Consider the following 255,882-nt stretch of genomic DNA (forward strand, 5'->3'; position numbering starts at 1 on the left):
AGTTAGACTGAACCTTGAGATACTTTGATTCTATCTGCCAGCTCCCCCGAAGACTCTTGCTGTTTGGAGACTGCACATAACAATGTGCTTTTTAAGATGGGATTTCAACACGAAGAAGAGGTCGCGAGGGGTTGCCCTTGCAGCGATGTGGTGGTTGCAATGGAAAGGTCTAGCTATGGGCTCCATTTTGATTGAGGGTGAAGACGGGCACAAATTAAAATTATTTAGCATGGAATCTTGCTGACTGGCACTTCATTTTTAAACTCGATGCAGAAGCTGGCAGTTGCAAGAGATGCTTCTGGCCTCATGGACCTTAATGAAGTTTTCTTTCCCCTTTTCTCCCATGTGAGATAAAAACAACCAGGTCTAACTAACCTAAATTATCACTACCTCAGGATTTATTTTTAGCTCTGCCGAATCCCTTTCAATTCCCCCTTGTAAAGCGTTGCCAACATTCAAGTGTATATAAAAGAGTCGGCTTCAAAGATGCCATCTGTAGGAAATGTCATCATTAGCATTTACAGGGCCTCGCGATTTAAGCCGTGACGGTTCCATTTCAGCATTGTTAAAAATGAATCATTAAAAAAAGAAAACACGACAGGGCAATCCCCCCCCCTTAACAGACCTTTTTAAAAAGTTGGTGTTATCCTTCTTTACAGTAACAAAGAGAGAGAGAGAGAGACAAAAGATTTTAATAGCTTTGGGAGCCTAGGAGAATTTCTTAAAAATAAAAAAAAGGAAATTGTTTAAAATGTCAGCTCACCTGTATTCATTTCCTCACATACCCTTTTATAACGAAAGCAGTTCTGGTTCCAACTCTGGAAGATGGGGGGGGGGAGGCGGTCCCTGGAAGCAGTTGTCATGGTTATAGAATCCCATAAGAAATCAGATGTTCCTGCATCTGCCTGGAGAAACAATTATGGCATAAGATGGAAGGGAAACTTCAGCCACTTCAACCCCAAATCTATTTTCAGACACGAGGATGCTTAGGACAATAGGAAGCGCCATCCCAGGAACACAAAAATATCTTCACACTTTTGCGTAGGCTTTGTTCTGGGGCTCAGGCTACATGTTTTGAGGAGTTTTGGGTGTGTCCCCCCCCAAAAAAATAATAATAATCACAAGCAGCCTGGTGATGCTTCTAGTCAAGAGTAGAGGGAAAGTAGCCAAGGAGAGCCTGTTTAATCCTTTCCCCTCCAGTTATTTTTCTGCTTTAAAATTGCCCTGTCCAAGCCATGGTTTGTTTACTTATTTATTGAATTTATATCATGCCATTCCTCCCCAAGCTGGTGCAGGTGGCCCACAAAGGCACCATTTAAAACAAACAAACAAACAAAAGATGCAAGCGTTCAAAAGCAGATCAAAACAAGGCAATACGATATGTTGTTGTTGTTGTTGTTGTTTAGCTGTTTAGTTGTGTCCGACTCTTTGTGACCACATGGACCAGAGCACGCCAGGCACTCCTGTCTTCCACTGCCTCCCGCAGTTTGGTCAGACTCATGCTTGTAGCTTCGAGAACACTGTCCAACCATCTCGTTCTCTATCGTCCCATTCTCCTTGTGCCCTCCATCTTTCCCAACATCAGGGTCTTTTCCAGGGAGTCTTCTCTTCTCATGAGGTGGCCAAAGTCTTGGAGCCTCAGCTTCAGGATCTGTCCTTCCAGTGAGCACTCAGGGATGATTTCCTTCAGAATGGAGAGGTTTGATCTTCTTGCAGTCCATGGGACTCTCAAGAGTTTCCTCCAGCACCAGAATTCAAAAGCATCAATTCTTCGGCGATCAGCCTTCTTTATGGTCCAGCTCTCACTTCCATACATCACTACTGGGAAAGCCATAGCTTTAACTATATGGACCTTTGTTGGCAAGGTGATGTCTCTGCTTTTTAAGATGCTGTCTAGGTTTGTCATTGCTTTTCTCCCAAGAAGCAGGCGTCTTTTAATTTCGTGGCTGCTGTCACAATACGATAATCTTTATTGTCATTGTCCCATACAGAACAACGAAATTGAAAAAAATCTACATAAGACATTCAAAAACCAACAAGCCTGCTATCCCAGTTATCCCAATCTGGTTAGCCCCCTAAAAACTCTGATACCCCATTTTTAAATACAATACAATACACTCCCATAGAGACTCCTTACACTGTGTTTAAAACCAAAATCACATTTGGATAGAAACTGTTTCTCAAGTGGCTAGTCCAAGTACCTTCTTCCAGAAGTCAGAAGCTGAAAGAGATCATTTCCGGGGTGCGCACTATCCTGCGCTATCTCTGCTGCTTTCTTATGGCACCTGGAAGTGACAAAAAGCATCTAAAATCAGTTAAAACACAATAAGAACCCCCAAAGCAGTTGAAGACATGAGTCCAGCCAATCGCTTTAGGCTTGCCTGGAACTAGCATCCCTTCAGCCGCCAAATGCCTGGGTAAACAGAAGCATTTCCAGCTGCCTACTGAAAATTCGTAATAATGGAGACAGGCACCCCTCACTAGGGAGCAGCAGCAAACCTACATTTTGGGGGCCCTGAAACAGTCATGGGGGACAATTCTCAGCCAGCAATGAGGTCTATGTAAACAGTTGTTACAATAGGTTGGGTGCCCCCACTCTATGCAAGATTCCAAGGGGTCCCAGGCTAGGGTCTAGTCCAGCATCGTGTCCTCACTGTGGTGGACCAGTTGCCTGTGGAAACCAGCAAGCAGAACCTGAGCACAAGAAGAAGAAGAAGAAGAAGAGTTTGGATTTGATATCCCGCCTTTCACTCCCCTTCAGGAGTCTCAAAGCGGCTAACATTCTCCTTTCCCTTCCTCCCCCACAACAAACACTCTGTGAGGTGAGTGGGGCTGAGAGACTTCACAGAAGTGTGACTGGCCCAAGGTCACCCAGCAGCTGCATGTGGAGCCCTTTCACCCACAAGCGGTTTATTTTATTTTTTTAATAACTTTTTTATTCAAAATTAAAACAAAACATATTATCCAGAAACATATCATCCTTATTCCCCCTCCCCATTTTTCCTCCCTCCCCCTCCCTCCCCCCACAGAACCCACCCTCCCCCACCCACCGACTTCCCTCAGTTCCAGTCTTTGATTTCTCTAAAAATGCTGTTTTCTGCATGTTACACAGTTGTATGGATCCTCAAACTATTTAGCTGATTATTATCAATAAAAAGTTTGTGAATGTTTATTCAAAGCCAGCCAAGGAGTCCAGTTCCCTTTGTTGTGTCTTCAAATACTTTGTAAAGGGTTCCCATTCATCTTTAAAGTCACAGTTATCCTTGTCCCGTAGCTTGTATGTCAGTTTTGCCAGTTCTGCATAGTCCATCAATTTTTCTTGCCATGATTCTTTAGTTGGGGTTTCTTCAGTCTTCCATCCTTGTGCCATTAAAACTCTTGCGGCCGTTGTCGCATACATGAAGATGTTTTTCAGCTTTTTTGGCACATCTTTCCCTACAATCCCTAATAGGAATGCTTCAGGGTTTTTTTAACAAATGTTAAATGGAACATTTTCTTCAATTCGTTGTATATCATTTCCCAAAATTTTTTAATTACCTTACAATCCCACCACTTATGATAAAATGTCCCCTCCTTTTCCTTACACTTCCAACATATATTTGAACTAGTTTTGTACATTTTCCCTAAATGCAGCGGTTTATAGCAACTGGAAGGAGGCCGAAGCAGTTGGAGGCAGAGCAGAGACCTCATGACCAGCAGCTATGGATGGCCCTCTGCTTGGCGAATTTGTTGAATTCTCTGTCAAAGCCATTCAAGTTTGTGGCCATCACTGCCTCCTGTGGGAGCAAGTTCAGCAGTTTAACTATGTGCTGCATGAAGAAATCCTTTGCATGGACAGGCGGAGTCCCCCAAACCCTGGGCGGCCCCCGTGTGGAATAACGACTCAAGACAACGTGCTATGGGATTAAAATTGGCCACAACTTTATTATGTTTCAGATGTGGGTAGACCTTGGCTCAGGCACTGGGCGTTTATGTTGGGAAACTGTGTACGTGCAGCTACTCACACAGAGTCAATTAAGGTTTGGCAGACAGCCAGAAGGCAATCTGAAGGAGTAAGTCTGCCTGGTGATAACAGAGACATGGAGACCACTCCCTGATTGGTCAAGCTCTCTCAAGGGAGAGATAATTAATGGCCTATAAACTGGAATGTGTTAGTTCAGAGGTTCAGAGTTCTGTGTGTCAGTGTAGGAGTTGTGAGTCGTATCAGAGAGAGCTAGCATAAGATCCGTGTTCTGTTCCTGTAAATAGTCCACTGCATATAATAAACACCTAACTACAAGTTCCTGGTTCCTGCTTCGTCTATCCTGTCTGCAGCCAAGTCGCCAATTGCTTCCGTGAATTCTGCGTTTACTCTGCTAGGTCAAAGGCCTGGAAACGATGCCTTATGAGGAACGGCTAAGGGAGCTGGGCATGTTTAGCCTGGAGAAGAGGAGGTTAAGGGGTGATATGATAGCCATGTTCAAATATATAAAAGGATGTCACATAGAGGAGGGAGAAAGGTTGTTTTCTGCTGCTCCAGAGAAGCGGACACGGAGCAATGGATCCAAACTACAAGAAAGAAGATTCCACCTAAACATTAGAAAGAACTTCCTGACAGTAAGAGCTGTTCGACAGTGGAATTTGCTGCCAAGGAGTGTGGTGGAGTCTCCTTCTTTGGAGGTCTTTAAGCAGAGGCTTGACAACCATATGTCAGGAGTGCTCTGATGGTGTTTCCTGCTTGGCAGGGGGTTGGACTCGATGGCCCTTGTGGTCTCTTCCAACTCTATGATTCTAGGTCTGACTAAGGTCCTGCAACTAGTCAGAAAGTTGCGAAACACCAAATAGGTTTTGCCAATAGTTTATCCCTCCCAGTCCCCCGCTGGGGATCTGGGGAACATCAGGGTTATCCAGTGTGGGGGGGATGGGCTGGCTCTGGAGAACATATGTTCAAGCAGAGAGAGCCCACCCCCATTACGCCGCTGTCGCAGGGGAGAGCAATGATGACCTCTAGGCATAGGGCCAGAACCTCCCCTCAATCAACCTCTTTAACGGGGAACCCTGGTATCGCCGTCACAAAGAGGGGGGCATGGGTCACCGCTGCACCCCCCCCCCATTCAGGGAAGATAGCCTAAAGGTTCCCACCCAAGGCCTGATACCGCCGAAGTTGTGACATTTTGCTACGGGAAAGGCAAACATGCCAATGCAGGAGAATTCCTTTCCGGCCCTTCAACAGCAACCTTAACGTAGCAGCGCCTGCGTACCTGTGGAGAAAAGGTTAACCTGCAAAAGAAGTCTTAACTGAGGGTGAGTGGGGGGGGGAGAAGCTCTGGAGCCAACTGATGATTCCCAGATAAGATCCTCCCCCTATTGTGTGGGCAGGTAGTCTCTCCTCCTACCTGGCCTGATCAGCTTGGCAACGCCTCCCCAGGCGGGATTAGGCAACTGGCTGAGGTGGGCGGAGACCTCCAGGTATCCCACCTGGGGGGAGGCGAAGCCAAGCCTGTGCTAATGGTGCCGCATAGGGTCCAGGGGGCTGAGCACGACCACGCAAAGAGCGCCCCCCATTTAATGTGGGGAGCGGTCATTCTTTTATCTGCCCCAAACCATCCAACATTCATCATTGTTAGATGTCCGTGAGTTCTAGTCTTGTGAGAGGGGGGATAAAAACTTTCCACTTTCTCCATGCCCAGCATAATTTTACAAACTTCTATCATGTCACCTCTCACTTGCATTTTCTCTAAGCTAAAAAGGCATTCACCCAGGACGTTTCTTCACTTTCCTACCACTGAGCTTTATCTCTGCAACTGGGTTTCTTTATTTAAAGGCCAGCATTCCTTAGATCCAAGCAACACTTTACATGCATGCCTTTCTGGAAGAAACCGGGACCTACCCTATATTCCGTTTGTCATCTTTGACAAATTGCCCCTTTCCCCCTCTGCATCACACGTGACGCGCCTGAAATTCTGTCTCTTTGGCGTTCGCCTCCCCAGCAGCGCAAAAAGCTGTTCTTTCGTGCTCAACAAAGAGACACTGATGTGCCTGCAATCTACAGCCCATTTACTCCAGAGGAGGTCAATTGACTTTAAATGGTTCTCTTCTGGAACCAATGGGCTGTGCAGTGCAGCTATGTAATTGATGGATTTGATCAGTCAGAGGGGAAGGCACATCCAAAAGTTTACTTACTGTTTCCCCAAACTGAAACTGCAATCAAACCTGATGGCCTGTCCCCTTTGTTTACCATTATATAACCAGCAAAATGCCTGCCAGTGTGATGGGTGATATGTGTGGAAAGGAGAGGTTATAGTAGGCATAGGCAAACTCGGCCCTGCTGACGTTTTGGGACTACAACTCCCATCATCCCTAGCTAACAGGACCAGTGGTCAGGGATGATGGGAGTTGTAGTCCCAAAACATCTGGAGGGCTGAGTTTGCCTATGCCTGGGTCATAGCTGTCAACTTACAGATTTGAAAATAAGGGACCAGCAGCCAAAATAAGGGATTTTGCTTAGCTTATGAGTTCCATCAGCCCTTCCCCGCCCGAGAGGGAGGGAGAGAGACTCTTGCCCATGCCGCCCACAAGCCCAGCATGAGGCGGTTGCAGCGCTTATACGGCCGCTGAAGCGCCACCCTTCTGCGTCCCTCCCCATCCCCTCCTCTTTCTCCTCCCTCAGGCCGCCTCCTCAGCCGCCACTGCCGCCTCCGGCTTCCCCCAGCAGCGCGGCGGAAGTATCACAAGAGAGGGGCTGCCTGCCCGCCTGCCGCCACCCATCTCCTCACGATGCCCCCCTGAGGGGGAAAAGGGAGAGACGCAGACGTGGCAGCTCATGCACGCTTTCTCTCTCGCTCTCTTGAGGCGGAGGACCCCGAGCCACTGCTTCGCTCCCGAGCCGGGCGAGCTTGAAACCCTGGAAATTTAAGGGACATCATCAATCCGGGACAGCAGCGGGACATGGCACTGGGATAAGGGAGTTTCCCGCAAATAAGGAACGGTTGACAGCTATGGCCTGGGTTATAAGATGGAGATGTAGGGATGCTACAATGGGTCTACCCAGTAAAACTTAGCTGAATGTTACCTGCAGTGCTCAGTATGTTGCTTCTTATGCATAGAAGATCATATCACTATACTACAAGATGTGACAGGAAAGTTCAGTGAATGATCACAGAAATCGGAGAGCAAGAAATATTTGGACATACATACCTTACAGGCCTTCAAAGTAGGACTCCTCTGATACAATGCACTGTTGACAACGTTCGTAGAACTGTTGGAAACTTCTGGAGAAGTCCTTTTTTCGTAGTGCTTTCAGTTCCCTCGTCCCAGCAGCTTGGACATGTGAAATGTTGGGAAATCTGTGCCCTTTCAGTGCAGATTTCAGTTATGGAAAAAAGAAAGAAAACTGTTATCTCCTTAAACACCCTATGCCAGAAAAATTGTACATATTTACACCCCCACCACAAATAAACATAATTTCCGGTTTCCTGGCATCCCCTCCAATATAACACCGAATATTCCCTGTTTATTTGATTTAATCTGACTGGTGTTAAATACCATCTCCAAACTAATTAATAATAATTTTCTTTGATTGTTATAGACAGCATTTTCGACGTATGACTCTTCCATCTTTCCCTCCAGCTTTGCATGTTAGTGTTAAAACAATGCAGCTAGAAATAATAGCATACTAAAAACAAATCGGTCTCACAGCAATAGTTTCAAGGCTGGCGGGAACAGAAACTTTCAGCTGTCAAATGCATGGGTAAACAGGATTGTTTTTCCAATTGCTTCTTCCTTTCTTAATAAAGAGGGGACAGAATAATTATAGAAGAATATCTGAACCCGCTTGGGAGATGTGCGGGGATTTTTTTTTATGGCCTTCCAAGTTTGCAAGAATTTTCTTCCCCCAAAACCACGTGTGGCGTTTGATTGGGGCAGGAGGGAGAGGGAGGGTGAATCCCTATCAACCAACTGTGCTTTTCAGCACAGTTAAGCTGTACATTTATCAGGGAGAATCAGCTTTGGTAGATTTGGTTTCATCTTTCCCTTGCACTTACTGATATGAAAATGGATATCATTATCTCAGCAAATAAACCTGTCTTTAGCTGTGCTTGGCCATGATGGCGGTCCTGTCTTACCTCTGCAGTAGATCAGATTGGCAAAACCAGGAGAAGATCCAGTGGCGTAGCGTGGGGGGTGCAGGGGGGGCCGGCCGCACCGGGCGGAACATCTGGGGGTTAGGGTTAGGGGGCGCAAATCCACGGGTTAGGGGGCACAAATCCACGGGTTAGGGGGCACAAATCCATGGGTTAGGGGGCGCAAATTACTTGCCTTGCCCTGGGTGCTGACAACCCACGCTACGCCACTGAGAAGATCAACAGACAAATAGAAGCAGATTCACCACCTCTGTTCTACTGCTCCTTTGTTACACTATGGGTGGATTCGTCCTTGCATAAAACATGCCAAAGTCCATGGGATCTGTTAGCTCCAGGAATATTACTGCTTACTTGGCAGCCATATTTTCTATTGTGGCTAATAGCCACTGATAGCCTGTGTGCTGGCCCCGGGGGTAACCCGTGAAACACGATCCAGGACCGGTCCAGAATCCGAAGGTTCTGCTGGGAGTCAGTCCGACAGGGCCAAGGCAGGACACAAGACAGGAAACCAGGCAATGACAGGTACAGGATCTCAGGCAGGGTCTAGCATACAGCAATGTTGCTCCCACAACCTGGGACAGGGTCCAACAGCCTTTTATCTTTGTCGGGGTAGTGGCCGGTCCTGATCCCCCAGCGACTCACCTCCCTGTTTTGCCCGAAGGCGAGCACTCTTCCTGTGAGTACTCAGGTCTCTCCTTCTCTCAGACCCTAGTCTCTGCAGCTCGGGAGACATCGGTGGGTTACTAGACCCAGGGGCTGCCTCAGCCTCCCCTGACAAAACTGGTAGTGGAACAGTTGTAAGTGATGGCCCAGCTGACGGCAACGAGGTAATCCCCGCATCTGGAGCCAGGGCAGGCTCAGGCTCCTGACTCAGCCCAGCTGGTGTTTGTTTCAGGGGAACCTGTGCAGACTGGGACTCTTCAGGATCAGGCCCCAGACTTGGTTCAGATGATGCCTGAGGCAAAGGATCCGGTGCAGACTGAGTCTCCTCTGGCTCCGAGTCTGATCCCGAGTCCCAGGTCATCACAGCCTGACTCCACATGCAGTGGCACAGGGGAGATGGCCCTGGGCACAAAATTATTGGAGGGTGCGAAATTTCAACATCCAGTGCTGCCTCAATGCAGCCGTGTGCTTCCATTGCTGGGCTCTGTGGAAAATGGAAACCAGGAAGTGGCCTCTCCAGACAATGGAGCAACTCTTCTTTTTCTCATCTCTGTGACTGCAATCTCCTGGGTGATGTGGACACTGCTAGGCAGTTGAATGCGCATGTGTACTCCACCTGTTTCCCTCCCTCCCACCTCCCCCTCTACCCAGCCCCCATTTAAACAGCGCCAGTATTTAAACAGTATAACAACAAACAACAACAACAGTTTATTTATACCCCATCCATCTGCTGGGTTTCCCCAGCCACTGGGCAGCTCCCAACAGAATGTTAAAAACACAATCAAACATTAAAAACTTCCCTAAACAGGGCTGCCTTCAGATGTTTTCTAAAAGTCAGATAGTTGTTTATTTCCTTGATATCTCATGGGAGGGCATTCCACAGGGTGGGCACCACTACCGAGAAGGCCCTCTGCCTGGTTCCCTGTCCACAAGCCTTCGGAGCCTGTGGGAACTCCCGCCGCACTCCAAAGGCTTGCGGATAGCTGTCTGAAGCCTGGAGAGCAAGAGGGGTCTGTGCGCACCAACCCCTCTCGCTCTCCAGGCTTCAGCGAAAGCCTGCATTCGCTCCATAGGATGCACACACATCCCCCCTTCATTTTTGGAGGGGAAAAAGTGCGTCCTATAGAGCAAAAAATACGGTATATGGTCTCGGTGGCTGCTCCCAGTCACCAGTTTAGCTGCCGCATTCTGGATTAGTTGTAGTTTCCAGGTCACCTTCAAAGGTTGCTCCACGTAGAGCGCATTGCAGTAGTCCAAGCAGGAGATAACCAGAGCATGCACCACTCTGACGAGACAGTCTGCGGGCAGGTAGGGCCCCAGCCTGTGTACCAGATGGAGCTGGTCAACAGCTGTTCTCACAGTGCAACCAGATGCCTGTGAGAAGCTTGAAAGCAGGATCTCTGCACAACAACACTCTGCCCCCCTGCAATTCCCAAGCATCTGGTATTCAGACATAGTACCCCTGACCATAGAAGCAGATCATAGCCAACATGGCAGAAAGCCATTGAAAGCCCTCTCCTCCAGGATTTTGCCCCGATTCTCTTTTGAAGTTACCCAAGTTGATGGTCACCAGATGCCTCCTGTGGGAGCAAGTCCCCCAGTTTAACTATGTGGCGCATGAAGTCGTCCTTTCTTTTCGTCTCTCCCGAGTCTTCCAACATTCAACTGCATTGGATGCCCACAAGTTAAAGCGATATGAAGATCTGGCGAAAAACGCGCCTCTCCGCACTTTCTCTTGACAAAAGCTTTCTGTTTGTTTGGGCCCAAATCCCTGCCACCACCTGTGGCAACGAGAACACCTGGATACAGACCTTAACTATTTTTCCTTGAGGAAAATGTGAATCTTTTTCAAAAAAATAAATAAAAATAGATTCGCACACGTGCGCCTTCTGAGGCATGCCAATTATCCTTGCAGCTGTGTCAAAAGTGTACCCGAGCCAAACACGAAACGGAGGGCAGCTTCCCGCAGAGTTTGTCATGAAAGGCCTTAATTTCCATCTCAGAAAAATTGGGAAGGTGAGCGGCAGTCGGGTCTTCTCCCGTTGCTAGCCTTTTGTCGGAGAGACAGCGGGCTTTCACCATTTAGGAAAGGAGCCGGGGGCTCATCCACAGGTCTTTTCACCTGCAATCACCGCTCTTTTGTAATTTGGCTTTTGAATTGCTGCGGGAGGTTTTTGCAGTCGAACTAGCAATGTGGGATGATGTAAACTGGCTGGTCAGACAGTAACTGGCTGTTGGGGAGTGGCTGGACAATGGGGGGGGAGGGGGCTCCAGCCAGAGAACCGCCTAGGGAAGTCTAAGAAAAGGAAGGCTCTGACCCAGGGGAGTGTTGGTGGGACAGTGGAGACAGGTTGACACCCAGCTCTACCTCTCTTTTAAATCAGAACCAGTGAAGGCGGTGAATGTCCTGTGTGAGTGTCTGGAGGCAGCTGGCGGATGGATGGCGGCTAACAGATTGAGGCTGAATCCTGACAAGACAGAAGTACTGTTTTGGGGGGACAGGGGGTGGGTGGGGGTGGGGGACACCCTGGTCCTGAATGGGGCAACTGTACCCCTGAAGGACCAGGTGCACAGCCTGGGAGTCATTTTGGACTCACAGCTGTCCATGGAGGCACAGGTCAATTTCTCTGTCCAGGGCAGCTGTCTACCAGCTCCACCTGGTACGCAGGCTGAGACCCTCCCTGCCCGCGGACTGTCCCACCAGAGTAGTACATGCTCTGGTTATCTCCTGCCTAGACTACTGCAATGCACTCTATGTGGGGCTACATTTGAAGGTGACCCCGAAACTACAACTATTCCAGAATGTGGCAGCTAAACTGGTGACTGGGAGCAGCCGCCAAAACCACATAAAACCGGTCTTGAAAGACCTACATTGGCTCCCAGTACGTTTCCAAGCACAATTCAAAGTGTTGGTGCTGACCTTTAAAGCCCTAAACGGCCTCGGTCCAGTATACCTGAAGGAGTGTCTCCACCCCCATCGTTCTAGCCGGACACTGAGGTCCAGCGCCAAGGGCCTTCTGGCGGTTCCCTCACTGCGAGAAGTGAGGTTACAGGGAACCAGACAGAGGGCCTTCTCGGTAGTGGCGCCCACCCTGTGGAACGCCCTCCCTTCAGATGTGAAGGAAATAAGCAGCTATCTCATCTTTAAAAGACATCTGATGGCAGCCCTGTTTAGGGAAGTTTTTAATATTTAATGCTGTATTGTTTTTAACACTCGATTGGGAGCCGCTCAGAGTGGCTGGGGAAACTCAGCCAGACGGGTGTGGTATAAATAATAAATATCATTATTATTATTATTATATTGAAGGGTGGGGGCAGAACAATTGGATGCTGAGCAAGCAATAGGCATGAGTGAGAGAGAGGAAGAAGAGGCAGAAAGCACTGCAGACGTAGAATGGGCAGCAGAGGAGGTGGGGGCTGAGCCTGCAACAGATTCACATTTTCTCCCCGCCCCCCCCCCGCCAACCCCAGTAGGGACACATAGGAAGCTGCCTTACTATTGCCCTCCTACCTCAGTATTGTCTACACAGACTGGCAGCAGCTCAGCCAGGAGTATTTCCCCTGAGTTTCAAGAGATTTAACCATGGACCTGTTGCATGCAAAACATGGAATGAGAGAATGGTAGGGTTGGAATGTGCACCCAAGGGCCATATTGTCTGACCCTCTGCAGTGCAGGAACCTCAGCTAAAGAATCTCTGACAGGTGGCCATATTAGGCTCGAACCCGGAAACCCGGTTCTTTGCACAGTTTTACACTATAGCTCAATGGTTGTTCATGTTTTCAACCACCGAGCTATAGTGGAGGGAAACCTGTATGGAGAACTGGTTTCTGGGTCTGAGCCTAATGATGGAGGTGTTAGGGAGGCAAAATAAAAGAGTTAGGAAGGGAAATGTGTTTACAACATCCTCCATTTCCTCCCTGATGGATTACAGGCTTCCTTTGCCACGCTGGCCATGCAAATCAATGCCAAGCTCTTCTGCAGCCATTTTCCTGGAATGGGAGGACTGTACATCTTGCAAAGCCACTTGTGCATTTTAGCGTTAAGTAAGCTATTTCGTAGCGATCAATAAATCCCCTTGCTTTGCATGCTCCACGGCCCTGCTTGGGATGACGGATCTGCAGATAAATCTTTATTGTCTTACTGGTGCCTGGCCAAAAACTCCCAGAGCATGGCTATTTTATTTTTAACCTGCAGCAGCACTCCCCGTCGCCAGCCGCTGCTTCGCCCCATTCAATAAATTGAATTTACTGCACGACGGCATTATGCAGCCTGCATCTCCAAGTGCCGCCATTGATTTAAATGGTGATGGCCCTGAATGCAAATGGTTCGAGAAATCATGATTCTTACGCTCGTGTCAAATATTCTTGAGTGCTGATTTTGAGATAAGATATAGCCATTTTCTTCTGAAAATTGAAGCCATTTTTATATTAGGAATTTTCGCTTCCCACTCTGCTGGTCAGTACTACTGCTTTATGTGCTGGCAGTGGCTGTTTCTCCCCAGTAGATTCAATTTGTTTCTTCTTCCTGGCTCAGCCCCATGAGTGGCGCCATCCAATCAGGGAGCACGGAATGAAGAGGATGGTCCTGCATAGCCAATCTGATTGGGCTCTGTGGTGATGATGTCACTTGGAGCTTGTTAAGGCGAGGGCAAGTGAGGGCAAGGGAAATGAATAGATGAACATTTCCCCAAGTGATCTCAAGACATTGCACTGTAGTGGTTAGAGTGTTGGACTAGGACCTGGGAGTCCTGGGTTCAAATTTCCACACAGCCCCACACCGAGTGAACTTGGGCCTGTCACTACCTCTCAGCCTAAACTACCTCACAGGGTTGTTGTGGGGATTGAGCGAGGAGAGAGGAAACCCATTTCCACACAAGTTTGCATTTTTAAAAAGTAAGTCCTCGTGAAAATTCATTAGCATTTGAGTGCAAATTTCTTCTTATATCCACTTTTTTGTAAGGCACATTTCCCCTAATATCTATATTTTCCCTAATCTAGCACAATTTTGCATGTTCTTTTCACAGATACATGCCCAGCCAGATGGGCGGGGTATAAATATTATTATTATTATTATTATTATTATTATTATTATTATTATTATTATTATCATCATCATCATCACCATCACCATCACCATCACTTAATTTCTTTTGCTCGCAAGCCTGAAAAGCAGAGAGCCTTATCGTTGCAGATGCAGTTCTAGGTGTCGAGGGAGTTTAGGGCTTGCAAAATGAGAGAGAGAGAAAGCCGAAGCAGCAAGAGAAAGCAGCAAAAGAAGGGAAGCAGTAGGAGAAGCCAGCCTCGTCCTAATGGAAGGGAATGATGAAGTCGAGGGGGAAGGATGACAGGAACAAAGCCCTAAGGGCTGCCAAAGGAAATGAAGAGGAAATTCATGCACGTTAGACAGGCTGGAAGTAGAGCTATCGCTGTGGTAAACTACATTTATTTAAGGCACAATTGATGGAAGAAGCCAGTTGGAAAGTCTCTGGCTAAGGGAGTGTAAAATGAGTTTCTCGGAGGATAGGTGCCTCTGTGTCCCTCCCAATTACCGGGCTGGAGAGAATGAGAAAGTAGACTTATTTTCAAGCACAGGATGGGATGGAGAGAGGGGAACTGATTCTGAAGCTTCCTCCTGATGAGGATACAGTGGTACCTCGGGTTAAGTACTTAATTCGTTCCAGAGGTCCGTTCTTAACCTGAAGCACCACTTTAGCTAATGGGGCCTCCTGCTGCCGCTGCGCCGCCAGAGCACAATTTCTGTTGTCATCCTGAAGCAAAGTTCTTAACCTGAGGTACTATTTCTGGGTTAGCAGAGTCTGTAACCTGAAGTGTATGTAACCCGAGGTACCACTTTATATAGTTTGGCCACCGTTATCCCACAGGTGAAACACATCTCTGCGTGTATAAAAAGGTAAAGGACCCCTGACAGTTAAGTCCAGTCACGAACGACTCTGGGGTTGCGGCGCTCATCTCGCTTTATTGGCCGAGGGAGCCGGCGTACAGCTTCCAGTTCATGTGGCCAACATGACTAAGCCGCTTCTGGTGAAACCAGAGCAGAGCATGGAAACGCCGTTTACCTTCCCACCGGAGCGGTACCTATTTATCTACTTGCACTTTGATGTGCTTTCGAACTGCTAGGTTGGCAGGAGCAGGGACCGAGCAACGGGAGCTCACCCCATCATGGGGATTCGAACCGTCGACCTTCCGATTGGCAAGGTTTAGACTACAGTGCCACCTGCGTCCCTTCTGTGTTGATAGATGGTCAATAAAATGTATTCTGGCTAGGATCCAGAGTAGCCCTTCCATGAGTAGCTATGAAACCACCAAAATTCTCAGCTAAAGCATCCATGACAGATGACCATCCAACCTCTGCTTGAAAACCTCCAAGGAAGGAGAGCCCACTGTTAGAATTCCTGCTCTGTGATCGCAGTCATGGGATTGTTGTCTTTCACATGAAGGTGTATGTTTTGACTCCTCAGAGTGGGAAGTGACGGAGACAGGATGTTTGTGTTACTGTGTTCTGTGAAGTGGGACTATTGTCCTTTGTTGTTGTTTTTTCTTTGCTGTCTGATGCTAGAGAGAGAGAGGGAGCCATGTTGCTGTGCTCCGTGTGTGTTTATATGTTAATAAAGTAGATTAGCCAAAATGCTGAGTTGCTGAGGTCTGGTACACAAGCTGCGAAGACTCTGCAGATCCCTAAGTGTGCCGGTGTTGGTTGGCATCAGTCGCTGTGATGTTCGGGCTGAAGAAAGCTTTTGAAGCTCCCGAACAATTGACCAGGAGGGAGAGAACATGTCAGACGCGCATGTGTCTCTATCAGGGTCCTACTCGAGTGTAGGACAAACTCCTGACACCCACAACCTCCTGAGGGAGACCATTCCGCTGTCAAACAGCAGAACTATCAGCTCCAGCTAGCCTGGACAGTGGAGCTGGTCTCTAGCAACATCTGGAGGACCACAGTGTCTCCATCCTTCACTGGGCAGCACAGATGTTAAGAGATCATGTCCAACTTCTCCACTGGACTTTGCCCCTCTGGTTGAAAGGATTCCCCTGAATTCTTCCGGCGCTTATTTCATTTACATCTATTCTAGCCATGTGCATGTCTCACCCAGCAGCTGCAGAGCTCCTGGTGGGAATGAATTCAGATTTGCTCTACAACAGTGAATCACAAACACCCCCCCCCCCCCAAGCAGCCCAGGACCGCTTGAAAATTGCTGAGGGTCTTAGGGGAACTTCTTAATTAGGGTTGCCAAATATCCGGAATTTCCCAGGCATAGCTGGAATACAGCAGTCGGAAGCAGTTTCCGGGTGGAAATCACTTAGATGTCTGGGAAAATTCGGACGTATGGCAACCGATGTGGGAAGTCTAGATTTTGGTGAAGTTCCTTAAGAAAAGCTCACACACATACACAAAACCCCCCCAAACCCCTAACTTAATTATTTTTCTGCCTGTTTTAGAAATTTTAATGCTTTTTGCTAGATGCTGCATGGTTTTAAACACCAATCTTTAGGGCCAACATAGCTACAAATAGCTATAAACCCTTTGCAAACTGTCAAAGAAATCAGAGCATAATCTCACCCCAATGAAGCGCTATTAAGACCCATAGACTTTGAGTGGGGTGATAAACAGTAACAAACGCTTGAAAGCACCACTTGCTTTCACTAGATTTCCACAGAGCTTTGAACAAAGCAAAATTTGTCCTTCTGCACAAATTTCAAGGGAAGCCAATGTAATTTCAATAAGAGACTAACAATATTTGTCTGGGAGAAAGGGCTTTATATATCTCATGTACACATCCATTAGCAACTTTCTTTGATGTCTGACTTCAAGAGGTGAGTTTACTCAATGCTTGCTAATTTATTTATTTGCTGCCCTTTTAGAAGTTGCCCGTTTTCGGCAGCCAGCCATTGATATGGATCATCTCCTTGAAATGTACTTCGCCTTGATGTCAGAGAGGCATCAAATTACTCCGTTCACTATATGACAAGCAAACGTCACTTCCTTGCGTATTGAGAGAATTCCCTGTGGAACACTTGCCATTTCTATTCGCTGCCTATTCTTGATCGTATATCGATGTAGCCTTAGCGAAATGCCATGCATTTAAGGAAATGGTGTTATGACGAGGACTTAAGTTCTTATGAAAATGTCCAATTAAAATGTTCCCCAATCCCTTTCCCTGATGGGATGTGAGCAAATGTAAGAAGTGTAAAGTGATATGCATGTTAAGGAGGGGGGGGGGGAGAGATATTAATTTCACGAACACACTTATGGGGTCTGAACTGGTCGGCCGTGACAGAGCAGGAATGAGACTTTGAGGTCACTTAATGAAAATGTTAGGGACGCGGGTGGCACTGTGGGTTAAACCACAGAGCCAAGGACTCGCCAATCAGAAGGTCGGTGGTTCAAATCCCCGCGAGAGGGTGAGCTCCCGTTGCTTGGTCCCTGCTCCTGCCAACCTAGCAGTTCGAAAGCACGTCAAAGTGCAAGTAGATAAATAGGTATCACTCCAGCGGGAAGATAAATGGCATTTCTGTGCGCTGCTCTGGTTCACCAGAAGCGGCTTAGTCATGCTGGCTGTACGCCGGCTCCCTCGGCCAATAAAGCGAGATGAGCGCCGCAACCCCAGAGTCGGTCACGACTGGACCTAATGGTCAGGGGTCCCTTTACCTTTACCTAATGAAAATGTTGGCCCAGTGTGTAGTAGCTGTGAAAAAGACAAATGGCATGGTAGGCATCATTAGGAAAGGAACTGAAGTTAAAACTGTTGATACACAAATGTCGCGAGACAAATCTATGATGTGAGCGCATCTGGAATACTATGTACAGTTCTGTTTGCCTCACTTCAGATAGGAGCTGTCAGGCGGCAGAAGATCCAACCCCCAGGGCAGGACGGCAGGAACTGATATGACAAGGAAAAGTTCTTACCAACTGCTTTTTATTCAATATTCACAGAGAGAGGCTTGGAAATGCTGCCTCTTGGAATAATGGCGTTGCCCCGAGTGAGTCTTCACCCCCTTCCTCTCTCATGTGTCACAGCTTTGACCAAAAGAACAGACTTTGTGACTTCTTCGTATGCTTTGAACTACTGATGCTTTGTGAGTATGTTTTAGTTAGCTGTATTGTACAATGTTTTTATTTTTCTGTTTGTAACTTTTTAAGAAATGTGCAAGCTTTTACTTTGTAAGTAGCTTTTTCAATAAATTTGGAAAAGGACTTTTGCCTTTTGTATTTTGTGCCTTTTGCCAGAGAAGCTAAACTGGTGCCTGACCCTTGGTGCATCTACCTGTTGGATTTCTCCTCTTTGGACCCCACTCAAGGGCTGACCCCGGAAAGGAGGTGGTGGCAGCTTTCTACAGTTTGGCTTATGACTTGCAACACCTTGTGTCCTTTGGAGGACTGGTTGGGGGGGGTGGATAGTGACCCCGAGAACACAACAAAGGCTATCAATGGCTACGAGCCAGGATGGCTATCTTCTGCCTCCACAGTCAAAGGTAGGAATGCTTTTGAATTCCAGCTTTCTGGTTTCCTGTGGGCATCTGGTTGGGCACTGTAAGAAAAGGATACTGGACTAGATGGGCTATTGGCCTGATCCAACCAGCTCTTCTTATGAGCACTACAGGCTCACTGACTTGACCTTGACCCCGGAAACACCTCTCCTACATTTCAGAAGGTTCTCCTTTTGGAAGCTTTTAACCAGGATACCACCTGAACTGTAATCAACACTGTGGAGGCAAATAATTTGCAAGGTCAGATTCATTTGGCGACATGTTCCCTCACTGCAAAGAGGTGTGAAGTTTCATCTAGCACGGATGTCCAGAAAGGCCGCTTGCTCCATTTACACACCAAGCAGCACCGGAAACCAGAAAGAGTTTTCTGCCAAAGGCATCTGAGGACAAAGTTCAGAAATCATATTTAAGGTTAATACTGTATACTCAGAGCAAACTCAACTCTTCAAGTTAGACAAAATGACACCCACCATACTCAAGAGGGAGATAGCAGAGGGCTTGCAAAATACACCAAGGTTTGCCGAAGTACAGTAAGTATTTAGGATAAAGGTAAAGGTAAAGGGACCCCTGACCATTAGGTCCAGTCGTGGCTGACTCTGGGGTTGCGGTGTTCATCTTGCTTTATTGGCTGAGGGAGCCGACGTACAGCTTCCGGGTCATGTGGCCAGCATGACTAAGCCTCTTCTGGCGAACCAGAGCAGTGCACAGAAATGCCGTTTGCCTTCCTGCCGGAGCAGTACCTGTTTATCTAGTTGCACTTTGACATGCTTTCGAACTGCTAGGTTGGCAGGAGCAGGGACCGAGCAACGGGAGCTCACCCCGTCGTGGGGATTTGAACCACCGACCTTCTGATTGGGAAGTCCTAGGCTCTGTGGTTTAACCCACAGTGCCACTCGCGTCCCAGTATTTAGGATAAAAACACCCTAATGCAGACACTACCACTTCCCCCACCGCCAAATAATGGAATGATGACTGAGCCTATTCTGTGCCCATAGAATTCTGGCTGGCCTTTGGAGGTGGTCGGGGAGACAAGAAAGCAAATGTGAAGGAGGAATGGAATGGAGTGTTCTGAAACTGGGTATGGTTGGTTGGAATTCTGAAAAGGAGTATTCCGTGCTGCAACATTTCGTGACAGGTCCTACTAATAGTTTTTCAGTTCTCATTCTGTGCAGATCCAAAATCAATGAACAGGTATCCATGTCTGTCTGTCTGTCTGTCTGTCTTATTTTGCACCTTTCTGGGGCAGGAACTCAATTCAAAATCTGAACGAAGGTTGAAAAATGCTCAAAACAAGATATGCCACGAATAATTGGTCTCCGGAGGTCCTCCCTGTTCTCCAAACAGAGTTTCTCTGGAAGCTAGAAATGCATTTTGCTACATGAATGAATCACCACATGAACATTTAGGCACCATTAATGGCATCTAGCATTCAGAGCTTCACGGTTCTTTGGAACATATGGGCTTAGATATAATGTTACATACAAATAGGTACAAATGAGAGATGTACCGTATTTTTCGCCCCATAAGACGCACTTTTTCCCCTCCAAAAATGAAGGGGAAATGTGCCTGCGTCTTATGGGGCGAATGCAGGCTTTCGCTGAAGCCTGGAGAGCGAGGGGGGTCGGTGCGTACCGACCCCTCTCGCTCTCCAGGCTTCAGGAAGCTCTGCGCAACCCTCGGGAGACCGGCTCGAGGGTTGCGCAGAGCTGCCTGCAATCCCGGGACCAGCGCAGCTCTGCACGGCCACCGGGAGCCGGGGGAGAAGCTCCGACCCCGCTCCCGGGGGCCGCGCAGAGCTGCCTGCGGTCCTGGGACCAGCGCAGCTCTGCCCGGCCACCAGGAGCCGGGGGAGAAGCTCCGCCCCACTCCCGGTGGCCCTGCAGAGCTGCCTGCGGTCCTGGGACCAGCGCAGCTCTGCCCGGCCACCGGGAGCCGGGGGAGAAGCTCCGCCCCGCTCCCGGTGGCCCTGCAGAGCTGCCTGCGGTCCTGGGACCAGCGCAGCTCTGCGCCGCCATCCCGAGCGGGGCGCTAAGTCCCGCCCCGCTCGGGATGGCGGCACAGAGCTGCCTGCCGTCCCGGGACTGCAGGCAGGTCTACGCCGCCATCCCGAGCGGGGCGCTAAGTCCCGCCCCGCTCGGGATGGCGGCACAGAGCTGCCTGCCGTCGCGGGACTGCAGGCAGGTCTACGCCGCCATCCTGAGCGGGGCGCTAAGTCCCGGCCCACTCGGGTGGCGGCACAGAGCTGCCTGCCGTCGCGGGACTGCAGGCAGGTCTACGCCGCCATCCTGAGCGGGGCGCTAAGTCCCGCCCCGCTCGGGATGGCGGCACAGAGCTGCCTGCCGTCCCGGGACTGCAGGCAGGTCTATGCCCCATCCCGAGCGGGGCGCTAAGTCCCGCCCCGCTCGGGATGGCGGCACAGAGCTGCCTGCCCTCCCGGGACTGGTGCACTTCTCCCCATCGCCAGTCCCACAAGCTCGGGGACAGCGGGGAGGCAGAGCGTGCCTTCCCACTGTTCCCTGACCTGGTTCTTCCAGCCCCGCACCTGGGGGGGGGGGAATAAATTTTTTTTCTTTATTTCCCCCCCAAAAAACTAGGTGCGTCTTATGGGCCGGAGCGTCTTATGGGGCGCAAAATACGGTAACACCCCAATGAGAGACGCAACGCCAAATTATAGAACATCTCTGTTCTTAACTTTTTAAATTTTACATTCACCAGGAAACATTGGACACACATTTTACAATACCTGGATTAAAATTTGGTATAGCTGTCAGGGGCCAGATACAACATTTCCCCCCAGCCCTGTTTATCCATCAGTTGGTTCAATCCTGACCTATATAAAGTCATCTCCAACCCGGTGGCTCCAGATGTTTGGAACCACACTTCCCGTCATCCAACTTCTCATCCTTTTCATAATATGATGCTGGCTTTGACAATGATGCAAAAATTAGAAGTGATTTTAGAGAAGGTATGTAGCATATTTTGGCAGAAGCCTATATGTGTTGTGTCACCTATAGGACAGTATCTCATGCGTTGTAGGTTCTTTGGGCAATATTTACTGAGACCATCCATGGGCACCATTGGAGGTATTGGTGGGCATGCAGGCACCCACAGGTGCCACACTGCTGCACCCACCCCCTATAGAAACTTACCTTTTCCAAAAGATAGGCCATTTTGGTCCCATTTTGATCATAAGAGGAAAGAAAGGTGTTTTTATAGCCCTGGAACAATGCACAATGCTTTGTACGGTCAGAAAATGTGATCTGCACGCAACAAATACAGGGTGGAGTGGAAAATGATACCTTTCTACATCCCTAATACCAGCAGGAGTTTCTTGGAGGAAAAGGTGTGTTATAATGATATTAGGTAGGTAGGTAGGTAGATACTTGAGCTAAGCCATAGATGTGACTCTAAGTAGGCTGTATCCAACCTAGAGCGTGTGGAAGGCAGTTTGCACCACAAATATTTCCCTTCCTTCAATGCTGTTGGTTTTTGGTTTTTTTAATGATACAGCATAAATAGATTTGATGGGCAATACCCACACATCCACGCCATGATTTTGAGAACCATTAAAACCCCCTAAAAGATGTACTGGGCATCCTGGGGTGTGTGTTTCTCTCTCACACACGTATGCATAGATATACAGTGGGGCCTCGCAAGACGAAAAGAATCCGTTCCGCGAGTCTCTTCGTCTTGCGGTTTTTTCGTCTTGTGAAGCAAGCCCATTAGCAGCTTAGCGTATTAGCGCTATTAGCGGCTTAGCGGATCAGCTGATAAGCGGCTTAGTGGCTTAGCAGCTTAGCGGATCAGCTGTTAAGCGGCTTAGCGGCTTAGGATCAGCTGATAAGCGGCTTAGCGGCTTGGGGAAAAGGGGGGGAGGGAAAAAAACCTGCAAGAACTCACAAGACATTTTCGTCTTGCGAAGCAAGCCCATAGGAAATTCGTTTGCGAAGCACCTCCAAAACGGAAAACCCTTTCGTCTAGCAGGTTTTCCATCTTGCGAGGCATTCGTCTTGCGGGGCACCACTGTAATATCTGCATGAATGGCCTGTTGTTGCTTTTCCTGTTGTCTACCCAAGATCAGAAATAGAACGCAGAATGCAGAGAACATTGTCAGCATTGATTTTTTCACTACTTCCATACTTATGCATCAAGTTTGCAGATGAATAAATGATAGTAAATGAATACCACCCATGGTTTTCGGGTAAATAGTTCTGCCAGTGCAAGGAGTTTTAGCTGAGATGGCTTTGAAGTGAAGCAAGACCTGCACCAGCAGTTGGTAGTTCCAGAAGGCTGGGGAATAAAACTTGCCATCATTGGTCACCCCAACACTTTGGCCTTTTGATGCTGTCAGCCTCCTTTGGAAGAGAAAGATGGGGGAGCCAGCGATATACCATCAACACCCCCCCCCAAACTGTGTTTAAGCCAGTCTCCTGGGAGTGGAGCAAAACCAACAGCAGAATCTTTACTTTTTTTTTTTGCTCTGTATTTATGTACATAAGCCTAACTGGTTCTTGGGTGTTACTCAATGGCTGGGGCAACCCAGTCGAATGGGTGGGATACAAATAATAAATTTGCTTGCTTGCTTGCTTGCTTGTGTTGTTGTTGTTCTGCGCTTTCTAAATGGTTGGTTTTTGTTCTTTTGAACCTACTGACATGTTATGCAATTTGTATACAGTGGTACCTTGGGTTAAGTTCTTAATTCGTTCCGGAGGTCTGTTCTTAACCTGAAACTGTTCTTAACCTGAAGCACCACTTTAGCTAATGAGGCCTCCTACTGCTGCCACGCCGCCGGAGCCCGATTTCTGTTCTCATCCTGAAGCAAAGTTCTTAACCTGAAGCACTATTTCTGGGTTAGCAGAGTCTGTAACCTGAAGCGTATGTAACCCGAGGTACCACTGTATTTGTATTTCCAACGTCCTCTACTTTGACGTCCTCCATTCTGATGTTTTAAATGGTTGCTGTAAGCCATTTTGGGCACAGCTCGTCGTGGGAAAGCGGCATATAAGTAAAATCAATGCCCTCTGCTTTCCCTGTCACCCCCCATACTTCTGAGTTCCCTCCCAACCTTCTAGAGGAGATTTATGGTGGGTGCAGGGGGGAGATAATGTGTATGAAGACAACAAACTCTCCCTCTCAGCCTCGCTGAGGAAAGCCAAGCGATATGTTTGGCAGCAGCTTGGCTGCAGGAGTTGCTGGAAGGAGGCGTACAAGACACCATCCAACTGTCTTAGGGACTCTACTGCAGATTTGTGTACAGTTCGCTCCTTAGTACTTTTCTTCTCTTCTCCTGAAGACGTCCCACAAGGGTAGATTTCCCCTCAGGGTTTACTCCCAATAAACTACCTCATGAATGAGTATAACCCGCAAGGCAGTCGAGGTTTAGGACCAGAGTTTTCCTTCTCCTTGGTGGGCTGATGAGCCCCATCTGCCCCTCTACACCACGGGCAGAAACCGCCTTCTTGACCATTGGACCCACAATTGGTCTCATCTGCCATAAATATTTTGAATACTTTAAGAGAGGGGTGGCTAATATATGTAGGAATCCTTGATGGTTGTTTCTGGAGCACTTGCACCTCCTGAATGTAGCTCAGAGTTGGAGATCACCCTTTCCCATCCCAGTAGCCTCCAGATGCCTTGCAACTCCCATCAGCCCCTGCCAGCAAGAGCCAATGATCAGGGAGCTGGAGTACAAAAACAACTGGAAGACACCAGGTTGAGGAAGGGTGATACTAGCCATTTTCCTAGTACAGTGGTACCCCGCAAGACGAACGCCTCGGAAGACGAAAAACTCGCTAGACGAAGGAGTTTTTCGTTTTCTTAGCCGTTTCGCAAGATACATTTCCCTATGGGCTTGCTTCGCAAAACGAAGCTTGCCCCGCAAGCTCCGGGGATAGCGGGGAAGCGCAGCGCGTCTTCCCCGCTGTCCCCGGACCTCTTTTGAAGCAAGGGGCGGCGGGGAGAAGATCGCTTCTCCCCGTTGCCAGCCCCGCAATCTCCGGGGACAGAGGGGAAGGCGCGCGCGCCTTCCCCTCTCTCCCCGGACCCCTTTTGAACCAAGGGGTGGCAACGGGGAGAAGCGATCTTCTCCCCTCCACCCCTTGCTTCAAAAGAGGGGACAGAGGGGAAGGCGCACGCACCTTCCCCTCTCTCCCCGGACCCCTTTTGAACCAAGGGGCAGCAACGGGGAGAAGCGATTCTCCCCGCTGCCCCTTCCCTTGCTTTAAAACAGGTCCAGGGACAGAGGGGAAGGCGTGCGCGGAGATTGCGGGGCAGGCAACGGGGAGAAGCAATCTTCTCCCCGCCGCCCCTTGCTTTAAACAGGTCCGGGGACAGAGGGGAAGGCGCGCGGCGCTTCCCCTCTGTCCCCAGACGGTCTCCATAGGAATGCATTGGTTGATTTTCAATGCATTCCTATGGGAAACCGTGCTTCGCAAGACGAAAAACTCGCAAGAAGAAAAAACTTGCGGAACGAATTAATTTCGTCTTGCGAGGCACCACTGTACCCTACAGTGTAAAGAGCAACAACCACTGACATATCTGCTTAGCTCTGTCCCCCAGCCCTTTTCAGGTTCTTGGTCCAAGAGTGTGACAAAGAGACAGAATCCAGGGATTGTTTGTGGCCTCCTTTTGACATCCTATACCATTCCATAAATTAGTATGTTATTGGATGGTAGAGCCTGAAATGTTTCCCCACCATGGGCGTAGCCAGGATTTTTGGGGGGGGGGGTCAGGACCCCCACCTGTCACCATCTTCCATCTGGCTCTGTCTAGCAGATTCAGAATGAAATGCCTCAACAACAGTCGTTTTAAATTACTTTTGACCCCAAGTGCTCAGAAAAATCTGTCGAAATCTTTCTACAATTTCTACTTTTAGAATTTAGTATTTTTTATTGATTGGATTGATTGGGGAGGCAGCTGCCCCCTGCCCCTCTGGCTACACCCATGTTCCCCACACTTGAAATAGTATGTTCAATTTATTTACTGGCAAACTGGTCCATGATTCTTTAAATAGCACACTGTCGCCTTCGTTGCTTGTTTTTTTTAAAACAAAATTCATCCTTTTATTTTATAATAGAGATTATAAATAAATTGAAAGTGTGCATGCAGTCAACTGCATATTATACAAGCAATATCTATGTTAATAACTGTTTTCTTTGGCAGGCCAGAATCCAGCTGGACATGCAATATTTACATATCAAAATCCATTTTTGTGTGTGTGTTCAAGTCATATTGAATGCAAGTGAAAATATATGTTTTTATATATATTTTATATATATATAATTTAGTGTGTGTGTATATATATATATATATATATATATATATATATATATATATATATGTGCACACACACACACACACACACACACATATGCACACACACATGAACATATACACCTGTTCTGGTACGTTATATATACATGTGTGTATGTCTCTCTCTGTGTGTGCCTGCTCATTTCACAGCATACCCGTATAGTTGTATCCAATGTTGGTCATATCCAGAGAGGACCCATTGAAATGCATGGGCGTGACCAACTTAAGCCCATTCAGTCTAATGGACCTACTCCAACTTAGTCGGAGACAACGCAGAGTACAGAAAGAGAAATAGGCATATCTATTAAAAGTGGATCTCATCTTTTTCTGATTCAGGTGAGTCGGGCCTCGAAACGCTAAAAATATCCTGACAAGGTATTTGGGATGGCAGCTTAGGGGGCAAATGGGATTTAGGAGAAGGTGTCGGTGGGGTGCTCTTTTCAGACAGTATCTTTAAGATCTCGGCCACCTGCTTCTCCAGGACAGCCATCCTGCTGCTTAGCAGCTGAATATCTTCCTTGAGTTCGTGTTTGACCTCCTGGAGGGTAGTCTGTAAGGCCTGTTCGGGGATGGGGTAAAAGGGGTGTTTTGCATCCGCTTGGCTGGGGCTGTGCTCCAGGGGGCTCCGGTTCTCGCCAGCTTTGTCCAAACGAAGGTCACTTTTTGTGATCCCACTGTCACAAGAGTCCGTTTTCCGCAGTGGGTTTTTAGTTACGCCATTATCCGAGTCACCGCTCTTGGGGTCATCAGACAACAACCCCATGGACTCTGCTTTGGTGACATTGTTCCAGTCTTCCTTCTTCTCCTCCTGCCCTGCCATGGTGTTCTTTAGCCTAAGCCACCCCTTCCCATTCCCGTTTTTCATCCTCACGGGACTGGTCACCTTGAGGGATTTCTGCTCACTGTTGCCATTGGGCTTCAGCTCCATGGCATCCCTGTTGTTCTGTTTGATGACCTCATTGGTCTTCACGTAAGACAGAGACGTCTGGATGGGTGTGATCTGAGACACGGTGACCACGCTTGTGCCAGTGATGGAGGACCCATTCTGCATGGTCCGGGTCTCCACTTGGAGGCTATTCCTCTCTGGGTCAATGATGGTTGTGCCTTGGTTCCGCATCTCCTTCTGCTGCTTGAATTTCTGGAAGAGCTTTCTCACCGGGTGGTCCACGGGGATGCTCAAGGTCACTTCGTTCTTCTGACGCAGGCGCTCCTCCTCTTCTTTTTTGACATCACTGATTTTCCGGAAAATAATCTGCAAGGGACAAAAATCCAACATGTAGTAAGAAACAAACCAACAAAACAGCTTTCCTTGGTGAGCAAATATTATCTGAGTGGGACCAAATATCATGGGCTTAGTGCAACTTTCTCAACCTGATGTTCTTCCAGATGTTGTTGGATTCCAATTCCCATTAGCCCCAGCCAGCAAGGCCCAATGGACAGGGATGATGGGAGTTATAGTCCAAAAAGGCACTAGGTTGGCAAAAGTTGGTTTAGTGGGGGAAATTCCTCCTTGTTTCTTTTTGGTATTTTCTCTGCAAGTGAATACAATATCCAAATTGGGTGGCAACAGATATCCAAATTCATTTTATCCATTGTTTGCTCCTGTCTCCAACCATCCATATGTTGTGCTACAATATTTCCTTACAAGGATGAAGCAAGGCAGGATATCTGTGGCTCTCTAGATCCCTATTTACCTTTCTTTATTTGAAGGAATTATGTTCTGCTTAACTGTAATGGTCTTTAAATGGTTTGTAAGATGAAATAAATATAAATATAAATTAATGAAAACCATTAAATCGAATTCAAATTAAAATGCTTGCTTGAATAGTAATAGCTATAAAGTCTTCATTAGGTTCCAGGTCTCCAGTAGTGAGTGACCCTGTCTGACCCCAACTGGAAGGGAGTACCATAAAATTGTGCCCACAATATTGAATAAACAGCTAAGAGGGGGTATGAACTGTGTATCTGAGCCATTTGAGAACAAAGAGAGTGATTCCCCTCAAGGGCCTTCATGATCAGGCAAGGATATAAGTGATCAGGTGGTCCTTGAGGTATCCTGGATCCAAATTATAAATGACCTTGTAAATTAATACAATAACATTGAACCTGACCCAGGTAAGGTAAAAGGTAAAGGACCCCTGGACGGTTAAGTCCAGTCAAAGGCGACTATGGGATTGTGACGCCCATCTTGCTTTCAGGCCGAGGGAGCCGGCGTTTGTCCGCAGACAGCTTCTGAGTCATGACTAAACCACTTATGGCACAACGGAACACCATGACGGAAGCCAGAGCACACAGAAACGCTGTTTACCTGCCCGCCACAGTGGTACCTATTTATATACTCGCACTGGTGTGTTTTTGAACTGCTAGGTTGTCAGGAGCTGGGGCAGGCCAACGGGAGCTCACTCCATTGTGGAGATTCGAACCGCTGACCTTCTGATCGGCAAGCCCTAGGCTCTGTGGTTTAACCCACAGCACCACCTGCATCCCACCTGACCCAGGAGCCTATGGGCAGCCAGTGCAGGGTTTAAAACACTGGAGTTCTGTGCTGGTGATAATCTGTTCCTTTAAACAGTATAGCTGCAGCATTTTGCAACAGCTGGAGCTCCCAAGTCCAGGCCAAAGGGGTGCCCCACACAGAGCATATTGTAACAACCAAGTCTTGAGGTTTCCATTTCCCATGGGGCCCAGGTGGTATGGCCAATGCTTAGGGATAATAGGAGTCCAGCAACACAGTGAGGGCTACAGGTTCCCTGCAGTTGAGATAAAAAAATTCCTTCCAGTAGCACCTTAAAGACCAACTAAGTTAGTTCTTGGTATGAGCTTTCGTGTGCATGCACACGAAAGCTCATACCGAGAACTAACTTAGTTGGTCTTTAAGGTGCTACTGGAAGGATTTTTTTTATTTTGACTATGGCAGACCAACACGGCTACCTATCTGTACCTGCAGTTGAGATAAGGGATATTTCACTTGGTTCTGGGAGCCCCCACAAACCCACTGCGAAGGCATTGTGATCCATTTCCCAGCAGAATGAAATGAAGTGATGGAGGCTGAGAGGAGATGAACGTACAGCAGCAGCCCTGTTCTTGTTGGAGAGTATCAAGTTAAGAAGGAAGTGCATTGACATCTGTTGATGTGTATTATGATAATCCTTGAGCATGACACACAATCAACCTGTTTGTAGCGCTTCCAACAGTGGCAAGCTGATGCGGCTGCAGATTATGCAAGGAAGAAACAGAATCCCCACACCTGGTTCAATGTGCATTTATGTGGAAGCAATTCCTAGGTATAGGTGAATCTGTTGATTTTGGTTTCTCGTTTCCCAACCTTAAGTCCAGTTCTCCACATCAGTTTGCATTTTCTTTTTTAAATCTTCAGGAAAACTCATCAGCATTTTAGTGCAAATTTCTTCCCATGCACATGTTTCTGAACGCAATTTTCTCCTAAAATATGCATTTTTGCAAAGTTCCCCACAATACACACACTCACACCCAATAAAATAATATAATGCATGATTGCTGCATGCTATTTTCACTAACATATGTATTCTACCTTAGTGTATGCATCTTGAACACATGACTTGGCTGGAAAACTGCGTGACAAAATTTGGAAGAGATGCAAATTTCAAAGGATGGCTATGTTTTAGTTCAGATGGTGTTCTACAACCCCATTCTAACTATTCAGGGGTTCAGGGCAAACGAGTCATCACCCAGTTCCTCGCCTCTTTTGGAGCCAGCAACCAGAAGCTTCTGCCCATTCCACAAAACCGTAGTTCGTCGCAGGCAAGGCTGATTTCGATGGCGTTGGAAGGCGACTGGGCGGGGGTGCTGGGGGAATTTGACACACTGAAAGTTAATCTAGGAAATCAACTCCGTGATCAAAGCTCCCCTTGGCTTCATTAAGATGCACCATGCACAAGCCGCCTTCCAACTACAGTAAGGACATGGGTGATGGCCTGGAGTTAACGCCGCTACTTAGCATAATTTAGAACCACAACATGTTTATTAGTAATGAGTTGAAACAGCAAAAAGTGTGCAGGGTGTGGGTGGGTGTGCGTCTATGGCAGGGGGGAACACGCTGGTGCTTTTATCTCCCTGCTATGACCCAAATAGAGCGCGCACGGATCTTCAATTAAGAGCTGTTCTTGCTTTCATTTGGCTGTCATAGTCTACAACGAAAGCTGCAGGGGATGGCAAATAATATTTTTAATTATACGTGTCACGCCACTCCTGCTGCCAGCTGGGGTTTGGGGCCCTTTGCAAAAAAAATAATATTATTAATATACTCAGCAATTCCTACACAACCAGAAAAAAGAATAAAATCATGTTTAAAATATTAAAGCGTGTTTTTAAGGCAAAAGGGGTATGTAAAGGAACATATGCTAAAAAGAGGCAACAGTTCTTGGAGAACAATAATGGCAAGGAATGTTTGGTGCTGAGTGTGCAGCAGCTGTGAAAAAGGAGAATTCCATGCTAGGAATCTTTAGGAAAGGAACTGAATGCAGACTGCCAATATTCTCCGCAAAAGATTCCATCAACGGTGTCACCGAAAAATTTGTACACATCGCTTGTGAAGACAGGCAAAGTAATGCCAGTGTACTGGAAGAAGCAAAGATTCTTCAACATCAACTTTGTTGGACTGGTCATGTTGTGTGGATGCCTGATGATCATCTTCCAAAACAACTACTCTATTCTGAATTTAAAAATGGAAAGCATAATGCTGGTGGTCAACAAAAGAGGTTTAAAGACCCTCTCAAGGGAAATCTTAAAAAATGTAGAATAAAAACACAGACAACTGGGAAACGCTGGCCTGTGAGCGCTCCAATTGGACACCTTTGCCAAAGGTGTCATGGGCTTTGAAGACACTCAAACTCAGGATGAAAGGGAGAAACATGCTAAGAGGACGGCACACTGGGCAAACCTTCACCGTGATCAAATCCTGCCCGGAAACTTATGTCCCCACTGTGGAAGGACGTGTGGATCCAGAATTGGCCTCCACACTCACTTACAGACTGGTTGTTAAGACCATGTTCATGGAAGACAATCTTTGGCTATGAGGGATCGCCAAAGAGGGAGGAGGAGGAGGAGGAGGAGGAGGAAGAAATGCATAAAATTCTGCATGGAATGGGGACAGTGAGTAGAGAAACTATTTTTTCTCCCTCTCTCACAACAACACAGAACTCAGGGACATCTAGTGAAACTGAGCGTCGGAAGATTCAGGACAGGCAACAGATAGGACTTCTTCACACAGTGGAACTCATTCCCATGAGACACAGTGATGGCCACCAACTTGGATGGTTTAAAAAGAGGGCTAGATGGATCCATGCAGGACAATGGTGATGTTCTACTTTTACTGCTGGAGGCTTATGAAAACCAGTTGCTGGAAACCGCAGGAGGGGAGACTTGCTCCTTGTTCTTGGGTCCTGCTTGTGGGTGTCATCCATTGTAAGAAGGGAAAGATGCAGTAGATGGGCCATTGGCCTGATCCAGCAGCTTCTTCTTTTGTTCACCCCTCCTACTTTCTGCAAAATGGTGATGAACATCACATTGAATAGGCTGGTTTCTATGGGCTTATGAATAAGGGACTGAGCTCTGAAACAGGAAATACTTCCTTTCAACCTCACCTCTGCCAGGAACATGTGCAGAGGAGGACAACCAAGATGATGAAGGATCTGGTTGGCCACTGTGAGAACAGGATGCTGTAATAGATGGGCCATTGGCCTGATCCAGCAGGCTCTTCTTATGTTCTTATGAGATCAGAAGATGCATATGCTCCACTATATTTCCTTGACTTCTCTGTAGGCTACACATGTGCTTAACTACTGAGCTATTGTCCCTTATGAGACCTTATATAGGTAAAGGTAAAGGGACCCCTGACCATTAGGTCCAGTCGCGGATGACTCTGGGGTTGTGGCGCTCATCTCACTTTATTGGCCGAGGGAGCTGGCGTACAGCTTCCGGGTCATGTGGCCAGCATGACTAAGCCGCTTCTGGTGAACCAGAACGGCGCACGGAAACGCCATTTACCTTCCCGCCGGAGCGGTACCTATTTATCTACTTGCACTTTGACATGCTTTCAAACTGCTAGGTTGGCAGGAGCAGGGACCGAGCAACGGGAGCTCACCCCGTCACGGGGATTCGAACCGCCGACCTTCTGATCGGCAAGTCCTAGGATGCCACCCGCATCCCTGAGACCTTATATACTCGCCCCTTATATACCCAATTGATCACTAAGCTCTGAAGATGAGGACCTCTTGCAGACACCATCTCATCAGGAGGTCCATTCCATACGATGCAGAAATTGGGTCTTTAGAATCTTTCCTTTGGAACTCCCTTTACGGATGGGACAGGCGTCCTCTCTATTTTATTTTTTTTATTTATTTTTTTGGCGCTTATTGAACAAGAGGAAATTTTTGTGCCTGTATTAGACTTGGCATTGTTTTTATGGATGTCTTTATCATTGCCGTTTTCATGATTTTATTGTTAATTGCTTTGGGATGCTTTGTGGGAAGCGCTTCATTAATGAAATGAAATAAATAAACGTTGCACCTGCGATCTATCTGTTCGGCAGACGTTTGGTTGTACACTGCAAAATTCCAGTGACAAGTCTAATTCCAATGCGCAGATTGTTGCTGCAGCAGACTTAAATTAGATCTTGGCGTAGGGCGTGCAGATTCCAACAGTATCTACCATATGCACACATACATAAATATCTCAGTTAAAGATAGCATACGCAGAAGATAGGATTTATGTGCAAACAGGAAGTGTGTGTAAGTTCCATGGTGAGGCTCTTGAAAGCCATCACAGGAGTGCCGCCCCGTGGAAACATTTCAGGGGAACACACTATTCGGAGGAAGGATCAGAGAACAAGAAGGCAGATTCCTATTGGATCTTATTCCCAGACTTATCTCTGGAAAACAATTCCCGTTAAAATAATTTCCCATGTTAATATTCCCCATGAACTGGCACTGGTTTTAAGTCGTTTCCAGTATTATAAGTCCTTGATATGCCTGTTTTTCCTGAATAGGAAGTCCATCACTTGTAACTCACTCTACGTGGGGCTGCCCTTGAGACTGACCCAGAAACTCCAGCGGGTGCAGAATGCCGCAGCGAGATTCCTTACGGGGTCCTCGCCACGGGATCACATTCACCCAGTGCTATACCAGCTGCACTGGCTCCCGGTGGAGTACAGGGTCAGGTTTAAGGTGCTGGTTTTAATCTTTAAACCCCTATACGGCCTAGGACCCTCGTACCTATGGGACCGCCTCTCCTGGTATGTCCCATGGAGAACCTTATGGTCTTCAAACACAAACATCTTGGAGGTCCCGGGCCACAGAGAGGTTAGGCTGGCCTCAACCAGAGCCAGGGCTTTTTTGGCTGTGGCCCCGATCTGGTGGAACACTCTGTCCTTTAACTTTACCTTTTACCTTTTTTTACCATGGATCTAATTTGAGGGGCAGGAGGGTGGAAAACAGATTCTTTAGTTCTTCCTTTTGCTTGCAGGAAAAAAAATGCAAAATGTTCTTCTAATATGAGTAGTTTTTCAGACCCTACTTATGCAATCTGTTGAATATAAGAGCCCAGAAACCTCTTTTCACATGGTCTGACCAAATGGCAAGCAGGACATGAGGAGTTTCCCCACTTTTGATTCCCAGCCATGGGATACAGATGTTTTTTTTATTTTTTATTAAATGGAAAAAAGTGTTTATGGTCGAACTGAACCACAAACTTGACATGAGCCAACAGTGTGACGCGGCAGCTAAAAAAGCCAATGCAATTCTGGGCTGCATCAATAGGAGTATAGCATCTAGATCAAGGGAAATAATAATGCCACTGTATTCTGCTCTGGTCAGACCTCACCTGGAGTACTGTGTCCAGTTCTGGGCACCACAGTTCAAGAAGGACACTGACAAACTGGAACATGTCCAGAGGAGGGCAACCAAAATGGTCAAAGGCCTGGAAACAATGCCTTATGAGGAACGGCTAAGGGAGCTGGGCATGTTTAGCCTGGAGAAGAGGAGGTTAAGGGGTGATATGATAGCCATGTTCAAATATATAAAAGGATGTCACATAGAGGAGGGAGAAAGGTTGTTTTCTGCTGCGGACACGGAGCAATGGATCCAAACTACAAGAAAGAAGATTCCACCTAAACATTAGGAAGAACTTCCTGACAGTAAGAGCTGTTCGACAGTGGAATTTGCTGCCAAGGAGTGTGGTGGAGTCTCCTACTTTGGAGGTCTTTAAGCAGAGGCTTGATATGTCAGGAGTGCTCTGATGGTGTTTCCTGCTTGGCAGGGGGTTGGACTCGATGGCCCTTGTGGTCTCTTCCAACTCTATGATTCTATGATTCTATGATTCTTTGATGCAACCTATATTAAGGTAAAGGTAAAGGGACCCCTGACCATTAGGTCCAGTCGTAGCTGACTCTGGGCTTGCGGCGCTCATCTCACTTTACTGGCCAAGGGAGCCGGCGTACAGCTTCCGGATCATGTGGCCAGCATGACTAAGCCGCTTCTGACGAACCAGAGCAGTGCACAGAAATGCCGTTTACCTTCCCGCCGGAGTGGTACCTATTTATCTACTTGCACTTTGATGTGCTTTTGAACTGCTAAGTTGGCAGGAGCAGGGACCGAGCAACGGGAGCTCACCCCGTTGCGGGGATTCAAACCACCGACCTTCTGCTCGGCAAGTCCTAGGCTCTGTGGTTTAACCCACAGCGCCACCCCGTGAGCTGCTCTGGTTCACCAGAAGCGGCTTAGTGATGCTGGCCACATGACCTGGAAGCTGTACACCGGCTCCCTCGGCCAATAAAGCAACCTATATTACTGGTGTAAAATGAATGTTAAAAGAGAGGAACGGAAAGGAAACAAGCTTCTCTCCACAAGTTGATATTTCCTATGCAGACTTTGCAAACGTTTGAAATTGCGATGGAATTTCGCTTTGTCTAAGATGGACATCCAACCAAATGAAAGGGCAACAGTCCCCAAGCCCACAAGAGAATCTGCTCCATGGGAAATTAGACGAAGTTTCTCTTACAAGAAAAAGAAAAGAATCCTAATAATAGAACAAGCTCCCGTTGTTGTTCCTTTGGCTTCCTTGAGATTACAGGCTCCCACACAGAGAGAAACATTTCAAAACGAGGAGCCCAGAGTTAAAAGTTAAGCCCCAAAGGACGAGGGCGTAGGAGAACTAAATTAATTGCTGCATAGACACCTTCTCAAGGGAAATGGAGAAAAACTACGCTGCAAGATCAACAGTCATTAATGTGATGGGAATTTGCTGTCAGGATTTGTTTCCCGTGGGCGGGGGTCTAAGAAGGCGGGTCCTTTGTCGCAGGTTTGTGTGTTAAGAAGAAGGGTTGCCGCTGAGGTCCTGTCCTCCCAAGTGGCTTAAGTTTAAGGGTTATTTGGGGGGTGGTTAGAAAGCGGCTTGGGGTGAGGAAGGGAGAGGGAGGTTGCCGGTGTGGCAAGCGAAGGTTAAGTAAAAGTTAACCGGTTGTCAGCCCTGGAAAACTGAGGAGGTTTCTTTATCTACAACGCAGGGGTGGTGAAGATAGCAGTAATGTGAGATGCTCTGCAGCCGTTATCCTAACCCCAATCTTTCTCGCACGGTCCCTCTAAGGTAATGAAAGGTAATTCAGTCCTGGACATTAACCCAACCCCGACACTAGTCTCATTTCACACAGAGCCTGCACCAGCCGAGCAAGCAACTTGCGCACAGAAGTCAGTTTTGTCAAGTGAAGCAGTTCTGGCATCAAGGCGGAATACAGTGGTACCTCGGGTTAAGAACTTAATTTGTTCTGGAGGTCCGTTCTTAACCTGAAACTGTTCTAAACCTGAGGTACCACTTTAGCTAATGGGGCCTCAACGCTGCCGCCATGCCACACCACACAATTTCTGTTCTCATCCTGAAGCAAAGTTCTTAACCCTGAAGGCAGCCCTGTTTAGGGAAGCTTTTAATGTTTGATGCATTAATTTATTTTAATGTTGTGTTGGAAGCCGCCCAGAGTGGCTGGGGAAACCCAGCCAGATGGGCAGGGTATAAATAATTAATAATAATAATTATTATTATTATTATTATTATTATTATTATTATTATTATTATTATTATTATTATCCCAAGGTACTATTTCTGGGTTAGCTGAGTCTGTAACCTGAAGCATCTGTAACCTGAAGCGTCTGTAACCCGAGGTACCACTGTACTCCCAGATAGCCAGCTGGGGTCCTACATCCAGAGCACTTCTTCATCTACCATCTCGCCTCATTCTTAAGATCTCATGAAGGACCACATTCCCTTGCGGGGAACTTTCCGGGGGCCACATTCCATTGGTGGGTGGGACCAGGTGCAAGAGGGGATGGGCTACATTTCAGGCAAGGATTCTCACCTCCCTAAAGTGGCCTAGCTAGCACTCAGCTGTCTCAAGAGACAATGGAGCGCACCTCCAAGGGTGAATTCAAACCACTGTAGAATCACAGCACCTGCCGTGGCTGCAGAGACCGGTAACTCATAACAGATGCTTCCTGCATTGGTTTTTGGCTGCGTCAGCAGCAACCTCCCCAGGGCAATGTGTATGTATTTGGATTTGATATCCCACTTTATCACTACCCGAAGGAGTCTCAAAGCGGCTAACATTCTCCTTTCCCTTCCTCCCCCTCAACAAACACTCTGTGAGGTGAGTGGGGCTGAGAGACTTCAGAGAAGTGTGACTGGCCCAAGGTCACCCAGCAGCTGCATGTGGAGGAGCGGGGAAGCGAACCCGGTTCACCAGATTACGAGACTACCACTCTTAACCACTACACCACACTGGCTCTTGGAGGTATGGAGGTCTTGCCTCCTCAAAGAGCATCTGGCATTCTTTTGGAGGAAATGGAGTATGCCTCTGGGGGTGAAGTCAAACCACTGTGTTAGCTGCACTGAAGCGACCTCTCCCAGATGCAAGCCTGGGCAGTGTGTGTGGAGGTCTTGGGCTGCCCAGACGACAAGACCCCCCCCCCTTGGCCTCACTGATGTGGTCCAAACGAGATGTTGGGTACCTTAGAAGTGCTGCCTGCAGGTTATTTGAACAACAACACCTCTTTTATTTTCCTGTATTGAATTTCACCTCCCCCCCCCCCCCGCTTTAGTTCAAATAATTAAATCTGATTTGGGGGAGACGTGTCTGCTGAAAAACTGCAAGTTGAGAACCCCCCAAGCTCCAATTAGGTTTGAAAACATCAAATGCATTAAATGAAACAGCATATTGAGATGAGTCTCTCTCTCTCTCTCTCCCCCACCCTTCCCCTTTTCCGTTTTGCAAATGGGACACAGACTTGGTTGAACAAAAGTAAGTAATCCTCATTACATAACACAGACTATAAATATTCCACACCCATCAAAAGTGAGCAAGCAGAATTGTTCAAAGGGGCCGGGGCATTTCGGTTGCCCAAATGTAGCAACTATAGTGCATCATATGTTACATAAAATTATTTACAAAATGCAGGCAGAAAACTGCCAGGAACTGGATTAAGTAATGATAAGGGGATTTCAAAGCTTCCAGTCAAAGTTGTCCGGAGGGGCAGAAAGGCAGAAGGGAAGCTGTGGGTTACTCAAGGCTATTTTGCCTAATGTGCAGGGCAATCCTGTCTACGAGGAAGCAAGCCCCATTAAATCCAGTGGGTGCTTGCTCCCAGGTAAATTGGCACAGCACAGCAGCCTCAGACTGCAAGGTTGTACTTAAAAATATACTGTATTTTTTTCCGTGTATAACACCCCCCATGTATAAGATGGACTCCAAATTAAGAAAATGGGGGGGGGGGAGATTGCCTAGAGTTGTTAAGCTTTTTTTTGGGGGGGATGATTGCCCAGAGTTGTTGAGCTGCAAATCGCACACGGCGCCACAGCCACCAATTGTCTGCCCGCTCACCACCAGCAGCCGCCAATCACCCGCCCTAATGCTGCAGCGGCAGCCAATCAACAGCAGGGCTTCCCACAGCCAATGAAAATAAAATAATAATAATAATAATAATAATAATAATAATAATAATAATAATAATAATAATAATAATAATTTATTATTTATACCCCACCCATCTGGCTGGGCTTCCCCAGCCACTCTGGGCGGCTTCCAACAAAATATTAAAATACAGTAATGCATCAAACATTAAAAGCTTCCCTAAACAGGGCTGCCTTCAGATCTCTTCTAAAAGTCTGGTAGTAATTTTTCTCTTTGACATCTGGTGGGAGGGCGTTCCACAGGGCGGGTGCCACTACCGAGAAGGCCCTCTGCCTGGTTCCCTGTAACTTGGCTTCTCGCAGCGAGGAAACCATCAGAAGGCCCTTGGTGCTGGACTTCAGTATCCGAGTAGAACGATGGGGGTGGAGACACTCCTTCAGATATACTGGACCGAGGCCAATCATCCACCCAATTGCCGCAGCAACAGCCAATCAACAGCAGCCCTTGCCCGTAGCCACCAATCACCAGCACAATCACTGCTGACAATCTCCTGTTCGCGGATGCAACCAGTTGCCGCCGCCCCCCGCACTATCTGTCTCCCTCGAGAAGCAGTTGACTCTCCTTCATTGGAGGATTTTAAGCATTACTGCATTGCGAGGATTTGGACTAGATTTACCTCCAACTCCCTTCTATGATTCTACGTCATATGTGAATTAAAGTGAAGAACTCCATGCTTCTTCCATGCAACCGAGAGAGTTGATACCATTGACCACAACATCCTTCTGGACTGTCTAGAGGGGCTGGGAGCTGGGGGCACTGTCATAAAGCGGTTCCACTCCTTCCTCCTGGGCCGTGTTCAGAAAGTGGTGGTAGGGGATTAGTGTTCAGACCCCAGGGCTCTCACTTGTAGGGTGCCTAAGGGTTCTGTCCTCTCCCCCATGCTTTTTAACATCTACATGCAGCCACTGGGAGAGATCATCAGGGGGTTTGGGCTGGGTGTTCATCAGTATGCAGATGATACCCAGCTCTACCTCTCTTTCAAATTGGAACCAGTGAAGGCGGTGAAGGTCCTGTGTGAGTGTCTGGAGGTGGTTGGAGGATGGATGGCGGCTAACAGATTGAAGTTGAATCCTGACAAGACAGAAGTACTGTTTTGGGGGGACAGAAGGCGGGTGGGTGTGGAGGACTCCCTGGTCCTGAATGGGGTAACTGTGCCCCTGAAGGACCAGGTGCGCAGCCTGGGAGTCATTTTGGACTCACAGCTGTCCATGGAGGCACAGGTCAATTCTGTGTCCAGGACAGCTGTTTACCAGCTCCATCTGGTACGCAGGCTGAGACCCTACCTGCCCGCGGAATGCCTCGCCAGAGTGGTGCATGATCTGATTATCTCTTGCTTGGACTACTGCAAATGCGCTCTATGTGGGGCTACCTTTGAAGGTGACTCAGAAACTACAACTAATCCAGAATGCGGCAGCTAGACTGGTGACTGGGAGCGGCCGCTGAGACCACATAACACCGGTCCTGAAAGATCCCAGTACGTCTCCGAGCACAATTTAAAGTGTTGGTGCTGACCTTTAAAGCCCTAAACAGCCTCGGTCCAGTATACCTGAAGGAGCGTCTCCACCCCCATCGTTCTGCCCGGACACTGAGGTCCAGCGCCTAGGGCCTTCTGGCGGTGCCCTCGCTGTGAGAAGCCAAGTTACAGGGAACAAGCCAGAGGGCCTTCTCGGTAGTGGCGCCCGCCCTGTGGAACGCCCTCCCACCAGATGTCAAAGAGAAGAACAACTACCAGACTTTTAGATGACATCTGAAGGCAGCCCTCTTTAGGGAAGCTTTTAATGTTTAACAGACCACTGTATTTTAATACTGTGTGGGAAGCCGCCCAGAGTGGCTGGGGAAACCCAGCCAGATGGGCGGGGTATAAATAATAAATTCTATTCTATTCTATGTGCCCAATGAGCTCTGAACTGAGACATGGCACATTTAAGCTTCATGCTCAGGAACACACACACCTGTGCTCAAAGCTCTTTTCTCCCTTATTGGAGAAACAGCAACAGATCAGGTCAGGTCTTCCCCTCCACACAGGTCAAGTGGCTTTCCTGAATTTCTAAGTTTCTACATACACAGATAGGTAGCCGTGTTGGTCTGCCATAGTCAAAATAAAAAAAATTCCTTCCAGTAGCACCTTAAAGACCAACTAAGTTAGTTCTTGGTATGAGCTTTCGTGTGCATGCACATGAAAGCTCATACCAAGAACTAACTTAGTTGGTCTTTAAGGTGCTACTGGAAGGAATTTTTTAAATTTAAATTTCTACATGGTATTGATGTTACTGTGCGCTGCCTTCACACGGAATAGGATTGGCTTCTAGAAGCTCACATTCCACAGTAGAATTAGTGGAGGAAACAAGTCTAATGATGGCATGACGGCTTGCGCTGTAAGATTCTTAGTTGTTCTTGTTTTTAATTCTTGTTTATTTATCATTTTTGCGCAAGATTCAGTTTCGGTGGTATTACAGACCTGTGAAAATTAGGGAAATGTTGAGAAACGTCACTGGGCAAAGCTGGAAATGCTGAGCGAAGGATTTAAATTTTATACACAGCCAATGGCACTGCAAGATCACAAGGGACTAAAAATAAGAAGTGTCTGTTGAGGAACGGCTGAAGGAGGTTGGCAAAGCTCCGCTGAGGTGTCAACTGCCTGCTGTTGCACAGGCAAAGGAGAACAGCTGAGTCATTCGTCAGATATACAGAGAACCGTAGAATTGTAGAGTTGGAAGGGATCCCAAGGGTCATCTAGTCCAACCCTCTGCAATGCAGGAATCTCAGCTAAAGCATCCATGACAAATGGCCATCCAACCTCTGCTTGAAAACCTCCAAGGAAGGAGAGTCCACCACCTCTCATGGGAGTCTGTTCCACTGCCAAACAGCTCTTTTTGCTAAACAGCTCTGTCATAAAGTTTTTCCGAATATTCAGTCGGAATCTCCTTTCTTGTAACCTGAAGTCGTTGGTTCGAGTCCTACCCTCCAGAGCAGGAGAAAACAAGCTTCTTCCCTCTTCCACATGACAGCCCTTGAGATATTTGAAGAGGGCTATCATATCTCCTCTCAGTCTCTTCTTTTCCAGGCTAAACATGCCCAGCTCCTTCAACCATTCCTCATATGGCTTGGTTTCCAGACCCTTGATCATCTTGGTCACCCTCCTCTGCAACATCTTCCAACTTTTCAATATCCTTCTTAAACTGTGGTGCCCAGAACTGGACGCAGTATTGCAGGTATGGTCTGATTAAGGCAGAATAGAGTGGTACTATGACTTTCCTTACCTCTGCTTAAAAACCTCCAGTTCATGGTTTTAAAAAGCATGGCTCCCAGTACATTTCCAAGCACAATTCAAAGTGCTGACCTTTAAAGCCCTAAACAGCCTTGGCCCAGTATACCTGAAGGAGTATCTCCACCCCCATCGTTCTGCCCAGACACTGAGGTCCAGCGCCTAGGACCTTCTGGCAGTTCCCTCATTGCGAGAAGTGAGGTTACAGGGAACCAGACAGAGGGCCTTCTCAGTAGTGGTGCCCACCCTGTGGAACACCCTCCCTTCAGATGTGAAGGAAATAAGCATCTACCTTATTTTTAAAAGGCAGCCCTGTTTAGGGAAGCTTTTAATATTTAATGCTGTATTGTTTTTAACACTCGAATGGGAGCAGCCCAGAGTGGCTGAGGAAACTCAGCCAGATGGGCAGGGTATAATTTATTTATTTATTTATTTATTTATTTCACCTTCATTATCTCAGTGATCTTTACAACACCTCTGCAATGCAAGTCAGTATGGTTATCCCCGTTTTGCAGCCGAGAGTTGGGTGACAGAGGCTGACAGGTAATGGTTTTGCTTCAAGCTGCATAGTTTATTCATGGCAGAGGCAACATTTGAATTCCCCAATCTTCTTGCTTCCCTGTTCAGTCTTTCAGCTCCTGCCCCCATCCTAGCTCTGCCCCTGTGGGCCAGCAAAGTGGCTGGGTTGTGTCTGCAGCGAACGAAATTACTCAAGGCTGCGAGTGCTCACAAAATCCAGCTTCTGGCTCTTTTAATTCCCCTTATTTCTCACGAAAACCTTCCTCTCGTTTTATTAATTGGAAGTCTTGGGACAGCTAATGGATGACCCAAAGCGAAGCTTCTTAGCTGATATTAAACTGGCTGTTTTTCTCAGGTTGCTTCGCTTTGATTTGCAAGCCGGCCTTTAAAACAAACTATCCCTCTGGCGCTTAAATTGCCCTCCCAATAAATTCAGCATAATCCTCCGTGTACGAAAGGCTACATTTTGCCATTAAAACAATGCCCTTAAATTGCAAGAGGAGATGTTGGGGAGAGGGGGAGAGAGAGCGCACCCTGCTTTGGGTTATGTAATGAGCTGGCTGCACCATTATACCTGATCCCTTGCATAAACACCTGCCCTCCTTCAAACTGGTGCTTTTGCAGAAAGAGATTTTTCTGCCAGATAGTCCTCCACAGAAATATACCTAAGATAATTGCCTTTTCCACATTGTCATTGATCCTTGCTTCTCAAATACTGGCGTATGCAAATAAAAAGGTGGGGGTTAAAAAAAAAAGGCTTACATCTGGGCACAGTTCAAAATTTGCCAAACAGTTGCAAATTTGACATTTGCTCCTAAGCTATGAGGCATGCAGATCTGTCAAATGGTAATTCCTTTCCATTTTTCCAGTTCAGTCCTCTACATTAATTTGTAATTAATTATCCCCCCCCAAAAAAAAAATGTCATCTGAATTTCCATTGTGAACTTTTGCCTAATATACACATTTTTTTCAAAGCATCTTCCCTTAATATAATGCTTGGCCATGCTATTATGACTATTATATAGAATCATAGCACTGTAGAGTTGGAAGGGACCCAAGGGTCATCTAGTGCTTTTGGGGGGGGGGGATTTTACCCCAGGAAATAAACTGCCACAGGGGCTGGATTAGACCAACTGCCGGGCTGGATTAGGCCCCCGGTATGGACTTTGGACATCAATGTCCAACTGTGATCGACAGGTGTACTGCCAGGTGCTCCAGGTTGATCGTGGGATTTAAAGAAGGGATCGCCCGGTTGCTCCTGAGTGCTTGCAATGCGAATTTATGGAATCCTTCCCAAAGAAAGCTAGGCAACTGTGGTTCTCCCCCCCCCCAAAAAAAAAAGCTCAATAACTCTTGTCAAGCCTTCATAAAAATAGCTCAACAACTCTGCTCCCTCTCCCCTAAAAAAAAAAAAGCTCAACTATGGGCAATGACAATGGGTAGATCACTGCCAGTTTTATTATACTGGGGGTAGATTGCAGTCTCTAGAGACTTGGACGTGCCTGATGTAGATTAATGGGGACGGAGGGGGTGAACCTTTACTGGGAGCAACGCCATTTTTAGAGAGATATGCATTCCTTTGTCTCTTGCTGTGATTATTAAAGAACTTATCTAGTAATCTGGTAAAAATGCTCTTTTCATTTGATCCGCTTATTTACTGCCACCAGGGGAGGGATCCGCTTCCCCAAAGCCTGACAGACCACCAAGTTTGGATCCACCCTGGCCCCTCTTGCAAGCTGGTGCCTTTGGTAAATAATAAGTGAGCTCCAGCGCAGGCCTAGCAACAGATTTATTAAAATGTCTTACTTTGCACATAGAGTTCTTCACCACAAGTATTGGCATAGCCTTTCCAGACGCCTTTCTTGGAATGCAGTCAGCTCCTGAACTCCAATTGTGACTCAGTTATACCAAGAACTCTTTCATTTACTTCCCCTACCTAATTTTTTCAGCAAACTTAATGCATGCAATGTTTCCCTTAGGATCCAATTATATTGTGGCCATAAAAAAGCACATTGTTTTGGAAGGTCATTGTTTCTTGTGTTCTTCCTGGGCTGGCATTTGTACAACCAACATTACCTCTGATCAATGCTCCCATATTGAAGGACCTGTTGTTTGAGAATGGCTCCCAAGAATCTAGCATCCAGTGTTCAAATGATCACTGCTAATTAATTAATCGATCAATTGATTAATTAAATTTGTACACCACCTTTCACCTGCAAATCCCAGAGCGGTTCACACCATAAAAATGCAAGATGAAAAACACAAAATACACAAACACAAAATACTGAAAAACACTTCCTCACCCCCATTCTAGGCTGTTTCGTGCACCTGGGAGAAGCAGAAGTGGCAATTGGCTGTCAATCAAACCAAATTCTCCTTGGAGTACTAAAGTTCTGCCCTAGTACTCATGCAGAGCTACACAGATACACTCTGATATACTGCAACAAACACTATAAATCAGTTTTGCGCTCTTAAGAGGAAGAAAAGCCCAAGGCAACCAAGGAGTGGCTCAAGAAGACGCACATTAAAGTCCTGGAGTGGCTCAGCCAGTCTCCAGACCTTAATCCCATCGAAAATCTGTGGAGGGAGCTGAAGGTTTGAGTAGCTACACATCAGCCTCGAATCCTTACTGAGAGGATCTGCAAAGAGGAGTGGGACAAAATACCTCCTGAGATGTCTGCAAACCTGGTGGCCACCTACAAGAAACGTCTGACCTTGCCGACAAGGGTTTTGCCACCAAGTACTAAGGCATCTTTTGCAAAGGGATCAAATACTTATTTCACTCATTATAATGCACATCAATCTCTGACTTCTGTCTTCTGGGTTTCTGGGGTTTTTCCTGTTGATATTCTGTCTCTCACAGCTACAATAAACCTACCATTAAAATTATGGACTGGTCATTTCTTCGTCAGAGGGCTAATGGGCAAATTTAGAAGGGCATCAAATACTTTCCCCCCACCAGACACTGGAGAGACCTGTCAGGAGTAAGCATGGACCAGTGGTACCAAATAGTATGGGAAACAGCCCTACTAGTTTAACCAATAAACTGAAACTGACACGGGGACAAACAGAAGAAGATGACTTTACCCTGGTATGGCTCCCCTTTATCACACACACAGCCCAACAAGACAATGACAATAATCCACCAACAGCATACAAATCAATATGGCTAACCTGATCCAAAACACCCACCCACCCCACTCACACATGAAAACAAAGATCACCACAGCCAACCACAAACAAACAACCACACCCTAGGCCAACCCCAACCTCTCTCACCACCAAAGGAACACAAGTGAACAACACAAGCAACGCTGACACCAAACCCTACATACATTAAGCATAACAGGAACATTGCCACCCGACCCCACCCCCACCCATCTTCCCTCCCTCCACCCCCTTTTTTTCCTCCCCCTAATGTCTCAACAAATGAAACGGATTTGTAAAAATGTTACATGGAAAAAATATGAGAGACATTACACTTACTTCTGTAAAACAAGAAAATCTTTAATAATAATAAAAAACTTTCCCCCCTCACTGTGTGTGTGTTTGTGTGTGTGTGTGTGTAAGTGTGTGTGTGTGTGTGTGTGCATGTGCACGCACGCATGCACACACACACACACACACACACACACACACTTCTGGTGAGAGCTTTCTTTAAAAACCCACTTGCAATAACTGACCCTTTTCTGAACAGCACTAGAAGGGAGTTCTCCGAGAACTCGAGTTTGAACCTGCCTTGGGAGCGGTAGCTCAGTGGTAGAGAATTTGCTTTGCATGCAGAAGGTCCTGTGTTTAGTCCCCGGTATCTCTGAACAGAACTGGGAATCTCCCCTTTCTGAAACCCTAGAGAATTGATGCCATTCAGTGTCGACAATACGGAGGTGAATGGACCAATGGCCTCACTCAGTAGAAAGCAGCACTCTGTGTTCCAGACCTGCTGATGTAGCTTCAGCCAGGTTGTGGCAATGCATGCCCTCCGATCATGCCTTGATGTCCAGCATCTTCCATAGACGCCGGAGAATTCAGCTTTCCAAAGACAAGGCTGCAGGCTGTTGTTGTTTAGTTGTTTAGTCGTGTCCGACTCTTCGTGACCCTATGCACCAGAGCATGCCAGGCACTCTTGTCTTCCACTGCCTCCCGCAGTTTGGTCAGACTCATGCTGGTAGCTTCGAGAACACTGTCCAACCATCTCGTCCTCTGTCGTCCCCTTCTCCTTGTGCCCTCCATCTTTCCCAACATCAGGGTCTTTTCCAGGGAGTCTTCTCTTCTCATGAGGTGGCCAAAGTATTGGAGCCTCTGCTTCAGGATCTGTCCTTCCAGTGAGCACTCAGGACTGATTTCCTTCAGAATGGATATGTTTGATCTTCTTGCAGTCCATGGGACTCTCAAGAGTCTCCTCCAGCACCATAATTCAAAAGCATCAATTCTTTGGCGATCAGCCTTCTTTATGGTCCAGCTCTCACTTCCATACATCACTACTGGGAAAACAATAGCTTTTACTATACGGACCTTTGTTTGCAAGGTGATGTCTCTACTTTTTAAGACTGCAGGCTAGTGGGCCGTTTATCTTTGATTTATCACTTTGCCCTAATGGCATCGGCACGAGGAGTCTATAAACATAAAATCGAATCAAACGGAAACCTTTTAGCAAACCAAGAACTCTATTTCGATGATTTTTGTGGGCTAAGCTTTACACATAAGTTGGCACCAGTCGTTTAAATTCTTCCTCTAGGATGCTGTGAGACACTAGAGATGACTGACTATGTCGATTTCAGTTTCTCTCTGTTGCCCATCTCCAAAGTCTTCAGTTTTTTCACATTTCACATCTGCTTGTGGTTTATTTTTTTAAGCCCCTTGAAAATTTGTCAGCGTTTTGGTACACATTTCTCCTAACATGCACATTTGTGTGTGCAGTTTCCCCCTAACATACAGTGGTACCTCGGGTTAAGAACTTAATTCATTCTGGAGGTCTTAACCAGTTTCATTCTTAACCTGAAACTGTTCTAAACCTGAGGTACCACTTTCACTAATGGGGCCTCTTGCTGCTGCCATGCTACCACCACGCGATTTCTGTTCTCATCCTGAAGCAAAGTTCTTAACCCGAGGTACTATTTCTGGGTTAGTGGAGTCTGTAACCTGAAGCGTATGTAACCTGGAGCGTATGTAACCCGAGGTACCACTGTACATGTTTTTGCAAAAAAAAGCTCCCTGGTATCTTATCTTCACTAATCGACGCATAGATATGCACACTTTATCCTAGTACAGTGGTACCTCGGGTTAAGTACTTAAACTGTTCTTAACCTGAAGACCACTTTAGCTAATAGGGCCTCCTGCTGCTGCTGCTGCGCCGCCAGAGCACGATTTCTGTTCTCATCCTGAAGCAAAGTTCTTAACCCGAGGTACTATTTCTGGGTTAGCGGAGTCTGTAACTTAAAACGTATGTAACCTGAAGTGTATGTAACCGGAGGTACCACTGTATATGCCTTGTGGTACACATTACTTTGTTAGAAAACTGTACTGCAAAATTTGCAGAATTGTGGCTTTTCAAGACTGGCTGCGTTTCAGTGTCTATATTGTTTCAAAACATGCAAAAGTAAAACTACATTGAATTTTTCGCTATCTACCAGTGCTCTTTTTTTTGGGGGGAGGCACCTTGCCCAGGGCCCCCTCATAGCTGCAATCAGACCTGAGTGCATCACATTTGATAGTTATGCTAATTGCAAGCCCCTCAATTACTTTGCTATTGTTACAAAATGATGGAATTATAAGTTGCCTTGGAAATATAAATGCTTGTCAGAGAGTTCAAGAGACCCGAGAGCTTGTGAGTCGGAGTTAGCTGGAATAATAACAAAAGAATACAAGAAGAGCCTACTGGAACAGACCAAGGGCCCATCTCGTCCAAAATCCTGTTCTCGCAGTGGCCAACGCAGGGCCGGATTTAGGTTTGATGAGGCCCTTAGTTACTGAAGGTAATGGGGCCCTTTATATGTCCAGCTGTCCTTTGTCAACAACAAATTGCCGCTGTTTTTTGTGTCGAATATATGCTATATGGTCATTTATGGACCTAAAAGGTATCTAAAGCCCATAACAAAATACGTTATTTTATCAAAGTAATTGTTGAACTGAAACACAATGAAGAAGTATATTCATAGTGAAATTAAATTGCTGTTTTAGGGGTTGTTTTTAAAAGCCTGGAATGGATTAATCCATTTTGCATTACTTTCTATGGGAAAGTGCGCCTTGGTTTTGGAACGCTTTGGTTTTGGAACGGTTTTGGAACAGACTTGCAGAATGGATTAAGTTTGATAACCAAGGTACCACTGTATATAGAAATGAGCAAAGCAGCATCATATTTTGCCAGATCATTAATCCACCCAGCTTAGTACTATCCATGGTAACTGGCCGTGGCTTTCCAAGGTTTCAAGCAAGAGCTTTTCCCAGCCACACCTTGAGATGCTGAGGGATTGAACTCAGGTTCTTCTGCATGCAAAGCAGACACTCTGTCACCAAGTTTGTGGGATATCTAAAAGAAGGCAGCCAAAACCAACTACTTCTGAATGCTAGAATGGTACACACAGAGAGGAAACTGGATCTCACAGGGTCTGTAAGACATCCTCCCGGTGAGAGCCACTCCCACTGTGTCCAGCCAGGTAAAGAGGCACAACCTATATAAACTGATTCACATCCCCAGCCTGCTCTCTCTCTCTGATCCCTGCTATCTGATCTGTTCTCTTTGATGCTCCATCAGTGACTAGGGATGTAGGACATGTGTTGAGTCTGAGTCACAGCTCAGACCCCAATCCTAATCTAAACTATATTTCTGTAACTACATTTTAAGCCTGCCTCAAGACTGCTACTGTGACACTGAGCGAGTGAATCTGCCTTTACTTATAACAAGACTGTTTCACGTTTTTATTTTTCTAAGGGATAGAAAGAACAGGAAACCCAGTCTGCAGCAAAGCATCCTGGATTACTTAAATTAAAAGGCTAAAGCTAGCATATCAACAGCTCCCTTATTTTTGCTGACAAAGTGATGCACTCTGCTGAACTCGCAAACGTGAGTTGGGAAAGATAATATCTAAGAAATAACTGTATTTTGCCATGTATAAGACTATATTTCCCCTAAAAAAAATTAAGTTTAAAATTGGGAATCGTCTTATACACAGAATGTTGTGATTATTTCTTAACTTTGGGCTGAAAAAATAGGGATCGTCTTATACACAGAAAAATACAGTATATCCTATCCTAGTTTTATGCACATCCCCACAGAGTTACAGCTCTAGCATACGACAAGGAAGAGAGAACCATGACACGAAGCAACCGCAGAGAGCTTTCTGCACACAACCCTGTTAGAAAGAACACTTACCAGAACTTTGTAACGAAGAACTTGTGCCCAAATTTGCTTTTTTCCTTTTCCCTCCCAACCCCTTTTCCTTTCTTGTCATGTCTTTTGGAATGCAAACCCCACAGCAGGGACTGTCTCATTATTGGTTGTTGTGAGCTGCCTTTGGGGACGGCAGCTAAAACAGCAGGGGAAGAAAACTGCAAGTAAATAAATAATTTGCCAGTTAAGCCCTTCAAGCCTGCAGCTTTAAATACTACGTCTCGCAGATGCAACTCACTCTGTTGCTCTTACAAAGGATCTCTTTTATTGGCAGCACTGTGCCCTGGGCGGCTCTATGTAAATAATTAACAATCACAATCATGATGCTTTTCTTTTTTTTCAGTAGTTAACGAAGACCCACACATGCTTTGCAAAGGTTAATCACCAGGAGCAAACTGGATGGCAGAGAAGGGACTTGGCAATAACTGAGACTCAAATAAAGACATCCCCCCAAGCACTGTGCGCTGAAAACAATGACATTTTAGAACATTAAAAAAAATCCTTCAAGGGCTGCTGAGAGGTGAGCAAAAATGAAACAACATTGATTCTTGTCAAATATCGCTTCTCCATAATCAAGGAGAACTGCGTCTGCAGTAGCTCAGTTGCCTGCAAAATACATTCTCTGGAACATGGTCAAAATAAAAAAATTCCTTCCAGTAGCACCTTAAAGACCAACTAAGTTAGTTCTTGGTATGAGCTTTCGTGTGCATGCACACTTCTTCAGATACACTGAAACAGAAGTTGCCGGATCCTTCTATATAGTGAGAAGGTGGGGAGGGGTATTACTCAGAAGGGTGGTGGGAATGGGAGATTGGCAGATAGCTGAGATGAGCCTGTTGACGACTCTTAACGACTGTAATAGGTCTTACAGGAAAAGGCAAGGGGTGAGAAGGTGAGAAATGGCTTAGTCATGTATAATGAGATAAGAATCCAATGTCTTTGTTCAGACCAGGTCTCTCCATGGTTTTAAGTTTGGTAATGAGTTGCAATTCAGCAGCTTCTCTTTCGCTTCATCTGTCTCTGGAACATGGGCAGTCCCACTCCAACACTCATGCTCCCCTCCAACACTCAGGGGCCCTGGCCATTGTCCATGCAAGCTGGGGTTGGTGGGAATTGTAGTACAACAGGGATGTCCAACTGGTCGACCATGATCAACAGATCTATCCCCAGACAATCAGTGTTGACCGTGGTCGATCACGGGACCCTCTATATTGGCGGAAGTGAAAAGCAATGCAAGGAAATTCCCCGTCCCCTTCCTCTGCCCCTGTGTTAGTCTGTAGCATCAAATGGTATAGAAAACGAAAGTAGTCGTCAGCACTGCATCGCAATAATAATAATAATAATAATAATAATAATAATAATAATAATAATAATAATAATAATAATAATTTATTATTTATACCCCGCCAAACTGACTGAGTTTCCCCAGCCACTCTGAGCGGCTCCCAATCAAGTGTTAAAAACAGTACAGCATTCAATATTAAAAACTTCCCTAAACAGGGCTGCCTTCAGATGTCTTTTAAAGATAGGATAGCTGCTTATTTCCTTCACATCTGAAGGGAGGATGTTCCACAGGGCGGGCGCCACTACCGAGAAGGCCCTCTGTCTGGTTCTCTGTAACCTCGCAATGAGGGAACTGCCAGAAGGCCCTCGGCGCTGGATCTCGGTGTCTGGGCTGAACGGTGGGGGTGGAGACGCTCCTTCAGGTATACAGGACCGAGGCCGTATCATTGTTTTAGGTGAGCGATTTCCCTCTCCTAAAAGAAGTCAACTTCAGCCCCCCCCCAAAAGATAAACAACTTCCCCTCCCCCCCGAAGGTCAATAACTTAAAGGTAAAGGTAAAGGGACCCCTGACCATTAAGTCCCGTCGCGGACGACTCTGGGGTTGCGGCGCTCATCTCGCTTTACTGTTAAATTTTTTATTTTTATTTTATTTTATTTTGACAAAGTAATAGTAATAAATGAATAAGAATAAAAATGTGCACCCCACCACCAATATCATTCCATTGTAACTATCCAACCTCCAGAAATTTCAACACCTCTTGCGATGGTTTGACCCCTTTCTGTTTTAACTGTTCAAATTCTACAAACACCCTCCATATCTCCTCAAAATCATTTCTCCTGCATATTTCCTGTCTTACCTTAATGGCACATGTTTATTTATAATTAATAGCAATATCCCACACCTCTTTATACCATTTTATATTCTGCTTGCCCCTTCCACTTCCTAAATATAATAACTTGTGCAGCTGGCAATAAATGTGTGAGCAAGTCCTTCATAGCCTGTGAACCTTCCAGCCCATCGTAAATTGATAATAATGCTACCTCTGGTAGGGAAGTTTTAAATGGCTGATGTTTTATTGTGTTTTTAATATTCTGTTGAGAGCTGCCCAGAGTGGCTGGCGCAACCCAGTCAGATGGGTGGCTGATAATAATAATAATAATAATAATAATAATAATAATAATAATAATAATAATAATTTATTTATTTATACCCTGCCCATCTGGCTGGGTTTCCCCAGCCACTCTGGGTGGCTCCCAACAGAATTAAAAGCACAATAGAACATCAAACTTTAAAAACACTCAATAATAATAACAACAACGATGATGATAATGATGATGATGATGATGATAAAAAAATAAAAATAGCACTGCACATGTTTCCAGTCCTTATCTCTAACAGCTGTAAGAGCAAACAACTGTTTGAGAACAAAAATATTGACAGTAGCAAATTGGGTCCCTGGAAAGGCCTCAAAGTCAGGCAGGTCTAGAACATGTCACTGAAGCTTTTCCCCCCAAGATGGGCACAGTCAAACCAGAGCTGAGAAACCAGCCAGCGTTTCTATTGTTGCTGTTCGGCAGAGTCTCTTTGCCATCGTTTGAACTAAAAAATAAAAAATGCAGTGTGTAATTTATTTTGTCATTATGTGCTCTTGCCTTGTGGAGCAAGCTGCAAAAGAACCACAAGAGAAATCATACTGGAGCTAATTTGATGTTGCAGAGACACGACTACTAGAATGCAGGTGGTGAGGTGTGCTAGTTCCAAAAACAAGCTAATGGTGCTGCGTAGCGACATACGCAGCCAAAATGAGCTTGTGGAAGAACGGAGGAACCTTAGCCCTCAGAAAAAAATTGTAAAAGCCATATGATGTCTCTCGCCTCCCCTGATTTTCCATCTCTCTAAGGGCCCAGGTCTAAGCTCAGGAAGCAGATGGTTATATGAAGGCAGACCATAGGTATACACTAATCTCCATATTGTCTGAGCAGGTCCCATGCTAGGGATCGCTAGGAAAGGGATCGTTAGGGATGGAACTGAAAATCATGGAATCTTAGAGTTGGGAGGGACCCAAGGGTCATCTAGTCCAACCCCCTGCAATGCAGGAATAAAAAATAAAACTGCTGATATCCTAATGCTGTTATGCAAATCTAAGGTGCAACCACATTTAGAATACAGTCATACCTCTTGTTACGTTCGGTTCAGGTTATGTTCCGCGGTAAAACGGAAGTACCAGAAAGGGTTACTTCTGGGTTTCACCACGCAAAATGACATCACGCACATGCACAGAAGCGGCGAATCGTAACCCGCGTGTGTGCAGACGTGGGTTGCGTTCCTTTCAGGTTGCGAACGGGGCTGTGGAATGGATCCCGTTCGCAACCAGAGGTACCACTGTACTGTGTGCGGTTCTGGCAGCCTCACCTCAAAAAGGATACTGCAGAGTTGGGAAAGGGCAGGCAAAGTCATCAAGAGACTGCCCCATTAAGAAAGGTTGCAGCATTTGGGACTTTTTAGCTAAAGAGTAGGCTCCCTCGGCCTATAGAGCGAGATGAGCACGCAACCCCAGAGTCGTCCGCTACTGGACCTAATGGTCAGGGGTACCTTTACCCAGTAGTGATGCATGGAAGTGAGAGCTGGACCATAAAGAAGGCTGATCGCCAAAGAATTGATGCTTTTGAATTCTGGTGCTGGAGGAGACTCTTGAGAGTCCCATGGACTGCAAGAAGATCAAACGCATCCATTCTTAAGGAAATCAGCCCTGAGTGCTCGCTGGAAGGACAGATCCTGAAGCTGAGGCTCCAATACTTTGGCCACCTCATGAGAAGAGAAGACTCCCTGGAAAAGACCCTGATGCTGGGAAAGATGGAGGGCACAAGGAGAAGGGGACGACAGAGGATGAGATGGCTGGACAGTGTTCTCGAAGCTACCAACATGAGTCTGACCAAACTGCGGGAGGCAGTGGAAGACAGAAGTGCCTGGCGTGCTCTGGTCCATGGGGTCACGAAGAGTCCCCATGGAAGAACTTCCTGACAGTAAGAGCTGTTCGACAGTGGAATTTGCTGCCAAGGAGTGTGGTGGAGTCTCCTTCTTTGGAGGTCTTTAAGCAGAGGCTTGACAACCATATGTCAGGAGTGCTCTGATGGTGTTTCCTGCTTGGCAGGGGGTTGGACTCGATGGCCCTTGTGGTCTCTTCCAACTCTATGATTCTATGATTCTATGAGTCAGACATGACTAAACGACTAAACAACAACAACAACAACCTTTATCTAGGCATGATCAAGGTCCATAGACTCATGCATGGCATGGAGAGAGTAAGTAGAGAAAAGTTTCTCTCTCTCTCTCTCTCTCTCTCTCTCTCTCTCTCTCTCTCTCTCTCTCTCATAACATTGGAACTCATGGCAATCCAATGAAGCTGATTGCAAAGCTATTAGCGCTTGCTTGTTGGCCTAATTGAGGCCCTTGGTTCTTCTGGAGCCCTGCTTGTAAACTTCTTGGTTTGTTAGTTTCCAGTCTGACCACTACATTGAAGATCAAAATATTGGAATTAAATGTGGCACACACGTTCAGGCTGCAAGGCTGTATTTCAAGGAGGCGGGGTGAGGTAAAATGCAGATATGCAAACTTTTGTTTGAGACATTAGAATGAAGGTGGCCTATTCAACTTCCATCGCTCCTCGCCTTGGCCGTGGCGGTTGGGACTGATGGGAGCTGTAGTCCAATGACATCTGGAGAAGTCGTCACCTGACTTTTTCTGACCCAGGATCCACTCTTCTCACCCAAGCACGCGTTTGGGGACCCCTTTCTGAATCTTTTCCTGTGGCGGTAGTCCTCCTGATGCAACCCACTTTGGATCAGGCCATTTGTTTAATTTAACATTTATATCCCACCTTTTCCTCCCAAGAGCTCATGATTCTCCACGCCCCCATTTCAGCCTCACGACAACCCTGTCAGGTAGGGTTGGCTGAGTGGGGATTCGAACCTTGGTCTCTCAAGTCACAGTCCAACACTCTAACCGTTACAACACTACTGGTGGTATAGTCCCACGAGCCCACGAGCCCACGACATCCAGTAATCTAGAGGAAGTGACCCTATACTTAATGGATGGTATGGTTCTTCCGTTGGGAATCTGTATACGTGCAGCTACACACACAGAGTCAATAAGGGTTTGGCCGACAGCCAAGGCAATGTGAAGGAGTAAGTTTGCCCGGTGATACAGAGGCATGGAGACAGCTCCCTGATTGGTCAAGCTCTTTCATGGGAATAATGATTAATGGCCCACTAACTGGAATGTGTCAGTGTACGAGTTTGAGTTCAGGAGTTGTGAGTCGTGTATGAGAGAGCAAGTTAAAGATCCGTGTTCTGTTCTGTTCCTGTAAATAGTCCACTGTATATAATAAACCCCTAACTACAAGTTCCTGGTTCCTGCTTCGTCTATCATGTCTGCAGCCAAGTTGCCAATTGCTTCCGTGAATTCTGCGTTTTCTCTGCTAGGTCTGGTTAAGGTCCTGCAACTAGTCAGAAAGTTGCGAAACAGCAACAGGTTTTGCCAATATCTTCCACCTTTTTGGAATTACACCTAGTGCTCTGCAGACGTTAAGGGGTTAAGGGGTGATATGATAGCCATGTTCAAATATATAAAAGGATGTCACATAGAGGAGGGAGAAAGGTTGTTTTCTGCTGCTCCAGAGAAGCGGACACGGAGCAATGGATCCAAACTACAAGAAAGAAGATTCCACCTAAACATTAGGAAGAACTTCCTGACAGTAAGAGCTGTTCGACAGTGGAATTTGCTGCCAAGGAGTGTGGTGGAGTCTCCTACTTTGGAGGTCTTTAAGCAGAGGCTTGACAACCATATGTCAGGAGTGCTCTGATGGTGTTTCCTGCTTGGCAGGGGGTTGGACTCGATGGCCCTTGTGGTCTCTTCCAACTCTATGATTCTATGATTCTATGATTCTATGACGTTAATTCACACGTACCACCGATACCATCTGTGTATTAATATGGGGATTGCATTACAGCGTACTAACTATAATATTTTTGTTTGGTTTTGTTTTGCCTGCTACAAACTTCTTTATCTCACGATAAAAAAGTAGAGCTACAGAGAAGAGAAAAATTCATTCCAGCCATAAAAGCGCCAGAGTTAATGCTCCATAAATCTATTCATCACAATTATGAGATTTCTTCATGCAGATAACATTTATATGACCTTCATTAATATGGTTTTAGGAACACCCACATTAAAAAAAGAACTTTCGCTCCCCCCCTCCAGCTGCATAAAAATGAAGGCATCTCAGAACCCAGTCCCAAAGGCATATTGTTAATAGCTAATTCATGTGTAGATATTGTATTATTTCCACGGAGGCTAATTGACAGGGAGAACTGCGGCTTGACTACAAAATAAACAGGAAGGCACCCTTTTTTGACACACTCTCTGTTCTTAAGGCAGCACTGAGCCTATTCAAGGGTACAGTGGTACCCCGCAAGACGAATGCCTCGCAAGACGGAAAACCCGCTAGACGAAAGGGTTTTCCGTTTCGGAGGTGCTTCGCAAAACGAATTTCCTATGGGCTTGCTTCGCAAGATGAAAATGTCTTGCGAGTTCCTGCGGGGTTTTTTCCTCCCCCCCTTTTCCCCAAGCCGCTAAGCCGCTTATCAGCTGATCCGCTAAGCCGCTAAGCCGCTTAACAGCTGATCCGCTAAGCCGCTTATCAGCTGATCCGCTAAGCCGCTTAACAGCTGATCTGCTAAGCTGCTTATCAGCTGATCCGCTAAAGTGCTAAGCTGCTTATCAGCTGATCCGCTAAGCCCGCTAAGCCGCTAATAGCGCTAATCCGCTAAGCCGCTAATGGGCTTGCTTTGCAAGACGAAAAAACCGCAAGACGGAGAGACTCGCGGAACGGATTCTTTTCGTCTTGCGAGGCACCACTGTATAAAGAAACACATTTTCTTATACAGTGTGAGTCTTTTAAAAGAGGCCCCATGGAACATGTATACTCTGTATCCACAGGGCCTATTTTAAAGGCCTCACCCTGTCTAATAATAATAATAATAATAAATTTTATTTATACCCCGCCCTCCCCGGCCAGAGCCAGGCTCAGGGCAGCTAACACCAGTCAAATTACAGTAAATGGGGGGGGACACCCAAAAAAACCCAATTTAAGCTTAAAATGCAATTTAAAACGCAGCCTCATTTTAAAAGTAGCCCATATATCAAAACCATAAGGGGAGGGAAACATAAGGGTCAGACTGAGTCCAAACCAAAGGCTAGGCGGAACAGCTCTGTCTTGCAGGCCCTGCGGAAAGATGTCAAGTCCCGCAAGGCCCTAGTCGCTTGTGACAGAGTGTTCCACCAAGTCGGGGCCAGTACTGAAAAGGCCCTGGCCCTAGTTGAGACCAATCTATCCACCTTGTGACTTGGGACCTCCAAAATGTTCTCATTTGTGGACCTTAATGTCCTTCGCGGGGCATACCAGGAGAGGCGGTCTCGTAGGTATAAAGATTTGGGTTGCATGATCCCCAGATAAGCTAGAGGCAAACAGCCAAAAAACCGAAGGGCTGTTTCAAACTCATTTGTGACCTTTGATCTTCCTCCCCCCATAGCATCCGGCCATGTGCATCTTTCTTATAGGAAGCCATTAGTTCTCTGCAGAGCTACCACCATGCAATGCGCTACAAGGACTGTGGTTGAGAGCACATGCCTGGGAAATAATGTGTTCTCAGGTTCTGGACTGGCCCCACCCACTCGTATTATTCTCAGGATCTCCCTGGGAAAGAAGCACCTATGCAAGGCTTCCTGGTTGTGTTGGGACTCTGCCTGGAATCTTAACTGTCTTTAAAGTCCCCCCCCCCCTTATTACCTTGTAGTTGACTGTAACACAGAATGCATTGATTACATGATTAAATAAAAAAGCAAATAAAATCTTTAAAAACAAACAAGCAAAAAACAAAGCAAAACAAAAACCCAACTGTCTTCCAAGTTAATTTGCTCCTTGACTATTGTCAAGGAGGCAGTCCTTATTTATTTTGGATAACTCATTCTGCAGTTGTTAATCATCATGAGCTCTCAAAACAATAGAAGCTACTAAAGATCTAGATATTCTATCCTGGGCAGGATAGCATCTAGGGTGTTTAGACATTGCCACACACTTGCAGCTCTATCTTCGTCATCCTAAGGACTAGAAACTTGCTTTAAAAGTAGTAGTCGTAGAAACTATGATACTTAGGATGCTGTGTCTAATACAAAATCATCCTCTGTGACATGATTATGGGATTGCAGGCTGTCTAATCTTAGTGCCTTCACCAAATTACAACTCAGAGGACCATTCTGCACCATGCTCTCAGGACACATTTTATTTAAAATTCTTGAAATATCAGAAACCTGCTCCAGAGTAACCCAGAAAAACACATTCATTGGGACTGCCTCTGTTTTATGGAATAGCTTCACCCATGATTTGTGCTTTCCAGAAACAATTGAAGACATTCCCCCCCCCCAACACATTTTCTCCTGCTAGGTGAAAATATATGTACCTTAAGCAGTGGTGTAGCGTGGGGGGGCGTGGGGGGCCGGCCGCACCGGGCGCAACATTGGGGGGGGGTGTGTGCTCGCACTCGCAGCTCTAGTGGAAGAGACTCGAGTGCTAAAATCCACGGGTCAGGGACTTCCGGGGTGGCGCCTCCGATGATGGCGGACTCCCTCTGAACAGGAGGGACAAGCTCCGCATGAAATGGAGAGTAAGATAACATAATGATAAAATATTATGAACTATGGAAAGGATTTGCTGGGACATTTATTAATCAAGAAACAAGAGATGGGAGGGGGAGGAGGTCAGGGAAAGAAGGTAATGAAATTTGGAGAATTTGGGAAAAATGGTTTTACTGTTTCTTTCTTTTTGTGTTTTTATCTTTCTTTTTTTCTTTTTTGCAATTTTGCCTTTTTTGGTGTATTTTTTTTAAAAAAAAAATTCTTGTGTTTCAATAAATATCATTTAAAAAAAAATTAAATCCACGGGTTAGGGGGCGCAAATTACTTGCCTTGCTCCAGGTGCTGACAACCCCACGCTACGCCACTGGCCTTAAGTGTTCATTTTGCATTGCTGTTAAACCCATCTTGAGTGTGTGTTGCATTCGTGTTTTCAATAGTATTCTTAGCTGTCTTACCATAGGTTTGCAAATTTCCTTGAGACACATGTGATCCGTAAATGAATGCCTAACCATCAAAATCAAAACGACGATATCTTACCCGTTTCCTCAGATTGCAGGTGAGCGTGAGATTCCTGGAGAAGGAGTTTGCAAAAGCTGTATAAAAGTCCAGGACTTTCAGCAAGGCTTCCCGCTTGATAATGTGCAAATCGCAGTAGGTCAGAGCCCGCACATTGGCGCATGCGTGGGCCAGAGTGGTCTCCTTCCAGAAGATGTCCCCAAACACATCACCTTTACCTGGGAAAGCAGCAGGGAAAGTTCGGTTAAAACATGCCTGGTGTCAGAGCCCCACAGAGCTGTTGGAATCGGGTTTGGACTGGCAGGATCGGTCAGAAGAAGAGGAAGAAATAAAGGGTTGAAGGTGAGAACCTGGGTTCAGGAGGGGGGGTCTCCCCTTTGCACCCTGATTTTAGCCACTTTGGAAGGGGGAGCAGAGGCACTTTTACAACACCTCTGCAGAGTGGAGCGGGACAGTTGTGACTTCAACATTATTATTATTATTATTATTATTATTATTATTATTATTATTATTACCCACTAAGGTAGTCTCTATGGGAATATACTGTATTTAATTATGGGGTATCAGAGTTTTTAGGGGGCTAACCAGGCTGGGATAGCTGGGATAGCAGGCTTGTTGGTTTTTGAATGTCTGATGTAGATTTTTTCAATTTTGTTCTGTATGAGGCAATGACAATAAAGATTATCGTATCGTATCTGGCTGGGCTTCCCCAGCCACTCTGGGTGGCTCCCAACAGGAGGTTAAAAATACATTAAAACATCAGTCATTTTAAAAACTTCCCTATACAGGGCTGCCTTCAGATGTCTTCTAAACATCAGATAGCTGTTTATTTCTTTGACATCTGATGGGAGGGCGTTCCACAGGGCAGGAGCCACTACTGAGAAGGCCCTCTGCCTGGTTCCCTGTAACTTCGCTTCTTGCAGTGAGGGAACTGCCAGAAGGCTCTCGGCGGGGACCTCAGTGTCCAGGTTGAACAATGGGGGTGGAGACGCTCCTTCAGGTATACTGGGCCGAGGCCCAGGGTTAAGAAAACATTTGCATTAATCCAGAGATGCTGGCAAATATTGGACCTGACACATCCACATCTATTCTAAAGATACATAGAATGCACACAGCCCTGAAAATAAATATTTATGGGAGCTTCTTGCAGAAACCAGAATAGGTTTCACCTCATTTAATTCACCAACTGCTACATTAAAAATAGCCACTGTTCCAAAGTTGTGCGGAGTGGCAAACTGCAGAGAAGGCATCTGTTATATCCCCACCCTCCTTTTAATTAGGCGCCTGCCAAAAGGGAAATGATGGGATGTACACAAGGGAAACCAAGGCAAGAAAAAGCACCGCCGTGCCACAGCTTTTGGTTTCGGTGTTAAAACCTACAACATCCTGAAGAAAGGGACCCTACGACAGGGTTCTCCTCCCCTGGGTCACGCAAGGGAAGAATCTGGATTCAAAGAACATTCTGTCTCGTGGGGTTTTTAGCGCTACAGGGAAACATATCTGGAAGCCTAGGGCAAAATCTAGGCTATGCAAGGACACTCCTCACTCAACTGCAAGCCACACCCATTCCCGGCTCCTTTTTCCTTGCACAAGAAAATAAGAACTTCAGAAGAGATGCTGGACCAGGTCAATTGTCCAACTAGTCCAGCATCTTGTTCTTACAGTAGTCAACTAAATGCCTGTGGAAAACCCTCTCCAGCAGGACCTGAGTTCGAGAACTCTCTTCCCTCCTGTGGTTACCAGCAATTGGTATTCAGAAGAATTACTGCCTCCTGACTGAAATAAATAAATTAAGGTCTTATATATATAATAAATGTTCATAAATGTACCAAGCAAACATGTACATAAATATACAAACCACATGTCTGAAGCAGCACAGGAAAGCAGTCCTGGAGCCGTTTCGGCTCCCAAACTGACCAAATGTTTTCTCTGCAAGGTCAAAGGGAAATGGAAAAGCCTCCCCATTGTCTTTTCATTCACAAGATCTAAGGGTATATCTGTGTATGAATAGGGTGAGTACAGCTGGCTTAAACTGGTTCTCTTATCTCTTTCTATCAAGGTCATGCTGACTACAGTCATACCTTGGGTTACAGATGCTTCAGGTTCCGCATTTTTGGGTTGCGCACCACGCCAAGCCCAGAAGTACCGGAATGGGTTACTTCTGGGTTTCGGCGCTCGCACATGCACAGAAACACTAAATTGCACTTTGGGCACGCGCGATTGGGGAGTCCCAAGGGCCATACAGAAAGCTATGGGGGGCACACTTGTCCCTACCAAGGCCTGAGCACCCCCCCATCTCCAATCGGTGGCTTTTCCAAGGAGTGACCTTGAGCAACTCACTGTCTCACAGCCTAACCTACCCTGCAAGGTTGTTGTGATGATACAATGAAAACGGGGAGAGAAACATACCATTTTGTGCTCTTTGGAGAAAAAGCAGGATACCACTGCAGTAAGTAAATAACATTTCCCCTGCCTATGTCAACACAGTGTGTGTATTCACAGCTTGCTGCAGCTGTTTTTGCTGTTGATTATGTCAATTTGGCTGCTATTACAGACTCATTTTTTTAAAAAAAAAACCCAAACCCCCAGACTTCAGTAGCTCGAGATAAATCCCTTTTTCTTCTTATATAACTATTAAAAGCCCTTTTAAACATACTGTGCAAGCAGGACATTTAATTCAACCTGGTATCAGACGGTCTCCCGATAACCTCCAGGTGCTTGGAATGTCGCCCAATTAATGGATTAAATGAATTTAGAAACACCCATACCCCATTCTTCAGCCAGAAAGGCTCCCAGAGTGGCTGGCCTACAATCAGTTAAAACAAGATAGTCCCACGAACTTAAAACCAAAAAGACACATGCAAGGGGGGAAAGGAGGAAGGAATGAAGAGGGGGGAGAAAGCAAAGCCAGGCACCAATTCTTAAACTGTAGTTCTTAAAATCCACAGCTGGCGTGGAAAGAGTTCGCAGGAAGGAGGTTCCTGATAGAGCTGGTCTTTTGGCAACGCTGAGGGAATGAGCCCTGTTTCACATCATATGAGACATATGAAGGCAGCCCTGTTTAGGGAGGTTTTTTAATGTTTGATGTTCTGTTCTGTTTTTAATCTGTCGGGAGCTGCCCAGCCCATAGCTGCCAACCTTCCCTTTTTTTGTGGGAAATTCCCTTACTCCAGAGTCGTTTCCCACTGCTTCCCGCTGCTATCCCGAATTGTTAAATATCTTGTATAGTGTCCCTGGGACAGGTGAGGCTGCTGAGCCCTTATTTTCGAGGCTTCTGATCCCTTATTTTCAGATCTGAAAGTTGACAGCTATGACCCAGCCAGATGGGCGGGATGTAAATAATAAATTATTATCATATTATTATTATCATTTAGTCCAACCCCCAGCAGTGTAGGGTGCTTCCAAGCCCTGTTTGAAGATGCCTGAGATTTTTCCTGGAGCATCCAGGCTTCAGCATTGAACTAGCTAACATGATAGCGGTGGTAGAATACTTTGCTGTTCATTCCCAGCAAAAGGATACCAGGGTTCATGAATCTAAATCAATCTGCATTTGTTTGGGTTCTTTAAATTTGTTTGTGGGCTTTGCAGCTACTGCTGATATAATACATTTTATAGGAACATTCTAGATGGATCTTTTTGAAAGGATTTAATAGCTTTTTGGGGGGAGGGGAGGGGAGGGGAGGAACACAGGGAATTGGGAATAAAATAATCCCACTAATGATTTTTTAGATAACAACATGGCAGAAAGTCAATGTCTGTCTTGCTGAGTGCGCTGCTAATGGATGGCTTACATGGTGTACTGCTTTAACATTTATTTATTTATGGTAGTTAAAATTATTCTCCTGTTGGTTAAGTGCTCTTCTTGCTCATAACCGCGGCGTAACGAAACCTGCTAAAATGTCCTTCTTTGCACGGTGTGCTGTTTCAAGATGTACTTGCTCAGTAGTTGAATGTTTTTCTTTAGAAATCCGGAAAAACAAAGCTTACTAAAAGGTGAAGCCACTTATTCGCAAGTAACTCCTGTTTTCTACATCTGTCTAGAAACTCTCTCTCTGTGTGTGTAGTTAAATAACAGAAAATTGATTATAAGAAACCAAGCTTGTAAACAGCCACTTGCCTACTCACCCATGGTGGGGAAAAATTGGTTCCAGGTGATCAACAGAGAAGTTTCTTTAACTCAGATGTAATGACTATGGGTTGCTCGTGCGTAAGTTGCCGCCTCTCCTGGCTATATTGCCTGGTTAAACCTTTCTGTCTGGACAGCCCTTCACTTCGTGGCTGCCTCAGTCGCTAGCAGAATCCGTCAGTGGGCATTTCTTAAACCTTTTCCAACATAAAAGTTGTTTGACACCAAGTCTCCTCCTACTCTCCCTGCGCAGAAGTCTTCTGCGCAGGGAGGGCGTGGGTAGCGGAGGACCCGTGCTCTCCCCGCTGGTGTTCAGTGAAGAGTCCTGGAGCCCTCACCTGCCCCCCTTTAGCCCTGGTGTTGCGCTGATTTGCTTCCCCATCTGTTGAGCTGCCTCTCTCCCTGCTGGGCCCTTCTCCAGCATCATTTGAGAGCCTTCCCTCCGCCTCTAGCTCCGATGTCAGTTCCCTGACATCAGATAAGCATCTTCACCAATAACTTACACTGGTATGATTCTGCTAAGCAACTTTTGTAAGCCTTCATTCATGTCCTGCATTCCTTTGATTGTTGAGCCTACGGTGCTCTATAGAAGGCACTTCCCAGACCCAAACTTACTTAGTTTAGGCAAGGTGCCTTCAAAACATACTTTGGGACGACACCTGTTAGCCATCTAGCCCAGGTATGGGGAACCTGTAACCGTCCAGATGTTAATCTCACCATCCCTGACCGGTAACCATGCTGGTACAGAGTAATGGGAGTTAGGAATCCAAATGCACATGGAGGGCCACAGGTTCCTCATCCCTAAAACAGGACTCCCTATATTTAAGGAAATAACAGGATCCAAATTAAAAAGGGGACATGACCAAAGACCAAAGAAGGAGATAAAGGTAAAAGTAAAGGGACCCCTGACCATTAGGTCCAGTTGTGGCCGACTCTGGGGTTGTGGCGCTCGTCTCGTTTTATTGGCCGAGGGAGCCGGCGTACAGCTTCCGGGTCCTGTGGCCATCATGACTAAGCTGCTTCCCGCTGGAGTGGTACCTATTTATCTACTTGCACTTTGACGTACTTTCGAACTGCTAGGTTGGCAGGAGCAGGGACCGAGCAACGGGAGCTCACCCCGTCGTGGGGATTTGAACCACCGACCTTCTGATCGGCAAGTCCTAAACTCTGTGGTTTAACCCACAGCGCCACCCGTGTCCCTTTAAAGAAGGAGATGGGTCTGCATAAAAACACAGTTATAGAATGTACATAGATCTCCCGCCACCTTTTCTTGCAAAAAAATGGGGTGGGCATTAGCTTCATGGTTAGCTTCACCAGATATCCTCCAAGCGTCTAGACAGGTTTATTTATGCAGAAGTCACAGAGCTATTTGATTTCAATAACGTTCTGGCATCTTTTAAGCAAAGCAGGATCAAAACATCTGCCTGGCTGTTAGAACCTTGTACATATGTCAGAAGAACATCCTTGCCAAAGCAGTAGGGTCCCGAGGGATGGGATGGTAGCATTGTATGATCTTGTGTTCAAGGAACATCTGAGTAAGCAGTTCAAAGCCCTCTTCTGAACTTGCCATCTTTCAACTACTTTTGGAGAAAGATAGACTTGTTCGACTGCACTATCATATTCTAGGCATACTGTGACCTAAAAAAACCCCCCAACCCTCTGAAAACATCACTTTGCACAAAGGTAACCCAGACCTGAATTTTGTAAGTTAACAATAAAAGAAATGTCTTACGCTCTGCTGGTATTGTCTGTTCTGGACGGTAGTGGCTCTCTAAGGTCCCAGGGGAGGCACTTTTCCCAGCTCTGCCAGCTAAGATTGTTTTGCATCAATGCGCGAGGGATTGAATCTGGGATTTTCTGCCACCAAAGCATGTGCTATGTCCCCCCCTCCAAGCCACATCGGTTCACTGAACTAGTTACAAAATTGCCAAACTACACCTGAAAGTAGTTCCCATAATTCCTGGGTGAACTAAAGGTGAATTAAGTTCATTTGGAGCAGAACTTTGAGTTATTTCTAGTTCATCTTCATTCCCTGTTTCCAAAGCAGGAGGACGCTTAGCTTTCATTTTCATTTTTTATATTTAGAAAAAGTCAATGGCACATCTATAAAGAAAGTTAGCAAACAAAATGTGGAGGCTATATTCTACGATTTATTAGGCAGATATAGAAGTGCTGCTGTTACTAAAATTGCTTAGTAATTTAATCACTGTTGCTAGGCAATCCAGAAAGGAGTGTGAGTTATATCTTGTATCTTCCCTGGAAGAAATTCTCTTCCAACTGGAACAGCTTTTGAAGTACAGTGGTTACATACCCTTCAGGTTACATACACTTCAGGTTACAGACTCCGCTAACCCAGAAATAGTACCTTGGGTTAATGACTTTGCTTCAGGATGAGAACAGAAATCGTGCTCCAGTGGCATGGCGGCAGCGGGAGGCCCCATTAGCTAAAGTGGTGCTTCAGGTTAAGAACAGTTTCAGGTTAAGAATGGACCTCCAGAATGAATTAAGTACGTAACCAGAGGTACCACTGTAAAAATATAGGAAGAACGTGGTTCCCTTATTTACTTTTGGATTATACCCTTTAGCAATAAATTTGTAAAATTCCAAATGCTGGGTGCAGGGGATGACGCATGACCTTTTAATGAACTAAAAAGTTCATCTAAATGAATTTTAACTAATCTGGTTCATTTTGGGAAAGGACAAAGTGGAAGTGGAACTAGTTCCTTTTTGGACAGGATGAACAAGACTTAGAATAGGTACCTTTTTCAAATGAACTTTCCAAAGCATTGTACCCTACTCATTTGGTGTCAGGCATGACAAACAATGCAAATAGTTGTGGGTAGAGGATAGGGATTGGTCTACTGTCTGCTGTTATTGCAAGGTGGCAAACTCCAGACGGGTAGTCATGTTGAGCCTGCTGTAGCAAATGCAAATGCAACAAGGAGATTTTGTGGCACTTGTTATCTCCCATCCCTCAGCATTCAGAATTTTAGGAAAGATGGTTTAAGATTCACTGCATGTACTGCTATAAAAGAAAATGTTATGAAGATGATGTATCGATGGTATATAACCCCCGTAAAGTTAGCAAAAATGTATAAGATAAGTAACAAATGTTGGAAATGTAAAGAAAAGGAAGGCACTTTCTTTCATATGTGGTGGGAGTGTAAGAAGGTAAAATGCTTCTGGGAAATTATTTATAATGAATTGAAGAAAATGTTGAAATATACATTTACTAAGAAACCAGAAGCGTTTTTACTAGGTATTACAGGGAATGAGATAAACAAGAAAGAGAAGAAGTTATTTTTATATGCAGTGACTGCAGCAAGAATATTGATGGCCCAGAAATGGACACAAGAGGAGCTGCCTACGATAGAAGATTGGAGAGCCAAAATGATGGACTATGCGGAATTGGACACAATGACAGGAAGGATTCGGAATCGATGAGATCAAAGATTTACAGAAGATTGGGAGAAGTTTATTCAATATTTGCAAAAACTAAGTGATAACCAGATTATGTTTGTAAGTTTTAAGGAAGCTCTGTGATGTGAAAATCTAATAATAAGTATAAACAATGAAATTGAAGCTACCAGAATAAATAACAATAAGTAGGATTGTGTTAAAAGTTATAAAATGAAGAAAGTTCAGACAAAATGAGGGAAGTCAAAAAATGGAATTAAGAGGTAATTAAGAAGTTTGAATGTACAACTTTGTTTTCTTTTTTTGTTTTTGTAAACCAAAAAAAAATATAATTTAAAAAAAAGCATTCAGAATTTTACAAGCTGCTTTGCTATAGGACAAGGTCCAAAAATAAATCAGCTGAGGAGACCCACAGAAATTGTCTGTGCTGTGACGTTTCTGTCCAGTTGCCGCTCCCTTTCCTTTTGAATGTCATTTGAGATTAAAATTGTATCCAGCTCCCATCAGCCCAGCCAGCCTGGCCAGTGGTTATGGATGATGTGAGTTGTAGTCCAACAGCATCTGGAGGACCATGGGTTCCTTATCCCTGATCCAAATATCTCTGAAGGACAGCAGTAGAGTACGTTTCTTCCAGGAAGCCAACCTTAACATTTTTCCAAACCCTAGACCAGCCTTTCCCAACCTGCAGCTCTCCAGACATTTCGGACTACAACTCCCATCATCCCTGGCCATTGGCCATGCTAGCTGAAGCTGAAGGGAGTTGCAGTTGAAGACATCTGGAGGGGCACCCAGGTGAAAATGGATGCTCCAAACATGACCAAATCCATCACAAGCTAAACGGGGCCAAGTTTTGCCACTTTATAAGAAAGAAAGATGGAACGAAGCTGTTTTGTGCAGCAAAACGGACATAAATCTGACATCAAGAATCACAAAACAGAGAAACCAGTAGGAGAACACTTCAATCTCCCAGGACATTCTATACAAGATCTCAAAGTAGCTGTTTTACTACAAAGGAATTTCAGAAATAGACTGGAAAGAGAAGCTGCTGAATTGCAACTCATTACCAAACTTAAAACCATGGAGAGACCTGGTCTGAACAGAGACATTGGATTCTTATCTCATTATACATGACTAAGCCATTTCTCACCTTCTCACCCCTTGCCTTTTCCTGTAAGACCTATTACAGTCGTTAAGAGTCATCAACAGGCTCATCTCAGCTATCTGCCAATCTCCCATTCCCACCACCCTTCTGAGTAATACCCCTTCTGAAGAAGTGTGCATGCACATGAAAGCTCATACCAAGAACTAACTTAGTTGGTCTTTAAGGTGCTACTGGAAGGAATTTTTTTATTGTGCAGCAAAGTGAGTTCTAAACTCCCGTAGCAGGAAAAGGAACACAGCAAGGACAGCAGCATATATTACTTGATGTTATTGCAGGCTGTCCCTCCCCCCCCCAAAAAATGCTTGCTGAGCTGGTGATTAACTGCCTTGTCGTATATTACAAAGTTGGTCAGGTCCAGCAGACACAAGGTTGCATTTGGTCCTGCTTTCAAGCACAGCAATATGTTTTCCTCATTCAAAGTTCTCTGGGGATTTTTGAGTTGTTTGTGTTTGTGTTTTCAAGCTGAAGATTAATGAAGGAAAAGGATGGGACAGATTTATGAATGAACACAACTGAGATAGCCATGGGCTAGGAACAGGTTGATCTGTCCATACCTGGTTTCAGGTAGGGCTGTAAAAGGCTCCTGTCTCAAAGTGTGAAGAGCTGCTTGGCATTATTGTAGACCAGTGGGCATCTAAAATAGTGCCCTCCAAATGTTGATGAACTCTAGCTCCCATCATCCCTGATCTTTGGCCATGTTGGCTTGGGCTGATAGGAATTGGAGGGTACCATGTTGGCTACCCCAGCACAAGCAAGACTGCTAGGTGGACCAATTGTTCGGCTTCCAATCATTTGGCACCTTCATCTGAACAATAGTTGCGATTCCTGCATTGCATGGGCTTGGACTAGTTGGCCCTTCCAACTATACAGTTCTATGTTTTAATGTATTTTTAATCTTTTGTTGGAAGCTGCCCAGAGTGGCTGGGGAAACCCAGCCAGATGGATGAGGTATGTATAAAAATAAATAAATAATGATTTATGGCAACATACTCCCTTTGAGTACTCCGTTTTCATGACTGACACAAACACCACAACCCAACCTGACGCCATCCAGATGTTGGATTCCTGCTCCCATCATCTCTGACCACTGGCTGACTGAATTGTAGTTCTAAGCATCTGAAGGAACCCAGGCTGAGAAAGGCTAGTGCAGACAATATGAATTAGATCAGGGTGAAGATCTTGAGGAATCATGAAATCACAGAGTTGGAAGGGTTCCCCAGGCTCATTTAGTCCAACCCCCTGCAATGCAGGAATCTCAGCTAAAGCATCCATGACAGATGGCCATCCAACCTCTGCTTAATAACCTCCAAGGAACCTCCCAGGGGAGACCGACCACTGTCAAACAGCTCTTACTGTCAGAAAGCTCTTCCCGATGTTTAGTCGGAATCTCCTTTCTTGTAACTTGAAGCTACCGGTTTGGGTCCTACCCTCCAGAGCAGGAAAAAACAAGCTTGCTGAAATTTCCATGTGACAACCTTTTAGATATTTGAAGATGGCTATCCTGTCTCTTCTCAGTTTCCTCTTTCCCAGGCTAAACATACCCAGCTCCTTCAACCATTCCTCATAAGGATCTCCAGACATTAATGGATGTGAAGTCTCATCAGCCCTAGCTGCCATGGTCAACGGTCAGGGATGATGGAACTCGTGGGCCAACAACAACTGGGTAGGAACAGGTTCCCTATTCCTGCTTTACAGGAAAAGTCACAGAATCTTTACTGGAAGACATAGGTTCCACTTAAACTGCCTCACAGCTGAATCTGGTGCCATAGATATTAGACCAGCAGTCATTTAACGAGGAAGATACAGCATTCTTGGGGAAATAAAATGTGACGAAGGAATCTTAATGGCACATCAGTTACCTGTCATTAAAGAAGACTTAGCTCTGTGGGACTCATTGTGAATTATTTACTTCTTATGCTCATTTCTGCAGGGCTTGTTGCCAAACCAGTTGCCACTTTAGGTACAGAAAACTCGCTCAATGTTACCCCATAAAACAAATGAAACAAAAACATAGTTAAGCTTCGCACTCAAATCCAGTTTTTCAAGAAGAGAGATGAGAGGAGCAGCAGCACATCTCCAAGTTGTTATCCCGTAGCCAATTTGGCATCTGGGCCCCTCCCCCAGCTTCGCAATTAATGGCCCCAGTTCTCTCTCCCACCTTTCCTTGTCTTTATACTTTCCTGGGCAACCAGCTGTGAGCTACTGACAGCATCCTGACAGCTGCCTGCCCTCTTCCCCAATCTACAATTCTAGGATTCATTTGGGGGACACCATGACTGCTTAAAGTGCTTTAAATGGATCTAGGAGTCTTGGTTGACCACAAACTTGACATGAGCCAACAGTGTGACGTGGCAGCTAAAAAAGCCAATGCAATTCTGGGCTGCATCAATAGGAGTATAGCATCTAGATCAAGGGAAGTAATAGTGCCACTGTATTCTGCTCTGGTCAGACCACACCTGGAGTACTGTGTCCAGTTCTGGGCACCACAGTTCAAGAAGGACACTGACAAACTGGAACGTGTCCAGAGGAGGGCAACCACAATGGTCAAAGGCCTGGAAACGATGCCTTATGAGGAACGGCTAAGGGAGCTGGGCATGTTTAGGCTGGAGAAGAGGAGGTTAAGGGGTGATATGATAGCCATGTTCAAATATATAAAAGGATGTCACATAGAGGAGGGAGAAAGGTTGTTTTCTGCTGCTCCAGAGAAGCGGACACAGAGCAATGGATCCAAAGTACAAGAAAGAAGATTCCACCTAAACATTAGGAAGAACTTCCTGACAGTAAGAGCTGTTCGACAGTGGGATTTGCTGCCAAGGAGTGTGGTGGAGTCTCCTACTTTGGAGGTCTTTAAGCAGAGGCTTGACAACCATATGTCAGGAGTGCTCTGATGGTGTTTCCTGCTTGGCAGGGGGTTGGACTCGATGGCCCTTGTGGTCTCTTCCAACTCCATGATTCTATGATTCTATGATTCTATGAAATGTCTAGTGCAGATGGGGCCTCAGTGTCATTGGGGCCAATTCTGGCTACGTAGCATTGTGATGCCATCACATTCACTTCAGCATCCCTGCTTGCTTGGGATCATATTTTTTAGGAAAGAAAAAGAAGCCCTAAACCAGCAGGGGCAAGAAGACACAGCCAATAAGGGGAAAAAAATGTCACTGAATGAGACTGGGGGGGGGGGGAGGATCAACATTATTAAGGGCTTTTTCCCAAGAAAAAACCATGCATATACAGTGGTACCTCGGGTTAAGAATTTAATTTGTTCCCTATTGAAGTAGAATTACATGAAGATGATGTACAGATGGTATACAACACCAGTGCAGTTAGGGAAAATGTACAAAACCAGTTCAAATATATGTTGGAAGTGTAAGGAAAAGAAGGGGAAATTTTATCACATGTGGTGGGATTGTAAGGTAATTAAAATTTTTGGGAAATGATATACAATGAATTGAAGAAAATGTTCCATTTAACATTAGTTTAAAAACCTGAAGCATTCCTATTAGGGATTGTAGGGAAAGATCTGCCAAAAAAGCTGAAAAACATCTTCATGTATGCGACAATAACCGCAAGAGTTTTAATAGCACAAGGATGGAAGACTGAAGAAACCCCAACAAAAGAATCATGACAAGAAAAATTGATGGACTATGCAGAACTGGCAAAACTGACATACAAGCTACGGGACAAGGATAACTGTGACTTTAAAGATGAATGGGAACCCTTTACAAAGTATTTGAAGACGCAACAAAGCGAACTGGACTCCTGGGCTGGCTTTGAATAAACATTCACAAACTTTTTATTGATAATAATCAGCTAAATAGTTTGAGGATCCATACAACTGTGTAACATGCAGAAACAGCATTTTTAGAGAAATCAAAGACTGGAACTGAGGGAAGTCGGGGTGTGGGGGAGGGTGGGTTCTGTGGGGGGAGGGAGGAAAATGGGGGGGGAATAAGGATGATATGTTTCTGGATAATATGTTTTAATTTTCAATTAAAAAAAGTTATTTAAAAAGAGCAAGAACTTAGTTCGTTCTGTAGGTCTGTTCTTAACCTGAATCTGTTCTTAACCTGAAGAGCCACTTTAGCTAATGGGGCCTCCTGCTGCTGCTGCGCCGCCAGAGCACGATTTCTGTTCTCATCCTGAAGCAAAGTTCTTAACCTGAGGTAATATTTCTGGGTTAGTGGAGTCTGTAACCTGAGGTACCACTGTAATGTAGCGAGGGTAGAGAGTGACTAATTTCAGTGCTGGAAAGCCTTAAAATTCCACTTTCGAACTAATGCATGCTCTTCCTGCCTTCTGCTTGAACTGCTCAATGTGGGGCAGATTCATGGAAGGCAGAGAGGACGGTTTTCTCTGCCATCGCATGCATGGTAGCTATCAGGAGGGAAGGCTTTTGCATATTCATCTGGCATAGTTTCTCTTCCACACTTGCAAAAGAGAAGAAAAAGAAAAAAAGAAAATGCCACCTTTTTCTGTGTTGTTTGGAGGAAAACGGGCACGATTAATCACAGCTTGCTTCTGCTAAATGGTCTGCCAAAGTACATGAGGAAAAGGCCTTAGTCAGACTCTCCCCGTTCAATTCCCTCTGAGCGAGATTTATATCTCCTCTCGGCTTCTACGTTGCACCATAAACGTAACTAATGCCCAGAACGGCTTGCCCGTGACGACGGGGGAAAAAGAATGAAAGGCACTTACAGTAATTAAAGCTGCGTTCCTTGAACTCAGGGCAGACCCAAATCCTCCAAGTAAGTCAAGGCATGGAACGCATACTGAGTTTGCAAAATGCAAGAGAGCAGCAGCAGCAGCAAAAAGAGAGAGCTACTGCTATTCTAGGCTGCGTCAACAGTAGTATAGTATCCAGATCAAGGGAAGTACAGTGGTAATTCGGGTTACATACGCTTCACGTTACAGACTCTGGAAATAGTACCTCGGGTTAAGAACTTTGCTTCAGGATGAGAACAGAAATCGTGCGGTGGCAGCGGGAGGCCCCATTAGCTAAAGTGGTGCTTCAGGTTAAGAACGGTTTCAGGTTGAGAATGGACCTCTGGAACGAATTAAGTACTTAACCCGAGGTACCACTGTACTTAATTTGTTCCGGAGGTCTGTACTTAACCTGAAACTGTTCTTAACCTGAAGCACCACTTTAGCTAATGGGGCCTACTGCTGCCGCCGTGCCGCTGGAGCACGATTTCGGTTCTCACCCTGAAGCAAAGTTCCTAACCTGAAGCACTATTTCTGGGTTAGCAGGGTCTGTAACCTGAAGCGTATGTAACCCGCCTTGGTCAAACCACACCTGGGACAATGTGTCCAGTTCTGGGTACCTACCCTGGATTCTCCACCCCCCCCCATCAATTCACAGAGAAACTGGCAACAAAGGAACAGCATCTTGGCACAGCACAGGATCAAATCCTGCAGCTTACCAGCTGGTAAGCAAAAAATTCGGTCATGTGTGGTGCTGCTTTGGGGGCAGGAAGAAGGAGAGATCAGGTGGGAAAGGCATCACCACCACCTTCTCCCACAAAGATGTAGCTGCCTGGTAACTCCCTTCCTTTTTGCAATTTCTCCTTCCCATCCATGCCTGCTTCTCATACCTTCCAACATTTCTCCAATGAAAAAAGGGACGTCCTATTCCATCATCATCGTCACCATCATTTTATTGTTTGTAGCCCACCCTCTGATTGGGTTGCCCCAGCCACTCTGGGCAGTTTTTCACATATATAAAACACAGTAAACCATTAAACATTTAAAAAAAGCTTCCCTATCTTCAGATGTCTTCTAAAGGTTGTGCAATGGTACCTTGGTTCTTGAGCTTAATCTGTTCCGGGAGTCCATTCGACTCTTGGAACTGTTCAAAAACCAAGGCGCAGCTTCCGATTGGCTGCACTCAATTGGAAGCTGCGGAAGCTGCCATCGGACGTTCGGCTTCCGAATAACGTTCACAAACGGGAACACTTACTTCCGGGTTTGCAGCATTCAGGAGCCGATTTGTTCAACAACTAAGCCATTCGGGAACCAAGGTACCACTGTATAGTTATTTATCTCCTTGGCTTGGAGGTTGCATAACTCCATACCCAACATTTCTGCACCGAAAATAGGGATGTCCTAAGGAAAAATGAGACATCACCTTGCCAACAAAGACCCGTATAGTTAAAGCTATGGTTTTTCCAGTAGTGATGTATGGAAGTGAGAACTGGACCATAAAGAAGGCTGATCGCTGAAAAATGGATGCATTTGAATTCTGGTGCTGGAGGAGACTCTTGAGAGTCCCATGGACTGCAAGAAGATCAAACCTATCCATTCTGAAGGAAATCAGCCCTGAGTGCTCACTGGAAGGACAGACCCTGAAGCTGAGGCTCCAATACTTTGGCTACCTCATGAGAAGAGAAGACTCCCTGGAAAAGAACCTGATGTTGGGAAAGATGGAGGGCACAAGGAGAAGGGGACGACAGAGGACGAGATGGTTGGACAGTGTTCTCGAAGCTACCAACATGAGTTTGACCAAACTGCAAGAGGCAGTGGAATACAGGAGTGCCTGGTGTGCTCTGGTCCATGGGGTCACAAAGAGTCAGACACGACTAAACAACTAAACAACAACAACAAGGAAAAATGAGACATTCCGGGATCAAATAAGAAACCAGGGCGGCTTCTGTAAAACTGGGACTGCCCCTGGAAATAGGGACACTTGAAGGGTCTAGCTTCTTCCTATGTCCTGCCCTCTAGCAGCCCCAGATCACTCTGGGCTACCCAACCCATGGAAATCCAGGACTATCTCAACCTGGCCCAGATGCCCCCAATTCAGCCCAATTTGTTTGGGGCTTCAGGACTCAGCTGAATCCGATTCACAGGCTAAGTTTCTAGTTAACTGAGTCAATTACATTTGGAGCGGGAAACCATTCCCCCAAAGAGCACATTATTTTAATGAATGTGAGATTTTTATTCACAGTATTTCCCATCTCTTATAATAACACCGTCACCAAGGGCAAATACGCATGCCTGTTTTGCCGCATCTTCCCTGCTAATACTTCATGAATTGCTTGTTAGTAAGTGACATTTTATGTGCCAGATACCACCTGGGTGCCAATTTAAAAGCAAGCTCCCCAGTGCTGGATTGGAAAGGTTTAGAAGTTTGCATCCTGTTCTGTGCTTCTTGTGCTACATCAATCTGCAGGTCTCTGTTCTGTATTTTGACATAAAATGGATTATTCGCCCAACAGTAAAAAAAATCCCCCACAAACCTTGTTGTATATAGCAGGGAAATAAACTGGCCAGGGAGCCCAGCTCCATTTTGCAAGCAGTGGATCAGAACTAGTTAATTGGCAAAACAAAAGAAAATACTTTTCCTGATTCCAGATGAAAGGAACTGCAAACGCTGTTATCAGGGCAAATGCAAATCTCCTTATGCTGTAATTCTTGTTTAGACATCATCCCACTTTTGTTTACAACATCACTGAACCTAGTGAGATGAGATTGTTTCCGTGCCTGAGATTTGCTCTGCAAAAGCAGACATTGCAGAAAAAGCTAGCAATAAAGTAATGACCTTGACAACACAGGGGCATTCCCAGTTCCAGGGTGAAAATTACCCCCATTTTTCAGGGAGAGTAAAGAGTAGGAATAGGGTGGGTGGGAATTAATGTGCTTTGATTTTTATACTAATGTATCTAATGCACACTTTCCAAACTAATATACGAAATGAAACACCCAGAAATTCACACTTTTCTGAATTTTGTGATGCAGTTGTCCAAAAATTGCATACAGAAGTGTTTATACTGGGGGAAAGCATCCACAAAATGCTTATAGCAGTGAACACAAATGCATTGCATTAGGGGAAATTGCTGGCAAACGTGTATAGTATGCAAAATTGTGTACAAATTGCATGCATTTGGAGGCATGAAAACTCAATTTTTTGTGCAGACTTACAAAAAAAGAAAAGAAAATCAAACTGATGCTGAAATAGGGAGAAGTGAAATCATGATGGGGAAAATCAAAAACTCCCAGAGCAACTTACAACATTTCCAAATATAAAACCCTTCCACTCTTGTATGGGGCGTTGCTTGGGAATTCTCAGCCCTCCCCAAAAAAGAACCAGCACAGTTTTGGAATCAGTTGAGTTTTAAAAGGTTCAGTTCACCATCTTGATTCAACATGGCATCCAATCGCAGCCAAACATTGACCAAAAATCTTCTCGTCTCAGGAGTCATGCAAATTTGGTTATGATAGTTTAAGAGTTGTCCAGACAAGCGACTTTCCAACACACACACACACACACACAGACACACACACACACACACACCCCTTTTAAAACCATATGTTAAATCTCTAAATAGTGTAGGAAAATGCAAACAGTAAAACAGTATTATGGGGGGGAAAGGAGATAAAAACAGGAAGTGGTTTGTAACAGGGGTCCTAACAGATTAAGAATCTGGAAGGGAAATTTTATATATATACACAAGATGTTTATATCAAAGAACAGATCTGTGTGTATATCTTAAAGGGTTTAACACTGGTGGGCAAAGCTCCAGAACAATATTATCTGAGCCTGATGAGCTGAGGGATGCACTCTGTGAACATGGTTCCCTAGGGAGGACAACACTTCATTACCACCACATTAGAGATCTGTTACGATAGCCAAGTATACTACATATTTAACTTTACTGCTAAATTAAAGCAAGAGGAGGGAAGAAGCCAACACCTATTTTGTTAATTTTTCTTTGTTGATTCTAATACCGTTTTGCGGCTTGAAAATTATGTCAAATTACTAGAAAATTATGTCAAATTACTAGAAATCAGCAACTAATTTCCAGACACCCGGCTGACCCTGTTCCTGTTGTTTTTCCTAGCTCTGAATAGGCACACTGTTGTTTTAAATCTGCTATCGTAAGTGCACAAAGGAACTCCTTGCTTAGATATCTTTAGAAAAGGATTGGACAGACTTGGGGAGCAAAGGGATGATAAACAGTTCTTAGAAATGCTGGCTAAATGGAGCCTCCACATTCAAGCGCAGTATACCTCTAATAATCGGATGCCACACAAAATACAAGACTATCAGAACAGCAGCTGGGGCAGAGCAACGGGAGCTCACCCCGTTGCGGGGATTCACAGAAGGTGGCGCTGAGGTCTAAATCACTGAGCCTCTTGGGCTTGCCGATCGGAAGGTTGGCAGTTCGAATCCGCGTGACGGGGTGAGCTCCCGTTGCTCTGTCCCAGCTCCTGCCAACATAGCAGTTCAAAAGCACACCAGTGCAAGTAGATAAATAGGTACCGCTGCGGCAGGAAGGTAAATGGCATTTCCATGCACTCTGGTTTCTGTCACGGTGTCCTGTTGTGCCAGAAGCGGTTTAGTCATACTGACCACATGACCCAGAAAGCTGTCTGTGGACAAATGCCAGCTCCCTCGGCCTGAAAGCGAGATGAGCACCGCAACCCCATAGTCACCTTTGACTGGACTTAACTGCCCAGGTCTCCTTTACTTTTACCTTTAACTGACAGTATGCAACTTCTAACCCCACTTCTTTTTGCTTAATAAAACTTTTCCTGTTTGTTTGATTGACTCCGGCTTGAGACTCTAATCTCTAAATTTCCCCTCATACAAGTCCCCCACACTATAGCCTGTGGTAAATTGTAGAAATTTGCGTAATTAGCATAAGGTTACCAGGTTTTATTCCAGTGAATACATGGACGCTTTTCAACTTCCATGGATTTTGTACGGGGACTGATTTATAAATCTGGGGACTGTCCCCGGGAAACGGGGACACCTGGTAACCAAGAATTAGCATACAGTGAGGTGTGTGAGCTATATGTAATTGGGGACAGTTAGTGAGGTGAGTCCACCACACTATTAATTGGTGGTAAAAGGTGGAACCTTGCCAACAAAGGTCTGCATAGTTAAAGCTGTGGTTTTCCTAGTAGTGATGTATGGAAGTGAGAGCTGGACCATAAAGAAGGCTGATCGCCGGAGAATTGATGCTTTTGAATTCTGGTGCCGGAGGAGACTCTTGAGAGTCCCATGAACTGCAAAAAATTAAGCCTATCCATTCTTAAGGAAATCAGCCCTGAGTGCTCACTGGAAGGACAGATCGTGAAGCTGAGGTTCCAATACTTTGGCCACCTCATGAGAAGAGAAGACTCCCTGGAAAAGAGCCTGATGTTGGGAAAGATGGAGGGCACAAGGAGAAGGGGACAACAGAGGATGAGATGGTTGGACAGTGTTCTTGAAGCTACCAACATGAGTTTGACCAAACTGTGGGAGCCAGTGGAAGACAGGAGTGCCTGGCGTGCTCTGGTCCATGGGGCCATGAAGAGTCGGACATGACTAAACAACAACAAAAAGGTGGATCCACTACACCTGCCAAGTGCCCTGGGGAAAAACCAGGACATCCCATTTTTTTCACATGACATTGTGGAAGCCATTTTGGGTGCCAAGCTCTCATACTATGCTCTCGCCCTGTGGGGTGGGGGAGAAAGAGAGTCACAGGTCACAATACCCACCCGGGAGTGCATCCCGGAAGATGCACATCTTGGTTTGAGTTTCCAAAAGTTGGACGGTATGGCCAGGGCCGCATTTAGGTGTGATGAGGCCCTAAGCTACTGAATGTAATGGGGCCTTTTATATGTCCAGCTGTCCTTTGTCAACAACAAATTGTCGCTGTTTCTTTCTGTTGAATGTATGCTATGTGGTAATTTATGGAACTAATAGGTATCTAAAGCCTTTTGCACATAACAAAATATGTATTTTATCAAAGTAATTGATATAGAAATGAGCAAACCAGTGATATTTTAGGGAGCAGGCTAGCAGGCTAGGCCCATTACTTACATCATAGGAGCCTACACAACACAAACACTGTTGCTGTATGTAGGTTTTATTTTATTTGTTTTTTATCTTATATTTTGGAAATGTACATCCAGTTGTTTTTTCCTTTAATTTTTTGGGGGGCGCCCAAGAACGTGAGTCCCTAAGCTATAGCTTTTTCGCCATAGCTGTCAATGTTCCCCTTTTTTAAAGGGAAATTCCCTTATTCCGAATAGGATTCCTCGCAAGAAAAGGGTAAAGTTGACAGCTATGTGTTTAGCCTATATGTAAATCCAGCACTGGGTGTGGCAGCCATCAATAGCCTTACCCTTCAAGAATTTGTCCAATCATCTTTTGAAGCCATCCAAGATGGCGGCCACCGTTGGCTTCCACGGGAGTGAGTTCCACACTGTGGCGAAGTGCTTCCGCTGAATAGGGATGATGAAATGGAAACCGCCTTACCTAAAATAGCCACCACCTCATCGTCCTGTATGACTTCCAGGGATCCCGAGACGACGAAGCAGAGGGCATCCACGCTTTCCCCCGCATGGTAGATGAGGTCTCCGGGGGCACAGTGGATTGTCTGGAATTCCACCGCCAGGGCCCGTAAGCAGCCATCGCTAGCTAGCCGAAAGGCCGGGTGCTCGTTGAAAACTTTCCGGTTGAGATGTACACAGATATCTGCTCTCATGTCTTTGGGACAAATCGAAAGGACCTGGGAAAAGAGTGGAAACATGGCAGTGACAGGCAAAAGGAAAAACCAATATTCTGTGCTTGGGGTAGAGATTCCCTGTCTGTGATTAATAATAATAATAATAATAATAATAATAATAATAATAATAATAATAATAATAATAATAATATCTCGCCCACCATCTGGCTGGGTTTCCCAGTGACTCTGGGTGGCTCCCAACAGAATTAAAAGCACAACAAACCATCAAACATTAACAACTTCCCTAAACAGGACTGCGTACAGATGTCTTCTAAAAGTCAAATAGCTGTTTATTTCCTTGACATCTGACGGGAGGGTGTTCCACAGGGAGGGTGCCACTACCGAGAAGGCCCTCTGCCTGGTTCCCTGTAACCTCACTTCTCACAGGGAGGGAACCGCCAAAAGGCCCTCAGCACTGGACCTCAGTGTCCGGGTTGAACAATGGGGGTGGAGACACTCCTTCAGGTATATATAGTGCCTTATACCATTCAAAGAGTTTCGCCAACATTATTTTAGCAACAACACACCTGTACTGTAGGCCCGTATTACTGTATTCATATTGCGTATATGGAGACTGAGGCTGGCAGATGTAGATTGCCTCAGGCCAACTCGTGAATAAAGATTATTATTTCTAATGATTATTATATTTATATTATTGCATTATTATAATACAGTGGTACCTCGGGTTACATATGCTTCAGGTTACATACGCTTCAGGTTACAGACTCCACTAACCCAGAAATAGTACCTCGGGTTAAGAACTATGCTTCAGGAAGAGAACAGAAATTGTGCTCCGGCGGCATGACAGCAGGAGAAAGTCCCATTAGCTAAAGTGATGCTTCAGGTTAAGAACAGTTTCAGGTTAAGTACGGACCTCCAGAACGAATTAAGTACTTAACCTGAGGTACCACTGTACAATATGATTATTATATATTATATATTATATATTATATATTATATATTATATATTATATATTATATATTATATATTATATATTATATATTATATATTATATATTATATATTATATATTATATATTATATATTATATATTATATTAATAATATAATATACATATTATATTATATATATTATATAATATAATAATCAGTATTATACTGTTTATTACATTTATATCCTACTTTTCCTCCCAGGGGCTCAATGTGACATATATACTTCACCCCCTCCCTGTTTTATCCTCAAAACAACCCTGTGAGGAAGGCTAGGCTGAGAGGTAGTGACTTGTCCAAGGGCACCCAATGAATTTCATGGCTGAGTTGGGGTTCAAACCCTGGTCTTCAAGGTCATAGTCCAGCTCTCTAACCGCTACACCACCCTGCCTTTGTGGCAATGAAATTCACGCCGTGGAATTCACGGCAAAAGAAATACTTGAAGGCGAGACTTTGTTCCAGACCTACCTACTTAGCTTCACATGTCTTCACACTGCACCCTTATCACCAATCTCTTCCCCACATTTGGCTTCCTGAAGACAAGACTACAGGCTCGTTTATCTTTGATTTATTGCTTTACCCTAATGCCATTCGTACGGGGAATCTATAAACATGAAATCTAATCAAACAGAAACCTTTTAGCAAATCAAGAACTCTCTTTCGCTGTTCTCGGTAGGTTAAGCTCTGCACATGTTGATATTGGTTATTTAAATTAGTCATCTGGGATGGGGTGAGACACGGCTAGGGATGGGTGAATATACCCTCTAAGGGTGCACAGTGTCAGGAGTTCAGCATACACTCGAGTAGGACCCTGGCAGAGACACATGCCCGACTGGCATGTTCCCTCCCTCCTGGTCGATCGTTCAGGAGCTTCAAAAGCTTTCTTCTGCCCGAACATCACAGCGACCGATGCCAACTGACACCGGCACTCTTAGGGATCCTCAGAGTTTGTGCAGTTGCATAACACACCTCAGCAACTCAGCATTTTGGCTAATCTACTTTATTTACATATAAACACACACGGTGCACTGCAACATGGCTCCCTCTCTCTCTAGTATCAGACAGCAAAGAGAAAAAGGAACAAAGGACAATAGTCCCACTTCACAGAACACAGTAACACAAACATCCTGTCTCCGTCACTTTCCACTCAGTGGAGTCAAAACATATACCGTCATGTGAAAGACAAAAATCCCATGACTGCAATCATGGAGCAGGAATTCTAACACAGAGATGCCTCTGCACCCCATGTTGGCGACCCCTGATTTAAAATCTCATGCAGAATGCCCAAACCTCATCTTCCAAACGTCATCCATATTTCACAATTTAAACAAGGATAAGAGCTGTTTGGCAGTGGAACGGACTCCCTTGGAGGATCATGTACTCTCCTTCACTGGAGGTTTTTAAGCAGAGGTTAGACAGCCATCTGTCAGGGATTCTTTAGTTGCGGTTCTTATTGTATGATTTTATGACCTTGCCTTTTCCTAATTATTTAGCTTCTTTCTGGGATTCTTCCAGCCCAGTATAAAGTAAGCCTCACCTAGTCCAGTGGGGCTTAGAGAACGATCCCAAACATGGCTCACTGCGGGTGAGAACCATGCCATCCTACCTTGGGGCTTTATTGAGCTGTGGGGCCACCACTTAAACTTCGCCCCTTCCACACATGGTGGAATCTCTGGCACAGAGATTGAGCCCAGAGCCACTATGTGACAGCAGTGGGGTCAGCTTAGCCCCATGCCCTCCTCGCCCCTGGAAAGCCACAGAAAACCAGCACTAGCCTGTTTTCTCCTGCTCTGGAGAGTTGGACTCGAACCAATGGCTTTAAGTTACAAGAAAGGAGATTCCAACTAAACATGGGAAGAACTTTCTGACAGTAAGAGCTGTTTGACAGTGGAACGGTCTCCCTTGGGAGGTTGTGGACTCTCCTTCCTTGGAGGTTTATAAACAGAGGTTGGGTGGCCATCTATCATGGATGCTTTAGCTGAGATTCCTGCATTGTGGGGGGTTGGGCTATTGGACCCTTGAGGTTACTTCCAACTCTACGATTCTATGATTCTACAGTAGACGCTCGGGTTGCGAACGTGATCCATGTGGGAAGCACGTTCTCAACCCGCAGCGTTCACAACCTGCAGCACTGCATGTGCACACACGAGGGTTGCAATTTGGTGCTTCTGCGCAAGTGTCAAACCCTGGAAGTAACCAGTTCTGGTACTTCCAGGTTCAGTGCGGTGCGCAACCCAAAATCGCGCAACCCGAAGTGTCTGTAACCCGAGGTATGACTGTATTTCCACCTGCCCATTTGGCAGGAGGAAACAGGAGGTCAATGACGGTGGAATGAGATTGGCATCTCTCCACAGGCAGTGGTCTGTGGGATTGTCAACACAGGCTGGCAAGGCTGGCAGAGGGACAACTCCACCCAGCCCGACCCCAGCCCAGCACAAAGGGCGATGCATTGCTCTCTTACTCCCTGAGAAGTGCATTTAGGATTATATTGTAAAATATCACTGAAGAAAGGCCTTTAACAGCTCTTGTTATCCTTTTCATGCTGCCATAAAGAGCTCTGGTGTGTTGAGAGAGAGAGAGAGAGAGAGAGCGCGCGCATGAATGTGCAGGGAAGAATCCTGATGCGCTCAGATATCTTAGTAGTGTCATCACTGCAAACGGCGTCCCTTTTTGTAGATACAATAGTGGCACTTTCATCATGTTCTCCAGCAGTTGGGAAGGCGAGACCTCCACTGCGCTGAAGAAAAAAGCCAGCTAAATCTATCAGAAAGAATCCAGTAATTAACCGAAGTGATGAGCCAAAAAGGTTCTATTTGCGCAGCCAGCCTTAAGCCATCTCCAGCTGAAGACGCAGAGAAAGAGAGGTGGCCCTTCTAAAGAACAAGGGAACAAAGGCCTAGCCCCAGGATATGTGCTTGATTTTTTTAAAAATGCCGTTTTTGGAAATGGATTTGGCTTTTCAAAAGGGAGCAGGAGAGATAAGTGGAAAACAGTGTAAGCTTCAATTAAAAAGGCAAGGACTCTGAACCCCGGATCCTCCTTTCACATAACCAGTGGCGTGGAGTGGAGTAGAGTGAACATTACAGTTGAGCTGGGATGATCTGGGTTATTCAGTATACTCCAGGGGAATCACACATACTTTGAATTCTCTGCATATGGTGGGATGCTAGCCTAGCCTTCTGCCTAGTTTTCAGCATGGGGGAAATCTGTCTCATTGGGGAGCAGTTCAGAGCTATGTGCATCCCCCCCCCAGCAAACTAAGAGGGTGCAGGCCCAACGCAAGGGACAACTTCGCCAAGTTCTTTCCACTGTCCAATCCAGGAAGGAGAATCTGTAACCTTCTGGGTGTTGTTGGACTCCGGCTCCCATCAGTACCAGGAAATCATGGCCAGTAGTCATCCATGATGGGTGCTATGGTCTTGTAGTGCAGTGGAACCTTGGTTCTCAAATGGCTTGGTTGAGGAACAAATTGGAACCCGAGCACCGCAAACCCGGAAGTAAACGTCTTGGTTTGCAAACGTTTTTTGGAAGCCGAATGTCCAATGCGGTTGTCGGCTATTGTTTCCGGGGCGCCTGCGCCAATCGGAAGCTGTGTCTTGGTTTTCGGACGTTTCGGAAGTTGGACGGACTTCCAGAACGGATTACGTTTGAGAACCAAGATACCACTGTATTTGAAGGACCACAGGTTTCTCATCTATGCTGTGAATTTTAGGTACGCCTACCAATGCTCTGTCATCATTATACAATGATTCTTCTGAAGTGGGGTGGGGTGGAGGAGGGTGAAAGGAAGGCACAGTTGGATCAAGTTTGCATATGTTATTTATAAGTAGATGCAGATGGGTGCAAATTTAGACAACAAGTCAAATTGGATGTGCTGCACCGTTGTCTTGCCTTGGTAATAGACTGAATGAGTGTCAATACAGGTAAGACCAAGGCACTGTTAGTGGATGGTTCCCCAGACTGGATGGATGGGAAGTTGCCTGCTCTTGATGGAGTTACACTCCCTCTGAAGGAGCGGGTATCCAGCTTCTGGGTTCATTGCTGTTGCTTGAGGCTCAGGTGGCCTCAGTGGCACAGAGGGCCTTCCATCAGCTTTGGCTGGTGGACCAGCTACCCCACTATCTGGACAGGGATAGCCTAGCTTCTGTTGACTTTGCTCTTGTAACCTCTGGTAACCTTAGAATATTGCCATGTGTTTATGGGGCTAGGGACGTGGGTGGCGCTGTGGGTTAAACCACTGAGCCTAGGGCTTGCCAATCAGAAGCTCGGCGGTTCGAATCCCCGTGACGGCGGGGTGAGCTCCCATTGCTCAGTCCCTGCTCCTGCCAACCTAGCAGTTCAAAAGCACATCAAAGTGCAAGTAGATAAATAGGTACCACTCCGGCGGGAAGGTAAACGGCATTTCCGTGTGCTGCTCTGGTTCGCCAGAAGCGGCTTAGTCATGCTGGCCACATGACCCGGAAGCTGTACGCCGGCTTCCTCGGCCAATAAAGCAACATGAGCACCGCAACCCCAGAGTCGGCCACGACTGGACCTAATGGTCAGGGTTCCCTTTACCTTTACTATATGGGGCTGCATCTGAAGACAGTTTAGAAACTCCAGCTTGTGCAGAATCTGACGGCCAGGCTGCTCACAGGGGTTAGATGGTTTGAGCATATAACAGCAATCCTGGCCTAAGTGCACTGGCTGGTCCCAACTCAAAGTGGTGGTTTTGATCTATAAAGCCTTAAAGGGCTCAGGACCACAAGATCTCAAGCACCGCTTCCCCCCATATGAACCTACCTCAGGCATAGGCAAACTCCAGCCCTCCAGATGTTTGGGACTACAATTCCCATCATCCCTAGCTAACAGGACCAGTGGTCAGGGATGATGGGAATTGTAGTCCCAAACATCTGGAGGGCCGGAGCTTGCCTACGCCTGACCTACCTGGACCCTGAAAAAATCATCTGAGGCCCTTCTTTGTGCGCCTCCTCCCTGAGAGGTCCAGACAGCAGGAACATGAAAATGGGCTTTTTTGTAGTGGCTCGTTGCTTGTGGAATGCTCTCCCCAGGGAACCTTGCCTGGTGCCTTCATTGCATATCTCTTCTCTCAGGCCTTTGGCTAATTAAACAATCTATGGCCTTTTAAACTGGGGGCAGGGTATTGTTTTGCTTTGTTACTATGATATATATGTTTTTCTTTCTATATTGTAACCCCCCTATGATCTTTGGCTAAAGGGCAGTATGGAAATTGTAATAATAATAATAATAATAATAATAATAATAATAATAATAATAATAGCATCACATCCTAGTGGGATAGGCTGTAACCAGGTGACCTGCTTGGTCTATGGTCCAGCTGTTCCTTGTGTAGATTCACAGCCTCAATCGCCACTCACTAAATTCCTTATCTTTAAACCAGACATGGACTGGGTATGCCTTCAAACAGACAGCACTTTCAAATAGAGAGGTGTCCTCCTTAAAGTAGGACACAGAACCACTGTGCTCTTGCTTCAAAGAAAACCCAGAAAATCCTATTTCGATTCCTTTTAGCCTTTCTGTCCTATACATTATCAGCTAATAACGTGGATAATGTGAACTGCGAATGATATTGTTTTCGAAAGGATGCCTCTCAGCATCCCTGGGGTTGACCCAGTGAAAGATGCTGTCTTTAACCACTCTATTGCTCTCTGCAGTTGTTTCGCCACTGTATGAGTCTAGAAGAACCACATAAATGTCTGGGTATTGGATAGATGCTCTCCCCAACCCGGGGTGTTATTAGCTTTCTACTAAATTACAGAATTAAGCATGCGGCATGACGCCTCTTTTCACCCAGTGGGATCCTATTTCATCGCAACAACCAACAACGAGTCGGCTACTGCCTTTGCTCCTTCGCTGCTCGATTCCAGAAGACTAGGAGTGCATGGTTTTCAAAGACCAGTTATTGAGGCTATCAAAAAGGCTGTCATGTAACAAATCTGAAGCACAATGATCATAGTCAGTGACTGTACCTTGTTCACGCAGAAAATGTGCAAAATATAAGCCGCACTGAAGGTGGTGGAAACCTCATCCCCAGAGCTTTCACACAAAAACAGTAAGAGCCCTGACACATCAGATCAACAGCCTTTCTAGTTCAGAAACCCACCTACCCCCAGCAGACAATCAGGTGCTTAATGTGAAACCAGAAGCAGAGCAGAATCACAATAGTTTTTTCCTGCTCATGACTGCCAGGGATTGGTGCCTCTGAGCCTGCAAAGGATGGTGAAGAAATCCGATTCAGGCGAACCTACCAAAATCATACTTTCCAAAAGAAGACGAGGATCAAAACACAGCCATGCTTTGCAATTCACACTTCTTTGAATTTTGCAATACAGTTCTCAGACCAAAAAAAAAAAGTGTAGGTATGGGGAAAGGGTGAGGATATTGCTGGAAATAATAGGCAACAATGCATTATGCTAAGGGGAACTGATTGCAGAAATGTGCACATTAGTAAAAAGTGTTAATTAGGAGACATTTGCAATGAACTGAGGATGAATTTTCATGGGAGTTTTGAAATAATAACAATAATAATTGCAAATTACTTCAGAAACACAGAGAAGTGAATTGTTGTTGTTTAGTCATTTAGTTGTGTCCAACTCTTCATGACCCCATGAACCAGAGCACGCCAGGAACTCCTGTCTTCCACTGCCTCCCGCAGTTTGGTCAAACTCATGCTGGTAGCTTCGAGGACACTATCCAACCATCTCGTCCTCTGTCATCCCCTTCTCCTTGTGCCCTCCATCTTTCCCAACATCAGGGTCTTTTCCAGGGAGTCTTCTCTTCTCATGAGGTGGCCAAAGTATTGGAGCCTCAGCTTCAGGATCTGTCCTTCCAGTGAGCACTCAGGGCTGATTTCCTTCAGAATGGAGAGGTTTGATCTTCTTGCAGTCCATGGGACTCTCAAGAGTCTCCTCCAGCACCATAATTCAAAAGCATCAATTCTTTGGCGATCAGCCCTCTTTATGGTCCAGCTCTCAAAGTGAATTATATATTGATAAAATGAGAAATGGGGGGGGGGGACTGAGGATGACAGATCCACCCACCCCTAGATCTTGGTGGAAGTACACAACCATCATAACTAGTAGCAATTGATTGTTGTATTCTGTTTGTCTACCTTGTCCCTCTTTTATAGCCACCTCTCTCTATATATAAGAGAGAGATCCATTTGACTCAGAAGTCCCCTGCGTGTATGGGGGGGGGGGAGAATCCTACTTTATTATGGAGTGGCCTCATTTTCCTTCTAAACAGGCCGAGTTTGTTATTAGTACATACGACGATTTTAAGGCTTTGGTAAATGCACTTTGACTAAATGGATCAATACGTGTGTGGTACTTGGAGGAAAACCTGGAAACAATCCATGGCGGGGTGGGAAAAAGAGATACCATTTTGTCTCTGTTGAGAAAGCAAGCTTCAAATCCCCAAGGAGATGCATCTCATATTGTTTGCCTTTTCCTCTGGCATTTTCTTAACACAGGCAGTTTCAGATAAGCTTCCAGAGCAGCTGAAAAGAGCTCAGCAGGGAAGAGGGAAGATAAAAAGAAAGGTGTGGGAGGTTTGCTGGGAGGACCAGCACAAAGCCGTTTGTAGATTAGGGCTGTGTACTAGAGTGACAAACCTCTGCTAAAAGGCTTTGCCCTGTCCCAATTTCCTTTTGTCTCCATGGTCTGCCTTCTGGGTGGCTTAGCAAATGCTACAAAATCGGTTTGTTGTTGTTGTTTAGTTGTTTAGTCATGTCCGACTCTTCATGACCCCATGGACCAGAGCACGCCAGGCACTCCTGTCTTCCACTGCCTCCCGCAGTTTGGTCAAACTCATGCTGGTAGCTTCGAGAACACTGTCCAACCATCTTGTCCTCTGTCGTCCCCTTCTCTTCTCATGAGGTGGCCAAAGTGTTGGAGCTTCAGCTTCAGGATCTGTTCTTCCAGTGAGCACTCAGGGCTGATTTCCTTCAGAATGGAGAGGTTTGGTCTTCTTGCAGTCCATGGGACTCTCAAAAGTCTCCTCCAGCACCATAATTCAAAAGCATCCATTCTTCGGTGATCAGCCTTCTTTATGGTCCAGCTCTCACTTCCATACGTCACTACCAGGAAAACCATGGCTTTAACTATATGGACCTTTGTTGGCAAGGTGATGTCTCAAAATCGGTTAAATGCAGTTAATGAGAGAGACACCGGGGCAGCGTAATTGTCCTAGGGATTCTTTCGAGTCCCATAAAATCGGCCACACTAAAAGCAGGGTTGCAAAACAGACACTCGCCTTGTGCCCTGTCCTGAGTCACCACAGGCGACCGGGCCAGGATCCGCTGGCTAAAAGTGCACTGTCTCTTTTGAACAGGAATTTGTCCTTCCTAAGTTTCTAAATGCAGGACAAGACGAGAGAAAACGTGCTGAAATTAGGCCCATAACCTTCATGTGTTCTGCTTACGCACATTTTCACAAGACTCAAGTGATAAGGACGTAAGATCCAGCACCGAGGGCCTTCTGGAGGTTCCCTCACTGTGAGAAGCCAAGTTACAGGGAACCAGGCAGAGGGCCTTCTTGGTGGTGGCACCCGCCCTGTGGAACGCCCTCCCACCAGATGTCAAGGAAATATAGCCATGCCTCGGAGAATCCGTTCCAGAAGTCTGTTCGACTTCTAAAATGTTCAGAAACCAAAGCGCAGCTTCCAATTGGCTGCAGGAAGCTCCATCAGATGTTCAGCTTCCAAAAAAAACCCCAACATTTGAAAACCAGAACAGTCACTTCTGATTTTCGATAGTCCAGGAGCCAGAATGTTCAACTCCCAAGGCATTCGGAAGCCGCGGTATGACTGTAATCAACGATTTGACTTTTAGAAGACATCTGAAGGCAACTCTGTTTAGGGAAATTTTTAATGTTTGATGTTTTATCATGTTTTTAATATTCTTTTGGGAGCTGCCCAGAGTGGCTGGAGCAACCCAGTCAGATGGGTGGGGTATAAAAATAATAATAATATTATTATTACAGTGGTACCTTGGTTTGCGAACAGCCTAGTTTATGACCATTTTGGATTCCGACCAATTCAAACCCGGAAGTATGCGTCCCGGTTTGCGAACTTTTTTTGGATTATGACCTGGCTTTTTTTGGATTATGAACAATTTTTTTGGTTTACGAACAATTTTTTAATTATTATAACCCGTTTTGGGGGGAGGCCCCATTTGTGAAAGTGCGCCTTGGGTTACAACCTGTTTTGGTTTAAGAACGGACCTCCAGAACAGATTATGGTCGTAAACCAAGGTACCACTGTTTTTTTTACTACTACTACTACTACTACTAGGATTAGAAAGGAATAGCCAAAGTGCTTCAAAAGCCATTGGAGACGAGCCCATGTCCATGTGGCATGCCATATGCCAGGCGAAGGGAAACCTTTGGCCTTCCAGATGTGGCAGAAATACAGCACACATCATCCCTGGCCATGGGCCATGCTTGCTGGGCTGATGGGAATTGTAGTTCAGTCACATCTGGAGAGTCAAAGGTTCCCCACACCTGTGCGCATCTATAGGATAAAGTCCCTATTTGTCCAGTTGTATGCACCCAGGGTGCCGCAAATTGTGGATCTCTTCAAAATCGGTCACCACCACCATTGCTTGGGACCAGCGCCGGCTCGTCCTCCGCTGACGACGGCACTGATGGGGGAAATAAGGACTTTCCGAGATCAAATCAGAAGCCCAGATGCGCTTTCGCAATTCCAGGATTGTCCCTGGAAAATCAGGACGCTTTTGTAAACAAAAATTTGCCCTTTTCCATTATGGGGTATCCAAGAGCCCATATAGAGTCCTTACATAGGTTCCCTATTGGTAGGAGAGAATAACAGGCCAACCAGAGAATATTGAGAAGCAAAGCAGCTAGTAAGCTTGATCTTTATTGATCTGTTGCAACAGGGTGCTCCCCTCACCCGCAGGAGAAGAGGAGGAACCCAGAAAAATGACATGCAAGGCCTTATAAAGACTTTTGAAATTGCCACCCTGTAGATCAAGACCACCCCCAGAAACATCATACATACATCACAGAAGGGGCGTAACCTAAGACCACCCCTCAGATACATCATACCTACATCACAGAAAAGGTGGTCTTAAAACAGAAATTTGAATGTTGTTTTTCTTCTGTCGTTGTTTATCTCCTGTCTGGCAGGTTACTTGATTGGATTGCCTGGGGAGCCTGGCCAGTCTTTTGTAATGATAAATACTTAGTTCCTGAGTCAGGTCACAGGCTCACACCCTATTCAAACACAGACATACCCTTAAGACAGGATTTGTGAAGGAAAAGACAATGGGGAGGCTTTCCCATTTTCCTTTGACCTTGCAGAGAAAACATTTGGTCAGTTTGGGACAGTTTGGGAATCAAAAATGGTTCCAGGTCTGTCTTCCTGTGCTGATCTATGTATGTACTTGGTTGGTACACTTATGAACATTTAACATATATCTAAGACCTCAAAATTCCTATCACAACGCTTAGAGGGCATGCAATCCCCAAATTAGCATCTCCTCTGCTCTTTGTGGGAACACAGCCAGCATTTCTGTCTCCTTACCCAACGCCGATGTGCTTTAAACAAACTGCAGATGTTGCAGACTGGGTACCCACCTCAAAGGCTCAGAACTGTTGGGTGTGAATATCATCAATATAATCATTCTGAGATTAAAGGAGCAGCCGTAAATGCTCTTAAAATACACCAGGGTGTTTGATGCCATTTAATCCTGAGTTGATCCAAGAACAGGCTGAGACCTCTTTGCTCCCACGCAAAACCTGAAATGGTGCCCCGATATACAAAGCCTGGTTTAATGAACCGCTTGACTAGATCTGATTGGAATAATCTCATGTAGAGCTTGTCAAGACTGCTGTATTTCTGGAGAGAGGTATTTTCGCCTTCTTTAATTGCACAAATCAATGAAAACTTTTCTTGGGGGCAGGGGAGAAACTAATGGAAACCGCAACCCAAATTATATCTATTACAGTGGTGCCCCGCAAGACGAATGCCTCGCAAGACGGAAAACTCGCTAGACGAAAGAGTTTTCCGTTTTGGAGGTGCTTCACAAAACGAATTTCCTATGGGCTTGCTTCGCAAGACGACAATGTCTTGTGAGTTCCTGCTGGTTTTTTCCCTCCCCCCCTTTTTCTAAGCTGCTTATCAGCTGATCCGATCAGCAGATAAGCCGCTAAAAGCCGCTAATAGCGCTAATCCGCTAATCTGTCAATGGACTTGCCTTGCAAGACGAAAAAACCGCTAGATGAAGAGAATCACAGAACGTATTCTTTTCGTCTTGCGAGGCACCACTGTATTATATTTATATCCCGTCTTTCCACCAGGGAGGACAAGGTGTCATACAAGGTACTTCCCCCTCCCCCATTTCATCCTCACAACAATCTAGTGAGGTAGGTTAGACAGAGAACTAATGACTGCCCAGGGGTGCCCAGGGGGGAAAGGTAAGCCCCACCCACATATAAATGATCACAAGACACAACACAGACACCATTTGAATGGCAATGCCCACCAGCTTTAGGGAGAGGTCTCAAATATCTTATTAGCATTTATTAATTAAATTTATTAGTCACTTTTTTGCTGCAGGCAATTCAAAGCATCTTACGAACATTGCATATGCACATTTAATGTACATATGCATTTAATGCTATGTGTGTGTGAAAATAGGTGTAGTACGCAAGAATTGTTTACATTTTTAGTGGAACCCAGGGATGTGGGTAGACTCATCTCTCATGTAAATTAAGGAGCAAGATGAGCATTGGAGGTGAAAGACCTTGGAGATGCGCTTGATATCGAGCATTTCAGAAAAGTCCATTCTTCATCTTTATGTATCTTAGCATCACGAAATCCCAAAAGCATGGGTAGGCAAACTAAGGCCCGGGGGCCGGATCCAGCCCAATTGCCTTCTAAATCCGGCCCGCAGATCGTCCGGGAATCAGCGTGTTTTTACATGAGTAGAATGTGTCCTTTTATTTAAAATGCATCTCTGGGTTATTTGTGGGGCATAGGAATTTGTTCATTTCCCCCCCAAATATAGTCTGTCCCCCCCCCCACAAGGTCTGAGGGACAGCGGACCAGCCCCCCTGCTGAAAAAGTTTGCTGACCCCTCCCCTGCCCGACAGCAATCAAGAAGCCCAAAGCGGGGCGTGGGAGAATCTTTATCTGGACTTAACATTTTGTTGCTAGCAGTGAGCTCCCTTAATTGAAAATGTTGGCTGAGCAACCACTGTTTGCAGTTCTCTGTGTAACGACCTATTTTCCCGTGTAACCCATTAATTTTTCAACTGCTGTCAAGTGTGTTTCAATTAAAAACCTAGGAATTTAAATCCAAGATGAGTATTCCCCTCTCCTCTCCCCCACCCCACCCCGCCCCCGTTCCCAAGAACTGCTGTAAATATTATTATGGCCGCTTAAGAGATCTTGTCTGAAGAGTGCTTTTCTGGCACTCGTCTGGGCCACTTCAGGCAATACGTTCTTAAGACGTGTCAAATGCACACTTAAGGAAGAGAATGCAGCCAGCATCTGTTAGCAAAGAATTGAGTCCTCCTATGTATGCAGATGACACAACATTGATGGCAGAAAGTGAGGAGGAATTAAAGAACCTTTTAACAAGGGTGAAAAGGGAGAGCGCAAAATATGGTCTGAAGCTCAACATCCAAAAAACAAAGATCATGGCCACTGGGCCCATCACCTCCTGGCAAATAGAAGGGGAAGAAATGGAGGCAGTGAGAGATTTTACTTTCTTGGGCTCCATGATCACTGCAGATGGTGACAGCAGCCACGAAATTCAAAGACGCCTGCTTCTTGGGAGAAAAGCAATGACAAACCTAGATCTTAAAAAGCAAAGACATCACCTTGCCAACATAGGTCCGTATAGTTAAAGCGATGGTTTTCCCAGTAGTGATGTATGGAAGTCAGAGCTGGACCATAAAGAAGGCTGATCGCTGAAGAATTGATGCTTTTGAATTCTGGTGCTGGAGGAGACTCTTGAGAGTCCCATGGACTGCAAGAAGATCAAACCGATCCATTCTGAAGGAAATCAGCCCTGAGTGCCCACTGGAAGGACAGTTCCTGAAGCTGAGGCTCCAATACTTTGGCCACCTCATGAGAAGAGAAGACTCCCTGGAAAAGACCCTGATGTTGGGAAAGATGGAGGGCACAAGGAGAAGGGGACGACAGAGGACGAGATGGTTGGACAGTGTTCTCGAAGCTACAAACATGACCAAACTGCGGGAGGCAGTGGAAGACAGGAGTGCCTGGTGTGCTCTGGTGCACAGGGTCACAAAGAGTCGGACACGACTAAACGACTAAACAACAATAACAACAACATGTATGCTTGTTGAGGAGCCTGAATAAGCTGCAGATCCCTGTTGAGAATGCACAGATATACGAGGGGCTGCTGCTCACCAGCCCCACCTACCCCCTCTCCCTTGCCAGACCCCAAACCCCCTTGACAAATGCCTACCCTTTGCATCTCACCCAGACCCCGCAATTTGCAGCCACGCAAAGAAAACCCAGGTAAACTGCTACGCAGAGAACCTGACGCCTATGTGCTGCCTACACTGCTGTAGGCAGTTTACATCTGAATACCAGTCTCTGGGAATCCGGCCGCTACTGTATTATGACCAACGACTAAGAGCCAAACCTGCAACACTAAAGCAGGATGCTGCATAGACACAGCACACCTGGTATCCTCAACTGGTGTTACAGGGCTTTTGCCCTGCTATTTGAACACGTTTTAAACAGATCAGAGCATCCCATTTGGCTCAGGTGTTGAGTCAAATGCAGGTCTACCTAGTCTAAACCGAAAACTCACACACCGAATCTCATGCCTCTGGACAAATGTACAGCCAGGTGCTATTTTAAGAAGACACACTTTCTCTGTGACGTATTGGACAGCCGTTATTTTTAAACCGTCACGTTCCCATACGATTATCATTTTCTGTCGCCATAGGAACCTTGCTGCAAAGGTTTAAATATAGCATCTCCCCCCCCCTTCCACCCCGCCCCCAGGGATATACAATTCTTCGCTACTCCTTTTCTTATTTGGTTTGTAAAGGAGGGAATTAAACTTCTCATAACGGAAGACATTACTGCCTGCAATGTACCAGGTGAGGCTGGGGTAAAGAATGCTATCTAATATAATAAATCCCACTGCACAGATCGAGATGAGTTTCTTGTTTGAGACATCCACTGACTGCAAATGCGGAGGAGCTTATGGCAGGGCTAACCAACACAATGTTCTTCAGATGCCGGGGACTACAACTCCCATCAGCCCCAGCCAGTGGTCAGGAAGTGATGGGAGTTGTAGTCCATTTGGAGGGCATTTCATTGGCTACCAATGGCCCGTGGTCCCAAGACTCGCAGAAGAAAAATCCTGCTACATATTGCACTGCAGTTATCGAACTTATCCAACGGTTGAGAAAAGCTAAATACGCTGATGTATTTGTTTAAGCATCATGGAGCTGGGAAGTAAAAGGCGATAGTTAGAAAGGCCACAGAGAATATATATGAAATCCAATATTTCAAAGAAGGAAGAAACAACTAGAAGCAGGGCTTAATATCCACCAGGAGCAAAGCAGTGGCACTAAAGGAAAAAATATGCAAAGTAATTTGATAAAGGAAAAAGGATTCAGGATATTAAAGAGAGATTGTTCTTTTAAAGCATCAGTATAATGAGTTCTGAACCAAACACCCCCCAACTTCTGCTATGCAGTAACAATTTTTGCAGAAGCAACTGTACCTGAGAAGTTTAACAAACTAGGGAATGCAATATCTTTTCTCTCTCTTTTGCTTTAGTGCCCCGTTTATTTTCATTAAGTGAATTTTGTATCCATGTGTAAAAAAACAAAAACAATCAGTCTGACTTTCACATTTATTCATTAGCCCAATGGTGGGGGACCTCCAACCACTAGGATATTAGGCTAAGTGGAGTCCTAATAGGACCCATGACACCACTTTCCCCCAAACCACACCCTCCTGCCCAATACCTGATGTCGTATGTGACACTTCCTGTATCGCATGGGAACTCCCTAGTGCAGCCAATGGGCTTGCTCTCAGCACCAATCAGCTGATGAATACTGAGGGAGAGTCCCTTTGACGTGTGTTTGCTCTGCCCATCAGATGATTGGTGCTGCGACCTGTACCAGTTAATTATGCACTTAAGCAGTTTGCATATCTTTGCTTATCTTCCATAATTCTGCTTTTGCCAGTCAAGGAGGGAGTAGTGAAATATGAAGCCCTTTTGCACGACCAGCTGCTGGAATTTTTTAGAGAAAATCCTACTGCAATTTTACTAAATATTACCAATACACTTTGAAGCTTACCTTCTCAGTCTTAAAGACTAGAAAGTTGATTTTTTAAAAAAGGAAGGAAAGAAGGAAGGAACAAACGAACTCAGGCTATTGCCAACTGATTTTAATGCCAATTACTGCAATTGTGTCATGCTATCATGGGTGTAGGGGCGCGGGTGGCGCTGTGGGTTAAACCACAGAGCCTAGGACTTGCCGATCAGAAGGTCGGCAGTTCGAATCCCCACGACAGGGTGAGCTCCTGTCGCTCGGTCCCAGCTCCTGCCAACCTAGCAGTTCAAAAGCACGTCAAAGTGCAAGTAGATAAATAGGTACCGCTCCGGCGGGAAGGTAAACGGCATTTCTGTGAGGTGCTCTGGTTCGCCAGAAGCGGCTCAGTCATGCTGTCCGCGTGACCCAGAAGCTGTCTGCGGGCAAACGCCAGCTCCCTCGGCCTATAGAGCGAGATGAGCGCCGCAACCCCAGAGTCGGTCACGACTGGACCTAATGGTCAGGGGTCCCTTTACCTTTACCTTTATCATGGGTGTACAGAACACAGACCATTCTACCCTTAAAAAAAACCAAGTATGCATCATAGTAACATTATTTAATGAATAAGAATGGGATTCTGAATTGTTACACCTCTCCTTCTGCTCTGAAAATGGACATTGGCTTAACTTGACCAGCCACTGGGGTTTCACACTCACACTCACAAACACACATGTATCGTACCTTCTCTGTGTCGATTCCTTTGGACATTGACCAGGTGGAGACGATATAATCCATGACTCGTTCGCTAAGGCCTTTGGGGACTTGGTACAACTTTAAGAAATCTCTCACATTGTTCAGCATCTCATGGTAGCGGTTGGTGTTGGCGTACATCTGTTGGAAAATTGTGGTGACGTTCCCGAAAATAGTTGCATAAAGGAGAGCTGGAAAAGAGCAAGAAGCAGAATTAGAAGCGCTAAGTGGTTGGCGTCCACGTAACATGCCCAAGCCATGCTCCTTGTTTCACCGGGTGCACTGAGCAGCAAAGCTCCATCTATGCCAGTCACGCCTGCCATCTTGGCCTCCCAGAGCGCTGTGCCTCTGGAACCATGCGGGACTTTTGGGAACATGGGTTGGCAGGTATGACTGTGTGGGACTTTGCTTTACACTATGCCCCACACTTGATCATGGCCACTGGTCCCATCACCTCCCGGCAAATAGAAGGGGAAGAAATGGAGGCAGTGAGAGATTTTACTTTCTTGGGCTCCATGATCACTGCAGATGGTGACAGAAGTCACGAAATTAAAAGATGCCTGCTCCTTGGGAGAAAAGCAATGACAAACCTTGACAGCATCTTAAAAAGCAGAGACATCACCTTGCCAACAAAGGTCCGTATAGTAAAAGCCATGGTTCTCCCAGTAGTAGGAAGTGAGAGCCGGACCATAAGAAGAATGGATGCTTTTGAATTCTGGTGCTGGAGGAGACTCTTGAGAGTTCCATGGACTGCAAGAAGATCAAACCTATCCATTCTGAAGGAAATCAGCCCTGAGTGCTCACTGGAAGGACAGATCCTGAAGCTGAGGCTCCAAGACTTTGGCCACCTCATGAGAAGAGAAGACTTCCTGGAAAAGACCCTGATGTTGGGAAAGATGGAGGGCACAAGGAGAAGGGGACAACAGATGGCGAGATGGTTGGACAGTGTTCTCAAAGCTACCAACATGAGTTTGACCAAACTGTGGGAGGCAGTGGAAGACAGGAGTGCCTGGCGTGCTCTGGTCCATGGGGTCACAAAGAGTCAGACACGACTAAACAACAACAACAACATAAAACTGGACTCAATGAAAAATGAAATACAAATAAAATAAATGTTGTGTTGCATCTTCGCCTTTGCACCCTTGGGAGCGAGTCCTGATTATTTCATTGGGATGCCTGCAGGCCTTTGGGCCAGGATTGTAGTAGATTTTCTGCTGTGACTTGAAAATTACAGCGCATTCAGGTCTGCAGAAATCTGATCAACGCCGGGAGATGGAAAAATAGGGCAGCTTTTATAACAGGCAGGCAGCATTTTAAATAAACAGAGTTTAACACACGTCGCTATGTACCAGCCAGAGTGCCCACTTTCAAGCAAAGCTAATTCAAAAATAGCACAGAGTTTATATATGCATGCACCCTCATAACCACCCTCCACACCCTTTCAGGGAAAATAATGTTCCACCATCATGTTGTTCAGCTCTAAACATTTTCCATTAATTTCAGTGACATTTGCTTGACTCTTCCAACAATTCCAGTGGAATTACAGCTGCAGGTTTTAGAAATGACTGAAAATCTTTGCATGGTGGTTCCCAGTACGTCTCAGCAGTCGGGTGTATCTGTAATGGCTCGGATGATTAAATCTTTCAAATGGCACCAGTTTTTCCACTACACGTTGATACATGTTGTCTTTCGCTTCTGGGGGGGATAGGTCACCTGGTTGCTGTTTTTTATGTTTTTTATGTTTTTATTAAAATATTTTCATGAGTAACAAAAGTACATTCAGTGTCTCTGTTTTCAAATCATAGAGTCCTTCATGCAGGTCAGTTATATTCAGTTTGAGACATTTTGATGTGGGTAGCATGGGGTTGGTGGGGGAAGATAATTGGGGAGACAAAGGGAGGAAACAGGCATGGGGGAGGGACAATAAACTTCCATTCTTTTTTGTAATATATGAGCCGAGCATTTGTGTTAGCGTCACATGGGTTGGTATCTTGATTTTGCTGATGGAGGGCAAGAGATAACCACCACCATCATTTTAATTGTATGCCGCCTTTCCATAGTTAAAACAATGCTCAAGGCAGCTTACAGCATGACAAGATTTACATAATTACCAACATAGGTAAAGGTAAAGGGACCCTTGACCGTTAGGTCCAGTCGTGGCCGACTCTGGGGTTGCGGCGCTCATCTCGCTTTATTGGCCGAGGGAGCCGGCGTACAGCTTCCAGGTCATGTGGCCAGCAAAATTCAGCTCTTGATCTTGCTCTTGGAGCAGGATGGTCTGCAAGGATGCTTCCAGCGCCACTAAGCTGTGTTTGTGTGCGTCCCCCTGGCTACACATGCTGCCGTCAGCGCTTTTGCTCTGTTGGGCAGGGACCCAACAATAAAACCCTATGAAGGCCGTTTTGTCAATTACCAAACAAAGCAGGCAGAACATCCCTGGCTCTTTAAAAAGAAAATAACTGATTCGTTGCTGTTTCAGCATTTCCCAGCAGTTCTAAATTGGCCTTTCAGGAAGGAAAAGAAGAACAATGTGTGCAGGAAACTATGTTTCCTCTGTAGTTTAGGGGTGGGGGAGCGAGAACTGTGGTCCTCTTGAAGCAGGGATGGGGACCCTACACCCTCCAGATATTGGACTACAACTCCCATCACCCCTGGCCTTTGACCATCCTGCCTATTATCCTTCTAAGACTGTGGTTTCTTAAAGTGGGTGAGAACAACCCTGGAGTGTGTGTGATGATATTACCTGGGGGGCTCTAAGAGGCAAGTGGGCAGCAGGGGGGCACTGGAGGTGTAAGTGACTATCAGACTTTAATTAAACTAAATATTTTAATTGAACTAAATAGTTTAATTTGGAATTTTGAATAGATCTGCAATTAATTGTTACTGTTTTGAATGTTGTTATCTTCCATCCCAGTAGTGATGTATGGAAGTGAGAGCTGGACCATAAAGAAGGCTGATCGCCGAAGAATTGATGCTTTTGAATTATGGTGCTGGAGGAGACTCTTGAGAGTCCCATGGACTGCAAGAAGATCAAACCGATCCATTCTGAAGGAAATCAGCCCTGAGTGCTCACTGGAAGGGCAGATCGTGAAGCTGAGGCTCCAATACTCTGGCCACCTCATGAGAAGAGAAGACTCCCTGGAAAAGACCCTGATGTTGGGAAAGATGGAGGGCACAAGGAGAAGGGGACAACAGAGGACGAGATGGTTGGACAGTGTTCTCGAAGCTATGAGTCTGACCAAACTGTGGGAGACAGTGGAAGACAGGAGTGCCTGGCGTGCTCTGGTCCATGGGGTCACGGACATGACTAAATGACTAAACAACAACAACAACAATCTTCCATTGTCTCTTGAGATGGACAAATGCCAACAATGACAACAGTATCTTGTGGGTCGTACAAATAGCGTTCTTGATAATTGTTTTTATAGGGCGGGGCAGGGGGAACTGGGGGTGAGTTTATGGAACCAAGGGGGAGGTGACCCCAAAACGTTAGGGGAACTGCTGGTCTAAGGGGTAATTTTCCTCTCCCTCAGAGTTACACTGCAATTTCCCAAGACCCACCTTTTCCATGGCATTAGGGGAGTGCCAACCTGGGAGCAGGACACACAGCTATAATCTCCCCAGAGGCTTCCTTCACCAAGTTCTTTGCCTTCCTCAGTTTCTCCTGGTCAGCCACCTTAGCCTCAAGGGAACAAGCCTATCACCTAAGAGCCAGGAGCTCACCAAACTGAAGATACACCACGACTTCTGTCCAGCAGGAAGAGAGAAGAGAGCCATACATGTGGCAATGTGCAATGCAACGGGAGGACTCCCCTCCCCTTGTTGCATGAGCTTTTGGAAACTCATCAATGATTCCTTCTCCTTACAGAACTCTGGACAAACTTCCCCAAACACAGAATGCTTACAAGATAAAGACAGCTTGCGGAGAGTGGGCTGTTGTTGTTGTTGTTGTTGTTGTTGTTGTTGTTGTTATTGTTGTTGTTGTTGTTGTTGTTATTAATTAATACCCTGCCCATCTGGCTGGGTTTCCCCAGCCAATCTGGGCAGCTTCGAACAGAACACTAAAATACAATAACCTATTACTGTGTTTTTTTGCTCTATAAGACTCACTTTTTCCCTCCTAAAAAGTAAGGGGAAATGTGTGTGCGTCTTATGGAGCGAATGCAGGCTGCACAGCTATCCCTGAAGCCAGAACAGCAAGAGGGATTGCTGCTTTCACTGCGCAGAGATCCCTCTTGCTGTTCTGGCTTCTGAGATTCAGAATATTTTTTTTCTTGTTTTCCTCCTCCAAAAACTAGGTGCGTCTTGTGGTCTGGTGCGACTTATAGAGTGAAAAATACGGTAAACATTAAAAGCTTCCCTAAACAGGGCTGCCTTCAGATGTCTTCTAAAAGTCTGGTAATTTTTCTCTTTGACATCTGGTGGGAGGGCGTTTCACAGGGCGGGTGCCACTACTGAGAAGACCCTCTGCCTGGTTCCTTGTAACTTGGCTCACTAACAAATAAATAAATACTAGGGAGATCTGTCACAGGAGCAACTGTCTGCTCATTCAATACGGCTTCTTCTCTCCCAACCTTCCTGTAGACCCCTGAGCCCTCCCAATTGTCAGGGGCAGCCCATCCCATTCCATTGTCTGAGGCCAATCCAAATAACTTTTTTGTACCAGCCACTGGCCATGACAAATCTGATTCAAAAATAAATACAAGCAAAAGGGGATGTAGCACCACAAGTCTCTATCTTAGAGTGCTAAGAGGAAGGCACACTTTGGCAAACTCCTGCCCAGAAACCAATGTCCCCATTGTGGAAGGACGTGGGGATCCAGAATTGGATCCAGAATCCAGCCACTTACGGACTCACTGCTAAGACCTTGCTCATGGAAGACAATCTTACTTGGTTACAAGTGATCGAAGAAGAAGAAGAAGAAGAAGAAGAAGAAGAAGAAGAAGAAGAAGAAGAAGAAGAAGAAGAAGAAGAAGGTCTCTGTTTAGATCTCTGTGTCTCCCTTTCTGACCTTTTTGGCTGGCAAAGCAAAAACGGTGACTTTATGATAAGGTTCCCAGACATCCACATTTCCCAGGGACAGTCCCCGGATTTACAAATCAGTCCCTTCACAAAATCCATTCAAGTTGAAAAGGTCCATAGGACCTTCTCTGCTGGGGAGAGACATCTTTCCTGTATGGATAGTAAGGTGAGAAATCACCTCCTGGGTCCAATGTATAGTGAACAATATAGTAAATAGTGCAAGATGCCTTTCACCTGCGGTTGCCCATATATACAGAGGCTGTCTTCATATGGTACCCTGTTATATCATCCGTCTAGGATGGCGGAGGGCATAACTTGAAAATGCAGCTCAGTAAAACTGAATCTAAGTGATGCTGGCTGGAGATTCGATAGGTAACTGACTCTAAAATGGACCGTTTTTAGAAGGGGGAACCAAGGAACTGAGGCTAAATGCCGCCCCACTGCTGAAGCATCTTCTGATGAGATCTCATGGAACTCTTGTGAGATCTCACAGGATCTCACTGGCGGACGCTGCTTCTCCTCGCTTCTCTGGCAGTCCCGCCCCGTGGGATTTCACCACCCGAGGCAGCTGCCTCATTCTGCCTCATGGGTGAAGCGGCCCTGCCATCTGTGCTTCAAAGGGTAGAGCAGCCTTCTGGAGAAGATTTGGGGTTTCCCCAGGGGGCTGCATGGGGGGAGAGGAAGGGGAGGTTCTGTAGCGCAAGCAGAAATCTGCTCTGTTGGGGGGGGCACAACTGGATCTCACCCATAATGCAATGAGACTCATTAGGACCCGAAACAAACAAACACACACACACACACACACACACACGTGTGTTTGTGGAAGTTGTGAGAAATCACTTTGTTTTCTCCAACATGCCTCCTTACCGCAAATTAATCAGGAAATTGCCATTAGGTGGTTATTGTCGTTTTCTCCTAAGATACTTGCTGCTGTATTGCATTAGCCAACTATTCTGAATAAAATAATGAGCTGAGTCTTTCTGAGGTTGAAAGTATGCATGGAATACTTAGCAGAGTTAAGCTAAATAGCCTTCAGTAGCAAGGATATCATCATAACACTCAAAGAACTCCCCGACTTTATGCTCTGGAAACTCCACAATTTATGCTCCAAATTGCCTCTATTAAAAATAAGCAAAATAGCACCAGGTTAATAATATCCTCTAATGGGCAAAGTGTTTCGACAGAGGTGTTTTTTAATGGAGATTTATACAGAAGAACTAAATGCTCTCCACGGTGCTCCCTAGCAGCACTAAAAACTGGGATTGGCCCAAGACACACACACCTAACCAAACATAAAAGAGGAAAAGCATAGAGCACTGACTTCCTATAGTTTTGCAAGCAGAATTGAAGATCTTAATACTGGCACGTAGTGTCCTAAATGGGAAGCATATTGCAACATTTACAATGCATTAGCATGCAGTGCTTCCTGGATTCTTATTAAGTGAGGTGAGAGCAATTTAAGGGGAAATAGCAGATGGAACTGAAGCTCAGAATCTCTCCAGAAGGGCTGGCAGGGGGGCTGTGGCTCAGTGGAAGAGCATCTCATACCCTCCAATGTTCCTCAGATGAAAATAGGGACATTTCTCATTCCTCCCTGCCCAGGTGACCCTCCTCGGTCCTCCATTTTTGTGCCCCCAAGCATTTACCATCAAGGATCTGGAAACCAAGCCATATGAGGAACGGTTGAAGGAGCTGGGTACCATATCAACACCAAGTGTTGGTGCTGACCTTAAAAGCCCTAAACGACCTCAGTCCTGTATAACAGAAGGAGCGTCTACACCAGGGGTCAGCAAACTTTTTCAGCATGGGGCCAGTCCACTGTCCCTCAGACCTTGTGGGGAGCCAGACTATATTTTGGGGGGAAATGAACGAATTCCTACGCCCCACAAATAACCCAGAGATGCATTTTGAATAAAAGGATACGTTCTACTCATGTAAAAACATGCTGATTCCCAGACCATCCGCGGGCCGGATTGAGAAGGCAATTGGACCGAATCTGGCCCCCAGGCCTTAGTTTGCCTACACATGGTCTACACTCCCATCGTTCAGCCTGGACACTGAGGTCCAATGTCAAGGGTCTTCTGGCAGTTCCCTCACTGAGAGAAGTGAGGTTACAGGGAACTAGGCAGAGGGCCTTCTCAGTAGTGGTCCCCTCCCTGGGGAATGCCCTCCCAGCTGATGTTAAGGCAACAAGCCTTTTACTTTTAAAAGACATCTGAAGGCAGCCCTGTTTAAGGAAGTTTTTAATGATTAATGCTGTATTGTGTTTTTAATATTCTGTTGGAAGCCGCCCAGAGTGGCTGGGGAAACCCAGCCAGATGGGCGGGGTATAAATCAATCAATCAATCAATATCTTCAAATATTTGAAGGGCTGTCAATTGGAAGAGGAAACAAGCTTGTTTCTCCCTGCTTTGGAGTCGAACCAATGGCTTAAAGTTACAAAAAAGGCGATTCCGTCTAAACACCAAGAAGAACTTTCTGGCAGTAAGAGCTTTTTTGACAGTGGAATGGTGTTCCTCAGGAGGTGGTGGACTTTCCTTTAAAAAGAGGTTAGATGACCATCTGTCATGGATGCTCTAGCTGAGATTCCTGCCTTGCAGGGGGTTGGACTAGATCAGTGTTTTTCAACCTTTTTGGGGCAAAGGCACACTTGTTTCATGAAAAAAATCACGAGGCACACCACCACTGCGTGCGGAGAGGGAGATGTCAGAGCCCCGCTGCTCTCTATGGGGAATCGGATGAGAGCGGACCGCCTGTCCGCTCTCATCCGATCCCATCCAATCTGATCCCCACCCAGGATGGATGGAAAATAGGGTGGACACAGTCCGGCGCCGGCCTAGTGGGCGAAAATTTGACTTTTTCCTTTTAAAAAATCTTTCGAATTTTCCAATTTTCCCACGGCACACCAGGCAACATCTCGCGGCACACTAGTGTGCCGCGGAACAGTGGTTGAAAAACGCTGGACTAGATGACACTCAGGGTCCCTTCCAACTCTACAATTCTACGATTCTATAGTGATTCCAGACCTGGCTGGAAGCTGTGCTGCTGTAGTTGGCATTTAGCTAATTGATATCTTTAATATGCTTTCATTTTTAAAGGAGACCTGCTTCTCTCTTTGCAACAGACTGTCTGAGACAGACTTTCCTCTTGTTCTGCAGAATCTGGCTGCATTCTTACAACAGTTTATTCTATTTTTCCAATGTTTTCTCAATTTCCACATTATCTTTTGAGCTTTCACACAGGGTAAAAGCCACTTGCGGAAATCTAGCAGAATATAGAGAATGTTCAGTGTACATTTCGGTGGTTATTTGCAAACTTTTTTTTTCTGGCAGCAAATAACATGGAACTCATTCGCTATATACTGCTGGATTACTCTATGATTATTGATTTTGCCTAATTAATATTGATTTATACTGATAATTTGATAATTTAAGCGCTATACTGTTCTTATTTTAATGGAATTTAGAAACATACGTTCTGAGATGTACTTGATTTAAACGTAATTTAATTTATAAATTTTATCTTGTTATACCTGTGTTGCTGTATGATGTATTGAATATGGGCCTATGGCCGTAATAAACTATCTATCTATCTATCTATACTGCTAGATTTCCAGAAGTGGCTTATATGCCGTGTGAAAGGTCAAAAATAATGTGGAAATTAAAAGTTAGGGAAATGTCAGGAAAATGGAATAAACTGCCATGTGAATGCAGCCATGTGAATAGACTCAGAGTCAGACCTGGCTGACACAGCCACATTCCCCTCCAATAGGATTATTGAAATCACAATTAAAATAGTTACACAGCTGAAATCCTCATCGCTGTCCACAGATGCTGAGCCTGGAATTGGCAAAACATTTAGATCTATTAGGTAATTACGAGTGTGTTTTCTAATGCTAATATACAGCCAGCTGACAGACAAAAATTAAGCAGGTGGATCTTCTCATCTTGGCTTGGAGAGAAAGTGATTGGGACAAGAGCCAACTGCTTAATTTTTAGGGCTGAGCACTGGATCTGGCCACATCCTGGATCCCACAAGCCAAATCGGCCCAATTCGAATTAACCCAGAATTCAACTGGATCACGTTGAAGCATCCCTGAATCAACCCAGTTGGATCACGACCAGCTGGACTGATGCAGGTCCGTCAAAAGCAGAAAGCAATCTGGTGTCAAGGAGGAGGCAGAAAAAGAGGCACAAGCTTGCACCCCCAACACATGTCTTATCAGGGTCTTAACATTCCATTGGGACGCGGGTGGTGCTGTGGGTTAAACCACAGAGCCTGGGGCTTGCTGATCAGAAAGTCGGCGGTTCGAATCCCTGCAACGGGGTGAGCTCCCGTTGTTCGGTCCCTGCTCCTGCCAACCTAGCAGTTCAAAAGCACGTCAAAGTGCAAGTAGATAAATAGGTACCACTCCGGCGGGAAGGTAAACGGCATTTCCGTGCGCTGCTCTGGTTTGCCAGAAGCGGCTTAGTCATGCTGGCCACATCACCCGGAAGCTGTACGCCAGCTCCCTTGGCCAGTAAAGCGAGATGGAGATGAGCGCCGCAACGCCAGAGTCAGCCATGACTGGACCTAATGGTCAGGGGTCCCTTTACCTTTAACAGCAAAAGCAACAAGAGATTGTAGGAGCAAATTGTGGGCAAACTGGTTTTCTTTTGAAATATATAAAGAAATAAAAAAAAATGTCCATTAGCACCATAGAGACCAACTAAGTTTGTTCTTGGTATAAGCTTTCGTGTGTATGCACACTTCTTCAGATACACTGAAACAGAAGTCACCAGACCCTTGTATATAGTGAGAAGGTGGGCTGAGTTTTTATATATACACACATATATATATATATATATATATATATATATATATATATATATATATGGACTGCGTCAGACCAACATGGCTACCTACCTGAATCTGAATCTGGTGTTCTTTTATACAATTTTGTCAACAGAACTACTACAACTCTATGATTCCTGCCATCTCAGATTGGCTTTGATTTTTAGAGGTTACATTCACTGAATTTTATTTTACTTAATTGACCGAGATGTCAGAATGGGAGTGAAATAGTATTATCAGTGAATACAGTTTGTTTGATGTTTTCCTTTCGATGGAGGTTTCTTTATGATGAACATTAACCGCTTTAAAACTGTGCTGTTTATTTTACTTCCCTGTAAACTTTATGGTTATTAACTTGAACAGAAATTAATCACACACAACGCACGCACAAAGAAAAATACAAACACGTTTAAAAACACCGGGGGGGGGGGAACAGACATGCCTCTCTTTCTCCCTCCCTCCCCCTCTAACCACATGAATTTGCAAGGCCCCCCATTTGGGTGGGGGGCAGAGCCAGGTCTGGTATCCCCCAAAGCACCAGACTAGGGCCAAAATCAGATTGGGTGTGTGTGTGTGTGCATTATTTTCTATAGCAGATGGTGTGAGCAGGCTTTCTGTGTGAGCAAGGTCAAAAACAAAGGATATGGTTAGAGGGCTAATCTCAAATGGGGAACTACCAGAAGGCAGACTGTGGTTTGGTTGGTGTAGGAGATGAAGTCCCACATGGTTTGTAGAGCCTCTTATGAACCTTTCCCAGTTCCACAACATGTTTTCATAAGGTGTGGTCAAGCAGAATAGAACACAGTGCCTCCAGCAAGAAAGGTCTAGAGGGTGGCAGCACAAGGACAGGCCTTTTCTGCAGTGGCTCCCCGTTTGTGGACTGCTCCCTTCAGTGAGGCTCGCCTGGCACTTTCATTACATATATTTAGGACTCTTATCCACAAGAGGATGGTCACCTGTAAAATAGGACACTCGAACCCCTAAAACTGCAATGGCCTAGGACCCACATACCTGCGGGACTGCCTCTCCTGGTATGCCCCGTGGAAGACCTTATGGTCCACAAATGACAACATTTTGGAGGTCCCAAGTCACAAGGTGGTTAGATTGGTCTCAGCTAGGGCCAGGACTTTTTCAGCACTGGCCCCGACTTGGTGGAATGCTCTGTCACAAGAGACTAGGGCCCTGCGGGACTTGGCATCTTTCCGCAGGGCCTGCAAGACAGAGCTGTTCCACGTGGCCTTTGGTTTGGGCTCAGTCTGACCCTTATGTTTCCCTCCCCTTATGGTTTTGATCTATGGGCTACTTTTAAAATGAGGCTGCATTTTAAATTGCATTTTAACCTGTATTTTAAATTGGTGTTGTTGTTTTTTCCTATTATGGTTTTACTGTAATTTTACTGTAATTTTACGGGTGTTAGCCGCCCTGAGCCCGGCTCTGGACGGGGAGGCCAGGGTATAATTAAATTTTATTGTTGTTGTTGTTGTTGTTGTTGTTGTTGTCAACAGTGCACACATCAGTGTAAGCTACTCAGGTATCCCAGCTCTGCTGCTGCTGGTGGTTGTTTCTTAAATGCACTTGCAACCAGAATAAAAAGAAAAGAATAACAGAATCTTAGAGTTGGAAGGTACTCAAAGATCATCTAGTCCAACCCCCTGCAATGCAGGAATCTCAGTGGGGAACCACATTTCTGGTCATTGTGGATACCCCTAAGCTTTCTGGCGATCAACTCACAGTGAAATTGAGCAGACATCACTTGAATATTTCGAAAATTGGCTTCCAGGTGGAAAAATCAAAACTAGAGACTGAACTGTTAGAACCCAATACTAAGAATTTGTGGTTCGAGGACCCGACCCCCGTGTGGTGAAATAAAGACACAAGGACACGTGATATATGGTTAATGGGCAAGAAAAGGCCACAACTTTATTGGTTACAGCAATGGAAAAGGTATTGGCTTAGGCATTGGACGATGGGTTATTCAACCAGTAGGTGGAGCCTGTCGATGCTGATCCGACTCTAGGCTCACCCCTGTTGTCACCGAGGGTCGTGCCAAGGCCTCCCGCCAAGCAGGCATCGGACGGATACACGACCCCCAGATTCCTTTAACGGAATACCCCTAAAAAATTGAAGGCATAGGCGATGGCCACACCTAGCACTTCGACACACCACAACACATTATTCCAATGCCTAACCTACCCACCAATACCGCAAAAAGTTGTGACGATTGCTACGAGGTAGGCGAAAAAACCAAATAGCCTAGTGCCAAGTGGAAAAACTCCTACCAGGCCCCCCAAGCAACCGGGGCGACCAACCTAAGGTCCATAGCAAGGCCAAAAAACCTAAGCCCTGACTAATAGGGAGTGGAGGGTGGGTGACTTCCCGAAGAGGCGACGACGGAGAATGAGGCCGGGGAAAGGCTGTCGCTGCAGCAAAAGCTGCTGAACACGCCCCCTCAGTGGCACCTGGTTGGGTGGCCCTCCGAGGGGGCGTGAGCGCCAGCCAGGTGAGCTGAAGGCAGGGGGCTACGCCCCCTGCTAGGCGGGGCTCAGGCTCCCGACCACAACCCCTCCCCTCTCTTTCAGGGAGGAGAGTCTTTGTGGTTCGAGGACCCGACCCCCGTGTGGTGAAATAAAGACACAAGGACACGTGATATATGGTTAATGGGCAAGAAAAGGCCACAACTTTATTGGTTACAGCAATGGAAAAGGTATTGGCTTAGGCATTGGACGATGGGTTATTCAACCAGTAGGTGGAGCCTGTCGATGCTGATCCGACTCTAGGCTCACCCCTGTTGTCACCGAGGGTCGTGCCATGGCCTCCCGCCAAGCAGGCATCGGACGGATACACGACCCCCAGATTCCTTTAACGGAATACCCCTAAAAAATTGAAGGCATAGGCGATGGCCACACCTAGCACTTCGACACACCACAACACATTATTCCAATGCCTAACCGCCACCCGAGCCAAAGGCTCGCCGCCAAGCGACGACGGAGAATGAGGCCGGGGAAAGGCTGTCGCTGCAGCAAAAGCTGCTGAACACGCCCCCTCAGTGGCACCTGGTTGGGTGGCCCTCCGAGGGGGCGTGAGCGCCAGCCAGGTGAGCTGAAGGCAGGGGGCTACGCCCCCTGCTAGGCGGGGCTCAGGCTCCCGACCACAACCCCTCCCCTCTCTTTCAGGGAGGAGAGTCTTTATCAAGAATGTATAACTTGCTGCTGAAATGGAATATACAGGATGAAACAGTTAAATCGGCTATGATTAAGTGGGCACAGGATATTGGTCATAACATTATGTCTGCTGACTGGGAATGGTTATGGAACACCGGTATTAAATTTACGGCATGTAATGCCTTAAAGGAAAACATTATGAAAATGGTTTATAGGTGGTACATGACCCCAGTCAAGCTGGCAAAAATTTATCATTTGCCCGATAACAAGTGTTGGAAATGTAAAGAGACTGAAGGTACCTTCTATCACCTTTGGTGGACATGCCCGAAGATTAAGGCTTTCTGGGAAATGATTTATAATGAAATGAAAAAGGTACTTAAATGTACTTTCCCTAAAAAACCAGAGGCCTTTCTCTTGGGCATTGTCGGCCAATTGGTGTCAAAGAGGGATAGAACTTTCTTTATGTATGCTACAACAGCAGCAAGAATACTCATCGCAAAGTATTGGAAGACACAAGATCTACCTACTCTGGAAGAATGGCAGATGAAAGTGATGGACTATATGACACTGGCCGAGATGACAGGCAGAATCCGTGATCAAGGAAAAGAGACGGAGGAAGAAGAATGGAGAAAATTTAAGAGATACCTGAAGGACTATTATAAACTTGATGAATGTTAGAATGTTGAGGTTTGCAGGAAAAAAAGGGATACAGTGACATAAGAACAGACTATAGAAAAGATTAAGATGACAGAGGTTGGAAAGGAATATTTAGAAGTTGCTAAAAAATTATGGACATTGGAATGCAGAAAGGGGGGGTATGGGGGAGTCCCGGAAAAGAGGTTTATGAAAAAATGTTATGAAATTATACGTGTTTGTATGTCTTTTTAGGTGTTTGTTTGTCTTTAAAAATTTTTGTAAAACCAATAAAAATTATATATATATATAAAAAAAGACATCACTTGAATATTTCAGCTCTTGCCTCATTCAGGCTCGTTTGCTGAAATTTCAGATCGGCCTGCTAGATTTTTCATATGCAACATGAAGAGTCTCTATTACACACGTCCCCCTTCTTATCCAATTTGGATATAACATATGGCGCGCGATGCAGGCTGCATCACAATCATCATAGCCATGACTCAAACAACCCTACGCTCCGTTGTCAGTCTTCTCCCCCAGATGCTGACCTCACTGCCATCATATCTCCATAATTATTTCCTTTGCCCGAAGGCTTCCTTGATATTAGATTAGCCTTAAAAGGCTTGTGAAGAGTATAATGAACCTATCTGAAACACCTCGGCCTTGACTCCTCTCTTCCTGTTCAAAGCAAGGAGGGGAGGGGCATGCAACCCAGTTTGAAATCTCACTTATGCGGCCATAACCACATGGGGCTTCTGCACATGCACTCATGTGGTGTAGATATAGATGCCAATGGTCTTTACATGCCACCAAGCGTGCTGGTGAATGCTGTCTCCTTTCGCTTGAACAACAGGGACTAATCAAGTTCTGGGCCAAGACTGCCAGAACAAGTTCAAGGTGCTATTGTTAGTATATAAATGTCAGGGACTGTGCTGAGGAAGGCTGCACTGAGGAGGAACGGTGGGAGCCACCCCTCCCCCTGCTCCTGCTCCTGAATCTTCCCAGGAGCAGGAGGACAGTATAGATTTGGAACAGTGGTTTGCAGAGGGGCATAGTTCAGAAGGCAGTAGCTGGGAAATACTAGACGGGGAACAGCTAGCAGAAGAAACACTGGAAGAGAATTAAGAGATTCACAGTCTCTGGACAGCATTCACCCCTCTTCTCCGAGGACACGGAGAGCTCAGAAAGTGTTAGAACAGAAAATGCAGAGGGTACAAGCTCAGGTTACAAGACATAGGAGTGACATAGATTAATAGGGACGGAGCAGTTGGAGTAACCCTTAATTGGGAGCACCACCATGTGTTATTTGTTCTCTCACTGTGATTATTAAAGATTCTAACCGGTAAGACACTTCTTTCGTTTGATCTTCTGTTACTGCCACAGGGCAGGAACAGATTCACTGAAGCCTGACAACAAAGCCCTTAACGGCTTGGGATCATTTACTCACGAGATGGCCTTACCCCAATAAGCCCACTCGATCTTTTTGATCTGTTCCAAGTGCCACACAATACCTTCCCCACATTTGTAAGAAATCCATCTTTCAGTGTGGAAGGGCCTATACTTTGGCTATCAACATCAGGCAAGGGGCCTGCGATGTACTCTTTTCGGTGCCTGCTAAAAAAAAACAAGCTTGCTTTCTCCTGCTTCAGAGGGTAGGACTTGAACCAAGTTCAAGTTACAAGAAAGGAGATTGCAACTCAACATCAGGAAGAACTTTCTGGCAGCAAGAGCTGTTCAACAGCCTACCCCTCGGAAGGTGTTGGACTCTCCTTCCTTGGAGGTTTTTAAGCAGAGTCTGGATTCAGGGGGTTGGCCTACATGAGCCTTGGGGTCCCTTCCAACTCTACAATTCCATGATTCTATGTAGAATGTTGACGTGTTTTAATCTGGCTTATCATTACGCGGGTGGCGCTGTGGGTTAAACCACAGAGCCTAGGGCTTGCCGATCAGAAGGTCAGTGGTTCAAATCCCTGCAACGGGGTGAGCTCCAGTTGCTTGGTCCCAGCTCTTGCCAACCTAGCAGTCCGAAAGCACGTCAAAGTGCAAGTAGATAAATAGGTACCGCTCCGGCGGGAAGGTAAACACCGTTTCTGTGTGCTCCTCTGGTTCGCCAGAAGCGGCTTAGTCATGCTGGCCACATGACCCAGAAGCTGTACGCTGGCTCCCTCAGCCAATAAAGTGAGATGAGCACCGCAACCCGAGTCAGCCACGACTGGACCTAATGGTCAGGGGTCCCTTTACCTTTACCTTTTATCATTACTTTTATTTTTTTTGAATGTTTTAAACACTTGTTTTTAAACCATTTCCCTTCCCCTATCATTTCCACTCTTCTTTAAAAAGCATCCCAACCACTGTCTAATCGCCATTGACACACAAACGCATACCTTGCCAGTTACGTTTGCTTCACTTTGTCTGGCAGCGCCAATCTAAATTGCATTTGCCCAGCGCTCGGTAGCATTAACGTTATGAGAAACCAGCAACTTGGTTTTCTGTCCAAAGCCTGGGAGGGGGAAAATATATATACTGTACCAGCTTCTGCGGAATGTGCTTGTCTCTGGTATCGTTACTGAGCCGCGACTGACATCTGTGGATTAAAGCCATGTCATGTTTGTTCTGCCACCTTCCTTGCTGTGCCAGGGATGTCACAGGTAATAAGCATGAGACGCAAAGGGGGACACGGTGTCACTCTTGTAGGGCAGCCCAAAAGCCAACGGGGTCAACATTAGCTGCTTCCATCAAAAAGTTCCATGAGTCATTCTGGCAGCTGTCATCAGTGCCGTTCAGGAGAGCCCAGCAAGCTGCTTTTTTTTTTTTTTTTTTTTTTTTTTGCTGGGATGGGCTCCCTGTGCTGCTCTTTTCATTTATTCCCAGCCAATTTTCAGACTTCGACATACAGCCCTTGTCATATTTTGAGAGAAATTGGGTGACAAGGTAGTCACCCCAGGCAGGCTCCCGAATCCACAACTCCCACGCTGGAAAACAAATCTGTCTGCCTATTAAAGCACAACTAGGGATATAGGAACATGCATTGATGCATTACTTCAGTCGTCTTCAAACTTTCTATCCATCCATCTGCAGGAATGTGGACCAAAAAAGCCATTTCCCAAGGGTTTCATAATGGGTGAAAGCTGCAAAGAGGTTTCTGGTGGGTTTCTAAAGCTCCTGGGAGGAGACTTGGGTGGGGAAGGCATGTTGGAACAGTTCAAAGTTTTGATTATTCTCTCTTCCCTACCCCTGATTTGTCATATTAGTGATCCCAGTCCATCATGGCAAGAAGGATAATGGCACAGGTTTGGCTACATCTTAATAATAATAACAGTACGACAATGGCGGCAAGAGTCTTAATAGCACAAGGATGGAAGAATGAAGAAACCCCGACAAAAGAACTGTGGCAAGAAAAATTGATGGATTATGTGGAATTGGCAAAACCGACACACAAACTATGTGACAAGGATAACTGTGACTTTAAAAATGAATGGGAATCTTTTACGAACTACTTGAAGAAACAGCAATACGAACTGGACTCTTTGGCAGGTTTTGAATAAACATTCACAAAATTTTTATTGGTAATATACAGATAGATAAATTAAGGATCTATACAATTTTATAACATGCAGATAAAAATATATGCTGAGAAACCAGTGATAGGAGCTGAGGGAAGTCAGGGGGTGAGGAAGGGAGGGGGGTATATGTTCAGGGGGGAGGAGGTGGGGGGAATGGGGGGAAATAATAATAATGTGGATGATGTGTTTTTGTTAAAATTATTGTGTTGAAATTCTTAATAAAAATATTAATATAACAACAACAACAGCAACAATTTGTCCATGGAGTTTTCTTGGCAGGGATACTGGAGTGGCTTGCCAGTTCCTGCTCTAGGTGGATCACATTTAGTCAAAACTCTCCACTATGACCTGTCCATCTTGGGTGGCCCTGCATGGCATAGTTCATAGCTTCTCTGAGTTATTCAAGCCCCTTCGCCACGGCAAGGCAATGATCCAGGCCTGGCGTGCTCTGGTCAATGGGGTCTCAAAGAGTTGGACACGACTAATCAACAACAAAATAATAATTTGTCATTTGCTGGGTATCCCCAGCCACTCTGAGCAGCTTCCAACAAAATATTAAAATATAATAGTCCTTCAGATATTAAAAGCTTCCCTAAACAGGGCTGCCTTCAGATGTCCTCTAAAAGTCTGGTAGTTGTTTTTTCCTTTGACATCTGGTGGGAGGGCGTTCCACAGGGCGGGCGCCACTACCTGCCACATCTTGTTATCTCTGAGGGTAAATGAGATCAGTTGGGAAAGGTAATGCTTTTTGACAGACACATAGGATGGCACCCCAATCAGATCTGACTAATGGTGAAATCACTGAAACTCAAAGCCGTCAGTGTATAAACGGGCATTCAATTTTATTTATTTTATTTTTGCAAAATCATTAAGAAGGGCAGACTTTTCTGTCAAAAATGTTTGCAAAAGAAAATCAGCCACCCTGTGATATGTTTGGGCTCAGAACTAATAGAAGTATACTATTTGCACAGTTGGTTCAGAGTACAAGATTTGGGTTTCTCAGGTGCAAATTTGCGCTTTCCCCTCTTGTGTGTTTGCACTTTCTTTTCCAGGAATGAGTAAGTTTGGCCATTTTGGTTTCTCTCAGTTTCTCATTTTTTTCTAATCATCAACTGAGTTCTCCACATTTCCACATCATTTTTTTTTTTAAATCTCATCATAATTAATCAGCATATTAGTGTACATTTCTCCTGATAACAAATATTTTTTGGTATGCAATCTTGCCCAATAAACACATTTTTTGCAAAGCAATTTCCCCAATATACATTTTGTGTGTGTGTGTGTGTCATTTTTCACCATTATATGCATTTCTATGCACACTTCACCCTAGCAGGTGCATTTTTGCACATATTACCCAGCTAGAGAAATGCACCGCATAATTCAGAGAAGTGCAAAATGTCAAAGGACGGCTGTGTTTTTGGTTCACATATTATTTTGGAGAGTGTGATTCAGGTGGATTCACCTTGAAATGCAATTTCTCCCCCACCCCTACTCTGTTCCGACTTCCACTAATGAGTCGTCTTCGTCAAACCAGAGGACAGATCGTTCTGTAGCAGCAAAACAATGACGACCATCAGATGTCAGTGCAGTTAATTAATGCTATGATGAGTTTTAGAGGGATCAAAAAGACGAGAGGGGTGGTTAAAACTGATGGTAAAACTGTGCGATTACTAAACTGCAAGCATCTCTTACGGCTTCTTGCCGTGTATTTCATATTTAATGTCTGCAACGCTGCCGCCGTAATTGGCTTTTCCCTTTGATTACCTAGCGGGGCAAACATATGGCAGCTGTTCCTCGTAAAAACCCAGGTAACAATATGCTGATGCTCGTGAAGCCGTTCCAGGGAGTACAGATTCACAAATAAGTGAACAGATATTTATAGGCTCCCTTTTAAAGCACGTTCCTTTCCATGTGAGCAGAGCTGGGGAGCGCAGGTAAAAAGTCTCAGCAGGAATTACATAAACCTGGCTGCCCTCGGCTTGCAAGGCCACCAGGTAAAGCTAAAACAGCAGACAATTTGCGCTCTGGAGGAGACTCTGGAGAGTCCTATGGACTGCAAGAAGATCCAACCTATCCATTCTGAAGGAAATCAGCCCTGACCGCTCACTGGAAGGACAGATCCTGAAGCTGAGGCTCCAAGACTTTGGCCACCTCATGAGAAGAGAAGACTCCCTGGAAAAGAACCTGATGTTGGGAAAGATGGAGGGCACAAGGAGAAGGGGACGACAGAGGACAAGATGGTTGCAGTGGCGTAGCGTGGGTTGTCAGCACCCGGGGCAAGGCAAGTAATTTGCGCCCCCTAACTCATGGATTTGCGCCCCCTAACCCTAACCCCCAGATGTTGCGCCCGGTGCGGCCGGCCCCCCTGCACCCCCACGCTACGCCACTGGATGGTTGGATAGTGTTCTCGAAGCTACCAGCATGAGTTTGACCAAACTGCGGGAGGCAGTGGAAGACAGGAGGGCCTGGCGTGCTCTGGTCCATGGGTCACGAAGAGTTGGACATGACTAAACGACTAAACAACAACAACAGCTCTTCCTTTGCCAGCATGGGGGTCATGGGAAGAGGAAGGGGACTCCAAACCTCACCTGCATCCATGGGGGAGGGGTGGGCAATGGAGGCAGCAGGTGCCTCAGGCATCAACATCATGCAGGTGCAAGTTGCTAAACCAGAATGCAATTTTGGATTCTATAGGCGAATCCACCCCAGGGCTTATGCTACATTGAAAAGTCAAGGGGGATTCTGAAAGGAAAAATAGGAGTCTTGTTTCTGGGTGTAAACTAGGAAGGAACCAGCACGTGAAACTGAATGGGCAGGAATCACTTAACAAACCCTGTCTGTGGAAGCCCTGAGTTTCTGTATGCTCAATGGGGCTTCCCCCCCCCCACTCCTCCCCAATGCAACTCCTGCAACTCCCCACACCAAATTAGGGTTGAAAGATGCCCAAGAGCAGCAGGACAGGGAAGGGGGGGTCATTTGGAGAGCTGATTGTGTGCACAGACAGTGGTAATAATACAGTGGTACCTCGCTTCAGGTTGCATACACTTCAGGTATGCAGACTCCGCTAACCCAGAGGTTAAGAACTTTGCTTCAGAATGAGAACAGAAATTGTGCAGCGGTGGCTCAGCGGCAGCAGGAGGCCCCATCAGCTAAAGTGGTGCTTCAGGTTAAGAACAGTTTCAGGTTAAGAACAGACCTCCAGAATGAATCATAGAATGGAATCATAGAATCATAGAGTTGGAAGAGACCACAAGGGCCATCGAGTCCAACCCCCTGCCAAGCAGGAAACACCATCAGAGCACTCCTGACATATGGTTGTCAAGCCTCTGCTTAAAGACCTCCAAAGAAGGAGACTCCACCACACTCCTTGGCAGCAAATTCCACTGTCGAACAGCTCTTACTGTCAGGAAGTTCTTCCGAATGTTTAGGTGGAATCTTCTTTCTTGTAGTTTGAATCCATTGCTCCGTGTCCGCTTCTCTGGAGCAGCAGAAAACAACGAATTAAGTTCTTAACTCGAGGTACCACTGTAGTGTGACCTTGAATTCATCACAACATCTATGAAGCTTCAGAGGCTTCCAGATTCTTATTCCTATGAGTTCCAGGCCCTCTGAACACAACAGAGCAAGCTTAACATCCCAGTGGGAGAGGCACCTGGAGGCTGCAGAGGGAGAGGAACTCTTTTGAGCTTTGCTACCTTGATCAGAGTCCCAACGGGGACAGAGAGAAAGAGAGAGGGAGGAAGGGTGGAAAGGGACCATAGGGGAGAAGCAGAAAGTCACAGTGTGTAATGAGGACCATGAGGGTTTCCAGGAGCCAGGTCCTGAGCATTGTAAGTGTTTGCAGGAACCAGGCCTTGGTTGTGCTTGCCTTAGGGGAATCTGGTGAAGGCTGGCAGGTGCAGTCAGATGATGTGATGTGCTGCAGCTGGGGGAAAGCTCAGAAGGAAGAAGAAGAGTTTGGATTTGATATCCCGCTTTATCACTAACCTAAGGAGTCTCAAAGCGGCCAACAATCTCCTTTCCCTTCCTCCCCCACAACAAACACTCTGTGAGGTGAGTGGGGCTGAGAGACTTCAGAGAAGTGTGACTAGCCCAAGATCACCCAGCAGCTGCATGTGGAGGAGCGGAAATGTGAACCCGGTTCCCCAGATTGCAAGACTACCACTCTTAACCACTACACCTGCATTTCAGCCTTGGTCTTGGCCACAGCAATGTGGTCTCCTGCCTAACTGTAGCCTGTTCCTGCTCCCGTTCCAGTTATCCTGCATCCTGACCTTCTCCATTGGACTTGTTCCTGACTGTGGACCCACCAGTTAGACCGCTTCTGCTACCAGTGCCAGTGCCCTTATTCCAGCCCCAGTGTGCCAGCCCTGGACTCTTGCCTCCCATGCCCCAGATTGTGACACACTGCAGAGGGCCACATGTCCCCTATGCCCAATTTAGGAGAACCATGTGTCCTACATTCAGGGCCAGCCCACCCTTTAGACAAAATGTGGCCATTTCCTCAATCAGTGGCGGGATCCTAGCCCAGCTACACTTGAGAAAGGTTAGGTAAAATTTAGCAAAAAAATGATTAGCACACTTAGCTCAGTACTGCAGACACAGACTGACGGCAGATCTCCAGGGTTCTCTCCCTGGGACCTTCTGCATGAAAAGCATATGCTCTGCTGCTGAGCTGTGGTCCTCTCCCCCTTCCGAAGCTTTGGATTTCTGCCTCCAGATTCCCACTTGGATGAGCTCTATACAGATCGAGCACCAGCATTGGAATATACCTGTCTCTAAATATTTAGGGCTCATGGAAGACTCGCTGGTCATCAGGCAGGCAGCGAAATTTACCTCCTACAGGCAAGTGCCTGGTTGACAATTGTATGCAATCAATTATGTGTGGGCATAAACACACACGCATACAGCAAATTTCAACTGGCGCTCAAATTTTACATGCTACACCTCTACGAGACAATACACCACATTGCAGCTCATTTTCCCAACACAGTAAGAGGAGGCATGATCCATTTCCCTGGGCTGCAGATTAAGCCACAGAGCCTAGGACTTGCCGATTAGTAGGTTGGCGGTTCGAATCCCCGCAACGGGGTGAGCTCCTGTTGCTCGGTCCCTGCTCCTGCCCACCTAGCAGTTCAAAAGCACATCAAAGTGCAAGTAGATAAATAGGTACCGCTCCAGCAGAAAAGTAAATGGCGTTTCCGTGCGCTGCTCTGGTTCGCCAGAAGTGGCTTAGTCATGCTGGCCACATGACCCGGAAGCTGTACGCCAGTTCCCTCGGCCAATAAAGCGAGATGAGCGCCGCAACCCCAGAGTTAGTCACAACTGGACCTAATGGTTAGGGGTCCTTTACCTTTACTAAGATCCAATGAATTCAGTAGGGCTTATTTCTAGGAAGATGTGGTTCAGCTTGCAGGCTTTTCCAAACTGTTCCTCTTTTCTGTGTTACCTGCTCTTCCTGCTGCTGCTATCACTAGCCAGCTCCTCCCTTCTTTTGCCCAGGCCTGCCTGCCTTCCTTCCTTCCTTCCTTCCTTCCTTCCTTCCTTCCTTCCTTCCTTCCTTCCTTCCCTAGCTAGTTGTTCCCTTCCTCCCTTTTCCCTAGGCAGATAGCAAACCCTGTAAAGAAGCCCATTTTGAAAGGGTTTGCTTCTTCATTGCTTCAGGCAGTGAAAAAAGGAAGAACTGGAAAGCTGTTTGCTAACCTGCTGCCCAGGGCACATGCCCCCACCCCAATCTGGACCTGAATTTCTGTCTGGTTCCAGTTTAAAGATAAAGAAGAATTATAAGAGGAGGTGGGCTTTGAACTTGTCCATTAGCAGAGAGCAGGCACACAGTCACCTGGTCACAGCCTCCTCCTCCAGATGTGTTGGACTTCCATTTAATTCATCTGTCACATCCACAGCATACATTTGAAGGACTACTATACCACTTTAAGAGTCATGGCTTTCCCCAAAGAATGCTGGGCACTGTAGTTTGCTGATGTTATCTTTACAACTCCCAGCACCCTTAACAAACTACAGTTCTCAGGGTTCTTTGCAGGGAAGCCATGACTCTTAAAGTGGTATAAAAGTACTTTGAATGTATGGTGTTGACATGACCACAGTACAGTAGTATCTTGGTTCTCAAAGATACTACTCTCAAGGTTTGGAACCCAAACCTTGGTACTCGAGCAACTTGGAACCCAAACACTGCAAACCCGGAAGTAAGTGTTACGGTTTGTGAACTTTTTTCAGAAGCCGAACGTCCTCTGTTTTGAGTGTTACGCTTCCGTTTTGAGTGTTACACTGAGGTCTGTCTGTTTTTGCTCTTTTCATTTTTGTTTTTGTGGCTTTGTTGTTTGTTTTTGTGACTGTGTGGAACCCAGTTCAGCTAATGAATGAATGATTGATTGATTGATTAACTGCAGTACATTGTTTATTGCTTTCATTTTATGGCTCAGTGGTCTCGTTGGATAGTAAAATTCATGTTAAATTGCTGTTTTAGGGGTTGTTTTTAAAAGTCTGGAACGGATTAATCCATTTTGCATTACTTTCTATGGGAAGGCACGCCTTGGTTTTGGAACGCTTTGGTTTTGGAACAGACATCCGAAATGGATTAAGTTTGGGCCACTCCAGTTTCAAACAGAACTCTCAGGCTGGTTTTAGAGACTGTTTAAGAAAAGACAGGCTAAAATTGCTTAATTGGATAAAGAATGGCATGTATGCTCCAGCCAAAAGATAAGCCCTTTTTTAAAAAGCCCCATCGACTTCTGTGGGAGAAATGAGCACCGTTTAAAATCTCCCCCCAGTGAAAATCAATGGGACTTAACAATGTTCAACTTAGACTGGATCGTGCATTGAATAACTAAGGCAGAGGCCAGGAGTCATTACTCACCACATTCGCTAGGAAATTTATCATCGATTGCCATGAATTTGTAAGGCTTCCTTGACCCATTCATTATTTGTAACTAATATCTCAGGAAGGATGGTTTAGGCCACTTCTGTTTCCCTCCAGGAGGAAAGCCAGCGTCTCTTCAGAATAAACACTTTTGTTCACCAATTGATTTCAACTTAGAAGCAGGGCCCAGATGCTGGAACCTAACTTCATTACACACCATCTCAAAAACTGAGCATTTGGAGAATCCAGGGTTCCACATTCTTACCCAGGGTTCAGTTTCCTTGGAATGAAGGTCATCAGGGACAGCCGTGTCTTTAGGACACATGGTTTAATTTATAATAATAATAACAATTTATTATTTGTTCCCCAGCCACTCTGGGCGGCTTCCACAGAGACGAAAAATACACTAAAATGTCACACATTAAAAACTGAATGTCAGGTAGTTGTTTATCACTTTGACATCTGATGGGAGGGTGTTCCACAGGGCGAGCACCACTACCAAGAAGGCCCTCTGCCTGGTTCCCTGTAGCTTTGCTTCTCACAATGAGGGAAGCGCTGGACCTCAGCGCCCGGGCAGAACGATGGGGGTGGAGACGCTCCTTCAGGTATACTGGGCCGAGGCCGTTTAGGGCTTTAAAGGTCAACACCAACACTTTGAATTGTGCTTGGAAACGTACTGGGAGCCAATGTACGTCTTTCAAGACTGGTGTTATGTGGTCTTGGCGGCCGCCCCCAGTCACCAGTCTAGCTGCCGCATTCTGGATTAGTTGTAGTTTCCAGGTCACCTTCAAAGGTAGCCCCACGTAGAGCGCATTGCAGTAGTCCAAGCTGGAGATAACTAGAGCATGCACCACTCTGGCGAGACAGTCTGCGGGCAGGTAGGGTCTCAGCCTGCATACCAGGTGGAGCTGGTAGACAGCTGCCCTGGACACAGAATTGACCTGCGCCTCCATGGACAGCTGTGAGTCCAAAATGACTCCCAGGCTGTGCACCTGGTCCTTCAGGGGCACAGTTACCCCATTCAGGACCAGGGAGTCCTCCACACCAGCCCGCCCCCTGTCCCCCAAAAACAGTACTTCTGTCTTGTCAGGATTCAACTTCAATCCATTAGCCGCCATCCATCCTCCAACCGCCTCCAGACACTCACACATATATCCAACTTGAGCATAAGATGGAGGGGTTCATGAACACCTCAACAGATCTTGCTTCTCCATCCATCATGACTTTGGATTCAGCACAAAGCAAGCACGTCTCTGTTTCTCCAGCTCCCAGCCTGTTTTCTAGCTCAGGTCTCTCACACACTCTGGATAATGTTCTGCTGTTGTTTAGTCATTTAGTTGTGTCCGACTCTTCGTGACCCCATAGACCAGAGCACGCCAGGTCCTGCTGTCTTCCACTGCCTCCCGCAGTTTGGTCAAACTCAAACTCAAATGTTTTCCTACCCAGCAGCAAATCAGGATGAATACCCAATAAATAGGTCAATAAAATGCCAAAGTGAGGCAGCCTAGTGCAGCTTATTTGTCAGCAAGCCTAGAGTCTAGAAGTACATTCCAAGCCTGGCAATCTTTAAGACATGCTTTGCCTCAGCAAAAGGAACAATAACCCTTTTTTTTTTTTTTGCAAAGATAAATCCACCCTATCTTCATGACGTCGGCTTTCTCACTGTTTCCCTTAATTCCGCTGGTAAACAATGGATGTGAACTGCTGGTTCTCCATAGATTCATTTCCAAATGGATAATCTTAGTTGGGGAGATTCCATTTCATCAGTTTAATAGAATTTACTTTGTGTATCACAGTGAAGCATGAGTGACAGAACTGGGCAGATCAAGGAAGCCTCGTGGTGTTGTGACCCCTGTATCCAGCAGTGATCTGGACCCAGAATCATAGAACTGTAGAGTTGGAAGGGACCCAATGGGTCATCTAGCCCAACCCCACTGCAACACAGGAATCACAGCTAAATCAGAGGCTGTGGGGGCAGCAGATGGGGAGCTGGGTCTAGGTCAGGGCTCAGAGCTAACTGTGGAAGATTGAGAGAGCATTGCACCTAAGGCAGCTGGATAAGAACTCCCAGAGGAACCTCTTAGAGCACCAGGGCCCACAAGGCCAGATCCTGGACCCTCACAGACAGCTCCCTCTGAGCCTGTGAAGCCAGATGGCTCCCGCCGCACATCACCAGTCTGGACCAGTCTGGCAGTACCAGGAGGGAAGCTATGGAACAAAGGAGGAGTGCCCATCTTCAGGCCAGGGAGTTATCTCTTTAAGGCTCTTTAAGGCTCTAAAGGTCCTGCCAACCTAGCAGTTCGAAAGCACATCAAAGTGCAAGTAGATAAATAGGTACCGCTCTGGCGAGAAGGTAAACGGCATTTCCGTGCGCTGCTCTGGTTCGCCAGAAGTGGCTTAGTCATGCTGGCCACATGACCCAGAAAAACTGTCTGCGGACAAACGTTGGCTTCCTCGGCCAATAAAGCGAGATGAGCGCCACAACCCCATAGTCGGTCACGACTGGACCTAATGGTCAGGGGTCTCTTTACCTCTTTTTGAAGCCTCTAAAGGAGACAGCCCAGCAGGGCCATCTTAAGCGTATCCAGCACGTGGTGCAATGATCCCTCCGGTGCCCCTCCCCGGCAACTCCAAAACAAGGGAGAGGGTGGTGGAAAATGTCCTCTGCCTCCCCCACCACCCCGATCTCCAGCGTGGCGGCGGCAATCAAGCAGGAAAACGTGCTGGCAGACATGCTCTCCGGAGTTGGGGCACCCAAGAAGGCAGCCCAGGAAGGCTGAATGCCGCCTTTTGCCAGGAAGCAGGAGGAGGACGACAATGACTGGGATCAGGGCTGTCTTTAGCAGATGCAGAGGCTTGGGAGGGAAGCTGCGCACCCACCAGCCATATAGTTGGCAGAGCACAGCTGGCAGGCGTGCAGGGAAAGGGGAGGCTGCTGGCAAAGCTGTGCAGCTCTCCCACTCGCTAGGTTGTCCCTGAGAGGCAACAAACCACTAAGACCAATGGGAAAGACAGCTCTGGAGCCCAGAACCATAGAAGGCCTAAGTTGGCTACTAGCCTTCATCAGAGCATGTTGCTTCCTTGGAGCTGTCCATGTTCTCGCAATCCTCAGCCTTACCTCACTGCTTTCCCTCCTTGAGTTCTGGCATTGGACCAGAACATGAAACACAGCATGTTTTCTCTGTTTCCACTTGCACTGATTAAGATATATTTCCACAGCAGGGCTGATGCAGGAAACCTAACCGGTCCCCCTTCTCTTTCCCGTTTCCCGAAAGGCACGTCAAAGCAAGTTAAAGTAATGCTGGAATGCAAGCCGTCAGGGCCAATCTAATTACTCACTCACTCTTACTCCCCTGGCCCTAAATGGCTGCAAATCTAAGGAGAGCAAATATTCACATAACGTACAAGTATTTAAAATTTCAACAGTCGTTATACAAACCCCTATACAAACCCCTCACACTGACCTGATTATATATATATATACACATACAGTGGTACCTCGGGTTACATATGCTTCAGGTTACATACGCTTGAGGTTACAGACTCCACTAACCCAGAAATATTACCTTGGGTTAAAAACTTTGATTCAGGGTGAGAACAGAAATCGTGCTCTGGCGGCGTTCTCATCCTGAAGCAAAGTTCTTAACCCGAGGTACTATTTCTGGGTTAGTGGAGTCTGTAACCTGAAGCGCATGTAACCCGAGGTACCACTGTACTAGAACCTGCAGACATTCAACCAATTGAATGCTGGAAGATTCAAGACAGATAAGAGAAAAAAACTTCCTCACGCAGCAAAATTAAACTATGGAGCTTCCCACTTGGATGAATTTAGAAGAGGATTTGAGGCTCTTACTATGCTTACCTTACTGTCATTAACGAATGTGATCACTGCCTCACCCTTCTTCGCAAAGGAACAGTGGGCAGCCAAAACAACAACAACAAAGCAGTCAAACAAACCCATTAAAAGCAAAAATAGATCTTTAAAAAGACTTAAAACACCTCGAAACACTTTTTAAAAAGTCACATTTGCTGAATTTAGCCCACGGTGGGCAAGCTATCCATTATTGAATTATTGGGAAAGAAGGGGAAGGAGACCTTCAAGAGCAGGAAAAAGACCCCCACTGTTTAAAACTGGGCTCCCTGCCAACATTTGACCTGCAACTACATCCCTTTGGCTTATCAAGCAAATACTGGGCGGGGGGAGGGAGAAGCAGGGGGGAGAGATGACTACTGCTAAAAGCAATCAAGAAGTAATTGCTTGGCGGTGCGTCCTGTGTGCCCTGGGATTCCAAAACCAAATATTGGTAACTTTATTAAAGCTGAACAGGACATACCAATTTGCGTGTGCAACTCCTGCAGGACTCTAATGGAATATATATATATATTTTTTAAAAATTGCTTCTTCCACTGCTGTGTGAAAGGCTGAACAGAGTCTCTTTGCCCTGCAGGAACGAGGTGGGTGGTTACTGCACAAAGAAGGGCAACCGCAGAAATCCAAGCTGGTCGCAGTCATCATCGATTTACAATAAATTGTCAAGAAGAAATTTCCTGATATTTTTTTCTTGCACAGGACACATAGTTGGATGTCAAAGGAAGTGGCTGACTGACAGGACAGGAGATGACAGGAGGAGAAAGGGGAGCCTTTCATAAAGAAAAAAAGCGATTTAAGAAAAAAATAGATTACAGAATGATTTCCTTCTTTTTTGCCAATTATTTATATTTTATTTTCCAAATTTCAACCCAATCTTCACAAATTATTACAAATTAATACAATTTTGATTAAATGACTTCCCACTCGCCATTGCTGATGCGACCTTATCTTCTAATATTACTACGTTAAGTACTTTACATTATCTCCAGTTACAATCCATCTTGGGCGCCTGCAGTACTAATACGGTTGTTGTTCAGTAGAGCTGGTATCTCAAGCTTAACTCTGCCCTTCCTCCTCAGCTCAGCACTTCCATCCCATAATACGCCAAGAAGTACATTGTTGCCCAAAAGCGACAGCCCTCACCATTGTTCTCAACAAGTTCCAAGATCTCTCAATTTTCTTCTCCTTTAAATCTCATCATCAGTGATTCGGTTCCCCAGATTACGAGTCTACCGCTCTTAACCACTACACCACATTGGCTCACTAGGGATGATTGGAGTTGTAGTTCAGCAATATCTGGAGAGCCAAATGCTCCCCATACCTGCCTTAGATCCTGAGTCCTCAGAGTCTCCAAGCAATAGTAGCTCAAAGGGTGAGACAATCCTCAGCAGACTCAGCCACACCAGAATCTGTACCGTGGGCCCTGAATTCCAGGTTTCAGTCCCTGCAAGGCCAATGATCAGAAGTGATGGAAGCTGTAATTCAGTAACATCTAGAGAGCAAAAGATTCCCCTCCCCTGCTAATAAATCTCTAGCAGTTGCACCAACTTAGTTAAGCTCTAGCAGTTGCACCAACTTAGTTAAGCTCATTATACATGACTAAGCCATTTCTCACCTTCTCACCCCTTGCCCTTTCCTGTAAGACCTATTACTGTCGTTAAGAGTCATCAACAGGCTCATCTCAGCTATCTGCCAATCTCCCATTCCCACCACCCTTCTGAGTAATACCCCTCCCCACCTTCTCACTATATAGAAGGGTCTGGCAACTTCTGTTTCAGTGTATCTGAAGAAGTGTGCATGCACACGAAAGCTCATACCAAGAACTAACTTAGTTGGTCTTTAAGGTGCTACAGGAAGGATTTTTTTTTATCTGTAATTAGTTAAGCTGAAACAATTTGTTCTCCCTGCTCTTAGTTGCAGTATTGCTGTCCATGGTGCTAAACCTTTTGGTTCTGCAGGCCTATCCGCCCCCTTGTCTCTGTCCAGGGTCCTGACTGCACTTCAGCATGATGTTGGCTTATGCAGGTCTGTCTGGACTTGCCCACCCCCCATCATCTTCTGGTGATGGTGATTGCTTACAGACGAGGACATACATGTCAAATTTTAACTGGACCTTTGCAGGAAAGCCTTCTCGGTAATTTAAATCAGTTTTAGTTTTTTTAAAAGTTTTGTAGGTTTTAAACAAGTATGTCTTTTTTATTTATTTTTAAAAAATGTGAATTTGGTTAGTGGGCATTGGATAGAGGGCTCTTCCCACACTGAGCTAGTTCAGACTGCCCATGAGAGCTTGGGGACAGGGGGGTGTCACACACCTAAGGTAAAGGTAAAGGTAAAGGACCCCTGGACGGTTAAGTCCAGTCAAAGGTGACTATGGGGTTGTGGTGCTCATCTAGCTTTCAGGCCGAGGGAGCCAGTGTTTGTCTGCAGACAGCTTTCTGGGTCATGTGGCCAGCATGATTAAACCTCTTCTGGCACAACGGGACACTGTGACGGAAACCAGAGTGCACAGAAACGCCGTTTACCTTCGCGCCACAGCGGTACTTATTTATTTACTTGCACTGGTGTGCTTTCAAACTGCTAAGTTGGCAGGAGCTGGGACAGAGCAACAGGAGCTCATTCCGTCACGGGGATTCGAACTACTGACCTTCCAACCGGCAAGCCCAAGAGGCTCAATGGTTTAGACCACAGCACCAACCATGTCCTCTAACACACACTAGAATGCTCACCTGTGGTGAAACACCCTTAATTATTAATTTATTTTTAAAAGGCCAGGGTGTCTTCAACCCCTTTTTCCTGCTATGCTGGTTTCCTATGTGCCTGCCATGTGTGTAGGGGGGAGGGGGAAGCTAGTGGCATCCTCTGAATTGTGCTGAATATACCTGCAGGACCATCACCAAGCCAGATTTGCCCGACCTCATCCCCACCTTGCCCTGCCCCGTCCTCATCCTGAAGGTTACGAAGAAGACACTACTGCCTACCATGAATCACTGCGGCCACCAGCATGAGCCAACTTCATGGGGTTCAATGAATGTGCAGGCTGCTCTCTTAATACTGAAAAATCTGGTCATCATTAAGAGAATGCAAGACAGGTCCAAGTGAATAACATTCAACTCTTGCCCTAGCTTGCATCATGGCATTGAGAGATGCTGGCCGGACTGGGGGGGGGGGAGCATCTTCAAAGTACAGTGGTACCTCAGGTTACATACGCTTCAGGTTACATATGTTTCAGGTTACAGACTCCGCTAACCCAGAAATAGTGCTTCAGGTTAAGAACTTTGCTTCATGATGAGAACAGAAATCGTGCTCCAGCGGCGTGGTAGCAGCAGGAGGCCCCATTAGCTAAAGTGGTTTTTCAGGTTAAGAACAGTTTCAGGTTAGGTACGGACCTCCGGAACGAAATAAGTACTTAACCTGAGGTACCACTGTAAAAAACCAAACAAACCACTTTTGGCAAGAAAGAAAATATGCCTGCCTCATCAATTCCTGGTACTGCTGATCAATGATACAAAGGAGTGCAACTTCCTGGATCTCATGGTGATTGGCAGTGAGTGGGTTGACTGGCCCTGGGCTTCTATGAAAATCTTTGGATAGTGCATATAAAACCACTCTCTGTGTTGCTATTGCAATTCTCTTATAACAGAGCGTGAGGCAAAGATAAATAGCTCCTCAGTGATCCATTATCTCCCCCTGTCCAACAAGAAGAGTGACATTAATGCAGTAGTGCAGAACTATAAAGAGGAGCATAGTACTTTTGTGTGTGCGTGTATCAATAAGCAGGTAACTTTGGCCAGCCGTGGGAAAGACATTTTTGGATTATATGCATTACTTGCTTTCCATTCCTGCTCCTGTCTGTATGTGCGTGTTCAATCAACATTGCACTTCATATTCTGTTCATTAGATCAGCGGCTGCCAACCTTTTAAAGCCAGCGGGCGCATTTGGGATTTTGGCTGCTTTGGGGGGTGACAACACAAAATGGCTTCCACATCTAAAAGAGCAGAAAGAGAGGCAGGGTCACAAAATGGTGTGGGCATGATAGGTAAAAGTAAAGGTAAAGGACCCCTGGACGGTTAAGTCCAGTCAAAGGCAACTATGGGGTTGTGGCGCTCATCTCGCTTTCAGGCCGACGGAGCTGGCGTTTGTCAACAGACAGCTTTCCAGGTCATGTGGCCAGCAGGACTAAACCACTACTGGTACAACAGAACACCATGATGGAAACCAGAGTGCATGGAAACTCCAGTTACCTTTCTGCCACAGTGGTACCTATTTATCTACTTACACTGGCATGCTTTCGAACTGCTAAGTTGGCAGGAGCTGGGACTAAGCAACGGGCGCTCACCCCGTCACGGGGATTCGAACTGCCGACCTTCCGATCGGCAAGTCCAAGAGGCTCAGTGGTTTAGACCACAGCGCCACCTGAGTCCTCCCCGTCCATCAGTAGTTGTGGAGAGATCACCTTTTGCTGTACTTGCTCTTTTGCCTCTCTCTCTTCTGGTCAGAATGAGAGAGTGTCAGCGTGTCTCGTCCTGTTGCCCAATGAACTGTGAGCATGTTGAAAGGGTGGCGTTCAACATATGAGAAGCTAATTGACTGCAAACACAAGGCTGAGCCTCAAGAGAAGACAGTCTCTTGTGCGTTGTGGATTTTGAAGGGGATATTTACGGACACTTTCCATGGGCCATAGGAGGTGCTGCCAGACTTAGCCTGGCAGTCTAAGCACCCCACCCCACTGCCCCCTGTTGCATCTAAGGTTCATATCCAAGCCCCAGGGACAAACGAAGGACAAATTCCTGCTGGGAATTACAGGAGCAGAGGGTGCTCCTGTTGTCAGGTGCTGCCGGTGGGTTTCCTAGAGGCCACTGTGAGAATAGGTGGCTGGATTACATGGGCCAAGGGCCTGATCCTGCAGCGACACCTTATTTTCTTACATAGATCTACTGTACAAAGGAAGAAATGTGCATTTATTGATTTACCCACTTCTGTCTCTGCCCTCCTTCCACCATCATTGGATGTGGGCTTCAGAAGGCTTGCCCAGAAGGGACATGTGGTCCTTGTTTTGATATACTTTATATATGTGTATGATTTTAATTCTATTAATGTTTAATTTTTTTAAAAAAAATTATATATATTTTTAAACAAGTAAACAATTCAACAACATTTCAAGTTTAACAATCAATCACTCCACCTATGACTTCCCCTCCCTCCCTGGTTCCCCCATAATTTCAATTTATGCTGCATGTTATAGCTGCTCTATACCTTCACATTACCATAAAAGAAAAGCAGGAAAGTTCACCCCCACTGCTGTTCCTACTCAAATACTATTTGTGTTTTAACGTACTTACACTGAGCTTTTAAGAATTCTGCAAATAATAATTTTAATATTTATAATCATAAAAATATACTTGGAGTTGAGTGTTGATTTCATGCTCTTTATTTCAGCTCATGGTAACAGCTGAGTGAGTGCTTTCCACTAAAACCTCTGGCTATATATACATTATTTACACAGTGGATCCTGTGTGATTGGCTGATTCAACTCCCCTCCTGGAGCCTGATTGGACTGTTCCTGCAGGCCAATTAGGTTGCTGATTTACTTCCTCCTGTAACCGGATTGGGGGGCTCCTGTAGACCAATCAGGTTGCTGCCTTCTAGGATCCTACCTGCCTATTGTTCTAGGATCCAAGCGAAGTACATAACAGCATTCTTTTAGTGGCTCTTATTTTTTTAGCTGTATGCTTCCTTGAGTCCTATGAGGGGGGAAAGCGGGGAATAATGATGATGATGATGATGATGTTGATGATGATGATGTCTTTAAAAGGTTCCTGGCCCCTGTATTAGGAGATATGGTTTTTGATTCTGTCCCACTCTCTCTGCACGAATCTCAGATAACCTCTTTGGAAAGGACCTGCTTTTCTGCTGTAGTGCGAGCTTAACTTATGTGAACTATCAAGAGGATAACTGTCAGGCATTTAAATTTGGCTATTAATCATGGAATTGCTCCAACCATTGGGATTAGCCTTCCCAACCCGCTCCCCTCCAGCTGCTCTAGACGGACTGCTGCTCCCATAAGCCCCACCCAGCATGACCTGTGGTCAGGGATGATGGGACTTGTAGTCCAACAACATCTAGAGTGCTCCAGATTGAGGAAGCCTGTACTAGCTCCTCATTTCTGCCACTTTCCCCATCGCTGCCCTTTCCCCCCAACCCGCGGCCTCACCCTGCACTCTGGAAACATAAAACCTCAATCCCATTTCAAGCAGACAGTAAAAACAGACTGTGCTGGAGGGACGATTGGGACGTCACATATCCCCATAAATTCTAATCCCCATAAAATACTCTTTTAATGCATCGTGAACAACGAATGGCTGACATGATCCCTGACATATAAAACACAGAGAGGGAGAGAGGCACCCGAGAGAAGAAAATACTTTATTTTGTTTGGGAAAGCCAGACTAATGCGTGCAGAGGGAAGGCAGAAATCCCCTCTAATTCTGCATTATGAAAATCCAGCCTAGCAGCGCTATAAACACACAACTGTTCATCTTCCACGAGGGACGGCCAATTCCTCTTTGCTCACTGAGCTTTTGGAGGCGGGAAACTTTTGCCCTTAACTCGGGGGCGTGCAGGCGACTGGAGAGTTAAGAGGCACCGGCTGAGGAAGGCTGTACGATGTCCTGCCACATGCGCCACTGGGCACGCTCAGCGTTGCTTTTAATCATTATTGGCGTGTGACCCTGACTAGAACTGTACCATATGCACTAACCAGCTTCAGGGCTTAATCCACACACACACACACACACAGAGAGAGAGAGAGAGACAGTTCAGCAGACAGCAGTTTGCAAAGGATGAAGAGCAAAAAATTAACACTGAACTGAATCATTGGGAGCCTACAAAATATTAGGTCTTCGCAATCAGCGGACACAACTGCAAATGATCTCAGAATTATCTGCCACCTGGCAAAACTATAGTCTCTTCTGCATAACCCATATTTTGTAGCTGTGGGGCTGACAGCACCAGAGGGTGAAACTGAGCCTGGATTGTACCACTTTCAGCTGCAGGTGGGGAATTGGATTTGTGGATCTTACCTTTCTACCCCCCTCCCAAAAAAAACACAACCCACCCACACATGAAAAGCCAGAGTTGCCTCCAACTAACTTCTATCCTGACTAATGGACAAGTCAGTCATGCCCATTGATCTCAATGAGACCACTCTGAGTAGGGAATAGTTGGAGGCAACTCATAGCTCAGACCTCCCTCTGTCAGGCTATTTTTCTGTGCGTAAGGAGTTTTCAGTGCTACGGCATCCAAGCAAGCAATCCTCCCACCAGCAATCTGAAATGATATGGTCCAAGAAAAGGGTGAGCATACGATCTATGGCTTGTGTAAGCAAGACCCAACATCCACATAACAATTGCTAGTGAAATGCTGCTGTGTATTATCTATCCATGGCAAACTATTCCGGGCCTAGGAAACACAGGAAACTGCCTCAGATTGAGTCAGATTCATTGGTCTATCTAGCTCAGTGTTTCCCAAACTTGGGTCTCCAACTGTTTTCCAACTGCAATACCCATCATCCTTGACAACTGGTCTTGCCAGCTGGGGATGATGGGAGTTGTAGTCCAAAACCAGCTGGAGACCCAAGTTTGGGAAACACTAATCTAGTTCAATATTGTCCAGTAGCACCTTAGAGACCAACTAAGTTTGTTCTGGGTATAAGCTTCCGTGCGCATGCACACTTCTTCAGATACTATGCACACGAATGCTTATACCCAGATCAAACTTAGTTGGTCTCTAAGGTGCTATTGGACAATTTTTAAATTTATTAATTTATTTCAACTGCGTCAGACCAACACGGCTACCTACCTGGATCTAGCCCAATATTGTCTACCCTGACTAGCAGAAGCTCACCTGGGCTTCAGGTGGTGTTCTCTCCCAGGAACCCTACCCTTGAGATGCCAGGGATTGAACCTGGAACCTTCTGTATAAATTGCTCTTCTTGATTTGTTTCAAGAAGTCCCCTGCAGCCAACAGGCAAGTGGGAATGGAAGTGCCAAGAATTGTACCAAAAACCCCATCAAATGCCCACATCTGTGTGGTGAGCACCTGCAGGAGCTGAAGCTGGAATGAGGTTACTGTAGCAGAGGGACATCGGTTTTACTGGCGTACCTGCAGTTACAGTACAATCTGTTCTTGTCCTCTTATTGAAATCAAGAAATTCAATTTTTGTTGCTGCTGTTTTATGGGGTTTCTTTGATAGCTCACTGTATGGCTTTTATGGGAGCCCATTGTTCTTTTTTTTAACCTGATTTTATGTCATGCTTTATACTTCTAAAATGTTGAGAGTTGCTTGGAGATGCCTTATGAGTGAAGCAGCTAATAGAATGAAAATGATCATCATCATCATCTATTTAACTTTCTATCCCGTCCTTTATCCCAATCTAAAAACAAGAGATGAGCAGTGGCAAGGCATGGCCTGGGAAGACTCCCCAGGCCCAGATGGAGAGGCCTGTACATTCTCATGAGGCCCTTGTGCTTGAGGTAGTGAGTGTGGGGTATTCATGGCAGCCAAACAAACAATTCATGTTTTGCCACATAGGCGCATGAATGGGCTGAGGCTCACAGAGCTTTCCTGTAAGCTTGCCATAGGGAACTTTGTGAGATCACTTCCCTATGGTGCCCTGACAGGAAGAGGGCATAGCTATATATATGTTCCTCCCTGCCTGGATGCACGCTCTCTTTTTCACCATGCCTGCAATGTGAAAACATCTGTAGCTCAAAGCTCAAGCTCAGACTCCGTTTTTAAGCTAAACCTTAGGATGCCTTAGTAACTCAATTAGTATTTTAAGTCTGGCTGCTTTAGCTGTTATTCTCCGAAATGGAGTGAGCAAATATGATTTTTACCTTTTACAAGACTTGGTGTGATTATTATTTTAAGGGGGAGAAAATCCAGTTTGCCTTAAAGCATCCTGGATTTCAAACACTAAAAGACTAAAACTAGCCTATCTAAGCTTCCCTTTTAAGAAGAAGAAGAGTTTGGATTTGATATCCCATTTTATGGGACGCAGGTGGTGCTGTGGGTTAAACCACAGAGCCTAGGGCTTGCCGATCAGTAGGTTGGCGGTTCGAATCCCCACGACGGGGTGAGCTCCTGTTGCTCGGTCCCTGCTCCTGCCAACCTAGCAGTTCGAAAGCACAAAGTGCAAGTAGATAAATAGGCACTACTCCGGTGGGAAGGTAAACGGCGTTTCCGTGGGCTGCTCTGGTTCGCCAGAAGTGGCTTAGTCATGCTGGCCACATGACCCGGAAGCTGTACGCCGGCTCCCTCAGCCAATAAAGCGAGATAAGTGCCGCAACCCCAGAGTCGGTCGCGACTGGACCTAATGGTCAGGGGTCCCTTTACCTTTACCTTTAAGGAGTCTCAAAGCAGCTAACAATCTCCTTTCCCTTCCTCCCCCACAACAAACACTCTGTGAGGTGAGTGGGGCTGAGAGACTTCAGAGAAGTGTGACTGGCCCAAGGTCACCCAGCAGCTGCATGTGGAGGAGCAGGGAAGCGAGCCCAGTTCACCAGATTACGAGTCCAGCGCTCTTAACCACTACACCACACTGCCTCTCTCTTTTAAGCTGCGAAAGGATGGCACTCTGCTGAGCTCACAAACGTGAGGAAGGATAAAATCTAATAAATGTATGCTCTCCATCTAATCAAAACCCAACAGCAAATAGGCCCTTCATTTTCCTTCTGCAGCAGAACATAAGAACATCAGAACCTGTTTTGAACCAAGTCAGATCACTGGTCCCTCTATCTCAATACTTTCCACTCTGACTGGCAGCAACTCTCCATGATTTCAGGCATAAAAGGTAAAGAGTAATGGGACCCCTGACCATTAGGTCCAGTCGTGGACGACTCTGGGGTTGCGGCGCTCATCTCGCTTTATTGGCTGAGGGAGCCGGCGTACAGCTTCCGGGTCATGTGGCCAGCATGACTAAGCCGCTTCTGGTGAACCAGAGCAGCACACGGAAACGCTGTTTACCTTCCCGCCAGAGCGGTACCTATTTATCTACTTGCAGTTTGAAGTGCTTTCGAACTGCTAGGTTGGCAGGAGCAGGGACCGAGCAACAGGAGCTCACCCCGTCGCGGGGATTTGAACCACCGACCTTCTGATCGGCAAGTCCTAGGCTCTGTGGTTTAACCCACAGCGCCACCCACGTCCTGATTTCAGGCATAGGATGTTCCAATTCCTACCTGGAGGTGTCAAGGATTGAAACCTAGGCCCTTCTGCACTCAAAGCAAATGCTCTACCACTAAGCTACGACCCTTCCCCATGGAAAAGAAGGTTGGGTGGCAGTGGCGTAGCGTGGGTTGTCAGCACCCGGGGCAAGGCAAGTAATTTGCACCCCCTAACCCGTGGATTTGCGCCCCCTAACCCTAACTCCCAGATGTTGCGCCCGGTGCGGCCAGCCCCCCCTGCACCCCCACGCTACGCCACTGTTGGGTGGAGGGGCAAGTATCTTGCCTCGTTTTTTAAAGCACAGCTAGCCCCCTCTGCTGCTCATGCACATGTGAATTACGATAGTTCCTCCCCAGAGTTTTCACTCTGCAACATGCTGTCCCGGTCCTATTCTGGTCATTTCTTACGAATCTGTCACTGCTTTGCTATTAAAAGAATAAAGCCCACAAGTGTGATCAGGGACTGTGTGCACACAAACTGCTGCGCCCAAAGCTCTCTTGTCAGCTTATTCTTTTTTCGTTACGGTGAAAACACGAACAAGATCAAGTCGGACTGAAAGCAAAGCCGCATGCAGGAGGTGCGAAGAAAACCATCAGCAAAAGCTGCCAATCTGAAGGTCAGCGGTTTGAATCCCTGCAACGGGGTGAGCTCCCATTGCTCGGTCCCTGCTCCTGCCAACCTAGCAGTTCAAAAGCACCTAAGTGCAAGTAGATAAATAGGTACCACTCTGGTGGGAAGATAAACTGTGTTTCCGTGCGCTGCTCTGGTTCGCCAGAAGTGGCTTAGTCATGCTGGCCACATGACCCGGAAGCTGTACACCGGCTCCCTCAGCCAATAAAGCGAGATGAGCGCCGCAACCCCAGAGTCTGCCATGACTGGACTGTTGTTGTTGTTGTTATCCTTCATCCACAAGGTTGCTTCCTGGGGCAATGCGTTTTAAGCATATGGCAGCAACCCTAGCCTGACTGCACCAGCTGCCTGTTAGTTTTCAGGCCCAGTTCAAAGTTCTGGTTTTGACCTATAAAGCCTTAAGCAGCTCAGGACCGCAATACATCAAGGACCGCCTCTCTCCATATGAACCTACCCAGAACCTGAGATCATTATCTGTGGCCCTCCTTCATGTGCCTCCTCCACAAGAGACCTGAGGGCAGCAACATGAAAACAGGCCTTTCCTGTGTTGGCTCCCCTTTTGTGGACTGCTCTCCCCAAGGAGGCTCACCTGGCTCATTACATATGGTTAGGCAAAAAACGTTCCTCCTCTTCCAACAGGCCTTTGGCTGAATAAACCATCTATGGCCTTTTGAATGGTTGTGAGATCAGGGTTATTGGTTTTTATTGGGGGGGTTGTTATTATATTATGCATTTGGTGTTTTTATTTTGTATGTTTATGTTGCAAGGTGCCCTGTGATCTTTGGCTGGAGGTATGTAAATGTAAAACAACAGCAACAATCATAAGGCATTTTGCATGAGGAAAAACTGCTGCCCAGAGATTAGGTATCCAGCAATTCTATTCCCAGCAATGTGCAGTCCATGCATACAAAATCTGCAAAAGGCGTTTGTGCCAGTCTGACTGAAGAGCCCAGCCACTGGCTCGCTCCCAGCAAAACAATTAATTGCCCATTTGAATTAGCAAAATGCTAGGATTGCAAATTAAGCATCTGCAGCAATTTTGCCTAATACCTCTGCTGCTCCCCCCCCCCCTTTTGGATTTGTTTATCCCCCTAATCTAACACATAGGGAGCTCCGTAGTCTAGCTGGATTAATTAAAAGAAAGCCTGGCTTACGATGAGATGATGAGACAGGTATAATAGGAATTACCAGCTACTATAAGTTTCAGGTGCTTATCTGCATAAAATGCAAATCAGCAACCACATCACCTCAAGGTCTCCCTCATCTCCCATTGATTGAAAAACCACAGTTTGTACAACCCAGGGTTCTTTTCTGTATTCTGGTACAGTCACAGCTAAATAGGGTTCCCATTCCCTCTCTGTTTCTCCCTTCTCCTCCTCCTCCTCCATCTCATCTCCACACAAATCCACTTCATTACAGGAACCTCGCAAGACCAAAAAAATGTAGCTTGCGCAAAGGCAGTTCTACACTTGAAAATGCCAGAAACATTTTAATAACGAAAAACCTGCCCCTGAGACAATGGCAGAGACAAATCAAGGCCAGCCACGCTAGATAATGATGCTCTTCGGATGGCGAGGTCTCATCATTTTCAGAGCTGCCCCTAAAACAAGACCCAGCCTGCGTATTAATTTTATTGTGCGGGGACTGCTTGTAACAGCTACCAAAGGGAAACATAATCCCTGCCTTGTATTTATGATAGGGAAATAATCTGGGGAAAACAGATGAGTTTGTTAGGTGTCAGCAAGTGGTCAAATAAAGATACAGCATAGTCAGTTCTGGAATAGTAGCATATGCAGTTAGATGCAATTTTCAGGGAGGGGCTATAGATCAGTGGTAGCACCAATGATTTGTATGCAAATGGCCCCAGGTATGGTCTTCAACATCTCCCTGTCTGAAACTCTGAAGAGGCAGAGGCTGATCAGGGTTGCCATATTTTGAGGAGCAAAAAAGAAGACACATTTGCCAACTTCTGCTTTTAACTATGGTAAACGCGGGTGGCGCTGTGGGTTAAACCACAGAGCCTAGGACTTGCTGATCGGAAGGTTGGCGGTTCGAATCCCCGCGACGGGGTGAGCTCCCGTTGCTCGGTCCCTGCTCCTGCTAACCTAGCAGTTTGAAAGCACATCAAAGTGCAAGTAGATAAATAGGTACCACTCCGGCGGGAAGGTATACGGCGTTTCCGTGTGCTGCTCTGGTTCGCCAGAAGTGGCTTAGTCATGCTGGCCACATGACCCAGAAGCTGTACGCTGGCTCCCTCGGCCAATAAAGTGAGATGAGTGACGCAACCCCAGTGTCGGTCACTACTGGACCTAATGGTCAGGGGTCCCTTTACCTTTACCTTTACTTTCAACTATGGATCGCTATGGTGAGACTCATTTTACATACCCATGAAAAAGAGGATGTGTCCTGGGAAAAGATGACATATGGCAACCCTCCAACATTTCTCCAATTAAAATAATAGGGATGTCCTATTCAATCAACATCATTATAGTTTTATTACTTCTACCCCACCCATCTGACTGGGTTGTCCCAGCCACTCTGGATGGATTCCAGCATGTATGAAAACATAATAAAACATTAACATTAAAGAAACTTCCATATACAGGGTTGCCTGCAGATATCTTCTAAAGGTCGTAAAGTTACTTATCTTCTTGGCTGGGTTTTGTTTGTTTTTTGTTTGTTTTGCAAAGCTCCATACCTTCCAGCATGGCTCTGATGAAAATAGGAATGTCCTAAGGAAAAATAAGGGGACACGGGTGGCGCTATGGGTTAAACCACAGGGATACTTGGAGGGTCTACAATACTAAGCTTGAGCAACCATTACTACTATTCATATCTACAGTGAGGGAACACTTCCAAAAAGAAATCTTAATGCACATGTGAGCGTTAGTTAAGCAAGAGACAAATGATCAGAAATGCAATGACCCTAATATTGCTTATTTATGCTGTCACACCAAGATTGCTTTTTTTTTTTTTGCATGTTTTATCATGCACATCAGTAATTTAGTGGAAGGAGAGACACGAAGGAACTGAAGGTTTATGACAAAACAGTGCATGAAGCTGCCCCACACAACATTTGGAAAGGCAAAGTGGAATAATGGGGCATTCGTAGTGCATCTCACGGTTCCACTGCGAAGTGGAAATTAATTCCAGATAATTCAGAATTCCAAGATCTGGGGAGAAACATGGAAAGGAAGGATTTTGGAAGCTTCCCCGCAACTAATTCCTGCAAATTCCTCATACCCAGCCTCCTGGCTTTTGTCAGGCTTTGCAAGGGCAGGAGGATTATTCAGCCATACACGTTTCTGTGTCAATGTTGTACTTACTTAAGGGAGAGATGCGATAGCCTGACTCAGAGCCAGGCACAATGCAAGACAGGACTTATCTGTCACAGTACAGGCTTCCTCCTGACATTGCATTTCAACCATGGCTTGGAAATCTACTCCTGTTCCAGTCCTGGGCCTCCCCTGGACAAGTGCCAGTCCTGGGGGCTTGTGCCATATTGCAGAGTGGTTTCAGGTTCTCTGAAGTAGTCAAATGCCTGCAAAGGCAGTGAAGTGTCCGACTCCTGCCTACGTGGGAAGGAGACGGAGAAAAAGTGCTGTGCCGGGCTTTCTCCCGGGCAGACATTTGTCTGACAATACAAGGAATATAATTAATATTTTAGAAAAATTACAAGTGAAGATTAATACTAAAACAGTTTTGATATTTCTGGATGCAGAGAAAGCCTTTGACAACATTTCCTGGAGTTTTATGAAGAAGAATTTATTGGGGATGGGGGTTGGTCAAGGTTTTGGAAACGGTATAGGTGCAATTTACTCAGAACAGAAGGCTAAATTAATTGTGAACAATGTAGTGACGGAAGAATTTAAGATTGAGAAAGGAACACAACAAGGTTGCCCAATCTCTCCATTGCTTTTTATATCAGTCCTGGAGGTTTTGTTAAATATGATTAGAAGGGACCAATTGGTAAAAGGTATACAAGTGGGAGCCAAACAGTACAAATTGAAAGCATTTGCTGACGATCTGGTATTGACTTTACAGGAGCCAGAATCTAGCACCAAAAGAGTATTAGAACTAATTCAAGAATTTGGTCAGGTAGCAGGTTTTAAGTTGAATAAGACGAAAACTAAGGTTCTAGAGAAGAATCTAACTGAGATTGAGAGATATAAGTTTCAGAAGGAGACAGGATTGACACTGGTTAAGAAAGTGAAATATTTAGGGGTTAATATGACGGCCAAGAATGTGAATTTATTTAAGGATAACTATGAAAAGTGTTGGACTGAAGTGAAAAAGGATTTAGAAATATGGTCAAATTTGAAGTTATTGTTGTTAGGCCGAATCGCTGTGATAAAAATGAATGTATTGCCAAGAATGCTGTTTTTGTTCCAAACACTGCAAATTTTGGACGAAATGGACTGTATCAAGAAGTGGCAGAGAGATATCTCTAGATTTGTCTGGCAGGGCAAGAAGCCTTGTATAAAATTTAAGATATTAACTGATGCTAAAGAAAGAGGTGGATTTGCCCTGCCAGACCTTAAACTTTATTATGAATCAGCCGCTTTTTGTTGGCTGAAAGAATGGATGCTTCTTGAAAATACCGACGTGTTGGATTTGGAAGGTTTTAATAATGTATTTGGTTGGCATGCATATTTGTGGTATGACAAGGTTAAAGCACATAAAGTGTTTAAAAACCATATTGTTAGGAAAGCACTGTTTAATGTCTGGATAAGATACAAAGATCTGTTAGAAAATAAAACCCTGAGATGGCTGTCACCAATGGAAGCAAAGGCTCAGAAAAAACTCAATATGGAGGCCAAATGGCCGAAGTATTGGGAAATTCTGGAGCAAGAGGGAGATAGACTAAAACTGCAGAGTTTTGAAAAATTAAAAAATAGAGTGCGAGATTGGCTCCATTACTATCAAATAATGGAGGCATATAACTTGGACAAAAAATTAGGCTTTCAGGTGGAAAAATCAAAATTGGAAACAGAATTGTTAGATTCTAAAGTTAAGAATTTGTCAAGAATGTATAACTTGCTGTTGAAATGGAATACTCAAGATGAAACGGTGAAATCTGCTATGATTAAATGGGCACAAGATGTTGGACATAATATTATGATCGCTGACTGGGACCAGTTATGGACCACTGGTATTAAGTTTACGGCATGTAATGCCTTAAAAGAGAATTTAATGAAAATGATTTACAGTTGGTACATAACACCAGTCAAGCTTGCAAAAATTTACCATTTGCCCGATAATAAATGTTGGAAATGTAATGAAACTGAAGGTACATTCTTCTACCTTTGGTGGACATGCCCAAAGATTAAGGCATTCTGGGGGATGATCTATAATGAAATGAAAAAGGTATTTAAATATACCTTTCTGAAGAAACCAGAGGCCTTCCTCCTGGGCATGGTTGGCCAATTGCTGCCAAAGAAGGATAGAACTTTTTTTATGTATGCTACAACAGCAGCAAGAATACTTATTGCAAAGCACTGGAAGACACAAGATCTACCCACCAGGGAAGAATGGCAGATGAAGCTGATGGCCTACATGGAACTGGTGGAAATGACTGGCAGAATCAGAGACCAGCGAGAAGAGTCGGTGGAAGAAGATTGGAAAAATTTTAAAGTATATTTACAAAAATATAGCAAAATTAATGAATGTTAGAAGGATGCTGGAATGAAGTTACATGGTTTTAGCAGAAATGTTATAAAGAATTAAGTAAAAATGGATTGTTAATGGGTCAAAGTGTAAAATTTAAGGTCAGATTGGGTTAAGGTAAATTATAGAACAAAAACTGAGAAAGATGGAAAGGATTTGCTGAAATAGCTAAATTGAATTAGAATACAAAAAAGGGAGGTGTGAGGAGGTCGATGAAACAAGCAAATGAAAGACAAAGACATGGAAATACTGGATGTGTTTTTAAATGTTTTTGCTTTTAAATGTTTTTGTGGTGTTTTTTGTTTTTTTGTTTTTTATTGTTGTGTTGTATTGTTTTTTATTTTATTTTTTATTTTTTGATGTATTGTAACTTTTTATTGTCCTTTTTTCTCTCTTTTTTGTAATTGTTAAACTTTTAATAAATATCATTTTAAAAGAGAGAGAGAGAGAGAGAAAGTGCTGTGTAACATCTTCTGGTTCCAAAGAACGGTACCTTGCTATAGGATTAGGGACATGGGGCAAACATCCACTGCATTCTTGTTTGAGAAACCAGGAGAGCTTTGTGCTCAGTCTGCTACCATGTTGTTGTTGTTGTTTAGTCGTTTAGTTGTGTCTGACTCTTCGCGACCCCATAGACCAGAGCACGCCAGGCACTCCTGTCTTCCACTGCCTCCTGCAGTTTGGTCAAACTCATGCTGGTAGCTTCGAGAACACTGTCCAACCATCTCGTCCTCTGTCGTCCCCTTCTCCTTGTGCCCTCCATCTTTCCCAGCATCAGGGTCTTTTCCAGGGAGTCTTCTCTTCTCATGAGGTGGCCAAAGTCTTGGAGCCTCAGCTTCAGGATCTGTCCTTCCAGTGAGAACTCAGGGCTGATTTCCTTCAGAATGGATTGGTTTGATCTTCTCACAGTCCGATAGGGGGCTTTAATTCACACTGTCCACAGGACTTAATAGGGATGATGGGGGAAGCAGATAGAGAGAATTGGGGAGTCAGAGGGGGCCATGGAGGTCATTGATTCCAACAATGCAAGCAACCCAGATCTAGAGTATCCTCAACGGCTTCTGCTTACAGATTTCCAGTGAGAGAGAGCCCCTTTCCATTAAGACCTAAGAGCAGATCATACCCAAGGCCTGTCTAGGACATCAGATAATAATAATAATAATAATAATAATAATAATAATAATAATAATAATAATAATAATAATAATAATATCTTTATTGTCATTGCCCCCTTCGGGGACAACAAAATTACTTGACTGCTCCATAAAAACACTAATTAAACAATACAGTATAATACAGCAAGGGAGATTAGATGACTTTCAAAGTCTGGGCTTCCCATTCAGGGCCAAGATCGCTCTGGAGAAGAAGCTGTTCTTAAGACAACTCGTTCTTGTCTTCATCGTCCTGTATCTCCGTCCCGACGGCAAGAGCTCGAAGAGACAGTGACCAGGATGCGATGGATCTTTTACTATGTCCGGTGCCTTCCTATGGCACCTTGTGGCATAAATCTGCTCTAAGGTGGAGAGTGGGCAGCCAACAATGCTCTCTGCTGCCTTAACAACCCTGCACAACCCCATCCTGTCCTGGGTAGTACAGCTTCCGTACCACACACATAAGCCATAAGTGAGCACGCTCTCAATGGCACAGTGATAGAAGGCAAGCAGCAGTTTCTGCAGAAGATGGTTTTTCCTTAGTATTCTCAAAAAGTACAGTCTCTGCTGCGCCTTCTTCACAAGCCCCCTTGTGTTGACACTCCAGGACAGATCCTCTTGTAATTCAATGCCCAAAAATCTGAACGTTGTTACCCTCTCCACACAGACCCCATCAATCAAAAGTGGGTAAGATAAGCATCCTTGTGGAACCAATCCCATATTTGGGTTTGGACCACACCTTGATCCCATGCACTGACCACAATGCAATGTCCCTATTACAGAACCTGCTGTTCTAAAATAGCTTGGCCTTCCCCTTTGATGTTTTCCCTTACTATCTCCTGCTAGTAGCATACTAACTTAATCAGCTAACTGTTTCTCCATCCAGACCACTTTCCTACTGATATCCTCAGTTTTTACTATTACAATTATTATTATTATTATTTATTCAACTTATACACCTCCCTATACCCAGAGATCTCAGGGCAGTTCACAAACAAGACCGCAACATATAAAATCAAACAAAAGCAGTAACCCAATATCTGCACTCCCCCACAAGCTACATTTTAAAAGGGTGTTGGATGTCAATAAGATCAACCAAAGGTCTGGTTAAATATGAACATTTTTGCCTGGCGCCTAAAGGTGTATAATGAAGGTGCCAGGTGAACTTCCCTGGGGGGGGGGAGCATTCCATAGACGGGGAGTCACTGCAGATACCTTTTGACTTCTATTGATAATTTTGGTGTGTATTTTGTCTAAACTGATTGCGATTTCGAATAATTTTTGTAAAAGATAAATTGAAGAGTAGGTGGGTTCCCACGAGAAAAGACACAGAGATAACAGCAAGAACCTTTACTGAACTAACAGAACAGGACAACAGGGGCAAAGCAGCTGCTTATATACATTTCTGAAGGCCTGGGCCACGCCCACTCCCAACGTGATTGGCTGTCTAAAATTCCAAGCTGTGAATCATGACTTTAAGGGCCAATGGCAGAGGCCCAAATCCTGAAATGTTCTGTGGTTGGATATCATGTCTCGAATCAGAACACATGGGCTCAGAATCCTTAGTCCAGACCAAAGCTCAAGCAAACACAGATCACTCAGTACATAACATAAATACAGTGGACGCTCGGGTTGCGAACATGATCAGTACGGGGGGCACGTTCACAACCCACAGTGCCATGTCTGCGCACTCGCGGGTTGCAATTCTGGGCTTCTGCGCATGCGCAAAGCGTGATTTAGCACTTCTGCGCATGCGCAACTGCCAAAACCCAGAAGTAACCCGTTCCGGTACTTCCGGGTTTCAGCGGGTCCGTAACCCGAAAAAACACAACCTGAAGCGTCTGTAACCCGACGTATGACTGTAAAGAGCAAGGAGGGGGAATCCCAGGCCCAGACGCTGAACAAGGCCCCCCAAGGCCCCTCTCTCTGGCCCGCAGGGCTCTCCCGAGGCCATGCCCCCTCCACAGGCCACAGCCTTCTCTGAAGAATGTGTCCATGGACTCTGATACCTGGCCTTCTTGAGAGATGCGTGACCTGTTCATGTAGTGGTTTTGGAAATGTTCTGTGGGGGTGGGGGACAACAAAAATGTGGGGGAAAGGAGGTTCAATTGAGGAATGTCCCTATTTTCATCAGAGGAATGTTGGGAGGCTATGATGGCCTCCATACTGAAAAAAAGTACCTTACCTCTATTTTAGGGCCTAATCAGCAGAGCCTGAGCCCATTCTCCCCTTGTCCTAGCCTGTAAACACTCACTTTCCACCTGTCTTTCTGCCTGGGATCCGGCGGTTCTCAACCTGTGGGTCCCCAGATGTTGTTGGACTACAACTCCCATCATCCCTGAACTCTGGCCTTGCTGTTAGACCTGTTCCATATCTGCTATTGGGTCCCCCGAGCACAGATTCACACAAAGCAGCAAAACGTCCTTGCAGGTTATTAACAGGGTTTATTTGAAATGCATATGCAGAACAAAGGTACAGAGCGATAAGCTCGCAATCTGCACACCCAATTCTGAGCGTGCCAGCTTTTTATACCCCTTTGAATGCATAGACACGTGTTCGCATGTAAAACATGTGATTTACACTAATAGCAATAAGATATAGCTTTGTTTCTTGTGTTACCCTCCTCCTTTTCAGTTCGCCTCCTCCTTTTCAGCCTCCCCCTGTCTGGGTTACAATAGCACACAACCAACCTTGCTCTTATCTCTACCCACCTAAGCCAGACATCCCAGAGAGAGAGGCCTATTTTCACTGTAACATCTAAGCAAGAAAAAGCCTCCCTTCCCCCGCCCTTTAAGGAAGGGATTTGGGGATAACATATGAGAGAGGAGAAAATGCCTCAAACAGTTTTTGGGATCACATATAGAACAATATTCTAATGGCCCTTCATTGCTAGCTAGGGGTGATGGGAGTTGTATTTCAACAACATCTGGGGACCCACAGGTTGAGAAAGGCTTCATATAACCTGTTTGCACTTTGTACCCCCAAGCTCTGTAATCTGGGGCAGGGGGGAGATGGAAAGGGTGGGGGCAACAGGCAGACAATAAATTTCACTTTCAATAGGATAGTTGAAGAATCATTGGAGTTTCCAGAAAGTCACCCACATCCTACCATAATCCTAAATGTGTGTGTGTGCTACTTTATCTGCAAAGGGAGAAACCCCATGAAAAGAAGACCGAACTTCAAGGCACTTCTAAAGCTCTTAGAAACGAAGCGGGGTGGGAGGTGGGGAGCGAAATAAACCCTTCTGGGGTTTATATATTCAGAGTCGGAGAGGGCCTGATTAAAAATGCAATGCTTATAGCCCGAGGTGTCCTCAATAACACAGAAATGTTTTCCTTGCATTTATTTAGGGATTGCCGCAGTGCTGCAAACACCCCAGTGCCTGTGGAAATGTGAGGATCCTCGTGGCAGGGACTTTGAAGAAGCCTTCAAAAAGTGTAAGGTGTGAATCATCCTCAGGCAGCTGGGTTTGGGGAGCGAGTAGGAGACACACAATATGGCTGCCAACTGTTTTTCTGGCCAGTGACTTCTCCAGTGATACCTTTAAAGCACCTCAGTCTGCAGGCAGGAGTCCTGGGGACCATGTTTATTTCCATGTGATGAAAAAGCTTCACAGATTTATTTTCTGCAGACGGAACCCAGGAGCAAACCTGGCGTATTTCTCTTGGAACAGGTGGCAGCAATTTAGTGCCAGGCCCAAAGCCTGGCTGTTCGTAGGGTTGTTTCAAAAAACAACAACAACAACAACAACCATGTTCCCAAGTGTCTCTATTTTCCAGGGACAGTCCCAGATTTACAGAAGCTTTCCTAGTTTCTGATTTGATCGCAGAATGCCCTGCTTTTCCATAGGACTATTTTCATGGGAGAAATGTTGGGGGGTATGGAGTTATGGTGACCCCCGAGCCAAGGAGATAAGTACAGTGGTACTTCAGGTTAAGTACTTAATTCGTTCCGGAGGTCCATTCTTAACCTGAAACTGTTCTTAACCTGAAGCACCACTTTAGCTGATGGGGCCTCCCACTGCTGCCGTGCCGCCGGAGCACGATTTCTGTTCTCATCCTGAAGCAAAATTCATAACCTGAAGCACTATTTCTGGGTTAGCGGAGTCTGTAACCTGAAGCGTATATAACCTGAAGCGTATGTAACCTGAGGTACCATTGTAACTATACAACCTTTGAATGACATCTGAAGGCAGCCCTGTATAGGGAAGATTTTTTTAATGTTTTCTTCTGTTTTGATATATGCTGTAAACTGCCCAGAGTGGCTGGCGCAACCCGGTCAGATGGGTGGGGTATAAATATTATTATTATTATTATTATTATTATTATTATTATTATTAAGGACATAACTATTTTCATCAGAGAAATGTTGGAGGGTATGCAATAAAGAATGTAATCTCATAGAATTGTAGACTCATAGAATTGTTGGAAGAGACATCTAACCCAACCTCCTGAGATGCAGGAAAATCACAACTAAAGAATCTCTGGCAGATGACCAGGGAAGAAGGATCCACCACATTTCCAGGTAGCCCATTTCATTTCCAAACAGCTCTTGCCATTCAAAAGTTCTGTTCCTCCCTCTGGAGCAGCAGAAAACAGCCTTGCTCCATCTTGTGACACCAACCCCATTCACTGGAGGCCCAAAATAACTTTTCCAGAAGATCAAACAGGGCATGCAATGGAGGACGACATGTTCACAAGGAGTTGCGATGGGGGCCAGTGGCAGCAGTTTTGAAGATAAGAAGAGCCCTGCGGAATTAGGGTCAATGGCCCGTCTAGTCCAGTATCACAGTAGCCAACCTCTGGGAAGCCTAAAAGCAGGACTGTCGTTGATGCTTTAACTGAGATTCCTGCCTTGCAAAGGGTTGGACTAGTTGACCCTTGGGATCCCCTTCCAGCTCTATAATTCTATGACTCTAGGACCTGGGTGCAACAGTGATCTCCTCACTTGCGATTCCCAGCAATTGGTATTCAGGGGTTTGAAGACAGCCTCCACATCAGCTCATCTCCTGCAAGAGTGGCTTTTGTTTTTCCTGCCAGGGAGGGAATAAGGAACCATTGGCCAGATGTTTTTTCCCTTGCTCTATTTCAGGCATAGGCTGAATTAGCCTCCAGGTGTTTGGGACTACAATTCCCATCATCCCTAGCTAACAGGGCCAGTGGTCAGGGATGATGGGAATTGTAGTCCCAGGCATAGGCAAACTCCGGTCCTCCAGGTGTTTGGGACTACAATTCCCATCACCCCTAGCTAACAGGACCAGTGGTCAGGGATGATGGGAATTGTAGTCCCAGGGATAGGCAAACTTCAGCCCTCCAGGTGTTTGGGACTACAATTCCCATCATCCCTAGCTAACAGGACCAGTGGTCAGGGATGATGGGAATTGTAGTCCCAAACATCTGGAGGTCTGGAGTTTGCCTATGGCTGCTCTATTGGGGGGGCTGATTTCCATTTCCCTTCCTCCTTCCAACTGCTGGAGATGCAACTGGAAGGTACAGGAGTGGCGGCAGAGAGAGGAAGGAAGAACCATCTTGTCCCACTTTACAAATGGTCCCTTTTGCCGTAATTGTTTTGGGACATCAGGTTCTCCTTTGTGCAGAATCATCTGCACACCACATGCCCTTTTGGCATCGCTTATCCTATTACCACAGATGCGTCTAGCCAGGCCTATTCATCACCGTGTTGCAAATGGAGGTTCAACGGCCCACTTGTGAGCACAACAAGGAATTTAATCCCCCGCACAATTAACATCTCCAGAGAGGAAAGCAAAAGACATGTTCGCTTTGCAAGCAGAACAATCAACTCTACCCTCAGAGCAGCAGTAAAGCCAATAGCCAAAGACAGGGGGGAAAGGAAGCTGCCTTCTTCCTGCTGAGTCAGTATCCAGTTTTGCTCTACACCGTTGTTTCCCAAACTTGGGCTCTTTTGGGACTACAATTCCCATCATCCCGAACCACTGGTCCTGTTAACTAGGGATGATGGGAGTTGTCGTCCAAAAACAGCTGGAGACCTAAGTTTGGGAAACACTGGTCTACACTGACTGGCAGTGGCTTTCCAGGATTTCAGAAAGGATCCTCTCCCAGCGTTACCTGGAGATGTTGTGATTATACCTGGGACATTCTGAATGCCAAGCAGATGCTCTTCCGCTGAGCGATGTTCATTTGCAGCGCCGAATTCCAAAATAAGCAGCAAAAGTTTGAAGAGCTGGACCCTCTAACTGCAGAGGCATAGCAAAGCCATCTGAACATTTCTGAGGTCAGCTGAAAAGGTTTTGCCCAAATCAGCACAATATCCCCAGGCTGCGCATACACCTCTTGGTTCTTCTTCTTCTTTTTTTTAATTTTATTTAACTTTTTATTTTTGCAGTCAGCTATTTTGAAACAATGGGCTCAAAGTGTCCACTGGGTTTTGTTTTGTTTTTTAAAAAGAAAGAAAAAGACAGTGCAGCGAGTTCCAATCTGAAACAGGGTGAAGTGGTTATGAGAAAACAACACCCTCAAGCAGGCAAGTGTGGCTTGTAACCCATTCAAGTGAATGCAGCTCTGCAGCCAAGTATTGACAGACCTTCATGGGGTGGGGGTTTTGCCCAGTATTACTTAGATGATATGTAAAGCCCCGCTTACAGGGACGCGGGTGGGGCTGTGGGTTAAACCACAGAGCCTAGGACTTGCCGATCAGAAGGTCAGCGGTTCAAATCTACGTGACGGGGTGAGCTCCCGTTGCTCGGTCCCTGCTCCTGCCAACCTAGCAGTTCGAAAGCACATCAAAGTGCAAGTAGATAAATAGGTACCGCTCCGGCAGGAAGGTCAACGGCATTTCCGTGCGCTGCTCTGGTTCGCCAGAAGCGGCTTAGTCATGCTAGCCACATGACCTGGAAGCTGTACACCGGCTCCCTTGGCCAATAAAGCGAGATGAGCGCCGCAACCCCAGAGTCGGTCACGACTGGACCTAATGGTCAGGGGTCCCTTTACCTTTACCTTTAAAGCCCTGCTTTACCAGAGACCAGAGACCCATCTAATTCAGCATCCTGCTTCCCCCAGTTGGCCAGCCAGATGACAGATGGGAAGCCCACAAGCAGATCCTTCAGCCATTGTTGTTCTTCAACAATGGGTTTTCAACTGGCATGCTACCCCTGATTCTGGATCTAGACCATAGCCATCATGACTAGGCAACCACTGAGATCCTCCTTGAACTCGTCTATTCCCCATTACAGATCCCCCCTTAAACTGGAGATGGTGGGGAGTAAACATGGAACCTCCTGTACCCAAGCCACATGCTCTATAGCAGACAGAGCTGGCTTGTACCAAGCCATGCCATCAGTCCAACCAGCCTGATATTGTCTGCTTAGGCTGACAGCAGCTCTCCAAGGTCTCACACAGTTTCCCCAGCTCAAAGACCCAAGATCCTTTCGTTAACAACCACAACCTCTTCGTGGGGTGGAGAAGTCATATTGATATGCACTCCCTGTTCACACACAGGACAAGGGGTACGAGACGGAGCATGCCACATGGCTTATGGACTGATTTGGGCTTAATGTGTCACAAGATGTTCTGCCTGGATACAAAGCATGAGAACATCAGAGCATAAGAAAATCCTGCTGGATCAAGCTAGGGACCCATCTGATTAACCATCGCTTTGTCTGTCCTGAATCATCTAACATTCACCTTCACTGGATGTCCCTGAGTTGAGAGAGGGGGAGATAATAAACGTCTCTCGACACCATGCATAATTCCAGACCCCTCTTTCACGTCATCTCTTGCTTGCCTTTTCCCTAAACTATGCAAGGCATTGCGACACATCAAGCAGTTAAAATTGTGAAACTGCTCCTTCCTGAATCCTATCAGCATGCCTTACATCCATCCACACAACCTTGCGACAGCATTTCCCAGCCACTCAAAGCTATACTATGGTTTGAAGAGTCTCATCCAGCGGAATCGCTGCTGCGTTGAGAGCACACAGAAGAAGAAATAAGTCTCCTTTGTCCTGTCAGCTTTAAGAATGCTCTAAGAGGAGCTGCAGATCTGCAGTAAAAATGAAAGCAGGGAGGGGAAGAACCCCTACAATCTATTGTGTCTAGAAACTGTCTCACTTGCCTCCAGCTCCCATGGTGACAACATGGGATTCCATTCTTAGCTGATAAAAATAGATGTCGCCTTCGCAAACCCAGCCCAAGCAGCAAAGCCTTTGCCCATTTCTTGAAAACTCACTGGAACTCCTCCGACACCAACGTCATTTCCAAGCCATCAAAATAATTTCAGCTGGACCTTCGATGAGCTGGGTCATGGTGCGCCATTTTAAACCAGTGAAGACATTTTAAGAGCAGATGAAATAAAATAATTGGCTCGATCAATAGTTCCCAAAGTAGGTGGTAGAGACCCCAGTGCGGGAGATTTCCTAGTGGGGCACTAAGAGGCAAGGGGACAGAGATGGGATGGGTGCCAGAGGGGTAAATGAGTATCAGAGTTTGAAAACCTGTTATCACTGCATCCAGCTCAAGAGCTTTGTTGAATTAATTAAGCTAAACAGTCTTAATTGGGTTTTGAATAAATGTGCAATTAATCATTGCTGTTCTGAATTTCATTGTGTTATTATCCTTTTTAGTGGGTCATGGAAACCACTATTCTGAATAATGCTTTTCATAGAGTAGCAGGCAATGGGGATATGTTTATGGGACCAAGGGGAAAGTGGCTCTAAAAGGTTGGGGAGCCACAGGGCTAGAGAGATGCACTGATGCTGCAACTTGGCTGTGGTTGTATAAACAGGATGGGAGGTGCTATCCAACCGACCAGTTGCACTAGGGAGAGGACTTTGAGCTATTCTCCTGTTCTCTTCCCTCCACAAGACCACAACCCTCAGAGCATTCTTAGCCTCCTGTCACACCAGAGGACAAGGCCTAACCCAGTTCTTGGTCCCTCCTCTTGGATCTAAGACCTTCAAAGCTCATCCTAGCACTGAGGACAACCTCTCCCTTAGTAATCAGCCTTATACAAAAGCTAGGCCGTTGGTGTTTTTGTATTGTCTACATTGACAGGGGCAGAGATGCTTTGAAACTAATTAAGCTACAGGGCCACTAATCTTGGAGGGGCCCCAGAAGCAACTTCAGTCCACATTGCTTAAAAACGTAGACCCAATTTGAGTGGCACAACTTAAATTGATCATTTTTTTTTGTTGTTGTTGTTGCATGTATTTCAACAGTCCCAAAGTTTGAGAGTCAGTAGTGGTGTGTCACAGTACAGCAAGATTAAGCAAAAGCTGAGATTTAGTAGTTTGTTTGTTTTTTAAGTGCTGATCTACCATTGAAGAAGATAGCAGTGGTTACCCAGACCTCATTGCTGGTTGAGAAGAGGCCCCCAGCACAAATCAAACTTCAGAGCCCCCAAAATGTAGGTCTTCCACAGATTAGACCTCCAGAACAGCTTCCCTACCCAAAAACTGAGTCAAACATAGAATCATAGAATCATAGAGTTGGAAGAGACCACAAGGGCCATCGAGTCCAACCCCCTGCCAAGCAGGAAACACCATCAGAGCACTCCTGACATATGGTTGTCAAGCCTCTGCTTAAAGACTTCCAAAGTAGGAGACTCCACCACACTCCTTGGCAGCAAATTCCACTGTCGAACAGCTCTTACTGCCAGGAAGTTCTACAGACCAAACTCCCGACCACTCGGTGCTAATGCTAGGAGCCCAGCTTCCGTGATTCAGTTGCGACGATGCACCAGTCCCATGCAAAAAGAGAACCCGTAAGGAAAACCAATTATGAGAAATACAAAGAGGGGGAAAGTGACCATCCTACTTACAGCCCACCATCATCATGGCCACTGAGAAGATCTTCTCTCCATCGGTGGTCGGAGCTATGTTCCCGAATCCTATTGTGGTAAGGCTTGTCATGGTAAAGTAGAGGGAAGTGATATAAAGCGAGTCTTTACTGGGTCCTCCTTCCCACTGCCCTGATCCCGTAGAGTTGTACCGATATGGCGCTCCAATGCTCTCCGCCAATTGGCAGAGCCAGCTGTCCTTCTTGAGGGTATTGGTGATCTCATCGATGACCTCGTAGTCCCCGATGCTGTACCATATACAAGCAAGCCAATGGGCTACTAGTCCAAAGACACAGACCAGCAGCACCAAAACCGCAGCACCATATTCCAGGTAATGGTCCAACTTCCTGGCCACGCGGCCCAGTCGCAGGAGACGCACCACTTTTAAGGAACTGAAGAGACTGCTGATACCCTGGGAAGGAAGGAGGGAAAGCTTTACTCACTTGCAAAATGACAAACACCACGTGCTCTTGTTTACGCTGAACACTGAGGCATCTGGAAGTAGGGGTGGGGGAGAGATTCGATTCAGTTCACATTCACAGGCAAATCTTTTAAACCCACACTTTCTGAAACAACACAAGAACTGAAACATAGCCTTCCTCTGAAATTCACACATCATTGAATTTTGCAATGCAGTTCTCTAATCGAGCAGTGTTTACAGAAATACGTATATTAGAGGAAATTGTGCACAAAAATGAATGTGTTAGTGAAATCAACATACAATAATTACCGTACTTATGCAATTAGCTCCATATTATGCAATTATCCTTTCTTGGGAGTTTTTAAGCAGAGGTTGTTTGGCCATCTGTCATGGATGCTTTAGCTGAGATTCCAGAATGAAGGGGGTGTGTGTGTGTGTGTGTGTGTGTGTGTGTGTGTTTGTGTGTGTGTGTGTGGATTCGATGATACTTGGGGACACTTCCAACTCTACAATTCTATGATTCTATGATTCTCTTATCATTTTTGTTTCACTCTAAGATCCCAGGGTGGGCTAAAACAATTAAAACACAACATTAGACATTCATCACATTAGAGGAAATTGCTTGCAAAAATGTGTGCTTTAGTCAAAACTGCAGACAAAAAAAAAGTTTATGAGGAGATATTCACACAAAAATGCTAAATAATTTTCATGTGAGCTTTTTACTGTGGTGAAAAAAAATGCATATTGTTGCAGAAATGTGAATTGGGAGCCATGAGAAAACCAATATTGGTAGGTCCTTCCTTCCTCAGTCTACTCTGATAGGACCACGAAGATTTTGTTTTCGTTTTCTCTGGAGATGTTGGGATTGAACTTGGGACCTGCCACATACAAAATAGATGCTTTGCTGCTGAGCTATTTTGGAAGCAGATGATAGGGGAACAGTAAGCAGGGCTTGTTAGAAAAGACTTTGCTTATACTGTTGGCCAGTTGATTTGAGAAAGCTCTGAATCTGCATAGCTTTCTTCCTTTCTTTGTTTGCCTTAGGAACATGTGAGCTTCCCAATTGGTCCCCAGGGAATTAAAAAAACTCCCATTGTGGATTGTTTGCTTAGTTCTGTATGAATGCTAATTAATGCCCAGGACACTGACTAAAAATGAACAGAAACATGAACTATTCTGCTGCCAAGAACAAAGACTGGATTTTGTACTTTCTGCTGAAGAAGACCTGTAATCTTCCTCTAATATTTATGTAGAATATTTTGAGCCACCAGGAATGCAAAACTTAGCCCCGGCATGGAAAAACTCAGCAACGTAAAGATTTGCTTGGGCTTCCACCCACTTGACCTCCATGGAGCTTGAGTTAGTGGTGCTTTAAAAGTGACAAGTTGATTTCATTTGTTTCTATAAGACTGTGGTTCTGAAAGAGTGGGGATCTTCCCATGTTCTTCTGAGATTCTGAATAACTAAAGATGGTCAGATCACATAATCTTGCCTTCCTACATGATTCTCAACTGAACATATGTCTAGCCACTGAAGACTAATTAGCTATCATGGCGATTGCTGAATGGCATCAACCACATGCAATTGCTTTACAGAAGTGTTTTGTTTTTTCCCCCTTCGATGCTGTTGTTCTTTCATCTTTAAGTGACCATATGCCTTATGCTGGAAGTTGTACGTGAAAGGAGAGGGAGCCACGGGCTCATAATTAATTACAGTCTAAATTATAAATAACTAGCTCTTGCATTCAGAATCATTACTGACTCACTGCAGGAGCGCTCCAGCAAAAGAATTCCACAGCAAAAAAAGGGGGAGAGATTCAACAGCTGAAGATGTTTCATTTAGCAGGAAGCAACGAGGCAAGTGTTCCTTCTTCCCATGCCAAGTTTAAATTGCCCTTTTCTACACATCATTATCGAATCAGTCTAGTCAAAATCTTGGATAATTATATTACAAACCTGTAAAACACTGGAGTTTATTTCAGTACAGGAGTCAAACTGAAGCTCCTTTATTTGCCTGCAATGTTTCTTCTTCTTCTTTAAAAAAAGGTCTCACACATTTTGCTACTTTTCATCCCAGTACATTAAGCTAGAGATTATCAGCTAAGAGGCCACCTGGGAAACTTGCCATGAGCAGCAGAAGACTCAGATGAGGACGACTTTCAGACTACTTCATTTGGAGCCATCCCAGCTAGAGACACAGCCCTGCCAACACCCTCCAACTCAGAGAATGTGTCTCCTACAGAACCTCTGTTCCCCCCCCAAAGGTTATGAAATAACTCAAGGGATCTTTAAGTAGCCAGCCAGATGCTCTAAGGCAAAGCCGACCCCCACTTCAGGCCTGATTGGCCTACATAAGGCTTCATAAGAACCTAACGAGAGCTTGCTGAATCAGGCCACAGGCCCACCTAATTCAGCATCCTGTTCTCACAGTGGCCACCCCAGGTGCCTGTGGAGGAAGCCCACAAGTAGGAGCCTAACAGCATTCTTCCCAATTGCAACTCCCAGCAGCTAGTAGTCAGAGCATACTGAGACTGTGAGAGCAGAACAAAGCCACCATGCTTAGTAGCCATTGATGGCCTTATCATCCATGAATTTGCCTAATTCTCTTTGGCAGTAGGATAGCTCAGTTTGTTAGAGCATGGTGCTGATAACATCAAGGTTACAGGTTTGATCCCCGTAAGGGACAGCTACATATTCCTGCATGGCAGGGAGTTGGAACTAGATGATTCTTGGGGTCCCTTCCAACTCTACAATTCTACGATCCCTATGTAGATCTGTGACCTTTTAGTGCCAGTGACTTCCAGGGTTCTGAGAGAGGGAACTCTATCATGTCTCCCCTCACTTGCATTTTCTCTAAACTAAAAAGCCCCAGATGTTGTTACCTTTCCCCTTGATCATTTTGGTTGTCCTTTTCTGAACCTTTTCTAACTCTGCAATATCCCTTTTGAGATGAGGCAACCAGAACTGTACACAGTACACACAGTATTCCCAGTGCAGCCACACCATAGCTTTGTATAATGGCATTATGATATTGACAGTTTTATTTTCAGTTCCTCTCCTAGCATGGAATGTGCCCTTTTCACAGCTGCTGCACAGTGGGTCAACATCTTTGTTGAGCTGCCTATTAAGACCCCAAGGTTTCATTCCTGGTCTGTCACTGCCAGTTCAGACTCTGTTGGCTCTGGCTCCCTGCAGGGACAACTTCTCTTAGCAGGGCCCCTTGGAGCTCTCCAAGGTCCTGAAAGTTCTCTGCTTAGTTTGGACTTGTGACTGGACACTGTTTCCTGTGCAAACCCTCATGACTGCCGAGAGCCGTAAATCATAAGCGGGTGGGAATTCTGCAAGCAAATGAACCCACAGAGAGAGACATTTCAAGTTGAGCGACTTATAAAGAGCTTAGCCCCTAAAGCCCCATGAGCTCTTTAATCCTTCTTTTCTGGTGTTAATGTTAGCAGCATACATATTCAAGGATCCCCCCTCTTCATTCAGAGAGATTTCATTTCAAGGTAAATGATTAAGTGCACTTATGCTTATAAATGCACCGCTGCTACAAAGCTCTAGTGGCCTTCCTTTGGAAAGCCAAATTTGGGGCCAGCCTAAGGAATGAGCAATGTGATCTCAAAGCCAGAATTTACATATAGCTGGGAGACTTGAGCTCACTTTGGGTATTACTGCTGTGATGCAGCAATTTAAGTAGATTGAGTGCTGCACCATGAGCGCTGCTCTCCATTGTCGTGTGGTTCATTTGGGCTGCTCTAGTGTTCAATTGATACTTTAGTACCAGGGAATCTCCAGTACATGCGGAGCACAGAAGCATCTGCTTAGATGGGAGCAGAAAAACTGAATGTCCCATGAATTCAGTGGGCAGTCGGGAGGTCCCTTCTAGGAGAAGGAACACTTTGCTGTTGCGTTGCTCATATCCAGCCTAGATTATTGTTTAATGCCATACGGTTGGTTGAAAATATGGCAGCAAGCTTTTTCTCACTACAAGCAGCACATCACACCAGTGGCAGAAGTAGCAGTGCTGCACCAGAAAAAGTATCCAGCGTCTTTTCCCTTCAACCATTTTTCACCAATGACTGAGAAGACCAGGAGACTTTGACTATATGATTTTGAGCTCCCCTTTCTTCTTCCGAGTCTTCCTTTCCCTTACAAACTTCACCTTCCAGCCTTTGTTCCTCTCTTTGCCCCAACCCCCCTTTCCTGGGCTTCCTGCATTCCCAGGACTTTTGTCTTCTTTGGCCCTCTCCTTGCCTTTCCTTCCATTGACTTCACTCTCCCCGTTTTTTCCTACCCTACTCTTTCTTCCTTCCTGCCCTGCTCTCTCTGAGGCCCTGAGCTGCTCAGCCAATGGCAACAAGAGGTCCTCTGCCCTAACTTCACAGCAGCTCATTCAGCAGCGCGGAATCCCTTTGCACACTGCAATGTGGATTATTCCCTGTCTCCCCCTCTTCTTCCCATACTGCCTCTTGATTACCATTCTGGAGATGCTCCAAGCATTATGCCGTTTTCCTCCTCTACCAATTCCCTGCTGTGTACAGCAGCAAATGTTACAAATCAGCTTTGCTGCCGTCAGCTTTCTTCTAAGCCGGCGTCCAAAAGGATTACTTCATTTCCCTTGTTTCCTGAGCAAAACTCCCTTCTCTTTTCTGCCGCCACACCACTCCTCGTGGCCCAATACCGAGGGGAAACGAGGGATCAACAGTGCTCCCCTGTGACATTTCAGAGGCCAAATGAGCCTTCAATTTAAAGCCGCCAGTTGTTAGCATGTCTCTCTCACATAGGATTTGAAATTAAATATTGTGCAACCAACATCTGTTTCCCCATTAACATATACAGTGCATTTGAGGGAGGGAAGTGTCTGAGAAGGGTAATTCAAATTAAATATCCTATAGATTAAATGCTCGGTTATAAATCTTACATAAACTGGGAAACTCTAAACAAATGCTTCAGGCTTGTTTCACCCCCAGGCTACCTCTGCAAACTTTTTGCGGTCTCTCTCTGGGGGATTGCCTAAGAGCAACTTGTACAAACTAAATTTTCCTTTCCCTCCGGCTCTCCATAGAATATTCATCCCATCCCATCTTTTTAAGTATTCTCCACCCCACACCAGCTTAGCACTGGCAGATCGTAGACTTCTGAACACCCAACGGCATTAAGAGTTGCATGAAATCAGAAGACACACATCACTGGGAACGGTGCCTCTTTCACTAGATTGTTCCACTTTGTTTTTAGAGTTAAGGAAGCCACAGATTCAGTCTCAGAATGAGAGAGGCTCCTGTGTCATAGTGATGAAGGCAAGGGGGTGTTGGTCCCACTTACAGGAAAAGTTGCATCTGCTGAAATTCAAGGAAGGGATGTAGCTCAGTGGTAGAACATCTGTTTGCATGCAGAGCATTTCTGGTTCAATCCCTAGCATCTCCTAGTAAGACTGGGGGAACTGTCTGAAGACCTGGAAAGCTACTGCCTCTGTGTAGGCAATATTTAGAACATGGGTAAGCAAACTAAGGCCCGGGGGTCAGATCCGGCCCAATCGCCTTCTAAATCTGGCCCATGGACAGTCTGGGAATCAGCGTGTTTTTACATGAGTAGAATGTGTCCTTTTATTTAAAATGCATCTCTGGGTTATTTGTGGGGCATAGGAATTCATTCATATATATTTTTCAAAATATAGTCCGGCCCACCACAAGGTCTGAGGGACAATGGACCGGCCCCCTGCTGAAAAACTTTGCTGAACCCTGAGCTAGAAGGACTAATGGTCAGACTGGGTGTGAGGCCACTTCCTACGATGTACCACATCTTTATGTACCACAATAAAAGGAGCTTCTGGAGACATTGCTGGAGCCCAACTCCCATCAGCCAGCATGGTCTATGATCAGGAATGGTGGGAGCTGGAGTTCAGCAACACCTGGAGAACCGCAGGTTCTCCGTCCATGGCATATATATTTATTCCACTCAGAATTCATTGCCCTTTGCTATAGCATACAGGAATCAATGCTCATAAACTTTCCAGTCAAGGGCTTAAGCTATAGGAAATGGGAGTACTTCAGAGCTAATTGTGTTGGTTTTCCATTTGCAAGGCTTGTCATGGTTTTCACAGGGAACATTAATACACTGAGGTCTTCTGAGCTGCTGCTGAGGAAATGAAGCAAGCTACATGCACATCCATCAAATCAGCAACAGAAGCCAGTTTCCCTGAGAACTGGTCTCCTGTATCCTAACCAGGTGTCATTAGTTGCTGTTCACCTGGTGGCAAGCAGAAACTTCCTTCAGACAACCAGCCGAGGAAGCCAGGGCTTGCCCAATACATTTTGCTGCCTTCAGCAAAGCAACAAATACACACACACAAACAGTCAAGATACGTAATGTCCAAGGCCAATCAAGTTATTTTGGCACCTGAGGCAGATAATCCCACAAGTCACTCCACCATTCCCCGGCAGTAAAAATGCAATGATGATAAATTAAATAACTAGCCCTTTCACAAGACCCCCCCCCAAAAAAATCGGGTTCCAAAGGCACCAGCCTCACTCTGTCTAACGATAGGGCCAGCTTTGGATTCATTTATTTCGATTACTTGTGCCTTTTGCACAAGTGACAGGGTGGTTTGCAAAAAAAAAAAAAAAAAAGGCAAATCAGATAAAAGGAATACACACAATCAAGGAATAGCACAATCCTTAAAATAGCATTTGCATAACAAATCTCCAAATAGCAATTACCAGTACCAGCAGCCGAAACAAATCCATTTGTTTAATCAGATGTTTCCTCCTACTAATGCCCAGCAGAAAGGGTGAGCCTTAACCAGCTGCCTAATGGGTATAAGGAGACAGGGCCAGACACACCTCAGTAGGGAGGGAGTGCCACATGCAGGGGGCCACCACTGAAAAGGCCCTTCTCTGGGCTTCCAAATCTTGTATCTGCTTGGACAACCAAGTAGACCTCATCTTCTGATCTTAATGCACGGGCAGGTAGTATGGGATAAGGTGTATTTTCAGATAGTTGGGTGCTTTATAGAAAGATGTGATATTCAACCTTTTCTGGGTGGGACTGCACTCCCCCTAAAGGATCAAGTATGTAGTCTGGGATCCTTTTAACCCACCTTTGTTTGTGGAGGTACACACTGTGGGATTTAAGAATCAGGTGCAGTCAAACACAACATTGCTAGAGTAGACATGAAGGTTGTCTCAGTCCTCCAGCCAGAACTTCCTGCTTTCCACGACTGAGACAAAACTTCCTATGTGTAACTTGAGATGGGCGTGGCCTCTCCTGAAGTAAAAAGAACCAGAACCACAGGCTGGCGACCATCTAGTCTCTATCGATGCCATCTTAATGACAGCACTACTAAAATGCAACCTTGGCTCCAGGCCAAGAGAAGAATAGCGGGGCTTTCTCCCATAAGGAGATAGTCACCACATTTAAACTATGTTCTACCCTTCTGAGTAATACCCCTCCCCACCTTCTCACTATATAGAAGGATCTGGCAACTTCTGTTTCAGTGTATCTGAAGAAGTGTGCATGCACACGAAAGCTGATACCAAGAACTAACTTAGCTGGTCTTTAAGGTGCTACTGGAAGGAATTTTTTTATTCTAACCTTTTAAGTCTGCCTTCTGGGAACCTTTGTGTGAACAGATGCTTACTTGTGAGTAAACCTTTTATACTTTACAGAAGACTGTGTAGCATCTTATTTTAGGAGGGATTAAACAGGGAAAATACCAGGAAATGTTTACAGAGACTCTAACGAGTCTGAGCAAGCTATATGCTGTGTGTGTGTTTAAAAAGGGGGAATATTAACTCTGCTGATTTTGTGGAACTTATAAAGACAAGTTGGGATAGGATATTGTCAGGGAACTGCCATCGGAGCCAGAGGGAGAGGGAGGGCTCCAGAGGGATTCCGGAGAGCGTCCTGGGAGGGAGAGAAAGCAGCACATCTTCTGGGGAAGGAAATCAGCGTAGCACCAGTGGAGAAGGGGGGCAGATGGGGGAATCGGCGAGGTGGCTCCATGACTCCTCGCCGGGGACCAGCGGGGAGAGCACGGGTCCTCCGCTGCCCACACCCTCCCTGCGCAGAAGGCTTCCGCGCAGGGAGGCTAGGCGGAGACTAGGCGTCAAAGAGCTTCTTTGCTGGAAGAAGTTCAAGAAACGCCCACTGACGGATTCTGCCAGCGGTTGAGACAGCCACGAGTGAGTGGCTGTCCAGACAGAAAGGGTTCACTCAGGCAACCCAGCCAGGTGTGGCGCCGATTTACGCACGAGCAACCCCTAGAACCATTACAGATATCTTAGACAATATATCCTCCTTAGACAATATATCCTATCTTAGACAATATATCCTCCCCCGCATTCCTAAACATTCCCACACACCCTGCCTCTATGACAGGGAAGACCTTTGACTAGACTAGGTCTTCTTTTCTGATACATTTCAACATTCAGCTTTTTCTCTCCAGTCGCCACCCTCATCCCGGTCAAGCATATATGTAACAGCTAGGAACCACGAGCCATCAAGGCTCTTTAACAAAAACTCTTCTAGTCATCAAAAGCTGCTGAGCAATTATTTTCAGCTTCCTCCAGAACTTTGTACCCAAGACGCTTTGCTACCTCAAGAGCAGCACCTGTTTCCCCCCCCCCTTATGTTTGAGGTGATACTTTTAAACATTGCAGCAACATTTAGGCATCAATTTCTTCCTTCTCCTAGCCCTCTGAATTCTGCCTCCTGAAGCAGCCTGATCCACTTCATTGCATGGTAGGGCTGTGCCCTTTTCCAGAACATCGTCTGTCCACTACTGGTCATTAGGAAGCAAGAGAAATGCTCCTCTCTGCATTTGGCACCACGCATCATTTCTGTGAAAATATTCATCCATGCAGTTCTGCTGTCTTCCTCATAGTTCTTCTGTCTTACGCCTAATCTCTCATTTACCATGTCAATGTAGCTCTCCATTGCTATGTGGATTTGTTTTTTTCCTCCTCCTTGTACTGTTTGCAGTACTTGTCGGATCGTCCAAATTCCTCTAAGCTCTCTATTATCTTCTTGTCTCAGCATCTTCTGGCAGGTAAACCTACATCTCCTTGCTGGCATCAAAATCACTGCAGAACTTCCCTTCTGAATCTAAGTACTGTACTCAAATCCCATTTCCTCCATACGACGGAGCCACGATTCTCCATTTCTCTATAGCTAGAAAACATTGTGCACCAGATAGTGAGGAGTCTTCAAAAGTGTGTTGACCTAAATTTCCTTCCAAAGATATGATAGCTCCATTTGCCACTGCGGCACTTAGCGAAAGGGTTGCCATTCCCTAAAGGTCAAGGTAAAGGGACCCCTGACAGTTAAGAGTCCAGTCGTGAATGACTCTGAGGTTGTGGCGCTCATCTCGCTTTACAGGCTGAGCGAGCCAGCGTTTCTCCGCTCCACAGACAGTTTTTCTGGGTCATGTGGCTAAAATTATGGCTAAGACATGGCTAAAATCCACAGATCAATGGAAAACAAATATGCATTATTATTATTCATAGAAACATGGAATTTAGAGTTGGGCACAGAGGGTCATCTAGTCCCTGCAATGCAAGAATCACTGCCAAAGAACCCCTGGTGGAATTCAAACTTTCTTTAAAAACCTCCAAAGAAGGAGAGTCCACCGCCTTCCAAACTAGTCAGTTCCACTTCTTCTTGTTGTTGTTGTCACCATTGCCATCACCAACGATCAGCATTAAGAACAAATATAAAATTGTTTGTGTGTTTGTGTGTTCAGTTGTGTTTTAGAAACCCTGCAAATTATATTGCTTTGCGGTTTAATTGTTTGCTGTACTAGGCTCCTCTGAGAGGAAGGGAAGGACAGAACCTTAATAGACAAATGCAAAAATAAATAAATAAAACTGTTGTGTGTCCATTGTGGAGTCTTATGCAAGGTGTGAAGGAAGTGGATAGAGAGAAGTCTCTCTCTCCCTGTATCTCATAATACGAAAACCTAACACCATCCAACGAAGCCGAACATTTGCCGCTTCAGCACAGAAAAAGGAAGCTCTTTCCCACACAGCATATTAGTCAAACTGTGGGATTTGCTCCACAAAAGGCAGCGATGACCACCAATTTAGATGGCTTGAAAAGAGAATGAGACGAATTCATGGAGGAGATTGGCTATCAATGGCTACTAGTCACAATGGTGAGGGAAAAACAATGATGTCCAGGGTTGTAAAGCCTGCAGAGAGAATAATTGGGTGCACTCTTCCCACCTTGGATCAAATCTATGCTTCCAGGTGTCATAAGAAAGCTGCACAGATAGTGCAGGATAGTGCGCACCCCGGAAATGATCTCTTTCAGCTTCTGCCTTCTGGAAGAAGGTACAGGGTTATAAAGACTAGGACTAGCTGCCTGAGAAACAGTTTCTATCCAAATGCGATTTTGTTTTAAACGCAGTGTAAGGTAGTCTGGGTACACTGGGACACGGGTGGCACTGTGGGTTAAACCACAGAGCCTAGGCTTGCCGATCAGAAGGTCAGCAGTTCGAATCCCCGTGACAGGGTGAGCTCCCATCGCTCTGTCCCAGCTCCTGCCAACCTAGCAGTTCGAAAGCACGTCAAAGTGCAAGCAGATAAATAGGTGCCGCTCCGGCGGGAAGGTAAATGGTGTTTCCGTGCGCTGCTCTGGTTTGCCAGAAGTGGCTTAGTCATGGTGGCCACAGGACCCGGAAGCTGTACGCCGGCTCCCTTGGCCAGTAAAGCGAGATGAGTGCCGCAACCCCAGAGTCGGCCACGACTGGATCTAATGGTCAGGGGTCCCTTTATCCTTTACCTTTAAGGTAGTCTTTATGTGAGTATATTGTATTTAATTATGGGGTATCAGAGTTTTTAGGGGCTAACCAGGCTGGGATAGCTGGGATAGCAGGCTTGTGGGTTTTTGAATGTCTGGTGTAGATTTTTTTCAATTTCGTTGTTCTGTATGGGAAAATGACAATAAAGATCATCGTATCGTATCGTAATAAAAGGCTCTCCAAGTGTCCCTATTTTCCAGGGACAGTTAGGGGGTTTACAAAAGCCATCCTGGTTTCTGATACAATCCCAGAATGTCCCTCTTTTCCTTAGGGCGTCCCTATTTTCCTCAGAGAAATGTTGGAGGGCATGGAGTTATGCGACTCCTGAGCCAAGGAGATAAGTAACAATCCACCAACCAATCAATCGGCTTTGTTGGCTTAGATAAGTAATTATGCAACCTTTAGAAAACATCTGAAGGCAGCCCTGTATAGGGAAGTTTTTTTAAATGTTTGATGTTTTATTATGTTTTCATATATGTTGGAAGCCACACAGAGTGGCTGGGGCAACCCAGTCAGATGGGTGGGTTATAAAAATAAAAACGGAATAGGATGCCCCTGTTTTCTCTGGAGGGATGTTGGAGGGTATGCAATGGCTATGTTCAGCTTCCACTGCCAGATGCAGTAAGTGCCTTCGAATTCCAGTTACTGGAAACTGCAGGAAGAGCCGTGTGTCATTGAGCTCAGGTCCTGCTTGTGACCTTCCCATGGGCATTTGGTTGGCCATTGTGAGAACAAGATAAGAACATAAGAAGCGTCTGCTGGATCAGGCCCATGGGCCACCTAGTCCAGCATCATGTTCTCACAGTAGCCAACTCAATGCCACCGACCTTCTATGCAAGGTGGACATAGACGGGAGAGATGGCCCATTGGCATAATCTTCTGGGGAGTAGGATGCTGACCTAAGATGCTGAGCTGTTCTGACAAACAGACACTTTATGTGCAATGGGTGGGGTGGGAAATATCCAACATTGCGTCAATGGGTGAAGGGCTGAGAGGGAAATGCCTTGTTAATTGCAGGTATTCCCCCTATGACTATGAAATCCCCGTCATTGGTACGATCAGTGCAGGTTCTCGCCCTCAGCGCAACACTGTATTCCCTACATCACCAACTCCCAAGGAACTGCTATCTACTCCCAGTATAAAAAAAAACTAGCAGTGATCTACACATTGTCATCACCAAGAGAATGCCCTGAGTTACTGAGCTTATTTTGGGGGGGAGCCCATCCAGAATCACTTATATTAATACTGTGATTGCCCAGAAACACCCCCACGACTGAACAGTAGATCACAATCGACCTGTTGGACATGCCTGCCCTACGTCAAAGATGGAGGAGCCTTTTTTCCAGTTGAGGGGCCAGACTCCTCTATGGTCAATTTTCAGGGCACTGTATGCCCTTGGTGGGTGGGACCTGAGGGAAAAGTGGGTGGAGCAACAGGGTATAGCCCCACACCTTACCCTATCCTGCAGCCAGCCATGGTCACAGCTCAAGGACACTTTCCAGGAAGGAAAAAGCACCCAGGGAGGGCAAAGAGGGAGGTCACCAAGCGGTGTGGCTTGGGAAGAGACCCAGATGCCAGATAAAAAGGCCAGGATCTGTCCCCCTAGACCTGAGATTCTCAGCTGCAGCCTGAAGTAGAATCATAGAATTGTAGAGTTGGGAGGGATCCCTAGTCCAGCCCCCTGCAATGCAGGGATCTCAGCTAAAGCGTCTATGACAGATGGCCATCCAACGTCTGCTTAAAAACCTCCCAGGAAGGAGAGTCCATCACCTCCCGAGGGAGACATCATGGATCTGTTTCTTGGTTGCATGTCTTGATCACCCTTCAAAAATGACTCTTGCTGCTATTTGAAAGACCAAGTTTTCTCGGCATGGACAAAATCTGGTGCTGATAAGCAATGCTAAAATTTTAGCTCAGGCCTCGAGGGTGGGCATTAAAAATGGAACGTTACTTGACTGGGTGAATTAATGCCTTATGTTGAGCAGATGATGCATCTTCATTTAGAAAGAAGACTTCTTAATTTGGCATATTATTTACTCTTTGTCCTGCTCGTGTGTCAAGCTCGACATCTGTAGTGTTATAATGAATGCTTAAATAATATGCTTATTAAAAGCCTTTGTCTGTGGGCCTGACTGCTGTTGTTTTCGTGTTGATCGGCTTTTAGCTGTTGCCAGTTTTTCATTTTAATTTACAGATTTAGATATTAGAGTGAGGCAAGCTTCATCAGACTTTATTCTGAATATCTGTTCCCACCAACCAGCAGGTAAAGCTACCTTATTTTGCCACTTTTGTCTTGTTTAACCTGGTGTTCCATCTAAAATTAATATTCTGCTTTGCTAATATAAGAATTAACAGTGTCTCTGCTATTCTTTCTCCCCAAGAACCTGCCTTGTTTCATTCTGTTGACAGATCTTGAGAATTGCTGGATTTTACATTTTTTAAAAAGGGGAATCAGCCACTGGCCCAGTCTTCAAATAACACTAAACTATGGTTTGGCAGAAACAAGCAAACAGTGCTGCTGTTGCCATGTTACACGGGACTAAGCAATGGTTTGGCTAAGTGTTACATCTGAAACCAAGTTCATGGTTTGTTTTCCTCATGAAAACTAAAAAACCAAGAGCAAACCTTGGCTACAGTTCACAGCTTGTCAGGAGTGAGAATACCCACAAACCTGGGAATAGATGTAATGCTAAACCAAATTATGGCTTAGCCATGTGCAGCAGCAGGAGGAGTGGAGGAATAGAGCAGCAGCTGCTGTCTTTGCTCTGGGAACCCATTTGTTTGTGCTAAGCCATTGTTTAGCTATGCATTGGGTTAAACCACAGAGCCTAGGACTTGCCGATCAGAATAGACTTGCCGATCAGAAGGTTGGCAGTTTGAATCCCCGCGATGGGGTGAGCTCCCGTTGCTCGGTCCCTGCTCCTGCAGTTCGAAAGCAAGTCAAAGTGCAAGTAGATAAATAGGAACCACTCTGGCAGAAAGGTAAATGGTGTTTCCGTGTGCTGCTCTGGTTCGCCAGAAGCGGCTTAGTCATGCTGGCCACATGACCCGGAAGCTGTACGCCGGCTCCCTTAGCCAATAAAATGAGATGGCCAGGGGACCCTTTACCTTTTTACATGCAAACTGGGTCATTGTATCTTTCTTCAGGCCAGCATCCCAAGGTGTAGCCTAAAATCTAGTTGGCACCTAGGTAGTGGATAGTGGTCCATTTGGGCACCAATTTCAGGCTGCCTTCCACCAGCCTCTACCTGCCTGCTTTCCCACTTACAACCAGTCCAGAGGGTGGCACCACCAGTCAGCTTCCTCCTCCTTCGTTTCAGTGGTTCCGTTGTAGAACTGAGCAGAGAGGAGAATGAGGATGAAAGCTTGGCTCTGGCTACACCTACTGTTGACCTCTAGCCTTCTGCCCCACCAGTTCCAATGGGCCCCAGAAACTGGTGAACCCAAGAGAGTTTCACCTAATAACCCTGCTATCTTCCCCCCACACTCCATCTTAAGACTGACACCATTGCAGACCAGAAGCTTGCTCCCTATTTTGTGGCATTTACCTCGACCTACTATGGATTTGGTGAGCTTCATATGTTCCCATTGATTTCAGTGTGAGAGAATTAGCTTAACTGGAAGTGCTCTAACATTTGGTCACGACACACATTTGGAACATTATAAACCACAGAACCTCAAGCAGTCCCGGGCAAAACCAGATTGAGATTGCTTACCTCATCCACATTCTCAAAGGCATTGATGATGTCATAAGGTAAACATGACAAAAGGTCTATCACGAACCAGGTTTTCAGGTAGTTCATCCTGATGAGTTTGGGATCTGAGATGACCTCTCCACCAGGTCCAACAAAGGTTGTGTGAAAATTTAGGACTATGTCCACCAGGAAAATAACATCCACCACGCTATCCAGAACCAACCACGCAATGTTGTTCTGCTTGGTTTTGAAGGAGACGTTGTAAGGAACCATGATGGCCGTGTAGAAGGTGAGGATTAAGATGACCCAGTCCCAAGTGGTCTTGAAAGCGCAGTAGTGTAAAATGATATGTGGGGGAGTCTTTGGGGCTTCTTGCTTGTATTGTGGAAGAATATCGGAACCTAGCTGGAGAACCTTAAAATAAAAGATACACAGGTGTTACCACATGGGTTATTGCTCATTACATCATGAACTCCCACAAACCCGATTTGAGGAAAGATGGCAGCTCAGTGGTAGAGTATGCTGAAGGTTCTAACTTCAATCCCTGGCATCTCCAGGTAACGTTGGGAATGTCCCTTGCCTCAAATCCTAGAAAGCCATTTCCAGTCGGTATAGACATTACTGAGCTGAATGAACTAGTGGTCTGACTCAGGATAAGGCAGCTCCATATATTTCCTACGTAGAAGGATGGGGTAGAGGTCTTCATCTAAATAAATAAGTTGTAAGATCTTTGGGGCTGGGACCTGTCTTCTAATGCTAATGATGGTATATATATATAATCATTATCACCACCACCACTACCATCATCATCAGTAAGCAAAAATATTTTTCATTCTTGCCCTTTTGCTCCACTGGCTTCCTATCCTACTCCATCACCATCCTAGAACAAGCAAAGCTTTCTCTCTCTCTGTCTTGGTGTTGCTTCCATCTCAACGAAATCTTTTCCCCCTGGGAAAGGAAATGTGGCCCTGCAGCTTATACCTGAACTTTGGCTGGTGGTTCTTTCTGTCTGCAATGTTACACACACACACACACACACACACACACACACACACACACACACAGTTTCAGATTAGGAGAGGAGAGCATTTGTTTGACACTTACTTCAGCTAACCGTGAGTGTTTATGGACCACCTCGGCTTTGTTCATAGGCGTTAGCTGCTGCAGAACACTCCGACTGTTCGTCAAAGCTCGTGTCAATCGAGCAAACTTCGTCCAGCCTGCAAAGAGGAAGGAGAACATTGTGAGGTTCACTGGTTGGCAATGACCATCGGTCATCTTCTCATTCAGAACATAGTGGTTGCAACAATGTCCCAGTGCCAGCAATGGTATCCAAATGCGATTCCTGCAGTCTATCTTGGAACGTTAAGGTCTGCAATGTTTAGCTAATCTATAGGTAGGATTAAACTGATTTTAAAAATTGTCCGATGAACTGAAAAACTTTTTTTCCTGATCATCTTTTCCCCATCCACACTCTGGAATCTACATAAATCTAGCATTATTTACAAGGATTTAGGGGATAATTCATCAGTACCTGCAGAATAGACCATAGAATGAACCCAACTAAGTGAAGAAACCATGAACGATGAATTCCATCAGTCTCCTTAGCCAACAAAAAGCTAACTGGACTTGGGTCAATATAGCCAAAATTCTTTTCCTTAAGAGTTTTAAATCCTACTGTGCAGTTACAGGGGTTCGACCAACATAAAGGAGAACAAACAGAGGACAATCATATTGAGAGCTGGAAAGTAGAAGAGGCAAAAGGTATCCTAGCTCAGCAACTATATAAGATCAGCATCTGAGACACCCCTCCAAGGCATGCCATGGGTGGTCCAGGCTTGCTAGGACTAGATTTGTTGCTTGTAGAGTCTAGGGTGGAAGGTTAACAGAGAGTAACTACCCTGCTATTATAGCAAGAGTAGGGAACCTCAGACCCAGGGCTCAATTGCAGCCCTCTCTAACGAGCCTGCAGACTCCATCCAGGCCCTTGAATGTTTTTGCTTAATTGGAAAGTTTGATTGAACCATGATAATGCCACTTGCCCCGAATGGAAAGATGGGGGTGTAGAAGGACTTTGTGTGGTTCAGTGGTGGCACCAGAAACAAAGAATATGGGCAGGCGCAGAATGGGCAAAGTATATTTGTAGGTGGGTGACATATGAATGACAAGAGTTCAGAAATGGGGGCCAAGTGGGCAGGTGAGCTCTTTGTTTGTGGGGAATGCTTGGCCCTCCTTCCCTCCTCTGGCTCTCCCTATGGTGTAGCTAGAGTCATAGACTCGTAGAATCGTAGACTCCAGAGTTGGAAGGGACCCCTTGCAATGCAGGGATCTCAACTAGATCATCCATGACAGATGGCCATCCAACCTCTGCTTAAAAACCTCCAAGGAAGGAGAGTCCACAACCTCCCAAGGCGACTGTTCCACTGTCAAACAGTTCTTACTGTCAGAAAGTTCTTCCTGGTGTTTAGGCGGAATCTCCTTTCTTGTAAGGCCATTTGTTTGAGTCCTACCCTCCAGAGCAGGAGAAAACAAGCTTGCTCCCTTTTCGATGTAGCCCTACTGCACCAAATGGTATCTGTTGCTCCACCTACTTTTGCTTCTGGCTCCACCCACCCCAGTATGCAGCCGCTGGGAGGTGGTACATGAGCAAACAGGTCCTTTGGGGTGTAAAATGTCCCCCCAACCATGGATCACAGGAAGAGGGTGGTTGCTCCATTGCTGCAGGGCAATATTTGTATGCTGTTTATGACTCCCACATTTATCTGAATTATCTCAGCTTAGTCAGCTATTTTGAATTTTTGATGGCAGATGGTCAGTCAGTCAATACTTATTCCCAGAAGTTTAGGTCATTAATCTGCATAGTGATCAGATTAAAGCTTTTAATATTTTATTTCCTCCTCTTTGTACTCAAAACGATAGAACATGCTTTTGCCTGACCCTTTCCTCTTTGGTCATTCAGCAGAGCCAGTGCTTACTGAATACAGAATAACCCATTTTATAAAAAAAAAAAAGAATTAAGAACCTTGGGCTGCTTAAGGTGACAGGAACACAGAAGGAATGAATTCCCTTGATTTGTTTGGTTCATTTGATTAAGGGAATCCGTACCCCGCATTTCAGCCAGTTAAGCTCCCAGGGTGGGTTGCATACAATCAATGAAAACACTGTGGTCCCTGCTTGCAGATTTAACAATCTAAAACACATTACACAAAATGGATAATGGGGCAGGGAGAATAAATGGGTTTGGGGACTAGGACAGGAAGGGAAGAGAAAAATGGAAAATGCAGGTGCTAATTCTGAAAGTTCAAGAGGAACTCTTTTTCTGCATGCAAAATACCCCACTTCCACTACGGAAATACAACACTGGGTGCTGCAGATAGGTATTATTACTGTTACTGATATATTTTCATAGAATCACAGAATCGTGGAATTGAAGAGCTGGAACGATCCCCACGGATCATCCAGCCCAACCCCCTGCCATGCAGGAATCACAGCTAAAGAATCCCTGACAGATGGCCATCCAATCTCTCTTTAAAAACCTCCAAGGAAGGACAGCCCACCAACTTCTGAGATAATCCATTTCATTGTTGAACAGCTCTTGCTGTCAAAGTTCATCCTAATTTAGTTGGAATCTCCTTTCTTGTCACTTGAATCTATTAGTTTGGGTCCTATCCTCTGGAATAGCAAAATACAAGCTTGCTCCATCAGATCTCCTCTCAGTGTCCTCATTTCCGGGCTAAACATACCCAGTGTGATAGGCCCAGGGGTAACCCATGGAATGCGGTCCAGGATGGGTCCAGAATCTGAAGGTTCTACTAGGAGTCAGTCCGACAGGTCCAAGGCTGGAAACCAGGCAAGGACAGAGGCAGGATCTAGCATACAGCAACATTGCTCCCACAACCTGGGGCAGGGCCCGACAGCCTTTTATCTGTGTCAGGATAACAGCTGGTCCTGATTCCCCTGCGACTCACCTCCCTGTCTCACCCGAAGGCGAGCACTCCTCCTGTGAGTACTCAGGTCTCTTCTTCTCTCAGACCTTGGTCTCTGCAGCTCGGGAGATGTCGGTGGGTTACTGGACCTAGAGGCCGCCTCAGCCCCTCCTGACTCAACTGGCAGTGGAGCAGCTGTAAGTGATTGCCCAGCTGAAGGCAATGAGGTAATCCCCGCATATGGAGCCAGGGCAGGCTCAGGCCCCTGACTCAGCCCAGCTGGTGTTTGTTGCAGGGGAACTTGTGCAGACTGGGACTCTTCAGGATCAGGCCCCAGACTTGGTTCAAGTGATGCCTGAGGCAAAGGATTCAGTGCAGACTGAGTCTCCTCCGGTTCCAAGCCCGATTCCGAGTCCCAGGCCATCGCACCCAGTTCCTTCAACCATTCCTCTGAATGATTTCCAGACCCTTTATCATCTTGGTTGCCTTCTTCTGCACACGTTCCAGCTTGTAAATATCCTTCTTAAATTGTGGTTGAAGATAGCTATCATATCTACCTCCCAGAAGTAAAGTACATCCCCCAGGGTTAGAAGCCGTGGATGGGCTTGTTCCCCATGAGTTTGTCTAATCCTCTTTTAAAGCCATCTAAGTTGGTGGCCATCACTGCTGCTTGTGAGAGCAAACTCCATCCCTCACATCTCTCACACTTCAGCAACTGCTAAGCCCTAAGGCTCTTCTCTGGCAGTGGTGGAGCACCGCTGATGCAGTTAACTTCTTCAAGCAGAAAAGGAACATTTCCTCAACATTCATTTAGCGTTTTGGCTGCTCAGAACACATTAATCAGGGCCTTCTGCATGGAGATGCCTGGGACATGGCCTTGACTTGGTACCACTCTGAGACTTCTGAAGCAACTGCAGAAGCATGGAATCATTCTAGCCTTCGGGAGGGAATAACTTTTTTTCTCCCGCTGACTGGAGCCCTGTACTGTTCATTCGCCCCCTCCAAATCAATGAGCCTTCCGAAAACGACTTCTTGTGCAGTGGTCTGGCAGGACACAGGGTGAAAGACTGTGCTTCCAGCCTTCTTCTTCATTTAAGCTAATGAAAGTAAAATGCTCTCACTTGCCAAAAATCAATAGAGCAGTTTTGTAATTGTGTCGTCCTGACTCCCAGTCCGAAACATAAAGTATGCTTCTCCATTGGTTTCTCGTCTGATTATACTGATTATGGAGTGTTCCAGGGCCAGGAAACCTGAGGAGACCTGATCCAGAACAATGAAAATCAATCTGGGCATCTGTCATTGTCTTTGAGAGCTGAAGGGTCATTCAGCCACCAGCTACCTCCAAAAAACAACAAAAAAACAACAACAACCTTCTTTGCCACCATTATAAGAGTGCTGAAGGAAGTCCATTCATTATATCACATAATATTAATGTTCCGTTAAAATTGTTAGCTCTAGATTTGTTCCTGGGTCCATTTCGAGGTGCTAGTTCAGTCCTTTAAAGCTCTAAATCAGGACTCAGAAGCTCAGGACCAGGGGCTGACTGAGGCCCACCAGACCTCTGTCTTTGGCCGTTGGGATCCTGCCCAGCCCCAACACTCACTGGCCGGCTGCTCACTCTTCTTGAATGTTTTTGCTTGGCTAGAAAGTGTCCGTTAACTCTGGTCAGAGTTTGCTTGAATCTACTATATTATTTTGGAAAGTCTTGTCTGTTCTCTATTGGTTTCAGATGCCCCTCAAGAGATCATCACCCAGTTTGGAATGATGGTTCCTGAGGTGGAGGAGGTGGTTTTTTTGCCTACTGGGTGCCATTTTGAATACAGATGGTGAACCAAATCATGCACCAATGTGGATGCCTCTGAAGATATCATTACCTGGAGATCTGATCGTGGACCTTGAACATGACGTGTCACATAGCTCTGGTGAAGAAGGGCAGGATGCAAATGAACAAACAAACAAAGCAGCTGGCCGTACACTGACGAGTGTGTGTGTGTGTGTGTGTGTGTGTGTGTGTTTCCCCCTTTTGACACCAAACACTCTTTCTGGCTCATAAATCAAACTAAATGTTTTCTAATGATGCTCAGCTTTAAGAAGACTGGGTGCTCGGGGAAGCTGCTCTGTGCATTGGATAAGCAGAATTGCCATCAAAATGTTGGAGCATGTGCAGAGTGCCCATTCAACATGCCAGAGGAATGTGCCAAATGGAACGGAAAAACACCAGATGGTTCTAGGTATGGTCAGTTCCTTTACTTACAGTATAAACCAGTTCCATGGCATATAGGTTGGCCTATGGTGGCGGTGCCCTTCCCTTGCTCTGAAGAGGCATAGCTGGAAGGGATGTTTGCCTGAGAGGGAGGTTATAGGGTTAACATATCTGATCTGAGCTAAGCGTGCTCAATAAATGGTGTCCAGTGGGATTTATTGAGCTCTAAAAGCAGGGATGAAAATGGAGAAAGTCCTTTCCATGATCCAGAAAAGGAAGATTCTGGCACTGCAGGAGCGTCTCCACCCCCATCGTTCAGCCCAGACACTAAGATCTGGCACCGAGGGTCTTCTGGCGGTTCCCTCACTGCGAGAAGTGAGGTTACAGGGAACCGGGCACAGGACCTTGTCGGTAGTGGCGCCCTCCCTATGGAACGCCCTCCCATCAGATGTCAAGGAAATAAACAACTACCTGACTTTTAGAAGACATCTGAAGGCAGCCCTGTTTAGGGAAGTTTTTAATGTTTGATGTTTTATCATGCTTTTAGTATTCTGTTGGGAGCTGCCCAGAGTGGCTGGAGAAACCCAGTCAGATGGGCGGGGTATAAGTAATAGATGATGATGATGGTGGTGGTGATGGTGATGATGATGTCCCAAGGATGGAGAGTCTTTATCAGTTGAGAGAGTGGGGATTTTTTTGCAGGGGGGTAGTTCAGCACACACTTTGTGTGCAAGTATCAGGTTTCATCCCTGGTATCACCAGTCTAAAAGTCTGGCATCATGACTTTTCCTGTGGACCCTGAGAACCACTGCGGGTCCAACTAAACCAGGAGTAGCAAAGGTGGAACCTGCCAGATGTCTTATAGTAGACCATTGGCCCATCTACCTGTGGCTCTCAAGGGCTGTCTTCCCCAGTGTGGTGGCCTAAAGACTACAAGTCCCACCATCCCTGACCACGGGCCTTACTGGCTGGGGCTGATGGGAGTTGGACTCTAACAGCTAGGGAACTCCACATTGCCTATCCCTGGACTGGAGGTTGCTAGGCTAGACGGACAAGAAATAGTCTGATCCAGAACAGGGCACCTTCTTATATTGCTCTTTCCTGGACCACTGCCAAGCATGTCATCACCAGGGAAGTGTTTCTGTTTTGTTCTTTGCCAAAAGCAGACTGGTGCGAATTACAGCACTGTCCTCAAGGCTGTCTCGGGAACTGGGTTCCATCTGGCTTCGTTATTATTAGCAGGTTTCCTCTGCCGAAAAAGGCCACCGTGACTAGCTCTTTCCTTAATAAAACATTAGCGTAGCTCTATTGGGTTGCAATTAACCTCTTTGTCATGGATTGCCTCATCTCTGAAAGCGAAGGAAATAATGAAGGCATTTAAATCAATGTGTCAGAGTGGCATTCGAGATCTTAATCGGTAACAAAAATGCTTAGGTTAACAACAATGATCAGGGTAGAAGGACTGCGGGAGAGTAATGATGGCAATTCTCAGGCTGACCGTTGCCCACACCAGTGGAAGTGACACCATGAGACAATGGGAGGGTCATTGGGCTCGTCTTGCAGTCCACCATACCTGTGCACACAGCTGCACGCAATGCTGGAAGCAACCGCAAAGAGAACAGCCCAAGGAATGCACTTCCTTCGGGGCAAACTCCCAGTCACTACATGCTAGCGGTGTTAAGAATAATTGTTTAATTGTACATTGAAATGGAAAATAACTGCCTGTACACCCTTGTGCAAATTAATTGAAACAAACAATGTAGTTTATTGTACAAAACTCACATATACATGTACAAAACTCATGTATATGTACATTAGTAACAGATATGACATGGACTGCAAGAAGCTCAAACCTATCCATTCTTAAGGAAATCAGCCCTGAGTGCTCACTGGAAGGACAGATCATGAAGCTGAGGCTCCAGTACTTTGGCCACCTCATGAGAAGAGAAGGCTCCCTGGAAAAGACCCTGATGTTGGGAAAGATGGAGGGCCCAAGGAGAAGGGGACGACAGAGGACGAGATGGTTGGACAGTGTTCTCGAAGCTACCAGCATGAGTTTGACCAAACAGCGGGAGGCAGTGGAAGACAGGAGTGCCTGGTGTGCTCTGGTCCATGGGGTCACGAAGAGTCGGACATGACTAAACGACTAAACAACACATTTTTCAGCAGCATTTGAACATAGTTTGGCATAGAGTCTACTAGTTTTGAACAGTCACTGTTGATTTTTGGATCCCTGTACCATACTTGAATTAGCGCCTGAATGATCTTCTCCATAGTCATACAGTCTACAGCATGGAGGCAACTTTTGCATATAGGCCACAAATTGTCAATGGGATTTACCTCCGGGGAATTTCCTGGCCAATCAAGTACCTGTATTTGCTGCTCTGTCCTGAATTTCTTCACCACTTTCGATGTGTGATAGGGGGCTAGGTCCTGCTGCAATATCCCAGTACCGTCAGGATACCTCTTTTCCAGCTGTGGAATTACTCTCTTTTGTAGAACCTCAAAATACAGTATTGTGGTGAGCACATCATTCCTTCTATTGGCTGCAAGCTTCCGACACCATAATGATCAACTGACTTTTTGTGTTTGTTTTGAGTACAGGATTACGAATAAGATAGAAAATATGCTTTGTTTCAATTACCGTATTTTTTGCTCTATAACACGCACCCGACCATAATACGCACGTAGTTTTTAGAGGAGGAAAATCCATAGGCATGCCACCCGTAGGCATTCCCTCCATAACACGCACAGACATTTCCCCTTACTTTTTAGGAGGAAAAAAGTGAGTGTTATGGTGCAAAAAATACGGTAATTTGCACAAGGGTGTATGTGTACTGCTAAATGCATAGCATGGAAACTTCCACTGAAGCTTGTTGTTATGTAGCTGACTTAAAAATCTGTGCTGAAAAGAGATCTGTGGGCACTGCTGATCAGCAGCGCATGAAAAACCCTCTGCAGAGCAGTTGTCAAGATAGCACTTTGAAAAGGGGCAAAAGAGGGTCACCTGACATCATTGTTGCATCAGGTGATTGATAAACAGGAAATGCTTCTGACCGCCCACAAAGGATATTGGAGGAGATAACAATCTGGCCCCCAAGCCAGGTCCAGTCTCCCACCCCTCCTTTAATGTCAAAGAAGCCAGTTGCAAGATGCCAGCAGCTGATGGCATCCTCATCCCAGGCAAGCAGAGGCAAAGACTTGTTTAAGCTGACGCCTTGCCTTGAGCCAAACTCTACTCAAGGAAGAAGATGAGAGTTTTCAAATGATGGAGGACCTGTCAGCCAGCAGAGTGTAAAACGTACTTAGTGCTCTACTGGGGCCCCATCATCTATGTAGGAAGAGAGACGGGGAACATTTGCAGCCTCGCTTTACAGGCACTGAAATTCTATAGGATGCCAGCTCATTAAAAACACAAAACAGGCATTTCAGATCCCTCTCCCCGTTCAATTTTTTAGATGTGTCATGATTCTGCTGCTAAATGTTTTAAAGATTAGCTTTAATAATAAATGCAAATTGTTGCCTTGTTTTGCATGCAAAGAAGCTCTGCCTTTGAAAAGAGAGTACTGTGTTGCGCTGAATCGAAGAATGTGGGGAAATTCTAATGGAAATGAGAAAGGGTTATAAATTGCCATTGTTCGCTTATTTGTCCCATATCCGGAACAGAAATCAATCCAGGGAACAACCGTCAGTATACGCCGGTGCCGCTGTTTTCAGTTCACAAACGATACATAAATGACAGCACTTAAATTGTGTTTTCCTTTCCACTGAAACGACTGTCCTCTGCAATGAAATGAATGGCATGGGGATAGTAACACCAAATTCACAACTTACATAAATCATGTAAATAATTATGCATGTTAAATAAAATTGTGCGGACGGTGAAGGGGGGCATGGAAGTATTTAGCGAAACCTAGGCTTCAGTGGAATGGAAACAGAACTGGCTGTTGGAGAGGTTGGAAGGGAAATGGCTGCTTTCTTACACGCCTAGCTGAATCAGGCATTGATCCAGGATCCAACATACTAACATCAAGTTCCTTATGCTGCATGTGGATTCTTACAGAGCCAGAATGGCACCATCCACACACAATAACAGGGATGGGGAATTGTAATCCTCCAGGTGCTATTAGAATATGACCTGTGCTTTTCTTCTGGAAAGAAAGAAAAAAGCTCCAGTACTGCGTACCCTTGAATACTCCCAGAAAAAAGCACTGAGTATAACTTCCATCGGGATGTGGGCGGCGCTGTGGGTTAAACCACTGAGCCTAGGGTTTGCCGATCAGAAGGTCGGCGGTTCGAATCCCCATGATGGGGTGAGCTCCCGTCGCTCGGTCCCTGCTCCTGCCAACCTAGCAGTTCAAAAGCACGTCAAAGTGCAAGTAGATAAATAGGTACCGCTCTGGCAGGAAGATAAAAGGGTGTTTCCGTGTGTTGCTCTGGTTCAGGAACTTTTGGGGTGTCCTGGTTTTTACTTTTTGGAATATGGCAACCCTGAATTCCAAGAAATGTCAGAAAAAACTTTCTGACAGTGGAACAGAATGTTTTGGAAGGTGATGGATTCTCCCCCCACTGGAGGTTTGTCAACACTGGTTGGCAGGCCATCTGTCAGGGATTATTCAGTTGAGATTCTTGCATTGCAGGGGGTTAGACTAGATGGCCCTTGGGGGTCCCTGTCAACCCTACAATTCTATGCTTCCATGAATACAGCATGAGAGAAACTGAAATTGATAGATATGCCCATCCCTCCCTGGGAGTAAGGAGCATTGAACTCAGCGGGACTGACATGCATAGGCCTGCAATGCATTTTTTTAAAAACAAATGATGAATCAATTAAACATGGCAGCTCTACTTATTAAGAGCATTTATTATCTAAGAGAGCTACTCTGATCCCTCCCATAAAACTGAAAGCATCATTGAAAGGGTGCTGTGTGTAAGGATATGAGCTATCCAACTGCTATTTCTTCCAACATTAAAAAATAAATAAATCTGCTTTGTTACCACTCTGAAAAGACGTCACGACAGAAAACTGGTTGCATAAGGGGATTTTGCTATAGCAATAACTGGCAGCTATTGATCCCAAACTCTTCAAATTGCCTTAATAAAGATAGTATCTTGAAATAACTCTGGTTCTGCTGTCTTCTTCCCCCAGACATTTTTATTTATTTATTTTTTAAAGGAATAGATGCAAGGTATTGTTCTATAGCCCAGAATTCTGTGCCAAGATCTTTTATGAACCAACAGCATAAAGACACAATATTGGCCTTGTCAAAGTGCTATTGATTATGTGAGCAGTTTCAACGTTTTTTTCCATATCTACCAGACTTATCCATATATAGCAGAGGTAGGGAACCCTTTTCAGAAAAGGCAACTAAAATGAGCAACGGGATAGCGACTCCCCTATAAAGAAAAGCTGCAGCAGCATTGGGGACTTTTTAGTTTAGAGAAAAGGTTAGACGTGACATGATGGAAGTTTATAAAATCATGCACGGAGAGAGAAAAGTTTTTCCTCCCTCTCTCAAAAAACTGGAACTTGTAGGCACCCAATGAAGCTGAATTTTGGAAGATTCGGGACAGATAAAAGAAGCTACTTCTTCACATAGCGTGTAGTTTAACTATGGAACTCTTGGCTGCAGGAAGCAATGATGGCCACTGACTGAGGTGGATTTAAAGGAAGATTAGACAAATTCATGGAGGAGAGCGGTATCAATTGTTGATATTTTCACCCCTCCCATTGACAGAATCTCCTGATCTGATATTTTGAGAAAGGAGGGGGCGGAAACTGCGCTTCTACTCTTCCACTCCCGACTGACTGACTGACTCTGTGTGTGGAGAGTCTTATCTATGTAGTGACCAGATGGCTGAGTGGGAGATGTAACACTCATGCAAGCCAGTATAGTGGTACCTCGGGTTAAGTACTTAATTCATTCCGGAGGTCCGTTCTTAACCTGAAACTGTTCTTAACCTGAAGCACCACTTTAGCTAATGGGGCCTCCCGCTGCTGCTGCGCCACCGGAGCACGATTTCTGTTCTCATCCTGAAGCATGGTTCTTAACCTGAAGCACTATTTCTGGGTTAGCGGAGTCTGTAACCTGAAGCGTATGTAACCTGAAGCGTATGTAACCCGAGGTACCACTGTAGTTCGTTAGTTTGTAGTAGCTATGAGAAATAAAAGGAGTTATGCTTCACAGCTAGCTTCCACGTTATTTACCGTATCTTTCGCTCTATAAGACGCACCAGACCACAAGACGCACCTAGTTTTTGGAGGAGGAAAACAATAAAAAATATATTCTGAATCTCAGAAGCCAAAACAGCAAGAGGGATCGCTGCGCAGTGAAAGCAGCAATCCCTCTTGCTGTTCTGGCTTCTGGGATAGCTGCGCAGCCTGCATTCGCTCCATAAGACACACACACGTTTCCCTTTACTTTTCAGGAGGGAAAAAGTGAGTCTTATAGAGCAAAAAATACGGTATACTCTGCATGAGTCTGGTGCTCACAATGCACAGTTGTGGGTCCAGTGCACTGGGACCTGTTTTCCAGGACTGGAAGGTCTCTGAAAGTGCTCCAGTCGACTAGCCCAGTCAGGGCAGAACCAGTTACTGAGCCCAGTCTCTGACATAGGATGCTGCTGCATCACATCGTGGATTCCTGTTAAGCTTGTGGTCCATAGTGGTGTATAGTCTAACAAACAATATGTGGCAGGCATCAATAATGGAAGACATGCTAATTCATTGCAGTGGTGCTGTGGGTTAAACCATGGACTTGCCAATCAGAAGGTTAGTGGTTCGAACCCCTGCGACGGGGTGAGCTCCCATTGATGCGTACTGACATCAATGGCTGTCAGCCACCATGGCTATGCTCTGGCAGTGCTTCTGAATACCAATTGCTGGAAACCACAGGAGGGAAGAGGGCTCTTGTGTGTGTGTGGTCAGAAGGGGGAGATGCAGTAGACAGGCCATTGGCCTGACCCAGCAGGCTCTTCTTTTGCTCACCCCTCCTACTTTCTGCAAAACGCTGATGTTGTGTTGAATAGGCTGATTTCCATGTGCATAAGAATAAGGGACTGAGCTCTGAAAGAGGAAGCACTTCGTTTCAACCTCACCTCTGCCAGGAACGTGTGCAGAGGAGGGCAACCAAGAATCTCAACTGAATAATCCCTGACAGAAGGCCTGCCAACCAGTGTTTAACCCACAGCACCATCCACTTAAAGGACCCCTGACCATTAGGTCCAGTCGTGACCGACTCTGGGGTTGTGGCGCTCATCTCACTTTATTGGCCGAGGGAGCCGGCGTACAGCTTCCGGGTCATGTGGCCAGCATGACTAAGCCACTTCTGGCAAACCAGAGCAGCGCACGGAAACACCGTTTACCTTCCCGCTAGAGCGGTACCTATTTGTCTACTTGCACTTTGATGTGCTTTTGAACTGCTAGGTTGGCAGGAGAAGGGACAGAGCAACGGGAGCTCACCCCGCCGCGGGGGTTCGAACCGCTAACCTTCTGATCGGCAAGTCCATGGTTTAACCCACAGCACCACTGCAAGGAATTAGCATGTCTTCCATTATTGATGCCTTCCACATATTGTTTGTTAGACTATACACCACTATGGACCACAAGCTTAACAGGAATCCACGATGTGATGCAGCAGCAAAAAAAAAAGCTAACACTATTCTAGGCTGCATCAACAGAAGTACAGTGTCCCCATCAAGGGAAGTTACAGTACCACTTTGTTCTGGCTTAGTCAGACCACACTTGGAATACTCAGAGCCAGGCAAAGGCCCAGGCCAGGTAGATAATGTGGCCTCCTTTGCGCCTCCACGTTTGCCCCAGTGCATTCCCTGCGATTGTGAATATGCTGACCGAGGCCCCCTTTGGAATCGGAGGCCCGGGCCAAGTGGCCAATATGCCCCCCCCCCCCGGTCTGGGCCTGGGAATACTGTGTCCAGTTCTGGGCACCACAATTTAAGAAGGATGTTGACAAGCTGGGAGGTGCGCAGAGAAGGGCAACCAAGATGATCGAGGGTCTGGAAACCAAGCCTGATGAGGAGTGGTTGAAGGAGCTGGGTATGTTTAGCCCAGAAAAGAGGAGACTGAGAGGAGATATGATAGCTATTTTCTGATGTCTTTAGGGCTGTCACATGGAGGAGGGAGCATGCTTGGTTTCTCCTGCTCTGGAGGTTAGAACTGAAACCAATGGCTTAAGGTTGCAAGAAAGGAGATTCCAACTAAGCATTCGGAAAAACTTTCTGACAGTAAGAGCTGTTCATCAGTGGAGCAGACTCCCATGTGAAGTGGTGGCCTCTCCTTCCTTGGAGGTTTCTAAGCAGAGGTTGGGTGGCCATCTGTCATGGATGCTTTAGCTGAGATTCCTGCATTCCAGGGGGCTGGACTAGATGACCCTTGGTGTCCCTTCCAACTCTGCAATTCTTCGATTCTATGACATTGGCGCAGGGAGTCTGCTGAATGATAGCATCCATATTTTAGTTCTGTTTATTTTACTTTCACCGAAACTTACCCTTTCCATGAATAATGGATGCTCCTTCATATTTATATACTCTTCCACTATTGTGAGATGGTGACATTCTCCTTATGTATTATATACAAATCTCACAGACCCAGGGTGTGTGGGAGGGGAGAATCATTGCATCTTTTTCTATATGAAATATGGCTTTCCAGCTAAGAATTGTATTCCTTTTCAGTGATGTTTCACTCTAGTGCCTTCCTATCTTCCCCCTTCCCTCCGATTCTTACATTTCCCAGTACCATTGTAATTTATGTATCTTTGTGGTTCATAATTCCAAAATAAACTCAGCTGGAAAGCCTCTGTGTGTGTGGCAATGAGACAGAAGATGAATTATGCATACGCCAGAGTGCAACATCTGACAAAATAAAGCTGCCTGTCTCAGATACAAGTTTAACATGGGCCAGTTCATCTAACAAAAGCTGTCACACGCTGGACCAGAGCATAAGTCCACCTTGTCTATTAGCAGCTCCAGAACAGGGGAAGAAAATATTTCTTCAATCCTGGAATAGAACTGCAGCCTGAGTTTCCTGATTCCCTAAATCCTCTTGATAATGTTTAACCTTTTGAATTACAGATAGGTAGCCGTGTTGGTCTGCCATAGTCAAAATAAAAAAATTCCTTCCAGTAGCACCTTAATGTGTATCTGAAGAAGTGTGCATGCACATGAAAGCTCATACCAAGAACTAACTTAGTTGGTCTTTAAGGTGATACTGGAAGGAATTTTTTTATTTTAACCTTTTGAAATCTGTCTTGGAAACAGACTGGACAAGGAAGGAGAAAGCTATGCCTCCGTTTTCTCTTCGCAAGCTGAAGAAATTCTAGTTACATTTCTAATAGCACTTTAGGAACAGAGAGATAGCAAACATTACTAATGTCAGGGAATTCTAATGGAAATGGAAAAAGGAAGTGGAAATCGCTATATTTCACATGCTCATTGTGCGGTCAGGAATGGAAAACAACCAGGCAAATACGACCGACATTAATTAACGTTGCTGTTTTTAAGTTCGCAATGTTAAATTGAAGTTACGTTCTGCAACTTAGATTAAATAAAGGACAGTGATGTAAAAATTGGGGTTTGGCGTTTGCTGCCCAACTCCCCATGGGACTCTGAGTCCCCTAAGTCCATGATCGGTCAGAGAAGAATGGAGGGAGGCAGGATCCAGTGGAAAGCAAGGCAGATATTTATTTTTCTGTTGCAACAAAGCTCCCTTCCCTCCTCCCAAGGAGGGAGAGACCCTGAACAAAAGTGTGCAGGAACCTTAAAAGACTTTTGACATTGCCCAAACCCCTTAGCCAAAGACCAACCCATGGTTTATACGTTTAGATATGTGTGCATTTGTGAATATTTATTCTATATTTGAGACCTTAAAATTCTTATAACAACAGCAAGATGAATAACACGTGTGTGTTTTGGTGGAAACTGAACTGCAGCAGAAGAGAAACAGGACTGAATGGGACAAATACTAGTCAGAACAGAAATCTCTGCTTTCCTATTTCTCTACCCATTACTCATGTGTAAGGCACAGTGCCAGATTTACATATAAACTATAGCTTAGGGCCCTACTCTCCTGGGCCCCCCCAAAAAAAATTAAAGCGAGAAAAAACTGAATGTACGTTTCCAAAATATAAGATAAATAAAATAAAATAAAACCTACATATAGCAACAGTATTTTGTGTTGTATAGGCTCCTATGATGTAAGTAATGGGCCCCACCTGCTAGCCTGCTCCCTAAAATATCACTGGTTTGCTCATTTCTATATATAGGGTGCCTACATTCTGCATGGACTGGTTGCATGACAATATGTAGCATGCAGCTGCAGACTGCAGTGCAGCACAGTTGAATGTAGGTCAAGCTGTTGTACCTGTTATCTATTATTAAAGAGTGCTTATGTACTGATAATGAGGCAGCATAGACTAAGGGTGTGAGTCTTATGCCTACTGATTGATTTCATGTAATATATAATTCATTTATTTTGATCCCATTATAAAATTACATTATAAAGGGCCCCATTGCCTTCAGCAGCTTAGGGCTTCATCAAACCTAATTCCAGCCCTGGTAAGGCAGTTGTGGTTTGGAGTTGGACCAGGGTACACTTTGATGGCAGAAAGTGAGGAGGAATTAAAGAACCTCTTAATGAGGGTGAAAGAAGAGATTGCAAAATATGGTCTGAAACTATGGTCATGGCCACTGGTCCCATCGCCTCCTGGCAAATAGAAGGGGAAGAAATGAAGGCAGTGAGAGATTTTACTTTCTTGGGCTCCATGATCACTGCAGATGGTGACAGCAGTCACAAAATTAAAAGACGCCTGCTTCTTGGGAGAAAAGCAATGATAAAACTAGACAGCATCTTAAAAAGCAGAGACATCACCTTGCCAACAAAGGTCCGTATAGTTAAAGCTATGGTTTTCCCAGTGGTGATGTATGGAAGTGAGAGCTGGGCCATAAAAAAGGCTGATCGCCGAAGAATTGATGCTTTTGAATTATGGTGCTGGAGGAGACTCTTGAGAGTCCCATGGACTGCAAGAAGATCAGACCTATCCATTCTGACAGAAATCAGCCCTCAGTGCTCACTGGAAGGACAGATCCTGAAGCTGAGGCTCCAATACTTTGGCCACCTCATGAGAAGAGAAGACTCCCTGGAAAAGAACCTGATGTTGGGAAAGATGGAGGGCACAAGGAGAAGGGGACGACAGAGGACGAGATGGTTGGACAGTGTTCTCAAAGCTACCAGCATGAGTTTGACCAAACTGCAGGAGGCAGTGGAAGACAGGAGTGCCTGGCGTGCTCTGGTCCAGGGGCTCACGAAGAGTCAGACACGACTAAACAACAACAACACACTTCTTGCACTGCCCTCTGACACCCACACCTTGAGCTGCAAAGGAAACAGTTGGGGGTTCCCTTGCAGACAACTCCACCCAACACGTGGCCATTGGGGTTGGGGCTAGTGCTTTGATGTGCTTTCCTGGGTGTGGCAAGAAGCACAGCCCCATTCCAGCTTGAACTCACGAGTCCCTTACACACAAGTAATGCAAGAACTGGGCTAGAGTCAACGCACTCTCCTCTCCCCACCCACCCCGATCTCTTTGACCCTTTAGCAAACATATTCCTTCCAAAAATTACCTTTGGTGGATTCATCTTCGATGGGTTGCTTGAATAAAGTGATATCTTTAAAAGTGCAAAGGAATAAAACCACTTTGTCATGCTCGTTTCTTATCGGTGCAATTTGCATGTAAAACCAAACAGGTGTTCCTGTAATTAAAAAAAAACACACAAAATAAGAGGATATAAAATAAACACACTCACAGCACGGAGCACAATCATAACAGAGAGGCAGGCTCACATTCATGATTACCGCTTATCCTAGGTGACACTTAAACTAATCAAAGTCTCATTGAACAGAGTGGGAGAATTAAACACTGAAATACAAACCTAACATTGCTTAACCATATAACAGACTCATTTTGTGTGGGGATTCACGGAGCATCCATGGCCCAATATAATTTTATTTTTGTTTATTAAGGGATATCTGAGATTCCTGCATTGCAGGGGGTTAGACTAGACCCTTGATGTACCTTCCAACTCTGGAATTCTAGGATTTGGGTTCAGGGGAAAAGGCTGTGGGTTTTACACAGCAGCGTTAGCTAGCATGTTGATAGTGTTAGTGGGTGCCTAAGTATCTTGACTTCAGAGACCAGAACAACAATGTATAGTACATTGTAGTGTTTAGCTTTGTCTTATGTCTGAAGACAATAATCACTTTGTTATTCTGAACTGTGTGGGAGAGGAGTTTCCCCCTTAATCAGAAGCTCCGGAATAAGTTGTTCTGCTGGGAGCAGGAAATCCCTGAAGACTTGGTTGGGCTTGCTAAAATGTATAAGACTGAATCAGGTAAGTGCTGGAGATGGAGGGAACATTCTTTCATATGTGGTGGACTTGGAAAAGGGTAAACAGAGTATTGGGAAATGATCTATAATGAATTGGGGGGGGTGTTTAAAAGTACTTTCCCAAAAAAACCCCAGAGTCCTTTCTGTTGGGGATAATTCAGATTGAAATTCCCCAGTGCCAAAAAAAGGTTATTTATGTATGCTACTACCGCAGCCTGTGTTTTGTGAGCCCAAAAATGGAAAATGAGCAAGTTCCCAACCAAGCAAGAATGGCAACTTAAACTGATGGAATATATGCGGCTTACAGACTTAACATATAGAATAAGAGAACAAGAAGAACATACATTTAGAGAAGATTGGGCAACATTTATGGAATATATGGGAAATAATTGTGTACAGCTGGCAGCATTAAGATAAATTCAACAGTGTAAATAAGTTTTGATGTATGCAATAATGGAATACTGAATGGTATAGTTTTTGTAACATATGCAGGGATTTATTATATGTAAAATGAACCATGGAAAGAGAAGAAGGGGCGTCATTGATATCTTAAGGATGTAAAATGAGTATTTTAAATTGTAAAACAGAAAATTTTATAACAATTTACCGTATTTTTCTCTCTATAACACTCACATTTTTTCTCCTAAAAAGTAAGGGGAAATGTCTGTGCATGTTATTGAGCGAATGTGTGGTCCCTGGAGCCGACTGCCCAAGTACAGGGGTAAAAATCAGGCAAAAATCAGATCGCAGAGGAGGGAAGGCTAAAAAGAGGAGGTTGCTGCTTCCCTGCATTCTGCCTCAGGGTCTTACTGCCCACTGTTTTCGCTAGGAGCGCAGCCGACAGCCACCACCTCCTCCTCTCCGTGCGCCGCTGCTGCTGCTGCTGCGTCCAGCATTGCAGGCAGCTGGAAAATGCAGGTGGGAGAGAGAGAGAAAGAGAGGGGGGCTGGCTTGGGTGGGTGGGGGAAAACTTTTGCCTTCCTTTCCTCCCTCCCGTTAAACCCCTCTCCTGCATTGTTAGCCAGCTGCTTCTCCGCACATCCCTCTCGTGCTCCTTGTCCCTTCTGTGTTTTTCCTTCCCTCCCCACTTAAAACGTGGTTACAAAGCACGGATCCATATGGATCCTCAGGATCTTTGCATTGGGTCACCCCAAATTCACCATCAGATCACATAGCATGTCCATGGCTACAGCCTGCACCAAAAAAATCACACACCCACTGTTGCCTGGGGCCACAATGGTGCAAAAACGTGGTTACAAAGCACAGATCCAAATGGATTCTCAGGATTTTTGCATTGGGCTACCCCAAACTCACCGTCAAATCACATGTCTGTGGCCACAGCATGAAGCACAAAAATGATACATCCACTGTTTCATTCAGATTTTTTTTTCTTGTTTCCCTCCTCTAAAAACTATGTGTGTGTTATGGTCAGGTGCGTGTTATCGAGCGAAAAATACGGTATATACAAAAAAGAGAGACTTGTTTGGGCTCCATATAATCTTCTGGTGCGTCACACAAGCAGAGGTGCAGTCAGCTACCAAATGACTTCTATGAGTCACTGACAGGAAGGGGTGGAGCAAAGCCAGTGAGGGTGTGGCCTGGAAGGCGGGGGCGTGGCCTGGGAAGGGTGTCCCCAGGGCCAGACAGAGAGGTTAGAAGGCCATATTTGCCTCTTCCTATCAGATCTTGGCCTTTCGTATTCAGAAACTGCAGAGCCACTCCGTTCCTTTCGAGAAATCCAGCCTGCAGGAAGACCCTGCGGCGCATCTCTGTTTGTTTTTTAAGGTCAGGATCTTGCTATGCAACCAGCTGGAAAGAAAAGAATGACAGGGCTTGAGACAGTGACCAGCGCAGCTGATCCGGACAAGCTGTTCCCCGGGGGGATTTAGCCTAACATGTGCAGGAGCACTCAGGTGGGCAGCACAGACAAAGGTGCAGGCAAGTGGAAACGCAAAGCAGAAGAGGTCATCGCGGGGGCCAGAGCATAGCTGTCAACCATCCCTTATTTGGCAGGAAACACCCTTATCCCGGTGCCGTGTCCTGCTGCTGTCCCGGATTGATGATGTCCCTTAAATTTCCTGGGTTTCAAAAGAAGCAGCTCCTCTCCCTCCCTCCCTGCTTGAGGCTTCGTTTGGCTGCTGGTTGGCCAAATCCCTTATTTGATGGGGTGAGCTCCCGTTGCTCGGTCCCTGCTCCTGCCAACCTAGCAGTTTGAAAGCACAGCAAAGTGCAAGTAGATAAATAGGTACCGCTCCGGCAGGAAGGTAAGTGGCGTTTCCGTGTGCTGCTCTGGTTCGCCAGAGGCTGACCACATGACCCAGAAGCTGTACGCCAGCTCCCTTGGCCAGTAAAGCGAGATGAGTGCTGCAACCCCAGAGTCGGTCACAACTGGAACTAACTTCTTATGATCTGGGCAGCCCTCATTGCACAGGCTTAGTGCTCATATCCAGACTCTTTGCAAATAACTGGTTAATTCTGTTGTTAATACCAGCCAGGAATGGTGTCAATGGCTTTAAAACTATTGGGAGCCAGTGTCGTGTCATAGTTAGAGGGTTGGACTCTAGGAGAGCAGGGTTCGAATCCCCACTCAGCCATGAATGAGCTTGGGCAAATCACCATATACACCACTTTGAGATCCTTGGAAGAAAAAAAGTGGCATATAAATGTAATAAGTAAATAGTAATAAATACATGGATATTTTTTTCCTGCAAGCAAATAGCACAGAAATGAGAATTAAACTTTCACTATGTTCCACTATAGTTTGAGAAGCTGTTTGCACATTCTATAGATGCTCAACTATAATGCGGAACTTAACAGTTAGGGGAAAGACATAAAAATGGAGCGAAGCGCCATGTGAATGCAGTCTAAGAGTTTTTCTCCCTCTTTCATAAGAACACAAAAAGAGTCAGTAAAGGAAATTCCCTCTGGCTCAATTTGGAAATGGGTCAGCAATTGCAAGCGTTTGAGCATTCCTTTACCTCTGTGTGAGTGCAAATCAATGGCCCAGGTTTTGGACTAAAAACAGATTTAAGTCAAAAAAGATGCCTTTGCCCAGGTGCAGAATCCCCTTTTCCATTCTGAACAAGAGAAAAGATATTTCAGAGGTTCAGTGCCATGTTTGCAATTCCTGCAAGCAGTATGAGTGAAACAAAGTCACATTCCGTGCCAGGTTTCAGTGACACCGCTAATTTCTAGCATCCCATAGTCCTCATACTCCATATAAGTCCCCCTTTGCCAACTGAGTGCTCTGCAGACATTTTTAAAGCACTGGAGCCCCAAACACCTAAAAGTTGGTGTGTGATTTCAAAGGCAACAAGCTGTTAATGTAACCATGTGGCAAGGCAGTGTGGTGCAATGGTTAGAGTGTCAGACTAGGACCTAGTTACAAGTAGGTAACTGTGTTGCTCTGCCATAGCCGAAACAAAATAAAAAAATTCCTTCCAGTAGCACCTTAGAGACCAATTAAGTTTGTTCCTGGTATGAGCTTTCGTGTGCATGCACACTTCTTCCGGTACACTGAAACAGAAGTCACCAGATCCTTATATATCGTGAGAGGGTGGGGAGGGGTATTACTCAGAAGGGTGAGGGGAATGGGTGATTGGCTGATAGGTGTGGTAAACCTGTTGACGACTGTTAACGACTGCAATAGGTCTTACAGGAAAAAGCAAGGGGTGAGATGGCTAAAAATAGCTTTATCATGTATAATGAGATAAGAATCCAATGTCTCTATTCAGACCAGGTCTCTCCATGGTTTTAAGTTTGGTAATAAGTTGCAATTCAGCAACTTCTCTTTCCAGTCGATTTCTGAAATTCTTTTGTAATAAGACAGCTACTTTGAGATCTTGTATAGAATGTCCTGGGAGATTGAAGTGTTCTCTTACTGGTTTCTCTGTCTTGTGATTCCTGATGTCATATTTATGTCCATTTGTCCTTTGACTACGACCTGGGAGACTGCGGTTGAACTCCCCACCCAGCCATGGATCTTGGGCCAGTCGTTGCCTCTCAGCCTAACCTACCTCACAGGGTTATTGTGGCCATTAAATGAGGAGGGGGAGAACCATTCATGTCACTTTGAACTGCTTGGAGAAAAAGGTGGGATACATTAAAAAAACCCACAAATAAATGATTTCACATTTATACGTACTGTTTTTCTTGTACAAGAGGATTTCAAAGCAGTTTGATTCATAGTTGTCAAACGTCTGTCTGACTTTGTCAATGGTTTTCTTGTCTGTGAGTTCACCATACATAAAACTGGAGAAAGGAAAGGCAGAGAGAGAGAGAGAGAGAGAGAGAGAGAGAGAGAGAGAGAGAGAGAATACACATTTTCATGGGCTTCACAAACAAACAAGCATAACAACACCCTTACAGGCATATTTATGGTCCAGACTGCAGCGTAATTGCAACCTATGTATGCTTAACTATGATTTACACCTTGTTTTGCTCAACGTTTACAGCTGCAAAATTGTTATGAAGCCCTCTAAAGCAAATAATTGTGGCGGGGTCTGTTGCCGGGGGGAAAGGATTTATATTGCTGCCTTATAGCGTTCAATTTAAGTGATGCTCTGGGTACACTTTCCAGAGTGTGATGCTTTCACACACAAAAAAGAGAGAAAGCTGACAATACATAAAAGATTTATTTTCTGAAATACAGTATGCACACAGGTTTCAACTTGGGAAAACAGAGAGCGTCTTGCTGAGCACCAGGAAAGCTGAAACCTTCCTCCAAATGCCACATTTTAGGGGAAAGAGCTTGAGAATGATTTCTGACTCGCTCTTGACTTTCATTCTCGTGCGATAATTTGACTGCTTCCATGGGTTTTTTTAAGGACAGGTTTGGGGAACCTTTGGCCCTGCAGATGTTGATGAACTACAACTCCCATCAGCCTCTCCCCCCCCCACAGACTGAACTGACAGCAACGGGGATAAATTCTGCAGGGTGCTGTTCAGCGATTGCAGATCCTGCAGAGTACTCTCTGCAAACACCTTCTCTGCAAAGGGAGCAGTTTGCAAAGCAGAAGTGGCACACACTCTCTCGGTCAGGAGTGGAGAGACAACATCTCCCTCCCCCACCACCCTAGGAAATTAAAATAATAATAATTAAACATTTGCTCCACCCGCCAACTAATTCGGAATCAGATCCAAGGTGGGGCAGGTGGACTCTGAGCTGGCTCAAGGTTGTTGACTTCCATCTGTCTCCAGAGACTACGATACGATAATCGTTATTGTCATTGTCCCATACAGAACAACGAAATTGAAAAAAATCTACATCAGACCTTCAAAAACCAACAAGCCTGCTATCCCAGCCTGGTTAACTCCCTAAAAACTCTGATACCCCATAATTAAATACAATATACTCCCACAGAGACTACCTTACACTGCGTTTAAAACCAAAATCACATTTGGATAGAAACTGTTTCTCAGGCAGCTAGTCCTAGTCTTTATAACCCTGTACCTTCTTCCAGAAGGCAGAAGCTGAAAGAGATCGTTTCCAGGGTCCGTACTATCCTGCACTATCTCTGCAGCTTTCTTATGACACCTGGAAGCATAGATTTGATCCAAGGTGGGAATAGTGCACCCAATTATTCTCTCCACAGTCTTTACAACCCCGGACAGCATTGTTTTCCCCCTGACCTTACGGAGACTGGTAACTCGCAACTGCTGACTTTGACACTTTTGTTGCATTAATAACACAACCCTGAGCAGTATCTAAAGTGGTCCTGGGACTGCCCAGATGACAAGACCCTCCTTTCCCAGCCTGCAACTCCAGATCGGGGCGATGGGAGAGATGATGGACTGTGCACAACTACATTTTTCCGCCCTCGGAATGCCCCGGATTGACAGCAAGATTTCAAGACCACACAGATCAAATATTTAATAGAGAGTGGAATATTTACAGAGAGTATTTAAAAGAACATTGTGATAATCTAAAGTCTTTGGCAGGCCTGGACTGATTTCTGCATGAAAATAAGAGAACTTTGCAAAATTAACACAACTAAATAACCTAGGAGAGATAAAGTTAAGTGTGCAGTCGTAATGTAAATTAGGAGTCACAATTTGGGGACTGGAAGTCATGTTGGAATTCATGACATGTAAGTTCAATATTTTCTTTTTGTAGTAATGAGTGTTGATCTTGGATTGCCTTTTGTTGATGGTTGTGTATTGTATTGTATTGTATTGTATTGTATTGTTTTTAAAACCAATAAAGCAGTAAAAAAAAAACCCAGAATGCAGTGGAAGAACATCACATCTGGAGCATTCTGGGAGAGAAAGTAAAGTAAATGTAAAGGGACCCCTGACCATTAGGTCCAGTCGTGGATGACTCTGGGGTTACGGTGCTCTTTTCGCTTTATTGGCCGAGGGAGCCGGTGTACAGCTTCCGGGTCATGTGGCCAGCATGACTAAGCCACTTCTGGCGAACCAGAGCAGCGCACGGAAACGCCATTTACCTTCCTGCCAGAGCAGTACCTATTTATCTACTTGCACTTTGACGTGCTTTCAAACTGCTGGGTTGGAAGGAGCAGGGACCGAGCAACGGGAGCTCACTCCATTGCGGGGATTCGAACCACCAACCTTCTGGTCGGCAAGTCCTAGGCTCTGTGGTTTAACCCACAGCGCCACCCACATTCCTGGGAGAGAAAGTAGCATCTGGCAAAATCCACTCTCCACCAGGGAAGGATAACCCCACCCAGCTCGAAATGGGATGAATGTGGAACTGATAGAGACAAATGAGAACACTGAAAAGTGGAGAGGGTCAGTTTATTTCCATTAAGAGTCAGTTTCAGGTGACTTAATTCATAAGTCTATTCCACCCCACTTCTACATTAATATGTGTGCTTGTTATATAAATATTTGTATTTAAATAGTTAAATAGTTAGCCACATAATATACCGTATTTTTCCGTGTATAAGACTAGGTTTTTAAACCAAAAAATTAGGTTTAAAATTGGGGCTCGTCTTATACACGGGTCGTGCTGAGGGGGTGTTTTCTTAATTTGGAGTCCCCCAAAATAGGGGGCATCTTATACATGGGGGCGTCTTATACACAGAAAAATACAGTAATTTAAAGACATATTTACATCTGTGCTTGACTTCTATTTGCAATTTGTTTTTATGTTCAAGATAATATTTTGGTAGTTTTCTGTTAATTGATTATTTCAATGTAGATCTCAGTTGCATTTTTTGTCTTTGATTTTAATTTTTAATGTTTTCTTTTCCTATTTTCTAATGTTCTGTTAGGTTGTAAACAACCAAGCTTTTCTTTTTTAAAAAAGAAGAAGAAGTGAAGTGGTATAGAAATAATGGTAATGATTATGATAGTTAATTAAACTGATGATGATGATGATGGTAATTTATCTTAATGTACAAATTTCTAAACTTTTTTATCCTAAGATATGTATTTTTAATTCATTTTGGTACTTTTTTTAAAAAAGATGACTGCATTGCAAAATTCAGAGAAGTGCAACAAAGAAATCTGAAGAGTAGTTATATTCCTCTCTCTGTTGTGGGCTGGGAGATATAAATTAGGCTGGTGTGGTTTAAAAAAATGTGGTCTGAACAGCCTTCTCCTCCATTTTTACTGAAAAACAGCCTAGCCATCGCCACCCATTTTCCCCCTTGGCGAATTTGTTTCAGAATGAATGAAAATTGAATGAGGCTCACAGGGGTTCCTTTTCCATTTGTTGCAAAATGAATGCACACCTAATGGGGTGGCGAAGAGGCGGAGGTGGCAGCTTTCGGGCATTGGCCTTTTATGACACAACAAACAGGAAACTCAAAAGCACAGCAGGATTCGCCCTCCCCCCCCACCTGACCCGACCCAAGAAAATCAATCCAAGGCGGCTTACCTGCAGGTACTACTTTTCTGCATGACGTCGGCTCGGTGGTAACCAGAGAGTTTACAAAATCCGTCATTACTATAAACTACAGGCCAGTCCACGATTTGTGCATTGCCCAGTAAGAAACTTGATTCTAAAATGAAAGAAAGAAAGGGGGGGAGAGGAATAAGTCCTGTACTCCCCCAAACCATCCAAGCTACTGTCGTTAGTACTCAACATGTAGGATCGTCAAAACATAACAAGGTAAGGACAAATTGATCAATCATTTCAATTCAATTTACATCTCACCCTTCCTCCTGAAGGAGCCCGGGGCAGGCTCATCAATAAGAAAACATTTTTTAAAAAAAAATTAAAGCATTCTAGAAACAGTGATCTCAGGGTTTCCAGGGTCTTTCAGGCACCGAGACCATATAACACCTACACTGAAAGACCTACATTGGCTCCCAGTACGTTTCCGAGCACATTTCAAAGTGTTGGTGCTGACCTTTAAAGCCCTAAACGGCCTCGGTCCAGTATACCTAAAGGAGCGTCTCCACCTCCATCGTTCTGCCCGGACACTGAGGTCCAGCGCTGAGAGCCTTCTGGTGGTTCCCTCACTGCGAGAAGCCAAGTTACAGGGAACCAGGCAGAGGGCCTTCTCGGTAGTGGCGCCCACCCTGTGGAACGCCCTCCCACCAGATGTCAAAGAGAATAACTACTACCAGACTTTTGTAAGACATCTGAAGGCAGCCCTGTTTAGGGAAGCTTTTAATGTTTGATGTATTACAGTATTTTAATATTTTTTTTGGAAGCTGCCCAGAGTGGCTGGGGAAGCCCAGCCAGGTGGGTGGGGTATAAATAATATATTATTATTATTATTATTATTATTATTATTATTATTATTATTATTAAACATCTGGGAAAGGAGGAATATTTTTATATTTCTCCTCAAGTTGCTCCAGAAGAACGTCGTGGCCAATGGTCTCAAAAGCCAGGGAGAACCAACAAGCCCACGCTCCCCCAACGCTCTGTTTTAACTAGAATTATTTTGAACGCTCGTTTGATTGTTTTGTAGGCTGCCTCAGGACATACACACCTGGGGGAGCAGCTTGAAAGTGGAAGGGATGAATAAAACAAAACAAAATTAAGATAACGGTGTATGTTCAAGAGCGAGGGGAAATCCAAATAGGGGGGTTTGTGGCTGGAAAGTGGCCGTTCTTTTGGCTAATACATCGGGGCTGCTTTAGCTTTTCGAAAGATACATCAGGATGAAAAATGAGTCCATGCAAAATTAGGCAGTGAGCTTCTCTAGGCACACTGATTTTATATTCCATAAGTGATCCGTCTTCCCTCTAGTGCCATGGCTGTTTCCACCATGTGTGCGTATTTTGGCTCCAACACAACCATCCAAGGATTCTCACTAGATGCTGGAACAATTGACGATTTTGTGGGGGGAGTGTCTCTCCTTTCTGCGAGGCATCACACAGACTTCTTCTGAGGCAGCTTCACAAGGCTTCACACCTGCCAGGTGTTTAGGACTACAACTCCCATCATCCCTCTTCATTGGTTATGCTGCCCGGCACTGATGGGAGTTGTAGCCCAAAGCACAGGAGTCTTTCCCAGCCAAACCTGGAGACAGTGGGGGAGAAACCCTCTCCGGTACCCGGGGGGGGCAGCCTGTATGGAGTGCGCATTTGTGGCATCCCGCGCATGCGCACTCCGTACGGAATGCAGCACATGCGCACTCCGTACAGGCTGCCACTTGCGATCGGCACCCTGTAAGGACTGCGCATGTGCAGCGACCATACGGGATGCTGCACATGCACACTCCGTACAGCAGGCCGCACATGTGCAGTCCATACGGGATGCCGCACGTGCACAGTCCATACAGGATGTCGCACATGCACACTCCGTACGGGATGCCGCACATGCGCAGTCCATAAGGGATGCCGCACATGCACACTCCGTACGGGACACCGCACATGCGCAGTCCATAAGGGATGCTGCATATGCGCACTCCGTATGGGATGCCACACATGTGTAGTCCATACAGGATACCACACATGCGCAGTCCATACAGGATGCCGCACATGCACACTCCGTACAGCATGCTGCACATGCACACTCCATATGGGCTGCGCATGTGCGGCATCCCATACGGAGTGCACATGCGTGACAGCCCGTACAGTCACCGTGTGAGAGGCAGCCCATATGGAGTGCGCATGCACAGCAGCCTGTGCAGTCGCCCGTATGGACGCCGCGCGGGCAGTGCCCATATAGACTGCACGCACCCTCGGCCACTCTACAGCTGGGGGGAGGCAGGGGCCATCTTGTCACACACACCCCAGAGTGGCACCTGGAGGGGACCGCCCCCTCTGCCCCCTACTTCGTACGCCCCTGCCTGGAGATGCCTGGCATTGAATCTGCCTTGCCACCAAAGCATGGCAGCTCCCCATGGCACATCTGTCAATTGTGAGGGCAGCTCCGTTTGGGGCTGGGGGGCAGAAGAGGCCCACACAGCCAGCAGATTTCAACTGCCACACACTATAAGCTCAGATACTTTCAAAGAAAGTAAGTTCCTCTTTAAAGAGAAACTTCATCCTGCTTCTCCCAAATGGCAGGTGTTGTCATCCTTTTTCTGGGCTATATTGCTTCAGACTGAGTGTATATATCCTGCACAGAGAAAAGTAGTTCATCAGGGGGAAAGCCAGACCAGAGCACATCTCCTTTGACAGCTAGTTTTCTATGTATAGTCACAAGAGAGGAAATCAGAGGGAACAACGGAATGAAAAGGTCAGGTTTACAGCTCCTTCTTCCTTTTGAACATGACTAAGGCTCTCTCGATTTCCTCACAAAGCCTGTCTTTCATCAGTGACTAAGCGGAAAGCCGTAGTCAAGCCAATCTCTATTGTGAGCAGACAAGTATTACTATGACGGTGGTGATGATGATGATTAAAAATATCACCCACCCTAAGGTCCCATAACATTGAAAGGCAATACTAAAAACAGTTCAGATAGCAAGGAAAACTTTTCTTTGCTAGCTTGCGAAAGTCTCTTGTACATTCAGGAACCTCTATTTGCCTCAACCATGTCCAGAGAAGCAGCGCTTAGCTGGGTCCAGATTGTGGACTTTGGCTCCGACGCAGTTCCTTCCCCACACACCCTCCAGAGAAGAAATCAAGGCCTGCTTCTTCTGTGCAGCCTCCAGGCTGTCAAAATATTGTCAGCCGTTCACTGCCAGCAACTGAGAACGGGAAACGGACTGAAATTCCTGCCTGTCAAAATAACTTTTCCTGAGAACCTCTTGGAAGCTCTCAGTTTGAAAATAAAACAGAAACAGCACAACCACATCTGTGCCATCTATTAAACCTGCCCGTTCAAGTGGAAACACTGCTTTTTTGGGGGGGGTTGGTTTCAGTGTGTTTTATGGAATAACCGCATGCCCAACATTGAACTCAGGCTAGCCATGAAGTAGAGAGAAGGCCGATGGGTTGTTCTTCAAGTGTGCAATTGCCTCCACTCTACGATTCACTGGCAATATTGCCCAGTGATGCTACTTCACAAGTGTTTTCTAAATCCTGCTGGCCGCTGGAGGCAATGTCAGACGGGATGACCCCTGGTGCCTGGCACTGGCATTGCAGACTATCGTTTCGTAAGCAGGAATTTTGTCACGACATCCCTGGACTCAGGAGGCAGCCTGTTTTTACAATTGTAAAACACGATTCTAAGTGGGTCAGGTGGATCTGCAAGCCTGCAAGTATGGATTGCAGAGAGAGTGGCAGAGAGGGCACTTAAAGGGTGTTTAGAGGGTGCTCCACACTTTAGGTGATTTAACCCCTGTGTATGCGTGTGGCGCTGTGGTCTAAACCACAGAGCCTAGGACTTGCCGATCAGAAGGTCGGCGGTTCGAATCCCTGTGACGGGGTGAGCTCCCGTTGCTCAGTCCCAGCTCCTGCCAACCTAGCAGGTCGAAAGCACGTCCAAGTTTTAGGACCATTCAGACTCAACTCAGTACAAGTGGTGGTGGGGGATGAGTGTTCAGACCCCTGGGCTCTCACTTGTGGGGTGCCTCAGGGTTCTGTCCTCTCCCCCATGCTTTTCAACATCTACATGTGGCCGCTGGGAGAGATCATCAGGAGGTTTGGACTGGGTGTTCATCAGTATGCGGATGATACCCAGCTCTACCTCTCTTTTAAATCAGAACCAGTGAAGGCGGTGAAGGTCCTGTGTGAGTGTCTGGAGGCGGTTGGAGGATGGATGGCGGCTAACAGATTGAGGTTGAATCCTGACAAGACAGAAGTACTGTTTTTGGGGGACAGGAGGCGGGCAGGTGTGGAGGATTCCCTGGTCCTGAATGGGGTAACTGTGCCCCTGAAGGACCAGGTGCGCAGCCTGGGAGTCATTTTGGACTAACAGCTGTCCATGGAGGCATAGGTCAAATCTGTGTCCAGGGCAGCTGTTTACCAGCTCCATCTGGTACGTAGGCTGAGACCCTATCTGCCTGCGGACTGTCTCGCCAGAGTGGTGCATGCTCTGGTTATCTCCCGCTTGGACTACTGCAATGCACTCTACGTGGGGCTACCTTTGAAGGTGACTCGGAAACTACAACTAATCCAGAATGCGGCAGCTAGACTGGTGACTGGGAGCGGCCGCCGAGACCATATAACACCGGTCTTGAAAGACCTGCATTGGCTCCCAGTACGTTTCCGAGCACAATTCAAAGTGTTGGTGCTGACCTTTAAAGCCCTAAACGGCCTCGGTCCAGTATACCTGAAGGAGCGTCTCCACCCCCATCAGTCTGCCCGGACGCTGAGGTCCAGCGCCGAGGGCCTTCTGGCGGTTCCCTCATTGCGAGAAGCAAAGCTACAGGGAACCAGGCAGAGGGCCTTCTCGGTAGTGGCGCCCACCGTGTGGAACGCCCTTCCAGCAGATGTCAAAGCGATAAACAACTACCTGACATTCAGGAGACATCTTAAGGCAGCCCTGTTCAGGGAAGTTTTTAACGTGTGATATTTTATTGTATTTTTGGTTTTTATGGAAGCCGCCCAGAGTGGCTGGGGAGGCCCAGCCAGATGGGCGGGGTATAAATAATAAATTATTATTATTATTATTATTATTATTATTATTATTATTATTATTATTATTTTCATTAAAAGCAGTCAGTCCCCAAAAGTACTGGCAGAAAGACAGAAAGGAGGGAGCCAGTCCAGCTTCTCCAGGGAGGGAGTTCCAAAGTCTGGGAACAGCCACCGACAAGGTCCTCTTCCGCGTCCCCACCAAGCCTGTGGCAGGACCAAGAGAAGGGCCTCCCCTGAAAATCTGAGAACCCAGGCATGTTTGTATGAGGGTAAAGGGTCTTTCAGGTAGCTTGGACCTTAGGCATGTAGGTCAGCGGCATTGTGGGAAATATAAGAAGAACCTTGCTGGTAGAGTCAAAGGCCCATCTAGTCCAGCCTCATGTTCTCACAGTGGCCAATCAAGCACCTACGGGAAGCTCACACGAAGGTCCTAGCCTCAGCTATTTTTTCAAAGAGGGGTTTCAAGCAAGCATTAGTTGTGGGCCCATCTAGGGTGTCTGGGTGCTGGCAGCTGTCCAAGGGTGCTGCATCCTAGCTCCAGGTCTGTTCTTTCTGGGAAGAGAGTGCCTGCTTATCTCAGGCTCCAGCAAATGTCATCTGTTGTTCTTGATGGTCATTACTGATCTGAGGAACTACAGTATGGTAGTGATAAAAAGCAGGGTTGGAGGGAATTGTTTCTACAGTGGTACCTCGGTTTACAGACGCTTCAGGTTACAGACTCCGCTAACCCAGAAATAGTACCTCGGGTTAAGAACTTTGCTTCAGGATGAGAACAGAAATTGTGCAGCAGCGGCGCAGTGGCAGCGGCACAGCGGCAGCAGGAGGCCCCATTAGCTAAAGTGGTACCTCAGGTTAAGAACAGTTTCAGGTTAAGAACAGACCTCCAGAACGAATTAAGTTCTTAACCCGAGGTACCACTGTATTACCAATAGGGTTGCCCCATTTATAAGGAAGCTAGATATTAGTGGGGTTCCCCTTCAGCTCCCCCTTTGCTTTAATTTTTGGTCTAATCGGCAAAAAAGAGAGAGAGTTTTGATGGCAAATGAAGACAGGTACATAATGCAAAAAGTTGTTTCACTTGCAAAGGCAGCAGAGGAATCATAACAGCGTTCTATGCCTAGTCATGCTGCAAATTGTCTTAAGGCTGTTTAATTGCATAATTATTCATTCATCTGTCTTACTGTATACATGTTTTGAAACTTCTTTCTCATTTATCTTCTTGCTTTGTCTACCTGGTTTTTGTAATTCTTTGCATTGTTATGATCGAAACAATCATCTCTGAACCAAATAAAATCTGCAGTTGTAAACAGTGGTCAAGATACGATGTGAGATCCAAAACACAAAAGAGGATCATGATCTTGAAAGAGGACTAGATAAAAGGCCCAGAAAGATTTTAAAAGAGTGAGTCGTAGAGTATCGTAGAAATTAAGGCTGAAATCCTGAGCCCAAGATCAGGGCAGTCTTGGAGGAAACTGATTTTCTAGATCCATTTCAATTGGAGTTTAGACTTGGTTTTGGCACAGAAATGGCTTTGGTCACCCTGTATGGTGACCTCTGTCGGGAGAGAGAAATGTGTCCCTGTTAATTCACATTGACCTCTCTGTGGCTTTCGATACCATCAACCGTGATATCCTTCTGGAGTTAGGGATGGGTGGTACCGCTTTGCGGTGGTTCCAGCCCTACTTAGATGGCTGTTTCCAGAGGGTGATGCTTGGGGAGTCAGCCAATGGCAGCTTACTGATTCCTGCCTTAACCCCAGAATAAGACAGCCAATGGCAGCTAAAGACCCTGAGAGAAGCTCAGCCAATGGCAGCTAGACTTCCAGTGAAGCTCAGCCAACCAAGTTTAGAGACCCTGAGAGCTCAGTCCGTGACACCTTCAAAATGCTCAGAAGACCTCAGCCAATGGCATCTTACAGTGAGAGCCAGTGTGGTGTAGTGGTTAAGAGTGGTAGTCACGTAATCTGGGTAACCGGGTTCGCGTCTCCGCTCCTCCACATGCAGCTGCTGGGTGACCTTGGGCCAGTCACACTTCTGTGAAGTCTCTCAGCCCCACTCACCTCACAGAGTGTTTGTTGTGGGGGAGGAAGGGAAAGGAGAATGTTAGCCGCTTTGAGACTCCTGAAGGGGAGTGAAAGGCGGGATATCAAATCCAAACTCTTCTTCTTCTTCTTCTTCTACATCTACTCAGAAGTAAGTCCTATTGAATTCAACAGGGCATACTCTCAGGCAAGCAAGGTGAGGATTGCAGCCTTGGAAGAGACCATTCTCCGGGCGAGTGGTTGGTGAGCTACCAGCTTCTGCTGCCCAAGAACCAGGGATGCAGTGCTCTTATCAAAAGGTGTCAGGCAAGGTGATAGCAGTATCACCAGGGCTTCTGGTTCAGTGAAATGTGGGCAGAGGTGTAGGAAGGGGGTGCAGTGAGGTGGACCGCCCCGGATGTCATCGCTGAGGGGGTGACATTCGGGGCACTTCCTGCCCCGCAACTCCCAAGCCTACCACGAGCCATTGGGAGAAGGGAGGGAGCTGTGCCACTTTTGCTGGTGGCCTTCCCCCCTTCCCCCTTTGTTTTGACAGCTCTGGGGAGGCTTGGGAGTTGCGGGCAGGAGGCCCGCCATTGCCCCACACTCCTGAGCTGCTGGAGGAAGCAGTAATATCCAAGGCGACACGATGACCAAATACAACGATACAATATCAATATACACTCTTTATATAATCATTATAGGGACGTGGGTGGCGCTGTGGGTTAAACCACAGAGCCTAGGACTCGCCGATCAGAAGGTCAGTGGTTCGAATCCCCGTGATGGGGTGAGCTCCTGTTGCTCTGTCCCTGCTCCTGCCAACCTAGCAGAAGAAGAAGAAGAGTTTGGATTTGATACCCCGCCTTTCACTCCCTTTTAAGGAGTCTCAAAGTGGCTAACATTCTCCTTTCCCTTCCTCCCCCACAACAAACACTCTGTGAGGTGAGTGGGGCTGAGAGACTTCAAAGAAGTGTGACTGGCCCAAGGTCACCCAGCAGCTGCATGTGGAGGAGCGGAGACGCGAACCCGGTTCCCCAGATTACGAGACTACCGCTCTTAACCACTACACCACACTGGCTCGAAAGCAAGCATGTCAAAGTGCAAGTAGATAAATAGGTACCGCTCTGGCAGGAAGGTAAACGGTGTTTCCGTGCGCTGCTCTGGTTCTCCAGAAGCGGCTTAGTCATGCTGGCCACATGACCCAGAAACTGTCTGTGGACAAACGCTGGCTCCCTTGGCCTATAGAGCGAGATGAGCGCTGCAACCCCAGAGTCGTCTGCAACTGGACCTAACAGTCAGGGGTACCTTGATCTTGACCTTTATATAATCATTGAGAGTGCATATTTTGTGACTTTCAGAGATTCATAAGTTTTCTGTTTATGTGATTTCATATATTTCATATTATATAAAGAGTGTATATTGCTATCGTATCATTGTATGTGGTCATCGTGTTGCCTTGGATATTACTGACTATTGTTTGCAACACAGGGGTTAAATTGTTTGGTTGCTTGCTGGAGGAGGCAGGCAGACAGGCAGGGAGAGGACGGGAAGGAGGCAGGCAAGCAAACAAGCAGAGAAGGGAGAGAAGGAGACTAGCAAAAGCTCCCTCAACTCAGGACTCAAACCCTGGAACACACAGGAGGAGAGGTGGGGAGTGAGAACAAAGGTAGGGGGGAGTTTTAAGTGCTTATGCTCACAATGTTAAGCAAATAAACCAGAAAATAACACTTGCAACTGTAAGTATCTTATTTTTCCTTCTTTTAATAATTTCAATTGGCGGGCTGACAAAAAAATTCTGCACCGGGTACCACCTGACTTTGCTATGCCTCTGATGTGGGTGCCTATTGGATGGGCAGCAGAGTCTGGAAGGGACCAGCAGTGTCATAATCTGACCTGTTCCAGTCACTGCTATCCACTCTGCAGCTGCATCCTTGCATGTTGCTGACGGCTATTTCCTCCCGATTCCGCTCCAGAAAGGCTGCTGGCACTCTCTCCCTTGTTCAGTGCTGCTCAATGGTGGGAGCTGATATTTAGCCAGTGAACCCCTCCCATGAACTTCTCCTGTTGCCCTTCGCCTTGCCCTTCTGGGACGCATGGATGCATCAACCCATCACTACTCAGAGACTTCATCACTGCCACCAAAGCATGCATTGCAATAGAGATTACACCACTGCGTGGCACTGATGGGATTTATTCTGGTTTAAAAGTGTCCTAAGATTGAAAACATTGGTTGCCCAGACAGAATCGGGGTGTTCATATATTAGGCTCGACGAGTGTGCAGTCTGCGTGCACAAATAGCTGAGCTGTACTAAACGGCAAATTAGTACACACACACGCATACACACACGTGTATACAGTGGTACCTCGGGTTAAGAACTTAATTCGTTCTGGAGGTCCATTCTTAACCTGAAACTGTTCTTAACCTGAGGTACCACTTTAGCTAATGGGGCCTCCCGCTGCTGCCGCGCGATTTCTGTTCTCATCCTGAAGCAAAGTTCTTAACCCGAGGTACTATTTCTGGGTTAGCGGAGTCTGTAACCTGAAGCGTATGTAACCTGAAGCGTCTGTACCCCGAGGTACCACTGTATATAGAGAGAGATGGCCTCTACCTGTGTTCAGCACAATGTGGAACAAACCTAATGTAAATAAAAAGGACTCTGAGCTGTATTTATTATTATTATTCCAAAATTACCTACCAAGGTAACCTAAATTCTACACTAAGAATTTACCAATAACCTTAAAACAGAATACAAATATGTGCTTCTTAACACAATTTGTCCTGTTTCTGCTCATTTTGGACAAAGTGCTATGCACAGAGCACTGAGCAGGGTGAAGGTGGAAAGGGGAGCAGAAATGACTGAGGTTTGCAGACGTATTTATTTATTCAATCTGTATTCCGCCCTTCATCCGTGGATTGGTTCACAACATCAAAAGGCAAGATAAAAACCACAAGATATATAATAAAAGCAAAAACCAGTGGCCTGCCTCCCACAAACACATTTAAAAGGGGATATGGGATGTTGTCCTTCCCATAAGGACATAAGAAGAGTCAGTGGCCCATCTCCTAGAATATCATCTCAAGTGGCCAACTAGATACCTCAATGGGGAACCTACACAAAAGTCTTCTCCTCTCCTGTGGTTCCAAGCAATTGGCTTTCAGCATCATTGCTGCCCTCCAACTGCAAAGGAAGAACATATCCAATGTGGCTAATCAAAAATGGAAACGGGAATTGCAATTACCGGTGCCCCCTTATTCCTCCCATGTCTGGGATGGAAATCAATCCGGCAAATACAATTGGAATTTACTGTTGCTGTTCTTTTCGGCCCACAGCCGATATGTAATGGAAAAACATTCTCCCCATTGGCATTTGAACTGAAATGAATGGGATGGAATAATAATAATAATAATAATAATAATAATAATAATAATAATAATAATAATAATAATAATAATAATTTATTTATACCCCGCCCATCTGGCTGAGTTTCCCCAGCCACTCTGGGCGGCTCCTAATCAAGTGTTAAAAGTGGAATGATGTAAGGGCAGTGCGATTTGCATAATTTACATAAATTAATTATGTATACTCAAACATGGGGGAAAATGCTCAGCATCACTGAGAAGAACTATGGGGCTTTGTAGGAAATGAGGGTATTTTCAGGCCGGTTCTCTTTCATATTTTTTGTGTGTTCCTCCTATTCATTGGCATTTCTTCCTCTCAAACGGGCACAAGACTTTTTATTCCACCACCGCAGTCCACCCAAAGGTAACCCTGAATGCCTAGTATCGCACCCACATGCCCTCGCTGTCATCTAATGAATTCAGCCTAGTACCTCATATGCTAAAGATCATAATGAAGTAGTTGTGTCAAGGTTCTGAGAAAGAGAACAAATTAACTGAAGAAACCAAGGCCTGCGGAAGCAGAAGGAACACACAGGTGCATTGGTGCAAATTCCCCGTTTGAGACGAGGGGGAGACTGCGGCCATGAAGAAAAAGGGGGATGAGGAAATGGGCAGAATGAAAGAGTGAGTGCAATTATCCTGGGAGGCTTTGCAAACTACAGGTTTACAGAGGTTTTTTCCTTCTTCTTTGCACCGTTTCCAGCACCTATAATAAAAACAGGGGGGGAAACAAAACACCCCAATTCTCTGGTGCATCCTGAAAAGTGGCCCCATCTGACTATCATCCCGAAAACAACGTCAGAATTACAGTCGTTCACATCTTCCAACTGATCTGTCCTTTCTCTTTGCCCTGTTCCGTAATGCAGCAATGAGGAGAGACTTGGAATAAGTAAGGGGAAAGTAGGTCAAGCACAGACTGACTACAGCATGACAAGGTAAACTCAGATTTTATTACAACTGGACCCACTGTCCTCCCCCACTGACTATTCTTATGGGGCTCCCTACCACAAAGGCAACACCCTTTTAACTGTCCGCTTATGGGGCTCCCATACCATAAGGGCTCAAATCTATTTGATTTCCACACATTTTCTTTCACCCCACTGCCTGCATCCCTTTCCGCTCCCAGCTTCTGCCCGGAAAGATATTCTCAGCCAAAGCAACTTTCTGCCTATTTTCACAGCAGTGGCAGTCAAAACAGAACAATTGGCTGTCTCCCTCCGCAGTTAGAAAGTTTGTGAACACAAGAAGAGCTACCGACGAAAGGAGAATGGCAGACAAAATTAATGGACTATGCAGAATTGGATAAGATGACAGGAAGGATTCGAAACCCGCGGGACCAGAGATTCTCAGAGGACTGGAGTAAATATCTGAATTATTTGAAAAGCAATTGTAATAAACAGATCACGCTAGTAGGACTGCAAGAAGTTTTGTAAGGAGGACTGTGCGAAATATTGCAGAGAAAACTATGAAGAGAATTGTTAGTTAAGGATTATGAAAAGCAATAATGAAATGTAGATTAAGTGATAAAGATTGAAAAATCTTTAGATGTGGTTGATGGAAGTCCAAAACACTGTATAAGATAAGAAAATATATGATTTTTGGAAATTATATGTAAAAATCAATAAAAATATATTTTTTAAAAAAAGAAAGTTTGTGAACCTTCCACTGACATCAGAGCGGGTGAACCAATAGCTACAGGGATATCCCTGTCAGGCAGAGCAGCCCAACTCTGCAACTCTTGGGAAGAGGGGAGGTTAATGGTGCCCCTCCATCCAGCCTTGCTGGCCTTGGCCAATGTAGAGAACCCCTTCCTCTCTGCTGAAGACACTGGCAGGAAGAGACTGAACCTAGCAAAGGTCAGCGGTAGAATGCTAAGAGAGAGTGCAGTCTCCTTCTACACGGTGGTCAGGTTGTTCAACATTTTAGTGCACACCAACCCCCTTAGAATCCGCATGCATCCACAGTTTCAACAGCTAACCAGATGCGTGACTTCATTCGTCCAAACTTCCATCCGATTGAATAGGAATTTGTGCGCATATACTTATATATATACGGGACGCGGATGGAGCTGTGGGTTAAACCACAGAGCCTAGGGCTTGCCGATCAGAAGGTTGGCGGTTCGGATCCCCGCAACGGGGTGAGCTCCCATTGCTCGGTCCCTGCTCCTGCCAACCTAGCAGTTCGAAAGCACGTCAAAGTGCAAGTAGGTACCACTCTGGCGGGAAGGTAAACGCCGTTTCCGTGCGCTGCTTTGGTTTGCCAGAAGTGGATTAGTCATGCTGGCCACATGACCCGGAAGCTGTATGCCGGCTCCCTCGGCCAGTAAAGCGAGATGAGCACCGCAACCCCAGAGTCGTCCGCGACTGGACCTAATGGTCGGAGGTCCCTTTACCTTTACTATATATATGGCCAATTCACATAACATTTTTGTTGTTTTCTGTCTCTCTGTGTGCAATCAGTTCCAAATATGACCAGGTATCGTTTCATAGTACAGTGGTACCTCGCAAGATGAATGCCTCGCAAGACGGAAAACTCGTAAGACGAAAGGGTTTTTTGTTTTTTGAGCTGCTTCGCAAGATGATTTTCCCTATGGGCTTGCTTCGCAAGACGGAAACGTCTTGCAAGTTTGTTTCCTTTTTCTTAACACCGTTAATACAGTTGCGACTTGACTTCGAGGAGCAACTCATAGCACGCGGTGTGGTAGCCTTTTTTGAGGTTTTTGAAGACTTTGGTGATTTTTGAAGCTTTTCCAAAACTTTTCCGACACTGTGCTTCGCAAGACGAAAAAAATCGCAAGACGACAAAACTCGTGGAATGAATTAATTTCGTCTAGCGAGGCACCACTGTATCACATAGAATTGTCGAGTGGGAAGGGACCCCAAGTCAACCCCCTGCAATGCAGGAATCTCAGCTAAAGCATCCATGACAGATTTGCAAGAACCAACACAATGCAAAGATATCTATCTGTTATGGAGATCGATATGACTGAAGCAGCTGCAACTGTGATTATTGCAGAATTGCTTTTGGGTGTATTCGTTCTAATTTATTCCCATCTGGGGTAGGGGAGGGAGATGTTCAATGGCTTCCTATATATTTAAAAGGCCTCTCCAAGCTGTGTGCTTGATAAAATTATCAATAAAATGCAGATACAGTAAAAATATCAATAAAACCAGCCAAAAGTTTTCAAACAGATATACGCAACTAAATTATATCTCTGGGTAGGTTTGCTGAAATGGAAAAAAAAAATCATCAGGAGTCCAAGTCAATATAGCAAAGGTGCTAAGATCAATAGGCAGGGAGTTCCAAAGCATAAGAGCAGTTACGTGGTTTTTTAAATATATATATATAATTAAAGAATCACTAGAATTGGAAAGGGACGTGGGTGGCGCTGTGGGTTAAACCACAGAGCCTAGGACTTTCCGATCAGAAGGTCGGCGGTTCGAATCCCCGCGAAGGGGTGAGCTCCCGTTGCTCGGTCCCTGCTCCTGCCAACCTAGCAGTTTGAAAGCACATCAAAGTGCAAGTAGATAAATAGGTACCGCTCCAGCGGGAAGATAAATGGTGTTTCCATGCACTGCTCTGGTTTGTCAGAAGCGGCTTAGTCATGCTGGCCACATGACCCGGAAGCTGCACACCGGCTCCCTCGGCCAATAAAGCGAGATGAGCGCCGCAACCCCATAGTTGGTCATGACTGGACATAATGGTCAGGGGTCCCTTTACCTTTACCTAAAATTGGCAAGGACCACAACAGTTATCTAGTCCACACACACGCAATGCAGGAATATTTTTGCCCATCATGGGGCTCAAACCCATGACTGTGAAATTAAGAGTCTCATGCTCTACCGACTGAGCATGGCTCCTTTAAAATGTGGGTTGAATATGATAAGGCACTTGTCAAAGTCCAAGTTCCACAGATCAAACCAGTTTGATAGGCACATACAGGGCAAGGTGGTCCTTCAAGGGAACTGCTCCCAACCTGTTAAGGCCATTAACCACCCAGTCTGCAAATTATGCATGCTTTATTTTAATATACTGGTCAGGGAAGTATCATAGCTCAGTAGTGGAAAAACTGCATCGCAAGTTGATGTGCCAGGGTCAATTCATGTTCTCCTCTGGTTGGGAGTGGGAGAGACCCCAGTCTGGAGATCAGATCTGCTGCCAGTCAGTGTAGACAATGCTGAACTACGTGGACCAATAGGTCTGACTCATTATAAGGTGACTTCCAAAGCTCTTATCTCGGGATAAGCCCCGGAGTCCTGTTGTGCTTAGAAAGACCAAATTTTGAACGTATAGAGAAACTGGGAGCTGTTCTCGATCCAGCCATGTTCCTCTTCTTACACTCGTTGGTATATCAAGAAGATTATTAAAAGTAACGACAGTCATCATAAGCTGGCTGTGTACACGAAGAGCCTCAAAGTAATTGAAAATATAAATGGAATTAAGAGCTTGAAAGCATTTCCATATTTGCAGCTTGGTAACTTTTTTATTCGTGGGGCGGGGAGTGGAGAGCATCTCCTCTGAAGTACACAGCTTCTTACAATCTCTGCTTAATGCAATCTACAACTGAATTGTGCTGCTGGCATGAATGTTTCAGATTTGCTTCTGGTGGACATAAAACAAGAATAAAAAGCGATCGTACCAATTTGCTACCATACACAACATTTAACGTGATTGACAAGGAGTGCACATTTTTAGTTTGCTATGAATTCTTTTCTGTGGGTTGTCTCTGACTGAATCCTACTGAGAGTGGACCCACTGAAATTAATGGGGTGTTAAGTTAATCATTAGCCCATCAATTTCAATGGGTCTGCTCTGAGCAGGACTAACACTGAATGCAATCCTCTGTTTCATTATGCAACTTCATTATTTTTAAGGGGGAAGCATAAGAGTCTTGCAGGACTGGGCAGGATCAGGCCTTGCAAGATCGGGAATCAGTGGGGTTCAAAACCCTAAGGGAAAGAGACCCAAACAACTCAACTCAAAGACCTAACATTCTCAAAGGCCACATAATACTTATTGTCCAGGGGAGGGGGAATTGGGGTGGGGTAAAGTGGCCATAACTTTCAACAGAAGCGCTCCACACTGCAACATTTTGTTGTAGGTCTCACTTATCATGACCACTAGCCATGGATAGATCAATCCAAGGCCAGACGAAGACCTCTAGAGATCATAAGCACCGAAAAGATTGTAGTGCCCAACATATGTAATTCAAAATAAAAACAATACCAAAACAGGAAATAACATTTCATTTTCAAAATGACACAAAAGTTACATGTGTGCCAAAATGTGCATGCATGTATGTCATGTGCAACACATAACAGGGTCTGATTTTCATGCATTACCTATGTTAGTAGGACACCCCCTCATTTAGGTGGGAATAAGTAATAAAAAAGAGATCAGAAAAATGGGGGAAGAGTGAGGAGTGGAAGTTCAGATTTTCCCCATGATGAACTACTTCAATGCTTTTTTTGAAACCTCAAATGTAAAATTATTTCTACATTTCTGCATTTCTTCTTCTTTTTTCCTTCCTTCCTTCCTTTCTTCCTTTTTTTGCATGTGTGCCCCTGATTTGCTAGTTCCCTAAACATGTGCTTAATCTGCCTGCTGGGTAATCCAACACTCAATCTAACCTTCCTGGATTTGGCTAACAATTATTATTTTTATAAAAAACAAAAACAAGTTTTATAAAACAATGTCTCATTATAGAATGTGCTGTTGCTTTGTACTGGATCGTTTCCAAATGGCCTTGAATGCTGAACAACAGAAAGGCAGCCTAGAAATTCTGTAAACGAATAAATTTTAGAATTGCATTTAAATTTGAATTCATAGTTCAGGAAGGCTGGAAGGAGAATATATATATATGAAATCTTAGGGCTCTGTTTCTCCTAGTCATCTCTTTGGCTTAGTTCAGTTTGAAGGATTATCTGTATTCTTTTACATATTTACATTAGTGGGACAGCGTGGAATATTTTTAGCCACTTTTGAAACAGGTACGGAGGAATCCCAAGCAGCGGAATTACAGAGTGAGCAGAACTCCTTATAACCTCTTTGGCAAAGCACTTTGAACATACACCTTGGTCCAAAGACATAAAAACATTAGGAGATGTCAGGTGGATATCTGTCAGGGATGCTTTAGTTGAGATTCCTGCCTTGCAGGGGGTTGGACTAGATGACCCTCAGGGTCCCTTCCATCTCTACAATTTTATGATTACACACACACACACACACACACACACACACACACACACACACCACAGCCTATAGAACACAATGATACATTTAAATGACAGTATTTTTAAAAGGCCTATATTGATGAAAAGAGATGTAGAAAGAGTATGAGCCGCTGGTGTGTATTAGTAGGTATGCAGTCAAGTAAGCTGGTTTTCAGATCCTCACTGAAGGGCAATTCCATACATGACAATTCAGAAGTAAGTCCTGTAGAGTTCAATAGCGCTTACTCCAAGGTAAGTGGATATAGAACAACAGCCTCAGCAATGGAATTCTCTTGCTGGCTTTGAGCTAGGAGACACAGTCCGCTAAACCGACCCTGTCCGTCAAAGTCATAGTAAGTGGGACAACCCCATCTTTGCTGCCCGAAGCTCTTTGGGTGAAAGGTAAGATATGCAAACATGATAACTTAATCAATAAGTTAAGGTTAAAGAGGGTTGTTCCATAAATTATTGCACAGGTGATATGGGTACTAATTCCAAAAGTGCTGAGATAAAATTAAGAAGTTTGTATTTAGAAATTTTTAAAAAAATCACTATGGTATGATAGCATTCAAACTGACCACATACATGAAGTTCCTAAAGTCATGTCAAATGTTTACTAGCAGAAATCATCTAAAGGCAGCATTATTAAGAAAAATTCAGAGTACACCTTGCTTATCATGCCTTATTCTGCATTTATGCACAGAGACACACACACACAGTAATGCACCATGCAAACTTAGTGTAAATGGTTTGCCAACATAAAGTGCTGCTGAGGGTGAGTTCTTTCTGTAGATTTTACACTGAGCGTATTTCCCTCTGGCCAGCAAAGTGTGTGCTTTTTAATTTTTTTTTTTGTTATGCTTACTCGTGGACACTCCTAGACACTTTATCAAATAATCCGTCTCACCACATAGGCAAACCTTCAACTCCAAACTACATTCCTAGAGGGGCTGGAATTTTCAGGAATGGCCAGGAGAGAAGTGAAAGTAAACTGCTGGCGGAAATGAGGGTTTAATATCCCCGATCCTTTAACCTGTTTGACGGTTTCTGTTCCAAACCACAGAATCGCCTTGAGGCTTCTCTGGGCCTCTGGCTTCTATCGATGGAGAGATGATTGTTGTTGTTGTTGTTTTACCCAAGGCAATTAAATCTTCCTTCGCGCCACAATGCAGCCACCCACTTCAATCTCTTCAGTCAAAGAGAGGAAATTACAATGACGGGAGACACACACACACACACACACACACACACACACACACACACACACACCGACACTATACCCATACTTTTTCAAGAGTCTCAGAGCATACAGCAAGGAACAGCTGTATCTGTTCCGTCTCTCCCGCTGTCACCTCTGCTTTAACTCTTTCCCTGGTGCCACCAATCATGCCCTACCATCTAGTCCATCTTTCCTCGCAGTCAAATTTAGATTACAAGCTCCCTGAGAGCAGCACCTTGAACTCTAAAAATCACCAGGTACGTTAAGGTGCTGAAAGGACAGGAATGACAGGAACGATGCAGCTGAGGAGTCGAACAAATTAATTTATTAATGAATGAATAAATTAATTATTGCACCTTTAAATATGCCTATCAAAGTTCTGGTTAGAAACTAGCTCTGTGGAAACTACCACTCCTCAGCTTTTAAGATGTTTTAGTTAAGTCCGGGAGTGTGGGGGCGCTTTTACGAACTTCGGGAGCAGTTTAACCCTTTCTTCCCGCTCTCCCGCTCCATTGCCTAGTCAAGAAGAGGAGGAGGAGAAGGAAGAAGAAGAGGGGCCTCGCTTACCACTTGAGCGCCTGACGATGTTCTCCAAAAACGTGTTCTGTGGTGCCACCAGCCCTCTTTTTCCCCCCGGCATCCTGCGCCTGCAGAGCCGGGCTCTGGAGCCAAGGGGTCGCAGCGGGGGCGGCTGGGAGGGTCTCGGCAGGTCTCTTGCACCCAGTGCCGTAGAGTAGCTGTGGGAAGGTGGACGAGGCAGTTCATGGTAGTAGCGCTCCAGCGGCTGGTGAAGCCCAGACTGTGGCAACGCCGCGCTCACAGCTCGGGAACTGCAGCCTCCGAGGGGATTGCGCCTGCGCGTGTGCCTGGCTGTTGCTGCTGCTGCTGCTGCTACCCCAACGGGCAGACAGCATGACCACACGCCCTTCCGAAGCCCACCGGGCTGCCTGCGGCTGGACAACGAAGAGTCAACCCAGCCCTGCCAGCGGATCTGGCCACTTCTTGCGTTCCTGGGCGCAACAGGGGCGCGTCGCGGAAACGGGGACTCCAACAGATGCGGAGAGGCTCTTATATATAAAAAAGCCACCAAACTCTTCTGTACTCTTTTTCCTTAAAAAGAAGAGGAAGAAGAGAGACGGTTCCTGCCTTGCCAACCAAGCGCTCGTATCCCAAGAGCTCCAGGGAAGCGGCTTTAATCCCAAAGCGCGTCGCCAAGTTGGAGCGTTCAGCACCCTGGACAGCTCTCTCTCCGGGAGCGCCTAGACTGCGGAGGGCAGGAAATCCACCGAGCGCCACCCGAGGTCTCCGCCGCCGCTGCTCCAAGGGTCGCCAACAGGGAGCCGCCACCCCACCCTCTCTCCTCTCCCAGCCCCGGTGCTCGAGAACCTGCGGCTGCACCCACACGCGCCCAGCAAGGCGAGCAGAGGAGGAGGGCGGGCGGCGCGAGGGGCTGCGCTGAGGCGGCTGCACACCTGCTGGAGGCTGGCGGGGAAGGCAGCGCAACTTGGGCAGGTCCCAGGATGGAGCATCAAACCCACGCTAGAGAGGGGGGGGGAGGAGAGAGCCGGGGGAGAAGAAAGAGGCCAATGGCCGGAGTGGCTATGGGATGCTTTCCCCGAAATCAGAGGCTCGCCAGGAGGCGGGGCTGAGTTGCTAGCCTGATCCGGAATCCCATTCTCTGACTCTCTCTCTCTGTCTCTGCTTCCTTCCTACAGTCAGTCGCCAGGGCTGAAAGTTCTTCGCTCGAGATGCTCCGAGGCGGGTACCCCAGCTGCCCTTCTGCCAGGGGAGGAGGAGGAGGCTGAATAATTTAGCGTTTGCTTCGGGGAGTGGGGGGGGGTTGCAAAGGGAAGAAAGGAGCGCGGGTGGGGAGGCGAAAGGCTAGGGGATGATTCCAGTCATTGGTTTGGCACGGAGGAGAGGTTAGCCGGAGAGGAGGATGAGTGGGGAGGGAGATGCAACTTTATTTTCTGCTTCAGAAGAGCTGCGGGGCGGGGGGGGGGTGCGTCCGTTGAAATGTTGAAAAGCATTGCGGGCTTTTGCACCTGCCTCGCAGGGAGAAGGTGGGTGGGCTTCTATCTGGAAATGTCTTCTCTACTGACCGCTTGGTCGTCGCCCATGATAGCTCAATGGAATGGGCAGCTGGACTCTGAATATCAGCCGCTGGAGACGCAAGCAAGGAGGTGGGAGGGAGTGGCTGCTGCTCTCAAGCTCTGCTTGGGGGCTTCCCTGAGGCATCTTTCCTGGTCTCTGCTGGAAAGGAGGAGGCTGGATTGGACAGCTCCCGGGCCTGACCCAGCAAGTCGTTTCTTTTGGTTCTCGGGTGAATTAGAAATACCGGTAACCAACCCACTGTAGGAATATTGAGAAGTGTCAAGAGGAACAGGCGGCTCCTGTGGGGACCTTAAAGCCTTTCAGCACAATCCTACACAATTTATTTATTTTTTTGCTCCTTTTCCACTGGTTTTAGTGGAGCTTGCTCATGAGTAAATGTACACAGGGTTACAGCCTGCAGCCTGCTCCTAACCATTCTTACATGGAAAAATGCCTTGGGACCTATTCCTAAGTAACTGTACAAGCGACTGCAGTATTACGGCATAGAATCACAGAAACATAGAACTGCAGAGTGGGAAGGGACCACAAGGGTCATCTAGTCCAACCCCCTGCAATGCAGAAATCTTTTATGCCCAATGTGGGGCTCTAATCTGAGACTAAGGTGAATTTCTCCTTGCCCTCACCTGCTCTTTGATCCCCACACACAAAGGGTCCTTGTTTCTCTTCCTTCTCCAGCTTTGAAACTTCGAGTCCATCAAACAGGCATTCCAGAGCAACCCATAATGCCCAACCTTCCAAGCTCAGCCTCCAGGGCACTGGGGTGCTTTTCCTGAGCCTTTTCTGCTCGAGATATTTAGAAAGAGGTTGCGCAAACACCTAGCAGTGATGTTGCACTAGTTATACCCTGAACAGAGCAAAGGGTTGGACTATTGGACCTCCAAAGACTGTCCCAACGCTGAAATTTCGTTAACTGGAGAAAGTCTTCAGAGAAAGTCTTGCATAGTCTTCAAGCGTGGGAGTCATCACTGGATTGCAAAGGGAGTGAAAGACACAACAGAGGAAAACTAGGGAATAATTCCTCCTTTCCCATTCAAGTTCTGACGGAGTGGGTGTCCAGGAAGCACTAAATCAGAGACCCCTCACCTATTCCTAGTTTTAAATTATACTCTCTTGGTATGTTATCTGTTAGGTTGGTGCATGTCTAGTCTGGGCAAAAGACAGTAGTAAATAAGACTCCTTCATCCTAGATATAATTCCTGTTTACCAATGACCCCTTTCAGGAAGTAAGGAGTACCAAACCACCCTTGCTGCTTATTTTATTAGTATTTACCAAAAAGCATTTTTCAGCCTTTCCTTTCTGCCTCTGTATGAGGCACTTGGGTTGGTTCATGACACATTTAACTGAATGCATTTCTACGGCCATTCGGTTTATATTCTTAGCATTTCGTCTGCGGCCATTTGGAGGGAGCCAATGCGTCACGGCGGTGTTTTGGTGCCACTCCTTTTTAACAGGCTCTCTTTCCCATTCTTATTTGGCACTTCTGACCAATGTATAGCTGGCAGATTCCCCCCCCCCCCGTTTTCTTTTTAAAGAAAGATTGCATATCCTTATCGGAGTTATTCCCCATCAGATGATATGAAGGAGGAAGGGAGGAAGAAGGAAAGGAAAACGAAGTAAAATTTGATAGACGAAGACATCTGCATCCAGCTGTGTGTCTATGGAGCTCTTTCAAAGCAACCTGGAGTAATGCGGATCAGATTTTGGAGAGGGGGGGAAAGACTCCAGCCCCTCTGCTTCCCTTGCCAAATGGCTTTTTAAAAAGAAAATTCCATACATGCATTCCCAGCATCTGGAATGAGGACATGGACCGTGGGCAAAGTACTATATGTATGCATGTTTCCTCATCTAGCTATGGATTTGTCCAGAGAAGCCTTCTTCTGTGTGCATAATAATGTCCTCCTGCTAGTTTCTATTCAGATCTCGCCAAAGCTGCTCCCAAAAAAAGCAAAGTGCTGTAGGAGGGGATGAATCTGCTGTACCTACTTGCTAATTCTTGCTCAAGACTACCTTGCATATTATCCAGCCAGGTAATCTGAAAACAGATACGGTTGTCAGTTTCCAAATTCCTCTCCGTCCAAATGAAAACTGGCTCCCTGTTGGAATCTTTTTGCAAGGAAATCAATGATAGTTCCCTTTTCTTCCCCCGCTCCTCCTTCACGTTTTTGGCCACTTCAGTCATTCTGGAGCTCCCTCTTGGCTGTTAGTTGACACCAAGTATTGATCTCGATTGAACCGGCTCATTTTAAGCAAGCCTTTACCTTCTGAAAGTGCACATCAATATGCACAAAGAATCAAGGTAAGTTAATGCAAAGCTGGACATGGAGGCAATCAAGGTGAAAAGAAGTTAAAGCTGATAGAGAGCAAATATTGAAAACCATCCAGCATCAGACTGTGCTAATTTAATTGAAAGGAAGTTTAAAATCTAATTCCCCGATCAGGAAATTAAATTCAGCCCCACCTGGGAAATGTTTTTCTGTGTTTCTTTCCCCTAAACTTCTGGAAATTGTTGGACCTGGACTAGATATTTTGACAAGGCTTTTTCATTTCTTTTATGAAACAAACTGTATATGCTGCTTGGTCGTAAGAATACCTCTAAGCAGTTTTAGGTAAGGATGTTGGAAGGTGAAAGAATACGGGGAGATGAAGGATCCTTTGGGACTGTGCTGTCTGTTAAGCCCTAATGGTTGGAATCAGGCTTCATAAAAGTGTTGATAACTAATATAAATTAGTTATGGTGTTCTGTGCAGTTCCCCAGAAAGGCTGCTAACACATGCCTGCAGCAGGGAAACAGGTAGACTGAAGGATGGAAAGCGGATTGCCTTTAGCTGAAAGAAAGGTTGGAAGTGTCTAAATGTGTCGCTTGTTAAACCTTGAGCATTGGCCTCAGGCTTCATAGAGGTGTTGGTAACTATTGACAAACTTACAGATTCCTGGAACATCTCCTAACACAGGTCTGCAGCAGGGTCTTGATTAGAGGGGAAGGAGAAATCTGTATACAGTGGTACCTCGGGTTAAGTACTTAATTCGTTCCAGAGGTCCGTTCTTAACCTGAAACTGTTCTTAACCTGAAGCACCACTTTAGCTAATGGGGCCTCCTGCTGCTGCCGTGCCACCGGAGCATGATTTCTGTTCTCATCCTAAAGCAAAGTTCTTAACCTGAAGCGCTATTTCTGGGTTAGCAGAGTCTGTAACCTGAAGCGTGTGTAACCCGTGGTACCACTGTAATGGGTTCATTGTGCCCGAATACAACACAGAGGCAAGAGTGAGACAAGGCTCTATCTGTCAGTAGTCAGTATTACCTGAAGCTAAAAGGCATATCTGGACAAACTCTGAATGCACAAAGGGTGTGTGGAGTGTTCACAAGGAGATCCTGGTAGAAAGGCCTTCTTGAAAGAGCTTTTGGGATATGCTTTGGCAATGGGCCTCTAGGTGAAGGGAAGGGCCATAGCTTAGTGGTTAGAGCACCTGATTCACATGCGGAGGTCCTCTGTTTAATCCCCAACATCTCCAGGGCGGGCTAGGAGAGACTCCCGCTTAGAATCTTGGATTGCTGCTTCCAGTCATTGCAGACAATACTGAGCTAGCTAGACTCATGGTTTGACACTAGAAGGCAGCTTTCCGTGTTCTATATAAAGGACAATCTGGGGAAACAAGACAGGCTACAGATGGCTACAGAAAGAGACAGGCGGCAGTACAGCTGGGGCAGGACGCTCAATCGCCTCTGCAGATTGAAGCATTTTATTTCTAGGAACAGATCTGCTGCATCTTCCCTTTTCAGAGTGAGAGCCCCTATGGAATCCATGAGTCAGGCTGGACATTAATTGCTATGCGTACTTTCTCAGCATTCTCGAACCGTTGCAGCCTCCCCCGCCTGGCAAGATCATGAGCCTGGCTTCTGCTCTGCAAGCTGGGGGAATGAAGCCTCTGCATCCAAGGCGTTCTAGAAACCAGGTCAATGGTTATTGCACTAGGAAAAGCCCACACCAGCATGCCTTGGTTGCATTTCTTGTTGTTTTAGGGTAAGCCCCTGCTTACCCTACTGAAGCTGCTTTCTAGGCATTTCCTGGGCATTAAGGTCAGTAGCTAGAGGCTCCAGATCTGTCCACCTCCTAGCCTCTCCCAGATGCCCAAAAGTGAAGGAAGAGAAATCAGCAGAGAGTCTAGCTGTACTGACAGCTAGAGATGGATGAAATCATCTTGGCTCAGCCTAGACATTCTCTCAAGCTTTGCAAAATGTCTCTTAGTGCTCTTGGAACAGAACAGGTCTCTTCCAGTTTATAGCATCAAGTGATCTGGTCAACCCACAACTCTGAGATGAAGCATATCACGCTCTACATTTTGTGCTCCAAGCATGTGCTCTCCCCACTGATCCACACTTCCTGTCTGCCATGTTTCGCAGGGGGTTGGACTAGATGACTCTTGCGTCCCTTCCAGCTACACAATTCTGTTATTCTAGGATTCCACCCCAGGCCGATGTTACCAACCCAAAACAAATTGCTTAGGCAGGAAGTTCTATTTTATTTTCCATGTTGCATTTCTCCCCTCTAGCTCACAATCCTTGAAACGTTAAACAAATCCTTGGCTCGTTAATTTTCTTTTTGGAGCAAAGCCCCTAACTCTGTCTCTGCTTCACAGCTTCATTTTTCTTCTCACCCTCAAAATGGCGCAATTACTGCCCCCCCCCCATCTGCTCTGCTTTGCACATCCAACTCTGAGCGGTGTGGTGAGACTTTCCAACTGGTTTCAGCAGCTTTAATTTGGCCGGTGAGTTTGGAAAAGAAGCCAGCTCCCAGGAGGAACCTCTGAAACGTTGCAGATGTTGGTATGGATGTGAGGAGAGGGCTATCGGTGGCTCTACCTCTCTTTCAAATCAGAACCAGTGAAGGCGGTGAAGGTCCTGTGTGAGTCCCTGGAGGCGGTTGGAGGATGGATGGTGGCTAATGGATTAAGGTTGAATTCTGACAAGACAGAAGTACTGTTTTTGGGGGACAGGGGGCGGGCTGGTGTGGGGGACTCCCTGGTCTTGAATGGGGTAACTGTGCCCCTGAAGGACGAGGGGCACAGCCTGGGAGTCATTTTGGACTCACAGCTGTCCATGGAGGCACAGGTCAATTCTGTATCCAGGGCAGCTGTCTACCAGCTCCATCTGGTACACAGGCTGAGACCCTACCTGCCCAAGGACTGTCTCGCCAGATTGGCGCATGCTCTAATTATCTCCCGCTTGGACTACTGCAATGAGCTCTACGTGGGGCTACCTTTGAAGGTGACCTGGAAACTACAATTAATCCAGAATGCGGCAGCTAGACTGGTGACTGGGGGTGGGGGGGCGCCGGGACCACATAACACCGGTCTTGAAAGACCTGCATTGGCTGCCAGTACATTTCCGAGCACAATTCAAAGTTTTGCTGTTGACCTTTAAAGCCCTAAACGGCCTCGGCCCAGTATACCTGAAGGAGCGTCTCCACCCCCATCGTTCTGCCTGGACGCTGAGGTCCAGCGCCGAGGGCCTTCTGGCGGTTCCCTCACTGTGGGAAGCAAAACTACAGGGAATCAGGTAGAGGACCTTATCGGTAGTGGCACCCGCCCTGTGGAACGCCCTCCCATCAGATATGAAAGAGATAAACAACTACCTAACATTCAGAAGACATCTTAAGGCAGCCCTGTTCAGGGAAGTTTTTAATTTGTGAAATCTTAGTGTATTTTTGGTCTTTGTGGAAGCCAACCAGAGTAGCTGGAGAAACCCAGCCAGATGGGCGGGGTATAAATAAATTATTATTATTATTATTATTATTATTATTATTATTATTATTATTGGCCACAAAGACTATGCTCTGCCTGTGGGATGTAATCCACTGAGAGCAGTCAAATACAACATTCCTTGTTTTGCTAGAGTGGACATGCAAGGGAATGTTTGATCCACTTCCTGTTCCTCCTGGCCTGGAGCATCCTTCCTTTCATGTGACTAGTAGAATCATAGAATCATAGAGTTGGAAGAGACCACAAGGGCCATCGAGTCCAACCCCCTGCCAAGCAGGAAACACCATCAGAGCACTCCTGACATATGGTTGTCAAGCCTCTGCTTGGTGGGCATGACCTTTCCAGACCTGGTAAAAGGCCAAGTCACGCTGCTACCTTTCTCCCTTTTCGACCTTCCTGTTCATCCTGCGAACTTACTGATTCACCTGGACTGTACTGCTGGCTGCCAACTAGCAGTCCCCCAGGTTATCTCCCATATGGGGTAAACCTGTTTGTACATGTTTGTAACCTTAAGCCTGCCTTCAGAGATCACACTGTGCTCTGCCTGATCGTGAGTAAAACTACTTTTTGTTACTTATGAGTAAGACTGTGGTGTCTTTATTCTTTTAGGAGGGATTCAAAAGGGGTCTTACCAGGAATATTAGAACACATTTCAATCTGGACAAGCCAGATTGAATTGCTTGTTGTCTTAAAAAACTCACACGAGTTGATAGATAGATAGATAGATAGATAGATAGATAGATAGATAATTCATTATGGTCAAAGACCAGCTCACATAACATAACACAATAAAAACAGTGTTCATAAAGATAAAATATACAATCGGAGCGGATTGCAGCAATAGTTCATGAGTTAAAATTGAGATATATACAGTGGTACCTCGGGTTACATACGCTTCAGGTTACATACTCTTCAGGTTACAGACTCCGCTAACCCAGAAATATTACCTCGGGTTAAGAACTTTGCTTCAGGATGAGAACAGAAATCGCGCTCCGGCGGCGCGGCAGCAGCAGGAGGCCCCATTAGCTAAAGTGGTGCTTCAGTTTAAGAACAGTTTCAGGTTAAGAACAGACCTCCAGAACGAAATAGTTCTTAACCTGAGGTACCACTGTACATATACCCGTACAACTGAGATTTGGGCTACCATTTTTTAAAAAAATTGACCCTGAGGCACCCCAAAGGGCAACTTCAGCATTTCCCTAGTAAGCGATTTTATTCTAGAGGATAATCTGTGCCTACAAATCTGGGCGCAGAATCTGGCTACCAGCCAGGTCGTCTTATAATCTTTTCCTAAGAGGAGAGAATTAAGTTTAGACTTGTCTAATAGATCGACGAGCCTCTTCGGCAAAGGATCAATGGTGTCTCTACGAATCTCAACATAAAAGGACATCTAAAAATATATGTTCAAGGCTTCCTATTTCCCCTAAGGGGCAGGCGCAAAGTCTCCTCACATGAGTTTGCAACCAGCTTTGCTTCATGTTACGTTTTTTCAGGTTGCGTTTGCTTCATGTTACGTTTTTTCAGGTTGCGTCCTGCAGCAACCCAGAAGTACCGGAAAGGGTTACTTCCGGGTTTCACCGCTCGCGCGTGCGCAGAAGCGCTAAATCGCACTTCGCGGATGTGACAAGCGCCAAATCGCGCCATGCACCTGTGCAGATATGGGGCTTCAGGTTGCAGGCTTTTCATGTTGCGAATGGGCCCCCGGAACGGATCCTGTTCACAACCAGAGGTACCACTGTACTGGAAAATACTACCATATGTATTCTACCACATAAAGTTCATTACCGTGATTATTTCATTAATCATTTCTGCCCTCCACACACAGAAATAGAGTGGAATAGGCTATCATTAACATGATTACCCCATTTAACGCATGGGGAACTAAGGCCAAGAGATTGTAAGTGGCCTATCTAATGAATTCATGCTTGAGCCAAAATATCTTTTATTTCCAAACCGCAAAGTTCTGAATACTGTATTTACTGGAATGCACCATCAAATCTAATGCGCACCTCGATTTTCAGAACCTTGAAACCAACAAAGAGAGGATTTGCTGGCAAATGTAAATGTGCCATTGGATCAAATGCGCACCTTAATTTTCGCAACGTAATTTGGCCAAAAAAGGTGAGTCAATACAGTAGTTAAGTCTGCAGGTTTTCAGTTCCACAGCCCCAAAGGATGGTTTGGATCAAGGCACTGGGGGGGGGGATTAGTCTCCTTCCCTCCATATACCACAACACTGCTACAAATTATCTGTGTCCACCACCCTTTATGGGTTTCCCTACTGCTTCATTCACAACCTTGAATATCGCGTTTCCCCTTTCACTGAGAATATAAGACTGCCTCTTACTCTTTTGTCAAGGGGACACTGCAGGGGCTACTCACAGACACAATCCCACCACTGTTCACCATGGGAGCTTGGACCTGCTCTGCCTCCAGCCTGGGCCAACAGACCTCCTTAGCATTGCCCCTCGCATCTTTCGTGTTTGGTCCAACTTCCTATTGGGATTTTGAAACATGCAAATAGGCATTGGTTGGTTTATTAGCTACAAAGGCCCCTCACTCTGCACTGAATGTGTCTTGTCACTTGTCACTTGCCAAGAAATGTCCCCCGTCTGTGAAGGCTCTCGTGCTCGTTAAAGATTGCAGGTTCCTTTTTCTTTCTGATTTTACGATATTTGCATCACACAATTTTGTTCTATGGCATTCCAATACCAGATGTTTTCCCACATGCACTGAAATGTTTTTCTTAAAGGCTTGCTTTATCACATTCGCACAATATGATAACATCATATTTGCACAATACGATAACATCCTTCGGGAACGTCTAGAGGGGCTGGGAGTTGGGGGCACTGTTATACGGTGGTTCTGCTCCTTTCTCCTGGGCCGTGTCCAGAAAGTGGTGTTGGGGGATGAGTGTTCAGACCCCTGGGCTCTCACTTGTGGGGTGCCTCAAGGTTCCGTCCTCTCCCCCATGCTTTTTAATATCTATATGAGGCCACTGGGCGAGATCATCAGGGGGTTTGGGCTAGGTGTTCATCAGTATGCAGATGATACCCAGCTCTACCTCTCTTTTAAATCAGAACCAGTGAAGGCGGTGAAGGTCCTGTGTGAGTGTCTGGAGGCGGTTGGAGGATGGATGGCGGCTAACAGATTGAGGTTGAATCCTGACAAGACAAAAGTACTGTTTTGGGGGGACAGGGGGCAGGTGAGTGTGGGGGACTTCCTGGTCCTGAATGGGGTAACTGTGCCCCTGAAGGACCAGGTGCACAGCCTGGGAGTCATTTTGGACTCACAGCTGTCCATGGAGGCGCAGGTTAATTCTGTGTCCAGGGCGGCTGTTTACCAGCTCCACCTGGTTATGCAGGCTGAGTCCCTACCTGCCCACAGACTGCCTCGCCAGAGTGGTGCATGCTCTAGTTATCTCCCGCTTGGACTACTGCAATGTGCTCTATGTGGGGCTACCTTTGAAGGTGTAGCAGGAACCCCCCCCCCATCCTTAAGTTTGTACAGACTTCACACACACTCACACTCACACTCACACACTACATACACTACGCTTCTGTTATGAATTCATAGAAAAATCAACCATACATCGGATTTGCACTGTTCCACTTTTATTTTACTCCATGAAGGAAGGACTACAAAATGGAGAAGGTTTGATACAGGCCACCATAATCCCTTGAGCATACCAGCACATCCACAGGAGCCCTGCCCAGTTGCTATGCCAACCCTGATGGTCTCAGACAGAAGACCATCAACAACACAACGGACTGCATACACGAGTGGATTCAACACAGACTATAGCAAAAGAACAGTGATTGGATTCCCCCTCAGGGGGCAGGAAACTGCGACTACCTTTTGTCTTCTGAAAATGACTCATGGGGAGGGGGAGAAGGGAACCAGCCAGGTGACAGGACACTCAGGTTACCACCACAACTCCTCCCTCAACCCCTCCTTTCTGTGATGTATGCATGATGTTTCTGGGGGTGGGCTTGATCTACAGGATGGGAATTTCAAAAGTTTTTATAAGACCTTGCACACCATTTTTTCGCTGTCTTTCCTCTCTCCTGCAAGTGAGGGGAACACCCTGTTGCAACAGTTCAATAAAGGCCAAGCCTACAGGCTGCTGTTTTGCTCCAAGTTATCCTGGTTGGTGTCTTTGTTTTTGTCCAAGGGAGCCCTCGGATTTTTCCGGTAACAAAGGTGACCCAGAAACTGCAATTAATCCAGAATGTGGCAGCTAGACTGGTGACTGGGAGTGGCTGCCAGGACCACATAACACCAGTCCTGAGAGATCTGCATTGGCTCCCAGTACGTTTCCTAGCACAATTCAAAGTGTTGGTGCTGACATTTAAAGCCCTAAACGGCATTGGTCCTGTATACCTGAAGGAGCGTCTCCACCACCATCGTTCTGCCCAGACACTGAGGTCCAGATCTGAGGGCCTTCTGGCAGTTCCCTCATTGCGAGAAGTGAGGTTACAGGGAACCAGACAGAGGCCCTTCTCGGTAGTGGTGCCCACCCTGTGGAACGCCCTCCCATCAGATATCAAGGAAATAAGCAGCTATCTTATTTTTAAAAGACACCTGAAGGCAGCCCTGTTTAGGGAAGTTTTTAATATTTAATGCTGTATTGTTTTTAACACTCGATTGGGAGCCGCCTAGAGTGGCTGAGGAAACTCAGCCAGATGGGTGGGGTATAAATAATTAATTGTTGTTGTTGTTGTTGTTGTTATTTACAATTATCTGGTTCAGTTCTAGTATACCATGTGCTTTTTAAAAGGACAGTTTGTTTTTCAATGATTGTTTACTTTCTTTTAATTCCATGCCAATGTAACAGTAGAAGCTACCAGCAGCCTCCCCAATAGATCTCTATCCTGTGCCTGAGCTGAGTCATTAAATTTTTTAGATGGAGTGGTGTTCAATATGCAATAATCTTACTTACAATCTGAATAAATATATATATATATATACTGTCTTTCTATGTGAGCACATTTCCACCCAAAGCGCTAAGAAATCTACATCGATCAGCATTCTTCGCTCCCACAGATAATAAGACATTTACAAATCATATGCAACTCTGCTGTATTGTAACTGTTTTGCCTGAGAGCATCACAGTTCCCGAATCAATTGTCGATGCCTTGGCTGCTCTTAATCGCTCTGTTTTCCTTGAGCTTAGCAAGAGTTTTTGCAATGCCAAAGCCCAAGAATAGAAAGCTGAGGTGAGATGTGTCATGCCTTCCATGGTTTCCTTGCGAGGAGAGAGCCACAGGAACTTGAGGTGTTTTTATAACATCTCTTTGAAAACAAATATATAGGTTGAGTGGTTGGGAAGCAAGAAGATACACCAGCAGCTAGAAAACAGTGTTTATCTGAAGCAGAAGATAAACCAATTTAGTCATGAGATGGAATACTGTAGGGGGCATTATATTTGATATGAATGTATCCCATTTGGTTAGGAATACATGCCAACATAACGCAAAAAGAGCTTGATTAAGCAGCAAAAGGGAGCAGTTTCCCAATTATACAAATGGTTTATAGACTCTTCCATGGGAAACGCTGATGATCTTCGGCCTATGTGGGGAAGTGACTTGGAAATACAAGGGGGTGAGCACATCTGGGCTGGTCAGGTTAAATGATAGCTAGCTAGATGGACCAAAGATCTCTTCTTATAGCTCTGTTTACCTAAGCCCTCTGTTCAAAACCACGAGAACTGACAGCTTACTGTTGGTTTTTTAAGGGAAATGCCGTAGCTATGTATATGTTTTGCATGCAAAAATGCACCAGTTTTACATGCCAAAGGTCCCATGTTCAGTTCCCAGCAACTGCAGATGGGATTGAGGATTTCCTGTGCCTGAAAACCCCAGAGGGTGACTGCCATTCGTTATAGAAAACAATGAGTCAAATGGACCAATTGCCTGGCTCAGTGGAAGGCAAATTCCTGGGCTCCTGGGTCATTTGCTTCTATCTATCTGAAATTTGTGTGTGTGTGTGTGTGTGTAGGGATGCATGGTGTGACAGGCACCAGGCAAGAGCTGCCCACATAGCTCTATAAACATGACCAGATATGCATCATTGAGAGGCAAAATGCAGTCAGGAATGCTTAGAGCTGCCCTACATTCCAGCCTCAATCATCTCAGCCTAGGGAAATATATATTTAAAAGCAAAGGTCCATCTCAATTATAAATATAGTTTGGACATCAAGGGAAGAGATGAGCGCCAAAAGGCATGTTAAAAGGGCAGTGCAGCATGTCCAGTGCAAGAAAAGGAAAGTAGTGCTTGCTGTTCTCCATTCCCAAAATACCACCCAAACTAAAATGGGTCATAGTCTCTCTCTCTCTCTCTCTCTCTCTCTCTCTCTCTCTCTCTCTCTCTCTCCATTTGCATAACTTCGCCACATGCAGGATTTGAAACGCTCCTCTTCTTGCCTTCTGTAGCACCAGAGAACCATTGCTGGGAAGGGGCAGCTGCAAAGTGGCTTTAGGCACTGAGAAGTTCTTTGCTTCCTCCTCCTATGGAAGGACCTTTTCATTTAAATGTGCTAAACACATCAAAGGTCTTTAGTTCTTCCTTCGGCAAAAAAAAAAAGAGCCAACTTATTCCGGAGCGCTTGTGGTGTTGTTCTGAGACTTACCTGTGAAATAAATAAGAGGCAGGAGCAGATCTCGTGCATAGCAGCTTCACAGTTCCACCTGTAAAGCAGAAGGACCTGCGCACACATAAACACACACCAGCAGGGGCCAGTTTCACTAACCCCTAAGTACGCCTCTGGCTAGAGGCCACAGGAAAGGAGGAAGCTCTTGTGATCAGACCCTTCTTATGTCTTCAGCATACAGCTGGATAATGATGGTGCTTAAGAAGAGTAAAAGAAGAAGAGTTTGGATTTGATATCCCACTTTATCACTACCCAAAGAAGTCTAAAAGCAGCTAACAATCTCCTTTCCCTTCCTCCCCCACAACAAACACTCTGTGAGGTCAGTGGGGCTGAGAGACTTCAAAGAAGTGTGACTGGCCCAAGGTCACCCAGCAGCTGCATGTGGAGGAGCAGGGAATTGAACCCGGTTCACCAGATTACGAGTCCACCGCTCTTAACCACTACACCACACTGGCTCTCTGTGCATCTCTGTGAGGAGGGAGTTCTACAGTTTAGGGGCTGCCACAGAGACAGCTGTCTCCTGGGCTGCCATTCACCACAGCTTCTGATCACAATGCCAGTTTCAATAAGCAACCCCTGACAGGCTGCACCTGAGGGAATGTGGCCACTAATAATAATAATAATAATAATAATAATAATAATAATAATAATAATAATAATTTGTTATTTATACCCCACCCATATGGCCGGGTTTCCCCAGCCACCCTGGGCAGCTCCCAACAGAATATTAAAAACATGACAAAACATCAAACATTAAAAACTTCCCTAAACAGGGTTGCCTTCAGATGTCTTTTAAAAATAAACAAGCATTGAAAAACAAACTGTCCTTTTAAAAAACACGTGATGTACTGGAACTGAACCACATAATTGTAAATTATTATTTATTTATTTATTTATTTATTTATTTATTTATTTATTTATACCCCGCCTATCTGGCTGAGTTTCCCCAGCCACTCTGGGCGGCTCCCATTCGAGTGTTAAAAACAATAAAGCATTAAATATTAAAAACTTTCCTAAACAGGGCTGCCTTCAGATGTCTTTTAAAAATAAGATAGCTGCTTATTTCCTTGACATCTGATGGGAGGGCGTTCCACAGAGCAGGTGCCACTACTGAGAAGGCCCTCTGCCTGGTTCCCTGTAACCTCACTTCTCGCAGTGAGGGAACCGCCAGAAGGCCCTCGGAGCTGGACCTCAGTATCGGGGTTGAACGCTGGGGGTGGAGACCCTCCTTGTGGCATACTGGGCCGAGGCCGTTTAGGGCTTTAAAGGTCAGCACCAACACTTTGAATTGTGCTCAGAAACGTACTGGGAGACAATATAGGTCTTTCAAGACCGGTGTTATGTGGTCTCGGCGGCCGCCCCCAGTCACCAGTCTAGCTGCCGCATTCTGGATTAGCTGTAGTTTCCGAGTCACCTTCAAAGGTAGCCCCACGTAGAGCGCATTGCAGTGGTCCAAGCGGGAGATAACTAGAGCATGCACCACTCTGTCAGGGCCTGGTTGGATGAGGAGGAGAGCTGGGAGCTGCCAGCCCAGGGCTCCAAAGATGACACCTTTAAGCCTGGAGCCTGGTGGTGGGACACCAAGGAGCAGTCAGCAGAATGGATGAGCTGGGAGCTGATAGGAACAGGAGACTTGAGTGATGAAGCAGAGCCTTCCAGGACAGGATTGGAAACTGAGAGTCACAGCGAGTCTGCAGGCAGTCCTGGTTCTGCTGACTCTCCTCCTCATCTAACACCCTCCCCACTGATCTAGGAAGGTCCTGCAGGAGTAGCCTTCATCTGCTTGGGTGAGAGACTAGAAGGGGAAGAGGCATGCCTAGACATCAGTTTCAGCAACACCTTCATTGAATTAAGACAAACCAGGGACCTTGTTGCATTGTTGCTTTCTGCTAATAAAAACCTGGTCGCCTTCCATGCCTTCTGTGTGTGTGCCTGCCCTGTAGATGACCTCGCTTCTTGACAGCTCCTTGACACCATCCTTATGCACTGCATTGCAGTGGGTTGTACTAGAATGCCCTATGGGACCTTTATAACTCTTTGATTCCATGATCCTTAGATGTCAGGAGCTGGACTGAGGAGGAATGGTGGGGGGCAGCCCCTCTTCTCCTGAACCATCCCGAGAACAGGAGGACAGTATTCTTAAATAGAAATACTTGTGAGTAACAGATTGGCCTAGGATTGAAATATATGAAATTGTATAATACTATGGATAGAAGTCAAAATGAAAAGAAAGAAAGATGTTAAATGAACAAGTAAATCTTATATGAAAATAGTGTTAGAAAACTGCTACAATGAGCTATATGGAAACTCAGCTAGGGGGATTTGAGGAAGTCACCCAACAATGATAACAAAAGTGGGACTATAATAGTTAGGATAATGTTTGTTTGTTTGTTTGTTTGTTCTTTGATATTGTAATTTTTTCTCATTTGTTGTTATGTTTGTTATAATATCAGAAAATCAATAAAAAAAATTGAGAACAGGAGGACAGTATAGATCAGGGGTCAGCAAACTTTTTCAGCAGGGAGCCGGTCCACTGTCCCTCAGACCTTGGGGGGGCAGACTATATTTTTTGGGGGGGGTTAACAAATTCCTATGCCCCACAAAAAACCCAGGGATGCATTTTAAATAAAAGGACACATTCTACTCATGTCAAAACACGCTGATTCCCGGACTGTCCGCTGGCGATCCAGAAGGCGATCCAGGCCTTAGTTTGCCTACCCATGGTATAGATTTAGAACAGTGGTTTGCAGAAGGGCATAGTTCAGAGGCTGCAGAAAGGAGAAGTTGGGAAATATTGGAAGAGGAACATCAGGAAGAAGAAGAAGCACTAGGGGAGAGACAGCTGACAAACTCAGTGTCCTTGGAAAGCATTCCTGACCCGCCCCTCTCCCAGGACCCAGCATGCATTGAGGGCAGGAGAACAGAAAGCTCAGAGGCAGAAAGCTCAGATTAGCTGACACAGGGGCGACGTAGAATAGGAGAGACATAGGGGGTAGGACTTTACTTGGAGCAACGCCATTATTTAGAGACAGACCACATTCCTTTGTCTCTCGCTGTGGTTATTGAATAAACTAATTGGTAAGAACTCTTTTTTTCTCTCTCTGCTTCTTTGCTGCCACCGTAGGAGGCATAGGATTCCCCAAAGCCTGACACTAGATGACCATCTGCCACGGAAAATAAGGCCCATTTGCTGTAGGTGAATTTCCGAGCCAATGCTAAAGACCTCAAACACCTGACGTTTCCAGAATATCAAATTTCCACTCTTCACTCTGTGACCGTTTCCCTGTGGTTTTTTTAATTGCTTCACACTATGGCTAAAATGCAAGGTAGACACAGGATCTCCTGATATATGATCTCGCTTGTAGTAATTCCATTGCTGCTGCTTCTTCCTTTAGACCTGCAGCCGTGTTGGACATGACTAATTAATTAACACGGAAAGTGTCCCTAATTTGCTGTTCCACTGGGTGCTTAAATAACATAACCATTTATACTGGAAACACTGGGCAAGCATGGCTGTTTGAGATGCGAGGGTGGTTCAACACCTTTTTAAGGAAATTATATTCCTCTCATTATCTTAGGTCTGAAACGGACAAACTATAATTATAATAATTAATAAATATATCTCTACAGCACTTACAGCAGCTCAAAGAACTTCCCTGTAAACTAAGGACTCAGCTACATTTGTAAAGATAAAGCGCTTTATATGTGTTATAACACTATGACACCAGATGAAGCTATAGAGTTCTGTTTTTTCACCAACAGAATTTCCCTGTATGAAGATTACAACACATTTAACTGAATCGCTTCTTTGCTGTGTCTAGATCCAGCCTAAGTCAGCATTAAGGTAAAGGTAAAGGGACCCCTGACCATTAGGTCCAGTCGTGACCGATTCTGGGGTTGCGGCGCTCATCTCGCTTTACTGGCCGAGGGAGCCAGCGTTTGTCTCCAGACAGCTTCTGGGTCATGTGGCCAGCATGACTAAGCCGCTTCTGGCGAACCAGAGCAGCACACGGAAACGCCGTTTACCTTTTTTTTATAAAATTTTTATTGGGTTTTCAAATTTTATACAGACAACACACACATACAAAGACAAAGACGAAACACGTATAATTTCATACCCTTACTTTCTTATCCTTCTTTCTCTGACTTCCCCCCACCCACCCCTTCATACATCCCAATTTCCAAATTTAGTTCAGCAAGTTTTTGTCCCTTCCTTTAACCTAATCTGTTGTTTTTTAAACTTAATTCATTTTACTAAATCAAATTTTACTTATCCCATTCTCTTATTAACATCAAATCCTTTTTTCTAAGGTCGACCTAATTTCTCATCCACAAATTTCCCCCTTTTTTAATATTAAAATATAAGTCAAGATGACCAAACACAAAGGTCATAAATTTTCCAACTTCTGCTCTCCCCCTCCCTCCCTACCCCGGTTTCCGTCCCTTCCCAAATAATTATCCACCCATACAGTTCCTAGCCCGGATTCCTCACATCCGAGGCCTTTAAATCTCTGTCAGTCTCTCTCTGTCGGTTTTGTTGGTAGTCCTTTTTGTTGGACCTCAGGTCTCGTGGGTAGTCTGTCACAGCCACATCACCTTCTCTTGCGCCCAAGATGGTTGAAAAAACTTGCTGCCAAAGATCTACCATAGATCTCCCATACTCAAACTCAGAAAAAGAGAAAGAGAGGAAGTCCCAGTCATATTTCATTGCTCTTTTTCCAAAAAGTCCAGAGACTTCCTCCTTTGCTTTTCTCATCCTTCTCATCTTTCCCAAATTTGTAATCCAAAAATCTTCTGCTTCATTTTCTAACAACATAGGCTTCTGCTTGGTATTTTCTGCCAATACTTTCTCCCCACCTTCTTCCTTTTCCACCAATTCCACAAATGTCGCTTCTGGTTCAGCTGCAGATTTTTCGGAAACGCCATTTACCTTCCCACCAGAGCGGTACCTATTTATCTACTTTCACTTTGAAGTGCTTTCGAACTGCTAGGTTGGCAGGAGCAGGGACCGAGCAACGGGAGTTCACCCCGTCGTGGGGATTCGAACCGCCAACCGTCTGATCGGCAAGTCCTAGGCTCTGTGGTTTAACCCACAGCGCCACCCGTGTCCCAAGTCAGCATTATTCCCCCCATATTGCAGATACAGGGGCTAAGGCCAAGAGAGTATCTTACCTATAGGCACCTTTATAGTGAGCTCCTAGAATCCTAGAGTTGGAAGGGACCCTGAGGGTCATCTAGTCCAACCCCCTGCAATGCAGGAATCTCAGCTAAAGCATCCGTGGCAGATGGCCATCCAACCTCTGCTTAAAAACCTCCAAGGAAGGAGAGCCCACAGCCTTTCATGGGAGTCTGTTCCACTGCTGAACGGCTCTTACTGTCAGAAAGTTTTTCCGACTGTTTAGTTGGAATCTCCTTTCTTGCAGCTTGAAGCCATGGGTTCGAGTCCTGCCCTCCAGAGCAGGAGAAAACAAACATGCTCCCTCTTCCATGTGATAGCCCTTGAGATATTTGAAGATGGCTCTCATATCTCCTCTCAGTCTCCTCTTTTCCAGGCTAAGCACGCCCAGCTCCTTCAACCGTTCCTGATAAGCAGGCATCCCCAAACTCGACCCTCCAGCTGTTTTGGGACTACAACTCCCATCATCCCTAGCTAACAGGTCAAGGATGATGGGAATTGTAGTCCCAAAACATCTGGAGGGCCAAGTTTGGGGGTGCCTGCTCATAAGGCTTGGTTTCCAGACCCTTCATCATCCTGGTTGCCCTCCTCTGCACACGTTCCTGGCGGAGGTGAGGTTGAAACGAAGTGCTTCCTGTTTCAGAGCTCAGTCCCTTATTCTTTTCTTTTTTTTAATTTTAAAAAAGTTTTTATTGTTAAAATAATTCAGCGTTAATACACACATATTGTGAATATACAAACATACATTCCATACAACACCCGCGTCCAATATATGGATAAGTCTGGTAAATATGGAAAAAATGTTGAAACTGCTCACATAATCCATAGCACTTTGACAAGGCCAATATTGTGTCTTTATGCTGTTGGTTCATAAAAGATCTTCTCTCCTGTGGTTTTCAGCAGCTGGGATTCAGTAGCATTGCTGCCTCTGAGCATGGAGGCAGAGCATAGCCATTCGTTGGCTGGTAGACATCAATAGCCCTCTCCTCCATGAATTTCTCTAATCCTCTTTTAAAGCCATCTAGGCTGGTGGGACTGCTTCCTGTGGCAGTGAGTTCCATAGTTTATTAGCTCTGTAAAGAAGAGCTTTCTTTTATGTGTCCTGAATCTTGTATCTGTCTTGAATCTTCCAATCTTCTTAATTTTATAAACCAGATTAATTATTATACGTTGTGTACTGAGTTGAATAGGATGCAAAATGCAGCAGTCTGATTGGTCCTAGAACAATAGGATTCAGAATGCAGCAGTCTGATTGGTCCACAGGAGCCACCCAATCCAGCTCCAGGTGGAAGTGAATCCGCAACCTGATTGGCCTACAGTAGAATCCTGGAATTAGCCAATCACGTGGGACCCATTGTGTAAATAATGTATATAAAGCAGACATTCTGGGGGAACTTCCATTCCTCCTCACCACTATGCACTGAATAAAGAGCATAAAGTCCACTCTCGACTGCGAGTATATTTCATTATATATATATATATATATATATATATATATATATATATATATATAATTTATCATACAGATTTCAATTAGCATTTTATAGGAACCATCTTATAAACCACAGAGCCTAGGGCTTGCCGATCAGAAGGTCGGCGGTTCGAATCCCCGCGACGGGGTGAGCTCCCATTGCTCGGTCCCTGCTCCTGCCAACCTAGCAGTTCGAAAGCACGTCAAAGTGCAAGTAGATAAATAGGTACCGCTCTGGCAGGAAGGTAAAAGGCGTTCACCAGAAGCGGCTTAGTCATGCTGGCCACATGACCTGGAAGCTGTACGCCGGCTCCCTCGGCCAGTAAAGCAAGATGAGCGTCTCAACCCCAGAGTTGGCCACAACTGGACCTAATGGTCAGGGGTCCCTTTACCCTTTACCTTTACCTTTACCTCCCCACACACCCCTCTCTGCCCACACCTTTGTATCCTTTATGTGACCTGTACAGGCTGCTGCAGAATGCATCTATGTTTTCATCCTAATAGAAAAGAGCGAAAGAAAGTCTAGTGCATGAAAAATGAATGAACTTTCATTCAGAATCAATTTCTTTGGATTTCCATTCATTTTTCCAGCTAAAGCAAACTAAGCAAATGAGGCTCATTTGTTTCATTTTCCATTTACTTCTTCTTCTTCTTCTTTTAAAATGAATTCACATTTTTAATTATAAACCCCTAATCCACTTGAATAAAAATTACAAAGTACACACTGAAAATTCATAGAGATGGAAGCACTAGCTTATGCGTTGATTTATTTTAAATATTTGGCACTCTGTCCTTACTAGGTAATTTACAAAAATGTAAAACACACATCATTTGTTTCGTAATTACACCATAATTGACAACAACAAGCAAACATCAACCCCATTAACCTATAAATAGCACCAATAAAATGTTTTACATTAACCAAACACAAATGTCTTTAAGGACTTCTTGAAGAATGGAAAAGATGCATCCATTTATATTTCCCTCGGAAGGGAGTTTCAAAGGTGTGGAGCCACCACTGAAAAGCCCCTGTCCCCAATGCCTTCCAATCCAACAGCCCACACTGGTGGGACAGTGATCAGGGTGTCTTAAGAAGGTTGCAAAGCCAAGGGAAGCTATTATGGATGCAAGTGTGTCCTTCAGATATCCTAGCCCCAACCAGCCTAGTAGATGAAACTTGAGTTTGCAAATTGCCAAACTGCTTCTGCAGAAATAGTCCAAGGCAAAAATCTAGAGAAGCCTGTGTCGTTTCAGTCCTGCTAAGGAGTCCAGCAAAATTCACTCCCACATTGCAGTAGATAGATAATTTATTACGGTCAAAGACCAGCTCACATAACATAACACAATTAAAACAGCGTTCATAAAGATAAGATATACAATTGGAGCAGATTACAGCAATAGCTCATGAGTTAAAATTGAGATACACCCGTAGAACTGAGATTTGGGCTACCATAAAAAATCGACCCTGAGGCACCCCAAAGGGCAACTTCAGCATTTCCCTAGTAAGCGATTTTATTCTAGATTTTATTCTGTGCCTACAAATCTGGGCGCAGAATCTGGCTACCAGCCAGGTCATCTTATGATCTTTGCCTAAGAGGAGAGAATTAAGTTTAGACTTGTCTGAAAGATCGGCGAGCCTCTTCAGCAAAGGATCAATGGTGTCTCTACGAATCTCACCATAAAAAGGACATCTAAAAAATATATGTTTGAGGCTTCTTATTTCCCCTAAGGGGCAGGCGCAAAGTCTCTGTGCATATGGGACCCTTCTATAGGAGCCTTCCAGAACCAGTGAGGGCAAGGCCGAGACTCTAGCAAGAGTAAAAGCCTTTCTTGCATTTCTGGAAGTGAGGAAATAGAGATATGCTGCTGGAGCGGCTACGTATCTCCCTCTTTCTATGATTTTATAATCGGGGACCCTTGTACAGTCCTGTTGCCTCTCTATGTCCACAATTCTTTGCCTAACCATGGATCTAGCTGCAGTACTATTTCCCCTTATGTGTGTTTGAAAAACAGGAAAGTTGCAGTTTTCTCCTCCACCCCTCAAAACATCTTCAACCACGTCTGGCAAACCTCGACAGCCAACTTGCGCAGGGAGGTGAATGAGGGATAAACCGAAAGGAGGATCTGAATTATTTGTTTAAGAGTGTTTCGTCAAATCCAGTCTGTATAAATTGCTCGGGAGCAAGGCTGCTGACGTTAATCCTCCCGTGTCATCCGCGTTGACCCTGCAGGGCTGTGACAATAAGGGCGGAAGAGCTTTTACAGTAACGCCATGTCATATCTCTAAAGGATTCCTACAAATCTGCCCGTGAGATTGGGAGCCCGGGAGAGGGAATCCAATTTAAGAAGAGCTTGAACAAGAAAACACATGGGATACGTCACAAATCCCTGTATAACTGCTTGGTAGGGCCAGATGGGGAGGAGGGAAGCAGGGGACACTTCACATCTGAAATGAGAAATATGGTAAGGTAACATTGAGAAGCCTGGTGGTACTTAAGGAAAGGGTCTTTCTTACACATCACATGGAGTTTCATCATGTTGCAGTAGGTTTCATTTCAGAGCTTTGACTAGATGACCCTTGAAGAGAATAAGACGAGGAGGAGGAGGAGGAGTTTGGATTTGATATCCCGCTTTATCACTCCCCTTCAGGAGTCTCAAAACGGCTAACATTCTCCTTTCCCTTCCTCCCCCACAACAAACACTCTGTGAGGTGAGTGAGGCTGAGAGACTTCAGAGAAGTGTGACTAGCCCAAGGTCACCCAGCAGCTGCATGTGGAGGAGCAGGGAAGCGAACCCGGTTCACCAGATTACGAGTCTACCACTCTTAACCACTACACCACACTTGGGGGTCCCTCCTAACTCTACAGTTCTGTGCTAGCGAACCTGGTTCACCAGATTACTAGTCTAACGCTCTTAACCACTACACCTCACTGGCTCTCACACCACACTGGCTCTAGAAGAAGAAGAGGAAGAGGAAGAGGAAGAGGAAGAGGAAGAGGAAGAGGAGGAGGAGGAGGAGGAGGAGGAGGAGGAGGAGTTTGGACTTGATATCCTGCCTTTCACTCCCCTTAAGAAGTCTCAAAGCGGCTAACAATCTCCTTTCCCTTTCCCTGAGAGACTTCAAAGAAGTGTGACTAGCCCAAGGTCACCCAGCAGCTGCATGTTGAGGAGCGGGGACGCGAACCTGGTTCCCCAGATTACGAATCTACCGCTCTTACACCACACTGGCTCTCTTGGGGGGGGGGTCCCTCCTAACTCTACAGTTCTGTGCTAGTTTCTTAGAAATGCTCCAGGCCTTTCGAGGCCTTCTTCTCTCATGAGCTGCCTTCCTGTTGGGGGAACAGGGGCAGCAGACCCCCCGCCTTTTTAATGAATCAGCAGAAAAACAAGTCGCCTGCAGAAGTGGTCCGCCTGAGACAAGCCTTGCATTTGGGAGCACGGAAACAGCTACAGATGCCACATTTGTTTTTGTTCTGTGTTTTTTTAAAAATCATTTTTACTTGATTCTACAATACAAAATTATTATTTTTTTAATTCAGAAAACATAACCATATACAGAGATTCCTCCGAATCTCAGGGATTTCCCCCCATCCCATCCCCGGAGTCCCGTTTTGATCAATTACAACTGCATCTTCTTCCATACTCTATTATATCAATCCATATTTTCTGTGGTAATTGTCACACTACAAGTGAAATCAAAATCCTGCCCGTGTTTCCATCTGCTTACAGTGGTCTTTTAAATAGCTTATACATTTTCCCCATTCTTTTGTAAAGTTTTTATCCTCTTGGTTCCTGAGTTTTCCAGTCAGCTTTGCCATTTTGGCATAGTCCATCGGCTTGGTTTGCCATTCTTCTCTGGTAGGGACTTGTCATCTTTCCATCTCTGGGCTAGTAGCATCCGAGCGGCTATTATTTCATACATAAGTAGTCTTTTCTGGTCCTTTGGAATATCGGTACCTGTAATTCCTAATAAAAAAAACTTCTTTTTTTAACAAAAGTTATTTTAAACATTTCTTTTTTCATTTCATTGTATATCATCTCCCAGAAAGCTTTTACCACCTTACAAGTCCACCACATATGATGAAAAGTACCTTATTTTTCTTTGCATTTCCAGCAGACATTTCCGCTTGCCCTATACATTTTTGCCAGCTTACTAGGAGCCAAATACCACCGGTACATCATTTTCGACAGATGTTACATTTGGATTTGTACATGGAATTTGCTTGGCTGAACTATATAAAAGCGCTTTGGAAATGAGGCAAGCAATCCGCCTCGCTTCCTGGCGCCAGCCAAAGGTTGGATTCTATTTAGCTGAATAAATTCTGTTTTGAGCCTTGTCTCAAGAGACTGCTTGCCTCCCTCCAGGAGAACATTGGATTCCTTCCAGCGAAAGAGCTTGGCATATATTTATGCACCCTGGCTTGTTTATGTATTTATATTTTGAATTATTATTACTAATACATTCATACCCCACTTTTTTTCCAAAGAGCTGAAGGTGGCAGGCATAGTTTTCCCCTGCTTTCCATCACAACAACCCTGTAAGGTAGCTTGAGAAATCACAGGATTTACAGACTATTTGAAAAGTAATTGTGATGATCAGACTACGTTTGTAGGTTTGCAAGACGTTTTGTGAGGTGAATTATTGGAACTATTGCAAAAATGAATAAAGGGGAGGATGGTTAGTTAAGATAATTAAAGGCAATATATTTAAGAATTTAAGAAATGCATAAGAAGTGATAAAAACGGTGGATCATCAGAGGTGCTGATGGAAGTCCAAAAAAGATTGTATAAGTGGTGAAGTTTTGTGGTATGTATTATAATTTATATGTTAAAATTAATAAAAATTATTATTTAAAAAAAGGGACGTGGGTGGCACTGTGGGTTAAACCACAGAGCCTAGGACTTGCCAATCAGAAGGTTGGCGGTTCGAATCCCCACGACGGGGTGAGCTCCCGTTGCTCGGTCCCTGCTCCTGCCAACCTAGCAGTTCGAAAGCACGTCAAAGTGCAAGTAGATAAATAGGTACCACTCCGGCAGGAAGGTAAACAGCGTTTCCGTGCACTGCTCTGGTTCGCCAGAAGCGGCTTAGTCATGCTGGCCACATGACCCGGAAGCTGTACGCCGGCTCCTTCGGCCAATAAAGCGAGATGAGCGCTGCACCCCCAGTCGGTCACAACTGGACCTAATGGTCAGGGGTCCCTTTACCTTTATTATTATTTAAAAAAGAGAAATCATAAGAGGAGAAGGTGCTTCTGTACTTGAGTTCTGTTTGAGGATTCCCTACAGGCAAATAGATGGTCCTTTGGCCTGATCAAGGAGGCTCATCGTATATTCTTACAGCTCAACACATGCACAGTTAATTCAAGAGGTGTGCTTCTCTGCCTCCCCTATCTGAACAGATTCAATATCTCCTGCCAACGTGCAAAAAATGTTGCACCCTCACACAGGAAGCAAATCAGTGCCCCAGATGGACAGCCTACATTTAGGATGTGGGGTATGAGCTTAAAACATTTCAGAAGTACTGCCTGAACTAGCTGGTATATATATAGATAATATAAAAGGGTGCTTTTGGCTTCAAAGACTTAATTAAGAGAAAGTGCTGTTGGAATCAGCCCTTGTTTCACCAGGCGACGTTTTTTCCCTTCCGCGCTCGGAGATCAAGTTTGTTCAGTGCCTGCTCGCCAGATCCAAATTTCACACTTCAGTGGCATGACTGGTGTTCTATAAAACAGCCACATTCTGAACATAAGAACATTAAAAGCCGTGCTGCATCGAAGCAAAACTCTATCTGGCCCAGCATCTCATTCCAACAATTATGTTTCTAATAAATTCTTCAGCCTGACTACCCTGCCCAGGCACTGCCCGCCTGCTGGAAAATGGAAGTCCTCATAGGGACGTTGCTTCTCACCAGGCACACTGCCTGCGGTGGTGTTGAGACCTGGCAAGCAAGGTTTTTGGGGGGGCAAGGATGCTGGTTCCTTGGTGAGTCCTTCTGGCTTGAGGGCAGCAGTCCCTGGAGCTCCTGGCTCAAGCTGGTTAGCTTCACAGGTGTCATATTCCAATGGTCTCTGGTTTCTGGACTCAAGCTCAGTGTCAGGTCCCAGATCCGGAGCTACTGTGGCCATTACTCATCTAGCCCCTGCCTCTCCAAGCCTCTGTCCAGCTCACTGCTGGGAATCTGGACCATGACAACAGAAATGGTCCTGACTGATCTTCATATGACTTCCGGCCATACAAGCTTCCCGTTGAAATACAGTGGTACCTCGGGTTACATACGCTTCAGGTTACAGATGCTTCAGGTTACAGACTCCGCTAACCCAGAAATAGTGCCTTGGGTTAAGAACTTTGCTTCAGGATGAGAACAGAAATTGCATGGCAGCAGCACAGCGGCAGCGGGAGGCCCCATTAGCTAAAGTGGTGTCTCAGGTTAAGATCAGTTTCAGGTTAAGAACAGACCTCTGGAACGAATTAAGTTCTTAACTCGAGGTACCACTGTAAGGGATATCTCTGGGAGTAATCTTCCTCCCATCAAAAACCTCTATTGTCAGGTCTCAAAGCCAGTTTACCTCTCCATACTTGTCTCTTTTTGTGCCAAATAATCCCTGTTCCATCCCTCTAGGCTGCTCAAGTCATCAGCTGTCATTCGCAGGGTGGTTTAACTGTCTATCCCTTTTCCCAAGGAACTCTGGATATTGTCGCTCTGTGAAAGGAATAGGAAGGTCCTAACAACTCTCAGTGCCCTATGCCAAGTGAGAACTACCAGAATTCTTTGGGGCAAGTCATGATGGTTTAAAGTGGTATGGTGCCTCTTTCAATGTACAGTGGACGCTCAGATTGAGAACGTGATCCGTGCGGGATGCACGTTTGCAACTCGCAGCATTCGCAACCCACAGTGGTGCATCTGCACATGCACAGGTTGTGATTTGGTCTTCTGCGCATGTGCAAAGTGTGACTTAGCGCTTCTGCGCATGCGCGACCCCCAAAACCCGGAAAAACACAACCTGAAGTGTTTGTAACCCAAGGTATGACTGTATAATGCAGACAGGGCTTTAAATAAATAAATACTAATTACTATTTTGAGCCCCTGGAAATAGAGGGGGCAATATACTCAGTGTATTGAAATCCCTTGAAATGCTTCCATTAAGTCACGCCAGCTTTCCTTTCGTTAAAAGTTCCCTAGCAAACTAGAGATGGACAGAACACACACATCCTTCCCCCCAAAAATCAGGTGTCCTGTCCACTCTGATCTCAAGTCCACTGAATTCCCTCTAAATGCCTCTGAAGTTTCACCAGAGGAGAAAGAACCCCTGAATTTTCGCTTTCAGCTAAATTCCTTGTTCACGATTCGCCGCGTTAGACTTGCCAGTCCATTTCATGGGCTGTGAAGCTGTGATTGGGTAGGACAGGCAGGCAGGCAGGGATACCAGTCACGGCTGCCCATGAAGGAAGTGAATTCGCTGCTCTATACCCCCTGTGCTTTGTGGGAGAATTGCGGCTCTTGCTTCTCACCCAGGACATCTGCGTGAGTGAGGCAGCCGGCGTTTCCCCTCGGGCTTTTGTGTCACTTTAATTGACTGCCTGTTGGTGTTCTGCCATTGTTTTCCCACTGCCTCTTAGCTCCTTAAAGACTTATGAAGAAGCACGGTGCAATTGCATGGACAGTGCCTCCCCAGTGGCCTTCCTGAGGCTTTAGAAATGTCTTGTTGAATCACGGATGAAGTGTGCCGGTTTCCTCAGTAGCTGTAAATCTGCTGTTCGGAAGATGGAGACCTGCCACCTCCTTAATGATCTTGACGAAGTTTGGATCAGGTCCACCTAAGCCAATTGTCCACATCTCTTCCTGATGTGTCCATCAAGGGGACCATATCTCCTTCATTGCTGCTCTTGGGATGAGTGACTGACGGACAGTTCAGCTATGGCAGGACGGTGGGGGTAGCTAATCCCGGTGCTTCACGCACCAACACCAGGAACGCACCAACATTTTTCTGATCCTCCATGGTGTCATCAAATTTGGCATGGTGGCAAAAATGGAAGGATAAAAAAAGTTGGTGTGGTGGGTGTAGCAGCCTCCATATGATATTGAACTACATCTTCCAAAATTGTTATTATTGTTTATTAAATCTGTATACCGCCCTAAATCTGTAGATCTCAGGGCAGTTCACAATATAAAATTACTATATATATATATATATATATATATATATATATATATATATATATATATATGTAGGTTTTGGTGTCTTCGGGTGTCTTCCCGTGTAAGAGTTGGGGTGTCTAGGCGACGTTTCGACGAGGTCTCACTCGTCATCTTCAGGCTGGTGCTTTCGGCTTCTTGTTACTAGAACAGAGCAGGATCTCAGTGTTTGAGTTCCTATAAATACTGTTGAGGGGGTGTGGTGTATAGCCTCCAACGTTCTGGGCAGAGAGGAAGTTCCTAGGTTAATGTGCCTTTTCTTCTTTTGTTCATTAATTACTTGAGGGATATCTTGAGTGATTTCTTGAGTGATATTCTGAGTACCACTTAGGAGGGTCATTAGGTGTGGATTAGTTGCTAAAGCTTTCGTGTCTTGACCTCTTGACCTTGTAAAGAGTTTTTCTGAGAGGATGGCTGTACTGCACTTAGTTGTGCTCTGGCTTGGCTTCGTGTATAGGGGCGAGCTGTGGTTTTGTGCCCTGTGCCAGCCAGATCTGTGTAGGGATTGCAGGGGGGTGCAGCATCCGGAGGTGCCACTATGGTTTGGCTACTGGATGGTGTCTGTAATTTATCTGTGGAGAGGGTCTGGGTTTGGGTCTGGTGTGGTTGATTGGAGATGGCGTTCTGTGTGCCTCTGGTTCTGGTGTCGGTTTTTGTGGGGAGGGCTAATTTCCAGATGTCTGGCAGGCGGGACGTGTCGTCACGCTTGTTCATGTTGTGAGGGTGTTTCTCTATCTCGATGGCTTCCATGATTATTCTCTTGTGGTGATGTTCCATGTTAAAGAGCAATTTGGAATCTGCACAAACCAGAGGCACACAGAACCAGAGGCACACAGAACGCCATCTCCAATCAACCACACCAGACCCAAACCCAGACCCTCTCCACAGATAAATTACAGACACCATCCAGTAGCCAAACCATAGTGGCACCTCCGGATGCTGCACCCCCCTGCAATCCCTACACAGATCTGGCTGGCACAGGGCACAAAACCACAGCTCGCCCCTATACACGAAGCCAAGCCAGAGCACAACTAAGTGCAGTACAGCCATCCTCTCAGAAAAACTCTTTACAAGGTCAAGAGGTCAAGACACGAAAGCTTTAGCAACTAATCCACACCTAATGACCCTCCTAAGTGGTACTCAGAATATCACTCAAGTAATCACTCAAGATATCCCTCAAGTAATTAATGAACAAAAGAAGAAAAGGCACATTAACCTAGGAACTTCCTCTCTGCCCAGAACGTTGGAGGCTATACACCACACCCCCTCAACAGTATTTATAGGAACTCAAACACTGAGATCCTGCTCTGTTCTAGTAACAAGAAGCCGAAAGCACCAGCCTGAAGATGACGAGTGAGACCTCGTCGAAACGTCGCCTAGACACCCCAACTCTTACACGGGAAGACACCCGAAGACACCAAAACCTACATTCCTGTACCCGTGAAAATCTACGAAAGCAAATATCTCACCTCTACGGGGAGGAAACCTTCCAGCTGACAAGAACCTACGAGAAACTAGAAATCCGAAGAGCCACCATCTTATGTGATCTCTTGTTCCTACGCAACTGCCGAGACAACAACTTAATTCCCACATGCTTCCAACTTAAATTCCACTCTAAAACCCCAGCTACCGAAAGGATCCTGAAACGAACTGAACTATCCCTAATCAGAAACGAACTACATAAGAAAAGATACCTACTAAACCAAACCAACAAAGATCTGCTCACTCTTCACCTCAAACTCTGCAACAAAATCCACCCTGCACTCTGGGACAAATGCAAACAACTAGCCGTTTGGAGAGCTGAAACAGAGTCCTCACATAAGACAGACATACACACCAACAAACTCCACAAACTAGAGAAACGCCAGAAGCCCAGCCACCCTCCACAACAACCCATGAAACAAACAGTACATAACATATCAGACAGGATCCTCACCTCAACTGAAACCAAAGTACTCTCCAAAGGTTTCAACTTTGCAGTCGCCCCGAGACGCATCCCCACGGAAAACATCATATGCGGAGTCGAAGCTAGCCTAACCAAAATCAACCCAGATGAAGCCAATAAAATCAGACTTGAAGTCACCAACATCCTCTGCTCCAGCAAACCACCCAGAAGCAATTTACACAAAGAAGAACAGAAAGCACTCACCAACCTGAGGAAAGACAACAACATAATCATTCTCCCAGCAGACAAAGGTAATGCCACTGTTGTGATGAACACATCGGACTACCAAGCAAAACTATCAAATCTACTCCAAGACCCTACCTACCAACCTATAAAAACAGATCCCACCACCTATCTGGAAAAAACCACCAAATCCAAAATAAAAGCCTCTCCTATCAGTGAAGAAATCCAGCTAAGAATCATCCCCAGAGAAAAATCATCCAGATGCCCCAAACTCTACGGTCTCCCCAAGATACACAAAGAAGGAACACCACTCAGACCAATAGTCAGCTCCATAGGCTCACCTCTACAAAATCTCGCTAAATTTCTCGCTAAGCAACTTCAGCCCTATGCAGAATCTATCGCTTCACACGTTACAAACTCCTTCCAGTTCATAGAAACAATAAAGAAGCAAAACCTACATCCCGATGACCTACTTGTGAGCTTCGATGTTGTATCTCTCTTCACACAAGTGCCCATTAATGAAGCCTTGACAGCCATTCAAAACAAATACAATCCCCCCGAATACATCCTGGACCTGACCAACCACTGCCTAACCAACACGTACTTCATCCACAATGGACAAAGATACAAACAGATAGAAGGAGCACCTATGGGATCACCCCTCTCACCGGTCATCGCAAATCTGTACATGGAACACTTTGAAACCAATGCTTTAGACAAGTCAGAACACAAACCCAAACTTTGGCTCAGATATGTTGACGACACCTTTGTAATTTGGCCACACGGGAAGGAAAAACTAGATAGCTTCCTCACACATCTCAACAGCCTACACCCCAAAATACAATTCACTATGGAAATAGAAGCCAACAACCAACTTCCCTTCCTTGACGTCCATATCTACAAAAAACCTGATGGCTCCCTAGGACACACTATCTACCGGAAAAAAACACACACCAACCGCTACTTACATGCACAATCACACCACCACCCTGCACAAATAAACTCCGTAGCCAAGACTCTCATCTCCAGAACCAAACGCCTGGCTGACAAAGACCACTTGACAACTGAGTTACAGAATCTCTCAAATGTGTTAATCGCCAACGGATACCAGCAAAACAGGGTTACGAAGCTAATCCAAAAAGAAACACCCCCCAAAAACCAAGACACAGAAGAAAACAATGGCATGGCCCTCCTTCCTTATATCAAGGGCACTACAGATAAAATTAGCAAAATCCTCCATAAACACAATATAAAAACAGCCTTTTGCACCAACCAAAAAATAGCCAATATCCTCAGAAACCCAAAAGATAAAATCCAGTTAGAAAACCAAGGGGTCTATGAAATACCCTGCAAAGTCTGCCCAGCCACGTACATTGGACAAACAAACAGACGAATAAATGCACGTATCGCAGAACACAAGAATGCCGTCAAAAAAGAAGAAAAAACTTCCTCTCTTTACCAACACATGAAAGAAACAGGACACGAAATTAATTTTGCAGATTCCAAATTGCTCTTTAACATGGAACATCACCACAAGAGAATAATCATGGAAGCCATCGAGATAGAGAAACACCCTCACAACATGAACAAGCGTGACGACACGTCCCGCCTGCCAGACATCTGGAAATTAGCCCTCCCCACAAAAACCGACACCAGAACCAGAGGCACACAGAACGCCATCTCCAATCAACCACACCAGACCCAAACCCAGACCCTCTCCACAGATAAATTACAGACACCATCCAGTAGCCAAACCATAGTGGCACCTCCGGATGCTGCACCCCCCTGCAATCCCTACACAGATCTGGCTGGCACAGGGCACAAAACCACAGCTCGCCCCTATACACGAAGCCAAGCCAGAGCACAACTAAGTGCAGTACAGCCATCCTCTCAGAAAAACTCTTTACAAGGTCAAGAGGTCAAGACACGAAAGCTTTAGCAACTAATCCACACCTAATGACCCTCCTAAGTGGTACTCAGAATATCACTCAAGTAATCACTCAAGATATCCCTCAAGTAATTAATGAACAAAAGAAGAAAAGGCACATTAACCTAGGAACTTCCTCTCTGCCCAGAACGTTGGAGGCTATACACCACACCCCCTCAACAGTATTTATAGGAACTCAAACACTGAGATCCTGCTCTGTTCTAGTAACAAGAAGCCGAAAGCACCAGCCTGAAGATGACGAGTGAGACCTCGTCGAAACGTCGCCTAGACACCCCAACTCTTACACGGGAAGACACCTGAAGACACCAAAACCTACATTCCTGTACCCGTGAAAATCTACGAAAGCAAATATATATATATATATATATATATATATATATATATATATATATAAAATCACCACCACCCCAATACATTTAAAAGGGCTGTCAGATGTCAATCAGAACCAAAGGCCTGGCTGAAGAGGAATGATTTTGCCTGGCGCCTAAAGGTGTACAGTGGTACCTTGGTTCTCAAACGCCTTGGTACTCAAACGCCGAAAACCCAGAAGTAAGTGTTCCGGTTTTCGAATGATTTTTGGAAGCCAAATGTCTGATGGGGCTGTCGGCTGTTGTTTCTGGGGCACCTGCACCAATCAGAAGCTACACCTTGGTTTTCGAACATTTCGGAAGTCAAGCGGACTTCCAGAGCCGATTAAGTTTTGTGCTTTTGTTTTTGCTATTTATTTTGCATTTTTGTTTTTGAGGCTTTTTTGGTTAATTTGTTTTTGTGACCATGTGGAACCCAGTTCAGCTACTGATTGATTGATTGATTGTGTGACTGCGGAAATGGATAAAAGCCCCCCATCCAAACAATGACTATTGTCAGTGCAGGTAAGAAAAAATGTATTTTTCCAATTTTTATCATCTACAATACTGTCTTATTTATTTTATAGTACAGTACATTGCTTATTACTTTCATTTTACGGCTCAATGGTCTCGTTAGATAGTAAAATCCATGTTCACTTGTTGTTTTAGGGGTTGTTTTTAAAAGTCTGGAATGGATTAATCCATTTTGCATTACTTTCTATGGGAGAGCAGCTTGGTTTTGGAACGGACTTCCGGAACGGATTAAGTTTGAGAACCAAGGTACCACTGTATAATGAAGGCACCAGGTGAGCCTCTTTGGAAAGAGCATTCCACAAACGGGGAGGCACTGCAGAAAAGGCTGTTCTCGTGTTGCCACCCTCTGGACCTCACATGGAGGGGGCACATAAAGAAGGGCCTCAAAGGGTGATCTCAGGGTCCACATAGGTTCATAATCCCCCTATCCCTGTTTTATTCAAGCCTCTGCTGTTGTTTAAAACTTTCATTTTGAAACCGGCCTTGTCTTTTGCTCCCCTCCCTGGCTGGGCTAGGGTTGTGACAAAGCACTACAACCCCTCCTTTGCAGGCTGCACAATGACAATCTTACATTTTTATGTATATAGGAAGAAAACACATCACTGGCACATCCTTCTGTCTGATTTGGAGAGAGTTGTCTTGCAGAGAGAAGATGCAAGATGTTATCAGGGTGCAGGCAGCAAGAATCTTGTTGGCACAAAAATGGAAGCAAGAAGAATTACCGACGAAAGAAGAATGGCAAATGAAATTAATGGGCTATACAGAATTAGATAAATTAACAGGAAGGATTCATAGAATCATAGAATCATAGAATCATAGAGTTGGAAGAGACCACAAGGGCCATCGAGTCCAACCCCCTGCCAAGCAGGAAACACCATCAGAGCACTCCTGACATATGGTTGTCAAGCCTCTGCTTAAAGACCTCCAAAGTAGGAGACTCCACCACACTCCTTGGCAGCAAATTCCACTGTCAAACAGCTCTTACTGTCAGGAAGTTCTTCCTCATGTTTAGGTGGAATCTTCTTTCTTGTAGTTTGGATCCATTGCTCCGTGTCCGCTTCTCTGGAGCAGCAGAAAACAACCTTTCTCCCTCCTCTATGTGACATCCTTTTATATATTTGAACATGGCTATCATATCACCCCTTAACCTCCTCTTCTCCAGGCTAAACATGCCCAGCTCTCTTAGCCGTTCCTCATAAGGCATCGTTTCCAGGCCTTTGACCATTTTGGTTGCCCTCCTCTGGACACGTTCCAGTTTGTCAGTGTCCTTCTTGAACTGTGGTGCCCAGAACTGGACACAGTACTCCAGGTGAGGTCTGACCAGAGCAGAATACAGTGGCACTATTACTTCCCTTGATCTAGATGCTATACTCCTATTGATGCAGCCCAGAATTGCATTGGCTTTTTTAGCTGCCGCGTCACTTACGAAACCTGCTGGATCAGAGATTCTTGGAGGACTGGAGTAAATATCTGAGGTATTTGAAAAGCAATTGTAATAAACAGATTACGCTAGTAAGACTGCACGAAGTTCTATAAGGAGGACTTTATGAAATATTGCAAGGAAGACTTTGGAAAAAATTATTCGTTAAGGACAACAGAGAAATTAAGAAATGCAGAACAAGGGATAAAGAACGGAAAATCTTCAGAGGTTGTTGACAGAAGTCGAAAACATTGCATAGGATGAGAAGCTATGTTAAATTATTGTTGAAATTGATACGTTTAGAGAAAGAGAGAGAGAGAGAGAGAGAGAGAGAGAGAGAGAGAGATGTTATCAGGGTGCCATTGCTGAAAAGACCCCAACGATAATGGAATGGCAGGCCAAATTTTTTGAATATACAGAATTAGCTAAAATGACTTACAGAATCCGAGACCAAAAAGGGACAAAGTTTGAAAAAGAGTGGGGTAAATTTGTGGCATATATAAGAATTCACTGTAGAAGCTTAAAAACTATAGCAGGGTTAACATAAATCCTGTGATGTGTATAGAAGGTGAATAAGAAACTAAAAGAGAAGACATATATTAAGAAAACCGAAGCGGGAAGGAAGGAAGTCTGGGCGTGAATATACACAGTGTAAATAAGACGACATAAAATGGTGACTGTAAAAGGTTGTTTTATTTTAGTTTGTGAAAAATTCAATAAAAAACATTTTTTTAAAAAAAGCTATGTTAAACAAGACGGGACGCGGGTGGCGCTGTGGGTAAAACCTCAGCGCCTAGGACTTGCCGATCGCATGGTCGGTGGTTCGAATCCCCGCGTCGGGGTGCGCTCCCGTCTTTCGGTCCCAGCGCCTGCCAACCTAGCAGTTCGAAAGCACCCCCAGGTGCAAGTAGATAAATAGGTACCACTCTGGCAGGAAGGTAAACGGCATTCTGTGTGCTACGCTGGCTTGCCAGATGCAGCTTGTCACGCTGGCCACGTGACCTGGAAGTGTCTGCGGACAGCACTGGCTCCCGGCCTATAGAGTGAGATGAGCGCACAACCCTAGAGTCTGTCAAGACTGGCCTGTACGGGCAGGGGTACCTTTACCTTTACTTTATGTTAAATGATTGTTGATACATTTAGAGAAAGAGAGAGAGAGAGATGTTATCAGGGTGTCATTGCTGAAAAGACTCTGCTGGTTGGGGGATATACGCCTGGTCTGTGCATTTTTCATTACATCCTCCGGCCTATTAGAAAGTTGGTGCATTTTCCTCTATTATAAAAATATATAATGGTTATATAATGCTTTGATTTCACTGTTAGCTGCCTTGATCCTTTCCGGGGGGGGGGGGGAGTGGACAACAAATGTTTTAAAACGAAATAAAGAAATAAATACCTATCGGCGTCACAGGGTTGTCATGAGGATAAGTGGGAAGAAACACATGGGAAAATCCCTGAGATCGTAGGACGGGGGTGGGGGGAGGGAGATTAAATAAATTCCCTTTCTATAGCTAATCAGCGCAAAGCAATTGATCAGATGCACTTCGTTATTATTTCAGGGCTGTGCGCTTTGGGAAAACGGGTGCATTGTGGCTTTAGAATGCTTCTTTGAAGGTCATTTAAGGTTTTGTAAAGTATTTGTTCAGCAGCTTGGTGCTCTCCTTCAGTTGATTGGCTGCTGTCACACATACTGACCACCAGGGGGAGAAAGATAGAAACCATCACTGCGGCTTACAGGAAAAGTACAGTGGTACCTCAGGTTAAGTACTTAATTCGTTCCAAAGGTCCGTACTTAACCTGAAACTGTTCTTAACCTGCAGCACTACTTTAGATAATGGGGCCTCACGCTGCCGCTGTGCCGCTGCCGCACAATTTCTGTTCTCATCCTGAAGCAAAGTTCTTAACCTGAGGTACTATTTCTGGGTTAGCGGAGTCTGCAACCTGAAGCTTATGTAACCTGAAGCGTCTGTAACCCGAGGTACCACTGTACCACATTTTAGCAAAAGGGAGGGGGGAGGAGAAACCAGATTACCCGACGGTTTAAGCAAACTTTACCAAGCCCCCACAACTTGTTGCCAGCCAACCAGACCTGGAGGGAGGTGCAAAATACTTTGAAATATTCAGAGTAACAGTGCAAAAGCAGGGAAATTGTTTCATGATTGTGGGTTTAAGTGCTTTAACTCAGTGCTTTGGGGGGAGGGGTTGCAGGGGTACACATACCCCTAAATATTTTGTAAATCTTTGTACTTTTGTACATTTTCTGTATTTATTTTCCCCGATTTGAACTATAAAATGGTGATTTTCTTGAGTCAAAATGAGAGTACACCTAATTTTTTTAAGAAAGTAAAGCACCGCTTTAACTGTATAAAAGGTAAAGGTAAAGAGACCCCTGACAAATAAGTCCAGTCGCAAACGACTCTGGGGTTGCGCGTTCATCTCACTTTACTGGCCAAGGGAGCTGACGTTCGTCCGCAGACAGTTTTTCCGGGTCATGTGACCAGCATGACTAAGCCGCTTCTGGCGAACCAGAGCAGTGCACAGAAACGGCATTTACCTTCCCGCCTTCATGCTTTTGAACTGCTAGGTTGGCAGCAGCAGGGACTGAGCAACGGGTGCTCACCCTGTCGCAGGGATTCGAACCGCCAACCTTCTGATCGGCAAGCCCAAGCAGCACAGTGGTTTGTTTAACCCACAGCGCCACCCACGTCTGTATATTTAACTGTTAATCCATTTCTATGTGATCTGTGGTAACCTCCCTCTACAAAGATGAGAGTGAGGTAAAGTGACCAGATTTTGGAGTAGTTTTAAACCTTAGACCCCCTGTCTGAACACTCAAGAGGTCTGTTATGACCTGTATGTGGCAACCTGTTATGTACTGAGTTGAATAGGATCCAAAATGCAGCAGTCTGATTGGTCCTAGAACAATAGGATCCAGAATACAGCAGTTTGATTGGTCCACAGGAGCCACCCAATCCAGCTCGAGGTGGAAGTGAATCCGCAGCCTGATTGGCCTACAGGAGAATCCCGGAATTAGCCAATCACGTGGGGCCCATTGTGTAAATAATGTATATAAGGCAGACATTCTGGGGGAACTTCCATTCCTCCTCACCGCTATTAGCTGAATAAAGAGCATGAAATCCACTCTTGACTCCAAGTATATTTCACAACCTTTTTCAGTCATCATCAGCAAGGTACTGTAATTAAGTGAAAGGAGAAACTGCTAATGCTTGTTGATCGATTGATTTTACTTATATGCCACTTTTCCACAATGTGCCATGCCCAAAGCGGCTTACAGCAAACATTCGAAACATCAAAACAGAGAACTGTGGAAATGCGAATATACAAAATACAAAACATGTCAACAAATGCAAAATAGTAAAAATCAACAATTCAGCAAATACAGAATAAATTCAGTATTAGGAAGAAGAAACAACAACCCACCAAGCTGGGCTCAAGTACTGACAAAAGTTAACTGACAATAAAGTTTCTGGCAATGGTATTGCTTATCCTTCACTCAGAGGAGCAAAGGCTCTGGGGTGCTCTTGAGAGATCTTGTGAGAGAATCCAAGAGCTCTCATCTGAGCATTCCTAAATTTCTCAAGCAGGTGCACTGAGCAGCCAGTGCTTCCCAAAGCAAGCTGGAGACCTTAGAAATAATAATAATATTATTATAATTTATTATTTATGCCCTGCCCATCTGGCTGGGTTTCCCCAGCCACTCTGGGTGGCTCCCAACAGAATAATAATAATTATAATAATAATGCAACAAAACATCAAGCATTAAAAACTTCCCTAAACAGGGCTGCTTTCAGATGTCTTACATTACAATCAATATATTATCAGACCCTCCAAGTGTCATTATTTTCCAGGGACAACCGCAGATTTAGATTGAGCAAAACTGCATTCAAAGACGCATGTATATATTGAGGAGAAACCGACACCAAAATGCATGTGAGCTTTCATTCAGATTTTTTTCTTAAAAATAATAATAATGCAACTTATGGTTGGCAAAATGAGAAACCGAAATGTACAGGGTTTCATGGGGGGGGGTATTTGTTTGAGGTTTTCCAGCCATCTCGAGAGCAAGCAAACTCTCACTTCACATTGAATCACACCCGGTAGGAGCCAAACCCATAAACTGATGGTTTAAAAACTCCCCAAGCGCAATTAGCCAAGGCTGTAGCTGAACAGATTGCCAGAGCTCCACGTATGTCCGTTGGGTTGCTAAACTGCATTTTGAAAGCTCCCTGAAATGCTGTGATTATCAGGGTACTAACGTTTAATTGAACTGCTTTCCTTGGGTCCCACCCTAAGGTGCTTTGTCTCCATTGTCTCTGCAGTGGCCAAGAGGACTTTTTACGGTGTGAATTCTTTCTCTCTTAATTATTCATCGCCCTCATCAATATATCTCTTGGCCAAGTTTTCTCCGAAAATCATCCTTCCATGGTTTGGGTGTAAGCTTTTAAAGGGACGGTTTAAAACGGTGCGTTCAGAAAACCTAACTAACTACCAGCCAGTTGCTAATCTCCCTTTCCTGGGCAAGGTTCTGAAGCGAGTGGTCGCAGACCAGATCCAGGCACTTTTGGAAGAAGCTGATTTTCTGGATCCATTTAAATCGGGGTTTAGGCCTGGTTTTGGTACAGAAACTGCTTTGGTCGCCCTGGATGATGACCTCTGACAAGAGAGAGACAAGGGAAACACGTCCCTGTTAATTGTGGCTCTTTTCAGGGGGGGGTGTCTAGTTCTTAATCTGATTATATATGTTGTGATCTTTTCTGTGAACAACCCTGGGACCTCTGGATATAGGGTGGTATATAAACTCTATTAATAATAATAATAATAATAATAATAATAATAATAATAATAATAATAATAATAATAATACAGTCATACCTCAGGTTACGAAAGCTGCATGTTGCGCATTTGCGGGTTGCAGACTGCGCAGAACCCAGAAGTACCGGAACAGGTTACTTCCAGGTTTCGGCGCTCACGCATCAGCAGAAACACAAAATGACATAACACGCATGCGCAGAAGCGCCAAATCGCATCACGCGCATGCGCAGACATGGCACTTCAGGCTGCGAACGCTGCGGCTTGCGAACATGCCTCCCACACGGATCACGTTCGCAACCCAAGGTATGACTGTAATCTGGAAACAAATTGGAGCAAGTTCAGAGAGCAAAAGAAGTTGGTCGGGGGTATGGAAACAAGCAACGTCAGGAGAGATTGCAGGAAATGGGTACGTTGAGCTTACAGAAGAGATGACCGAGGGCGGTGCAAAAATCCCTGAACTCAAAGCGCCCTGGACATTTTGAAGTAGATTTCAAGTGTTCTGTTTTGAAGTAGAGACCTCCAGCTGTTCTGTTTCAAAGCTTTTCTAGTGATGGGGCTGCATTCTGGAGTGAATTCCATGTCCTAGATTTAAGATTTATGCGCCATGCACCAGCCATAACCACTTTTGTATCCCCACGAGTTAGTGAGTCAGCCAGTCAATCACTTCTGAGTATCATTCTGTTTATATTGTATTTGTAGATCAATGAGGCAGAACTAAAAATAGCGGGGGAGAGAGATGTTTTATATGTTATATATGTTGTGATCTTTTCTGTGAACCACCCTGGGACCTCTGGGTATAGGGCAGTATATAAACCCTATTAATAATAATAATAATAATAATAATAATAATAATAATAATAATACAGTCATACCTCGGGTTACAAAAGCTGCAAGTTGCGCATTTTCAGGTTGCAGACTGCACTGGTTCTGATGCCAGCAGTTGAACCTTCTCCTGAGCTACAGGCCTCCATGTCAACCTGGCTAATTCTGACATTAATTGATTGGTGTGAAGTTGGAGCAGCTCTTCCCCACTTATAAAACTGCCTTCTCCTTTCAACTGCTTCCTCTTGAAATCCCTTTGCGCCTATCTGCACACATTAAGGTAGGAAGGCCCTTACGAGGCACAAACCACATTGTTTCCCATGGAAGCGGGCCACAGTTCTTAATTTCCAAGCATGCAGTTTAAATATATATATATCCATGAACACAGCGCAGTCAGCTGCAAGCACATGTTCCAGCCGTGATGCCAACTGGGCTGCTTTGACTCCCAAGGAAAAGAAGAGGTAAGTTTATGCAGTATTTGAGTCAGACCACAGAGTCCATTGACTCTGTCCTGTACAGTCTTACCTCATGTTACATCCGCCTCATGTTACGTTCTTTCAGGTTACGTCCCGCGGCAACCCGGAAGTACCGGAAAGGGTTACGTCTGGGTTTCGCTGCTTGCACATGCGCAGACGTGCAAAATGACATCGCGCACATGCGCAGAAACAGCGAATCGCAATTCAAGCATGCGCAAACGCGCTGCTGCGGGTTGCGTTCCTTTCATGTTGTGAACGGGCCTCTGGAACGGATCCCGTTCGCAACCAGAGGTACCACTGTAATAGCTTTCCCACCTGCCTTGCTCCACCTTCCAGCCCTGGGAGCCTTTCCCAGACCATGACTTTGAGAACAACAATAGCAGCTGGGAAGAGAGGAGTTCAGGGATAGCTTTTAAAAATAAGTTTGTAAGCTGTGTGTCCTTGTTGCTCAGTTTGACCCTTTTACATGGCGGTTCGAATCCCCGCAACGGGGTGAGCTTCTGTTCCCCTGTCCCAGCTCCTGCCAACCTAGCAGTTCGAAAGCACGTCAAAGTGCAAGTAGATAAATAGGTACCACTCCGGCGGGAAGGTAAACAGCGTTTCTGTGTGCTGCTTTGGTTCGCCAGAAGCGACTTAGTCATGCTGGCCACATGACCCGGAAAAACTGTCTGCGGACGAACGTCAGCTCCCTTGGCCAGTAAAGTGAGATGAGCGCGCAACCCCAGAGTCGTTTGCGACTGGACTTATTTGTCAGGGGTCCTTTACCTTTACCTTTTTATGCATTGTGATCTGCTATAGATTAGTAATCCTTTATTGTAATTGATAAGTGTAAACTGTTGGATTATTATTTGCTGGTGTTTGATTTTACTGTTTAGTATTGGATCCTAATGAATTATTCAGTATTGCTTTATTTGATATGCGTTGTTTATTTTAAAGTTATTGTGACTTTTTATACAGGGTCTGATTGTTACTATTAATGTTTGATATTCTATTATTATTTTTATGTGTGTTGGAAGGTGCCCAGAGTGGTTGGGGCAACCCAGCCAGATGAGCGGGGTATAATAATAATAATAATAATAATAATAATAATAATAATAATAATAATAATTTTATTTATACCCTGCCCATCTGGCTGGGTTTCCCCAGCCACTCTAGGCAGCTCCCAACAGAACACTAAAAACAGAATAAAACATCAAACATTAAAAACTTCCCTAAACAGGGCTGCCTTCAGATGTCTTCTAAAAGTCAGATGATACAGTGGTACCTCAGTTTACGAACTTAATCCATTCCGGAAGTCCATTCTTAAACCGAAACTGTTCTTAAACTGAGATGCACTTTCCCTAATGAGGCCCCCCACCGCTGGTCCCTTTCCACCGTTCAGATTCCATTCTTAGACTGAGGTAAAGTTCTCAAACCAAGACACTACCTCCAGTTTTGCGGAGTTGGTAAACCAAATCGTTCTTAAACCAGACTGTTCTTAAACCGAGGTACCACTGTAGTTATTTATTTCCTTGGCATCTGGTGGGTGGGTGTTTCACAGGGCGGGTGCCACCACCAAGAAGGCCCTCTGCCTGGTTCCCTGTAACCTCACTTCTCGCAGGGAGGGAACCACCAGAAGGCCCTCAGAGCTGAACCTCAGTGTCTGGGCTGAGCAATGGGGGTGGAGACGCTCCTTCAGGTATACCGGGCTGAGGCCGTTTAGGGCTTTAAAGGTCAGCACCAACACTTTGAATTGTGCTTGGAAACGTACAGGGAGCCGATGTAGGTCTTTCAGGACTGGTGTTATGTGGTCTCGGCGGCCACTCCCAGTCACCATTAATTAATGCATCACTGAATAAAGGCTGACTAATTGGGAATTTGGTATGCGTCTCCATACTGAACCCCCAAGGGATTATTTTTTCCCTCACACATCCCGAAGGGTTCAGACTGGGGGATCTCCTCTCTGAAGGTGCCACAGGTTGATTCTGGGACCTCCAGAATGCAAATCACGTGCTCTTCCACTGAGCCGCAGTTCTTTCTGAAAATGGTATCCATCATGGGGGACCCTTTGTTAGCCAGCTGCATAGGAAGATGCATTTGTCAGCAAGGAGATCCCTGGGACGAGTGTTACAGATAATAAAGTTGGTTGGGGATTCAGCAAGAGCAAGCCGTAGGAAGCGAAGGCACTGCAGGAAAGCACTTTCAAGAAGGCAGTGGAGCGAAGGGGGAAGAAGGAGGGAGGCAGAAGCTAGACCTAAGGGAAAATCAAGGGCTCTGCTGGGAATCCAAGAACACGGACATTCCCACAAGTCGTTGCATGAACTCAGAACTCCCGATGTGTCATCACATCTGCTGTGGAAAACTAAAATTAAAACTGTGAAGCGATGAACGAAGCAGCTGGAAACGTCGATTCTGCTCTGCTCCAGGGGCAACAGCTGTATTCCATGAGCGAGTAACTTGACACTCTTCATGGTCAGTATATTCAGAAATAACTGCGCATTAATGCGCCGGACTCCCCTTTCCTCCCCACTGAATTTCACACACACATCCACACACACCCCATCGCAAGTTAGCTAGCAATCATTTTGCAATTCACATTATGCAATATTTGCCTTTGGGGGGAAATAGCATACTTTAAAGATGAGGGTCAACCCAGCAAGCTACAAAACGATGTCATTTTCGGTGGAGGGACTCCAAATAATAATACAGTGGTGCCTCGCAAGACGAAATTAATTCGTTCCGCGAGTTTTTTCGTCTAGCGAATTTTTCGTCTTGCGAAGCACGGTGTCGGAAAAGTTTTGGAAAAGCTTCAAAAATCACCAAAAGCCTCAAAAAAGGCTACCACACCGCGTTCTATGAATTGCTCCTCGAAGTCAAGTCGCAACTGTATTAACGGTGTTAAGAAAAAGGAAACAAACTTGCAAGACGTTTTCGTCTTGCGAAGCAAGCCCATAGGGAAATTCGTCTTGCGAAGCAGCTCAAAAACCGCAAAACCCTTTCGTCTAGCGAGTTTTTCATCTTGCAAGGCATTCGTCTTGCGGGGCACCACTGTAATAATTTCAATATATTCCCTCTTGGTCTACTGCTTCGTTACACTTAGCTTTTCAAGGCTGGTGTCGTCAGCTTAGAATCCTTCTGCTGTGAGACGGATCAGCTGCAGAGAATGGGATCCCTGTCTCTTTAAATGCTGTGAGGACAAGAGAGTTTCAGCAGTTTCCCCACCTCCATTACGCCTTTGCCAGGGATAACAGAATACCCAGCCATGTCTCCCGCCACTGAGCTCTGGCCCTTCTTCAAAGGTGAGGCTAGCATTAGATGTGCTCAGGTCTTGCTTGCATACATCCTGTAGACATCTGTATGGTCTTCTTTGATGATCACTCATAGCCGAGTAAGATTGTCTTCCATAAACGTGGTCTTAACAGTGAGTCCATAAGTGACTGTGGAGGCCAATTCTGGATCTACATGTTCTTCTACAGTGGGGACGTAGGTTTCCAGGTGGGAGTTGATCACAATGAGGGTTTGCCAATGTGCATTCCTCTTAGCACGTTTCTTCCTTTCGTCCTGAGTTCGAGTGTCTTCAAAGTCCATGACACCTTTGGTAAAGGCTGTTCTCCAATTGGAGCGCTTGCAGGCAAGTGTTTCCCAATTGTTGGTGTTTATTGGCCGAGGGAGCCGGCGTACAGCTTCTGGGTCATGTGGCCAGCATGACAAAGCCACTTCTGGAAAACCAGAGCAGCGCACAGAAACGCCGTTTACCTTCCCACCGGAGTGGTACCTATTTATCTACTTGCACTTTGACGTTCTTTCGAACTGCTAGGTTGGCAGGAGCTGGGACCGAGCAATGGGAGCTCACCCCTTTTTATACTACATTTTTAAAATTTTGTCTTGAGAGAGTCTTTGAACCTCTCTTGTTGACCACCAGCATTACGCTTTCCATTTTAAAG

General features: G+C 45.6%; 1 protein-coding gene across 1 annotated transcript; it reads right to left on the reverse strand.

The window, feature by feature from the left end:
- Window positions 1-25,652: 25,652 nt before the first annotated feature.
- Window positions 25,653-211,872, reverse strand: KCNH5 (potassium voltage-gated channel subfamily H member 5). The gene is made up of 11 exons (XM_081191559.1): window positions 210,653-211,872; window positions 192,187-192,310; window positions 188,488-188,594; window positions 183,580-183,708; window positions 166,918-167,033; window positions 165,835-166,227; window positions 150,883-151,312; window positions 95,446-95,645; window positions 78,212-78,464; window positions 58,280-58,476; window positions 25,653-26,856 (listed from the first exon to the last, which is right to left on the reverse strand). The coding sequence occupies exons 1-11, from the start codon at window positions 210,723-210,725 to the stop codon at window positions 25,909-25,911; spliced, it is 2,970 nt and encodes a 989-aa protein (XP_081047685.1). The 5' UTR covers window positions 210,726-211,872; the 3' UTR covers window positions 25,653-25,908.
- Window positions 211,873-255,882: the final 44,010 nt, after the last annotated feature.

This window comes from Podarcis bocagei, assembly GCF_964188305.1.
Source record: "Podarcis bocagei genome assembly, chromosome: 1".
Classification (NCBI taxonomy): Eukaryota; Metazoa; Chordata; class Lepidosauria; order Squamata; family Lacertidae; genus Podarcis; species Podarcis bocagei.

Bases quoted from the DNA above. Each gene is read 5' to 3' on its own strand.
- KCNH5 (XM_081191559.1), bottom strand. From the start codon at position 210,725: ATGCCGGGGGGAAAAAGAGGGCTGGTGGCACCACAGAACACGTTTTTG. The intron at 188,595-192,186 runs GTAAGCCGCCTT...TCCTTTCTCCAG, and splicing joins CAGAAAAGTAGTACCTGCAG to TTTTATGTATGGTGAACTCA. The intron at 26,857-58,279 runs GTAAGATATCGT...TGTCCCTTGCAG, and splicing joins CCTGCAATCTGAGGAAACGG to ATTATTTTCCGGAAAATCAG.